This window comes from Polyodon spathula, chromosome 4 (assembly GCF_017654505.1).
Source record: "Polyodon spathula isolate WHYD16114869_AA chromosome 4, ASM1765450v1, whole genome shotgun sequence".
Lineage (NCBI taxonomy): Eukaryota > Metazoa > Chordata > Actinopteri > Acipenseriformes > Polyodontidae > Polyodon > Polyodon spathula.
In genome coordinates this window covers 53948746-54237103 of record NC_054537.1, presented here as the reverse complement: position 1 = coordinate 54237103, position 288358 = coordinate 53948746, and the positions used below count along the sequence as shown (strand labels likewise).

Here is a 288358-nt window from a genome sequence, read left to right as displayed (position 1 = left end):
TGAGGTGACCAGAACTGAACACAATATTCTAGATAAGGCCTTACTAATGCATTGTAAAGTTTTAAAGTTACTTGCCTTGATTTAAATTCAACACTTTTAATTATACAGTGCCTATAGTAAGTATCCCCCTCCCCGGACATTTTCACAGTTTGTTGTGTAACAACCAGAAATCTTGATGCATTTAAATGGGATTAATTATAAATAAATAACTAAATAAAAAACCTGAAATGTCATGGTTAGATAAGTATTCACCCCCCTGAGTTATTAGCTCGTAGAACCACTTTTGGCAGCAATTAGAGCTATGAGTCTTTTGGGGTAAGTCTCTACCAGGTATGCACATCTGGATCATGAAATATCCGCCCATTCTTTGCAAAATTGTTCAAGCTCTGTCAAGTTGGATGGGGATCAGTGGTGGACAGCAATCTTCAAGTCTTGCCACAGATTCTCAATTGGATTCAAGTCCGGGCCTTGACTGGGCCACTCTAGAACATTCACTTTCTTGTTTTTAAGCCACTCCAGTGTCGCTTTGGTTGTGTGCTTGGGGTCACTGTCCTGCTGAAAGGTGAATCTCCATCCCAGTGTTAGCTCTTTTGCAGACTGAAGCAGGTTTTCCTCAAGGATTTGCCTGTATTTAGCTCTGTCCATTTTGCCCTCTACCCTGAAAAGCTTCCCAGTCCCTGCCGATGAAAAGCATCCCCATAGCATGATGCTGCCTCCACCATGTTTCACAGTAGGGATGGTGCTACCTGGATGATGTGCTGTATTGGGTTTGCGCCAGATACAACGCTTTGCATTTAGGCCAAATAGTTCAATTTTTGTTTCATCGGACCACAGAATCATTTGCACATCTTTTCAGAGTCTCCCACATGCCTTTTTGCAAATTCCAAATGGGATTTTACATTGGCTTTTTTCAGAAATGGCTTCCTTCTTGTCACTGTTCCATACAGGCGAGATTCGTGGAGTACCTCAACTATTGTTGACACATGGACATCTCAGCCATGGAACACTGTAGTTCTTTCAGAGTTTTCATTGGCCCCTTGGTCGCTTCTCTGACCAATGCCCTTCTTACCCGACTGCTCACTTTGGGAGGATGGCCTGCTCTAATTAGATTCTGGGTGGTGCCTTATACCTTCCACTTCTTAATGATCGGCTTCACTGTGCTCCAAGGGATATTCAATGGCTTTGAAATCTTTTTATACCCCTCTCCTGATCTGTGCTTTTCCACAGATTTATCCCGGAGTTGTTTTGAAAGCTCTTTGGTTTTCATGGTAGTATCTTTACTTTGAATATACTACCCAACTGTGGGACCTTACAGAGACAAGTGGATTTAATCTGAAATCACGTGAACCACTTTTATTTCACACAGATGGAGCTTATTTAGTAGTGTCATCGCAAAGCTGTTGAATACTTATCTAATGAAGACTTCAGGTTTTTATTTTTAATTGATTTGTTTTCACCCCCTCGTTTTTTCACACACTAAAAGTGTTGAGTAGGTTGTGTAAATCACAGGAAATAAAATCCCATTTAAATGCATCAAAATTTTAGGTTGTAACACAACAAACTATAAAAATGGCCAAGGGGGGGTGAATACTTCCTATAGGCACTGTATATCCGAGCCTCTTTTTGGCCTTTTTTTATGCTTCCCCACATTGTCTAGATGAAGACAACATAGACACATAGACTTTCTGAGTCAACATAGACTCCTAGATCTTTTTCATAGATTCCTTTTTCAATATCAGTATCTCCCATATGGTATTTATAATACATATTTTTATTGCCTGCGTGGAGTACCTTACACTTTCCTCTATTACATGTCATTTGCCATGTGTCTGCCCAGTTCTGAATGCTGCCTATATCATTTTGAATGACATTTGCTGCTGCATCAGTGTTTGTCACTCCCTCTATTTTTGTGTCGTCTGTAAATTTAACAAGTTTGCTTACCATACCAGAATCTAAGTCATTAATGTAGATTAGGAATAGCAGAGGACCTAATACTGATCCCTGTGGTACACCACTGGTTACCACACTCCATTCTGAGGTTTCTCCTCTAATCAGTACTTTCTGTTTTCTACATGTTAACCACTCCCTAATCCATGTGCATGCATTTCCTTGAGTCCTTATTGCGTTCAGTTTGAAAATTAATCTTATGCAGGACTTTGTCAAAAGCTTTCTGGAAATCTAAATAAACCACTTTGCAATTGTTTTGCAATTATCCATTGTCAATGTTGCATCCTCAAAAAATCAAGCAGGTTAGTTAAACACAACCTCCCTTTCCTAAACCATGCTGACTGTCTCCCAGCATATTGTTAACATATAGGTAGTTTTCTATTTTGGATCTTATTATAGTTTCCGTAAGTTTACATATAATAGAAGTCAGGCTAACTGGTCTGTAGTTATCTAGTTCAGTTTTGTTTCCCTTTTTGTGGATCTGTATTATGTTTGCAAGTTTGTGAGAATGGTTTGCTTTGATGTGCAACTAAATCTGGCCAGAGGTGGCAGAGAAGATCTGCATGATTGTCCTGCTGCACTTCCTCAGACAATGACAAGGACAACAATTAATCAAACACCATGTTGCTCGAAATCGCTTGCTGCTGCAGAATGAGCACCTAAAAAAAAGGCCTGTAAATCTTCAAAGCTGCAATTTCAATGGCAGTGTTCAATTTAACATCTAGAAATAGTGCTTCTTGTTATTAATCAGTTCAATGTTTATTAAAAAAAAAAAAAAAAAAAAAAAAAAAAAAACTAACTTGACAGCTTCCAAGGCATTCTTGTTCCTGTCTGTGTTTCGTAGTAACCAAAACCCTACCTGCACTCTCTAAGCAGTTATCAGCCACTTTTGCATTTGACCTTAAGGAGAGGTCAAAGGTGACAGTCAAAGACATTTTTTGATGGAGCACGTATGGGTTCTTATATGTGTTCCACAATAACCATGTCCCTATCTGCCCTTTCTAAGGAGTTACAAGCTAGTTTAGCATTTGACCTTATGGAGAGGTCAAAGGTTATGGTTAAGTTAATTTATAAGTAGAGCATACATGGGTTCATTTGTGTACTCTATAGTAACTATGACACTGTCTAAACTCTCAAAGGAGTTCTAAACAAGTTTTGCATTTGAGCTTTAGCAAGGTAATATGTGCAAATGTGCGCAAATTGACCATAGCTGAAATTCGATTGGCTCAAGGCAGCCATTTTTTTTTTTTATGTAGCAAGTTGCTTTGCACAAACTTGATAGACAACCTTGCCAAGGCTATGTATGCAAAGTTTCGTCTGAATCGGCATAACCGTTTCAGAGAAGACATTTGAATATTTTTGACACCAGGCCATGTGACCAAATGACTTCTCTTGAACAACCGTAAATATAGACGATAAGGGTAGTCTACTGCACCAAGTTTCACCTCTCTGTAATAAGCGATTTTGGAGAAGATTTTTTTAAATTGTCCAAAATTCTCAAGAAATCCAATATGGCCGCAACACCATGTGACCTATGACCTTCATTTTCGCTCTGACACAACTTCCCTTAGGTACCTACCATCCTACCAAGTTTCATAAGTTTCCTTGTAACGGTGTTGATTTTAACAGAAACGGGGGACATTTTTAGGTCAGAGGCGGAAGGATATTTAAGAAAAAAAAACATGTTTTGCCATTTGTTTGTTTTTTTATTTGACCCATTTTATAAGCACAATAAGGCACTTCAGGGTGTGTGACATACTCTAATATCCACACGCCCCGGGTAGTTAAGTTAAAGCCACTCCGCTTCGCCTCGTGTTTGTAACGCACCTGGGGTGTGTGGATTTTAGAGTATATCCCATACCCTGTCATGCCTTATTGCTTACATATTCTGCCATTTTTCTATACCAATGTCCCAAGCAAGTTTAATAATTGAATATAAATATGTATATATGTAGAAATCAAAGTGTTAATCTGCATATGAGCAGACATACACCGCCACATAACCTGGGGATTTGATAAAATGTGTGATGAAGAATGTCCTTACCAAGTTTCATCACAAATCTCCATGTTAAAGGATGATGCCACCCCAACCCCCCACACTGGAACAAACAATACTCACTCTGTTTCTCACATTATTAGCAGTCTATGTCGGACCCTGTCCAACATCATAAAAAAGATGTAAAGCACAGGTCTCCAGTCGTTTTTTTTGTTTTTTTTCCAGAAAAAGGAAAGATAACCTTTCAATCACCAAGTGAGACTGATAGGAGCCGAAAAAAGGCGTATCTGAGCAATACAGATAGCCCCTGCACCACAGAGATAACACGGACACAAACAAGGGAGATATCTGCTTCCACATCCAGCACTCAGAGAATATCATGGACATTTGTAGAGCTTTTTGAGATGTTACAGTAATAAAATAATGACTTGGAGTTTGGTGATAAAACAAGTGATCAGGAGAGGATTTATCAGTATGCACATCTATAAAGAGGTCTGTGAAAAGTACAGCGAACAAGGGGTGGGGCTTGACTGGAGATGCAGTACTGATGTTTGACTGCCTTTTAAGACTGTTTTATTCTGAAAAAAATAAATAAATAAACAGCACGTGTGAAAATAAATTGGACCTGACATGCCTGACAAGCGCTGAATAAATTGACGGGTTAATCCCATCAGTAAAGCTTCTTTTTTTTTTTGTAAGGCAATTTTTGTTTCATTTTATTTTATTCTGCTGCAAAGGTGTAAATCACTTAAATAAACACCTTATCAAAAAATCAAGAATTTAAGACAAACAAACAAAAGAAATCTGTAAAAATGTCAGGCTGTTCCTAATTCTTATTCCAATAAATGTATACATTACCTGGCTTAATGATAGCATTGTCTGACACCTTAAAACATGTTATTTTCTGTTTTGTAGGCATTAGAAAACATCTCAATTGACTCTTCTGTCCTCTAGAGAATACAAATAATAATTAAAATTTAATTATGTCTTCAATAAAGGGAAATATCCTAACATTGCAATCTCAGATTTGCAAAATGTGCATATACTCAGTTGGTGGAAAATTTGTAATCTCTAACCTAATTTGAAAATCTCAATGGACTTGAGAACTAATAAATGAATAAGGTAGGATGATCAGGTAATTTAACAAGTGCTTGAGAGGCAGGGAGCTGAATAGTAAACAGGAGCCCTTCTTGTCACCTTCAAGTAGATTGAAAAATGAGCCAGCCGAGTGTGCTTTCTAAGAAGGGTTACGTTATGATGGCAGTCCCTCACAATTAAGATTGTTTAATTATACTTCCTGGTAGATTCTTTACTGTACCAGTAAACCCACTGGTTTGGAAAATAAAATTGTTTGGGTCTGATTGTGTATTTTTGTAAAGTTCAAATTGCACCTCTGAAATGGAACAGTTTTAATGATTTCATCCCAACTTCAAAAACTGCAGTGGATTTATTGAAATAGTAAAATGGTAAACAGTTTGCTCTTTGACTTCATGTGATGAGCAACATATCCAGCTGGGATGAATAGGTACAATATAACATTTATACTAGTTGTCCCAATTAGAGTATAACAGAATTATAATGTAATGGATGAGTCTTCTGTAGAGAAATTCATGCTGTAGTCCATGCTGTTGGAAATTGACATCAAGATATGTATTTACAGCTTTACACTCCCTTGGCTCATTCATTACAGGCATGTCTATAGTCTATAGAGCTGTTAAATTCCCTAAATAGTTTTCCAAGTTCAAATTTCATGCTCTGGTCTCATCCATCTTTGCATTTGTACACAACGACCTGCCTAACTTCATCCAGAATATTCTATGTTCTCGTTTTTCTCAACTCCTCACTTGCAATATAACCTACATTCAAAATTATATCAGTTAGCATTCTGCTATGAAGATGGCTCTACTGTGTGATAGCTGACCGCGACTGCAGTTATGTGTCCCGAGCTGAAGGCGAGGGCACGAACATGAAAGGTCAACTATCACATGGTAGAGCCATCACCAAGAGGGCACTATCGCTAGAAAATTATTTCTACTTTATATTTAGCTTTCTTAAAAAAAACACACACACCTTAAAACCTAGCTTTACCTTGAACTTGTATTGCCTTGTTGGTTACCTTTCTGCCGAATAAAGACGTTCTAATAAAATAGTCCCGAACATTTTTTTAAATAACAAAACAAGGATGACATACATATAAAGAGAAAAACAATTAGTTTTTATTTTGTATTACTTGCTACAGTTTTAAACCCCTATTTATAACCTGAACATTGCCTGACAAATGAATGCAGCAATTACTGAACAGTCGGTGTACAATAGTCTGAAAATGCTTGTTATTGGGCCGTCATTTGAGTTGACAGGGAGTAGATTGGCAGGTGCGGTATTGCAGGAACAGGATTCACTGCTTGATTGGTTGGTTTTGAGTCTTGTTTGGAGGATCCAGCAGAGGACAGTATTGTAGACCAACTGTGTTTTTACTGAACATTTGATGTCCAATAGCTGCAAATTGAACTGTTAAGTTAGACACGATTTCTCTCATCTCCAGACCAGCGTCAGTTTCAAATTCAGTATCAAAATACTTTTCAGCTTACGAATTCTTAAAAACAGATACTGAACATTTGGTTTGTGCCAAGTTCTTTGCAGTTTTAGGTTTAAGCTCATTCTCCAATATGTTTATATGCCTTGCTGTGTTATTACTTGAAGTACTAGGGTCTTGTAGCAGGTTTTTAACACTAGTAGCTGGACCGGTATTGTAGGCGAGGATGGCAAATGTACCCACTCCGGTACAGGTGCATGCCCAAATAAATCAAAATTTACATAAATAGACAGAGTTCAGGTAGTTTGTCATGTTGTCAGTTTAGCTGTAAGCAGGAATGCAATTTTAAAAAATCCAGTATACATGCAGACAGATTTTAAATTTGATTCACAGTTGCTGAGATGTTCCAACGGGCATCTACCGTCTAGTAGAGCCCACTAGAGCTGGAATCTGATTGGCTGACGGTACTGAATGGTTTTCTAATATACAATGGTTTGCAAAAGTATTCACCCCTGAAAAGTTTTCACATTTGTTGGCATCTGAGCGTACTCCACAACGCTTTCAAATAAGACTTTACATGTAGAATCCACACAAACTACTCCACATTGATAATGTAAAAAAATGCATATAGAATATAAATAAGTAAGATTTACAGAGAAGAAAAGATCTTAGTTGCATAAGTATTCAACCCTTTTGCTACTGCAGGCCTATATCAGCTCAGGGGCAAATTATTTGTTTGAAAGGTGAAATGGTTTCAGCCTGTGTGTACTCAAAGTGGTTTAACTTGTAGATAATTTCCCTCAGGTGTATAAAGACTTTCAAGCTACAACTCACATAGTGATCCAACAAAGCAACCATGAAGACCAAGGAGCTTTTGAAACAAGATGGATAAAGTGGTAGAGAGGCACAGAGCAGGAGAAGGGTACAAGAAAATTTCAAAGGTGCTGATTATCCATCTCACTGCAGTGAAGTCCACCATTAAGAAGTGGAAGATGCATCATACCACCGAGAAACTACTCAGATCAGGTCGCCCTCCCAAACTGAGCAGCCAGGAAAGCAGAAAACTGGTTCGGGATGTCACTCTGAAGCCAACAATGATCTTAAGAGATCTGCAAAGTTCTGTGTCTGAGATGGGAGTCGGTGTTCATACATCAACAATAAGCCGATCCCTACACAAAGCTGGCCTGTATAGACGGGTGGAAAGAAAGAAGCCATTACAAAAAGCCTCATCTGAATGCACATGTGGAGTTTGCAAAAAAGCATGTAGATGATACTGCAGACATGTGGAAAAAGGTTTTGTGGTCAGACGAGACAAAAATTGAACTTTTTGGTCTAAATTCCAAGTATTACGTCTGGTGCAAGCCCAACGCTGCACATCACCCAGTCAGCACCATCCCAACTATCAAGCATGGTGGCGGCAGCATCATGTTATGGGGATGCTTCTCTTCAGCAGGAACTGGCAAGCTTGTCAGGATAGAGGGGAGAATGGATGGAGCAGAGTACAGGCAAATCCTTGAGGAAAACCCATTTGAGTCAGATAAGACTCTGAAACTGGGGAGGAAATTCACATTTCAGCAGGACAATGACCCGAAGCACAAAGCCAAAGCCACACTGGAGTGGTTGAACAAGAAGAGATTAATGTTCTTCCGTGGCCCAGTCAAAGTCCTGACATGTCGAGACTTGAAGATTGCAGTCCATCGACGATCCCCAACAAACTTATCAGAACTGGAGCAATTTTCCCGTGAAGAATGGGCAAAAATGTCACCATCCTACTGTGCAAAGCTAGTAGAGACCTATCCAGAAAGACTCAAAGCAGTAACTGCTGCTACCAAGTACAGACTTTTTATTTAACCACTACAGCGTTGAATAAAATAAAGTTTGTTTGAAAAACTGTGCACGCATTATTTGTAATTCATAAAAATGTGACATTATTGTAGGGGGTGAATATTTCTGCAAACCACTGTATATGAAATGGAAAATTATGTAAACTACTTCAAATGGAAAAGAGTAATGTTGAAACGGAAAATCAATTTGATGTACAAATTACACATACAAATGGTTTATTAACATAGACTGTATACACTATTTAAAACGTTCAATGTCGTAGCTCAATTTTGCCAGAATGTGTCGCCACGAGAGGCAGATCGATGAGCCAAATATACAGCTGGTGAGTGCGTAGGAGTAAAAAGTTTCATAGTGAAAGCAAACGCAGAGTTAACCCATTTATTAATGCCTACATTGTTATGCTGTGCATTTGTTTGCACCATGCTTTTCAGCACCCTAAAGGCCTGGACACACCAGCGCTTCGCATCGCTTTTTATTTTAATTTTATTTTTTTGATGCACAGTAGACAGTTCCACACCATTATTACAGCAAGTATTATATTTACCGCAAAAATACCCTCCCTCCCACCACTGTTGCTCTTGCCTAATATACAAATAAAATATGGCTGTTTTAGGAAGAGGAGGAAGAGATTTGTACTGTACATATGTTTGAACATACATTTCCACTTGACTTGAACTTCTTAAAAAGGGAATTTAGACAGTCTTCTAAAAATAAGGAACTTAAATACTGTGCCTATTTAAACATAGATACAGTATGGGCTTGTACATATTTGTATGTGGGTGTTTGTGTGTGTTGTGCGTGTACTTTTTATCTGCATTTTGTTTGTAAACTATCAATAATATTTGTTGACCACAGTATTACGGCAACTGATTATGCAGAAAAAGATCTGACCAGTACATCTTGTTGCTTATATAGTGATATTTTTTGTTTAATAAAGACTGAATCAGCAAAACAAAGCACTTAAAAATAAAATCAGTCACATTCAGTCATTAATTGTGCAATGCGAATATTGTTTCCCTAATTAATTGTACATGGTAGGTTTCACATCGATCTTTTAAGTCAATGCATAAGACATTTAACAATGCTATAACATATACTGGCTATTTCATACAATTCGAGTAAAGAAGATGATCTTACATAGAAAATAGAATAATATATGTTATATATATATATATATATATATATATATATATAGACACACACACACACACACACACACACACAATGTCATAACTCTGCTCTACGGTTACTGATTCAGGTATATGATTGCACAGTTCGGCCTTTATTACCGCCTTTAAGATCGAAACTGATTGGTCCATTCACTGTGTCCATGGAAACATAAGGACAGAAACAAAATGCCCTCAGAGAAGGAATTTTTTACTTGACTTACATACGTAATGAATTGTGGAAATTGCCGCTATTTTACTGTAACAAAATAAACATTTTGAATACTATTCACTGAAGCACACTGTAAAAAAAGATTTTTTTTCTTTTCTTTTTGACGTAACTATTTTAGCCAGCTCATCTGGCAAAATAGACAGCAATTTAACCAGCCGGCTGGAAATGAGAAGGTTGAGCATGAATTTCTTCTTAAAGGGATAACCCACCGAATATCTCATAACTAGAGACCTGTGTTTTTCAAAAATATGAAATAAAATATAAAACAAACCATTATAAAGCAAACATTGAACGACATTTCTAAATTAGGAGGATTATACCAAAACTAATTTGAAATATACTTGAAATCGTAGTTGTCAATGCTCAGCCGTTAACATAGACACGGTCTGAAGGGAAACGCAAACTCTGAGACTAGCACTTGCGCAGATGTATAATTTGGAGCAAGTCATTTGGGAATTAAAATTGTTATAGGAGAAGAGGTTTGTTTCTAAAATGCCTAAACTGTGCATAACAATTAAACAACGCTGCAAAAATCTCTTGGCCAACTGTTTGATCGACTCGGGCATCAGCGGATAAAGATTGAAGGAATGTACAATAGAGTCAATTAACCAAACTAATTGGGACTGGGGGGTTGTATACGCCTCTCTCAGTGTGCTCTCAACAGCAGGAGAAAACCAAAAGTCGACCATCTTGGGGGAAGTGCGTTGGCTGCAAGAGCTCTGAGCATTTTAAAATAAATAGATTTCTATAAATAAACATAAAATGGAAGCAATTTCTGTTATAAAAAACAAAACAAACATAAAAAACATATTAACATCGCTCATCTCAGTCGCAGAACAGCAAGGAAAAAAAACAAATAAAAAAAAGATGAACACAGCCTTCTGTAATCTGGCTCAACAAAAGACATTAAAGTTGAATCCGGTATCCACCACAATTGAAATTGGTTGCGTGCCATTTGCGATCCTCTCAATAATCAACCGTGTTGTTTTCAGCACTAATTTTATCGCATTTCCCAGCATGTCTGGGCCCCACCTCCTCCATGCTAGATCAAGCTTCAATTGCAGAAGACTAGTCACATGACCTAAAGCATGCAAGACACTGGGAGGCAAATATCCAATGACAATCATGCCACGTGACAAAGGTAGGAAGTTAAAAAAACGAAAGAAAAAAAGGAATACCCGTTATTTGCAGTCAGCCGCTTCTTAATGTTTGACCTTCACATTTTTAACAAAGTTTAAACGATTAAGCAAAATTAAAAACTTTGGCACTTTACTAACGATTAAACTCTAAACGATTTACACCGCTGGTACTCAAGTACCGACTGATGGTGATACATAGTAGGGCTGTTAGTTACTCCTCCAAATAGCCAATCGATTAATTCGGCACACAAAATCGAATCAATGATTGTACCGGCCACATAAATTCTGAAACCCGGTTCTTACCTGATTCTAAAAATCTTCTCAAATGCACATCATTAGTTTTATCAGCTGTGGGCGGCACTGACTACTTATATTGAGTAGATGTTGCCATCAATCAGGAAACACGGAGCACGCAGCCCAGTTTAAAAAATACACAGTAAAAAAAAGAAAAAAAAAAAAACATTTACAAAACAAGCCTATCATCCTGCTCTGGATCCAAGGCGACGCGCTTTTTGTTCAAATCAAACACACAGAGGGGCGTACTTACAAAGCATTTTCAAAACTAATTCGCTGGTAGGATGGGACCAGCAAATCAGATGCTAGTTTACACGAGCAGGAAAAGAACAGCACACCCACTGCTTGTCTGGCAGAAGTTCAGTAAATAGCAAGGTGAGGCGTTCGGTGTGTTTTCGTTGATAAATTTAGTGTATGTCATATTCAGTAATATGGTGAGGCGTTCGGTTTTTTCATTAAATAATTAATATACTTACCGGTAAGTCTTAATATATCCATATATATATATATATATATATATATATATATATATATATATATATAATTATAGAATATTATATAGGTCCTACCGAATCCAGGATTCGGGTTCAGAATCCTAAATCCGCACATCCATTTTAATACATCCCTCTAATGTCTGCAGTTCTTCTTTAAATAAGACACAAATCCGGTATTGAACGTCTGTTGCACATGTATTTAATTATAAGAACACGTTTTATTAACTCAGCCGCAGCTCTCAACTCCCTAAATTACTGGTGGCGCACACACTAAACGCACACAGCTGCTGAATGCAAACATCCCCGTAAGCAACAACACATTCGCATCATTCTTCATGGAGTAAAGTTATGTAGTAAACCTGTTATATATAGTAACAGCAAACTGTCGTAGATTTTTGTGCTTTGTCTGTCAAACGTGTTCTAGAGATTATACTGAGATTTAAAAAAAAAAAAAAAAAAAAAAAAAAAAACGGTGTACAATAATATATTTTTTTTGTAACTTTACAACTGTCAAGTCGTGCAAGACGTTGTTGAACAACATATGCTTTAGTAAATTAAATTTTGTGTTATTGCAATGTGCCAATACACGTTGAACCATTTGGAAACATTTTTGTTTTATTAAAAATATTTTTAAAACTATTTCATAGCTTATTTAAATCAACGTGGGTTTTATTTCGCAGGGAGATCATTCCGGTCACTCATCACGGTATTTTTTTTAATCCTGTCTCTCAGTCTCAGATCAGATGACAAAGGTTGAAGCGTCATTAAAGTAAATAGTTGGTTATGGCCATTGGCGTAGTCCTAAATCTTAAAAGTACCAGAACTATTATTTGTATATTGAACTTGAAGAAACATTTGTTTTGATAGATAATGCGTGCGTCTCGCTTGCGACCTTGCGGCTACTCATCCAGTGCTGAGTGCCGTTATTCCACCCAAATTTGGCCTGTTTTGAAAGCATCTAGCGGATTAATGTTGTCTTTGGTGGTTTGGTTATTTTTTTTTCTATTTTTATCGTCGATGTTTTTATTTATTTATTTATTTTAATTGTGTCATCTACAGCGCACATCAATCACCACGCTGTAGTCGTAATATATCACGTCCGTCTCCCGTCCCAGTCTTTTTTTCTGGAGCTTTGCATCCAATACAATTACGTATTACACTAACGCTCAGTATTTTTACTCATCACCAATTTAACTGTATCAGTACATTTTAAAGACTACTTGCCAACACTTTTGAACAAATTAATTGTTCACTACATTCTGAATATTTGCTAAAATAAATAAGTAAATAAATAAACAGCGGTTCTGGTATTCCAAGTTGTGGGTAACATTACCTACCAGTGTTTTTTTTTTTTATTTTAAATAAATGTGTAGCACTTATTTATGGTTTTTGTGTAATATATATATATATATATATATATATATATATATATATATATATATATATATATATATATATATATATATAATATGGGGCAGTCGTTCAATCCAATTCCTGGGTCTCTGAATCGGACACTAATTTATGTGTTCCTAGGGCTTATACAATGGAAAAAACAAAAGAGATCGCTTCATTGAGGCCCAGCCACTGAAATTAGAGCCGTCGTTTCCTTATAAGCATTTTCAGAAATAATTTTTTTTTAAATGTTCTTAGTTAATTCTTACGACAAGTGTCTACCTATATAAAAAATAAAAAAAGTACCGGAACGTTTTTCTGCACCGTTCCGACGAGTACACCACTGGTTATGGCAACGATGGCGCTCTTTTCTTGTAAAGGTAGAGTAAACAGTGCTGTATTTTTACATGTCTATGTGAGGGGCTAGCGGTAAATTGTTTAAGTTTCAAACTGAAATGTTATTCACGGATATATTTCCATCCAGTAATAAATAAAAATACTATTAACTAAAAGGCTCAAAACTAGATTGTGGTAGGGTGGTCAAACAAATTTTAAATTTCAACAATAAAAAACAACTTTTGTAATTCGGTTTCTTCTAACTTAAACATATACGAAATAAAAACAAACCAAAAATATTTTTAAACATGTAAAAAGGCTTTTTTGCCTACAAAATTTAGTTTCTCTTTCTGACAGCAGCCATCTTTGATTTTTTTTTTTTTTTTTTTACAAGCCCAACCTACTTCAAGCTTTCTTTATTAAAATTCGTAATGCATTTGTACAGAAATAATAACATTTAAAATAAAACAAATATAATACTAGTTAAACAACTGCATTAAACTGTAGTGTTGATGTTTTAGAGGTTTAAACTGTCATCTTAAAAACAGCGCTTCCTAATATGGTCAGAGGGGCGGCACGGACGCAGCTGCGCTCAATGCAAGTCCAACCGACAAAAGTGTACTTTGGTCATTTTTAAAGTCATGTGATCTCTTAAACAAATACATCGAAACCAAACTATAAATGGCTTTTACAAAAGATAATATATTATATAAGTAGTAAAATAAATAAAAAAATACCGTGAGTATCATTTTTTAAAAATTCATTGTATGTATACATTGTGTGTGTGTGTGTGTGTGTGTGTGTATTATATATGTATATGTATATATATATATATATATATAATATATATATATTATCAAGCGGGGTGGCCCCACAATTTAATAATAATACAAATAATAACATAAACAAAGGGGCGGAACACTCCGCCACAGCTGCACAATAAGATAGACCTGATCTCCAGCCCTTACTTGACGATAAAAATCAAGAAAGCGGAGACTGTTTTAATTTGCTAAACTGCAACAATTTAAAGCCAAGCATGCTAACTTGCCTATGAAAAAATAAAATAAAAGTGTGACCCTGGTAAAACTTAGCATTTACAAAAATAGTGTTGTTTAAAACAGTTGCCTTATCTTATTAACACCTGAATTTAAGTATTTTTATTCTGTTCGTCACCATGACACAGCAACCAGATTGTTAAGTAGGCAGAGTAAAAACAGATAAACGTCGGTAGTTTTTTTTTGTTTTTTTTGTTTTTTTTTTCTATGACGTTTAAACAAGAATCAATTCAAATACAGGCAAGAACAAAAAACAACAACTGAAAATGATGCCTCCTTCTATGCAGTTTTCATAAAACAAATAACAAACACATTCCAGTTAATTGTAGAACTGAAGGTATATAATAAAAGTGTCCTCTAATATTTGTTACCTTTCAATTCGAATGACAACCATTACCAAAAGGGAAGAGCCTCTATGACCATCAATCACTGAGCATATATAAGAAAGGTGCCCTATCAGGGCCCTGCTGTGAGGGGGAAGTCCCTCCCACCTCCCGTTGAGGAGGGAAATATTCACAGTAGCACATCGCCATTTTCTCTCTCACTTCACTGAGACAGGTCAGATTGTGTTACTTTCTTGTACCGAAATTGGCTGGTTTGTTGGGTTTTACCCTCAAATTCATAAAATTCCATGGTAAAATCGCGCTTTCGAGTGTTACTAAGAGTGTTCTCGCCTAATTCTCACGTCAGTTTACTGACCAGAGCTGGTTTCGACCCCTCTTATGAGATTGGCGACTGCCATTACTCTTTTTTTCACTGCACAAGGCCTTGTATAGTTGATATTCCGTGTGAGGAGCAGTTGTGGTGGTGTAAGGAGACTCCTTGGGTTCGCGGTGTCGTCCTCTACGCCGACTTAATCGGTCACAGCGACCAAAAAAAAAAAGAAAACAGCTCTGGCCTAGCGCCCCTTGTTAAGCCTCAGACTTTCCTGGCGCAGCTGCGCTTGCCCTCGGGACCACGGCGACTGAATCAGCTGCATACCCCGGCATTGACCGCGGTATTTCCCGCCAACTGCGAGGTTGAGAAAAACAGTGCCTACCCGGACCCGATTGACTCGGCACACTGGCTTCCTGCCATTTACAGTGAATGGACCGATCGCGGGACAATCAGGTTGTGGGGTATTGGGAGCCATAAGTATCTTGAGCCGCGATTGGTTAGTTTTGCACACCAGTCAAATGACACGCGGAGAGGCGCGACTGAGACAAACAGGTCATGTGGCGAAGTTAGCTGGCTCGTCAATACGTCACAAAAGAGCCTTTCCTCCATCTCAGTCCACAGTGTTTCCAGGGGATCCCAACTGAACTCTTGAGCAATGCTTGTCTCACTGTCCAAACCAGGATTCGTCGTTGGCGACCAACTGTCCCTATTCAAGATGGGGTCGCCCTCGGCTAGCGGGCAAAGTATTCAAAGGTTGTTGGGGGCTGATGCCAAGCCACCTCGAAACCTTCCACTAGGGCGGCTGATAGTGTGCCCGCTCCAAGCCGGGGTTAATACCACAATTGCACGACCGGTAAACATCTTCGGCCTTGGCCACCTACAGCTCGGCACTGTCCCGACCGTGCCTACCATCGGCACCGGTGAACCTACAGCCCGGGAACAGGTCCACGTCGGCACCGACATTGGCTCTCGGCACTGACAGCGCTCTTTTCGGTAGGCAGGGCCGTAACTTGGAGAAGATGTCGTGACCGTGGCTGTGAGCGCTGTGCAGCCGTGGCTTTTGAGGCCGTGACTGTCGCGAAGACAAGCTGTGACTAAGCCGTGGTCACTTTACCCAGCCAATGTCGGAACCGTGACTTCGTGATGTCAGCCCGCGACTAACTGGAGCACGATGGTACCTCGGGCCGTGACAGGCGGACGCCTAGCAGTCCCGGCACTGACGCCAAGAAGGTGGTGCTGCTGGATGCCCCCATTAAACCGGGGCAGACTTTTGGAGCGACCAATGATGTGAGCCTTGAGAGGTCCCACAAAGCCACAGGAGGTATTGTATCCAAATTCTCGCGCCTTCCATATTCGAGCACGTAGGAATTTCGGCATCTTCTGGGCCGGGTCGTTACACTGGATCGGACGCTGATTGACTAGCACCAGGTGGCACGTGCCCTGACAGCAGGTCGCTTCGTCGTGCCGATGCCCAGCACGGAACCGTCTATTCAGCACCGGTCTGACGCCAGGGCCTAAGCGTCCCTAACGAGCCCCCAATAGGTCTACCTGTAATCGCTTAACCGTGACAAATGGTCTTCAAGCTGGGTCCTTCTTACCATGAGACCAACTCGGCAGACTCTTCTCGATGCCGATCCGACACCGAGCGTGGGTCTACAGCCCAGCAATGACCGTGCTATTATCGGCACCGAGTGTAGCAGCTTCACCTGCAAGCCATGTCGGTACAGTCGACTGGGTCCTCAGCTGGCTTCCACCAGTGTGACCAGTGCACGGCGAAGCTGCCCAGGCAGGACAAGCACCGGTCCTGCGCCAGATGCTCAGGGCCAGACCATTCCAGCTGCGGCCAAAGCACTGGCAGGTGAGCCAGACTGCTCTCCGTGTAGGAAGTTCTCGAGAAGAACTAAGCGCCGGAGAGCAGCCCTATCCCCAGCAGAGTCTCCCCGAGTCAAGGGAGAATGAGGTCAGTGGTCCAAGGCCCTCCGCAGAGGTCCTCTAGGACTTGCCCTGCTACAGTGACCAGATAACTCTCCCACACAACTGGGTCACCCTCCCCTTCCCCACTTCCGGTACAGAGGCGCAGACACCTCTCAGGGGAGGCGAGATGGTCACCGGCGAGGCGGTACCGCTCAAGGCGACGCTTACCAGGGGACAGGCAATCGCCGCACTGGCATCGCTCCCTTTCCCTAGGGGACAGGAGGTCACCACGCAGGCATCACTCCCCCATGCAGCCCCAGCCCCCACAGTCTCGTTCCCCACCCCCTCTGCCTAGACCCACTAGCCCAGGTGAGCTCTCCTTCACGACGTCAAGGTTGGACGTCTCAGACCTATCCACCTCCATCGGGCAGGCCACAGTGGGGAACACCTTGCCACATGTTTCACAGAGATAGGAGTTCCGGGTGCTAATGCAGCGTGCTGCTGCAGCCACAGGATCTCCCCTGGATCCAACACCTCCACAGAAAGGGAAGTGATCACTACAGATGCCTCCAGCCTGGGCTGGGGAGCGGTCTGGAACGGGAGAGGAATAAGAGGTCAGTGGAAGGGACATTGGCAGGAAGTGCACATAAATGCACAAGAGTTGCAAGCAGTGAGCCTGGCGTTATCCCATTTTCGCCAGCAATTAGCGCACAAACATGTGCTGGTCCGGACGGACAATACCACAGTGGTAGCCTACATAAACCACCAAGGCGGCGTGCGCTCGCCGGGCCTTCACCACATAGCGCACAGACTCCTGTCCTGGACGCACGGAAACTTGCTTCCATCAGGTCAGTTCATCTCCCCGATGTGGACAACAAGGCAGAAGACCTCCTGTCCAGAAGAGATCCAGACAGCTCGGAGTGGAGGCTGCATCCTCAAATGGTGAAACAGATTTGGGAGAGGTTTTGACCTGCATGAGTCGACCTCTTTTCCACAGCCTAGTCCACTCATTGACGCCTGTGGTTCTCCATGGAGAGAGACCGGGCCCCCTTGGAGTAAACATGCTAGCTCACCCCTGGCCACAGGAGCTATTGTATGCGTTTCCTCCGCTACCATGAGGCTGAGACGCCCCTAGTCTTCTCTCCTCTCCGACATGTCAGATCAGCTCCCGCTGCGCAAGGATCTCCTGAGCCAAACGGAGGGGCTATTATGGCACCTGAACCCAGCCCTGCTCCAACTCTGGGTCTTGCCGTTGAACGGAGCCGTCTATTCAGACAAGGTTTGCTAGATGCAGTAGTAGAAAGACTACAGTCTGCTAGAGCGCCGAGCACTAGAGCCCAGTACTCAGATAAATGGAAAGTTTTCCAAGACTGGTGCCTTGCTGAAGATTGAGATGTAGAATTGAATCTTGTGAACAAACTGCGTCCCTTTAGTCGCAGGTGAACTTCCATATGGACCGTCATTATAGTCACACGGTACTGAAAAATTGACTCTGTGTCCCCTGGGGCACATTTCCTGGCAGTGTAATTTTTTAAAGGGGCTCAGAGGCTTCGCCCTCCCGTGAAAAGTATAGTCCCAGGTGGGATCTAGAACTGGTACTGCGGGCCCTTATGGGTCCCCCATTTGAGCCCATGGCATCAGCAGAACTGTGCCCTGTTTCATTGAAGGTGGCGTTTTTAATAGCCATTATGTCTGCCAGACGAGTAAGTAAGCTCCACGCACTGTCAATCGATGACACATGTATGGCTTTCACTGAGAATGACTCGCAGGTAACATTAAGAACAAAGGTGGTATCCTCATTTCATATTAAACCAATCAGTGGTTTTGGAAACTTTCATACCTCCTCTGCATGAGTCAGAAGAGGACCGTAGACAACGCATGCTATGCCCAATTCGGGCTCTGCACTGTTATTTGGATAGGACGGCGTCCTGGAGACAGTCCAACCAGCTATTTCTGTGCTATGATTCCTGCTCTAGAGGTCAGGCCCTGTCGAAACAACATCTAGCGCACTGGGTGACAGATGCGATACGCTTGGCGTATGAACAGACAGACTCCCCGTTACCGAGGGACATTACGGCCCATTCTACCAGGGGCCAGGCAACTTTGTGGGCTTTCCTTCATGGCACCTCCTTGGATGAGTTATGTAATGCTGCTACATGGACAGGTAGTCAGATATTTTTGCGATTTTACCGCCTTGATGTTGCAAACCGAACGAGACCCTGTCTGGGCTCTAGAGTGTTGCATACAGCATGCCCTTAGGCATCATGTGGGTTCGGAGGCTATCGCCGGGGAATTGTACTATCGGTAATCTGGAGCCACGACAGCTTTGGTACAGCTTTCCCATTCAGTAATGGCTGACATTCGAATTGAAAGGGAACGTTAGGTTATTACCATAACCCTGGTTCTCTGAAAAGAGAATGACAACCATTACCCTTTGAGGTCGCGACCTCTGTTTTCGAAATAAAATGGCAATGTGCTACTGTGAGGACGTCCCTCTTCAACAGGAGGTAGGAGGGACTTCCCTCTCACAGCAGAGCCCTTATAGGGCAGCTTTTTATATATCTGCTCAATGATTGACGGTCAGAGAGGCTCTTCCCATTCGGTAATGGTTGTTATTTTCTTTTCAGGGAACTAGGGTTACGTTAATAACCTAATGTTCTCTCCCCTTCTTCTCCCGCCCCATAGGAACTAATACACACTACTGATTCGCTGGTACAGTACTCCTCTGACTGCCCAACTACCACCGAATAGTCTCTTGTTAATTGTCAGTAAATGTAAGATATTTGAGCCCCAAAAACACACAAGAGTATAGTGCTGCAGATCAGAGCGTCTCTCGGTGTCGCTTCTAAAATGCCTTAAATCATGTAATCAAATATTGCCTGCTGGAACGTTGAAGTGCTTAACTGAATTATATTTTTAAATCAATCCGCGCGACACCTTTTTTTCCCTTAACATTCTAATCAACAACTAATCTGATAACATAAAAACTACCTAAACATACTTTCTGACGCTGGTCTACAGACAAGGGAAATCATGTCTGTGACAAGACACCGTAATGAAGGCTCAATTCGCAGCTACTGGACAGCAAATCAACAGGGAAGACACGATTGATCCACAGTTCTGTCATCGGCTGGATCCAAACAACACCCTCCCTCAAAAACAGCCAGTCAAACTCTGAACCTTGTTTCAGTTCTTTTAGCATTAGCCAATCCAACAAGTTTCATGTCAGACTCAATACAACACGGACTATTCAACAATTGTACATGTCCAGATAAATCATAGTAAGAAAGAGTAAGATACCAATAATTAAATATGTTAGCAATAATAATAATAATAATAATATTAATAATAATAATAATAATAATAATAATATTTTCTCTGCGTGTATGTTTGTTCATTTTCTATTATAATTGTGTTAGGAACTGTTATCCTCAGCGGAATGTTAACTGGCAAAATATCAGAAGTTCAAGTTAAATAGCGGTTTTAAAGTTTTTTTGTTTTTTGTTTTTTTTTTTTGTTTTTTTTTAAACAAATAAATAAATAAATACACTGTTTTCTAATATCGATAGTGCTCTACCATCTGGTAGATGCCCTTGACTTTCGTTAGAGCCTTCGCCTTCGGCTCGGAACGCACAACTCCAGTCGCGGTCATCTATCACACGGTAGAGCGTGCATCGACGGGCGCTCACTTAAATATATGTGGGATTGATTTTATTCCTAATTCAAGGGTGGTAAAACACGAGTGACGTGTATCTGGATAATGGATATCCTAGTTTTTTTTTTAGTTTTTTTACATTCATACACCACTAGAATAATAATAATGAAAAAAAAACGGTAGCCATTTTCAAATTTAATTGCAAAGTAGTCCTTTGTATTTCTTTTTTTTTAATATTTGGAAGTGTTCTAATTTGAATGCAAGTCGTGCCTTTTTGTTTAACTATTATACACAGCAATGTTTTTATTCATTGGATCTTTTTTAAAACAATAATCGAATAAGAAATTAGGCTGCCGATTACACCACTAATCACTACCTTTAGTCATTTTGAATATTACACACAAGCTTTCAGACTCTTGACTGACCTCATCTCGACCCAGACATGTGTGTACTTGGAGAAAAAAAATTGTGGTTAAAGTTACCAATCTTTGGAATATGAAAACATCATAGCTATACTGCCTCACAGTTAATTCAATTGCTGTCAATCTATGAATTTCCTTATTCCCACCCTCTCAAGCCATTGATTTGTCAACACTGACTGAACCCACGCCAGGGATCTGTAACAAACAGTTAGTTAGAAAGCTGAGTAAATTTATCAAGTCTTCTGCTCTTTGTAACTGCAATGCTATAATAATGCAGGTGACTTTGAAACTGGATAAAGTAGGACAGTCAGACAAAAAACAAAAAAAACAGCTATGAAATTGCGCATTGTTGAACTTGCCGAAAAACATGGTAAATCGTAATGAAAACAGTACGTGACGAGACGAAGCAAAGGGCGGGGTGCGACTTTTACGCCAGAGCGACCTATAAAACACTTTTTACGATATATTTTCTTAATTGGTAACATGGAAGTAATGGTTTCTTAAAAGGAAAAAAATAGACTAGAATGGTGTTTACAAAGCAAATCAAGTAGTAAAATGCAAAGTTTAAAAATGTCTGGCAAGCATCATATCCCCCTAATTCCTGTGACTAGTGGTGATAAGTGTGTTCTGTGGTTGCTGATACAATACATTTTGCTGTGGAAGATACTGTTTTTGCATTAGCCTCCATGGTAGTTTTGACCGCCAGTATTGCGGTGTAGCCTGCTGAGGTCACGTGACTGCAAAGCCTCAATTGGGATGCAAGTGTCAATCTAGCATGGGTTCAGTAACTATGTACCAGTATTAGCAAAGTCTCCAATTTTTTGATCTATGGAGATACACTGACAAAACAAAACTGTCATTTTCTGATTTAATAATCACGTGCACAGGAATGTTGTCAAAGCGTGCAATAAACTATGAGAATGGATTTCATGAGAAGTGCATTTACATGACAGAAATTATGTTAGTTTTCGGGATACTTTTGGGATATCCTATTCCCAGTATTCCAGTATCTTTTCAGAAAACTGTTTACATGACTTTTGATATCAGAATTACTTTTCAGAAAACTATATATTCCAAAAAATATCAGAATTCTTATGGTCACATTTATCTTACTATTTTTCGCTAGAAAAAAAAAGTTTTTTCATTAATTCTTTAAAGGAATTTAGATATTGAATGTTTAACTGTTGCTGCTGTAAAAGGATATAACATTAAATTCAACATGTTTCACTATCAATGTTTCCGCTAGGAAAAACTGCTGCATGTCACAGTGACTGGTCACTAAATGTTTTACCAGTTGCAACTGAAAACATTGTCATTCGTGTGACAGCTGTCCATTCTTAAAGCAATACACATACATGTAGTTATGGAGAATAAATAAGCTTATGTGTAAAACTAAAAAAATAAAAAGCACATTATTTTCACTCAGCAACATTTTTTTAAGCAGAATGTGAAAGAATTGTTTACAACAATTTGTTTTCAAAAGTTGTCGAAATAGTTTATTATTTTTGAACATTCATATTTTTGCTTTATAATTTCAAATATTTCGCACCATAGTTCTTTGCACAGCTGAAAACTACAGGTATAATATCAGTGTGAATTAAAGCATTTTTACTGAAAAGATAGGAGAGTGTGCAAACTTACATAAGACCAGACTGACGTATCTAGACTAAAGAAAGCACGTAAAAAACTAATTGATATACAAAAATAACTGTCCTTTATGCCTTCATTTCAGCGAACACACGAGGCACAGACAATCAGAATCATGGATGTAAATGAAATAAACAAATTCTCCCCTCCAGAAAGAATGAAAGGGGGGATTGAATTAACCTATTGGTTACTTGCTTTGTTAACAAGAATGCACTGCCAAAGCACTGACTCATTTCATTGCATGTGCCTTTAACAGGCATAGTCTAGAGGCACACTCATTTGCTTTTGTTAGTGACAGTCAGTGTTTCCAGCTGCCCGTCGCAGACCTTTTCCTGCCAATCAAACCGATGGGCTGCTTCAGTCTGCCCATCAACTACCTCTTGAAGCAATCTGACGGGTATTTTACCAATTCTTACAATATCTTTTCTTATGTCTGTTTGCATCGCTGTATTTTAAAAATTGCCCTACAAATGTAAAATGCTCAAAGTTAACACAACAGACAGATTCTTAAACCTACTCTAAATATTGCTGACATGTTTTCTAAACAATGCAACAAAAACACACATCCAGCTTGGATTGAAACGTTTAAAAAAAGCTTAAATGATCAAAAAAACAAAAAAGTAAACTAATTTAGATGGCAAATGTTTCTCATCAATTGCAAATCTTCTGCAGCAAAATACTAGTCTACTATTATGCTAATTTTGATGCTAGAATTCTTTTTCAAGGGCTTTTCAACAACAAAAAAGTAATTGATGCAAGCTACTGACATTAGGGATCATGCAGTCCTCCTTGTTCCTCTTCAGCTGGCATGACCCTTTTGTCATTAACACATGGTTTATTCAAATCAGGGATATTTTTTCTCTCTCTCAACCTATCATCCTTAAGGACTTCTGCATGTATTAAAAGCAATATCATTAAAATCTCACACAACAATCAACACACCATCTGGTATGCAGTAACGTGTTCTGTATGGGCATTCTACACAAATGAGATTGAACTTTATTCATTTTATACATTGCAGCCTGTCTGAAGTTTGCCAAAGAGCACATAGATGATCCACAAGATAACATATTACTGCTTATTCGCATAGAAATGTAACTCAAATTGAATTAGTAACTGGGGTATTTCAGGAGTTAAATCGCTTTGGGCCACTTATTGCAAAGTTGATTCTCAGTTACCTTTTACAAATCTGTAAATCTCATAATCACTTACAAGCATACTGTAATCTAGAGGAAAGAATTAGAATTTAGAGTTACCAACAACGGATATGAATGAAAATTGGTAAGTAGATTATTAGTAATTATTAATACTGAGAGTTTGGAGTCCCCTACTTGGAAAGTGCCAGGCGACATGCATGCGTGTGTGTGCGTGTGTTTCTGGATGTAGTACTGTTTTTTTCTTTAATGTGTGTATATAGTTAATTTTGGTCTTTTTTTTTTTTTTTTTTTTTTTTTTTTTTTTTTGCTTTGTATTTCAACTTTGTATTTTGAGAAACAGTACGTTTGTACAGTTACAGTTTCTATTAGTAAATTGTTATGTTGGTTAATTCACTTAGCTTTAGCTGAAACATTTTGGGGAAATAGAAATGTACTGTAAAGTGTTGTGCGTGTAAGTTGTTGAAAGTAATAAATGCTTTGAACTTAATGTATAATGTTTTGAGCGTGAGAGTGTTTTTAACGTAGAAGTAGTGTTATGAACGTGAGCATTTTGAAAGTGGCGAGTAGAGTGTTTTAATTTAAATGTACTGTACGTTGAAAACATCCAAGAGAGTGATGTTTTGAGTGTACTACTACACCGTAACCTCCCAGACGAGCATTCAGAGCCATAGAAATCACTTTAATTCAGTGTTAACCCCACTGTAACTCATATGTAATTTTAAACAAGTGTTGAAAGATCTGACATTGAATCTGATATTAGCTAAAGTAACTCAATATTTTAGTGTAAAACTGACAAATATAATTAGAAAATAAAGATTGTGTACATTGTTAATACAAACTGAACCACATGTCATGGTCAACATTGTCTCAAGAAGTTGGCAGCACTCGGCAAATTACATTGTAGAATAAAATCTCTTGCCACCATGATTCGCAATTTTACTTACTCTTGTTTTTGATTTTTAGCGTATTTCATTTCAAATTAAAGAAATGTCACCCCAAAGGTGATTGGCTACTCTTGTAATTAAGCTGCGTGACAAAAAAATGACCAGCCCATACGTAGGTACTACTGTACAATGACAAGCCCCTACATAGAAAAAGTGTTTACCATTTACATTTATTTAGAACACATAGTTTTTGATGTATTCTGATTGGTCCAAATCAATATGTGCAGGTGCACTGATCCGGATGGCCATCCACACACGGCCATTCACAGGACACAATTAGCAATTGTTAGTGCTCTGATAAATGAATTTGTTTTAAGATACTCCTAAATTAACATGTCCACATTTGCAAACAATCAGTATGTTTCAGGTTTTTTTTTTCTTTTTCAACAGTATCTCATATTTGCTTGAAATGACGCCCAGTGTTGTGCCAAATAGTGTCTCCTAGCAGTATTTGGCACACTAGATGTCAAATAATGTCTCCAGAACAATTGTAATAATAATGTAACAATGTGTAATATAGTGTTTAACCATATTGATTTGATATTTGAATTGTTTCACACTCTTTGTTTTTGAAGATCAGAGAAGTGTACTGCTAATTAGCACATTTACTAAAGCAGTGGAGCAGAATACCATCTCCACTCACATTTTAATGTGTGAAACCATGCACTGAGGGTGCAAAAATAGTTCTCACTAACACTTTCTTTAGAATATTTATTTTTATTTAAAAATAAATTGTTTAATAGAGCTAAAGTTAAGATATATGAAGGTTGAGATTGTGATGGAAGTTTTATAATTTAAACTCCTGTAAGACAGAGACTCAGTAGAACAGACAAGGTTGAGTAAATAAGTTTAATAGTTTGCAAACCCAAGAACAATCTCAACACACGCAGGTGTTAGGAAACCGAGCAATGTTCTGAGCTACGCAGATCCAGTAAGCATAATATATACCTTGTAACCTACAGTTATTATGAGCCAATCACAGAAGCTTAACTCAATATTAGTGGATAGCAACAACTTGGAAGATTAAGATGAGACCAATCATAACAACTTATTTAAACTGCAAGCCCCCTAAAAAAAAAAAAAAAGTCAGTGACAAGAAATAGAACTTCCTCTTTCTAGCTAGTAGTCAGTACCTTTCCTTCCCTTATAAGGCCCACTTGTCCTTCAGCAAGAAAGAGGAAGTATGTTCACAAACAACTACTGATAATAACACATTATTATTATATTATACCTAAATCTTATCAACCTGAGCATGGAAACCCTAAACAGTCATAGTAGTAGCAACATTAAAGTGGCCTATCAAATTATACAATAACCACACATAATATAACTAATATCATAACTACTTATAATTAACTTATTATGGCTTTAGCGAGCATGTCTTGTTCCTCCTGGCACCATGACAGCCTCTGTCTTGTCATGTAGGCTTTCGTGCAGTTACTTTAAAGCATGACTGTATATGGACATTTCCGGTCTACCTTAGACTCTCTTCACTTAGCAATAAAAAGATGTTTGGTGAAGGCTAAAAGGGGAAGAGAAATGTCTTGACTATATTTCTCAATTCTTAAACTTATTACAAAATAAGCTTCAAACTTATTTTTACATTGGTATAATCCCTTTTTAAGTCACACATGCTAAACAAACACATGAACAAACAGCTCAGAGGTCAGTACAGAAATTGCATGAGATGTAATTTACCCACCACAAGATATGCAGCAACAGGTTCTTATACCAGAATTAAGGATGTACTCTACTTAAATATCAAACAGTTTGGCAGTCAAGATTCAAAGATGGCAGAAAGAATAAACTAGCATGCGGAAATGAATTTGCATGCGTGCTGACTGCAAATGAGACACACTTATTTTCTCAATCTTCTGTTTACCTGGTTGGTTATTTAGATTTTTGACATCTAGATAAACTTGATATATATACATATATATATATATATATATATAATATTATATATATTATATAATATATATATATAGCACGGAACGTTTCATAAGTCTGTGACAGACTGGGTTAAGAGACTATAATACTTATGTTTTTACCATGAACTTTAAAAGTAATGACAATTCTGTTAGATATTTTATTTTAAAACATTTAAACTCAAAATCAATTATTGTAAGGTGACGTTGGTTTTATGTTGGGAAATATTTTTAAGAAAAATAAAAAACTGAAATATCTTGCTTGCATAAGTATTCAACCCCCACACATTAATATTTGGTAGAGCCACCTTTCGATGCAATAACAGCTTTAAGTCTTTTGGGGTAAGTATGTACCAGCTTTGAACACAGTGTCGGGGTGATTTTGGCCCATTCTTCTTAGCAGATTTGCTCCAGGTTGTTCAGGTTGGTATGACGATGCGTGTGGACCGCAATTTTCAAATAGTGCCACAGATTCTCAGTGGGATTGAGATCAGGACTTTGACTGGGCCACTGTAGGACATTCACCTTTTTGTTCTGGAGCCACTCTAATGTTGCTTTGGCCTTCTGCTTGGGATCATTATCCTGTTGAAAGGTGAATTTCCTCCCAAGCTTCAGTTTTTTAGCGGACTGAAGCAGATTCTCTTGCAGTATTTTCCTGTATTTTCCTCCATCCATTCTTCCTTCAATTGTAACAAGATGCCCAGTCCTTGCTGATGAGAAGCATCCCTACAGCATGATGCTGCCACCATCATACTTCACTGTAGCGATGGTATGTGTTGAGGCTTGGGCAGTGTTAGGTTTGCGCCACACATAACACTTTGAGTTTTGGCCAAAAAGCTCTATCTTGGTCTCACCTGACCACAAAACCTTTTCCCACATCTCAGATGGATCACTCTCATGCTTTCTGGCAAACTCCAGACGTGCTTTCAGATGGTACTTTTTGAGTAATGGCTTCTTTCTTGCCACCCTCCCATACAGCCAGTGTTATGCAGAGCTCTTGATATGGTTGACTGGTGCAGCATTACTCCACTCCCAGCCACTGAACTCTGTAGCTCCTTCAAAGTGATTGTTGGCCTCTCTGTGGCTTCTCTCACAAGTCTCCTTGTTTGAGCATTGAGTTTTGAGGGATGGCCTTTTCTTGGCAGTGCCTGGCTGGCGTGATGCAGCTTCCACTTCCTGATTATTGATCCAACTGTGCTCACTGGGATATCCAAACACATGGATATTATTTTGTACCCTTTCCCTAATCTTTGCATTTGTATTACTTTATCTCTAACTTCTGTAGAATGCTCTTTGGTCTTCATTTTCCTTCAGATTCACAGCCTTACCAATGATCCTTCAACAGTGGGGTTTTTATCCAGAAAATGTGACAGCAACTTTAATGGTTCACCGGTGGAGGCCAATGGTAAGGTAATTGTGTCCTCGTTAGGGCAATTTCTTTCATCGGTGCAAACTGGGAGCTTCCACAGCACAGGGGTTGAATACTTATGCAAGCAAGATATTTCAGTTTTTTATTTTTCTTAAAAAATGTTCCCAACATAAAACCAATGTTACCTTATAATAATCGATTCTGAGTTTCAGTGCTTAAAAATAAAATATCAAACAGAATGAAATTTCAATGTACCATTTGTAATTCAGTAATATGAGAGAATTGGTCAGGGGTCTGAATACTTTTGCAAGGCACTATATAGTATAGTATTCTCCAATTTATTTGACAGATTTCAGTAACAGCAGAAAATCAGTAGCAGAATTCTAGACAGTAATTTCTTTCTTTCTACACACTCTGACTTGTCAATACATCTCCAACTCTAACAGCATTTTCCAAGTTGCAAATTTTTATAAGCTCTGACACTCGCTCCCTGCTGGCTCTGTTTCTCGTAGCACCTACTGCGGCTCCGCTCTCCATCCCCAGCAATGTAACTTGATCCTACAGCCATTCTTGGAATGGTAGTGGCACTGAATAGGCTCCAGCTGCATAATCCTCCGGCTCCTTTTTCACTCGCCGCTCTTCGTTCTATTTTCCACTTCTGAACACCAGTTTAACGTGGTGTGAAAACTGGACTCGGGGAAACTTGTATGCAGTTCTCGAATTTATTTGACAGCTTTCAGGAACATTTTTATAACCTCGGACACTTAAGGTGATACAGAGATATGGCAACAGACAATCGCAGCACAATGACATTTTACTTTTATACATTGTATATTTATATTGTCACTCAACATTCAGCGACCGTGCTCTGTTTTCACAGGTGCACCTCTTATTGTAAGGGTGATCGCCATAGCCCTGGTCACATTGGGTGTAAAACTTGTATCCACTGAAACGGATGGGGGAGCTCCTTTGCACAGTTCAGTGGCAAGCTGTTCACATAAATCGTGTGTTCAGTCCTGGATTTTGGATGCAAACTATTGCTGTAAAGATTCTGCAAGGTGCATGTCCAGCTCCTAGCTTGCAGAGCATTGTGTTGCAGGCAGCAATAACTGGCCAGGCTACCCCCATCATCGGGCTTTGGCTGAGGGCTGTTGTGCGCTGCTGGTAAGTATAACTCCGGGAAGCTGCGGGCTGCAAGGTCGAGTTGTACAGACCACAAATAAGGGGCAGTCAAGGGTCTCAATCCCTTGCCGGACACTGAACTGCCAACCCCCACCCCTGACACGGAGGTGCCATGACTCAGTTCGACAGCCCAGTGCTGTATCTGGTAATTGAAAGGTTGTAACAGCATGCAACCTGCCTCTCTGGTTACATACGTGTTCTTGCACAACAACCAGTGTAGTCAAGGTATGAGGCTTGTCAAACTATTTATTCTTTAGCCTTGAAATCACATGAGAGTCATAATAATTAAATCTCACTGTTGTTAATGATAATATGAATTTACATTCAAACATCTGTGGGAACATAAAATGATGCAATATGGAACAGACCTAAAAAAGTTTAGTCCCAGACAGTACGAAAGCATTTGCAAGTGCATAATATTACATACACTGGGGTTAATGGGTCAGTGGTTTTGTTAATTTACCAGAAAGTCCAGCAGCTATTATTAAAGCCCTCTAAAAATCACAGATTTCTTTTTTTTTTTTTTAATTCATGGCAGTGTCACAGGTAAAGTATCATTCTTCGCGGAATGTGCACTATTATATAATGAGGGTTCCGATGATGGTTGATGTTTTCTCCAGTTCTGGTGCCTGAATTGCGCTGATATCCACCTGGAGATTAGATCCATCATGGTTATTTGGTTAATCTGTTCTTCCTTCACCATGGGGTTTAATGCCTTTAGTTGTTGGCAGGTCGGGTTCAGTTTTTTGTTTTTGATTGTGAAAGGTGTTAACTTGAGAGATGGGGGAGGTTGTTTAGTCAGTTGGTGGAAGTCCCTGTTGATGTCGGGGTTTGAGGAATACTGTTGTAGTAGTCTTGTAGGCCTTTCAGTTGGGTGGCTTTCAGTCTTTCATCTCCTTCTCCTATTTAGATTGATGTCTCCTTCCATATCCTCTTCGGTAAAATCCACGTCATTAAACTTCTCTTCCCTGACTTTGAAACCTTCCTTGGTATTATTCTCTCTAACTTTGTGGTTCCTTTGGAGCTCTCAGGCTCTCTGTATTTTGAGTTTGAACTCCCTCTGCATCGGCTCCTTCTGGATGCATTGATACAGCGTTGTCCTTTTCAACGGAGTAGATGGTATTCCACATTTCCTCTTGATTTCTGTGTGGAGCTCTTAGATCTGGTGTCAAGTACATTTTTTGGGTGAGTTCTATCACTTGATCTCTTAGTGCACTTTGCTTCCATAGCCCGGCAGTGGTCAGGGCATTTTGAGTTTCCATGGGTAAGTGCATCAGGAAGATTGACTGGATAGTGGCCTGTGAGAGAAATACAATGATTCTTGGTTGTAAACCTCCCTCCCGACCTGTGAGGGTGCTAAGCAGCAAGAACAGAGTTCCCTGGATGGGCTGGCCTGACTGTTCTTTCCCAGGGTTCAAGGGAAGTAAGGTAAAAAGGGGGCGGGACTCTGTTGCATTAACGCATTGACCCAGAAGGGAAACGACATGGCAGCCGCAGATTGGAGAGGCGGTTGCACTCGTTTACCAAAGGGTCATGTGTGACGGCATAAAAGGGGACAGAAACACAATCTGTTCCTTTGCTTTGGTTTGTGTTTGAACCTAGGACTGTGAGAAACCCTGTGAAATAACAGTATCATGAGTGTTTTGTTTGTTTGTAATTTGTCTTATTTGTGAATTACTAGACGGCTAATATGTTTCTGGAGCTGTCACCATGGGTCAGCACAAAGTCGGAACAACACTTCACCACTGTCACAAAATAAACTTGATCACCCACCACGAGCACTACTGCACACTCCCAAGATTGGTTACTGTATATGTATTATTGTGGGACGGATATTATTGTTTATTATTTGGAATTGCAACCTGTGGTAGGCTGGCGAGTGGATAGAGGCCCAGAGACAGAAAAATAAAGGGTTCCAGGCGGGGCGATGCCTTCACTGGATTTAGAAAATTGAAAAACCACAACCAAAAAAACACCAACCTGCTTCCTCAGCTCCCGCCTCTTAATGGGAAGCAGAGGCCTCCTTTTATGTCAGGTGGCTGGGCACTGATTGATCGTTAATTAAGCTAATCAACTAATCAACCCCAGCCACCTGAACATAATAAACCCAGGCAGGTAGGGGAAAGTAACCCCATCCCTGTCAATTTAAAAAGGGCAGAGCTTTGCTCTGCCACACAAGCCCTTTGTTATTTACCCTGTGCAGTACACATTGTTGTGTATTGCCGGGGATTATTGTTTTTGTAACCAGACCTGGAAAACCCCCCAAAAATAAAAACCTTCCCAAACCAAGTCTGGATCACTCCTGCACCACTTTGTCACATTGCCTCATTCACTTCTGTCTTGGATCTGCCCCCTACATAAAAGATGTTCTGGATAACTTTGCAGTAGTCTTCTGGAGACTCATCTTTCTTCATGACTTGGCTCACCGTTGTTTGAGTCGCAAAGCGTGGGTCCTGATATTTTGCATATTTTTGTACCAGTTTTCCACACAATTGATCTGGATTGGTCTCATCTTCTGCAGGTAGGGCTGTCACCCATTGTTGTACTGTCAGAGTTTAAATAGATGAGGCTTGCCAGCTCTTTCAACTAGTGATGGTGTACTGGGCTGCTGAATCTTTAATGGTCTCTATATGTTGTGTGATGTTTGTCCCTGGATTGTTTGGCTTCAACTTGGCAAAGGAGTTTGATAAGTGGGCCAGATCCCTGTCTCACACCAGGCCCACTGTTGTTCTAGGTTAACATTAGGGCCTCTACTTGTCAAGTGGCTCTTACAGCCCTAGGTTCGGCCTGTAGTCTCTTTCGTGTGTCGTCATAATGGGAAAGCATTGGTTCTGCAGGATGCTGGTAAGCATGACTTTTTCTCCTTTCCATTCGGGGGCGCCTGCTTTGCTCAGTGTTGTAGACTTGTTTGGCTGGCGGATGATACTCCCAATATTTCATCTCCATGGGGCTTATTCTTCTTGTGCTTTCCTTGTGTCTGGGACCGGGCAGTTTATTTCATCCATGTGTTCACACAGCTCAGCCATGTCTTGACTCACTTGGTTTAGTGTTTGAGACCGGGCTGACACACGGTCTGCCTTTTCCACGTTATACTCCTCAGGTGTCTGGGGGTATCCGTGACTCGCCAAGCTCTGGTTTCATGTTTCGGCTCCCAACTTTCAGACAGAAGCTTCTCTTCAATCTTATGATCTAGTTGTTCCTTCTCAGACTGTAGCTTTTCAACAAAGCCTTTCTCTGAGCCTTTTCAACAGCATGTTGTTCTCCCTCTGTTTCCATAGCCTGTATCCTTCAAACCCGTCTTCCTTGTTTGTTCTCCAGGTCTTGGACTCTCGCCTTCAAATCATCGTTTTTGTCTTCCACTGTTCTTAATAGGGATTTTAGCCTTGACTTTTCACCTGTAGCTCTTTGCTGTCTTTCGATTTTTCATTCTAAGTCTTCAATCTCTATATTGGCTTGGTTTTCCCTGACTTTATGTTTCTTCGTCTGATGTTACATTTCTTAAGCATCCTGTTCCCTTTCTTCATCCAGCTGTTTTAATTCCTCAAACTCTCTTTCAAAACTTCAATCCTTTTCCTGCTGTTCTGTTTCTTGAGCGGCCAGTTTTGTTTGTTCATCCAGCTACCCCTAGTTTCTCGAATTGCGTTTGTGTTATTGCTACCTTCATTTGTAGAAGCATTCCCATTCCAGATGCTGATCTGCACTAGCTGATCTCTTATTTTACTGGTTTTAGCGAGTCTCAAAATGAGCTGTTGCTTTGACTTTCCAGTTTTCGGAAGACCGTACATTCTAGAAGTTCAATTTCAATTTTTGCTCTGTTTCGTCTTTTTGACGCGTCTGTGACGCATTGGACTAACAGGTCTGCCAGTCTCACCCTCTGGGAACTTTCACTAGTTGCAGCTTGAGTTGTTGAGCCTCCTGCCATGTTGATTTGTGATATTCGTAAATGCAACTTGTACAGACAATTTGGCAAGTGTGCAGAATTAAAGTTACTGTACTTAGCTGGAATGGAAAATGAACAAAATCAATAAGAGATAATGAAGGAGAACTTGTAAAATAGTTTTACCAATTGTAATATCAAAATATTAAAATGTTTCAATTTCTCAAAATACTAATATTAACAAAGTAATTGAATTACTTATTAAAGTTAATGTGTTATACTGATTAATTCCACTAAAAGAGAAATACCGTATAACAGGAAATTTTGGCAGCAAATTTATTTTGGCTTTATTGGCGGTTTTGATTTAATCGCCAATAATTCTTCCACCAATCAGAGTGTGGCATACAGTGAGTGATCCCGGCCACTGACAGACTGGTATGCAGCACATACCAGTTAAAGAAGCACTCAAGGGAAAGATTGTGTCAGATGTCAAAGTGAATATGAGAGTATGATAATGGGAGTGTGATGAAGCCAATTTGCTTGAAAAAATTTAAAGCAAACCAGACATTTACATCAATGGATTTAGAAAATCTGGAATTTATGATATAATCAGGAACTCAGAGGCAGTGTAAACTGCGTCTGCTGCTGTGGTACCTGTACAACTGTTCTGTTTTATGTTAAGCAATTGTGTTATTTATTTAATTTTTTTTACAAGGGGTTAATTAAATACTGTAATAATTTATTCCAGACTTGTTAGAAAGTCTGTAACAAAAGCAAATTTGCTTTGGATTGTTATTGTCGATTCGTTGTAGATACTACTAAGACACCCACTGTGCAGGTATTGCAGCGTCCCTAAACAATATGTTAAAATAAATTAACTCTGCACCATATAAAAATGTGTTGATTTTGCCAGTGCTTGGTAGTCTATTAACTAGTTTTAAATTTAAAGCATTTTTGTTTCGGCTTTATTGTTAATGTTTTCACACGTTGCAGTACTGTCCTACAATTACTACATAATATTGTGATCATTCCACTGTTATGTTAGTGAACCAGAGCTACGTTTTAAAACTGTTAGTGAACCAGAGCTACGTTTTAAAAATGATAGTTTGCGAATGCAACCCCGGTTCCCTGAAAGAGAAAATATCCATCAACGTATGTCGTCAGGCAGTAGGGATTGGCTGAGCTTTATAGCAAAGCTGCTGATAGGTCTCTGCGCGAGCTGCCGTGTAAGCCCGCCCCCCTGGGAGCTTACTATACGCAGCGCGCAGAGACTCTCTTCCTCTTTTGCTCTTCGGGCCGAGAAGGCTTCCAGAGCGACCGTGCGGGTTGATGGAATGAGTTCAGGGAACCGGGGTTGCATCCGCAACCTATCGTTCCCTTTCAATTCTAAAATAACCATCAACGTATGGGAACAGTGTACCCAAGCCGTAGAGAGGGAGGATTCTCGGCAGTAAGACAGACTTACGTCATAACACAATTGTGTAGGCAACACATCTAGGCATATGCGGAGCTGCGCCTCAGCGTCTATGCTCACAATGACACCTGTCCTAAGGTGAAATAGTAAACACCATACTGGCATCCTAAGGTGCCATAGAGTGTAGTACAGATGCTCCAAATAGTGGAGCAGAGGAATCCAGCACGTTCAAATGGTAAAACCTCATAAAAGTATGCGGTGTAGCCCAACTGGCTGCCGCGCAAATATCAGACACTGGCACCCCTCTAAAGAGGGCCCAGGACGTTGCCATACCCCTACAGAGTGGAATGCCCCTTGGAAACTGCCCTGGCGGTGGAAGGCCTGCAGACTCATAGGCTAATTTAATAGCATCCACTATCCAATGGGAAAGGCGTTGTTTAGACAACGGCTGACCCAAGCCGTCTTAGAACCAGTAGGCATATGAACTGTTGTTCTGTTTGCCTCGCGGCCCCTTTGTATGGTCAATATGAACACCTCAATGCCCGCACTACAGTAGTGCGCTGCGCACGCCCTACGCTATCGTGAAGGGCCTTCCAAGAAGATTGTTACATGAGCCCTGGCGCATACCATTATTGGTCACGAGCTTTTGTAGCTCCTGTAACTGAGTTCTGTGGGAAGAAAAATGTGCACGTCTGCGCAGGTGCAACATTCCGATTGTGTCACCATTCAATACTGACTGGTTCTTGTGAGATCCAGGTAAACAGTACTCTGACGCGCGAAACAGGCATTTATTGGTTGAAACCTTCTGTGTGAGTACTCTTCAAACGTTATGTTGCGTAACACCTCTCGACCTAGGGTCTCAAACACCAGTTTTAATGCTAAAAGAAGTGAGCCATTCTATAAAGTATGTGGTGTAGCCCAGCTGGCTGCCGCGCAAATGTCAGACACTGGTGCTGTGACCATGTTTGAGCTGAAATAGCACACGTTCCATAATGGAAATCTTCACTCAGCACTACGCTTTGCTCATAAGCTGGACCATTCGGTCGCAAACGTCACGTGCCAACCTAAGACTGGCATATTCCACGAACACGATTGACCCCTGAAAGCTGTGGCAACTGGTGACAGTCACGTTTTGTTTTTGCGCTGAAATTCTTCAATGTGTTCGGACATGTAAGGGGTCTAATACCAACCATGTCCTCCGAATGTCGTACTATGTGCGGAACCATCCTTGCATAGACGTGGTGACAGTGTCGAGGTATCTGCATTTTGGACCAGTAGGAGCTGCCAGCGTTTTGCCGAACGGGTTAACTAGGGAACCCTACGGTTCCGCCTACTGGGCGCATGGAGACCTTAGAACCGTCTCCTGCGAAACGAGTACAAGAAGGATGCACTGACAGTGCATGTAATTCGCTGACACGTTTAGCTGATACCACTGACAGCAGAAATGCAGTTTTAATAGACACAAGCCTCATATCCACAGTGTGGAGAGGCTCAAATGGTGCCTTGGTAAGGGCTTCTAGCACCACGTCAAGGCTCCATGACGGTAAACTGGTCATCCTCGGAGGTCGCAAACGTCTTGCCCCTTTGAGGAACTGCGATGCCAGAAAATGGCAACCTGGTGACAACCCGTCAATGCATACATGGCAAGCTGATATGGTGGCTAAATACACTTTAAGTGTAGAGGGAGATTTCCCTTCATCTAACAGTTTCTGTAGAAACTGTAATATCACTGCCATAGGACAAAATATTGGGTCATGACCCTCCACCAGACACCAATCTTGAAACAACTGCCACTTGTATGTGTACTGCAACCTGGTAGAGAGCGCTCTAGCACTCTGGATGGTCGAGATCACCGCTGACGAAAGCCCTAAGGCTGACAGGCGCTCCTGTTCAGGGGCCAAGCCCATAGCTGCATGAGCTTGGGGTTTGGGTGTCAAAGCCATCCTTCGGCCTGGGACAATAGGTCTGCTCGCAGGGGAAGCTCCCGCGGTTGACCCTGCAGTAACTGCACCACACTCGGGAACCATACTCTCCGAGGCCACCGAGGAGCGATCAGAATCACTGTCGCTTGCCCTACCCTGACCTTCTCTAAGAGGGCGGGGAGCATCGGAATCGGTGGAAACGCATATAGGACTGGCGGCCATTCGTGAGCCAGTGCGTCGACTCCTAGGGGGCTGTCGGGGTCCCTCACCGAGAACCATAGGGGGCAGTGCGTGGTCTCTCGCGAAGCGAAGAGATCCACTTGCGCTCTGCCGAACCATTCCCAGATGCGCTCTACCACCTGAGGGTGGAGATGCCATTCCCCTGCAAGAGGGCCTCCTCTGGATAGGAGGTCCACTGCGTAATTGACTCTGCCCGGTAGGTGAACCAGCGCGCAGAGAGGTCAAACGCGGCTGTGCCCATAGCAACAGCCGTGCTATCATCCGGTGAAGGCGGGGGGACCGTAGGCCGCCCTGGCAGTTGATATACGCCACAACCGTGGTGTTGTCCGACCGCACCAACACGTGCTTGTCTAGAAGCACTGGCAAGAAGTGCCGGAGGGCGAGGTCCACTGCTCTGAGTTCCAGAGCATTGATGTGGGCTGACCTCCAGGGTCCTGACCACACTCCGCGGGTCCCTGAGCCGTTCCAAACTGCTCCCCAACCTTGGTTGGAAGCGTCGGTTGTAACCACTTCCCTCCGGAAGATGGGACCCAGGCGAACGCCCTGGCGGATATTTGACGGAACCTTTCACTAGCGTAGTGCTTCCCAGCAGGTTCGGGATACCGTCAACCTGCGGTGTTTGTCTCTCCGCGGATGTAACACGAAGGCATTGAACCAGGCCTGTAGAGGTCTCTGGTGTAATAAGCCCAAGGGAAGGGCTTGTGAGGTAGCAGCCATCAGCCCCAGCATGCGTTGACACAGCTCCATGCTGATTATTTCTCTCAACCCGAACAGGGAGAGACACCGTTCCAGTGAGGCAACTCTTTGTGTCAACAAGGTCGCTTTCATGGACACTGAGTCCAGATGCAACCCTACGAATTCGGTCTGTGCCCTAGAAGGGGAGGGGCTGCTAGCCCGAGCACGTCTGGTGGAGGACCTCTGACCAGCCGTGATCTGGGAGGCCAGGCTCGTGGAGAGCTGCAGTCGCCCTGGCGGCATCGCAGTGGACGACGGCGGGGCTGAGACAGTGTGGGAAGATCCCAATGAAGGGGAGTGCCCACCCACTGACTTCTTGGCCCTTTGTCGAAGGGCACGTGTCTGAAAACCGGCACAAAGATGGCAGAAAGCCCTATCTGCCAGCGCAGATGCGGCGTGCTCCGGCCCGAGACATACCACACACTCCTCATGAGGGTCACTGGCAGGCAGCTTTGCCTGGCAGGACGTGCACTGGTGAAAGCCCGACATCTTGGGTGAACACGGCACCGTAAACATCGACCGAAACGCCAAGTGTCGAAAGTGGCGAGCGTATAGCATAGAAGCGCCATGCATAGAGGCGCCGAGAGTTGAGCACGTATCGTTGAAGCGCCGAGCGTCGAGCATGTGACGTCGAAGCGCCCAGCACGCAGCGTCGAGGCGCCGAGCGTCGAGCATGTGGCGTCGAAGCATGTAGCATCGAGGCGGCGAGCACCGAGCACGTGGCGTCGAAGCGCCGAGCGGGTAGCGTCGAACACCGAGTCCCAAGCGCGGATCGCTGCACCGAGCACCGAAGCGCTGACACCTCGCAGACTGAGTACCGAGCATCAAGACGCTAGCACAAGACGCCTAAGCGTCAGCTGACCTGCAGAACGGAGACGCTGGTGCTGGTACAGTGTCTTATTTGGTGTAATTCTTACCTTGGTGCTAAGGGAATTGTGCTTGGTGGTCGTCTTCTTTTGTTGGTCGTCTTTTTTATTATTCTGGAACGCTGCAGCAAGTGCTTGGTGTACTGTAGAAGGGACTGTAGGGCAAGCCGTACAGCTACCACGCGGTGGGGAAAACACAGCAGTGGAAGATTCTAGAGGGCTGCAAAGCAGACTCCACACACACACACGGTCTAGCCAGGCAAGACCGAGGCTGCAATATGCGTGTGGCAAAGCCAACGACGCGCGTCCTAAAATATATATATATATATCTGAAATAGAAATATATGGCCAAAACCAGCTTCTCAAGCCTAAGCTTTGTGAATCAGTACGAGCTCTAGTACCTACCGCTACCGATGCTGAAGACAAAAGAGGAAGAGAGTCTCTGCGTGCTGCGTATAGTAAGCTCCTAGGGGGGCGGGCTTACACGGCAGCTTGCGCAAAGGCCTATTGGCAGCTTTGCTATAAAGCTTAGCCAATCCCTACTGCCTGACGGCAATGTCCCATACGTTGATGGTTATTTTCTAATTGAAAGGGAACTTCACGTTATACGGTATTAAATAAAATGACCACAAGAACGTAATATTTGCTTATAAGTGTGAAAAGAAAGAAATTGAAAAATCTAACATTAAATAAAATTCTTAATTGTAATTTGATTATTGTCCACAACTTATTTCAGGAATTTGTGTTGCAGTTACCTAGTGGTACAGCTAGAGGGTTCACTTCAGCAGTGGTGGGTACTGCCTTGTGCAACACCCCTTACTTATGTCCCGCCCCCTGACTGTGTGTACTGTCTGATACTGTCATTCAAGAGTTCGCTAAGTCACGGCAAAAGACCATGCTATGCCTTGCACCATATATTAACAAGCACGTTGCTTTATTGTTCAACGAATTTCATATATTAACAAGCATGATGCTTTATCCAACTTTTATATATATAATATATATATATATATATATATATATATATATATATATACAGTGCCTTGCAAAAGTATTCAGACCCCTGACCAATTCTCTCATATTACTGAATTACAAATGGTACATTGAAATTTCGTTCTGTTTGATATTTTATTTTTAAACACTGAAACTCAGAATCAATTATAGTAAGGTGACATTGGTTTTATGTTGGGAAAATTTTTTAAGAAAAATAAAAAAACTGAAATATCTTGCTTGCATAAGTATTCAACCCCTGTGCTGTGGAAGCTCCCAGTTTGCACCGATGAAAGAAATTGCCCTAATGAGGACACAATTACCTTACCATTGGCCTCCACCTGTGAACCATTAAAGTTGCTGTCACATTTTCTGGATAAAAACCCCACTGTTGAAGGATCATTGGTAAGGCTGTGAATCTGAAGGAAAATGAAGACCAAAGAGCATTCTACAGACGTTAGAGACAAAGTAATACAAATGCATAGATTAGAGAAAGGGTACAAAATAACATCCAAGTGTTTGGATATCCCAGTGAGCACAGTTGGATCAATAATCAGGAAGTGGAAGCTGCATCACACCACCCAGGTACTGCCAAGAAAAGGCCGTCCCTCAAAACTCAGCGCTCAAACTTGTGAGAGAAGCCACAGAGAGGCCAACAATCACTTTGAAGGAGCTACAGAGTTCAGTGGCTGGGAGTGGAGTAATGGTGCCCCAGTCAACCATATCAACAGCTCTGCATAGCACTGGCCTGTATGGGAGGGTGGCAAGAAAGAAGCCGTTACTCAGAAAGTACCACTGGAATTTGCCAGAAAGCATGAGAGTGTCCCAGCTGCGATGTGGAAAAAGGTTTTGTGGTCAGATGAGACCAAGATAGAGCTTTTTGGCCAAAACTCAAATCGCTATGTGTGGCACAAACCTAACCCTGCCCATGCCTCAAGACACACCATCCCTACAGTGAAGTATGGTGGTGGCACCATCATGCTGTGGGGATGCTTCTCATCAGCAGGGACTGGGCATCTTGATCCAGGACAATGATCCCAAGCACAAGGCAATAGCAACAAAGTTGTGCTGTCAGTCAAAGCACACATTAGGTCAGTGTTGATTAAAAAACAGACTGTTCCATTTACGGGGGGGGGGGGGGGGGTTGCATTTCTTTCACAGTTGCTGTTTATAAAGATTATAACAAACAGTTTACTAACAAGGTATATAATCACAAATACTTATGAAAAATAAACACATAGGCCTGTCGGCCAACTTTAATTATTTGCGCGAACTCCTACATCACACCCCCATTTTCCATAATAGACTTGCTTGAAAAAAAAAAAAAAAAAACAGTGGAAATAAGCTAACTTTTCCACAGTTGTGTTAATAAGTATCTAATGTATGGTATATCAAATATGCCTTCAAAACACAAGTCGGGTTGTTCAAAGCTAAAAGAGCCAAATACAGCTAATGGTTTAAAAGTGGGCCGACAACAGCAGATGGAAGTATAGCGCGACAGCAGAACTGCCAACCTTCTCCTCACACCAAAAATAAACAACAGCTGACCCAGAGGAAAGACAGGAATCTGAGACATCGGATTTTGGAAATGTATAACAGCAAATACAAGTTACTGAATCATGTATTGCAAACCCGGTACCCAGTTAGACATTTTTATGTGATTTTTATGATCCAGCTACTTGGCCTGACTTTTGTACCAAAGAGCTAAGCGTTGAAATCATGAAACATAAACCTGTGCAGCTAAATAAACTGATGTTTAATTCTCCAAAAATCCCACATGATTTGTAATCATTTTTGGTACAAAACTTCAATTAGATTTGTTTTGTTTTTTTGTTTTTTTTGGTTGGGGTGGGGGGGGTCTACACTTTTGCACCAGGGCCCAGTGGATCCCGTACCGGCCCTGTGTGCGGGACCGCTCTAATGTTGGTGCCTAAGCACCGATGACACAATCTCTCTTCTGCGATGTCTCACAGCAATAATAAATGTTTGTATGATTTTTTCTTCATAATGTAAAATTATTGAAAGTCAGGAAATACACAGTACATAATGTTTATATGCCTCTTGAAAGGGGCAAGCTTGATACACGGTTCTGGGCACATGTGAGCCTCTGCAGGAGCAGCTCGGACGCTCCAGGGGAATCGCGCTGGCAGTCGTTTGCTTGAACAGGGGGCTTAGCCAGGGTTAGCTGACTGTGAATCCCTGATTGGCTGAGGGGCAGGCCCTGAGGACTGTCTAACCAAACAATAAGATTGTGCTACACAACCGATGTGATTGTGGTTCAATCTGGGAGAGAGAAACACACGACCGTCCTTACAAATCACAACAATTCCACTCAATGTTTTTATCCATTATGTACCCGTATAAAATTTTGAACAGCTCCTCAGAAGTAGTTCTCGTTGGGGCAGAGCGGAAAAATAAAAAGCCCTCTTTAATCTCACGTGAGCTGATGTATTAAACATAAACTGTTATTTGGCATTGGCGTTGTCAGTACTCCCGTCGATTTGCAGCGCAATAAAGGGGCATTGCCTCACTGCTTCAATAAGCTGCTAATCAATGTCTTCTGCCATATCAGCAATTATGTGACTAACTCTAATGTCCAATAGTGGAATGAGACCTAACTGATCAGCATCTTTGCTTCCACATACTATTGATGCCATTTCAATTGCTACTGGCTGCACAAGATCTTCTCCAATTGTATGAGGTTTTCCACTTCTTGCTATTTGGTGGGAGTGACAGCGTACGAAGCTTCAAGTGTTTTGGGAGGTGTAGAGCGCTACTTTTTTTGATTAACCTCCTCCGGCCTTTGAGTCGAAAGAGCTTTAGTTTGAAAAAATATCATGACTTTGAGGGCAGGGTGTTTGGTCTGCAGATGGCGTTTTAGTTTGTTTGGTTTCATGCTGTCATTGGCAAGAACATCCGTACAAACACATGGTGTTCACTGATGTTCGTCAGAACCAGTACATGTAAATCCCAAGTCCAAGTAAGAGGGTTGGTACAGTACCTCTCGAAAGTATTTACCCCCCTTAGACTTTTCCACATTTTATTGTGTTACAACGTGGAATCAAAATTTAATTAGGAGTTTTTGCCACTGATCAACACAAAAAAAGTCCATAATGTCAAAGTGAAAAATAAAATCTACAAATTGTTCTAAATTAATTAGAAATATAAAACAGAAAATAATTGACTGCATAAGTATTCACCCCCTTTGCTATGACACACCTAAATAAGCTCTGGCACAACCAATTGTCTTTAGAAGTCACATAATTAGTTGAATGAAGTCCACCTGTGTGCAATTAAGGTGTTTCACATGATTTCATGTTAAATACACCTGTCTCTGGGAGGTCTCACAGTTAGTTAGTACATTTCCTAACAAAAACTACATCATGAAGACGAAGGAACATTTAAAGCAAATCCGGAATAAGGTTCTTCAAAAGCACCAATCTCGGGTAGGATATAAGAACATTTCCAAGGCATTGAATATCCCCCGGAGCACAGTAAAGTCCATTATTAAGAAATAGATAGAATATGGCACAACTGTGAATTTGTCTAGAACAGGCCGTCCTCAAAGAGTATCCGGGCGGGAAGGGCACTAGTCAAGGAGGCCACCAAGAGGCCTATGGCAAGTCTAAAGGAATGACAGCCTTCCACGGCTGAGCTGGGAGACCTTGTGCATATGGCAACAATAGCCCGGGTGCTTCACAAAACTGGCCTTTATGGGAGAGGCAAAAAGAAAGCCATTGTTGAAAAAAACTCACATCAAATTTTGGCCAGAAGATATGTGGGAGACTCTGAGACCAAGTGGAAGACGATTCGATGGTCTGATGAGACCAAAATAGAACTTTTTGGCCTCTACGCTAAGCGCTATGTTTGGCGCAAGCCTAACACCGCACATCATCCTGAGAACACCATCCCTACCGTGAAGCATGGTGGTGGCAGCATCATGCTATGGGGATGCTTCTCTGCTTCAGGGCCTGGAAAGCTTGTGAATATATAGGGCAAAATGGATGCAGCAAAGTACAGAGAAATCCTGGAGGAAAACCTGCTGAAGTCTACAAGAGACCTGGGACTTGGGAGAAGATTTATCTTCCAGCAGGACAATGACCCCAAACATACAGCCAAAGCCACACTGGAGTGGCTTAAAAACAAAAAGGTCAATGTCCTGGAGTGGCCCAGTCAAAGCCCGGACCTCAATCCAATTGAGAATATGTGGAAAGAGTTGAAAATTGCTGTTCACCAAAGGTCCCCATCCAACTTGATGGAGCTTGAGCAATTTTCCAAAGAATAATGGGCAAAATTTGCATTGTTTAGATGTGCAAAGCTGTTAGAGACTTATCCAAATAGACTCATGGCTGTAATTGCTGCCAAAGGTGCCTCCCCCAAATATTGATTCAAGGGGGTGAATACTTATGCAATCAATTATTTTCTGTTTTGTATTTGTACATAATTTTGACAGCTCTACCAATGTTTTAAAAAACTTGTAGATTTTATTTTTCATTCCCTTCCAAACATTGGGACTGGACTCTTTTCAGATGAGTGACCTGTTTGTAGTATTAATTAATATTTACTATATGTAAATACCTTCAGAATTGTAATACATTTCATAATTTCATTATGATTGCTTCATTCAGATTATAGGTCAATTCAGATTACTGGGGTTCGGATTACATTAGATACACTGGAATCTAAACAACAAGGAGAGCACATTGTTTAGAATAACTCTGATACATCATATCCATGTCAAGATGCTCTTTAAGATGATGATCTGGTTTGATGAAATGTAATACTACATTTCAATGAACAGAAACTGTAGGATTTTAGACTGTTCAATGAACATCAAATAAATAACTTTCTAGTTTAGAAATGGCAATTAGACTTCCATGAAAATCTACACTGTTTTTGCTTGGTGATCTTCATTAGAATTGACTTCCTCTGAAAAATTCCTGTTTTTAATAATTTCCCAGCTCACTTAACACAACTTATAGCAGTACTAAGTAGACTCAACAATCACTTTTTTTTTCTCTAGATTGACTTTATTTTGTAACACCAAAAGTAGGTCACAATAGACATCAAAAAAATTACCCTCTGTTATTGTCTGGTGTAAAACCAATGATCTGATCTGGCCATCAGTTTGGATAAGCTCATAGTTAAGTAGTCTTGGTTCCTATTGGTTTTCAAGCAGAAGTAGGAAGTATGTCTGTCATCTTTCACAAGGCTCAGTGCAAATTTCATGATGAACACTGAATGGTAATGGTTATAGATGCTAGAGGGAATTTATTCTAGTTGTACATATTTTTTTGGAATTGATCCACGCCACATATAAATTACTTTTTATGCAAGTTGGAATCGCCAAAGATTTGAAATTACTTAACATCGGCAGTGTTTATATTTCACTTGGTTGTAAGTAGGAAAGGCAAGGCAAGTCTAGTCAGCGAAGGAGTTTGACAGACCAGCAAAGACCAACAACTAGATGGCCACGGTAAAGATACAAATTGAACAAATTAGATTACTCACCAAATGCATAATCCATAAAACATGTTCAGCAAAGATTTTGCAATAGTAAAATGCCAAGCTTGCTGTAATGGACTGTCACTTCTAAAGCGCAGGAAGCTTTCAGTCAATGAAACACCAAAGCCAAGTATCATGATACATGTACTACATTGCAACCTTTTAGGCAAATCAGTAGGTTTTGTTGGGCTTAGATCTATCAACATTTGTCATCCATAATTATTATGTTCATTTATTCCTTTTACAACACAGTCCAACTGGCATGCAGCAGCAATACAGATACACTAATGTTCTACATTCCGTATATCAGCAAGAATGTATTCAATGTTAGAAAATGGATTTATAAAAACCTGTTAAATGCCGCCCATTACAAAAGAGAATGTTGCTCTTGGAAGAGTTAAGGCTTCAAGCGTGCATCAATGGAAAAGTAATCTGCTGCTTTTAAGACAAATATAAATATGACTATTCTGTCTAATGCCTGCAACTGATAGTATACTCGCCTCCTCATTGATATTCTAGCTTTTGAAATTGTTCCTTTGGTGCCCCAGTGGGTCTGTCTCAGGGATGATGAGGGAAGAGGTATGCTGTTAATTATGCATGATATCAGGTTTAATTGAAGGCCTGCTGGTGTGGACTTCAAAGAGGTGCTACTTTAAAAATAAAGGTTCAGGTCTCTAGAAGGAAGTGACAGACTTTTTTGAGAAGTGACTTTGTAAATGTAACATTCAGGTTTTCAACTGTTTTAATGTTGCTCTTTCTGGACATGCTGTAATTAATATAAAGCAGGAGCCCAATATAAGCATATTGTCACATTTTTTATCAAAAAGGAAAGGTTTATAAAACAAATAATATAACTGATAATATTGTTTGGTTGAATTGTTCTCTAAAATGGTTTCTTTTTTTTGTCTTAGTACATTTTTGTTTTCTTCAGATTCTTATTTGATTTCAGACTGCTGAACTGAACTCCTTTTGGTATTGGCATTGATAATCTTTACCAACTAAACATAAGAAATTGGAACAACCAAATGCCCTGTTTTTTTTTTTATTTTTGTGTATGCACCTCCTGCAGTAGAGTGTCTTCAAAGACTGTTCTGAGGCATTGATTTAGCACTTGCTAAACAGGGTCCACCATCCCTTTTGAGCCTTCTTTTAGGTGGTATGACTTGGTAATGGATACCCAAAGTAATGAGTTAAAAGTCCAATTACAGTACTTACCTATGCAAATGTGCATTTTGTACAGTGGGTAAGAAAACTGCTTGGGGACACTGAAGAAGACTCCACCAGTTATACAGAAGGTCATTAAGGCAGCGGTGGACCATTATCCAGGAGCTTGATCTCAAAATAATGGTGTCCCTGGTGTTTTTTCTCCCTGCCTTATTCCCCAGTAACAGTTAGTCGAGACCCGCGCTGGAGTCCCTATTAACAACATGTGCTATAACAAATTCAGAGTATAATGGCGAAATCATTTCTGATGGCTCTGCTCCACATTGTTGCAAAACAGGGAGCGTTCTATTGTAATTATGTTACCTGGGGTTTTGTTAATCATTTTGTACTCTCTCATCTGATTGTTGTTTGTATAGATTTGTTTCATTTGAGTTTCAGCCCTTTATACTCAGACCTGTTCCACTGAGAATCATATTCTGTCTTTAGCTACCTTGTCCTTGCTGCAGATTGCCAGAGATTGCATTAATCGCTGTACAGTTGGGCAGACATTGGTACTTTCTGCTACTATTTTAGTATTAAATATTCTGGTTGCAATTGATTTTGATTAAACCTTACTTGAAAGTACTTTACTTTTTTTCTTGACTAATATTTATAACCTCCTCCTTTTATCCCAAGAATGTAGTGGGTTCAGTTTTACATTTATAGAAACACTTACCTCTAACAAATGGAGATGCTCCATCCAACCCATCAGTTTATACCCAAGGCTAATAAGAAATTTCACAAAGGAAATGCACTCAGGCTGCAGTGTTTTACTGTAAGATTCTCACCTCCACAACTTTGTGTGACAGTGTAAGAGCTGCTACGTAAATTACGTTGTAAATGCATGCAAAGGGAAATATACATATACCAGGTTAAGATCTGTGGCAATTCTGTTCCATTATAAGGCAGTCAATTAATCTACCAGTACTACCACTAGTTTAACTGATATGATTTAGAAATAATAATCAAAAATCATATATACTGGTCAGTCGTAAGTGAATAATATATTTTAATAAACGAAAATGAAAATGAAAATCAAGACTTCGAACATGTTTTTTGATATTTTGACCTCAGATGTATTTTCTTCTGTCACACTAAAGTTCAAAGATTCATCAATCTTGTTCAATTTGTAAAAGTCTGTGATAGACATTAGGCTTGACAGGAGAGGCGTGGTTAGAGGAGCGGCAAAGAGAAGCTAGGCACCAGAACAAAGGCAGATAAACCCATTACCTGAGGAAATAATGGATAATGACAAAGACTCATTTTGAGAGTAATAGAAAGTTTGGACTTGAAAGTGTCTTGCCTGATCCCACAGTGTGATTTAATATAGAACCTGTTGTGATCTAAAACCGCTTTTCTTTAACCATATTAGGAGACGTTCTTTAACTCAGAAAGTTTTGCGATGGCAGATATCATAATCTGTACTAGTTCTTCAAATATATTGGTACAGAAGTGGCAAGTTTGTTAAAATACAGTGACAGCTGTAGGCCATAAAAAAAGAAAGTAAGCTGTAAAATACAACAGCTGGCACACATGACACTTAAGGAGTCTGCAAAAAGTGACACATTCATCATTCCCTCTTAATTTCTACTGTAGCTGAACACAAAAAAAAAAAAAAGAAACATCCATGATATACATTACAATAAGTAAACATGCTGTCCCTCACATGAGAGATAAGTTTATGTTAATGCTATTCCTGAAATGTATTTTCCAATATATAAAAGCTGCATCTCCCAGAAGTTTCAGTCACAATGAAAACGACAGCAGATCAGACAGATCTTGACAGGGTTTATTGTAGAAGCTTGCTTAACAGATGCTTCAAGACTGCACAGAGTTGGAGCAGAAGTCATGAACTTTCATCATCTAAAGCAACTTAATATGTTAAGATTTAAAACAAAATTGCACTTGGAGGGGAAACAATGAAATAAAACAGTAGTATGACAGGGGTTCTCTTCACATGTTTAAAATGATATAGTTCTGTATCTCCAGTAAATCTTGAAGACAAAAACAAGGCATGCAAACCACAGAGTTAAATATATTATATGGAAAGTCCATTTTGTATTTATTTTTTAATCGTAGGTTACAGAATTCCCTGAGTTTAAAGTTATGTATCTTTGCTCCAACTGGTAGTGTGTGATGTCATATTCCCAAATGCAGTAACTTGCAGTATGATTCCCTGGGAGGAAAGCATGCATTTTGAATACTCAAGCCCAGCAAGACACCATTGCTTACAGAGAAAGAAAACAATAAATAAAATAAACAATGTGAATAACAATTTGAAACCAGGGATTTCCATCAGTTTTAGAGGCCAATCTAATGGAAGTGCTGTAAACACATGACAAGGGATAAGCGGAGCTCCCCTCAGGGAGGTGTCTACTACAAGAAAATAGGCTGTACCAAAGCAAACAAACAAAGGTCAGTGATTTTCAGTATTACAGAGGCACATATATATATATATATATATATATATATATATATATATATATATATATATATATATATATTAAATTTTAAACTTGATGACTAAATGTTACTTATTTGGATCTACATATTAAATAGCCAAACTTGTGCTTCATTTCCATCTTAAGGCCTATGAATAGAAAACATGGCAATACAACTCGAAGTCCTGGGTGAGATTGATTTATGGTTTCGTGTTTTCTATTTTGGACTCTAAAATTGAAATATACCATAGGGTTATCAAAAATATTTATGGTCTTGGCTACTTTCCAGAAGCAGAACAAACTTTTTGACTCGGCATGACCTGGGGCCCCCCAACTCAGTTCCCAAAACTGAGTCGTCTATCCTTGAGCTCCAAGGAGGGAGATATAGGTGTGCTGGGGGAACTCCATTTATCTGTGTGCTTGTGGGGACATAGGACCATGGATGTGTGATAAATGAGGATAAATGAGGTTTCATTGCACGTGACTAGAATGCATGAATACAATGCAGAAACTAGTAATGTAAACCAAATCAGCGTTTACTGGAGATGTATACAGTACAATATATTACAAAGACAGAAGAATGATCTAAAATGAGTTTACTTTAACAGTGTTAGCAAAATCTTTTCAAAATATGATACACCTCCAACCCTGTCCCCTTAGCTCTTTCTCTTACCAAAATGAAGAAGAAGAAGAAGAAGAAGAAGAAGAAGAAGAAGAAGAAGAAGAAGAAGACTACAAAGCTACAAGATCATAAGACATTTTATGATGGGAATAAGCTATTCAGTCCACCAGGGCTCACTATGTTCCTATAAACTAAGTCAGTGTCTAGCAGCTAGAAACATCACAAGGTATTCTCGCTAAATTATTTCATGCATTAAGTGTTGCTAGTTTGCTGGGATTTCAAACAAAAAATACAATTCTATTATTTATTTTACACTAAAAACTAAACTAAACAAGCCTGCTGTGTAATTTTAACTTTTCTTCTATTTCAACAAAATACATACCAACAGAAGTGGTTTTCTGTTTTTTTTTTTTTTTTTTTTTTTTGTAACAGCTTTTATACAATTCATTGATGCAAGTCGTTCTTTTGAACCGTGAGAAATATGTTTACTGGGATTCACTAAGTGGCTGCCTCAGAATAAATAATTTGACAGAATCTGCATCCTTCTGCTATTCATACCAAGAAATGAATCCTTCCATTTGTAGTGCTGTTGTGTTCGCGTCGACTCCGCAGGTTTAAGACTGACGCACGCGTATGGGTGTATGCACCGCGGGCGGTAAGTCTACATTGTCAATAATGTACTGTATTTCACAGAAAACTTGTCAGGGAGTCGCAGATGAATGGTGTGTGGATAAATGAGGTTGTACTGTATGCTGTAGGTCATAATGAATTTCCTTCTAGCGGCAGATTTGTTAATATGACCCATAGGTCAGGATTTTCAAAAAAACTGTTCTTGTATCAAACTCACGGTATAGCAATGACAGCTTTCGTAGCAAGTGATTTTCAAATAAATAAAACAAATAAACAACATTTTAAATAAATAAAATTAAACCTGTTAATGCTTTGAAATTTAGTTGATGAGGTCATTAATGAATGATTAGTTGTCGCAGGTCACGTACGTCTCCACGACTAGTAAGGGGTACTTGTGAATCAAAATGCATGATAGCGAGCACAAGAACAATGAATGGAAGCAGAATGTGCTGTTATGGGAACTATTAGACAGCTCTCCCACCTGCAATGGGAATAATGGGAATATCTATTTTGTGCATAATTTGTAAACTTCATTTAAAATGTTTTTTTTTTTTTTTTTTTTTTTTTTTCACCCAGAATGTACATTTATTTAGAACACTTCACATATAAAATGATTATCTGGTGTGCGGTATAAATCGAACGGAACAGATTTAAAAATAATAAATAAATAAATACCACTCTTAATTTACCCTCATTCGGGAGGATATTTTGCCACCGCTTATTATATAAAACTCTTTTTTGCAGTCTTTTTTTTTTTTTGGTTAAAAAGAAAAAAAAAACTTTCCCCCTTTTTTTTGGATGGGGCGGTGGGTGTGATACACTTGGTTGAAATTTACTTTTGTATGTGTTTTAGTATGTACAATTGTAGGCTATAAACAAATACGTTTGAAGTGCCATTGGTGTTCATAACTGTTAGTAATTATACATGTATACCATATGTGTGTGACAAAGTACCCGCCCCTGTGTGTATTTTCTGTATATGTTGCGTGTGGTTAAATGTTGGCGTATAGGCATTGGTATAGGGGATATAAACGGGTCTGTGTTTCACGTGTGTTTAAAAATGTATAATTGTATTTAGGCACGGGATTGTACATCACTTCATGTGCATTTAAAGTAGTCAATATGTGAGCACGAGGTTGCATATAATTAATTCACATGCTGGGATTTAGGTGAATAATTCACTGAATCCCAGCACAACAGTATATATAGATGCACGTTTTACTCACTCGGGGTTGTTGTGTGTTCGGTGAGTGGAGAATGGGATTTAAGACAGAGGTAATAATTGTGATAAGAATAATCGTATTTAAAATATCTGCTCACCGTGTTTTGTGTAGCGTTAGTCCGTTTTGTTTGTCTCTTTGTTTCGGCTGCCAGTGCCGTGTCCTGTTTTTGTCTTGTTTTATTTTGTAATAATAAACTGCGCAGCACCGCATTCATTTATCATTTCCTTTCTCAGTACCGTGTGTTTCTTCTAGTCTGACGTCCCCACTACAGCCATCTTTGTGACAGTGTAATACTTCATTATATATTTGTTAAGCTTTTAAATTTACGATAGAACTCCCTAACAAGGACACATTGCAAATCCACAATCACTTGTAAGGAAACTTTTTTGTAATACTATGCAGTTTTCTATAACAAGATTTCATTATTTATTCTTAGGTTTTTATTTGTATAATTCAGATGTCACATAATTTACATATCTAGAGTTCAGCCAGACTACAGTTGCATTGATCATTTCTTGTTAGTAACATGGGTAAAAATAAGGGTACATCATTTTAGCAATAGGGTTCTACTCTGCTCCACACTCTAAGCCGCAACAGTGTATGTGTAATTCATATTACATATTTACTATGCATTCCTCATTATCCAGCTGCTTATTGGAAGCATCTTCTACATCAACACAAAAAAAGACAATTAACTAAACTTTTTTTTTTTTCAATTTTATTTTAGACATGCAAAATACAGTCCATGCATCTGCTTTTTTTCTGAAAAAACAAAACAAACATTCATTTGGAGCAGATGGTACTAATACAGATAACTATCAACTTTCAATAATTCATCCAAAATGCTTTACAGTGTAAGAATATTAAGAAATTTAGCAAAATCTCAACAAACCTGTATAAAAACTGATACAGATAACTTGTATTTTAATTATTTTCAAGGCGTCATGCTCTTATGTAAGAAGTCATTTTTTTTCCCCCTGTAAAAATGTTTTCAACAATACAACTGCTTAACAGATGCAAGCCTAAAGGCTACACATGCAAAAAAATAATTAGTTAATTACCAAAACATGCTATTTTTATTCTCTGGGCTATGTAAAAGTGTGCTGAGGTGTTAGGGTGCGAGTGTCCTGGAAGACTCGAAATCAGACAAACATTTTGGTTTGATTCCCTTTCCATTGTAATAGTCCACCACTTGGTTTGGAACCTCTGCTAAAACACTTTTTGCCAGTGCAGCAGGAGATGCCTAAAAAGAAAAAAATGGATAAAATGAATGTGCTTTCTGCTGCCTTAAACTTATTTTATGACATGCTTATCTAAATCCTGTACATATTTCAGCACAATACACAAGAAGTACAATTATTTCTGACACAGGAAATCAAAACTCCAATGCAACATCTCCACATGTGTTAATTATTCCCTATTTTGGTTTCACTATTTGAAAATGCCTTCAAAAGTATCCTGTTTTTTTTGGGGGGGGGGGGAGGACGGGGGGCGGTTGTGATGTGGGTTCCATGGAGTGCTAAATTGACACCACAAAACTAGTTTCCCTTGTAAACCGTAATGAATTTGAAAAGATGAAAAGTCTAACGTACTGTTGACTCTGCAACCTAGTCCCTTTTAATTGCATCTTTAAAACATTGCAGTTGTGTGCTTTTAGAGAATCAAAACCAAGCAGAATGAGACAGCCAGGTAACAAGTCAGTAGGGGCCTAGGTTCACTTGTCACTTCAGTCACATATTGACTTCTTACAGAGATACAATTTAAATACACAGCTATGAGCCTATCCCAGCTACTATTAATTACATACTCTAGACATCTGGGCAAGCCACAGTGCAGACAAAAATGATCAAGGGAAAAAAGGCCCTGAGTCATGTTTCTAAGAGTTCTTGTAGATTACATCACTTCATAACTCTTACCAGTTGTGCACTTCTCAGTGTTCAGATTTGAAAGCAGCCCATCACAGCAAACTTGTATTTTCATTTAAGAAACGTGTTTAGTACTATCTTAGGTTAAAAGGCAGATGTTTGCAAGCCTTAGTTTCAAGTTGTCTTGTGCTTACTCGATCATAAAAAAATGCCTCCACCCCATGCAATGCAATGAGCTAAAACAGCACAGACTACCTGAGAGTAAGGCAAGCCAACTGAGGACTTTAACCTAGTAAATTATTGTTATAACCTGTACTTCTTTCAAAACTGCACACTGTTAGTTACAAAATGTATTACTGAGAACAACTCATGTAATGGCAGCTGCCTATAACTAAAAATGAAGTTAATTCAATCTGAAGCAACCTACCTGATAAAATTGATTTAAAGTAAAAAAAAAAAAATAATAATTAAAAAAAGAGAGAAATAAAAAAACAACTTAGTACTGGGAGCTGTAGTGTAGGTGTTTTGGTTTTGAAATTATGCAGCAAGACAGCCCAATATTTGAATGATGAATTCAAAATGTTGAATAGATCAAAATGTAGACAGCCTGTTGTTCCTTTTATTAAAAAAAAACAAAACAAAAAAAACACACTACTAGTCAGATATAAACACTCATGACACTTGGAATAGTAGCAGTCCTAAAATATCATTTTTGTATAATGACATCTGAAAGGACAGCTGCTGGTACCCCAACAGCCACTGCTTGCAAATTCGGTCTCCTAGTCAAACAGAATTTGTCAAATTAATGAGTTTGTGATTCATTAGAATGTCTCTTAGCGCTATATCCTTCCCCTTAAAGAAAAGTTTGAAAAATACCATTTGGGCATATTATTCATTTGGGCATATTACCTCTATCCCATCAGACCCTATTAGCAAACCCAAGATTTGTACCACGGTGTTGCAACAGATTAACATTCTGAGTGAAAATAGTGTTCTACACCCACGTACAGTAATCAAAGAGAGAAGATAGACGATGACAAGAGATAAGTCCAGTCCTTATGCAAGAACAGTGGGAGATTGTTAGACTTCTTTTTGAATAACCTAATGTTACTTTAGCTACCAAGGTACCTAACAATCAAGGTGTGTACTATTATTATTGTTATGGTATCATGCAAGATGAAGAAAAAGCAATCCAGAACAAAGGATTCATGCCAATAAGAACCACGACAGACTTTTTAGTATACCCACAAAATATAATATTTAGGTTGATCGATATGCCCTTCAAAGAAAATACTTAACATAAGAAAATAATTCCTTGTCTCCAGCTCTTTTCTGTAACATTGTACTGTACTTGAAACCTAGCTAGGCAACCTGGAATTAATGGGGAAAGCAGCTTAACTGAGCTGAGAAATTAAGATGTCCTCCTTGTGTACGGATACTGATGGCATTTCAAATTCCATATATTCATTTTTTTCAAGCCAGCTGTGGGCCAAAATAAACCTTATAGACACTCATCCTTTCAACAGCTCCTTCATTCGTATATAAAAAAAACACATGCTAAAACAGCATTACTATAGCATGACAACTTATTACTCCTGCACTGTCACTATATCCAAACAACCTTCAGAGAGAGACACATCACATTATTTCTTGCAGTGATTAGGTAATCAGATGACTGGGAAAGTACATTTATGCCAGTAGATTATACAGTAGTTCAAAAAAACACAAAAGTAAAATATATTTTTCACATTCAAGCAGCTGTGTGCCCTGTCGTAGGATTTTTTTTTTTCTTGGCAGTGCCAACCTCACAAGGTCATTATTGAATTTAAAGGACATATACACTGTAGCTTCAAACTGGGTTCTAAGTTCTTGCTCCAATATAGAAAGTAAATGATGTTGACTTTGCGTGCAGAATCCTTCAGTTGTTTAATAATTGCCTGTGTGCTTTCTATACTGAACCATTGAGCAGATGGAGTCAACAGACCTGAAATATCACAGGGCAATGATTTTTTGTTTTTCAACCAAGGTCTACAGAGAGTTGTTAACAAGGATTATTTGAGCAATCACATAATTAAATATTAGTGCTGCAGAACGACAAAAAATGTAAGCATCATAAAATGCATTAATAAAAAAGTTATGTATAATCTCAATAAGTCCAAAGCACCAGACTAGTGTTATTTCTCATGCTACCTTGTGTTTTTCATTACAGCAAAGACATGCAGTTATTAGTGTTGCACACATTTACGCACTGGATTATTAAGCACAGGAAAATGATCAGCTAGAGCTCTTATCATCATTTGAGTGTAAACTTGAAGATCGGTATGGTGACAATTAACAGGCTTCCGTCATAAAAGAAAAGTTGGAAAAATAAAACTGGGATACCGCAGAGGTTTGGATCCAGTGGAAAACTAGTACTAATATGGATGTTACCAAGGTATTGAAATATATTAATATTTTCCTAATGGCTCAATACATTGTAGCCACCCACAGCATGCTACCACTTACCCTCAGTGCAAAGCATTGTCATTAAAGATCATTTGATACTTTGTATTGTTCTCTTTACAGAACGAACCATACATTGTGGGATGAATTTGCAGGTTATTAAACATTAAGCTTGCTACCTTATGATATCAAATGATATAAATAAATTAAAAAAAAAAAAATTAAGTACATACATGCTTGAAGTTTCTAAATGGCACAAACTGCACAATGTCTCGTAGAACAGGCTCCCCCTTGGGAGACCTGAGAATGCCATCATCCCCGTCGAGCATCTGCATGTCGCTGAAGTCTGCGTTGCCGACCCCGACGATGATCACAGACATGGGGAGGTGAGAAGCGTGAACTATCGCTTCTCTGGTGTCAGCCATGTCGGTGATCACTCCGTCCGTCAGAATCAGCAGGATGAAGTATTGCTGATAAAGAAATACAAGCAAGAAAAAAAAAAGTATTGTCTTAGGGATATTACATTTGAGGCTTAATACACTATCGTTCTACATCAGAGTTCAGAGTTTGCATCTTGGTATATATTTTGTTTTGATGGTTCAGAACCCAGTCAATCCTTCCACATTGGAATCTCTTTTAATGAAACAGTGGAGGATCCTAACACAGTCAACCTAAAACTAGGTTTTTCTCAAACATCCTTTCATTGTATTTTTATTGCATGTGGTAATGTTAATATGTGGTAATAATAAAGAGCAGCTGTATTGTGTTGTAAGATGTTCTTTGAAAGGGATGTTTAATCAAGGTCCTGACTACTTTGTAGAAACAAAACATCCCATGGCACTTTTTTGAAGAATACACAAAATTCTCCATTGCTCTTATCACAGTTTACTCACATTTTAGCTTAGCATCTGTTTAATACATGATGATATAAATATGTTCTTAACAGCACATTAGTAGTGTAAAGCTTCATTTTAGTGTAAAAAGGTACCCTGTAACATTGTATTGCCATAAGAATAACTATGAATATAGTTAGATACATTTTTGAGTGTTTACAATGGATCCTTAAACTGAAGGGTTACCAAATTATTATTTTTTTTAAATAAAGTACTTACGGCTGAGGAATCCCTGAAAACAATGTGTTGGATCTCATTGGATCTGATCTGTTGAAATGTAGCTTTGAATACTGCCCTTACCATTGCTTCCTTGGTGTGCATCTCTTCTGACGCAGAACTGGCCACCTTTTGAATAATCGGGGCAATATTTGTTGGTCCATATAGTTGAATCTTTGGAAGGCAGTTTTGATAAGCTTCTACAACCCCTTGTATACCTTGAGGGAGAACAGATTGAAACATGGCTGTAAAAAGCAAGTGTTTCCAGGTCTAACCATGGTTTAAAACCTTTCCTTGAATTACTGTGCAATATGCTGATACACTGTAATAGAAGTATTATATTTTATTTTATTTTATTTTATTTTTTAGAACTATTGTTTTTTTCTTTGTTTTATTTGTGTGAGCAGCTAGAACTCAGCTTTGGTTTATAGTTAAAGTAACCCTGAAAGAGTGAATATTCAAATGGTACATGCTTGTTAATTTATAGAAAACATAGTCCAATGTAATTGCCAATTTAAAAATCTTTGTTGTAAAAAAAAAAAAGGTGGTGTTCTGTTTACACTGTTGCAGTGTTGTACAACTTTATTTTATTTCTTAGTTAGTGGACAGCATCTTAATTTGAGACAACAAAAATAAACCATCTGAACTTTCAATATTAAAACATGCTACTGAAAAAAAAAGATCAATCTGACCATACAGTTTTGTACATTTGGTTAGTAAAGATGTAACATGACAGGCAATTTGTTATCTTCTGTTTCTCAAATGCTTTTTATAAATTAATAAGGTTCCTGTAGTTTACAAAAAAATTGCATATACTTTAGTGAGCTAGTGTTTTTGTATTATACAATACTGTACTGTTTTTATTTAAGCATGCAGTAACACAATAAATAATAATATTGAATTGCTATTAAATTGTACATTGTAAATTTTACAGGGTAGGAGTGCCAGTGTGAAAAGGGCTTTAAATACTATGAAATAGCAGATGGGGTTTACAAAGTATTTTAGCACCGGACAAATAACCACCTCACACCTGCATAAAATTGCTCTTGAATACACCAAGTATAATATAAAGTATATGATTCCATCCAACTGACTATACCAAGTATGAATATTGATGTGCATTCAAAGCAACCCTGCATATTCATTTCTAAAGCAATTTTATCAAATAGAATTGTACAGTATTTGTTGCCATTAATCACTAATTGCATGAATTTAAACAACCAGTATCATAGTTTAAACTTCATAAAATATAAAAGATAATGTCTAGCATGCACTTACGCTAGGCAAAGTGACAGTTATTATTGCCAGGCTTCTGGTGAGGAAAAGCTGCCAAGATGACAACCAAACAGAGCGGTCTTGGTATTTCATTTACTGGTTACAATTATTGTTACAGTAGACAAATTTACAAAAATGTAAAAAATATGTTTTAATGGTGTCTAAATTCCAAAATTAAAACATGTCTAAAACTGATATAATCTTGAATTGGTCATTTTATTACAGGTGGAATGTCATCCATTTCCCAGTGTGGTATGCTTTTTAATCTTTCCTGGTTTCTTATTGCAGCTAAGACTACCCTGCACAGATGTGATCCTTATGTATCTCGTAATAGTCTCCCCGGGGCCTTTCATGCAGTAAGTAGTGTCAGCTCCATTCTGATTTTGAATTATCCTAAAGGATTTCCTTATTACTTTGACAACAATGTATGTGCTATCCAGTAGAGGGTATCTAATATAGTACCTCATTAGCATCACACAGTGGGGTTATTACAATCATTGGGGAGGGTTAACTTCCTTGATTGCTACCTAAATTGCGTAACTCTAATGTTAATCCTGTCATATGAGCCGTGATTCATAGATCAATGAAGAGGTCATCTAAACACTTTGTCATTATAAAATGTAGCAAAGTTAACCAATAATAATAGATTATTGCTTAACTACTGCATAAATCTCAAACTAATTTTAATGGGAAGCATTACACATGCTGATGCTGAATATACTCTTCAGTGTAAGAGCAACTGAATAGGGTCCCGTATTTGTAGCCAAAATCTTTTCCAGAGATTATTTTAAGGCATGGCCAATAAATGTAATATGATTCAAGCCAACAGAACAAAACTATCTTTATTCCCAGATCTTTTGTTAATGTCTCTGTGGCAGAGCAGAGCTCTGCCCTTTATAAATTGGCAGTTATGGGGTTAAATTCCCCTACCTGCCTGGGTTTATTGTGTTCAGGTGGCTGGGGTGTATTAGAGTAATTAACGATCAATCAGCAACTAGCAATCTGACATAAAATGAGGCCTCAGCTTCCCATAAGGGAGAGGAGGGAGCTGAGAAAGCAAGCTGGTGTTTGTGCTTGCTGTTTTTGGTTTTGTGGTTTTTTTTAATTTTCTCATCCAGTGAGGTATCGCCCAGCCTGGAAACCTTTATTTTTGTAAGTCTTGTTTTGTGTTTAAATCTCTTTGTTTTGGCCCTTGTGCCCTTTTATTTTGTGTTTATTTGTAATAAAAGTATTATTTTTTTGAACTGCAGTCTGTCTCTGGGCCTCGATCCACTCACTAGCTGGTCACATTTGGTGTCAGAGTGGGATATAGCGCCTCCAGGAGGCTCAGAGCAGTACTTGGAACAATTTTTTGCCTGCTGCTCCGCATCGCCTGGGGTTGCTGGTGTCTCCTTTTTGTCTCCTAGTGTTGCTGAGAGTCTGCTGCCGCCATCGCCTCCCGAGGGTCTGCTGCCGCCGTCCCTGCCTCCGCCACCAGAGGGAGACGGACTGCCGTCCCCGCCTCCGCCACCAGAGGGAGATGGGCTGCTGTCCCTGAAGGGTCCAGTGCCACTAAAGGGTCCGACGCCACCGGAGGGTCTGACACTGCTAGGGGGACCCACACTGTCCGAGGAGGCCACGCCCACACTGTCCAGGGGTGCTGCCTGCCTGCCAATGCTGCATCTGCTGGAGGGTCCAGGTCCCATGACAGCATTGCCATACTTCCTTGGAGATCCGGGGCCCCCTCAACCAAAGGCGGCTTGGGGGCTCCGACATCAACTCCGCCCACCACCGCCCATCGAAACAGCCCACCCAAGGGACATAATTGGTTAAATTCCCCTACCTGCCTGGGTTTATTGTGTTCAGGTGGCTGGGGTTGATTAGAGTAATTAACGATCAATCAGCACCCAGCCACCTGACATAAAAGGAGGCCTCAGCTTCCCATAAGGGAGAGGAGGGAGCTGAGGAAGCAAGCTGGTGTTTGTGCTTGCTGTTTTTGGTTTTGTGTGTTTTTTTTTTTTTTTTTTTTTTAATTCTCATCCAGTGAAGGCATCGCCCAGCCTGGAAACCTTTATTTTTGTAAGTCTTGTTTTGAGTCTTTCTATTTGTGTTTAAATCCCTTTGTTTTGGCCCTTGTGCCCTTTTATTTTGTTTTTATTTATAATAAAAGTATTATTTTTTTGAACTGCAGTCTGTCTCTGGGCCTCTATCCGCTCGCCAGCCGGTCACAGTCTCATATCCTTCAACAACAGATACTTATGATGCTGCTTGCGTTTCCTTCTTATTTCAATTAAAGATGTACAGCTCTTGCAAGTGGATTGAAAGGTGTGCTTGGTCAAGGAAGACTCTACCTAGTTTAACAGCCTGTCCAAAAGGAATAGCAACCCTCTTTATGGAAGATTGATTATATTTGTAGTGTAATTTAGATAGAGGGAATGGTCAATTTGCTTCCAGTGAAGAGTTGTAAATCTTTGTGTCATCTCTACAACAGCCTAAACAGACTTCTTTAAAGAATGCAAATTAAAAGAACAAGAACAACATATTTGGTTATAATGATGAATAAGCTGAAATATGGATTATTCAATCACAATTCTAAATGAATGTTAGAAATATCATATACCAGGGGGCTCCTGAGTGGCGCATCCAGTAAAAGCGCACTGAATGAGTGCAGGACGCGCCCTATAGCCTGGACGTCGCCGAATAGAGTATGTACAATATGTATAAAAAGGCTTGGAATAATGACTGGTTTAACTGCATCACATGAACATGATGGAAAAACAGTGTATACACACTGCTTTGTTTTTTAACAGCTTAGCTCAAGTAATCTCTAAAACGTCTATTATCTAAAACAAATGACTTTGAAAGTATATTTTACAATCCCATTAAAATGCAATTGCTTTATTGTGCTTTCCCTAGGTTACAGTGTATTGCTCCCAGGTGGTTTTGACTGTCACCATCCTGTCAGATTAGTTCAAGATTCACCAGCACTGACCTGGTCAAACTTAATATGCTTTGTGGTTTCATTTTTTGAAGCTTCATGTAGTATCAACCCCAATCTCTGCTTCAAAGGAGCTTTAATCGTGCAAACACTCACCCTAGTTCTCACCTTATAGGGAGAGAAATCCAAACTCCATGTCCTATAAAAATCTGTTTCCTTTGAGGTTTCCAATCTAAGTACAGTACTAACGTCATAATTTTCTGAGATGTGGTGAGTTTAGAGGCTGGATCACTGCATGTACCACTGGCTGTATACAGTGGGCTTATAACCTCTAATCCAGGTGAAGAAATGGCAAAATAATCGAGCTTGGATCTGTGTTCAAGTCTTACCTGCACACTCTGGGTTGTCTTCATTAAAATTTATTGCAAAATCATGGGAGACCTAGAGAAAAAATAAAACCCAGTTGCAATTTAAATGTGGTTATATCATAGTTACAGTTCTGTGAATGTTACAGATGTTCTATATGTAGAATGCAATTAAAGTTTAATCAGTGTTCTAGGGCATTAATATTTTATTATGTCGAATTAAGCCTAACTTTAAATTGCAGCATTACTTGATAGTAATTAATGTCTTTCACTATTTCCAAACAGTTCACCTAAAAGCGGCATCTGGTGTGGATTTTATAAATGATTGCTCTGTTTATTTAATGCTGTTTGTTCAGAGTACTCAATCATGATTTGGTAAATAAGGTGCATATTGCTAGGAAGCCTACCTGTGCTATTTATTCTAGGGATCCTGATCATTTCTGTCAGCTGCTTCTCCTCAAATCACCATGAATATTTACAGAGAAAATTACACTAACATATAGTAATATATAGGGCTAATGCTCCCAAAGCAGTGATACCAGTTGTGCTGTCTGCCAAAATGTTATTTTTATTTACCAAGCATGAATGTCTGCTGCAACAGAGGAAACAAAAATGAAAAAATGTCATCATAACCTTGGTTCCCTGAAATAGAAATGTTACCATTACCAAATGGGATATATCTCTTATAGCCCGAATTACCTGAGCACTTCTATCAAAGCTGCTCCTTTAAGAGCCCTGTATGCATCAGATGTCGTCTCCATTCTCCCAGGAGATAAATATGAGTGATGCATTAGGCTCAGCACCATAGTCTCTTCAGGCCTGCTGCGTTGGAGTGAATGCAGCGACCTTGAAGGGTAATGGTTACATTTCTATTTCAGGGAATGTCCCCTTTCAAGTACGAAATGTAACCATTTCCAAATGGCATAGAATAAACTTAACACCAGAAGTCCAGAGTTGTGTGGCTAACTACCCCAGGACTTAAAGTGGAACACAATAAAAAATTTGTTATAAAGCAGAAAGAGTAGCAGCCCTTAACACTGCTCCCAAAACCAGGGTTCTGTTGATCTACGACATTAGATAATAGCAAGCAGCAAAGCTGGCTTTAAGGACAGGAATTTCAGCTCTGCTAAATGAAAGGGCTTGAATGGCATTCTTATAAGTGTGTCCAGCACTATATTGAGCTGCCAGCGAGGGACAAGGTCTTTTCTAGGGGACCTTAACCTCCGAGTACCCTTCCCACCAAGAAGTGTGCTCCTGGGGAGACTGGATCAATTTTAATATGGCAAACCGAAATAGCTGCCAGGTTGACCTTAAGTGTGGCGGGAGATTCCCCTCATCAAATATATGGCATGGGGCAAGTCGTGTGGTCCAGTGCACGCTTAGCTGTACTGGGAGCGAGTAGACAGTGCCGTGGCATTCTGAAGGGTGACACTGACCCTGTCAGATAACCCAAGGTGACTCAAATGTCTCCACTCAGGGGCCAGACCCAGAGCAGTGGCAACAGTGGGAAAGCATAGAGCAAAGTCTTGGGCAATCTGTAGGCCAGCATGTCTATGCTGAGCGCGTGACCGTTCTCCATTACCTACTACCAGTGGGGACAATGGGTGGACTCTCGGGTCGCAAGAGATCTATCTCAGTGCACCCAAATTGCACTGAGAAGTTCACAACCTTTGGGTGAAGTGCCATACTGAACTGTGGGGGCTGCCTCGAGTGAAGGTCTGCTGCCCAGTTCCTCACCCCTGGCAAGTGAACTGCTCTTACTGAAGCAGGTGTTCGTGGGCCCATAGCAAAAGCTTCCGGGCAACATGACTGAGACCGAGAGTCTGGAGATTGATACCACTATAGTAATTGATATAAGCCACCACTGTGGTGTTGCCCACCGATCTCCCTGGCATATTGCTGCAGGGCCAGATTAACTGCCTACAGCTCCAAAGCATTTAGTCGAGACCCTCCCATGATGGTTTCCACACACCCTGCATCCCTTAGCCATTCCAGACAGCACCACAACCTGGATTGGAAGTGTTTGTGGTCACCACCTGTCTCCTTGTGACACTGCCCAGAACTGTGACCAAGAACAGAGCAGGTTGTTTTCACCACGAGAGAGCTTTCAACAGTGACAAGCACGCTGTGAGTAGTTGGTGCCGGTCCAAAACAGGGTGAAGGACCCTGTGGTTGAACCAGGCTTGGAGGGTACATGTGTAGGAGTCCTAAGGGGAGAACTTGAGATGCTCCTGCCATGAGGCACAGATGTCTCTGGAAGGCCAGTACCATCACCACTGCAGTGTACTGAAAAATCCCCAAGCAGACAGTTAGCCTCCGGATCCTGTCATCTGACAGAGTGGCAATCATGTTTATGGAATTCAGGCTTACACCTAAATAGACAAACCATTAGAGAGGGCATCAGCTGGCTTTTAGACTGGTTCATCGTGAAGCCTAGCCATTGGAGGTGGCTGGTGACCAGTCCCGTGTGCAACTCGGCACATATCAGCCAGTCATCCAGGTAATTGAGCACTCTGATGCCTTTGAGTCTCAGAGGAGCCAGTATAGCGTCCATGCACTTTTGAGAAAGTGTAACGAGCTAGTGAGAGGCCGAACGGCAGTACATGGAACGCATATGTGGTCCCTTGAATAAAGTATTTTCGGTGGCCACGATTTACAGGGATGTGAAAGTAGGCGTCATTGAGGCACACTGTAGTGAACCAGTTGCCTGATCTGACTGACTGCAATAGTTGTTTCATAGTCAGCATTTTGAACCTTCATACTCTCCAGTACAGGTTGAAATGTCTGAGGTCAAGGATTGGTCTGACACCACATCCCGTTTCAGCAGCAGGAACTACCTGGAGTAAAATCCTGCTCTTACATTAAAATTCTTCTCTTACATTAAGAGGGCAATAATCCAGGTGGGAACCCTATCAAATATCAAGCATTTGTGCTCATTTTGCTGGTTCATCACTTCAAAAAGATTTTCCATTTGTGCCGCAACCCGGTCAGTATTGGCAGAATGCCTGCTAAGCCGGCTTCTGTCCCTCTTTCTTGACAGAGGAGAGGGGTATCTCTCCGAGCCAGAGGACAAAGAGGAGGATTTAGGGGAGTTCCTACCCTAGAGGTCGCTTTCTAGCTTCCGATAAAACTCTGAGGACTCTGTTGACCGCAGTGCTTTGTCTGCATGAGCTTGGATCTGTGCTCCCTTCCCAGGCAGTGGATGTACCTGTCACTTATACTCCACCAGAATGTTTCTCTTGAAACCAGCACAAAGGTGAAACCCAGGCATGGTGCAAGGCTGAAAAAACAGTTCAGCTGTGTAATGTATGCGCACAAGAACAGACAGCAAGCTGACTGGGGCTGAAAACTTGTATAAACACAGTGCACCAAAATGGAGCACTGGTAACAGTCCTGGTGTTGAACTGGACTGAACTGGGTCACTGGTACTGATTCTGGTATCAACCAGATGACTGGTATGGCCTTGGTATCAATAAAGGTGACGGGTACCTACTTTGGTACCGATCAGGTCACTACTACCGACTGGTACTGTTTCTGGTACTGACCAGGTTACTGGTACAGGCTGTGGTACCGACTGGTACCTGTTCTGGTACTGACTTGGTCACTAGTACAGCTCAAGTACCGACTGGTACCAGCTCTGGTACCGAGCAGATCACTGGTACAGGCTCTGGTACTGACTGGTACCGGCAGAACAATTCACTGGTACCGGCTCTGTATCGGGACAAGTGGCGTGCAGGTGAAGACCTGAAAAGGTCACTGGCAAAATCAAGCATGCACTGTTAAACAGACAGGGGCTGCAGTAGCCTGCTAACTAGAATAAATCTAGTAGCCTTTGTTGTCAGTGAAGCAAAAAGCAGACACAGCAATGGCAAAGAGACACAATATTCTCCGGTCGAAAAGACTCCTGCCAATTCAACAGCACAGTCTCCGTAGCGCAAAAAGCTGGCTGGAAAAAAACAGACAGCTAGCGCAGTATACCGTCTGTGTACAGAGGTGGACCTAGTACAGGCAGACAGCCTACGCATGTGCTGGGTTTTTGAAAGAAAAACAGAAAATAAATAAAACTTGCTCAAAATTATATATAATATTTTATAAAATTTATATATATGAAAGGCGCTAGCAAAGAATTATATCGACCCACAAAGAACTGAGCAGCAAGGGAGAGAACATGAAAACTTAGCCACAAGGGACTGAATCCCGGGGAAGGGGCGGGGAGAGTCGCTGGCTTCATGCGTCTTCAAGGCCGCGGAGGGGACTTAATCAGAACCTAGGCTAAGAAAGAATTACACTTAAAATAAGAAAAATTATTTCAAATAGGAAATGAGAGAAAAAAAGTGAATATATCAACATATCTCCGTAATTCTGACTAAAAAGTCAGAGCTCACTGCTTTCTCAGGCAGGCTAAAAAATAAATTACGCTGAGCCTTATGTGTCACTCGTATTTACCTCCTGGAGGCAGAGACAACTCTGATAAAAGTGCTCTGGTAATTCAGGCTATGAGAAATATATCCTATTAGGTAATGGTTACATTTTGTACTTGAAAGGGAACAGAAACAAAGCAATATGCAAACAAAAATGTACAGCAAATAAAAAGACGCGGACAAAAAAAAACGTAGAAATATTTCACTGATGAAAATCTGAAAATGTTAGGACCTAGCGCCCACTACTGCTGTGTCCCATGTCATATATACAGTGCCTATAGGAAGCATTCACCCCGCCCCATGGACGTTTTCACAGTTTGTTGTGTTACAACCTGAAATCTTGATGCATTTAAATGTTTTTTTTTTTTTTCCCCCTTTGGTTTACAACTTATTGCCTTCAGAATTCACACAATAAGTTAAATGGCGTCCATCTGTGTGCAATAAAAGTAGTTCACATGATTTCAGATTAAATCCATCTGTCTCTGTAAGGTCCTACAGTTGGGTAGTGCATTCAAAGCAAAGATATTACCATGAAGACCAAGGGCCTTTCAAAACAACTCCAAGATAAAATTGTGGAAAGGCACAGATCAGAGGAGGGCTATAAAAAGATTTAAAATGCATTGAATATCTCTTGGAGCACAGTCAAGTCAATCAGTAAGAAGTGGATGCTATACTGCACCACCCAGAATCTGCTTAGAGCAGGCCGTCCTCCCAAACTGAGTAGCCGGGTAAGAAGGGCATTGGTCAGAGAAGCCACCAAGAGGCCAATGACAACTCTGAAAGAACTACATCGTTCCATAGCTGAGATGAGAGAAACTGTCCACATGTCAACAATAGGTGAGGTACTCCACAAATTTGGCCTGTATGGAAAAGTGGCAAGAAGGAAGCCATTTCTGAAAAAAGCCTATGTAAAATCCCACTTGGAATTTGCAAAAAGGCATGTGGGAGACTCTGAAAAGATGTGGCAAAAGATTCTGTGGTCCGATGAAGCAAAAGTTGAACTATTTGGCCTAAATGCAAAGCGTTATATCTGGCACAAACCCAACACAGCACATCAAACAGGTAACACTATCCCTACTGTGAAGCATGGTGGTGGCAGCATCATGCTATGAGGATGCTTTTCATTGGCAGGAAGCTTGCAGGGTATAGGGCAAAATGGATGGAGCTAAATACAAGCAAATTCTTGAAGAAAATCTGCTTTTGGCACAGCCAAAGTGACACTGGAATGGCTTAAAAACAAGAAAGTGAATGTCCTAGAGTGGCCCAGTCAAGGCCTGGACTTGAATCCGATTGAGAATCTGTGGCAAGACTTGAAGATTACTGTCCACCAACTATCTCCATCCAACTTGACAGAGCTTGAACAATTTTGCCAAGAAGAATGGGTGAATAGATTCACAATTGCTGCCAAAGGTGATTCTACCAAGTATTGACTCGGCGGAGTGAATACCTATCTTACCAAGACACTCTAGTTTTTTGAATTTTTCATTAACTGTTCTTTCACAATAAAATTTCTCTTGCCTCTTCAACCTGTTGAGTAGGTTGTGTAAATCAAAAGGAAATAAAAAAATCCCATTTAAATGCATCAAGATTTCAGGTTGTAATACATCAAACTGTGAAAACATCCGGGGGGTGTGTGTGTGTGTGTGAATTCTTACTATAGGCACTGTGTGTGTGTGTGTGTGTGTGTATGTGTGTGTGTGTGTGTGGGGGGGGGGGGGGTGAAAACCTACTCCTTGTTAATCCTGTTATAAACTCAGGTACTGTACATTCTGCAGCTGAGTAGTGTCCCAGAACAGGTGAATAAAAGATGATTCATTATGATATAACAGCCCCATTCTGTTCTGTGCAGGTGGAGAAAGAGTTGACGACCATAACAGAGGAGAGGAATGCTTTCATCCCCCAAACTATCCACATGTTTAATGTCTTACCTGCTAAATATCCCATTACATGTGTTCAGTATGCTTCTTCATTGTTGTTTCTGCTTGTTGGAACAGTTGTAAGCAGAAACAATAGAAAAGCATGCACACTTAATAGGACTTTGAAAAGAGTAATAATTTAAATACAAAAATACACATTATATAAGGCACCTATATCTATTTCATATAAAACATACTAAACATACTATACCATTAACGAAATGCTTCTTAAAAAGAATAAGGAAAATATTACCTTGAAATCAGGTGGTATTCTTCCTCCGAAACCAAAGGCAGGAAACATTTTGTCACTGGATTTAAAAGGAATTAATGAATATATTTAGAATTTGATATAGACAACTGTAAGCCTTGCATTTGTGAATAAAAAAAATCTGAAAAATAACTTTTAGATGATAGTAACAGATTTTAAATCTAAAGCTTTTTTTCCAAACACAAAATCAGCAGGTTTTTAAAAATATTTGTAGATGGGCAATATTTATCAACTGGCAACAGCTGTAATTCTGTAGGTGATTCTATACACCTTGGCTCATGACAAATAGACATGAAATATGGTATTTTGCAAATATAAATGCAGGATTGTGTAGGATAAGACTGTTCCTTATTTTCTTCTTGGGCTTCATTGATTTTGATAACATTTTCTGCCATTTTGCTGATCTTTGTCCTACAGATTTCAAAAGTGTTTGAACATTTTTTAACAAAGTTTGACCCGAAAAGGTAAATCAACATATAAAACTGGCAAAATGCTTATTAATAATTAATTACAACTCCCAAAAAACACTGACAATGATGCCTGAAACCCGATAGGCTGGAGAATAAAACAGGAGGACTTGACGTCAGGAAGGGGGACTGAATATTTTTCATTTTCAAAGAAAGAAACCACTTTTGAAAATGGGTCACAAAATTGGTCAAACATTGCAGTGTGATGTTTGTCTGCCATCTAATATATGAATAGTCAGAAGCCTTTTTATTTTTAGATCCAAAATACAATAAGTAATGAAAAGCAGTGTTTTGCCACTGAACTGTACAACGTGTCATGCATTTTTCCCTGGATATTAGTTTCAAATTTACTAACTAAGCCATGAGATACTGATCGATGGAAACTGGCTTCAGCTATTCTAAGCCAAAGTCAAGGTCACTTGAATAGATTTCTGTATAACAAATGGAAAATTAAGCCCAGGATGAAGCCAATAAACTGAAATCAGCAATACATATTGTTTTTTACGGCTGTGCAGCACACATTGTACTGCCACCTGGAAAGATTTTTACATTCTTATTATAGGGTTGTGATGATGTTTTTTCACAGTTGCTATCTGCTTACATTTCATTATGACAGTTTGATTTAGATTATGGGTGAACTCAGACTACCAGGGTTTACATTATTTAGAATTACTAACGATAGTACTTTTCAGATTTAAATTTATTTTCTCAACCGACACCCTAAAAGTGACATCTATTGTTTAGTGGACAGAAGCAACGATAAGAATCATTTCATAACCCTGATGAGGGCATTAAAGAGGTTTCTGAAAAATATAGTGTTACACGTCTCCACGTATTACTACAACTATTTAAACAGTGTACCTAGCATTTCTCTTTTCAATTGTTAACATCCTGATAACTTTCTACACTTATAACTTTAAAGTCTGTTTTACAGCTCTTTTCAAAATTTTGTTATTACTGTTAGGACTATGTCAAGCTGCCATGAACATTAAAAGGAGGGTGGATACTTTATCTAACACAATCCAAGAAGCCAATAGTTTTATTAAAGAAGCAAGTCCCAGTTGTAAAGTAGAATTGCAAAACTCATATTTAGTTGTATAGATTTCCTATCCTAATGGTAGTGTTTTCCTAATACTCTACAACCTACTAGGACATTTTTCAAGCAAAAACATACCAAAATGACCATGAAAATCAACAACAAGAAAATGCTACAAAAAAAAAAAAAAAATGTTACTGAAAGAAAAATGTCAGGGTTCTAGTGACATGGATTAACCACTATATCTACCCATGTAGGGCTATAGTGTCTCCAGAACCCTTTTGATGAGATGATATCATTCTGTACATCACAGGCAGAATTTAGCCAAATGTCATGGTGAGCATTGACTCAGTCAGGGTCATTTTTCAAAATAATAACCAAAAAATGAATTGTATTATTTATTTTAAGAAGCGGCTATGCTTTTGAAATTACCGGTTGGTGTCAGTTTCATTAGGCGGTGGCTAGAAGTTGAGCTTTGCTGGAGTTTGAAAAGTATATACACTTTATGATGGGTTTATTGCAGTATATACAGAGTCTGTATATAGTAGGATATAGCATGACTGGGTGTGACCAGGTGCACCAAACCTATTTTTTATAGTTTAGTTTTGAAGCCAGAAATATACAGTAAGTAAAATATGCTTTTGTTATATATGCATCCAGTTTGGGCTTTCAGATACACTGTATATTCTGACTGAGGCTGGAAGTAAGGTCCTTGAGTGTATGTTATTAGGCAAGAGTAGCAGAGCTAACAGGAGATTCACTGTATACCAAAGCTTTAGTCAGATACCTGATCTTCCTAAGAACTCCTATGTCAGTCAAGAGTGAGTGAGTGTTTTACTTTTACATATTGTAACAGTGGGGCAGTCGCAATGGACTACGGTATGGGCTGTGTTCTAAACCCACAAGATAGCCGGCCACTACAATATTATAAAGCTATAGAGAGAAGCAGTGACTGGTCTGTGTTTTGAATTCAAATTAGCTATGTTCTTAGACAGAAAAGCATCACTGTTATTCAATAAAGGATAAAACAACTGTTGTATCTAGTATGTTTGCAACTGAACCATTTAAAAGAATATTAAAAATAGAACATTTGAAGATTTAACTTTCAGGTTAAACTGGGGCCCAACAGCACACAGATCAGTCATACTGCAGCTACCCCTGATGCCAGAAGAGTCACCCTTATAAGATTTTACCTAGCAAAAACATAGCAAAGTGTAATGAAGCATAGTGAAGGCATGCTCAATTACAGACAAGCATGGTGAAGCCCTGAGAGGTAAGAACATGCACAGTACAACCATTGAAAAACTACACAATGTCTGCATATTTACTGTGGTAAACTGTGTGAAGCATTTTGTATTGATCTACTGTTTATGTTGTAATATACTCTGGTCAAACCCATCTTTGATTGTGTCAGCGGCTGGTGAATAAATCAATCTATAGTATATTGCTTAGGCTAATCTTAGCCAAAGTTAATATCCTCAAGTGACTGTTTCCTTGATTGGGGTAAACACATATTTACTACTCATTGGAAATCGAGAAGCATGTCATGAGTGGCCAGCGGTCGTCTTTGATATATCAGCTGGAACTAACACAAACAACCTATTACCAGAAGCAAAGCCCAGGGCTTCTCAAATCCACCAAACATGAAAAAAGAAAAGAGAAAAAGGAAAAATAAATACTATTCCACATTTAAAGTGGTAATTGTTAATAAAATAATTTTAAAAATGTGTTTTATTTTATTTACAAACAATTACAGGAGTTCTAACTGAGGTTTTAAATGATGTATTACAGTACCGCGTATTAGAACTAGCAATATTATCAATGGCCTCCTTCACCTGAAGATCTTTAGGTTATTTGTAATGGTAGATACAGATATTTTAAAAGATAATAGTATTGCTGAAGTGTTGCTTTGGCTTCCTAGTACCTGATAAAGTTAAAATTCACTCCATGTCTGTGGTCTAGCTGAAACCAGACCATGTGACCTAGAGCAAAGATTTTGCATTGTACAGCCTGAATAAACTTAAAACATTTTTTTTTTTAAATGAGCCAAAATTTATGTTAATAAATCTAATAAGAGGTAATGGAAAATACTGAAGGCATTGGTTAGCACAGCTTTAAAACTTCTTTAAAATGTACCTGTCGTAATCTTGGCAAATCTCCCCCACAGCAACCAATGCTTTTAAATACTCATTAGGCTGGTAGGGATGGATGTAATGTAACGAGCAGCTGTTGTGTGGATCTCCATTTGAAGCTGTAAAATCTATAGCTACCTAGAAAAACAAGCATTAATCACATTTGGTGTGCACCATCAATCTAATTCTATTTTGTGCATAATTTCGTTAGGGATAAAGACACATATATGACTGGTTTCACAGACCCAGATTAGCACTCACCTTGGTTTGCCTTACCTAAATTAACATTGAGTAGTCCAGGACTAGAACTAATCAGGGTCTTTGAAACCAGCCAATACTGCTTTACATAAAGATCAACTGAACAGTCACTAGAGCAGTGGTCCTCAAAGTAGTGCCCGCGACAGCTGTTCTTAAATTATGGGTCGTGAACACATTTCTGGCAGGCCGTAACATGGGAAAATAATAATAAAAAAAAAAGCTCTAAACACATTTTCTAATAAATGCGTCACAACAGTCTCTTGACAGTGCTGCTCGCTTATGCTGTGCTTGTACGTACTCGACATATGATTTTTTCCTGATGGTCCTCTGCGATTCGATCAACCAATTGAATATCTGCATTGTTTCTGCGGTAGCCCATTCATATGTTAGCTGGGTGTGACATAACCTGTGTGTTTCAGTTGCAGGTACTGACAGTAAGTTTATCCAATAGGAGAATCAAATATCTGCCAAGTTTGACGCAGCTGTCCAATCATAAGCAAGCAGAGGCCGTTCATGGTATTCTGCATAAACATTGAAGGGGAGTAAGTAGCCAATGGGAAAGTGAGACAGCTGTCCAATCATTCGTGAGCAGGGTCGGGGTGTTAATATGTCGGGTAAGCACTGAATTTTGCCAACTTAATTTAATTTTGTCTCTATATATTTTTTTAATTTCACCAGACAAGGGAAGCAACGTAGTAGATTTAGTTACAATTCCACTGTCTCTGATTAATTGTACTGGAGATGAGCGATCTTTAAAACAGGAGTAGTGTTGCCAAATTGAAACAAAGTGAGATGCTATCTATCCTCTTAGTTTATTCATGGTTATCTGTTTAAACATGCTATTTAAAAAAATTTATATTGCATATTTTATATAATTATTTAAAGAATAAGAGCAGCATGTACAATTACTGCCTGAGAGAGTCAGCCAAGAATAACTCCCACTAAAACTATCTATATACCACGGGAAGGCAGTGTTTAAGATAAGAACCTATAGTCAGCTTGCCTGCAAACAGCCAAGTAAGATTAATTTATGCCCATGCCCAAATTACTTTGAGGACCACTGCACTAGGGCAACTGCATCTGTTTCACTGCACTTTAATGTCTAATTTATGCCAGTTATAATTGTCTGAAAACAGCAATTATCTTTTTATAACCAATGCCACCTGATAATTAACTAAAAAAGAATTACTTTCTAATCTAGACTTAGTAGTACTGTTATCACTATTCAAATCCAGCGTAGTTCCATTTGCTGTATTAATGTATTCATTTGAATCATATTAAGTGAAAAGAGGAAATTGCAAGGGTATTAAAAGTAAATTATGTGCATTCAAATATAAGCTTGTGGACATCATGATATCTAGAGATCTTTTGGATTTTTTAAAAATAACCCTCAGATTCAGATCCAGCTAATGACCAAATGCGTTTATCTGCTTTGGTCATTGTTAAGATTTTAATAGCTTTAGCCCAAGTTAACTGTACATATTATTACTGCTTTTAAGTTATTTTAGCTAATTTTCATTCACAATTAATTGCAAAACTAGCACTTTCTTGATTGCAGATGAAAGCACATTTTATTACATAGTAACATTGTATTTGTTTTTAATTACCTTCAAAACAGTTTGCATTTATCCAACAGGATACCAAAACAATTTGTATGTTGCAATTTGTCAAACAATGGTGGCACACAGGAAAGGGTTAAAAAAAATGTTGTTTTTGAAATGCATGAAAATTCCACATTTATAAAGCACTTACAATCCTCAAGTCATCTCCAGTGGGTGATGCATTATTCAAAGTGGAACATGTCTCTTGCGTCCTCCTTTTCAAACTGCACTTAATGAATAGAGCGCTACAAATATGCACATATTTTATTAACTGTCACTGTTGTTTTTCCTGACAGTATCTAGGCAAAATGTTTGTAAACACATTGATTTCTGAGAATCTTTCTGCCACCTAGATTCCTTTAGAGCACTGTACATGGGTTAAAACCGAGGAAAGATTTACTTACTGTAAACTGGATCTGGCATCCACCCATAATGTAATCTAGGAATGAATGCATCTTGTGGATCTGCAAATAAAATATTCAACAAATCTGTTAATAGTAATGTCAATGCACCCCAAGGCAAATACATACTGTAAGATTTCAACAAACATATTGGGATGTTGGGAAGTAGGTGGTTATGCTGGATAGTCTCACATGGAGAGATTACAGGAGCATAGTTCATTGTAAACATATATACTGGTGCACCAGTAGTCTTCATTTTTCTGTCTACTGTTGGATTTGTTCCAAATAAAGGAGTGTTAACAAAGGCTTTAAAAGCATGTTTCATATCTCGTTAGCTTCACACAATATGCCAAAGCTGATCATGATATCAGTTAATGTAACACAAATGTATTTATTACTTATTTCATGACGTACGTGCAACAACATATGAAATGAACAGAATAAGTAAGAGAAAAGCAATAGACAAGCACATGTTAATAAGCTATAATAGTAAACTAACTAACTAATGAACAAAGCACCTCTACATTCCGTAAAAATGCAGCAGCGGCTCCGATGACAAGTCAGTTTTGAAAAGATTGACTAAACCATTTGAATTTGAGTATGATGATGATGAGTTATCAGGTTACAAAACAGTACTGTATCAGTTTTGAATGGCTGAGCAACAAATCACTATCGGTACAAAAAAAGTGTTCTTAAGTGAAGTTCCTGTTTTTAGGAGGAACATTTACAATGGGAAAAACTGTAAATGGCTAAGTGTTCTCTTAGGAGGTGTTCCTATATGCAGAGACTACTGTATACAAGTATTTATTATTTTACATCAGATAACAGTGTAAAATATTTCACCAGTTGGGAAAACAGGTCAATATTGCAGTCAGTTATGCTTTATATTGACCCCTGTGAATATATACACATTTAATATTTCTAATGGCTGTACCCTAAAACAGGGGGCCACTTTGTTTAAAGGCGCCCATGTTTGCTATGTACACTGATCCTGCAGTTATCAACCATCTGGCAAATAAAGTGAAAATATGTGACAAGAGTGAAAGGCTGGTGGAAGACTTGATGTAAGGCAAATTGACCAGTTTTCACAACTGAGAATAGCACTTTGCTCTCTGTGTGGCCTGCAGCACAAACTACACTGCTATCAGCCAATTACAGGTGTTGAGACAGGTTCACTGGATTCAATTACTGTCAGTAAAAAACAGACAGAAAACAGAGTGATTAAATTTAACCCAGACCTTTAAGTCCAGTCCCACAGGTTGAAGTGTCTATATTTATAAATTAGTGGATACATTTAAACATCCGGATGAACTTTTGTTATTACTAAAAATGCATTAAATATATATCTATAGTTTCAACATGGTACCAGATGCGGTGTGCCCCTTTAAATTTTAGCTGTGTTTTTATAAAAATAATGCTGTATAGTTTCAATCTTTTGACAATATACAGATACAAATGGCATTTATAAAGTGCCTTTAACCCTTTCATGTATGAAATATTGAAAATAGTTTGAAAAAAGTTTTGACACATAATAAATATATTTTCATTGAAAATGTTTCTGCTGTGTTATATGGGGAAAAATGAGGTCATCATGCATTTGCGTCTTTCATATATCCCCATTTAAGTACCAAAAGAGAAGTATAAAGTAATACATATAAAAGTAAGTGGTTCAGTGTTGGTATCGTATTCATTTCAAAAGATATGTTTGTCATCTGATGGACTGTCACTTTTTTATTTTCTTTCTGTTCTTTGAATAATTGTAAGGTAGTAGGGATGTGCAGAGGATCTGTACTCATTATCAGAGCTGTCTTACTTACAGACACTCAAAGCTGATTGGGCTAAATTTGAAAGTTCCACAGACAATGAATTTCAGCAACTTAAAGTAACAAGACTGCATTTTAAATGTTAATTGACAATTGTGGTTGTTTTTGTCATTGGCAATGCTAAAATAGTCAGACTGTGTACATTGTGATATAATGTTAGGACTGCAGGGAGTGCACAATGAAAAAGGTAATAGTGATCCTGAGCAGACGCAACAACAAAAAACACAGGACTCAGTACAACAAATCAGTGTTCATTCATTTCCTCCTGCTAAAGCCATCTGCTCATGCTCGTTCAGTATTACTTCTCTTGATTTTCAATAAATAATTACACCTCAGGTGGCAGCTGTTCCAGGCTCTTCAAGTATTACTTCCATCAAAGTAAACAGCACATCGCTGTAAATGTTTAATAAAAAAATCTGTCCATTCTGGTGGGCATTTTTCATTATATATTCAGTGCAACGAGTGTCAGCTTCAACCAATATGTGAAAAAAATTGTTTTTTATCAAATTTAATCCTCAAATCAGAGCCCATGTTTATAGTCAGTGATATAATACCTTTTCCTGTTAATAAAATGAGCGTGCAAATCCATTTGTATATATAATTAATAATTTATGAATAAATAATTCCTATTATACCATACTGATGTTATTAAATTACAACTTAATTACAGACTATTTGAATAATTACTGTAGTATCACCAAAAGTACTTTCTTCATACACTCAGTGCCTCTCTAGGAACACCTAGACAGGTAAGAGTGTGAAGTGGTGACCAATATGTGTTGGAAAACAATAAAACCTATAAATATAGGTCTCTCTCTCTCTCTCTCTCTCTCTCTCTCTCTCTCTCTCTCTCTCTCTCTCTCTCTCTATTGTAAAACGATCCTCGCACTCACGAAGTTCGTTGCCCCTTTTAAAGTAGACCCAGGACACAGAAACTGAATTGCTTTAGCGCTGACGCGCACTTTTAATAAACATAAAACCGAAATAAACACCTAACTCCGTTTTGGAGCTCTCACTATACACCAGCCGTTCCCTGACTCACACATAGGACGGCTAAGCCGTTTACCTGACAAACACCGAAACACAAACGGGCTTCTCTCAACACTCTCTTCAATACGACTGGACACTCTCTCTCTCTCCAAATACTCTCTCTAATTTATAATTACGATCAGGTGCCGAGGATAACTAAATCATTAAAATACAATTAAACCCCATACCCAAATGTGCATTCTCATATTTAGCAGGGAAGGATTTTAACCCCCTCCCTGGTATATATATATAAAAATCAAATTCAATTTTGAATCAATAAAAAAAAAATATCAAAGTGTGAAACCAATGTGGATGGGAATTAAGCTTTTTAAAAAAAAAAAAAAAAAACAAGTAAGAAAATCAAAGAATACAGCAGTGTACCAAACATTGAGACAAACCAAAGTGGACTGCATTGTACAGCAGAAACTTTAAAGTCACATGACCTCAATGTGGCAGATGTCAATATAATAGGTCAGAAGCATGGAGGGCTTATATATAAAACAACTCAAATGATTTCTGAGAAATGAGATATACGAGTTAAGTCTTTATTCCAGAAAAAAAAGGAGCATGGCCAAATATGTTAGCCAGCTTAGGTCATATGTAAAATTGAAGGACGTGTAGGATTTTGCTAGAGGATTTACCAGCTGAAATGTTTTTACAAGATATTAGCAATGGTGGGTGCAGTAGTTTCAGTGGCAGAATAAAAAAACAAACAAATTCTGTCATAGATATGCTTTAAAATTAGTTTAAGAATTCACTAAAAATGAGCAAAATACAATAAAAGAATAACACGCAGTTGAAGAAAGATTATCCAAAATGCTTGAGGGAATTGCTGCCTGTGTGTATTTCAAATTAATAAGATTACATTTTAAATATTACTATTAAATTAAAAGAGGATTACCTTGCACTGGTTTAGAATTACAATTCCTGAGTTTTTGTAATTCTTTTTCTTGACTTTGTATTTTTGATTTATACATTCCCACTGCACCTACAAAACAAACAAACAAACAAAAAAAACAGGGAAATTAAAAGATACATAAATATAGACACCTTTGGAGATTGAGTAAACATCATTCGGGGGGACAGGTTCAATTGCATGGGCAGGCTGGAAGGAGAAGGAATGCCACCCCACCCCTGGCTGTGTTTGGGGAATCTCAGGGGGTGAGGAGTTGTCAGTGTCACACTGTACGGGTAGGATGGTCTTCGTGGGTGGAGTCAGTATGTGTCTCAAACTGATAACACCTACAGGTATAGTATCAATAGTGGTTCAGAATTTGGAGGGGTTCTGTTTTTGGATTAAAAACTTCATGGTATATTTTTACTTCTAAAAAATATGGATTTAACTTTGCACATACAGACTGACAAAAGTAAAACAGGTCTCCACAAAAAAAAAGTTAAATAGCTGTACAACAGTAAATACTATATATTCCTCGTATGGTGTTCAAAATAATGCTAGTGACATACTGTAGTGCTGAGCTCTTGGACAGTTGGCCAATAAATTGACAAACATGTTGTTCAATTTAATCATCTCACAAACTCAAACTCTCCCTTTCTTTCTTTCTTTCTTTCTTTCTTTCTTTCTTTCTTTCTTTCTTTCTTTCATGAAATCAAAGCTTAAGATTACAGGTGTCAATTTACAAAATAAAGTATACATAATCTGATCTTAAAGTGAATATGTATAGCTGTGGAAGTTTAACAAAACAGAGTTTATCTTTATTTTGTTTAACATTCCTATTATTTTGAATAATTTCTTTAGGCTCTTATATGCAATTTAGCTTAAAGTATTTTAAGCATCTCTCCCCAGAAATTGTAAACACAATGGGCCTCATGCACTAAACAGCGGTAACGTGTTTTGCTCACAGAAAGGCCCTTACTGTGTGCTTTGTACACCTGCTGTATTCACTAACCAGTGGCAGGCAACCTATCACGTGGAAAAAGTACCGCGTTCGAGTCATGCAAATATAGTAAAACATGTTCATGTGTGGAAATGTATGCAAATCAGACAGTCTGGAATGTATGAAGATTAGGAGGCAGATGTATATGTATATGTGTATATGTGTATTTATATAGTCACCATGTACTTGTGATAAGCTAGTTAAGTTGGCTATGCTTAAAATAGCTTTAAAATACACAAAAGCAATTGTAAAGGTCCAAAGAATGAATGTACACAGAGTGAGAGTTGAGGTGCAGTCATAAATACAAGCAACCAAATGGCATCTAATGTTAAAAAAGCGACGTTTCGACAAACACCTTTTGAAATGTAAAAAGTGAAGTTTTAATTGACTGAGCGAGTACTTTGCTGACTTTTTATAAATATTACAAAATAAACGTGAGATCAAGTTGAACAAATAAATATGTATTTGATTTGCAGAGTTAAACATAAATGTTCCATTAACAATTACTTTCTCTGCTTTGACTGTCTCACGGGATTTGGGACCAGACCCCCCGCCCTCCTCCTACAGAGCGCACTTATTTTGTCCTTAATGTTTCATTGAAGTTAATGTTCTCTCTGATTCAGCACCAAGAAGCCTTTCAGAATTCCACACTACTTATTCTGCTAATACATTTAGCTTCTGGTCTGTAAACTTTAGATTCCTTACTCTGTCACAAGGAGGACAAACTCAGAACCGTGCTTAAATTTTCTTTTCAGCACCCTTTATATATATATATATATATATACATACACACACACACACACACACACACACACACACACACACACACACACACACACAGTACTGTGAAAAAGTATTTGTCCCCTGATTTTCTGCATTTTTGCATATTTTTGACAATGTTATTAGATCTTCAACCAAAATCTAATTAGATAAGAGTTCCTGAATGCACAAATAACACAACATTATGATACTTATTTCATTTTTTTATTCAAGAAAGTTATGCAACACCCAATGCCCCTGTGTGAAAAAGTAATTGCCACCTTAGACTCAATAACTGGTTACACCACCTTTAGCAGCAGTAACTGCAACCAAACACTTCCTGTAGTTATTGATCAGTCTCTCACAACGCCGTGGAGGAATTTTGGCCCATTCCTTCAAGCAGAATTGCTTCAATTCTGTGACATTTGTGGGTTTTCAAGCATAAACTGCTTGTTTCAGGTCCTGCCACAACATCTCAATGGGGTTTAGGTCTGGACTTTGACTAGGCCATTCCAAAACTTTAAAGTTCTTGTTCTTCAACCATTCTGATGTAGACTTGCTTGTGTGTTTCAGATCATTGTCTTACTTCATGACCCAGCTGCGCTTCACCTTCAGCTCATGGATGGATGGCCTGACATTCTCCTATAGAATTCTCTGATACAGTGCAGAATTCATGGTTCCTTCAATGAAGGCAAGTCATCCAGGTCCTGATGTAGCAAAGCATCACCAAATCATGACACTACCACCACCATGCTTGACTGTTGGTATGAGGTTTTTATAGTGGAATGCAGTGTTTGGTTTTCGCTAGACATAACGGGGCCCATGTTGGCAGACTCATCTGTCCATAGAAAATTGTTCCAGAATTCTTCAGGATCATCCAGGTGCTTTTTGGCAAACTTGAGATGAGCATTCATGTTCTTCTTAGTGAGCAGTGGTTTCCGTCTTGCTACTCTGCCATAAATCCCATTTTTGCCCGGTGTCTTTCTGATGGTGGAGTCATGAACACTGACCTTAGCCGAAGTGAGAGAGGCCTGTAGATCCCTGGATGTTTTTCTTGGGTTCTTGCTCTTGGAAAGATTTTGGCAGGATGGCCACTCCTGGGAACATTCACTACTGTCCCAAACTTTCTCCATTTGGACAATATGGCTCTGACTGTGGTTTGGTGTAGCCCCAGATCCTTAGAAATGGTTTTGTAACCCTTTCCAGACGAACAGGCATCAACAACTTTTTTTCCCTGGAGGTCTTCAGGAATTTCTTTTGATCGTGGCTTGATGTGCCTCTAGAACCTGTGTGCTGACAACTTCAATCTGATAGTAAGGGCTAAAGTTAGTCAGATTTATATTGGGCAGGGCTGGACCAAATCAGGCCTGATTATTAACCAAAGTATTCAAACAGCTGATCCTAATTATCCCTTTAATTGGGTTGAGTTAACTAGGGGGACAATAACTTTCACACCTGAAGATTGCATATTTAATTACCTTGCACACCAAAGAAATGTAAGAAGCACAAAAAGATCTGACCAAATTCAATGTGCAAAAATGCAGAAAATCAGACAGTGGCAAATACTTTTTCACAGCACTATGTGTATGTATGTGGGTATATATAGATAACCAAACATAACGGGGCCCATGTTGGCAGACTCATCTGTCCATAGAAAATTGTTCCAGAATTCTTCAGGATCATCCAGGTGCTTTTTGGCAAACTTGAGATGAGCATTCATATATATATATATATATATATATATATATATATATATATATATATATATATATATACACACACACACACATACACACACACACTATAATACAGTGTGTGGAAACCTCATGCATAATTCTGCGTGTTGAATTCTGCGCGTTGTGACAACTTGCAAATGAATCATAAAGAGCTTTATTTGCGCATATAATTAGCTTAGTGAATAGAGCAGTCACCCCTTCATTTTTGCAAGCAGTATGGGTTTCCCTTGCCAGTAGTATAATACAGTAGGGACAGTATTTCAGGTAACTTACCGCCGTTTAGTGCATGAGGCCCAATATCTCCATCAAACTTGCCTGTTCAATGTTTGGTACTCTGTCGTAATGTTTCACTGAAGAGGTTATTGACAGATGCCCATGTCTAACATAGCCACTATTTAAATACTAAATATGTATATGTGGCAGGGCAGAAGCTCTGCTGCTGTAAATAGTGTGTGTGTGTGGGAATGCAAGGTTGGCAGGGATTGGGTTAAATCTGTCCCTGCCACCAATTACAGATGTGGCCATTCCTCAATTAGGTCATTTATGTTAATTGGGGAGTAGTCACATGTATAAAGTCAAGGAGAAGGCCTTTGTTTGGTGTTTGAGTTGTTAAACTACGTATGCGCTGTGTAATTACTGTGCTGGTCAGGTCAGTGAAGTCGAATGCCCAGCCTGACAGCAGCGTTTTGAGTTCAGTAGCGTTTTGTATAAACCTTTTATTTTGGCCACCATGCCTGTTTGTTTGTTCCTGTGTTTTGTTTGTCTGTTATAAAATTGGTCTTTTAAATACTCTATCCTGATTGGTCAAAACAGGTCACATGGGGGTGTGACTATTACAGCATATGCCCATGGTTTGAAACTTTTTTCAAAAAAGGGGCTAATCACTTGTAGATATCCACACACCACTTTTTTTGAAAAAAAAAAAAAATTAAAAATTAAATTTGCTAAAGATGACTGGCGAGGTATATCAATTTTGATCTTTCGGGATGAGTCTGAATTAGACACCAACACTTATTAAAAATGTTGAAAAAAAAAGTAATAGTGCTAAGCATCAAACTTACTGAAGCACAGCTTCTGGACACAGTAAAAGAAAAAAGGCATCGGGTGTCCTTTTTAGCCACTGTCCGAGTATTTCAAAATACAAACAACATTTTTGTTACCACTGTGAAACAGCACAGATACCTCCTGTCACTGCTCTTATATCACAAAGGATGATTTAAAAACCAAAATAATAATAATAATAATAAAATAATAATAATAATAATAATAATAATAATAATAATAATAATAATAATCTTCCCCAACACTGCCACCTGACACTGCCACAGGTCTTGTGTGAGGTTTATTTTGATGTGCAACTAAATATGGCCAAACATGGCAAAGAAGGTCTGTGTGATTGTCCAGCTGGACTTCTTCAGATAACGACAACAATGAATCTAACACCATGTTACTCGAAATCGCTTGCTGCAGCTCCACCTACTGTTTAGAATGAACATCTAAGAAAAGGGCCTGTAAATCTTCAAAGGGGAAATTTCAATGGCAGTGTTCAATTTAACATCTATAAATAGTGGTTCTTGTTTTTAAATCAGCTCAATGTTTATAATATAATAATAATAATAATAAATAATAATAATAATAATAATACATTTTTAGTTGGTGCATTTTTGTTCTTTGTTTTTTCTAAGTTTTTAGGGACTGTTTTTTAGTTCAGAGGCAGAAGGATATTTAATGAAAATTACTTTTTTGTTAATTATAACATGTTTTTATGTATTTTTTTTAATTTGTTAAGATTTATTTAGTTGACTCATTTTAAGCGCAATAAGGCACTTCAGGGTGTCGTGCCTTATTGCTTACTTAAGTGTGCAGCTTTCCTGACTCCTTTCTGATGCTGCTGTGCCACTGGAGCTACTTGAATAAATTAGCAAATGTTTAGTGAATTGTCTGTGTAATACTATACTATGCTAGTATTACCTGCAAGATGCTGGCTCTGAACATGCAAATAACCTGGTTACCGGTATGTAAAATGTTCATAAACACAATTGTTCTATTTAATGAACTTTATATTTTATTAAATACTTTTTTAAATAATGAAATATACTAGTCTCTTTATGAGACAAGTTTTACTGTCTATGACACACTGAATTACGAAAGTAAGCCTGCTCGTCAGTCATTTCTGCTGTCGCTTTATGGTACATTCGTCCATATTTCAACCTTCCTTGATTTGATTTATTTAAAAAAAGCAGATCATATTTATTGTGCTGTTTGTCGTGACTGGTTCATAACCTGGTGTCCATGAATCGGTGGCCTGTGAGAAACACATCATAACCTCAGTGTCATTTCATTTGCAAAGTTAAAGATCTGACATATATGTACAGTACTGTACAAAAGTTTTAAGCAGGTGTAAAAAAATGCTGTAAAGTAAGAATGCTTTCAAAAATAGACATGTTAATAGATTATATTTATCAATTAACTAAATGCAAAGTGAGTGAACAGAAGAAAAATCTAAATCAAATCCATATTTGTGTGTGTGGCAGAGCAAAGCTCTGCCCTTTTAAATTGGCAGGGATGGGGTTAACTTCCCCTGCCTGCCTGGGTTTATTATGTTCAGGTGGCTGGGTTGATTAGTTGATTAGGTTAATTAACGATCAATCAGCGCCCAGCCACCTGATATAAAAGGAGGCCTCAGCTTCTCATTTGGGAGAAGGGAGCTGAGGAAGCAGGTTGGTGTTTTGTTGGTTGTGATTTTTCATTTTTCTAAAATCCAGTGAAGGCATTGCCCAGCCTGGAAAACTTTATTTTTGTGAGTTTTGTTTTTGCTTTATTTGTGTTTGAATATCTGTTATTTTGCCCTTGTGCACTTTATTTTTGTTTATTTATAATAAAATAGTTATTTTTTTGAACTGCAGTCTGTCTCTGGGCCTCTATCCACTCGCCAGCCTGCCACATTTGGTGTCAGAAGTGGGATAGCGCCACCTAGAGGCTCAGAGCAGTATTTATTTATTTATTTTTTTTTGAGAAAAAAAAAAATGGGAAAGAAGAGCAGACAGTGGAAAAGGCAGGACAAGCAGCAGCTGAAGAAATGTAAGCTGCTGCAGCCACTGCTGGAGGACCCGGCCAGCCTCTTCCCCTGGTGTTCCTGGTGTGGGAAGGAGGACCATCGTTGGCGGTCCTGCCCAGATGTGCCACCGGCAAACTGGTGTGGCCGGTGTGAGGAGGACGGCCACAACTGGGCAGGATGCCCCTACAACCAGGCCCAGGAAGAGGTGCCGTGTTCACCCCGGGCATCAGGGGCCACCCCACTAACTCCAGCACCACCACCTTCACCACCGTCCCAGGAGATCTGGGACTGGTTGATGCACCCTGAGGCAGACCTCGTCCACGATCTCCCCATAGTTATCAACACGCTGTGGCGTCGAGATGGGGAGAGGTGGGAACAGTGGGAGGAACAGCACCACCCGGCCTCCTTCCCAGAGGTTGCCCTCATGGTGGTTAATTACCTGGCGGTAGACATGGGAGATCCACCGGTCACTCCAATAAAGAGAGGTGAGCCGCCTTCCCGAGAGCCAGAGAGGGGTGAGGAGCTGCCGTCGTCCCCAGAGCCAGAGAGGGGTGAGGAGCTGCCGTCGCTCCCAGAGCCAGAGAGGGGTGAGGAGCTGCCGTCGTCCCCAGAGCCAGAGAGGGGTGAGGAGCTGCCGTCGTCCCCAGAGCCAGAGAGGGGTGAGGAGCTGCCGTCGTCCCCAGAGCCAGAGAGGGGTGAGGAGCCGCCGTCGCTCCCAGAGCCAGAGAGGGGTGAGGAGCTGCCGTTCCCCAGAGCCAGAGAGGGGTGAGGAGCTGCCGTCGCTCCCAGAGCCAGAGAGGGGTGAGGAGCTGCCGTCGCTCCCAGAGCCAGAGAGGGGTGAGGAGCTGCCGTCGCTCCCAGAGCCAGAGAGGGGTGAGGAGCTGCCGTCGCTCCCAGAGCCAGAGAGGGGTGAGGAGCTGCCGTCGTTCCCAGAGCCAGAGAGGGGTGAGGAGCTGCCGTCGCTCCCAGAGCCAGAGAGGGGTGAGGAGCTGCCGTCGCTCCCAGAGCCAGAGAGGGGTGAGGAGCTGCCGTCGCTCCCAGAGCCAGAGAGGGGTGAGGAGCTGCCGTCGCTCCCAGAGCCAGAGAGGGGTGAGGATCTGCCGTCGCTCCCAGAGCCAGAGAGGGGTGAGGAGCTGCTGTCGCTCCCAGAGCCAGAGAGGGAGGAGGATCTGCTGTCGCTCCCAGAGCCAGAGAGGGAGGAGGATCTGCTGTCGCTCCCAGAGAGAGAGAGGGAGGAGGATCTGCCGTCGCTCCCAGAGCCAGAGAGGGGTGAGGAGCCTCCGTCGCTCCCAGAGCCAGAGATCATCTGCTGTCGCTCCCAGAGCCAGAGAGGGAGGAGGATCTGCTGTCGCTCCCAGAGAGAGAGAGGGAGGAGGAGCTGCTGTCGCTCCCAGAGCCAGAGAGGGGGGAGGAGCTGCCGTCGCTCCCAGAGCCAGAGAGGGAGGAGGATCTGCTGTCGCTCCCAGAGAGAGAGAGGGAGGAGGATCTGCTGTCGCTCCCAGAGCCAGAGAGGGAGGAGGATCTGCTGTCGCTCCCAGAGCCAGAGAGGGAGGAGGATCTGCTGTCGCTCCCAGAGCCAGAGAGGGAGGAGGATCTGCTGTCGCTCCCAGAGCCAGAGAGGGAGGAGGATCTGCTGTCGCTCCCAGAGCCAGAGAGGGAGGAGGATCTGCTGTCGCTCCCAGAGCCAGAGAGGGAGGAGGATCTGCTGTCGCTCCCAGAGGCAGAGAGGGAGGAGGATCTGCTGTCGCTCCCAGAGCCAGAGAGGGAGGAGGAGGATCTGCCGTCGCTCCCAGAGCCAGAGAGGGGTGAGGAGCTGCCGTCACTCCCAGAGCCAGAGAGGGAGTGAGGAGCCGCCGTCGCTCCCAGAGCCAGAGAGGGGGGAGGATCCTCCGTCGCTCCCAGAGCCAGAGAGGGAGGAGGAGCCTCCGTCGCTCCGCCGCCGTCGTCCTCAGAGCCCGAGAGGGAGGAGCCGCCGCCGCCGCTCTCAGAGCCAGAGGGAGCCGGGCCGCCGCCGCCGCCTCCGCCACCAGAGGGAGCCGGGCCGCCGCCGCCGCCTCCGCCACCAGAGGGAGCCGGGCCGCCGCCGCCCCCGCCACCAGAGGGACCTCCGCCACCTCCGCCAGCAGAGGGAGCCGGGCCGCCTCCGCCTCCGCCACCAGAGGGAGCCGGGCCGCCTCCGCCACCAGAGGGAGCCGGGCCGCCGTCGCCGCCTCCGCCACCAGAGGGAGCCGGGCCGCCGTCGCCGCCGCCTCCGCCACCAGAGGGAGCCGGGCCGCCGTCGCCGCCTCCGCCACCAGAGGGAGCCGGGCCGCCGTCGCCGCCTCCGCCACCAGAGGGAGCCGGGCCGCCGTCGCCGCCTCCGCCACCAGAGGGAGCCGGGCCGCCGTCGCCGCCTCCGCCACCAGAGGGAGCCGGGCCGCCGTCGCCATGCTACCTTGGACATTCGGGGCCCCCTCAACCAAAGAAGGCTTGGGGGCTCCGACATCAACCCCGCCCACCACCACCCACCATAACAGCCCACCCAAGGGACATAATTGGACTCTTGGGGGGAGGAGGGTGGGGGGGGGGGGGGGGAGGGGGGAGTTGGCCGATTGCGGCCAGTGTACGTTGTACATGGGGGGAGGTGTGTGGCAGAGCAAAGCTCTGCCCTTTTAAATTGGCAGGGATGGGGTTAACTTCCCCTGCCTGCCTGGGTTTATTATGTTCAGGTGGCTGGGGTTGATTAGTTGATTAGGTTGATTAACGATCAATCAGCGCCCAGCCACCTGATATAAAAGGAGGCCTCTGCTTCTCATTTGGGGAGAAGGGAGCTGAGGAAGCAGGTTGGTGTTTGTTTTGTGGTTTTTTGAATTTTCTAAATCCAGTGAAGGCATTGCCCAGCCTGGAAACTTTATTTTTGTGAGTTTTGTTTTTGCTTTATTTGTGTTTGAGTATCTGTTATTTTGCCCTTGTGCACTTTTATTTTTGTTTATTTATAATAAAATAGTTATTTTTTTGAACTGCAGTCTGTCTCTGGGCCTCTATCCACTCGCCAGCCTGCCACAGTGTGACACAACCCTTTGCCTTCAAAACAGCATCAATTCTTCTAGGTACACTTGCACAAAGTCAGGGATTTTGTAGGCATATAGTCAGGTGTATGATTAAACAATTATACAAAACAGGTATAATGATCATCAATTCAATATGTAGGTTGAAACACAATCATTAACTGAAACAGAAACAGAAACAGCTGTGTAGGAGGAATAAAACTGGGTGAGGAACAGCCAAACTCAGCTAACAAGGTGAGGTTGCTGAAGACAGTTTACTGTCAAAAGTCATACACCATGGCAAGACTGAGCACAGCAACAAGACACAAGGTAGTTATACTGCATCAGCAAGGTCTCTCCCAGGCAGAAATTTCAAGGCAGACAGGGGTTTCCAGATGTGCTGTCCAAGCTCTTTTGAAGAAGCACAAAGAAACAGGCAACGTTGAGGACTGTAGACGCAGTGGTCGGCCAAGGAAACTTACTGCAGCAGATGAAAGACACATCATGCTTACTTCCCTTCGCAATTGGAAGATGTCCAGCAATGCAATCAGCTCAGAATTGGCAGAAAACAGTGGGACCCTGGTACACCCATCTACTGTCCGGAGAAGTCTGGTCAGAAGTGGCCTTCATGGAAGACTTGCGGCCAAAAAGCCATACCTCCGACGTGGAAACAAGGCCAAGCGACTCAACTATGCACGAAAACACAGGAACTGGGGTGCAGAAAAATGGCAGCAGGTGCTCTGGACAGAGAGTCAAAATTTGAAATATCTGGCTGTAGCAGAAGGCAGTTTGTTTGCCGAAGGGCTGGAGAGCGGTACACGAATGAGTGTCTGCAGGCAACAGTGAAGCATGGGGAAGATTCTTAATAAGGTGGAGGTATTAACTCAAGGGGGGTGGAGATTTATCCAATTATGATCTTTGTTTTGTATTTTAATATATCATATAAGAATTTTTTTCTCAATGAAAAAACTTTTTGTTTATCTTCGTTGTATTTGTATTTTTAAATATATCATTTTTTCTGATCAGGAACTTTTTTTTGCACAGCACACCCAAAGTGAAAAATCTAGGGGGTGGTAGATTTTCCGTTATGAGGCAGTGTACACATTATATATATATATATATATATATATATATATATATATATATATATAGTATGAAGCGAATGCTCGATTCATGCCTTAGCTTCTGGAAAAGTTCGGTGCCAAAGAGCTGCCCGATTGCAGCCTTGCTGAAGCACCCCCAGATCATCACCGATCCTCCACCACATTTCACTGTGGGTGCGAGACATTGTGGCTTGTAGGCCTCTCCAGGTCTCCATCTAACCATTAGACGACCAGGTGTTGGGCAAAGCTGAAAATTGGACTCATCTGGGGGTGCTTCAGCAAGGCTGGAGTCGGGCAGATTTGTCTTTGTGAAGGACGAATGAATCAAGCCAAGTACAAGGTTGTCCTGGAAGAAAACTTGCTTCCTTCTGCTCTGACAATGTTCCCCACTCTGAGGATTGGTTTTTCCAGCAGGACAATGCTCCATGCCACACAGCCAGGTCAATCAAGGTGTGGATGGAGGACCACCAGATCAAGACCCTGTCATGGCCAGCCCAATCTCCAGACCTGAACCCCATTGAAAACCTCTGGAATGTGATCAAGAGGAAGATGGATGGTCACAAGCCATCAAACAAAGTTGAGCTGCTTGAATTTTTGCGCCAGGAGTGGCATAAAGTCACCAAACATCAATGTGAAAGACTGGTGGAGAGCATGCCAAGACGCATGAAAGCTGTACTTGAAAATTAGGGTTATTCCACCAAATATTGATTTCTGAACTCTTCCTAAGTTAAAACATTAGTATTGTGTTGTTTAAAAATGAATATGAACTTATTTTCTTTGCATTATTCGAGGTCTGACAACACTGCATCTTTTTTGTTATTTTGACCAGTTGTCATTTTCTGCAAATAAATGCTCTAAATGTCAATATTTTTATTTGGAATTTGGGAGAAATGTAGTCAGTAGTTTATAGAATAAAACAAAAATGTTCATTTTACCCAAACACATACCTATAAATAGTAAAACCAGAGAAACTGATAATTTTGCAGTGGTCTCCTAATTTTTTCCAGAGCTGTATATAGACACATATACACACTCTAGAATTAGGTTCTGCACTTTCATATTTAAATTTCTAGCACCTTGTAGACAATACTATCATAGCACCAAAGAGTATGAATACTTTTGAATTAGCATTTTTAGAGTTTTCCAAAAAAATTATTGCTGAAATAAATTAGACATCTATTTCTTATAACTTTTTTCCTCATCTGTAAAGCAAAACCTTTGCTACAAAAACTTGCTACTTTTTCAATAATTATTTGTTTGCTAACATTTTAAAAAGTATACATTTCCCTAAAAAGTGTACATTTCCATTGGGGTATATATATATATATATATATATATATATATATATATATATATATATATATATATAGTGGCTTGCAAAAGTATTCAGACCCCTGACCAATTCTCTCATATTACTGAATTACAAATGGTACATTGAAATTTCGTTCTATTCGATATTTTATTTTTAAACACTTAAACTCAAAATCAATTATTGTAAGGTGACATTGGTTTTATGTTGGGAAATATTTTTAAGAAAAATAAAAAACTGAAATATCTTGCTTGCATAAGTATTCAAACGCCACACATTAATATTTGGTAGAGCCACCTTTCGCTGCAATAACAGCTTTAAGTCTTCTGGGGTAAGTATGTACCAGCTTTGCACAGTGTTGGAGTGATTTTGGCCCATTGTTCTTGGCAGATTTGCTCCAGGTTGTTCAGGTTGGTTGGACGAAGCTTGTGGACCGCAATTTTCAAATAGTGCCACAGATTCTCAATGGGATTGACATCAGACTTTGACTGGGCCACTGTAGGACATCCACCTTTTTGTTCTTGAGCCATTCCAATGTTGCTTTGGCCTTGTGCTTTGGATCATTGTCCTGCTGAAAGGTAAATTTCCTCCCAAGCTTCAGTTTTTTAGTGGACTGAAGTAGATTCTCTTGCAGTATTTTCCTGCATTTTGCTCCATCCATTCTTCCTTCAATTGTAACAAGATGCCCAGTCTCTGCTGATGAGAAGCATCCCCACAGCATGATGCTGCCACCACCATACTTCACTGTAGGAATGGTGTGTCTTGAGGCATGGGCAGGGTTAGGTTTGCACCACACATTGCACTTTCAGTTTTGGCCAAAAAGCTCTATCATGGTCTCATCTGACCACAAAATCTTTTCCCACATCGCAGCTGGGTCACTCTCATGCTTTCTGGCAAACTCCAGACGTGCTTTCAGATGGTACTTTTTGAGTAATGGCTTCTTTCTTGCCACCCTCCCATACAAGCCAGTGTTATGCAGAGCTCTTGATATGGTTGACTGGTGCACTATTACTCCACTCCCAGCCACTGAACTCTGTAGCTCCTTCAAAGTGATTGTTAGCCTCTCTGTGGCTTCTCTCACAAGTCTCCTTGTTTGAGCGCTGAGTTTTGAGGGATGGCCTTTTCATGGCAGTGCCTGGGTGGTGTGATGCAGCTACCACTTCCTGATTATTGGGATATCCAAACACCCATTCCCTAATCTATGCATTTTTATTACTTTATCTCTAACTTCTGAAGAATGCTCTTTGGTCTTCATTTTCCTTCAGATTCACAGCCTTACCAATGATCCTTCAACAGTGGGGTTTTTATCCAGAAAATGTGACAGCAACTTTAATGGTTCACCGGTGGAGGCCAATGGTAAGGTAATTGTGTCCTCATTAGGGCAATTTCTTTCATCGGTGCAAAATGGGAGCTTCCACAGCACAGGGGCTGAATACTTATGCAAGCAAGATATTTCAGTTTTTTTTATTTTTCTTTAAAATATTTCCCAACATAAAACCAATGTCACCTTACAATAATTGATTCTGAGTTTCAGAGTTTAAAAATAAAATATCAAACAGAACAAAATTTCAATGTACCATTTGTAATTCAGTAATATGAGAGAATTGGTCAGGGGTCTGAATACTTTTGCAAGCCACTGTGTATATATATATATATATACGTGTCTGTGTGTGTTTGACACACACACACACACAGGTACACTCCACTTATAATGGATCCTGCTAAAACAGAGTTGTCTTTTCCCTACACTGCTGCTCTGCTCCCTCCACTGGCTCCCTATCATTGCTCTTATCCAATTAAAAACTCTTGTACCTCGCCTATCGCTGTCTCAACCTTTTTGGTTCCTCCCATCTCATCTCTCCCTACACCTCCTCTAGCCCTCTCCACTCCTCCACCACCATACGACTCTTCCAGAGCCTGCTCCTTCTCCACCCTTGCCCTTCAGTGGTGGAACAATCTACCCATGGATAACAGGACAGCTCAGTCGCTGACAACCTTCCGGCATCTCCTCAAGACACATCTGTTCAGGCAGCATCTGTACTATACTTGACTATATGGCACCCAATTGATCCAGTACTTGCACTTAACTGCTACATACCATGCTGTATTCTACTACTGCTCTTAATTATAACTACACCCACCCCTCGATATATCGCCCCTTGTTATACTCCGGATTCGGATATATATAGCAGTCCAGGAGTAGGCTCCTCATCTTTACAGCCTAACTATGCATGCCTTAGCTACAATATACATAGGCAATTTCACTTAAAATTACTGTTTGTTTAATTTAACACTAGAACCGCAGTGATTCTAGTGTTAAATGGTGAAATACAAAGAAAAGGGTTTGCCTGAAAAAGGGTTGCTGTGTAAGTCCACTGTAATGTCATTTTAAATGTTCATAAAACACATATTAACCCTTCGAGTAGTGAGTTCTAAAATGCCCTGCCGGTCCTACGGGAGCGAGTTGTTCTTCTGCGTGTGCTTGATTATTACGAGTACAGCGTACAAACAAGCTGAAAGCTATATGTTTGTATGTATGTAATGAACACTGACAAAATACAGACAAGCAATTTTTACTGTAAATAAATAAAACAAACATAATATTTGCTTTTGTCATAGCAAAAGGTTTTGACTAAAAAATAACAGGTAGACAATTAAAAAAAAACGGGTTGGAACAACCACAGCAACACATTCTAACAAAAAAAGGGCTGAACTAGAGAGAGAGAGAGAGAGAGAGAGAGAGAGAGAGAGAGAGAGAGAGAGAGAGAGAGATGAATAAATCACATCCGGGTAATCAGGTTGTGGGGGCGGAGGGAGTGAGAGTGTCTAATGCTTCAGCGTATGATTCTCCTTGAAACATGGAGCAACTCACAGAGCTTGGCGTCGCCTCTTTGCCTGTCACTTGATGTTGATGGTAAATATTCTTCACTGACACACTTGCTGATATCCGATTCAGTGGAAGAATTGTATGTATTTTGAATTTAGATCAGAATATGAATTCAGTATTGTTTTTAATATTTCTTTTCTCACTGAGCAACTTTCGCCAGTTTATGACGTCGCAGACGTTTTTGTGATGGTTTATTGTATGTAATTCAGTCAATGTCTAGCAGAAGGCGCAAGAGACCAATCAAAGGTGTTACAGAAACCTAGTGTTTCTTGTCATCAGAAGTTATGTAGGCTCAGTAATTCAAGTTTAAAGTTGCAGAACGTACCGTATGTTTGTACTCCCTGGGGACCAGAGAGCCGTGAATATACCGGTATGTTTGTACTACTCAAAAGGGTTCATCTTTAAAGCTGAAGTCTATTGTAAAAAAAAAAAAATGGATTGTAGCTTAACAGGAAAACGTAAACAATTGGACTCGGAGGCTACGTACACACACGCTGCAGTTGTGCTCAACAACCGTATTTACAAACGGCACTTGCTGTGGTTGTTTGTTGTAGACACACACCTTTCATTACTGAAGTGAGTGCACTCCCTGTTTAAACAAACCACTGAACTCAGGCCATTATTACATTCTGATCGTGAGGTTTTGCGTGACAACATGGAGGCTGTGTTTTTGTTTATGCTTTTAGAAGTACTGTACGTAATTGATCAAGAGCTCGTCAAGCACAGCTATGCTATTTTCTGCAAAACCAGCTGGCATTTAGTGTTTCAACCAATTAGCACTAACAATGCTTGTTGCTGATAGGTTGAAACAGTAAGCACCTGCCCTCACATTGTTAGTGCTAATTGGTTGAAACACTAAATGCCAGTCCTCAGTCAGCTGATTCATGACGATATTATAGGCAGTGCAGATCAACCAATACACAGCAAATACATTAACAAGAGTGCAGGTGTGTTGGACCGCACCGACAGCACTCCCATGTCCCGCATCCATAGGCACCTAAATAAACAAATAAATGAATAAAAATTGATGCACACTGATGTGAGTATGTGAAATTTACCTGTCCCAGACCAATGGAGGCGATGATATACTGAAATCTAAGAGATTTCAGTATATCATGAGCTACGTTGTTAAATATTGAGTCGCCCTTATTATCAAATCAGCGTACTGTATATTTCTACATTTTTTAGTCATTTAGGGACATAACATACCTAAATGTTTATTTGTAAACAAATGTGAGTTTAAAATTAGTAAGTACACACGTTTCAATATGAAAGCTAAACATTAATATCAGCAAAGAACAACTAAGTTACATGTTTTTAATTAAAAAAATAAATAAATAAATGTAGCCAACGTTTTCACTAAAATAAAATCAGGATTGTGTGATTTTGAAGTGCCACATTTTGATATATTTACTACTGTTTAAAGTAAGTTAAAAATAAAAGATTTTGGTGGGACTTGAACTTGTTGCCGCAGGGCCATAAACATAACCCATTTCTTTTAATTCTAAAACCCAAAATGTCATTTTTAATAATGGTCTTATACTCTCTCTTCCTTCAGATATTTTTGCGAGTAATAAATAAAAAATAAAAAAAAACATGCCTATATTTAAGTATTAATATTTTGTGCAGTCGTCTCTCCTGACCACTTCCTGGTTCACATTCACTTAACGACGTTTTTTCTTACTGTTAGCGAATGTTAGCCACGGTGCAGACCTTGGGTCAAACCAATGTGTTTGTGCGTGCAGGAAGAATGTATTGTGATTGTTTATAAATGTGACCCATCCTCTGAATAATTTTCCTTTTTCATATTTTAAAGACTTTAAAACAAACCAAAACCAAACACAACAAGGTATAATGCATAAATAATTACCGAAAAAAGCGAAGAGGCAAAATATACAGTTTGACCCCGCCCCCATTTTCAAAGTGGGAGGGCATATGCCCCTTCTGTCCCATGGGTTAGGTGCCTATGCTGTTGTATATGTCAGGGTCATCATCTTTTTCATCATCCTTATGCAGGTAACTACCCTAGATGTGGCAGGACATGTATTTTACTGACATACTTATTATAAAAACACACAATTTCACGCATTTAGCAGTTAAAACCCCAAAATGCACACTAATACAACTATTACAGTTAATAAAGTTAATAAGGGGGTTAACAAATCACTTCTGGGATAAACACCAGCAGAATTAATATAGAATTAAAGAGTTCGTCTTGACTGATAAAATAGACCTCACTGCACTTAAAACTTGGGAATTCATACCTGTCTTCCTTCCATGGCCCCTCGCATTTCTTTGAATGTCGAATAGTATTCTCCAATGAAGTCATGTTTGCCATTGGAGTCCCAGTCCCAAACAATGCACTGTAAAATAAAATAATACAAGTTATTGGCTTGTGTACACAACGTTTCTTTTTCTGTATACATCAAAAGAATACTGTAGATACTGTATTCATTGACTTCCATAAGAGAATCCTAATGCAACTTTAATAGAGCTCAGAAACATTATTGTGGGAATTAAAATTATATGATATTTATGAAATATTAACATGAACCACCAATAATTATTCCTGGATACTGCTCTACAATCAAGATCAAAGGAATGTCAATTTTAGCAAGTGATTTAGTCTCTATCAGCAAGTTTCTTCCTTGGAGGCCTAAAAAATAGTTTAGACAATTTTAGACAACCTAGAAACTACTGTACTGTAAATGGCTTCTTTGAAAGACGTTTCAATCCAGTACTAAACCCATCCCACTAAAATGGAAAGAGATGTAATTCTCAGAAGTGTTGCATGTAGACTGTTATTTCCATTTCATGTTATTCTGTGAATGTATTATAATGTTTTTTATTCCTTCTGTTTCTGCGACCCATCACCTCTTCCATTATGAAAGTTAAAGCTCATACTATTTTTTCTTTGTTTGTTTGTTTATTTATTTATTTATTTATTTTATCTCAAATGGGTCATTCTACCATTAGAGTGCCTTTTCCTTCCCAAGGCCATATTTTGGATAAAACAACTGATTTTACTCAAACTAACTGATGCATTATAAAAGTATTACGTAATTCATATTCACATGCTTTGGAAAAAAGACACTATAATGAACTTAGTGAAAACCATGCTTATTTCTTAAACAACATGTCGCATTTAGCAATGTCCCTAGTCATCATTTTACTAAACCCCACTAAATCCTAATACATGTATAACATTTTACCAGTCTAACAGAAAACAACTCAGTACATTGTTTCTCAACTATACATTTACATAATCAATACATGTTTATTAACATAAATTAACATATTTTAATCTGTCCCTAAATCCACTGTCAACCCTATTATTGAGAAGGCCCTCTGAAAAATAAATGGCAATAGGGTGTTTAGTGTGGACAAGTAAAATAAAAAAATTTTGAATTGAACAGAAAACCCATACAGTACCATGTTTTATATATATATATATATATATATATATATATATATATATATATATATATATATATAGTTTTATAACCCACATGAAGCCCTTTACCAGAAGCACAATGTGTGCACCAATTCTGTTAAAAATGTACCAGATGTTGCTAATTGTTTTACTACATATACAATTGTTTACATTTTTTAATTGAATTTGAAAGTAGGTAACACCTCCAGAGCGCTCGGAGGTCCCTCAGCCAGGACCTTCAAGGTTAGACTCAGTGACGGCTCAGACCTTCCCTGATGAGGGGACTAAGAGGGGCAGACTTAAAAAAAATGATGGGAACAGCACCCCACTTTGTGAGGGCACGCGTAAAATACATTTGAATGACTTTCCGTGTCAGAAGTAGACCCGTGTGAACAGCAGGCATTTAACATGTGCTGAATGCATTTTACCCTCAAAAGGATAACAAGAAAATGAAATTGTCATGCTATATTATCTTAAAACCAGCACACACAGGAACATCTTGTATATAAACAGGGACTGGGATTGTTTAACATGGGAGTGCTATTTTTTGGAACATTGATAAACTTAAAATGAATGAAACACAAATAGAGATGCGAGAGTCTGTGTGATGTATTTGTGATGTATAATGGTAAAATGTTATAAATGTATTAGGATTTAATGGCATGCATTTATTTCATTTTAATATAGTTTATTTTACAAAGAGAGAAGAAGATTTTATGATCTTTTATTTACAATAAACTTAAACAATTTGTTTTCAATCTTCACCTATTAATGAATATAATTAAATAATATTATTCAGTTGACTTTACAGTACTGCTGTACACCATTATATATATATATATATATATATATATATATATATATATATATATATATATATATATATATGCACACACACACACACACACACACAATACAATACATATATATTATTTTAATAATACATGTTAACTTTAAAATGGGGTTCAGCGGAAGGAGCTGGAGCTGCTCTCCTCCTATTTTTCTCCTGTCTATCAAAGCTATCTCCCTATTTAACAATCACAATCCATGTTCCTTCTCTTCTTTTTGCTTTTTTGCATACATTGCAGGAAGCCTCCCTGCCGGATTCTCCTCAAAATCTCTTGTTCATTTCTCGGATGGACCATCTACTTCTAATGCAGACTTCTACCCAGCAGCCAGACCTGCTGCACCGGCACTATGGAGATCAAAACGCCCCCGCCAGCAAGCCCAGCCTCCGGAGCAGCTATTTTACTGGCCACTCGACAACAGTATCAACATCCCGGCTAGAACAGCGCATATGCCGTTGCTCAATAATAAATTGTACCTTTATATCTGCTACATCCACACTGCCTCCTTCTCATTAGTGCACTTCAGCAACCTCGCTCACACAGAGTTCCAGGATAGGCTGCAGCAGCCTCTCCTCTCAGCAGCACAGCAACCAGGACACGCACGCAAACTCATCCTACATCTTCCTAATCACATTTACGAGGACATAAACTCCCTCATTCACCCCATCGTGGTCTCAATTGCCTCAATTAATACATGGCTCAACAATATCAACAAAACGGGTTGCTCCTCCATTACTTCAACCCAGTATTCACCACTCCAATCAGGGCTGTCATCTCTTCGGGTGTAGCGCTCCCGGTCCCCACAGCTGACGTTCCCACGGACAACTGGGTGTCAGCCGCCCTCAATGGTAACCACAGCAAGTGCCTGTAGTCAGAAATCAAGTCCAGCCATCACATATGGTTTCTACTTTTGATATATGTGCAACATTGAGGGCAAGATTCTCAAAACAATTTTGGAGCTCATTTCATCTTATTTTCTGAAAAGGAACATTTTCCTCTTTCCAGGTTATGAACAGTTAAGAAAAAGAGAAAAAAAAGAAAAAATCTTCGTAATGCCATTACAAGACACTGGTTCGCAACTCACCTTTCTTCTTTTATCTCCAGAACAGGTCTGTCTTCACAGTTCTATACCCCGCACTCATTCAGGATTGGGGCAGCCTCATCAGCAGCAAAAGCTAATGTTTATCATCGCTGTATACAAACTATGGGTCATTGGTAACACTATGTAACACAATTTTTGTTCCTGGGTAGTAAGTGTTATTTCCTAATTGCTTATGCCTCAAAAGTATAGTAAATGGCTATTAAATACAGTATAATTGTAAATCTCGAAAAACTACTCACTTCTAAATCTTTTGCAGTCATCTTTGTATTACTTTAGTATAAAAACATGTTAATTTGGATTCATATGGTTTTTTCTGACTTTATGTGAATGAAAAGACACACATTTGCCCATTTTCCCATTGGAAGTAGTGATATTTTGAAATATCACTGTCCTGGTCACAAAAGCAAAGTTTGTGGGGAATAATAGCCATGTTCTATACTTTTAAGGCATAAGCAATTAGGAAATAACACTTACTACCCAGGAACAAAAAAAATTTGTTACGTAGTGTAATCAGCAGCAGTCCACTCCTACATGTCATCTCTTATAGACATCTCAGCAGCTCAATCAATCAATTGCTAGCATGCCTGGAGTGGGGGCACCCTTCCCACCAGAGGTTTCCTCCTAACAGAGAGTTTTTCCTCTCCACAGAGCAGAGGGTTGCACATAGCCCATCTTACTAACCATCTCTCACTTTGTCCTTGTTTGTCCTTCTTCCCTGTTTTTTGTTGCGCATTGGCACACAGTCTTTTGTTTGTCCTCACAGGTACGGTCCTTGCGGGGTGCCGGTGGTCCATCCTTTTGTAGGTTAGTGAGTCTCATTTCCCCAGCCTCGAGTCAGCAGCAGCTACTCATGCCTTTGTTAGGAGGGGGGTCCTCGTCGCAGTGAGTCAGAGGGGACTGGTCACTCTGTTCTTTCGCAGCTCATGCACTTTTTCTTGTCTCACCCAGAGACTCTATTGTTTCTCTCTCACTGTACCAGTAAGAACTGTAGTAATCTACACTTCTTAAATACTAAAAAACAACTACTAAAAAACTCAGTCTTTCAGATACCCCTGCAGGCACACTTCAGTGCCTGCCTTGGAGTACCTGTCTCACCTCTTTGAGGGCAGCTCCTGGAGACAGGGATTTTCTTTCCTTCCTTCTTTCCAGGTTATGAACCTTTCCATCCCCTGAGGGCATGGCCCGGTGCACAAGGCAGCACCTCCAAAGATTCTCCGCAGAGCCAGAGGATTTCTGTGTTTTCAGGGGGTCCCGGGGGCGAAGTCCAGATCCCGTCCTTTGCCCTGGCCGGCAGGCCACTAACAGTTTAAAACAAGCATCACCATTCCCTTGAGGGTAAGCCTCTAACCCATCTAACCCATCTTCTTTACGCAGCCCTAACTCCCACCTTTAAAATAAACATTTATATTGGAAGTTCACTCTTCTGAGCAAAAACTATTCAATCCAGACAGTAGAGGTACATTTATAGGTTTTCGATGGCATGACTGATATTTGTTGTTTAAATCAAAATCTAAGCTGTATTCTTAGTGATGTAATTCTGTTCTATAGGTTGCAACATCATGTATACTTGAATTTTTATAGTTATATTTATTATAATTAAATTTAACCTATAATAACTTACTATACTTTCATATGTTGCTGGCTCTGTGGATCTGCCTGGCCTCTTCAGTGCATCAGTATATACAGTTGTAGTCAAAGTTTAAATACCCCAGTGGAAATTTATAATTTCTCAAAATGTCTCAAACAAATAATTATAGGAAAAATCTTTTGTAGTAAAAGTTTTGCTTTTGTGGAGGAGGAAAAAAAGTTACAAGAAAAAGATGTCGACAATTATTTTTTTCAGATTTTTTTTTTTTTTTTTTTTTTGAAAAATTCCAGAAATGCTAATTCAAAAGTAATCATACCCTGTATAAGGAATTTTGTAATAGTTTTTGTGTTAGAATAATGCTAGTTGAGGCACCTTTAGCAATAATAACCTCTTTAAACAATTAGGATATTTGTCAATGAGCTTTTGGCATCCATTTTAACATGTATTGGAACTAAATTCGCTGTACCATTAGGGAAAAAAACAGCCCCTTAGAAGGATATTACCACCTCCATGCTTGACAGTATGTATGGTGTTCTTTTCTTTGTACGCCTCACCAGACTTTATCCAAACCTAATAACTATCAATGTGACCAAATAGCTCGATTTTTGTTTCATCACTCCACACAACCCATGACCAGAACTCATATCCATCATTCAAATGCCGTTTTGCAAACTAACCGATTGACCTTGTGACATTTTCCTAAGAGTGGCTTCTTCCTTGGCCTGTGACCATTGAAACCTTCACCATGCAATTCTCGACCTGTGGTTGAAATGGAAACCCCAGTCCCACTTGCAGCCAGTTCACTTTGAATATATTTGGCATTCAATCTCGGACTGTTATTAACCATGCTCACAATTCTTCTGCTTGTTCTTGTTTAAATAACTTACTTTCTTCCAGACCGAGGGGGTGTTGTGACAGTACCATGAGTCTTGTACTTCTTAATAATAGAAACAATAGTTGAAATTGGGATACTCAAAAGCTTGGAAAGCTTCTTGTATTCTTCTCCAGCTTTATGACAATAAATAATTTTCTGCCTAAGGTCTTCAGATAGCTCTTTACTTTTTCACATATTGATTTGTTGGTAATGACAGCAACCATTACCATCAGCAATCTATTGGGGTATGTAAACTTTTGACTACACCTGTATAATATAGGCTGGACTATTTTCTTATCTTAAATGTATCAATGTATTTGTACATATATCAAACTATTTACAATATATAGAGGATATTGAATGATCGTTCGTGGCTTTTATTTTTGAGGTAAATGTCAAATTAAGCTCTTCTACTTTGATAACTTTAAAATGTTCGCTTTTCTATTAAGGTGTGTTACAATGCTGTTATGTGCATTGTTAACACTGTAAAATTCTTGTTCTACATCAACACTGATAATAAGACATCAGATTAAAGTACAGCCCCTCCCAATTGTGATTTACATGTTAAATAATAATATCCTGTAAAAAGATTGCAATTTACTAATTAAAACACATACACTGTTAATTGTACTGAAGCATCTTTGTTGTATAGCAGTTGCAAAGTCAAATAACTCTTGGCTTAGTTTCGCGGATTTAACGTGCAACAATGTTAGGACTCATCTGAAGGCAAAAAATGTCTAATGATTGTATCACAATGACATTTGTGACTATGACACCTTTATATATGTGAACATGTGTTAAATGAACAAAATAACCATTGTGCTGATGTCAACTATGTTACTTGCAAATAAATTACTCCAGAATGTTATTTATGGCATGTTATTCACAGGTTTGCTGCTGTTTTTTGGTATGTTTTATTAACAAAAAGGAATATTTTGAGGAAATTATATTGAAATCTAACCCTTTTCATTACAAATAGAGCTTCAAACTGCAGTTTGTAGATTCTGCAATATTATTTAAACAAAAAAGGGACATGATAAATGTCTAAAATTTTGTTTGATTTCAAATTTAAACACTTTGAACACTTTGTCAAATTGTTACTTAATTCCATAACATAGTTGATGCAAAATATAGTTTAGACTGGGATTTATGGCTTGTTAGTCACAGGTTTGCTGCTGTTAAGCACAGCAAAATAGTTTTTTGGTATGTTATAACTGTTGTTTTATGAATAAAAAAAAAAGTTTATTGAAAACATCCAAGTTGCTTTTCAATGTTTTTACAAGGTGCAAAAGGAACTAATGGTAGAATGACCCAAATGCATGTTGTCTGAGAACTTAACATTTTAATTCTCAACAGTTTTACACATTCCACATACGCTTTGTTGATGTTTGTTTTATTATTGGAAAGCAGTGTTGCCAAGTCTCCACATTACACCCTCTTTGGGCTTTGTGAACAGGATAGCTCGTGGTGACGTCAGGCCAGGAAGTGGACAGACAACAGTGCTGGGGTATACAAGCACTGCTGCACGTTTTAATAATAAATAAAAAGTTCAAACAAAACAGAAACACTTATACAAAACAACAAAGGCATGGTGGCCAAAGCAAACAAACACATGCAAAAACAAATAACGTGCAGGTTTATAGCCAGCACGAGTAACAACTGTTTTTATTCTTACTTTCCTTCTCACGCCTCTCGTTCCGCCTCTGAACACACCACCATGTTCAGGCAAAGCTACAGGTTTTAATACTGCAGCAGAGGGATTAGCCCTTTGTCACCTAGTCAGAATTCACATGTTTGGACATTAACATGTTGTGGTTTATTGCTTGTTGTTTGGTAACCTTAAATCAGAATTTAAAACCCAATATATTGATAGAAAGGTCTGAAGTAGCTGTTTCTAATGACATAATTTGTTAACTAATGAACTATAAAAAAAAAAAAAATTTATTATATAGAGCCATGTGCCCCATAAAAAAACAAAAAAAAATTAATACTTTTTATATATAATATATATATATATCTATATATATATATATATATATATATATAATATCATAATGTATGATTAGTATTATTAGTATACTACTAATATCAACCGCTTTCCAAGTTAGATAGAAAAAAATTATCTGGTTATTACAGTTGCAAAATTTTATGAGGATTTCAAATAAAAACACAATTTTCACATACTTTTCTATAGTATTTATTAAACTGCACGAAAAGCACATTTTTTTTATTTTCAGCATACACTGTAAAATAAATTAGCGTGCAGCAAACACTAATCTTATTACTATATTATTATATGTAAACGTTATAGAAAAAAGTTCAATACAACTACAAATAGTAAAAACAAGTATGAAAACAAGCTATTTTATGTAAAGCAGAATAACGCAGCCTACATGTTGCGACCACGGCAAGTAAAAAATAAAGAAAAAGTATATATTCAGCAGAAGAAAACAAACACCGTCGATAGAAAAAGTATGATGATACAGCAATACATGTAATACAAAGTAAATACAAAGCAATTTTGCATGTAAAAAGCAAGTTATTGCAGTCAGTGCAAGCAAATAATGTACTGTCACAGTCAAACACAGGCAGCTCGTCCATTTTCAAGATTCTTTAAAAAATATATATTTATATAACACATAAAAAACCACATATTGAATCGAAACACATATTGAATTAGAGGTTCATTGGATAATTACCTTCAAAAACAGCTGTAGATGAGATGTCTAAGTTGTCTTCATGTTGTGTTTACATGGCATATCTCGAACTTCCTATGTAACTCGGTTTCAAAGTCAGTGCTGTCGATCGAATTCCCTGTACATGACTTTCTTGAAGTGTATCATTAAAAATACACGGAGGGATGTTTTTTTTTTCTTTCTAGGGCCTAGTTTATTCAATAACAAGCTTCAGAAAGACTGGTTTGATTACCACACGGCTTATTATTGCTGTGAGACATCACATAACGCAGGGTACGTCACCGGTCAAAAATGCATGAAATTATAATGGTCTGGTGGCAAAGGGTTAACTGGCTATCACTTACATCGCCTAGGTTCAGCATGGGGTTTATCATATTTGGTCAACAGCCGGCTTATCAGTTAGCACTCACAGTTGACCATGCATTCTCACGATTTTAACTGAATGGCAGGGGTGGAAAGTAACAAAGTAGAAATACTTTGTTACACTAAAGTATTTGCTTTCTGGATCTGCACTTAAGTACTTTATTTTTGGGATACTTGTACTTTTACTCAAGTACGTTTGTTTAGAAAATATTGTACTTTTATGCCACTACACTTCCCAGAAACATCTCGTTACTCGTTCTTTCAGTACACTGACTATTGCGCTGGCCAGGATTCTGATTGGGTAAAGCAGAGCCACATGCACAGTGTCTGTTTACTTTGATGATGACATAGGGCCTCATGCACTAAACAGCGGTAACCAGTTTACCACGCAGTAAGCCCGTTACTGTGTGCTTTGTATACCTGCTATATTCACTATCCAGCGGCAAATGACTTTGTACGCTAAATGAATCGTGTGGAAAAAGAAACCTCGGGAGAGTCATTTATATACAATTAATAATGGTAATCCATAGAAATGTATTCAAATTCTCTCACCTAATACCGCGAGGGAGCGACTTGATATAAAAACCATATTTACTTAAAGGTGCTAACTTTCCTAAGTGTCTCGTGAGTGTTAGTTTATCGCTTATTGAAACCCCAAGCGGTGTCTGTCGAAATCACAATATAAATAGAGCAGACCACAAGTAGTGCTGTGTGGGAAACATGATAAACGTGTGTATCGGCTTTCAGGTGCTGTATTTAATTTTTTTTGGTGCATGGTGTATAAATTGGTTATATAGCACAAGTGATTTAAAATGTATATTTGTATTTAGGCACAAGGATTGCACAATCACTTCACATGTACATAAAATGTGTATTAGTATGTGGGCACAGGGATTGCACAAATAAGTTCACATCCCAGGATTCAAGTGAATGATTAATTAGCAATTGAGTCCCGCCACAGCTGTGGCATGAATCACTCACTCTGGGTTGGTGTGTTCAGAGGCGGAACAAGAGTCGGGAGATAGAGTGAAATCGAAAAAAATAACAATTGCTACGTATGCTGTTCCTACCCTAGTACGATATTTCTTGTGTTTAGTGGCTGTTTGATATCTGTCTGTTTTGGCCACCGTGCCGTTTTATTTTGGAAAGTGTTTTGTCTGTTTAAATCTTTTATTTTAAAATAAATCTGTGCAGCAGCGCCTTCACTCACAAACTGTTGTCTGTCTACTTCCTGTCCTGTCACCGCAAGCCTGCCTCTTCACATACTAGTACAGTACTCTTTCAAATAAAATTTTAATTTTAAATGTGCAGTTGTCACCTCTTTCTGTAAATATTAAGCACTGGTTAACACCAAATTCGGTAAGACCACTTACAGAACAGTTGCCTTAAATTAAATAGACTACAATATCATACAAGACTACATTATCAGAAGTCTAGAATTCAGCTACCAATATTATTATTTTATTAATTTGTTTTTAGGCTCCAGCACCAAGCTGGTTTAGAACCCTGAAGTGCAAGATTACATTTTTCACAAGATGATGCCAAAACTACATTATATAAAAAATAACTACATTTTTTTTAATGATGCAGACCACCTTATGGGCAGTGCATACTGTAAATTGTACATTAATATCTCAGACATAAAAGTGCATTGTGACTTTAAAGATTAAGTCGGAATTTAAACCTTTAGCCAACTGTGTGTAAATTGCCCACAAAATACATTAAATTTGATTTTGGCAATTAGACTGTAAGGTGCCCACAGAGCAAAATACAGGCCTATTACTCCAGAATATACTGTATAACTATCCTCCAAACAAACTTTTACTTAAAAATGAAAGCACAGAAACGTTACTTGATGGTAACAGCAAAGTTCTGTATCACTTTAAGTTTTGTTCTTCAGTGATTTAAAAAAAAAAATAATAGGAAAATGTTAAGATTCTGTTCAATGTGATTAATGCTTTTTATGAAATAATTAGAAAGAGAAGCTGCTAAGATATGCGAAATTCCATTAACTGTGAAAGATAACAACTCTGCACTCCATGTGAGTCAATTAAAAGTTCCTAAATTTAGAGTACATAGAACCAAATGCCAGAACACAATTAGTAGCTTAAAGCTAGTTCATGATCCCAAATATTTTATTTTATATGTGATGGGATAATTACAGTGGCTTGCGAAAGTATTGACCGCCCTTGGTATTTTTCCTATTTTGTTGCCTTACAACCAGGAATTAAAATAGATTTTTTGGGGGTTTGTATCATTTGAGTTACACAACATGCCTACCACTTTGAAGATGCAAAATATTTTTTATTGTGAAACAAACAAGAAATAAGACAAAAAAACAGAAAACTTGAGCGTGCATAAGTATTCACCACCCCAAAGTCAATACTTTGTAGAGCCACCTTTTGCAGGAATTACATCTGCAAGTCTCTTGGGGTATGTATCTATAAGCTTGGCACATCTAGCCACTGGGATTTTTGCCCATTCTTCAAGGCAAAACTGCTCCAGCTCCTTCAAGTTGGATGGGTTCCACTGATGTACAGCAATCTTTAAGTCATAACACAGATTCTCAATTGGATTGAGGTCTGGGCTTTGACTAGGCCATTCCAAGACATTTAAATGTTTCCCCTTAAACCACTCGAGTGTCGCTTTAGCAGTATGCTTAGGGTCATTGTCCTGCTGGAAGGTAAACCTCCGTCCCGGTCTCAAATCTCTGGAAGGCTGAAACAGGTTTCCCTCAAGAATTTCCCTGTATTTAGCGCCATCCATCATTCCTTCAGTTCTGACCAGTTTCCCAGTCCCTGCCAATGAAAAACATCCCCACAGCATGATGCTGCCACCACCATGCTTCACTGTGGAGATGAGAGGTGTTGGGTTTGCGCCAGACATAACGTTTTCCTTGATGGCCAAAAAGCTCAATTTTAGTCTCATCTGACCAGAGTACCTTCTTCCATATGTTTGGGGAGTCTCCCACATGCCTTTTGGCAAACACCAAACGTGTTTGCTTATTTTTTTCTTTAAGCAATGGCTTTTTTCTGGCCACTCTTCCGTAAAGCCCAGCTCTGTGGAGTGTATGGCTTAAAGTGATCCTATGGACAGATACTCCAATCTCCGCTGTGGAGCTTTGCAGCTCCTTCAGCGTTATCTTTGGTCTCTTTGTTGCCTCTCTGATTAATGCCCTCCTTGCCTGGTCCGTGAGTTTTGGTGGGTGGCCCTCTCTTGCCAGGTTTGTTGTGGTGCCATATTCTTTCCATTTTTTAATAATGGCTTTAATGGTGCTCCGTGGGATGTTCAAAGTTTCGGATATTTTTTTTATAACCCAACCCTGATCTGTACTTCTCCACAACTTTGTCCCTGACCTGTTTGGAGAGCTCCTTGGTCTTCATGGTGCCGCTTGCTTAGTGGTGTTGCAGACTCTGGGTCCATTCATGACAGGTGTATATATACTGAGATCATGTGACACTTAGATTGCACACAGGTGGACTTTATTTAACTAATTATGTGACTTCTGAAGGTAATTGGTTGCACCAGATCTTATTTAGAGGCTTAATAGCAAAGGGGGTGAATATATATGCACGCACCACTTTTCCGTTATTTATTTTTTATAATTTTTTGAAACAAGTTATTTTTTTCATTTCACTTCACCAATTTGGACTATTGTGTGTATGTCCATTACATGAAATCCAAATAAAAATCCATTTTAATTCCAGGTTGTAAGGCAACAAAATAGGAAAAATGCCAAGGGGGGGTCAATACTTTCGCAAGCCACTGTAACTCAAGATAAAGTAAATGTGTTTATTCATCTTTCAGTCAATCTATATGGCAAGTCAAATTATCATTTACAGATATCTCAAATTGCTTTACAGATATATCTAAATATCTGAATAGATCTTAAAATATTTAAGATATCTCTAAATCATTTTAAGATATCTAAAATACATTTAGAGATATCTTAAAATTATTTTCAGATATCTTAACATCATTTTATCCTCAAAATGTTTTTTTAGATATCTCTAAATAACTTCCTGTTATTTAAAGATCTCTAAACCATTGCGATATCACTAAATAAGTTCCTGTTCATTTAGAGATATTTCTAAACCATGTTAAGATATCTTGAAATAACTTCTGGTTCATTTAGAGAGATCTCTAAATGGACAGGAAGTTATTTCAGGAAGTTATTTTGAGATATCTTCAAATGATTTAGAGATATCTTTAAATAATATGGAAACCACGTGGGTTTTGCTAGCATAGTGTGCCAACCTGCCATGTAGAGATCTTAAAATTAGAGTTTTAAAGATACAGTTGCCACTGCTTAGAACTGGCACATTTGTGTTAACGTGATTCACCTGTAGTAACCGATGGATGGTATAAACACCCACACAGTAAACGGATATTCAAAATGCCCCCCAATCACCAGTACAATAATTAAAACAAACAACCGTGTATGCAGTTAAAAATCTTTACTAACACACTAATAAAATGTATAAAAACCTGTGAATGTGTCCGACTGCGATGGTACCTGAGTAAGGGCAGATATGTAAAAGCCTGTTTTAAATGCCATTATACACAGCTGTAACAATTGCTGTACTATATTATTGTTTTGAAATTCAGCTTTTATTAGTGAGCTCCCCTAAATCCTTGCTTAGAAAGATACAGAGTATTAATGCTTCTGACAAAGTAACCGTGTGTCGCGTGGATGTGTGCATTCACTGCCGAGTGACAAGCAGGTGATCAAGACGGAGGTTGAAGTTGATACGCCTTGCAAGCAAACAGGATTTATTTACATATTGTTGCGCTGAGCTGCGGGGTTTCCAGGATATAATGAGACAGACAACAGTTGCAGTTCAAAGCAGTAGGAAACCTAGCATTTAGTGAACAATGGCTGTCGTTCCTCTCCTCCCACTCACAAACTCAACCTTTCTTAACCCTTTGCAGTCCTATGTCTCACCAGGTCCAGCATTACAATTTTCCCTTTACTGTCCAATGTAGGACCCTGTCTAAAATCATCAAAAAGACATAAAGCACACGTCTCAGGAAAAATCAGAGAAAACCTTTCAATGGCCGAGTCAGACCAATAGGAGCCGAATGAAACCAAAAAAAAAAGGGCAAAAAAAACAAACATATCTCATAGCCCCATCCATCATAGAGATAACACGGACATAACAAAAGAGGTAGCTGCTTCTGCATTCAGTGCTCAAAGAATATCACAGACATTTGCAGAGCTTTTTGAGATGTTATAGTAATAAAATAATGACTTGGATCGCATTATTGAGGAGTTTGGTGATAAAACAAGTGATCTGGAAAGGATTCATCAGTATCCATGTCTATAAAGAGGTATGTGAAAAATACAGCGAACAAAGTGGGGGGGGGGGGCTTGGCTGTAGATATACTGAGTGTCCTTTTGTGATTCAATGCCTTTTAAACCTATTTTACTCTGAAAAAAAATTTAAACAGCGCATGTTAAATAAACAGCACGTGTGAAAATAAATTGGACCTAATGCGCCTGACAAGCTCTGAATAAATAGACTGCAAAGGGTTAACTCTCTCTCAATTCTCCTGCCACCTGCTTCTCTCTTTCAGACCATCATCTTCACACTCACAACCAGGTTCCTCCCCCTACCTCACTCATTGGTCCAACACTTCCTATCTGACTGCTCGTGTCAGACATGCCCCCACCCCCATCAGTAACGCACTCACACACAAGCAGTCATTCAGCTCTAAGTCACACAAGCACCAAAACACACAGAGAATGCTACCAGATCTGAAGAAGAACAACACAGTTTACAAATAGACATTATTTGCAGAGTTCATAATCAGGTCCATTCCCACATTGTCCCCTGCTTTTTGAAGCAATGTTGCATTGTTTGCTGAGCAGAGCCCTTTGTATTGAAATCTATGTGAATGGCACATAACAAGATTGTGGCAAAGTGGTGTGCCATACGCAGGTGTAGAGGTGATGCGAGTATGAAACAAAAGACAGACAACAAAGTTCACGATCAAATGTCGTTTATTTTTATAATCTCGGTCTGGTCCAGAGTCCAGACTGAGTGCTATGTGCTAGCGGTCCAATGCAATTTATTCATGCACAGGATCATTGACGATATCTCGAAATAACTTACTGTTCATTTAGAGATCTCTAAATTATTTAAATATATCTCTAAATGAACAGGAAGTCATTTAGAGAGATCTTCAAATGATTTAGAGATACAGTATCCACCACTTGCACCGAGCGAAATCTCGAAGTGAACAGGAAGTGATTTCAAGATATCTCTAAATGGCTTCCTTTTAAAATGCTCTATGTAGAGATGGGCAAATCACTCCAAAAAAATGAGTTGATTCCAGAATTGATCTGGAATTGATCCTGATCTGAGAATTGATGGACCTGACTTGAAAATCGATTCTGAATCATACAATTTTTGTGCTGATTCTTTAAAAAAAATGTGTAAACTTTAAAAACAACATAATATATAAACGATAGTTAGAATGTCTTTGTTTTGTTGTTGTCCAAGAAACTGTACTACAGCAGCAGCTTAACTTTACAATAGGCTATTAAGTACTAAATTCTCGGTTTAAAATTCTGGTTTACGTGGTATGCTGTGATAGTGAATATTGTTATATTGTTGACATTTTTGGGAAATATGTGGACTTATTAAAATAATACCCTTTCCAAACCAAGCCACTTTAAATTGCATTGGATTAAAACATGCATTATGTGATGGGGATAACAGTAATTAACTAGAGAATCATTTATAATGCAAATAATTATCAAATAGTAATTCAAATATCTTACAATTTTATAGACCTTAGCAGGCTGTAGCTTATACACTTACAGCATAGTTTTTCTTGATTTAAAAAAGAAACTGTTATGAAGGATTCAAAGCAAAGTCATAGAGCCTACCTGGAGATTAAATTTTAAGCAGGGTGTTTTCTCTTCAGGGTGAAAAGTCGCCAGGTGTTTACATATGGGAGAAGTTGTCTAATTGTATGCAAGTATTTGTTTTACTGGGAGGACTGCCCCTATGGAAACCCTTTATATGAGGAGGTGTGGCACCAGGGTCTTTTTGGAGACACAGCAAAGTGGTTCTGGGCTGTAGATCAGACCCGGCCATCTACAGCACTGAAGAGGGGGGAATCAGTGTCCATCTCAAACTGGAGAAGCCCCGTTGTCTACATGACCAAAGGTGAGCTACACTAGTCCTCAGGGATAGGAGAATAGCTGCTGTTTCCGCCTCCGCTGCAAGCGGAGGAGCCCCTGCCGCCTTAGCAGCCAGAAGGGGAGGAGCCCCTGCCACCTTTGCAGCCAGAAGGGGAGGAGCCCCTGCCACCTTCGCAGCCAGAAGGGGAAGAGCCCCTGCCGCCTTCGCAGCCAGAAGGGAAGGAGCCCCTGCTGCCTTTGCTATCAAGAGGAAGGAGCAGGAGCTACCTCTGCCTCCACCACCACTATTGGGAGAATTGGAGCTCCTGCTGCTTCCTTCATGGCTCCACTCCAGCCATCGCCTCCTGAGGGTCCGCTGCCACCGTCGCCTCCCAAGGGTCCTCTTTCGCCGTCGCCTGGGGTCATCTGCTGCTCTGCATCGCCTGGAGTCACCTGCTGGCCGTCGCCTGGGCTCTGCTTCACCTGGGGTCGCTGCCGGCTCTTCATAGCAGCAGGGAATACTGTGGCCATAGCCCCACAAAGGGGAGCTGCCGGCCACAAAAGGGGGGGAGGTCAGGAGACCAGCTCCCCCCATAGAAGTTTTGCTGCAGGAGTGAGTGTGGCCAGTGCTCCAGAAAAGGGAGCTGCCGGCTAAGAAGAAGGTCAGGGAGGTGAGGAGACCACATTCACCACCCCTGTGCCACAGCCCGGTAACTGGAGCTTCGATCCCATGTCTGGACCTTTGGCTGCTGGGCCTGACTCCCAGGTCACGGCACCGCCAGGCACAGGAGGTCACCTGGTCTCCTGCTCCGCTCCCCCTGGTTGCTCAGACGTCACTGCTTGGTCGCCTGGGCTTGCACCTATGCCTGGGGCTGAAGCCGACAGCTCACCTGCCTGCTTTCCTGATGCCCCATCCACTATGCCTGGGTCCCGTCGCCAGGTCTCGGTCCCGCCAACTGGGCGCCAGACTATGGCCTAACCCTCCCTCAAGGATGTAGAAGGAGGACAATAGGGGTCATGAGGGAGAGTTTTAGAGGTCTTGAGGGGGGATATGTGGCAGGGTAAAACCCTGCCTGTAAATAATATTGGTTTGTGGTGGATGGCAGGGATGGGGTTAATTTCCTATCCCTGCCAATACATGTGAGAATGTGGCTGGAGCTAATTGATTAATTGATAATTAGGCTCCAGCCACATGGTATATAAAAAAGGGAGAACATCCTTTGTTTGGTGAAGGAGTTTTGGGTGAGTAAACCTGTGTAAATGCTGTGTCTGCATTTTGTATTCGGGGGCCCCTTATGCTGAAACATAATCCAGGCCCCTTATAGGCAAGCTGATTAGTGGGTTTCAATCTTTTACAGAAATGTTATTTCTCACCTTTTAGAAAGTCCTAAGGGAAGCTGCTAAACTTCTTAAAACCAATAAATGTAGCATCTGTCACAGTACATTTGCATGGTCATAAATTATTCTTTTAATTCCCCAGTTTACAATGGTTAAACAATTTTTCATACTGCTATATACCATACTCATAAGTGAAGTACCACGTTTACCTACCCTTTAACTTGATTTAAAAAAGCTTTACAACACTTAGCTCTTATACCACGATGCACCACACTACACGTTGCGTAAACTGGAGCAAACACACTGTTATTTTAAAGCAATGCCTTTCTAACACATTTAGGGGTAGATGCACTAAAGTGTTGCGACTGTCAAAATAATCGCAAAACAGTTGCAAACGAGTTGGAAGTCTATGATGAAATGTACTAAACATGTGCAATGCTGTTAGCGACTTTTTAGGGAATGCTTTGCGGCAGCAGTCTTTGCAGTTCAACTTTAGATGAATATGTAATTATGGGTGTTCCTGCATAAATTCACAAAAAGGGGGCAGAGAACCTGCAAATGAGGGTTCACAAATACTATAATGAGATGTATTAAAGCTGCAGGCAATTGCAACAATTTGTTCAGAACTTTTGAAAGCACGTTTTAAACAGTCGCAATTGTTGCTGGCATTTCCCAATCTGCTTTTTCTCGTGCATTGCCAGTTGTGCATTACCTCATTTTCATTAAAGTCAAGGTGTACTTACAAGCCTTAAAAACTAATTTCTATGACATTTCTGGTTTCCCCAGCATGTTGGGAGCAATAGAATGTGTAGCCTACCCAAAACACGTTAGTGTTATTTCAGCACAATAATTTATATTTAAAATACATCGAGAACTATAAAAATGTATGTGCGTGCGATTTTATTGTATTGTTTTTAAACCCGACACCCCCTTATGTCAGACAAACATGTCTGGTTTAGCGAGAGCCTAAGCATGTATAGAAGTTATCCTTTGGGCACCCTCTGCTGCAGCAAACCACAAATGAATTCTAGCTATTTATTTGAACGATGTCACATGACTCTTGCAATGTATGCTAGAGATCTAGCTAAGAAGATGCAACAAATATTTAAATTTCATTAACATATTTTACCTTGTGAACTGTTGCAATGAAAATGCACATTTCGGTATGTTTGCACTACGGCTGGCCCATCTTAATACATCTACCCACAGTTTTGGAACTAGGAGCATCATAAACTTTTAAGTACATAAGAACATAAGAAAGTTTACAAACGAGAGGAGGCCATTCGGCCCATCTTGCTCGTTTGGTTGTTAGTAGCTTATTGATCCCAAAATCTCATCAAGCAGCTTCTTGAAGGATCCCAGGGTGTCAGCTTCAACAACATTACTGGGGAGTTGATTCCAGACCCTCACAATTCTCTGTGTAAAAAAGTGTCTCCTATTTTCTGTTCTGAATGCCCCTTTTTCTAAACTCCATTTGTGACCCCTGGTCCTTGTTTCTTTTTTCAGGCTGAAAAAGTCCCTTGCGTCCACACTGTCAATACCTTTTAGAATTTTGAATGCTTGAATTAGGTCGCCACGTAGTCTTCTTTGTTCAAGACTGAACAGATTCAATTCTTTTAGCCTGTCTGCATATGACATGCCTTTTAAGCCCGGAATAATTCTGGTCGCTCTTCTTTGCACTCTTTCTAGAGCAGCAATATCTTTTTTATAGCGAGGTGACCAGAACTACACACAATATTCAAGATGAGGTCTTACAAGTGCATTGTACAGTTTTAACATTACTTCCCTTGATTTAAATTCAACACTTTTCACAATGTATCCGAGCATCTTGTTAGCCTTTTTTATAGCTTCCCCACATTGCCTAGATGAAGACATTTCTGAGTCAACAAAAACTCCTAGGTCTTTTTCATAGATTCCTTCTCCAATTTCAGTATCTCCCATATGATATTTATAATGTACATTTTTATTTCCTGCGTGCAGTACCTTACACTTTTCTCTATTAAATGTCATTTGCCATGTGTCTGCCCAGTTCTGAATCTTGTCTAGATCATTTTGAATGACCTTTGCTGCTGCAACAGTGTTTGCCACTCCTCCTACTTTTGTGTCGTCTGCAAATTTAACAAGTTTGCTTACTATACCAGAATCTAAATCATTAATGTAGATTAGGAATAGCAGAGGACCTAATACTGATCCCTGTGGTACACCGCTGGTTACCACACTCCATTCTGAGGTTTTTCCTCTAATCAGTACTTTCTGTTTTCTACATGTTAACCACTCCCTAATCCATGTACATGTGTTTCCTTGAATCCCAACTGCGTTCAGTTTGAGAATTAATCTTTTGTGCGGGACTTTGTCAAAAGCTTTCTGGAAATCTAAATAAACCATATCATATGCTTTGCAATTATCCATTATCGATGTTGCATCCTCAAAAAAATCAAGCAAGTTAGTTAGACACGATCTCCCTTTCCTAAAACCATGTTGACTGTCTCCCAGTACTCTGTTACCATATAGGTAATTTTCCATTTTGGCTCTTATTATAGTTTCCATAAGTTTGCATATAATAGAAGTCAGGCTTACTGGTCTGTAGTTACCTGGTTCAGTTTTGTTTCCCTTTTTGTGGATCGGTATTACGTTTGCAATTTTCCAGTCTGTCGGTACAACCCCTGTGTCAAGAGACTGCTGCATGATCTTGGTTAGCGGTTTGTAAATTACTTCTTTCATTTCTTTGAGTACTATTTGGGAGGATCTCATCCGGCCCAGGGGATTTGTTTATTTTAAGAGCTCCTAGTCCCTTTAATACTTCTGCCTCAGTTATGCTAAAGTTATTTAAAACTGGATAGGAACTGGATGACATGTGGGGCATGTTGTCAGTATCTTCCTTTGTAAAAACTTGTGAAAAGTAATCATTTAATATATTTGCTATTTTTTTTTCTTCCTCTACGATTTTGCCATTTGTATCTCTTAAACATTTAATCTCCTCTTTGAATGTTCTCTTGCTGTTGTAATATTGGAAAAACATTTTGGAATTGGTTTTAGCTCCCTTAGCAATGTTCATTTCTATTTCTCTCTTGGCCTTTCTAACTTCCTTTTTGACTTGTGTTTGCAGTTCTGTGTACTCTTTCTGTGTACTTTCTTTTTGGTCCTTTTTTAATGCTCTGTAAAGTGCCTTTTTTCGCTGAATATTTTTTTTAATTGATCTATTAAACCATTTTGGCAATTTAGTTTTACATTTAGATTTGTCTACTTTAGGGATATAATTGTTTTGCGCCTCTAGTACTACGTTTTTGAAGAACAATCATCCTTCTTCTGTGGGTGTTTTCTCTATTTTACTCCAATCTACTTCTGTTAGTCTCTGTTTCATACCTTCATAGTTTGCTTTTCTAAAATTGTAAACCTTAGCTTTACATTACTTTTGGGGTTTTAAAAAACACTTCAAATGAGACCATGTTGTGGTCTGAGTTTGCCAGTGGTTCTCTGACCTCTGTTTTAGTTATTCTATCTTCGTTATTTGAAAAGACTAAATCAAGGCATGCCTCCCCTCTAGTGGGTGCCTTCACAAATTGTGTTAGGAAGCAGTCATTTGTCATTTCCACCATTTCTATTTCATCCTTCGTGCTACCCACCGGGTTTTCCCATTTTATTTGGGGGAAGTTGAAATCCCCCATTAGTATGGCTTCTCCTTTGCTACACACATTTCTAATGTCATTGTATAACAGATTATTTTGCTACCGTCTGAATCTGGCGGTCTATAGCATGCTCCTATTATTATGCTTTTGAATGTTATTCTGACCCATATTGATTCGGTTTTATTTTCTTTGTCCAGGTTTAACACCTGGGCTTCAAGATGTTTCTTATGTATGCTACCCCTCCTCCTCGTCTGTCCTGCCTGTCTTTCCTATACAGTGTATACCCACAAATATTATATTCGGCCCATCACTCTCAGATAACCACGTTTCTGTAACACCTATCACATCATAGTTTGTTAGTGCAGTAGCTTCAAGTTCTAGAATTTTGTTTCTGATACTTCTAGCATTTAGATAAATACATTTAATGGTTGTCTTACCTAAACTTTTAAGTATAGTAATGCTGACATTTCTAAGCATCTTAGCCCCCACCTTTGGGGGCTTTTATACTCATAGACAGACACAAGGTCAATGGCATAGGTATTTTAATAAATGAAAGAGAGGAAAGGATATGCAAAACTGTTTCAGGACTGCAATTAATGAACCCCCCCCCCATCAGTTTAAGAACGTAGAAGGAAAGATGTTTTGATAAAAGTGTTTTTGTTATACTAACAACATTTTACAACAATCACAAATAGCACTGCACATTTCAAAACGTTTAAATATTTAACTATAAAATCAAGAATTAACTTGCACATTTTGAATTAACACAATTCTAAATCTAGCAAAACTACCACCATGTGGGATATTACCATGCATTCTTCAAAGGGTGTAGTAGTGTTTATTACTTATTGTGCATTACAGCTATGTGTTCAACTACACACAGAGTGGAGTAAATACAGTTTCAAGACTGGAGGAGAACATTTGAGACAGTCCCTTTAATTTTCTGTGGTTATATATATAGTATTTATATAAATCAGTAAAGCCTAGGCTCCATTAGAACAGGAAACAGGATTACTTATATCCCCACAAATTACATTTGTATTTCCTTTAATTGTGTTTAATTACACTAAAAATAATCGCACTGTATTATTTTTGACATTGTATACAGCAAGTGGTAAGACGAGAATGTACTCTGTTAGTGGTTTCAAGGATTGCAGATAGGCTTCCAGCACTGAGTAAATAAAACAAGTCACTTTGGAGAATTATTTTGAAAGACATTGACAGAAATGGGAAATTAGCTATTTGCTGCTTCCTGGGCCAAATATGTCCCTTACACTAATGCTGGGGGGTCAGGGATGGAAAGAGCTGCTCCCCGACTTCTTTTGGGCAGGGAGAGCACCGCTTCCATACTTCTTTTGAGCAAGGAGAGGACCGCTTCCATACTTCACAATAATAATAATAATAATAATACAGTTTTAATCATGTGTGTATTAGTGTATGGAATTGGTTGTGAAAATGTGTACAATATTTGTGTATTTATTTATCTTTAACATAAATAGCTGTAAGTCCAGTTGCTTTACAATAATACTCGATTGTCTGAATTTGTAATCAATTGGCACACTTGTTAGCCCTTTCAAATATCATAACTACTAGTGATAAACTGCAGTTCTGTTGGGTGTGTGGGGAAACGGAGACTGCAGGCAGTGTGGCAGGGTTGAGAGAGTGAGGGGGTTGGGGGTAGAAAATAACGGCCCCTCGCTTCCAAATATAGCACTACACCACTGCTAACAGCACTATTTGCTAAAGGACATGTTTCAAAAGTTATTACTTGTTTAAGTGTTGGTACATAAAGCTGAGATTTTAGGAGAGAAAAGTACAATAAATTGAATAATCAACTGTATCCCAGACTGTAACTGTAACCTGGGAATAGAAGTCCACTGTGTCCTGCATTGTTAATTTTTGTGTCATCAATAGTTGAAAAACTGGTTTGAGGCACAGCAGCTGTTCTCCAGGACTCCAAAAGTCCATAAGTAAGTCAGTTTATGGGGATGTTTATCACAAACAGTATAGAGAAGATTGGGTAGTGCAATAGGTTCCTGGAGCAGGACGTCTCTTTTAATGAGGCTAGTGATCGCCTTGTGTGGCAAATGTTTATTTTTAGCTTTGTTTTGTTCTGTTTTCTTTGTTAAATCTGACACTAGGGTTACCATTGCTGTATCCCAGTGGCAGCACCTGTGTTAATTAAATTTGCGTGCCTGTGCGGTGTGTCAACACCCAATGTTTTGCGTCTGCCTCAGTATTATTCAGTGACGGCCCATGTATGTAACGTTGCCCTGTTACAGTTACCAATTAACTGAGGAAACAAGGTGGGGACTATAGATTGGGAGTGTGAACAGACAGTTCATCCCCTATGAGTAGGACTGTGTGTGCTGTAGCAGTTTTTAAATAAGACTGTCTCAGTAATCATCAATCGGAAAAGATATACATAGATTTTTTTTCTGCTACATGTCTGTCCTAAAATATTTAAGTATGTTTGTGTGATTTTATGGTTAACAGAGCTCTAAAGTCACTAAAAACTGTAAAATATAATATCAATCTCACAAAATATCACACTTTTGATTGTACTGTTCACCTAAATTACATTTGGTACAAAAAAAATCAAATTTTTCTATGTGTTTTTTTATGATTTGTTTTTCAGACAAGCATCAGTCAATTTTGGTCTGTGGCATCGGCGTTTTAAGTTTTGGCCTCTCCGCATGGTCCACTTCATATTACACATACAAAATGCGTTTAAAATCAATGTAATACTCTAGGTTTGTATTTTGAAGCCATAACCACCTACCAATCAACAAAAAAGTACATTATTGGTTAGTGCTGTGTCGGGAAGACAGACCTCTTTGAATTATGTGCCTATCCCTTGAGGTTATAAGAGACATATGGGTTGGATTAAGTAACGCAGACTGGAGGATGATCGACATCATGTTCAGTCCAGTCTCTGCTCTGAGACAATGCTAGAGTGTGAGTACAATTGTTAGCTTTAAAAAGATGCCAAACAGTGGGGGAAGCAGCAATTTGCTGATGTAGAAAAAGTGCTACAATTTAACGCAAGATGTTTTTTAACAGTGTAAATAATTACAGTATTTTGCATGTTTCAAGTATCCTAAAACAGTAAAACATGTAGGGCCATATGTCTTCATATGTAAGGCCATAGGTCTTCCCAACCCCGAAGTGTTCTGCAGCTGGGGTGCCATTGATGGGCCTGAAACACTGTTGACAAATCTGAGACCACCACCTGCCACCACACTTCCCAATCTGCCGGCTCGCATCACCAGCGCTGTAGAACACTGCCCGGGACTGCCCTTGCTCCTTGTCCTCACTCTGCTCCGCCAAGAGCAGCTCCTGCTCCCGAACCTCCCGTCTGAAACAGTGGCTGAGGTACACCTCGGCGCAGGGTCAGTGGGACAGTCTGTCCGCATTGATATAATGCTCCCCAGCCCAGTTGGATCCGGTAGTCAAACGACTGTAGCCATTTGAGCATGCCACCTACCCCTCCAGCTCCCAGAAAGTTAACAGTCACTGCAGGGCAGCGTGGCAGTTTGGCATGCCTCAGTCAAATTGAACAGCTTCTCTTTCCTTAGCAGCCGGTGAAGGGGTGGTGGTGGTGAAGCAGGCAACAAAGCGGCAGTAGTAGGAGGCCAGTCCCAGCAACACCCGCAGCTAGCATAGGTCAGTAGGGACGGGCCAATCCCGGACAGCAATGATTTTCTTGGTCTGTATACCCTCCTCACCCACTCGGTGTTCCAGAAAGCTGACCTCCCATTGCATCAGCTGGCACTTGTCTAGGTGTAGCGTCAGGCCGGCTGTCTCCAGGCACTGTAGTACCTCATGCAGGGAGTGTGTAAAGGTCGGCACGTGTACTAGCAGATCATCTAAGTACACCAGGCAGCACTGTGGTGGGACCCCATTCAACGCCTTCAGCCACTCAAACGGCATTACCTTGAACTGCCATAGCCATCGACTGGTGGAGAAGGCAGTCTTAGACAGGACTGTAGGGGATAGTTCCACCTGACAGTACCCACTTTTGAGGTCCAGCGAGTTGAACCACAACAAGCCAGCCAAGGATGTGTCAATACTGGGCAAGGGGTAGGTCTTTGCAAATGACTTTGTTCACTTTCCACGATGTTTGCCATTTGCCCAAGGTCTTTTGAAGAAAACGACAATATTAGCAAATTATGACATAATGTAATTATTCTGAAAAATTTTCTGAGCACTGTCCCGTTCAGTGGCGCATGCGCAGAAACATCGCTCTAAAGAAGCGTAATCATTTAACAGTCTGGTAACACTGGTTACTTTAGAAATACATAACATTACAACATAAAATATTACCAAGACACAGCAATATAGTAAGGTAAACAAACTACCGGTAGCTACTTGGACAAAGTATGTAAAAAAACAAACAAAAAACAAAAAAAAACTAACTAATGCTCATCCGTATATTTGTTATAAAAGGATTTCACAAATAACTAACATACAAAAAACAGTAATAAAATGTTTCTGAAAGCTGTTAATAGATATTACCATTAATGACACGTGCGATCAGCAGTAACTATTTACTGCTCATGCGCCGCAGAACAGGACAGTGCTCAGAAAATAGCATTTTTCATAAAAATTACGTATTGTCATCATTTGCTAATGTTGCTGTTTTCTTCAAAAGGCCTCGGGCAAATGTGAAATCTACTTCAAACGTCTGATGCATTTTTTTATAAATGGAGAAAACCAACACAAACCAACAACATTTCTGAAGCCTCCACCGACGCTCCATGAATCATTTTTGCCAAACACCACAATGCTAATCAGCAGGGTCATATATCTTGTTAAATAGAATATCCTTTTAAACACCAGTCTAATAAACTGCCATATTATTGGCTGAAGCAGTTTTGAGTGAGGCTGGATTTTCAATAAAATATTAGTGTGTCCTCCCATTGGGTAGAGAGGTTGCAGTGTTTTCGGCACAGTGCAAGATTGACAGTAGGAAGTTCGTCTGGTTGATTGGAAATTTGCAGGTCAAGCGCCGAGCAAATGCTTCGAACTAAAGTCTGTACAGACTTTAGTATTAATGAATTGACTAATTAATTAATGAATTATTAGATGAATTAACAAATAAGTTTAGATGCTGTATTTTGAAAGGAATACTTTGACACATGCAAAATAGGACGTACTGGAATGTTTGGGAATTTTGACTTTTTAATTGTTTGTGAGGATAAGGATTTTATGGTGTTTGGAGATCAATAGTCCATTGAAAATAGACACTTTTTACTGACAGAAATGTTACTGAAGAGCAACAATTTTTATGTCTGTCTTAAATGGATTCCGTCAACGGTAGCTTAGTTCTTGTGAAAGGAATTTATCTATAACATTGCTTATTATGTTAATGGATGGTGAAATGTAATTCAGTTGGTTTGAACGACACAGGCAAAGATCTGTTAAATGTTAATTGTTACCTCTGATGGCAAGAGAAGGAATCTACCTCCCGACCAGGAAGAGCGCTAGCAGAGGTCGCATTAGCTTTTTTGTTCATACGTTCCTGAAAAGCACATGTCCAAAATTGTACGTCCCATCCATCAGAATTTGTGTTTTAATATTAATCAGTTACTTGTACAAATAAAGGCTAATAACTCTATATACATATTAGCAGATATGTTTATATTTCTAACCAGATAATTAATTTAAGAAGATTACAATACAAAACTGTAAAAAACACTCAACAAGCTCTCTTGAGGGTTTGATCGTGGAATGTTTGTCACTGCACCTGTATTTCTTAATTTAGAAACGTTCTCTTGAGTCAATGACGAAAATCCTATCTGATAGCTTTCACAAAATATCACAATTGTATTCTTAATGAGAAGTGTGTATAGAGCAGTATAGCTGCGCCGTTTTTCTTTCTTAGCAACAGTGCCGCATATAATAGGGGAAAAAACATGAAATGTGAGCAAAATCATTTAAAAACAAAGTAAAAAAAGTACACCAATGTACTATGAATGTTCATTGTTTTAGTATAATTAAAAAATAAAAAATGTTTCCTGTTATAAATCAAAATTTGCGCCTTTCTGCTGTACCAGTGAAGATTTCAGTTGCTCGTGTGAAGTTAAAATGTTCAATGTCAGGGCCCTCCAGCGGAAGAATCATCAAGTCTTCACTGTGTGCTTCAGTTAAACGGCTACTCTTTGAGTTGAGAATGCGATTCTGAGCACTGAAACCACGTTCACATTCCACTGTAGAGACGGGTATGACAAGGGCTATGTTTGAAAGTCTTGAAAACTGTGAGAAAATATCAGCATAGTCTGTTGCCAATGCCTGACAAGTATGTGTGAAGTTCAGTTCGCCGTGGTTCTTCATTGCGAGTTTAAAGGGCAGAAATTCATTTCTTATGTCGTCACCATCTGTAACCGCTGGTATGCCTTGGGACTCTGCAGAAAAAACACTAATCAGATGTTCCAAAGCTTCTTTTCCGTAGGTGCGTAGTTCCCCACCGTCAGTCGGAATTAACATTGGGTTAAAAACACTGATCGTGTCAGAAGGCTGAAACCTGTTCTCAACTTTTGATCTGAGTTCTTGAATAAATTCCAGTCTTGTGGCTTTGTAGTTGCTTACATTTGTCTGACCAGAGAACTTAAGTTTGTGTCCCTTGAAGTGCTGGTCTGTGATCTCTCGTTCAAAGTCTGCCTCTCTGTCACCGTAAGAGGTAAGTAAAATCGCCAAGCAAATCTAAAGCTGTCTTACTGATGGTTTGATCAGGCCAAGGTTTACATTCTCCAGTTGAAAGACTTTATTGAGTCTGTCCATGATGGCCATCACGTCAAGTAACATGCATGTGGTTGCTACAAAGCTGTACGTTGAGATTTGTTTATGCAAAGCCTCCGCTGTTGCATTGGTCTGTGCATCTTCACAGAACTGCAGTACAAGAGCAGGCCACTTTCTTTCTATTCCTTCCACTACTCTGCTAAGGACAGCCACCGCACGGAACATGGTGCTCTTAAACTCCTGAAGTCTCCTTCATCAAGAATTCGATTGAGTTCTTGGAGTCTTTCATAGCGGCAAGCAGAGTACTTGAAGTAGTTGCCTATACTGTTTAATTTTGTTTACTTTTGCAGCGGCCCCTGAAGAGGCAAGTGCTACACGATGTGCTGTACAATGCACAGATATCAGGTAAGTGTATTGGTTATAGTTTCAGCAGTACCATCAGGCTTGTCAAAATTATCAATCAGCCAAGAAGCAGCTTTGCATCTTTCATGTAGCGTATATAAAAAATTAATTTCTTCTTAATATTTATATTGATTGATTGTTTCGTCATCCAAAATTCCAACAAAAGGATTTGCTCTTAATTCCTGGAAAATTTCTTCCCTTACACACTTGGCCTAGGCATGCTGCATGTTTGTCACAAATGAGTGATGTCTATACAAGTCATCAAGTTTGAGATTTGTATTTAAGCTCTGAAGTCGCATTAGAGAACTTCTCATTTGCTATTTTTTCTTGCACCATCCAATGGACCGTCGGCATGGTAATCAGACGGGATTCTGAGCTCTGTTTTTTACCTTCTCTACAAGTGTTTTCATTTTTTTCTGCATTCCTATTACAGCAACAGCATCGCCATGTCTGTGCCTTTTAAGTAAAGAGTCTTGAAAATCTGCACATCCGTGTGTTATATGCATTTTTCTGCACAGAAGCTTTTTAACAAACGTGACAGTACATTTTGCAGTCTCGATAAACAAGCCAGGGGTATCTCTTCTCCCATTGAGTTATATGAACAGATTTTTCTCTTGTTGTTTTTCTGCATTATTGCCTGCTGCTTCGGTCACTGATGTACTCACACACTCTCCTGCAGAAGTAGAAGACTGCTGATCTTTTCATTAGATGCTGACTGCTTATAAAAGAATCTCCCGATCAACATCTGCTTTGCTATTTTGACACACTCACTAGTCTGACCGCCAAAAACGTCTGAAAAGCAATACAGTACTTGGGCATAATGCTGCCAACTTCAGGATTGGAGTGTACTTGGTAAATGCTGTTTTAATTCTTTTCCTTTAAAAAACTAAGTATTTTCATCTGCGTCTCGTGAAACATAAGATAAAATATTTCTTCTGTCCATTGGATTTAATTTACGTCTAGGACGCAACATTTTGCGTTAACATGACCTCTGTGCTAAGTAAGGTTGGTGGTACACCTTCACATCGATGGGCTGACTCAATGGTAGGACGGAACTGGAAGTCGACCGTCTTGGGGAAGGGGCGTAGCTGTATTGCTGCGGTGACTGAATAGAGCATGGCGCTGCATTGATCACAGTGAGGAGTCTGGCAGTACAAAGGGGACGGGGCTATGTGAGTATGGTGCCCTAACACTGTGTTTTTGTTTTGCTTGTGTTGTTGCAGATGAGTAACAACGAGTTGCAGCCACAGAGACTGCATACTAACCCGGAGCACCACTACCCCTGCACAGCACCGCACGACTACCCCTGCACAGCACTATCACCTGGCGCATCACTACCCCTGCACAGCAACACTGTCCCTGCACACCACAGCATCACTACTCCTGCACACCACAGCACCACTACCCCTACACAGCACTATCACCAAGAGCACCACTACCCCTACACAGTACTATCACCAAGAGCACCACTACCCTTGCACAGCACTATCACCTGGAGCACCCCTACCCCTGCACAGCCCAGCACTCTAATCCTGCACAGCAGCACTACCCCTGCACAACACTATCACCCGGAGCACTCCTGCCCCTGCACAGTACAGCACCACTACCCCTGCACAGCACTATCACGAGGAGCACCCCTGCCCCTGCACAGCACAGCACCCATAATCCTGCACAGCACAGCACCACTACCCCTGTACAGCACTATCACCTGGAGCACCCCTACCACTGCACAGCACAGCACTCATAATCCTGCACAGCACAGCACCACTACCCCTGCACAGCACTATCACCTGGAGCACCCCTACCCCTGCAGAGCACAGCACTCCTAATCCTGCACAGCACAGCACCACTACCCCTGCACAGCACTTTTCCATGCATGGCTGGATTGTTATTATTTTGGAACTCTTGTTTGGGACTGCAAACCGCTGTTTTAACCCCCTCCACCCCTACCATTGGAGGTATATGGGGGTGTTAAAATTAAATAAAAACGGACCTTTTTGTAAATATACCTTCTGATTGGACATTCATTCCTTTTATACACTACTCACTTCCTGACTACCAAAAAATGAGTTATGAATCTGTGATGTGTTAATAATTGTTTGCATATTTATTGAGCCTATTAGTTTCTAAATCTGATCTCTCTAGTGTTGCTGACATTCACCATTAGTAATAGAATGATTCCATGGGACCACCTGCTGTATTTTTGCCTGTGAATGACTTCCACCATGTGAAATAAAATAAATGTCACAAAGGCACAATTAAAAACTAATGATCTAGTAGTGTTTTATTTTTGCATTTATTAGTGATAACCGTTGTTACTGCATCATTGCCTGGGTTCAGATAAAACTGCAAATAACAGTAAATATGGTGCTCCATCAGTAAAAGGTATTAAGATGGATGTGCTGTATGTGAATTGATTCTGCAGTGTTTACTGTGAATGATCTTACTGCTGTCATTTTCTTCCTTGGTTTTCCTTTTATTCATTTTATTACTGCAGCAATAATATGTGTTATCTGAGTTTTATCTCCAAGGTAAATCTTTTAATAATTGTATTAGGAGGTATAGCAGCAACCAAGGTTTGATATCCCATTCCTACCCTAATAGCATTAAACCATTTCACTGCCCCCCGTATTACTGTAGTTTAATTCTGAAACACTTACGCAGTACAAAACCATAGCAAAGGTGAAGTACAGTCATCTTGTCCACATTATTAGAATGTCTTTTTAAAGCAGTGGTCGTCAAAGTCATGCCCATGGGCAAATTCCTGCCTGTGAAGCAAGGCCATCGTTTCAATGTGATCAACCAATTGAATAGCTGCATTGTCTGTGCAGTAGCACATGTTAGCTAGGTGGGACATAAACTGTGCCTGTTTCAAGTGCAGGTACTAACTGTAAGTTTAACCAATAGGAGGGTCAAATATCTGTCAAGTTTAACACAGCTGTCCAATCATAATCAAGCAGAGGCCGTTCATGGTATTTGCATGAAAATTGAAGGCGACTGAGTAGCCAAATGGAAAGTGAAAGATCTGACAGCTGTCCAATCATTCGTGAGCAGAGGCGGGGTGTTAATATGCTGGGTAAGCACTGAATTTTGCCGACTGTTATTGAGAAAAATAATACATTTCAGTATGTAGAATTTAATTTTCTATCTCTTTATATATATATATATATATATATATATATATATATATATATATATATATATATATATATTTTTTTATTTCACCAGACAATGGAAACACTATAGTCGATTTAGTTACGAATCCACTTTCTCTAAATAATTGTACTGGAGATGAGAGATCTTTAAAACAGTGTAGTGTTGACAAATTGTCAAATGGAAACAAAGCGAGACACTAATTACAGTTAGAGTAATTACACTTAGACTTATTAGAGTGCCTTCTCGCGATATGTACGTAAGCAATAAGGCACGACAGGGTGTGGGATATACTCTAATATCCACACACGTGTATATCCCACACCCTGTCGTGCCTTATTGCACTTATAAAATGGCTCAACCAACATTACAAAAAAACCCCAAAACATGTTTTAAAAACCCCAAAACATGTTTTATTTAACTAAAATGTCATTTTTATTAAATATCCTTCCACCTCTGCCTAACCTTAGAAAAAATAGTTCCTTAAAAAAATGCATTAATTAAAATAATTTCAGATGTTGAATTGAAAATTGCCATTGAAAGTGCAGTTCTGATTCGTTACACTTCTTGTAATTCTCGGTTTACTCATTACATTTTAAAGTAAAATGTTACTGCCCATTTTATTCTTGACACCGCACAAATGAGTCTGCCTTTAAATCACGCAGCACAATTAAGACTGCCTTTAAATCACGCAGACCCTTCCTCACAAGACCTGCAATAGCATCAGATGTGTTTTTTTTTCTTTTTTTATCATCCTTTGTTATCCGGGGTAGTAACAGGAGGTATCCATAACAGATTTTTTGCTACAGCTTCACAGTGGCGAGGAAGATTAATCTCATTAGATTAATTTTGTGTTAACTCAAAATTAAATTTTAGCGCTATTGGGTACATCAAAATAAATTATAAACTGCACTCCTGATTAGTCTCATCACAAGTGCATTGGAGATCATCAAAATGAAAAATAGGACACTCCCACACACTACTTTGCCAGATCTCACTTCTTTTTATTCTTTACAAGAAAATAGAAGCCAACATTACAAATGTTTTACAGGTGCTTTAAGGTCTAGAGCAGGGGTGCCCAACCTATGGTCCGCAAGCCTGATACGGCCCGCGACCTGCTTGCTGACACGTCATAATTTACAGCGATTCACAGGTTTTATATTATAATTTTCACGTTTCTATTACAGTTCTTGCACTGTTTTCAGTGTTCCATGCAAGCCACATAAACTGCTCAGTAATGAAAGCAGGCCAAGCTGTCACCACGAGTAGAAAAAAAATGAGGTAGGCGAACTATGGTAACCATGGTAATAACTCTCATTGGAATTGTCAAGGTGGAGTTTTTAAGTTTATTTTAGCCGTTGGTTTCAGCTCTACACAAAACTGTTACAGAATAAATACAAAAAATACAATGCCAACCTTTAAATTTCCTGTAATCAACTAGACAGCATTTCTTTTGACTTCTTGATATCTACATAGGCTCATGTAACTGCACTGTAATATCTGTGCTATGACTGCACAAGAAAGAAGATTTAAAATAAAAAAAATGAAAACTTGGGGTGAAGTTGAAAGAAATGCTGTCCAGTACCATGAAAAAAAAAAGTTGATTACAGGGAATAAAGATCAAAATAATAATTTAAAAAATGGTTGACATTGTACTTTTTTCTTCCGTCTGTTTTGTGTAAAATAAAACTGAAAAAAAAAAACATGACTAGCTAAATTAAACTTAAAAACCGAATCTTTACGCTTCTGCAGATTTTCCGACTTCAAGTCACATGCAAACGACATCTGTATGTTTGAAAAGCCCCTTTGTTGCCGAGGTGGATAATGTCCCTGCATCTCTTCAAATGAAATTTATTGACCTGCAGTGTAACTCAGGTTTTAAAAATATGTTTTACGAGAAGAAATTAGTCAAGTTTACTCCCTGCTTCCCAAACATCAATTCCAAAATCTGCGAAAAATCTGCTGAGGTCCCGTTTGACAGACGACCACCTGCACGATGTACTATGGATGACCGTTTTAGACAAAGTTTGAGAAACTGGAAGCTGAGAAACAACCTCAAAGTTCTCACTAAGTCAGTAAGTGTCTAATGTTTCTTTATTCATAATTAGAGAGTGAGTTCTGTGGTTTTCTTACATTTTTTTTGTTTTTTGTTTTTCTTCTGTCTTTGGCAATCTGATGTTTGTTTGGACAGGTACCGTGTGTTGTGTGACAGTTTAATTCTGGTTTATTTATTTTATTTTGAAAAATAGTCCTGTGCACAGAAACAAGCATTTGCAATCTAATAACAAGCTAAACGAAAATAAAAAAATACATTTATTGAAAACTGAAACCTCTATTTATGGTTCTTTTAAAATCTTATGAAAATATATTATTTGTTTGGCCCACATAAGTTTTGTGCCTTGCCTTGCAAAAGTATTCAGACCCCTGACCAATTCTCTCATATTACTGAATTACAAATGGTACATTGAAATTTCGTTCTGTTTGATATTTTATTTTAAAACACGTAAACTCAAAATCAATTATTGTAAGGTGACATTGATTTTATGTTGGGAAATATTTTTAAGAAAAATAAAAAACTGAAATATCTTGCTTGCATAAGTATTCAACCCCCTCACATTAATATTTGGTAGAGCCACCTTTCGCTGCAATAACAGCTTTAAATCTTTTGGCGTAAGTATGTACCAGCATTGCACACAGGTTGATTTGACGACGCTTGTGGACCGCATTTTTTAAATAGTGCCACAGATTCTCAATGGGATTGAGATCAGGACTTTGACTGGGCCACTGTAGGACATTCACCTTTTCGTTCTTGAGCCACTCCAATGTTGCTTTGGCCTTGTGCTTGGGATCATTGTCCTGCTGAAAGGTAAATTTCCTCCCAAGCTTCAGTTTTTTAGCGGACTGAAGTAGAGTCTCTTGCAGTATTTTCCTGTATTTTTCTCCATCCATTCTTCCTTCAATTGTAACAAGATGCCCAGTCTCTGCTGATGAGAAGGATCCCCACAGCATGATGCTGCCAGCACCATACTTCACTGTAGGGATGGTGTGTCTTGAGGCATGGGCAGTGTTAGATTTGCGCCACACATAGCGCTTTCAGTTTTGGCCAAAAAGCTCTATCTTGGTCTCATCTGACCACAAAACCTTTTCCCACATCGCAGCTGGGTCACTCTCATGCTTTCTGGTAAACTCCAGATGTGCTTTCAGATGGTACTTTTTGAGTAACGGCTTCTTTCTTGCCACCCTCCTATACAGGCCAGTGTTATGCAGAGCTCTTGATATGGTTGACTGGTGCACCATTACTCCACTCCCAGCCACTGAACTCTAGCTCCTTCAAAGTGATTGTTGGCCTCTCTGTTGCTTCTCTCACAAGTCTCCTTCTTGTTTGAGCGCTGAGTTTTGAGGGACGGCCTGGGTGGTGTGATGCAACTTCCACTTCCTGATTATTAATCCAACTGTGCTCACTGGGATATCCAAACACTTGGATATTATTTTGTACCCTTTCTCTAATCTATGCATTTGTATTACTTTATCTCTAACTTCTGTAGAATGCTCTTTGGCCTTCATTTTCCTTCAGATTCACAGCCTTACCAATGATCCTTCAACAGTGGGTTTTTTATCCAAAAAATGTGACAGCAACTTTAATGGTTCACAGGTGGAGGCCAACGGTGAGGTAATTGTGTCCTCGTTAGGGCAATTTCTTTCATCGGTGTAAACTGGGAGCTTCCACAGCACCGGGGTTGAATACTTATGCAAGCAAGATGTTTCAGTTTTTTATTTTTCTTAAAAACATTTCCCAACATAAAACCAATGTCACCTTACTATAATTGATTTTGAGTTTAAGTGTTTTCAAATAAAATATCGAACAGAACAAAATTTCAATGTACCATTGGAATTCAGTAATATGAGAGAATTGGTCAGGGGTCTGAATACATTTGCAAGGCACTGTATATATATATAATATGCATCAATTCGCTCAGTATGGAAATCTGCACTAGTTACATCATTACTGAAGGGTGGTGATAATCCCGATTTGAATGACTAGACCTATTTCCAATGAACACTAGTTAAAGTACACTAGTTAATGTACAGTTAAAGCACTGCTTGAATTCTAATAACATTCTTTGTGAAATGGCGTCTGGTTTTGGGTCTAATCATGGTACAGTGACAACAATCTTAAAAGTTATGGATGACATTACCTTGGCTCTGGATAAAATGAAGTATGTGCATCTGTGCTCATTGACCTTTTATAAGGCTTTTGACAAAGTGGATCATGAGCTTCTGACTGAGGAGGCAGATGGATTAATTTCTGGGAATTACTAAAAGGAGTTCTTCTGGGATCTATACTCAAACCAGCCTTGTTTACACTTTACATTAACAACCTGGGCATTAGTATTGAAAATTCTAAATGAAATTTGTAAGCAGATGATACTGTATTGTATTCTAATCTTTGCTTGACCAGGTTAATACAAAAACTTGCTGGAAATGTTTAATTCAGAAAAATTTGTTGGATTTGAAACTTCTCTTGAACCTTAAAAAGTAAAACCAATGGTTTTTACAAAAAAATAAATCTCTTCATATATCAAAGTTTTAATATTTTACAACACATTGATATGCTCTCCAAAAAACAAATTGAAATTTGATTATTTTTATTGACATAAATCCTGTTTGTCGGTACAAACTAGAAAACAGCTGATTTTTAGTACATTTTTGCCACTGATTGATTATAGTGACATTATTTATTTGCACTACAAACTAGATACTTTGTACCATTCTGAATCGAGATTTATAACAGCCTTGGGTTATTCGGTTCATTGTGATTTATATAGTTTGGCTAGTTTGACTTCTTTATCTTCTAGAAGACTGAAACACTATCACAGGTTGTCAGCTGGTGAAGTGAATGTTTAATTAGTGCATTTTTAAATGCTAAAAATAGCATTCTTTCAGAAATTGAGATTTTCATGGGGAATTGGATATTATTATTATTACATGGCACTGGTTCTAATTGATGGAAATCCTGCTCACCATGAAGAAATACAGCCTTACAGATACAACAGCACAAATAAGCGATGGCAGTAAAGGAAAGTTAAAGTAGATTTTCAGGCAAACTGGCTGAAGATTTAAGCTGGAGTGTAATAACGACAGTGGTCAAATGAGTCGTTCGGTCTGCACTGTGTCTGCGCAACTGTACTTTGCTAACCGCTGTAACCTATAGTATCTGTACAAACTACGCAGCTTTGAAAAGAAAGAAAAAAAACTTGAAATAGAAACTTCGTCAGGGAATGGAGAATGCTCTGCATCATAACGATGATGAACAGCTGGATGTACATAATGTTAGATGTTTATGTTTGAGAGGCTTTATATAGTTTCACAGTTCTTGAAATTAACAGTTGCACAGGATTTGCAGTTTTGTTATGGTGCATTGCTGGACACACGATTCAGGGGGAAAAAAAAGGTCTGCTGTTTTAAAGCATACACATTCTAACCCCTTTCATGAAAGCACACGTTTTACTAGTTAAAAAGCAGAACTACGTATGGTAGTGAAAAGGTGTTACACAAAAATAAATGAAAACAGAAATCAATCAACTTCTCTATTGTGTTTTGTTCAATATTATGTAATCTCTCCTATTGGTTTCATAATTAGGCAGCTGCTACTTGAACCACGTCATACATAGCTACTTATTGTTTTTGTGGGTTTTTTTTGGTGTAAGGATTTGAGTAAAACTTAGAATTATCTACCTATTTGTGTGTTCATTTTTAGCATTTGTTTTGTGGGGGTGAGAATAACACAGATTTACAAAACAGCAACGGTCATTGAAATGTCTATATAAAATTAACAATTTATATACACTGAAGACATGGAAGGACTCAGAATGTGTACTGCACCATGGTATTTTAAAGTATTGCAATTTTAAGCATAGAATCAGATCTCCTTATACCATTTACAGAATGATCATAGAACATGTGAGTATGTGTAATGTGGTATGCGTTATGTGTGGGTATTTTTTGTTTGTTTTTTTGTTTGTTTTTTTACTAAGCTGTAAATTAAAAAAAGGAAATTTAAATATATGTCTGCATTAAGGATATTCACGTGTATGTGAAATAGAAGACAGTGAAGCATGGAAAAGAAATTAAATTGCAGCTGCTAAAGAAATGACCTGGAAACCCTCTGCTGTTTTTTTGTGAAATGCCTAAATGATCCAAACACAGTGGGATGCAAATTGCACAAGTGGCTCTCAACATATGAAGGCACAACCAATTTCTGCAGTACTTGGTGTAAGTTCACATTAATATTATTACACTATTTAACACAATTTTTGTTCCTGGGTAGTAAGTGTTATTTCCTAATTGCTTATGCCTCAAAAGTATAGAAAATGGCTATTATTCCCCACAAACTTTGCTTTTGTGACCAGGACAGTGATATTTTGAAATTTACCTATTTCCAATGAGAAAACAGGAGAATTTGTGTCTTAACATGTATTTATACTAAAGTAATACAAAAATGACTACAAAAGATTTAGAAGTGAGTAGTTTTTCGAGATTTACAATTATACTGTAAATCACTTTCACGAATCGGCCCCCAAATGTAGTCTCCCATCATGTTCTCGTTATACTGTCCTTGGTAGCGACGTTCAAAGTCCAGTATATCCTGGTGGAAGCGCTCGCCTTGCTCCTCCGAGTACGCTCCCATGTTCTCCTTGAATTTATCAAGATGAGTATCAAGGATACAGCCCATTGTGCCGTAGTTCTTCACCAGAGTCTCAACCAGCTCCACATAGTTTTCGGCCTTGTGATTGCCCAGGAAGCCCCGAGCCACTGCAACAAAGCTGTTTCAAGCTGCTTTCTCCTTACTAGTGAACTTCTTGGGGAATTCATTGCACTCCAGGATCTTCTTTATCTGTGGTCCGACAAAGACACCGGCTTTGACCTTTGCCTCAGACAGCTTAGGGAAGAAGTCTTGAAGGTACTTGAAGGCTGCCGACTCCTTATCTAGAGCTCTGACAAATTGTTTCATAAGGCCCAATTTGATGTGCAGTGGTGGCATCAGCACCTTCCGGGGGTCCACCAGTGGCTCCCACTTGACGTTGTTCCTCCCCACAGAGAACTCGGTCTGCTGTGGCCAGTCCCTCCTGTGGTAGTGCACCTTGGTGTCCCTGCTGTCCCAAAGGCAAAGATAGCAGGGAAACTTGGTAAAACCGCCTTGGAGATCCATCAGGAATGCCACCATTTTGAAGTCTCCTATGACCTCCCAGCCGTACTCATCATACTTCAAGGCGTCCAGCAAGGTCTTGATGTCTTAATCCTCTTTGAGGTGCATCGAGTGAGCCAGGGGAAGAGACGGGTTACTCCAAGTTTATTCAGCACTGAATCTATCTGGAATGTTCTGGAAAATAGGTAAATTTCAAAATATCACTGTCCTGGTCACAAAAGCAAAGTTTGTGGGGAATAATAGCCATTTTCTATACTTTTGAGGCATAAGCAATTAGGAAATAACACTTACTACCCAGGAACCAAAAAAAAAAAAAAAAAAATTGTTATACGGTGTTATTGTTGGGGTGAATTGTTTTCCACCCATTTCTTACCTGAACATTAGGTAAATCCTAGAACACTTCGCTGCCGCTTTAAGCCCGAAACAAAGGTGCGGTGCGGCACCGCTGGGCATTTTCACGGTGCGATACTGCTAGTGGGCACCAGGACACACAGGAGAGGTATGCACTACGCGGTACAGTAGTTGTCAGGACCACACCATAGGCTGTGTACTCGAATATAAATGTACACATGAGGCCAAAAGTTTTGCATCACCTAGTAGAATGTTAGGACATATACAATAATAAAATTAAAATAAAAACTATATGAACATAATTTCGATGTTTTATTTAACATCATGCAAGCTAAGAACTACAAAATGGTATCTCAAAAGTCTACAATAGTAGTACAGTATTTCATGTTCGATTTCAAAATGTCACATTTTTCATTTTTTGGAAAAGTACAAAACAATACGCAATTTCAATATGTCAATGTAACATTATTAATTCTATAGGCTGTGATGCAAAACTTTTGTCCATAACTGTAATGCACCCCCCCCCCCCCCCCATATAATCTACTCAATAAAAACACTGGTTTGCTTTTCAAAGTTGTTTTTCTGTCACCTATATGCAGGTGTATAAAATGAACGATCAGCACAGCAAAGAAACATACAATACGTTGCTGACAGTATTCATCTTATACTAGTGTTAGAAAATATATCCTTTTACAGCCAGTTATTTAGTAAAAGTAGTTGTGAACTAAAGAAATAAAGGCAAAATGTGATAACAGTATCAAATTGGATACAGCAAGGATGCTTATCAGGGGTGATGTATAAAATACTGACTTGCCTGTCCTTGTATGACAAGGACAGACAAGTGTGTAAGGGTGCTTGGATACCACCATAGACAACAGTTTCATTCATGATTATTCCTGGCAAGCACGTGTTGTGAGGATGTGCTGTGATTGGTTAATTCACTGATGGTACCACGCCTGTGGAGCGGTACCACTCAGCAGCAACGTGGGACTAGTGGTATCGTCCTGCGCTGATCTGTCCAACACAATTTGAAAGCAATGCCAGCAGTATAGGGTCTAGGGTGAAATGTACTAAACATGCACTATGCTGTTAGCAACTTTTGTTGGGAATGCTTTGCACCAGCAGTTTTTCTTCGCGATTCAGCCTTAGATGAATGTGCAGTTATGAGCATTCTTGCATGAATTCGCAAAAGGGGGGCAAAAACAGGCAGCAATTGTTGCTGGCATTTACCAGTTCGCTTTTTCTCGTACGTTGCCCGTTGTGCTCAATGCATTTTTGAGGCAAACACTCAAATACCTATTTTTTTCTAAAAGCAGGGTGTACTTACAAGCCTTGAAAAAACATTTTTATGACATTCCTGGTTTCACCAACGTGCTGGGAGCAATTGACTTCACACATGTACAACTAACCCCTCCTGCTCATTCTAAATATCTGTATAGAAATAAGAAACACACCTTTTCTATTAATGTGCACGTGGTTTGTAATTCTGCACAGTTTAGCACTGCACCACTGACTAATTTCAATAAAAACTGATGTATACATTTGGCTTATAGGCTCCCTTGAAAAAGAGACTTTAATCTCAATCAGACTTTCCTGGTAAGATAATGGTTAAATAAAAAATAAAAATGATACATGTATGTATGTAGAAATGTATAATGTTTATTGTGCTTGCATGAAGGAATATGCCATTCCTGCAGAATTCACTGTTTACATGCAACTTTGGTAGTATACGAAGCACTTCTAATTAACATGGGTGGCAAGAAATCCTATGTAAACAAATGAAGTTACTTGCCCATGTCTATGATACTGTTCTTTGGGAAAATTACACCAATATATTAAATACTGCAAATGGGACGTTTTATATTCTGCAAACTGCTAGCATATATGTGGTATATTCAGTTTAAATATATGTTATATTTTACATTCTCAGTATTCAGCATTCTCAGTCTGCAAATTAGGAATCAGAAAATAAAGTGCATGTACACTTGCTGATTGGCCTGTCCCACAACTGTAGTCAAGCAGGATGGCACAGCATGTGTTCCAGCAAATGCATTGAAAATTGAGAAGGTAAATTGCACATAGATAAGGTACAGAAGCTATCTTTATAATTTAGTAAGTATTTCACTGTACCAAAAAAAGCAATGCAGTTTTCAAAGGTATAAGAAATAAATTGTGCTAAAAAGCTTTTAACATTGGGCCCCTGTTGGGATAATTTCCCTTTTGTCAGAAAGCTGATTAGTTGATTGATTATTGTTCTGTCATTTGTGTTTCTTCAGGATAAAATGCTGGTATTATAATGCTATCCAAATGGTACTTTTTGTAGCAAGATATAGCTATAAAAATTCCTACATGTAATCCTTAACCTAAAGCCTCCCCATTCTACAGTGGCTTGCATTTTACATTTTCCCATACAGATATAGGAACTACTTTTGTTTCTAACCGGCTGCATTACACACTGTTGCCTCTGGAGTGGCGATTAAAGGTAGATAATAAATAGGAATGTGAATGAGCTGTACGGAAACCACATAGAAACACTTTCAATGACAAATCTTTAGACTAGACTCTTTGGTAATCCCCAGTTATTACAATGTAAGTACATGCCCTGTTGTATAACCAGTCAACCCTGTTGACTCCCAATGCCAGGGTTAATATAAACCTCTTATTTAACCATTGTTTAAAAGCTAGTGTAACTATTTTAATTCACAGAGTTAAAGTTGTATGTTTATCTGTATGAATTCTGTCTAAACTCTGTTTAATAAAGTGTATGCAAATCATAAGTAATTTGAATCATGATTATACTTTATTACTAATTGTTATGTTTAGGAGTATACTTATTGCAGGGGTAAGAAGTAATTAATAAATAGTCAATTAATCCACATTCTTTACATGTATGTACACATTTTTGTGAATTTGCATAGCTTTAGAAAAATAAACTCCACTGTTTTACCTAGACATTCCTTGATTGTACCTCATCAAAAAACAGCATCTAAGAACCACATGACCATTGGTAAAGCTGGTCTAACATACAGAAATTGTGTAATTAAACTCCATATTTGTTAGACAGTTTTAAATAAAGCAAATAAATGAATAATGTAGTGAAGTTTACTTCTACTTGTAGAGAATAGTGGTAGTAGTAAACCAGTCAAATGAATCAAGACCTGGTATTACTGTCTACAGCACACAGCATTTTTTTATTTTTGTACACCAAGTACAAGGGGTTTTGAATACTATTGTACATGCCCTTCAAGATTCCCCCTTAACAGTCTATCGTGTAACTTTGTTACGGTGGGCTAGATTCACAATGTTTTTCTGAAAGGAAAAAATACTGAATTTAATTCAAAAACAAATAAACCATGTAACAATAGATAAAATCCCCTGAAGGATCATTTTAATGAGTGCATTTCTCCTTTTTGAAAAACGTGCTGGTGATGATTTGGAGTTTGTCGCTTTGAGACTTCAACCCAGTGTGTTTAATTATTATTATTTTTTAAATCCATTCACCATCATGTTGTTGCTAGCCTCAAAACAATGTCATGCATTACAGTTTTGATGTGTTTGTTTTATGTTATAAAAGAACAGCCTACTGTCATTATATTGGTCTTCAGATATGCCTTTCAAAGCTTGGCAGTGCCATCAATTTAGCACCAACAATTTAGCAGCAAATGCTGAATTGAATCTTCAGAATAATCTTCAGTGTCCACTAGATCAGAACCTAAGAGATGATCATAAAGCTTTCTTGTGGAATAACAGTGTTTAACAGCAGACAACCATCAACCTACATTGTCTCTCCAGGCTGCCTTGTTGGGCTGTCAACTTGTAGTTTCAAACTGATTTATAGATCAAGTTTAGCGAAGGAGAAAAGTGGAGAATTGATCCTCAAATATTGTTTGATTGTGATTTAATTTAAGGACAGTGGCCTTGACTGAGTAGTAGCAATTTTGAAAAAAGAAAATGGAAAATACAATACAAAGAGGCAGCTTAAGGCCTGAGGCAATCTGAGTTCCTTACCTTTAGTTTGCGGTCATGATCTCCACTACACAGAGAATTCAATGAGACTTTGAAGGTTTTCCATACTGGGTTTAGATTGTTCATGACAGTCTGGAAAATGCAAGAAAGGGGAGATGGTTACTTGGAGCTGTGTGTGAGGTTTAAATAACAGTGCATCAATAAAAGCCAAGCAACAGTAGGAAGATATAATGCATAATTAGTTCATTATTATCTTCATTATTACTATTATTTTGTTGTAATTTTTTTTTTGAACATTTGACAATCGTAATGCATATTGGTTAGTTCTCTTTAGTACCTATTAGCTTATTTATATTGGTTTAATTCGTTTATATGGATTACTAAATCGACCATAAATAATATCACTCTGTATTTTCCTTGGAAACTGCCCCCAGTTCTGTGTCCTCTGATTGCTTATATAATTCAAACCCATATGCAGCATTGAACTTTCAACAGTTTTTATTTAATTACAGTAGCTAGGTTGCTACATTTCTGAAAGGGCTCTGTTATGGACACATTACATATTGAATTTAGTTAGTTTCTGGAGCAGTTAGTAATGGTTCAACCTGCTTTAAAGGCATACCCTACTGCTGCACTGGGGGAGCCTGGTTATTTTAAAGCAGCAGTTCCACATTATGTGAAGTTCCGACAGCCAATGTTCACGCCCAATACGGCATGCGGAAATTCAGCACACAATGTATAACTGAAGCCACTGCATTGTTTGAGTTAGAAGCAAGAGATCACAAAACATGTTAGCTAGGAATAAATACTTAAAAGGGCACAGCAAGGAAGTATATCATTGACCTCATTAGCTGCTCAGTAAAACTGAAGCAGCAGAAATAGTTTGTTTTTCTAGGTGTTGTGATCCTAGTGTTTTAAGCTATCTGATTCAATTATTCACAGTGGCTCAGGTTTTTAAAAAGCAGTGCTGCAGCCAAATGGATAATAACAGGTATAACATGGGCCACTGAACCTGCCACTAGCTCGTCATGTGCCCTTAATAACCTTAAACAATCAAAACTGTCAACTTCTCTGAGTACTCAGCTGCTTATTCTTAAAGCACTTCACACCTACTTCAGTGCTGATTAATTTGCACTCTGGGGGCATAGATTCCTCAAGATTGTGGGTGTACTTCATTATTGTGTTGCAGATCAATATTGATTTGCTTAATTTAACATTGTTATAACTGCTTCACTGATTACAAAGCTAGTTTGTCTTAAAGTGGCCGAACTAAAATGCAGGCACTTTTAAATATTCATTACAAACAACTTAGTTAAAAAAGTAGCCATGGTTTAATCTTGAAGCCACAAAACGTAGGAAATTCCTTACAAAAAATGACAACTAAATTAACTTCACTGGTGCAACTGAAAGCCACAAAAAGTCTAACTCAGCTGCATTCAGTTTAGGCTTTTAAGCATAGATACTGAGATGCGATGGGCAGGGTAGCATTCAATGATTAGGGGAGCAATGAAAATGGCAGAGGTAAGATAATTCATTTTAAAACGTACGCAGCAACAGTTTCATTAAACCATGATAAGGGAAGCAGTGAAAACCAATTTTCAATGACGTTTTCAGTGCTCCCTTGATAATCTGCTGTTGATAATCTGCTGTTAATATGTTTCATTAAGGGTGGTCTTAATTTAATGTATTACCTCATTAGCTTTATTAACATTTACATTTTACTTCCCTTCCAGGTTCTTTTCATTAGCCAAAACAAAGGAACAGATTACGTCGCTTCATCCCCTACTTGCACCATCACTCATGACCCCTTGGTAAACGACTACAGCCACTCCTCAAATCCGCGGCGGCCACATCATTTCCGTTCCGGGTTGATGAGTTAATGTACCGAAGCTCCACCCCTTTTCTAAATGACTGACTTCCTTTTAACCCTAGGAACAAAGTGTCAGGCCAAGTAGTCCAGGGTACTCTGTTCCTGTTACTTAGCGCCCTCACAGGTCGGGAGGGAGATTTACCACCAAGAATCATTTTCTTTCTGTCACACAGTACCATGAAACTTGTACTTCTTGATATTAGAAACAATAGTTGAAATTGGGATACTCAAATGCTTGGACATCTTCTTGTATCCTTCTCTAGCTTTATAACAATAAATAATTATTCTCTGCCTAAGGTCTTTGATAGCTCTTTACTTTTTTCCATATTGACATTGATAATGACAGCAGTCATCTTATGCCTAAACATTTTACACTCTCTAAGAATGTTCACCTACAATCCAGCATTTTCTAGACTTTTCTAGAATTAAGTTCTACATTATCATATTACAATTTCTAATACACTGTAGACAATACTATCATAGCATCAAAGGGTATGAATACTTTTGAGTTAGCATTTTTTGAATTTTGCTAAATAATTGCTGAAATAAATAATTGTAGACATCTATTTCTTGTAACTTTTTTCCTTATCCACAAAAGCAACATTTTTGCTACAAAAGATTTTTCCTAAAATTCTTTGTTTTCAAGAAATATCTATAAATTACAGATTTCCATTGGGGTATGTAAACTTTTGACTACAACTGGACATACTATACATACTGACACAGTCAGCACGTGATATTAAACAGTTTGTCAAAAAACAAAAAATGAAATTTAATAAAGTCATCGGGATATATTGCTATATATATATATATATATATATATATATATATATATATATATATATATACACACACACACACACACACACACACACACACACACACACACACACACACACACTATGTCCTAAAACTACCACATATCTAAATATTTATTTTCAATTTGAGCACATCTGTCACTGAATAATACTGAGGCAGACACAGAGCATTGGGTGTTGACACGCCACACAGACATGCAGATTTAATGAACACCAGTTCTGACACTAGCGTACCAGCAATGGTAGTCCTAGTGTGAAATTTAACCCTTTGAGTAGTACAAAGGTACCGGTATGTCACTGAATTAATGGTCCCCAGGGAGTATGAACGTACTGGTACCTTCTGCACATTTTGAGCTTTCAACTTGAAATTTGAACTTAAATTACTGAGTCTACAAAACTGCTGACAATCTGATATAGCAACTCTAGGTGTCTGTAACACCTTGTAGTGGTCTCTTGTGCCATCTGCCAGATATTTATGGAATTACACACAACAAACCCAGTCACAAAAATGTCAACAATGTATGGAAACTGGCGAGAAATGCTCTGTGGGAAAGTACTAGAAATTATATTCAATTCCAATTCCGATTTAAATTCTTCTACTGAATCAGGTGTTAGTGAAAATATTTGGGACGTGTTGTTGATCCTGATCGTTGTTTATTGATTACCTGTCATTTTTGTCAAAACCTTTCGCTATGACAAAATAACAATTAATATATTAATATTTATTTGTTTTGTTTATTTACTGTAAGAAATAGTTGTTTATATATTTGTTGTGTAATAAATTGCTAATAGGCCTACTAAAAAATGTGTCGATGTGAGGAGTGTAAATATGAAAAAAAAAAAAAAACTCACTTCAGTGGCCCCATCAAAACATTCTAAAACTCACTACTCAAAGGGTTAATAAAGAAAAGAAAAGAAAACAAAGCTAAAAATAAAAAAGTTTGTCACACAAGGCGAGCCCTAGCTAAAAAAGACATTGTGCTGTAGGAACGTACTACACTATGAAAACCCTCTCTATGCACCGTTTCAGGTCAGCCTCCCCTAAACTAACCTACTTCTGGGCTCCTGGAGTCCCGGTGTCACAGGAAATAAGTTAGCAGTGAAATAAGTTAGCGTTTGCCTTTCTGAGCCTTTCTACGCATGCGCAAATCTTACAGCTTAAAGGCAAGGTTAAGCCGTCAACTTTCTGTCTGTGTACTTGTATTCAGAACAGACTGTTATTGCGATGTTTCCAATGTGTCTAGTAAATTGTTTTACTCAAATGTTGTCAGCGTCTATTAAAAGCTACAGTATATGTGGTAAACATCGGAAACACATTGTTGTAATATTAATAACGTTTTTCATATTATAATTTAATAGGTTAACTTTAGGCTACGTAGTTTACAAAGTTTACATTTAATCGCTGGCTACTTAATTATAATTATGTTATAGGTTTTATTCGTACATGCACTTGTAATATATTTGCAAGTATTAGCGAAAGAAAAATAAATACAATACATGTATTATTTTGTATATGGGTTATGACAAACATAAATAATTTATAATTTGTCGTGCGATTTATTTTTATGTGCAATTATATACTGCAGTCATATGACAGTGAAAGCAATCAGCCAGTTTTGAAATGCCGGTCAAGTATCAGACACTTACCTCGCAATGAAACACTTAATTTGTATAGATAGTTTCCCTATTTCAAGCAGTGAAATTCTTCACTCAGAGAGATTTAGAACTACACTAGAATAAAACGAGCGATGAAATACACTTTCATACATTTTCAAAAAGAATGAAAAAAGTAATATTTAATAAGTATGAAAGAAATCTCACTAATAGCTTATTGTAACACAGTCAAAGGACAATTCCATGTTGTTTAAATTATTGAGAACAGACATTGTTGCCGCTTACTATTAAAATGTGTTTCACCAAAAACGTACGTGTGTGTGTGTGTTTATATATATATATATATATATATATATATATATATATATATATATATATATATATATATATATATCACACATACATACACACACACACACACACACAGGAACTTCATGGAAATTACCAAAGAAAAAATCGCCTCGGGCTGGACCTGCAGCTGCCAAACTCCTGTGTGCTGGTTCAGACGGAGTGAGCTTAGTTGGCTTTATTTTTTTAGTTTTGTTTATGATTTTTTTTTTTTAATTGCCCTTCTTCCAAACCTGATATCCTGGTGATTCATGATGATTTAGGTAAACTGAAAAGTTAGAAAAATGAAAAAAGATTTAACAAAACTGCATGAGCTATTACAAATACAAAAATAATTCTCTTGTGCATCACCTAGCCACGTCTTTGGAAAGATATAAAGGCATCGCCAAAAAAAAAAAAAAAAAAACAAACAAAAACAAAAACACACGTAACTGGGTGAACAACGTGATTTTGGATTTTGTAAGAGGATGCAATTTGGCATCCTGAAATTAAATCAGGTTGGGCTTTTTAGGTGGGGTGCTGTCTTTATGAATGACACTGGTAATGACATATTCCAAAAAAAAAACGCAGCATATATATATACACACACAATACACACAATTTTAAATATACAACAATTATACAGCATATGTTACAAAAAGTATATATATATATATATATATATATATATATATATATATATATATATATATATATATATATATATATATTGTTTTGTGTTGTATATTTTAAATTGTGTACATGTACTGTGTGTATTGTTTTAATAGAAGTGCATTTTTTAAATATCTTTGTTATTGAGAAATGTATATAGACATAAGTATTACTGTATGGTATGCAACAAACGCTATATGATTTCTACATTACATTCATGATATCTTTATATTTGATTAGTGAGATCTGGTGTAAAACATAATAATTAAAACAAATCAGATAATGTTAAGAGCAAGCTCTCACATAGAGTTTCACATAATAATCTACAAGTAAAGTATAACCTGTGATATGACATTTTATCTTTCCTGAAATAAAACTGCTGATGAGTAGGGACTTTATTGTAGAAGTGAGCATCAGAGATTTGCACAGACTAACTTATTTCCCATGACACCGGCACCCTCACGGCCAATCCTGCCTCTGCTGGGCAATGCCTTTACGAGCACCGTCTTGCAGTTGAAGGGTTCTGTTGAAGTTGAGTTCATCCTGTGGAGAGGACACTCTCCTCCTCAATGCCAACAAGAGGAAGCTTTCGCTCAGCATCCGTCTGTGTAGCAATAGCCATGCAGCAGCCTCGAGCTGTGGCACAGGTGCTTTTTGAGCTTCTCGCATCCTCCCCATTCACCCCTCGCCCCCAGCCAATCTGGACCTCCCGATCAGCTCAGCGCCGTTCTGCGTCCCAGCTGCACACATTTGTGCAGGAACCAGTGAAAGGGCTCTTCCCTTACCATACCACATCAAATCAGTGAGTAAAAACTTCAAGTTAAAAAAGAACAACATTGTCTTTTATGTTAAATAAAACCCAGTCTGCACTTCCTGAAATTTTATAGTTAGTGAAAATAACTTATTTCCAAGTATTTTAAAGCTGTAAAAAAAACTGTAAACACTGCAATTAACAAAATGTAACACAAGCTGCTTAACACAAGTTACTGTGCTGTGGGTGCTTTGTTTTAAATCAATTTATCTTTGACTAAGCTTTTTTCTTCTCAGATTGAATGGCTTACTTACTATATGAGTTTATCGGGCGGGGGGGAGGTGGGGGAATTTACTTAAATGCGCTTTGACCGAGATATACTCACTGCACATAGAGGCCACAACTGACCACCAGACTTCTGTAGCCAGCCCTGTCTTGGGCCGACTCGATGATGGCTTGCAGGTCGCCCTTTCCGGTGACTTGCTATATGTACTTCAGAAAAAGGAGGCGTGGTTTACCCCTCTTTCGCTTGCAGTGTTGAGGACAGTATAGGGCATTGGAATTGTAATAAGCAAGTGAAGGTTGGAATTCTAATATAGAGCCGCGTAACTGAGGTGGAGCAGATTTGTGTAGAAAAACAAGCTGTTGATCGTGACTAAAAATCACCACATAAACAAGTGGTTTCGGAATTTTTACTGGCATCGGTGAAACATAGTCCCGTGTGAACTGTCCATTTCTTTTTATCCAGGATAATTATCTCAGAGGTCCTCAGATTATTTTACGGGACAGTGGTAACCAGAAATTTAAAAAAATGTAACTACAAGTGCACCATTCCTGCAATAAGCTTTCTATCACACGCATTAACTCCGGATAAAATATCCAGGACTGATGATATGTTTCTTAACTTTTTTGGTGGAAATTAAGTTTAATAGTCTGCTTCCTTATTTATCAGTGCAAGTGTTGGTGTTCTGAAAATCTGCGCCTCCCCCTCAAAATGGGCTTCCCGGTAGCACAGATTAGTAGACTAATCTGAAAAATAGCGCTTCCTCTCAAAATGGGCTACCCTGTGTTTTGACTGAAATACAGGTTTTAATCCATTCAATTCCATGTAGCTCATTTTGGAGAGGCAGAAATGACAGCTCAAAATGGACTAACCTGTAAATAAAATTAAGATTTTTTACAAAATGTATATAACAAAAAATAGCTAGCTATAACTTAGCAAGGCCACTCAAATTAACTTAATGTTATCTCTCAAAATCTCAAGTATGTATTCTAAACATCATTTGCATTCAATTGTCAGGTAGGTAAGACAAAACAAATCTAAATAACATATAATTAAGTTTTGGTCAATATATAATAAAATATAAGTTTATGAATTTATGCAAAATAATGCTTAGGCCAAAAATGGTTGCTAGAATCTTTGTAGGTCAGACCAGGAAGTAAGTACAGCACAACACAGCAGACTGGGGTTTAAACTGAGATGCTAAGGTGCTCAGCTTTTTATTAACAAAAACAAATAAAAGATTTAAACAAAACACATTGCAAAATAAAACAGCGCGGTGGCCAAAACAGACAGACAAACACAGGGGATGCCCACTAAACACACAACAAGGTGTTATTTTACTTTTTAAACTTATCCCTTTAATTCTCCTCTCTCTCTCTCGTTCCTTCTCCCTGAACACCCAACCTAGAGTGAATGCTTCGTGCCTCTATATATACAGCTGTGTCGAGATTCAATTACTAATTAATCATTCACTTGAATCTCGGCACATGAACTAATTTGTGCAATCCCTATGCTCACATACAATTACATATTTTATCTGCACGTGAAGTGATTGTGCAATTCCTGTGCCTAAATACAACTATATATTTTAAATCACTCATGCTATACAGACCCATTTGTATCCTGTGCACCAACACATATACACCAACATTAATATAGCACACGCAACATATAAAAATGAAATAGACACGGTGGGGGGCACACTGCCACAAGGTGTCACAAAAACAAACAAAAAAATTAATGACGCATGCATAGTTTGTGCAAGCAGCTCAGATTTCTAGGTAACACAGATTTTCACAACAGCAGTCAGATTATTAAATTATAATAATATCATAAAATGGTGTCTTTCCTTTATCCATCCTTTATTTTACAAAGCATTTCAAAACAATTATACCTCAAAAATAAGATTTACTATATTTTGTAAATATTTATTAAAATTAATTAAACCAAAAAAGCAATGCTTTTGTAAGACAGTTAAACCTTAGTCTTGCATTTTTTGAAAAACATTGGTCAAGCCTCACCTTGAGAACGACTGCTGCATTGATTGATAGGAGATTGTTTTTGTTAGTAAGTTTAATTTGTGCAACACTTTTACTGCAGTGAAAAGTTTGAAGTAAAGGTTTGAGTCGGCGATAGCAAAGAGAGTTTAAAATGGAAACATTTGTGACAAGAGTAAGTGGAAAGGGTATCGGAGAGTCACACACACCAGCTGCTTCAAAAGTGGTGAGGGCAGTGGAATAAATGAGAAAAATTAGCAAAAGACTGACTGATGGAAATCTCTCTGCTGAGCTACCCGGAAAGCTAGTAGAAACTATGATCTCCCAAAAGTCACATTAGCTGCACATTTATTACTTTCATTATATTTGTTATTCAACTGAAATGGTAATATTGCTCATATTTTATTCAGTGAATGTATATTTGATTATTTCTTTATCCATGCATTTTAATTGGCAGTTTCTGGAATTTGAATGGGTTGTTGGGTCTGGTGGCTGTTTAGGGCCACACATGTGGCCTTTTCATTCATTTCAGTTTCCTACTACTGGTATAGAGCAATGAATGCTGTCCTTGTCCATCCTGAGGACGTGGCTAAGCTGACTTAGCTATCTCATCTTCTTTGAGTTAGAACAGGTGGTTTCCCCACCATCTTGAGAACCACCTCGTTATGTATCCAGTCTGTCGTCTTGATCTATACACGTGGTTGCACATACATCGAGACGAGTGTACATCACTTTTGATAGAATCCAAGCCTAGCCGCCATAATGTAGGATTAAGAGGCAAGTGACCTGAAATATTTTCAGCTTTAGGTCCAGGTGTAGTTCTTCCACTCTCCAAAATGTTTTTGTACTCCAGAAAGTGTTGGTGAATGATAGGTTGCGAGCAACTTTATTATTCAACATTATTCAACATTATTCAACATTATTCTGGAACTCTTGGAGAACCGAGATATTAATGATAGAAGTTCAACACATTTTATTCAAATTCATTTTAATCAAGTCGGTGTTAAAATGTTGTACTTACATTTCAATAGAAAGAATCCCTGCACTCTGATTGCTGATCTAAAAGGATATAATCCCTAGAATATGCTCTTATATTGTTTGGAATCGCATCACAAAAATAAATCAAACGATCTCACTCTGCCAGTTTTAATTTTTAACAAAATGTCATTTAAAGTCAACCTTTTTTAATAACATGTTAATTGAGGAATAGGCAAGTCAAAACTTCCCAGAAAATAATATTACCACTTCGGAGATGTCTACCAACACTGTAAAGTAGTATAGAGAGGAGTACTGTCGGACAAACTGAAAAACCTACTGCGACTACTACTAAAAGGATGGTCAAATACATGGAAGTTTAAATATATCTGAAATAAAAACTTCAAAAAAAAGAAAAAAGCTTTTTAATGCGCAATAATCAGCTCATTATTTAACTTTAAGTCCATCTTGGATTTACAGTGCACATTGCTCTAACTGAGTTTCAGTAGTTAAAGACTATATTATGTAACCGGGCTGGCACTCATGGTCGTTCGTTGCCCCTTTAAAGTGACTCAGACACACAGTCTTAAAGTTTTAAAGCGCTGGAGCGCTATGTTTAACAAACAAACAAAAACAAAAATAAACACCTAGCTCTACTTGAGCAATAACTAAACACAGGAACCTAAACTATATTGCAGGACGGCTAAGCCATTTACCTGACAAATAAACAAACAAAAAATGTATGTTGCAAAAAGGAACGATATTTCAGAGTTGTGTAGAATATGTGCTATTAAAATTGAACATAGTCAAGTCAGGGATCTGAACACTTCTCGTGCATGGCTACCCCCTGTCTGCCAAGGGCTGAATTGCTCTCTGTGATCTTGTGATGACAGCCGTGTTCCTCCGAACAGTGAAACTGTTTGCAAAAAACATACATTCTGAGCAAAAATGACACTTTGGCCTTGAGTTAAGTTTAGTGGCCTTGGTGTCCTCTACAAATGTATTGAACTGAAGGCCATAATATATATATATATATATATATATATATATATATATAGAGAGAGAGAGAGAGAGAGAGAGAGAGGATGCGAGAGAGAGCGAGAGAGAGAGAGATACCATGTAGGATCGTTCAATATTCCTTATGCCACAAGTATATATATTTTTTAATAAATATAAAAAATGTGTCAATTATTTATATTAAATCAATTCAGGGATCATTTTACCTGTCGGATCTTTATTTTCATAAACAGACTATGGTTTGATGCAGATTAATTTTGAACAGGTCTGCTAAAAAATGAAATAATAATTTGTAGTGTACACAGGGGAAACTAAGGTTTTGAACCCCCCTTTATATTATAAAATATATAAAATACTATGGTTGAAAAACAGACATAGAAATAAAGTTGACAGTCTTGACAGTTGTTGCGATTTACCCTCAATGTTTCTGTCTCATGGCTTTTTGCAATGTTGCCAAACAATTTGGTGTCCATGAGCTTTGAAAAAATCTCTCATTTTTTATAAGAAAAGAAATGGACTAAAGTATGCTGTGTAAACTCCCCAAATGTTTTGAAAGCTGCTGTCATACCTCAGTTCTGTGCACAAGCTGCTGGGTGGCGTCATCGTTGATTCTGAATATTTCCAAGAAAGGATCAGACTTGCTGAAAAAGTCCTTTAGAATAAATAGAAATAGAGTGATTTTACAGAATACACAACACTAGAGGACAAGAACAGTGACAGTTATTAACAAAAACAACTTTCATTTCTGTATCACACCTGATGGAAGGGTGCATTCACCTGACGTGTCTCTGTGTATATGACTATCATTCTTTTTTATTACTGGTTTCTCAGATACTGATTTCTATATGCACTAATCCTTCTTCAGTTAATTTTTCTGTATCTGACCCAGTTCTTAGATAAGATTCATACTTATGTAAAAGAACATTCTACAAACAGTTTATATAAGCTTTTGAGAGTATGGTTAAAAACAACAACAACAACACATAGTGAAAAAGCTTGGTAGCACACATGTGCACACGTACAGACATGTAATTGCATTGTGATAATTGAGTAATTAGCACTGTCCCTGTTCTTACACATTAACTATCATCTAATTACAATTTGTTACTTGATGTAGTTACATGATCACACCATGGCCTGGGCCATTTCCATGCAATTGCATACGTATCCCACCCATAGTTACAATGTAAGAATAAGAAATGTACTACCAAAATGTATAAACACTGGCTCTTACTGAATATAATCATTGACTCTCCCCGTGCACACACATACACACATACACACACACACACACACACACACAACTACAGTGTAAATGAGATACCCTTTACAATAAAATAAAATGTTTAGATCTCAGTAGGTCTTCCTGATACAACCTATTTTGAAATGGCAGTTCCTGCATAAAGATATTTTAGTGCTTCTGCCAAGTTGAACTGTTTTTGTGTCTATTTATTAAGTTTATCATGTGTATCTATTTAATTAAGATATAGCAGCACACATGTATATCAATCCTTATAAATATATGATATAAACATGTTTAAAACATATTAAGCAAAACAACTGCTGTACATATTAACCAAGGTAAACTTTATTAAGGGAACTGTACATTTAAACATCATACATTTCTGATATGACAAACTCTCTAACTGGTTTAACCAGCTCCTGCATCACTTCTCTTAGCCGTCACACCTCTTGATTTGCTATTTAATGTCTGTCACAGTCCAGTGAACTTTCTTATTTTGCTATATGACAGGTCGATGTCACTTATGCTCCTCTGAATTATTCATTCCACTGCTTTGAAGGAAACATGAAGCTTGCTTTTGAATCAATGAAGCTAACAGTTAAATCATTTCAAATCAGGGACCCTGCCTTGACGATGTAACCTTTTTTTATACAAACTTATTTGAAAGCCAGATTCAGGTTTTAAGTGATTCCAATGTAAGCCATACAGTATCTTTTTTAGGAAACATCAGAGCAATTGTAAGCAGGACATCATGTTCAGGTTCTGCCCCTAGAGTGGACATGTCACATGGATAACTAGCCTTGCTAAGCCATGTTTAGAGGTTCAGTCAAACAAATCATTATTTCTTAATAGAAGTCAAACCTAATGTATTATACACATTATAAGAAATAAATGCATACTGCAGGATAGTTAACAGAATTTCAATTTTGTGTTTATTATTTTTCTGTAAATTTGTTCCCAGTTTTTTGTACATGGTCAAAAACAGGGCTTTTATTTGTCATACTTTTCAACAGTTGAAATGACTTCTGGTATTACCCAAAACCACTCTTCAGGAATATTGATGTATTAAGGCATTCTAAGAATTGTTTACGTCAACATTCTATACAGCGTGCATGGTATCTTTGCTTCCATATTCTACACACTGTCTGGTAGCAATTACAAGCTGGCCCCTGTGGACAAACAATACAGCCTGCAGTTTATGGGACAATATCCACATTGAATTAACAGGGTTTAGCATCCACAAGCGCAAATTGTCTACTTGCTCCTACTTAAAGTTTAAAAAACTAAGAAAGTACAACCTCTTCTGCACTCAAAACTGAATATTGAGCATGCATAAATGCATAAAGAAGATGCACAGCCATTGCAGGAATTTCACAATTTCAGTGTGGAAGGACTTATTCATTTTTTGTAGCTTGACCGATAATAACAAACCCACTAATTGAGGAGCTGAATCATCGCAGGTAAACAGAATACTTCCCTTAGCCAATGACGTCGGGAGAGAACTTACTGGCAATAATTAGGAGCAGGTGTTGATTTTTTTAAATGTATTTATTAATTTCTTTTTTATTTTAGTGTGCCCAATTATTATTTTACCCCACACTTTCTCTGCAATGTTTTGCCAGTTCTGTTGTCAAATTTTTTGGGACTCCAGCCAGGGCTGCAGTGACTCAAAGTGAATCTGCAAGGTGTTTAAGTTGTTTTACAAGTTGGTAACAAAAGGGATAAAAAAAAATTTCCCCACATAAAGCACCCATTAAGGATTTAGTAAAACCAAATCAATTTGTACTGGATAAAATTCCACATCAAGTAGTCATTTTGTCTCCTTTAAGCGGCTTTATTTCACTTATATATTCAATTCAGAATTTCTTCCTGCGTTATTGAGCTACCGTTTTCTAATTAATCCTAGGCTGGAAGGAACTGAAGTGCCCATATGCCTTTAGGTCTTAAAATGTCTTTGTAATAATTATCAACAAGGGAACTTTTTGATTAAATCCTGCATAATGGGTTTGAATAAGGTGATTAGGACGTAGTGTAATCTCTTACCTTGTCATCCAATTTCCTTGCACTAAATGAAAGCTCGACATAGTCATCGTCCCCCGATAGCTCTTCTGCAATCACCTAAATGAGAATGTTTACAGTTTTACAGTGCAAGACCAATATTCTCATGCTGTCATCGTGCTTTTTAATGACTGGCAATAGAGCTTGACTTGATGTTTTGACTATGCATTCTTTATTTTTGCTCAGTCTCACTTTCCTTCATTAAAGTCTAATGGCCTAGCCATATGCTGCCAAAGCACCAATAGCATTCTCATATTAAAATCAGAGTGACAAGATTAGCGTGATATCTCAATCCTTCAAGACACAAAATCTACATAGCTCCCATTGCCTCATTTGCATAACATCAGGAGAAACATTATGGAGACATTTTCATGCCAAAATGTAAGCCACATGTTTACTAGATTTACCATGCTTATCAGAACGATAATCCACAAACTCACACTCTATTTACCTTTGTTTCAACAGGCAGACATTTACTTAACATATTTAATAATAATTGGTTGACCTTTGTTTTCTTTGGTGTGAATTAACTCATATCATTTGATTAACAAGTTAATAAATACAAATGCTACAAAATACAAATTAATAAATGCACCCCAGCTTCAGAATTACATCTTATTTATAGTGCTTTGTACAATTTTCAGATTGTTCACAGAGTAACGCAGTTTGTAATTAAATTGGAATTTAGTGTTTTGTTCAGATTAAGTTTAGGCTAATCCTTCAAATGTCGCATTTAAAAAGAAATCTTTCTTGTTTTATTTGCCTACTTTTAAATGCCTATAAAATTACATGCAAGAGAACAGGTAGGTTAATAAGACTGCTAGGAATCTCATTGTACTCTACTACAGGCTGTTGTAAATCCTGTTTCCTTTGTTTAGTACGTTACGTGGTTTTCATGTAGCTTCTAAGACAAGTTCCTTTTTAGGGAACTGAGCTATGTACAGCAGATAAGTTACGTTTTTCAGGATGGGTTGAGATGTTATCATGCTGTAACAATGCATATCATTTTAACAAGAAAACCATGGCTTCTTTAGTTAGCAGGATAAGACCACTGGCCAGCCTTGCAGGGACCATAGAGCTCTGTCTGATGAGCTCCAGATTAAGAGCAGAGTATGTTTTAGAGAGCCCACACAGCAATAGGTACAGGACTCCTGCAAGCTAAGGATCCATTTAGGGATCCTTCATCTGCCTGCCAAACTAGCAATATTTATTTCAGTAGACCCAAGATACAACATCAATATCTTACTGCTAAAGTCATGAAAGTGTGATAACGTAGGCAATACAAAGTTCAGGGTTAGAATAAGGGTTACATGTATTATGAATTGGTAACATTTGTATTATTATTTGTATTTATTATGAATTGGTAATATATTTGCTATTTAAGAATTTTTATCACTTGTAAAGTATTATAGGAAAAGAAAGAAGAAATTCACTCACTTTGTCACTGACTCAAATAAATTGCTCATATGAGGAATGTGTATACCAGTGGTAATGCTTTAATAACTAATAATTCCCTGTCCATAGGTGGAAAGCATTCATTTTCTTCTTTCTGACAAACCCCTATATTGTCAAGAAAATGTACAAAGTATTCAATTGTAATTTAAAGAAGACTATGGTCTAGTCTTCAAAACCTGAATAATAACCAATATACAACAAGTCTTTGATTATTCTCATTATACTGTTAAGCCTTTTTCACACTGGCATGTTCTACCTGGTTCGAACCCTACCCGGGCCGCAGCCCAGTGTCATGCGAGTCGACTTTGCGATTTCACACTGCTTTTTGAAAAAGCAGACTCGACCTGCGTAACTGAAGCACAATATGCGTACACAATGCCCTGGAAGCAGCTTGTTACGGGCACTTCCATCCAGTCTTCTCTGGGTTGAATAGTCGACTCAAATGTTGATAAGAGCAAGTATTTCTTCATCCTTGCTGTAATCTGGCTCATGGGCTGTCTCAATCAACAGAAATACATCTAAACAGGTGTGGCTGTTTGTTACGTTGTCCGTTTACGAATGCACATCATGCATTTTGTCTCAACTGATCCTGAGGTTGGTCACTGCCAACCCAGGTCAACCCCGGTCTGACACGGGCACGTGGTTTCACACTACGCAGGATTGTGACCCGGGTCGGGACACGGGTAGAAGCATCAGTGTGAAAGCAGCTTTAGACAGATTTAAGTAGTGATATTCTTGTTTTACATTATTTCTACTGAAAACAGAGCATATATTTACACATAAATGGGTGTTATGTTGAGGAATTATATGTTTATATGTAATGCTTAACTGAAAATCTCAGCTCAAAGCATACAGAACATGCTTAGAATTGTTGTTGAAAACAAAATAAATGTATAAATCTTGTCATGTCATGAACCTAAATTCATCATATAGATATAAAATGTGCATTTTTTTAAAGAACCACAAGTCTTGCTTTCAGGTATTCTTGCACTTCCAGTAATTTAAATTAAATTCTTCTATTCCTCCCCCCCTCCCGAATTTGCTTTAACCTAAGTTCAAATCCCATTAATATCAAGCAAACTTTAGGCACTTCCAATACCAAACTCATAAATCATAAATTGAATAACTGGTTCCTTATTCATCCCTCAATAAACAACATATCCAATCATTGGCAAGGAAAGGATTTATATTTTGCCTCAATCCACTATGACCCTGTTGCGTGCCAGCACTCACCCCCTCCACCCCCCAGCCTCCACCTGCTTTTTTGGCTTTGTGTAATGGGAGAGGGCAGCTATCCTGCCCCCATGACCATGGCTCCCTACGGCCAGGCTCTCCACTTATCTGCAAGCTAATTCATGGGCAGGGGACTTTGAAAGGTGAGGCCAAAGGCCAAAGAATGTTACTGAATGTTAGTCTGTTTTAATAAATAATTAATAGTCTATCGCATTTGTTTTCTGACCCAATGTAGTTCCATATATTGAATTAAGGTTTATGAAATCATTTTGTTAGCTACAACTATTGTAAAATGCTTGTTCTGTCTTACATTTGTCAAATTTGAACCAAAAAACCCCTGAAAAGAGGTACTTAGATTCTTAGGAAGTTTTTTTTTTATTTTGTAATATTCATTTGAGAAGCCCTTTGAGAAAATATTCTTACGGTTATTGAGGATTTCCCTGCTGTGTTCCCATGTTTCAGTAATGACTTGGAGAGTTTTCTCTGGGATATAATCTGTACAGAAAAACAAGACAAAAAGAGGTTAGAAGCTATCAGAATTAAACCCTGGCTTAATTCTCAAACATCTGGCTTAGGAAACACACAAAGGTAAGAAACAGTAAGAAGTTGTATTTAATTTGTCCATACTGGGAATGCTTTTCATCTCAGCTGTAATAATGTCTGCACACATATATGTACTGACGTATATTCCTACCCAAACAACTTGCCTTAAAAATGGCATTTGTGCCGACTTAAAAAAAAATGATTAACAGCCAGATTGACTTAATGAGTCTTTTATTTTACTCCAGCGAATGATGTTTTGCACACTTAAAATATGTGAACTCAAAGTTTTTGTTGAAAGAGTCATATTTCTAACACTAAAACAGTAAGGAGAAACACACACAAGTAAATATTGCACTCTTGTTACTGTGTCTTCCAATGAATACTACAATGTGCACGTGTATTTTACGCTTTTTCAAGTAATACAATCCAATCTGGCCACATCCAGCTAAGATGCTGTTGTGTTCACTTCTGTTTTCCTTTCCCATAACTATAGAAAATGAGTTTTAATTTAAATGAACCACCGTTTAAGAAAAAAACACGTTAATACACAACAGCGCCACGTCGCTACACTGAGGACATAAAAAAAAAATTGTCAGCTTTATTTTTTCAGAGTAAAAGTAAGGGGGCCAAAATATATACTCACCCCCCCCCCATCAGAAAAGTGTAGGGGCCATGGCCCCTATGGCCCCCCTAGTGGCGGCGCCCCTGATAGATTATATATCCAGTGCCTTGCAAAAGTATTCAGACCCCTGACCAATTCTCTCATATTACTGAATTACAAATGGTACTTTGAAATTTCATTCTGTTTGATATTTTATTTTTAAACACTGAAACTCAGAATCAGTTATTGTAAGGTGACATTGGTTTTATGTTGGGAAATATTTTTAAGAAAAATAAAAAACTGAAATATCTTGCTTGCATAAGTATTCAACCCCTGTGCTGTGGAAGCTCCCAGTTTGCACCGATGAAAGAAATTGCCCAAACGAGGACAAAATTACCTTACCAATGGCCTCCACCTGTGAACCATTAAAGTTGCTGTCACATTTTCTGGATAAAAACCCCACTGTTGAAGGATCATTGGTAAGGCTGTGAATCTGAAGGAAAATGAAGACCAAAGAGCATTCTACAGAAGTTAGAGATAAAATTATACAAATGCATAGATTAGGGAAAGGGTACAAAATAATATCCAAGTGTTTGGATATCCCAGTGAGCACAGTTGGATCAATAATCAGGAAGTGGAAGCTGCATCACACCACCCAGGCACTGCCAAGAAAAGGCCGTCCCTCAATACTCAGCGCTCAAACAAGAAGGAGACTTGTGAGAGAAGCCACAGAGAGGCTAACAATCACTTTGAAGGAGCTACAGAGTTCAGTGGCTGGGAGTGGAGTAATGGTGCACCAGTCAACCATATCAAGAGCTCCGCATAATACTGGCCTTTATGGGAGGGTGGCAAGAAAGAAGCCGTTACTCAAAAAGTACCATCTGAAAGCGTGTCTGGAGTTTGCCAGAAAGCATGAGAGTGACCCAGCCGCGATGTGGGAAAAGGTTTTGCGGTCAGATGAGACCAAGATAGAGCTTTTTGGCCAAAACTCAAAGCGCTATGTGTGGCGCAAACCTAACACTGCCCATGCCTCAAGACAAACCATCCCTACAGTGAAGTATGGTGGTGGCAGCATCATGCTGTGGGGATGCTTCTCATCAGCAGGGACTGGGCATCTTGTTACAATTGAAGGAAGAATGGATGGAGAAAAATACAGGAAAATACTGCAAGAGAATCTACTTCAGTCTGTTAAAAAACTGAAGCTTGGGAGGAAATTCACCTTTCAGCAGGACAATGTTCCCAAGCACAAGGCCAAAGCAACACTGGAGTGGCTCAAGAACGAAAAGGTGAATGTCCTACAGTGGCTCAGTCAATGTCCTGATCTCAATCCCATTGAGAATCTGTGGCACTATTTGAAAATTGCGGTTCACAAGCATCGTCCAACCAACCTGAACAACCTGGAGCAAATCTGCCAAGAACAATGGGCCAAAATCACTCCGACACTGTGTGCAAAGCTGGTACATACTTATGCCAAAAGACTTAAAGCTGTTATTGCAGCAAAAGGTGGCTCTACCAAATATTCATGTGTGGGGGTTGAATACCTATGCAATCAAGATATTTCAGTTTTTATTTTTCGTGAAAATATTTCCTAACATAAAACCAATGTCACCTTACAATAATTGATTTTGATTTTAAGTGTTTTAAAATAAAATATCGAACAGATCGAAATTTCAATGTACCATTTGTAATTCAGTAATATGAGAGAATTGGTCAGGGGTCTGAATACTTTTGCAAGGCACTGTATATATATATATATATATATATATATAAATCCAATATCCACTCGCCCCAGATATGGACATGGTCTGCAACAGGGCGAGCAGCCCTGTACAGTATTTATTTTTAGACCGGGTTTTCCCCCTCCGCCCCTGTGCAGTTTATTTTGTGTTTGTTTATTATGTTTTATTTATTGTACTGGATTTGTTTAAATGACAGTGAAAGCCATGTATATTTATTTATTTATTCATGGTATTTATGATGGTGTAGCCGCATTGTTTTATTATTGTTTTGTTTGGGTGTGTTCTGGCACAGGCAAGGTCGGCAACTCATCCTCTGCCAGGAATGATAAAATACCTCGTGCAGAAGGTGGCCATCTCCCGAATTAATTAAGTGATTACTTTGTTGCTAAATCAGGAGATGGTCACCTGTATAAAAACCCTGCAGCTCTCTGAACTCTGATGGGTGTTCAGAGGAGGAAAGAGCGTGAGTGAGGATCGAGATAGAAATCTGAAATACCAACCAAGATCAGTGAAAGCGATCTGCCCAGCCTGACTTGTGTTTGTGATTTGTTTTTGTTTACCTGTTATTTTTGTGCTCTGTGAGCAAGTCTTTTTTTAAAACCTTTTATTTATTTTTGTTATTTGAAAATAAAATGGCGCAACCGCCATTGCACCGTACCTGCAGTGCCTGTTATTCTTCTTGCATCTGTCCTGACGTCACCACATGCCGTCCTATCACATGATCTTGTAGTTTATGACGTCACATAAACCCAAGACGGAATTATTTTCCTGTAACTCACTGAAACCCATATATAGAATATATATAGACTAATAGAGGGGCTTCAGCGAGTTACAGGAAAATAATTTCATCCAAGGTTTCTTTGACGTCATAAATTACGAGTCCGAAGGTAATAGAAACCCGAGATGGAATTGCTTTCCTGTAACTCACTGAAGAGGCCCATCTATTATTTTTTTATAATACATGGATACCCTTGTGATGCTAATATTAAAGACGACGAGGTTCAGTATTACAGTTCGTTTTTTTTAAACGTAGTGTTTCAGTGCTGTACGTTATCCATTTCTTCAGTTTCTCTGAGATATGAATGTACCTTCTTTACATCTTTTGCTTTTTTATGTATTCTCATTTTGTTGATCATTAATAAACATTTATGTACGGTGGGTGTTGTCGAGTGATTGAAAATAAGGCATTTTGTGTTTGAACTGAAAGTGATGGTCTCGAAGAGTCGAATGGGTCAAAGTTCAAGTATATTTTCCTCTAGAGGTATTATGCTTTTTTTTTTTTTTTTTTTTAAGAAAAGCTCAGGATGAAAATATAGCCTTCTTCCATATATATGAACGTTGAACTTTTTCACATTTTGTTTTGTCAGTGCCTCAGAGTTTCATGCATTTAAATGAGGATTTTTATTCCATTCCACTTATCTACACACCATACTCCACACCGTTAAGGGGAAAAAAGTTTTTATTTAGTTAGTACCACTGAGTTAATACTTGGTGAAAGCACCTTTGTCAGCAATTACAGCTGTGAGTCTATTGGGATAGGTCTCTACCAACTTTGCACACCTAGATTTGGCAATATTTGACAATTCTTCTTTAAAATCTGTCAAGTTCCTTGGGGAGCGTTGATGGACAACAATCTTCAAATCATGCTACAAATTTTCGATTGGATTTAGATTGGGGCCCTGACTGGGACACAAGGACATTTACTTTTTTGTTCCTTAGCCACTTCAATGTTGCTTTGGCTGTGTGCTTTGGGATGTTGTCATGCTGAAAGGTGAACTTCCGTCCCATTTCAGCTTTCTTGCAGAGAGCAGCAGGTTTTCCTCAAGGACTTCTCTGTACTTTGCTCCATTCATTTTCCCTTCTATCCTGACAAGTGCCCCAGTCCCTTCCGGTGAAAAACATCCCCATAACATGATGCTGCCACCACCATGCTTCACAGTAGGGATAGTGTGCTTTGGGTGATGCGCTCTGTTGGGTTTGGGCCAAACATAACGCTTAGAATTTAGGCAAAATAGTTCCATTTTAGTTTCGGACGACCACAAAACTGTTTGCCACATAGCTACACAATCTCCTGAGTGTTTTTTTGTATACTTCAAATGGGATTCAAGGTGGGTTTTCTTGAGTAATGGCTTCCTTCTTGCCACCCTACCATGCAGGCCAGTTTTGTGGAGTGCTTGGGATATTGTTGTCGCATGCACACTTTGACCAGTCTTGTCCATAAAAACCTGTAGCTCTTGCAAAGTTGCCACTGGCCTCTTGGTAGCCTCTCTGATCAGTCTCCTTCTTGCTCGGTCATCCAGTTTCGGCCTGATCTAGGCAGGGTCTTGCTGGTGTCATACACCTTCCACTTCTTAATAATCATCTTGACCATGCTCCAAGAGATATTCAAGGCCTTTGTTATTTTTTTTTTTAAACCCATCCCCTGATCTGTGCCTTTCAAAAACTTTGTTCTGGAGTTCTTTTAAAAGCGCCTTGGTCCTCATGGTTGAGTCTTTGCTTTGAAATGCACTACCCAGCAGAGAGAACCTACAGGAACTGCTGAATTTATCCTGAAATCATGAATCACTACAATTTAAGACAGATGGAGGCCACTTAATTTGTGTGATTTTGAAGACAATTAGTTACACCTGAGCTAATTTAGGATTGCTATTACAAGGGGGTGGACACATCCAACCAAGTTATTTCAGTTTTTATTTTTAATTAATGTTCTACAAATTTCTAGAATATTTTTTTCACTTGGAAGTTGTGGGGTAGGATGTGTAAATAAATGAAAAAAGAAAAACAAAAAAACTATTTTAATGCATTTTAATTCCAGGCTATAATTTTGAAAGGGGCTGTAGACCTTCTATAGGCACTGTGTGTGTGTGTGTGTGTGTGTGTGTGTGTGTGTGTGTGTGTGTGTGTGTATATTATGTGTATAATATAATATTATATATATATATATATATATATATATATATACATGCGATGTACTATGCTCATGCTAAGTTTCTATTGCTCAATGTTTCATGCACTTAACATATTATTTTTCAGTAGAGTTATTGAAATGCACAGCTGTGGCTCTCAGGAAGAAATTTGCACACCAAGAGTGATGTCCTTGTAAAACAAAACAGAGCAATTCTTAATAGACAACTCAAATAAGTATACTACCAATGAAAATGTAACTAAAATCTTTCCCAGCATGCCCTCATCCCAGCCTAAACTACTAATTGTTTTAGTTAGTAAACTGTGAATAAAAACAGTGCAAAACATTGATTTAGTTCCCTATAAGAAAAGTGTACTGAACACCATTTGGGATATCTATATAATAATGCCTGTGTATTATCGTAAGGAAACTATAGCAGAGCCATTAGTAGACCAGAGATAATCAACTGTAGCACAATGAATTTGAAACTTCCATACAGTAGAGTGGTCCTTTGGAACTAATATTGCACTGTAGCAGACAAGGGGTTCTGTATTGACAATGTATTGCTGGAGCTGGAGAAATGCTATCACTATTACGCAGTTATGTCTCAGACAGGGACAGTGGCAATTCACACTGATCACCTCCCTTAAGTAAACCAAGTTCTAGAGGTCAAAGAGGTATTGCATATTTTTAAGACTTCCTTCTGAAATGCTAACTAATTTAAGCTGTGAGAGTGATGTGAGAACTCAATATTTATTTGACACAGTGCCTCAGTGAGACTGAAATTCACTTTGTATGTCCCCGTGCTGGAACTAAACCATCAACTGAAAGGTGAAATATTAGCATATTATAATCAAGAAGCTTTCTAAAGTAAAAAATGTATCCTGAAATTGACTTACACTTTACCATTTACGGGTTTGCTCAATAATTAGTTCACATATCACAGTATAATTGGATATGTAGAATAGCAATTTAGAGGCTGTTATTGTCATACAATTCCAGTTCCTTAAAGCTAAAGGGTCTAAATGAAACTTCACAATACCTACTTGGCCAAGTGTGCATTCCATTCCACCAAGGAAGTCTGCATCTTTCAGTCCATTGTGGCTGCTGCTGATGTCATAAACCTCATACCGTAGCCGTTGAACTTCTTCAAAGTAAAAGTCTACGGTGAACACTTTGGAGAAGACTGGGTTTATACTGCTTCGGATAATCTCTGTTCTGTCAACCTGTTCAAGAGAGAAAACATATAAACGTCACACTGGGTTCTGGTGTGCAGGTGAATAATGTTACCTTTAATCTGTGTTCACTTATTCCTCAGGATTGGAAAACTACATAAGTAATATTATAGCAAGGTATAACATAACTTCTTAGAAAACAACCTTAAAAATATCCATTTGGGCATCAACTCAAAAGAAAAACAAATACTACTTTCCTGGATGGTTTGATTTTTGTTTTTTTGTTCACAAAACTGAACCCTAACTAACAGATTGGAACAGCTAAGCTGTTTGTCCAACAACAGAACAAAAACACAATATAAATATGGTGGCGTTACACACAGTAAACTACTAAACCACACAAGTTCTGAATATTTTGCACACGCACACCAGAGGTGAAAGTAAGCTAGTATTGTGTACCGGTAAAACATTTGCTGCCGTTACAAATCAACTTTTTTTTTTTTTTTTTTTAAAGTACAAAAACTGCATCGGTGTGCTCGGCAAGATAATACTAGCAGAATAGACCGATGTATTGGGCTGTGTTAGCACCATTCAAAAATAAAATAAACAATCATGAATTTTAATTTTTCCGATTTATATGTTTATTACGTTTAAATGGTAATATTAATAGCTGATCTCTTTTAAAATCTGGCTTTTTGCACATTTAACATTTTCTGAGGTGGCAATATAAAGCAAATAATGAGTTATCATCTGCAATAAAGACACTCAATTGTTTAATTTTTAAACTGCTGTGTTATTATATACTAAAATTAAAAATCTGAGACATCAAAATTCCATCTCAACTAGAAAACTCAAATGAATGCCTACAGTAGAACTGTGCAGTATTGCGTAACTGAATACTGCACTATTCTCCTACTGCAAGTCATTCAACATGTATTAATTAAATTAGCAAAGTGTGCCCCCAGTCTCATCCCGTCCCTTTCCCATGCTTTCTTCCAAAGCAATATGTAAGAATCTAAAACATGCTGTTAAAAACCGGAGCAATACTTTAATGAGGTGGGGGGTGGAACGATGACTCAACAATAATACAGTAGAGGTAAGAAATTAAAGATATTTTCACCTCTGATGCACACACATCTGCTTCCTGGACTCCTACATGCCTTCCTAGAGGCAAAGGCACCCTCTTTTATATGGGAGGGTGTGATGAAGTGCCTGCCCCTGTGTGTATTTTCTGTTATATGTTGCGCGTGGTGTGTTAAATGTTGGTGTATAATCATTGGTATATGGGATATAAACGGGTCTGTGTAACACGAGTGTTTAAAATGTATATTTGTATTTAGGCACGAGGATTGCACAGCACTTCACATGCAAGTAAAATGTAATATGTGAGCAGGGGGAATTGCACTTTATTAATTCACGTGCAGTTGTACCGCGACTCCAATTGAATGATTGATTAGCAGTCGAGTCTCGGTACAGCTGCATAAAAGCAGCATGTTTTCACTCACTCAGGGTTGTGTGTTCGGTGAGTGCAGAACGGGATTGGGACGGAGGTAATAATAATAATAATAATAATAATAATAATAATAATAATAATAATAATAATAATCTTTAAACAGAAGCTCACCGTGTTTTGTCTGTATAGTCCGTTTTGTTTGTCTTTTTGTTTTGGCGAATGTGCCGTGTCCAGTGTCTTGTTTGTCTTTGCAACCTTTTATTTTTTGCTTGTATAAATTATTAAATGCTGAGCGAGACCATTCGCTCAGCTCCACCAAACTCCACCTCTCTCTTTGTTTATTTCCTGGCTCTGGTCTGACGCCACCCACTCCGGCAGTCTTTGTGACACGTGGTGTCAGAAACGGGACAACATCGCTTCCAAGCGTCAGATCAGAGCAGGGTTACAAAAAAAAAAAAAAATATGAATAAATAAAATGGGATGGAAGGAGGATAAAGAGGTGAAGGACAGGGAGGAGGAGTGCTGCCTAAGGGCCAGACATCCACGGCGATTTAAAAAGCCATCGCCGGGTTGTCTCCTCTGCGACAGGACCATCTGTTCGCCAACTGTCTCTTCCGCTGCCCCTACCAAGAGGGAGAGGAGGAAGTGGCCCAGGAGAGGAAGGGGAGAAGGAAGGCAAAGCGTCCACCACCCAAGACTCCATCAGCAGAGGAAGAATGCCTGCTGGTTTTGCCTCCAGAGACAGAGGGCGAGGAGCTGTCTCCAGCGTCAGAGGGAGATGAGCCGTGGCTGCCGTCTCCAGTGCCACAGGGAGAGGCCCCACCGCTATCATCCCCTGCAAGTGAGGGAGAGCCACACCAGTTCCCTGCAAGTAAGCGAGAGCCGCACCAGTCCCCTGAAAGTGAGAGTAGACTACACTCCGCTCCCACCTCCGCCGCCAGGAGACTACACGCCGCTCCCATCTCCGCCGTCCAGGAGACTACACCCCGCTGCCACCTTCAGCAGCAGGAGACTACACGCCTCCGCCACCTCCATCGGCAGGAGCAGAGCAGCAAGAGCTACCTCTGCCTCCTCTACCAGCAGAGGATGAATTCCTGCTGGGTCCCTGTCCACCAGCAGAGGGTGGATGCCTGCTGGGTCCCTGTCCACCAGCAGAGGGTGGATGCCTGCTGGGTCCCTGTCCACCAGCAGAGGGTGAATACCTGCGCAGAGGATGAATGCCTGCTGGTATCACTTCCCCCACCATCATGAGGAGAGGAGCTGGAGCTGCCTCTGCCTCCATCATCATCAGGGGGAGAGGAGCAGGAGCTGCCTCTCACTTCACCAGAAGGACCAGGACTGGATGCTGGTGGTCCTCAGCAGCCCTTGCATAGGCTGCTAAGGGAAGCACGGGGAAGAACCGCCCAGCCGCAGTGGCCGAGAAGAGGGCCAACACCCGCACCCCAGCTTGTCCTGACTCCCTGCCTCACTTCGCCCAAGGATGCCTGCCTCACTTCGTCCAAGGATGCCTGCCTGGTATCGCCGCATCGCCTGGGGCTGCCTGTCGCACCGCATCACCTGGGGTCGCTGGAACTGCTTCGCCAGGGGTTGCAGTCAGCTCTGCTTGGCCGCAGGGGTCAGTGTGTCTGGATCCCCACCAGAGGGAGCTGCCTGCTATGAAAAGGGGGTAGAGGTCAGGAGACCATCTTCCCCCACAGCAGTTTCGCTGCCGGAGATCTTGGGGGAGGTCTGGAGACCACCAACCCCAGCAGCTTTTCTGCTGCTGGACTTGCCCCGGCTGAAGGAGTGTCTGAGAGCATTTCCGCTACCAGTGGTACAGAGGGAGGAGAGATTCGCCCCACTGTCAGCACATCTGCTGACAGCATGGCCAGTAGCAGCATGGCTACTGGAAACATTGCTACCCATCTACCCCTTAAAGTCCCTGTTCTTGGCCCAGGACTATGAGAGAGACTTTTGGGATTTTAAGCGGGGAGGTGGCCATTGAGGCCATATGTGCTTTGCCTGGGGGGGGGGGGGGGGTATATGTGACGAAGTGCCCGCCCCTGTGTGTATTTTCTGTTTATATGTTGCGTCTGGTGTGTTAAATGTTGGTGTATAGTCATTGGTACACTGGATATAAACGGGTCTGTGTAACACGAGTGTTTAAAATGTATATTTGTATTTAGGCATGAGGATTGCACAGCACTTCACGTACAAGTAAAATGTAATATGTGAGCATGGGGAATTGCACTTTATTAATTCACGTGCAGTTGTACCAAAAAGACAAATCTGCCCGATTTCAGCCTTGCTGAAGCACCCCCAGATGAGTCCAATTTTCAGCTTTGCCCAACACCTGTCGTCTAATGGTTAGACGGAGACCTGGAGAGGCCTTCCACATGTACAAGCCTAGTGTTCTTTTCAGGTACATGTTAAAGTGGAACTGTCACAGAGACGGCCGAAGTGGGCGGTGTCAGAACCAGGAAAATAAATGAAATACACAAAACACAGGACGGATGAAATGAAATGATGATGGCGCTGGCTGGCGCCGGTTTATTGTAAAATAAAAGAGTTTAACAAACAAAAGACAGGACACGGCACTTCGCGCCAAAATAAACAGACAAACAAAACGAATAGACACGGACAAAACACAGAGTGGACGAACGCTACACAAACAATTGAAATCTATATTTACACTTCTCTATCTCTATCTCCCGTTCTCCACTCCCGAACACCCAACCGCGAGTATGTGACAACGTGCATCTATATATACTGTTGTGCTAGGATTCAATTACCAATTAATTATTCACTTGAATCCCAGCACGTGAATTAATAAAGTGCAATTCCCCGTGCTCACATATTACTACATTTTACTTGCACGTGAAGTGCTGTGCAATCCTCGTGCCTAAATACACATATACATTTTTAAACACTCGTGTTACACAGACCCGTTTATATCCCGTGTACCCAACCAACATTTAAACACACCACACGCAACACATAACAGATAATATACACAGGGGCGGGCACTTTGTCTCAGGAACTCAGTGCACTGCACTCATTGGCTCATACCTAAACAACTTCTGCTTAGACAGCAGGGAAGCGACCATTCACATCTGGTACGTTTCATGTTTCAAATCTTTTTTAACTGAATGTATCACATTTTCCTGTCTTTTATGTCGTTTTTAAATGTCATTTAACATATTTTTCCACCATTATGAAAATACTGTAGTATGTGAATATTTATCATAAGTAATACATTGGGTCTTGTACATTTTTTTTTACTTATGCAACTTTGTGGTGGACTAATCGTGAATTGTTTTTTCTTTCCAGTTTAAGTTTGCAAAAAAAAAAAAAAAAAAGTATAATGAATGGTAAATGTAGCTCTTTTTGACAATAGGAAAATACCCATCAGATAGCAATTGATTGCACATGTACCAAAATCTGACATTTTACTACTTGCAATCTGACAGCATACCACTTTCTGGCATTGCAAATTTTGGTACGTGTACTACATTCTGACGATGTACCACTTTCTAACACTACACTGCCTCTATAGTCCAGATCACGGCATCTATCAAAGTGAAAAACAACATCCACAAACTTGAACTTGAAGCTTATCTATAAAACGTCAGGTACATTCAAACAATATTCCAAAAAAGCATGTAAATAGAATAATCTAGCTAGAAAAAAAATTAAATCATATATATATATATATATATATATATATATATATATATATATATATATATATATATATATATATATATATATATATATATATATTATTTGTGCATGTTTCCTGAGGGATATCAGACAATGTTCATTAGGTAAACTGTTCCCCCATTACTACCACTAGTTTAATGAAAATTAGTTTCAAGGACTCGGACTCGTGACTCGGACTCGGACTCTGTTCGTGTTGACTCAAAACTTTATTTAGGCACTCTACATCTACGACTGGTGAAAAATAATATTGGTTTATTGGAGTGCACAAATAGGACTTTTTTTTGGCTTGATATGGTAACCTTTTCCCTCCCCATTTTGTTTAAATATCAAGCTTTTTGCTGCACTTACAACACTTCATTAAAATGATTTTCACAACATTTTGTTAATATCGCAACTGTTCATTTTAAGCTACATTTCTACACAGCAATACTACTCACACAAATTTGGTCACCATCGCAACTTGTAAGAAACTCTATACATAAACTCTTAAAATGACGAGCACCTATGGGTACATATTTTACGATATGATAAAAGGAATATGCTTATTTTGTTGCATCTGTATAGCTATTATGAACTATGTATAGCTTGTATGTATTATATCTTACAGCGTGATAATAAGACAAGAAATAATACCCCAAAATAGTAACCGGCTTATTATGAATATCCTGTTACAGTGCTTATACTTAGAACACGGTTTAAATTAGTAAAGAGAAAGGCCTGTTAAATAATTACGTACTTGTTTACCATACTGCCATTATTTATTCCGTATAAAACTTAATGCAAAAGAGAAAAAAAAAAAAAAAAAAAACTTGGTCTGGGTTGGATTTGTGTGGGGGGTGTTTATGCTACAACCTAACTTGCTTCCAATTTCTTATTCTTACTATCACCTCGTTTCCATAGTCAAACCAACTCGAGTGCACTCAAGAGCCCCCGGTTAGCCTGAATTTTCCAATACTCGAGTTGAGGCGCAACGCGAGCTGGCTAAAAAAAAAAAAATGTTTTCCAGGGTTTCCTGAGTTTCTTGAGTTATTACATGAGCTGGACAAGGCCAGACAGTAACCAGATTACTGTATCATTGTTATTGACATTGTAACATTGTTATCACTAAACAAGGCAATGGATACTTTTCCAGAAGATTCACTGCCGACTGTCTTGTGATATTGGACGGTGTCCTAAAATTGCATCTAATCTGTCATTATAGCAGAACGTTTTGAGATTGTTTCCGCTTTTGTTATTGTGGTCTTTGATTTTTCTGTATTCCTATTAAAAAATTTTAATGGTTTTCCCTACATTGGAGCTCATTCCTACTCTCACCCACAGAAAGCAGAACTTGACTTATATTTTGAAACACTTTAAGAATTCGAAAATATCCTTGATGCTGACTTTGAATGACCCGATCTCTACAAACAGTAATCAGTGATAACGTTTCATCCTGATTCCACATTGCATAATGCTTTCATAGAGACTGTTGCTAAGACATGGGGTTCCATGATTAGTGACGTATTATCAAAAACATTTCCATGTTTTTGTAAAACTCGAGTTTGCCCGTACCCGAGTTCTTTGTATCACTTCACTATGCAGGCTGGCCCAAATTAATTCGGGGGGGGGGGGGGGGGGGGGGGGGGGCGGGGTGGTGCACGGTTAATCCCGCACATGGCTCAACCGTACTGATACCTATTGAAACACAAGGGCCATAATCTGCAAGACAACGTTTCTGTTGTCCCGATTGGTCACTAACTTATTACAAAAATTCACCCAACCGAGACCTGAGAGCCCATCCTGTAGATATATATATATATATATATATATATATATATATATATATATATATATATATATATATATATATATATATATATATATAATTTACACACACACATACTGCCTTGCAAAAGTATTCAGACCCTTCCTATGGTGTCCCATTTTGTGAAATTACAAAGTGATTATACACCCTCTGCTGGTGGGGGAAGTGATACCAGCAGGCATTCACCCTCTGCTGGTGGACAGGGACCCAGCAGGCATTCACCCTTTTTTTAAACTTAATATTTTATTCAAAACTTGAATGCTCAAACTGAAGACTTCTAAGGGTAAGATAAGTTACAGTAAATGCCAGAAAAAACTAAAGAGAAAAAACTGAAATATGTTGATTGCATAAGTATTCAGACCTGGGTAAGTCTCTACCAACTTTGCACACCAGCTTGGTGCAATTTGTGTCCATTCTTCTTTGCAGATTTGCTCACGCTCTCTCAAGTTGCTTGGGGATCACTTCTGGACAGCAGTTTTCAAGTCTTTCCACATATTCTCAATAGGATTCAAGTCAGGACTTTGACTGGGCCACTCAAGGACATTCACTTTCTTATTCTTAAGCCACTCCAGTGAAGCTTTGGCCTTGTGCTTTGGATCATTATCCAACTGAAAGATGAATTTTCGCTCCAGTTTTAAGTCTTTAGAAAACTGAAACTGGTTTTCCTCTAGTATTTGCCTGTATTTTGCTCGATTAATTTTTACTTCAATTCTAAAAAGCTTTCCAGTCCCTGATGAGGAGAAGCACCCCCATTGCATGATGCTGCCACCACCATGCTTGACTGTAGAAATGGTGTTGACTGGGAGGTGTGCTTTGTTGGGTCTGCGCCAAACGTAACACTTGGCATTTAGACCAAAAAGTTCCAATTTGGTCTCGTCCGACCACAACACCTTTTGCCACATATTTGCAGGATCACTAGGGTGCTTTCTTGCAATCTCCACGCGGGCTTTGAGATGGCTTATTTTTAGTAATGGCTTCCTTCTTTCCACCCTGCCATGCAGGTTACTTTTGTGAAGTGTTCTGGATATTGTTGAATGATGCACATTTTCTCCCATTTCAGCCATTGAACTCTGTAGCTCTTTTAAAGTTATCCCTCACCAGTTTCCTCCTTGCCCGGCTGCTCAGTTTGGAGTGACGGCTTGATCTAGGCAGTGTCTGGGTGGTACAATGCACCTTTCATTTCTTGATGATTGAGTAGACTGTGCTCACAGGGATATTCAGAGACTTCCATAATTATTTGTACACTTCTCCTGATCTGTGCTTTTCAATGACTTTATCCCTGACTTGCTTTGAAAACTACTTGGTCTTCATGGTTGAGTCTTTGCTTGAAATTCACTACCTGACCAAGGAACCTCACAGAGACTTTCTTTTTGTTTTTGCTTTAAATGTGTGGAGTAGGTTGTGTATATAACAGATTAATTCCTACTTCAAAGTGTCATGACTGCAAGCTTTAAAACAACAACAATTTTGGTGTTGATCATTGAAGTTTTTGCCACTGATCGACACAAAAAAAGTCCATAATGTCAACGTGAAAAATAAAATCTACAAATTGTTCTAAATTAATTACAAATATAAAACAGAAAATAATTGATTGCATAAGTATTCACCCCCTTGAGTCAATATTTATTAGAGTCACCTTTAGCAGCAATTACAATCTATTTGGATAAATCTCTACCAGCTTTGCACATCCAGACACTACAATTTTTACCCATTCTTCTTTGCAAAATTACTCAAGCTCCGTCAAGTTGGATGGGGTCCTTTGGTGAACAGCAATTTTCAACTCTTTCCACATATTCTTAATTGGATTGAGGTCCGGGCTTTGACTGAGCCACTCCAGGACACTGACCTTTTTGTTTTTAAGCCACTCCAGTGTGGCTTTGGCTGTATGTTTGGGGTCATTGTCCTGCTGGAAGATGAATCTTCTCCCAAGTCCCAGGTCTCTTGTAGACTTCGGCAAGTCTTCTTCCAGGATTTCTCTGTACTTTGCTGCATCCATTTTGCCCTCTATCTTCACGAGCTTTCCAGGCCCTGACGGACAGAATCATCTCCATAGCATGATGCTGCCACCACCATAGTTCGTGGTAGGGATGGTGTTCTCACGATGATGTGTGGTGTTAGGCTTGCGCCAAACATATCGCTTAGCGTAGCAGCCAAAAAGCATAGAATCTTCTTCCCCTTGGTCTCAGAGTCTCCCACATGCCTTCTGGCCCATAAAGGCCAGTTTTGTGAAGCACCCGTGGAAGACTGTAACTCCTTTAGAGTTGCCGTAGGCCTCTTGGTGGCCTCCCTGAATAGTGCCCTTCTCACCCAGATATTCAGTTTTTGAGGACGGCTTGTTCTAGACAGATTCACAGTTGTGCTATATCCCCTCCATTTCTTAACAATGGACTTTACTGTGCTATGGGGGATATTCAATGCCTTGGAAATGTTCTTATATCCTACCCCTGATTGGTGCTTTTGAAGAACCTTATTCTGGATTTGCTTTGAATGTTCCTTCACCTTCATGATGTAGTTTTTGTTAGAAATGTACTAATCAACTGTGGGATGTCCCAGAGACAGGTCATTTTAACCTGAAATCATGTGAAACACCTTAATTGCACACAGGTGGACTCCATTTAACTAATTATGTGACTTCTAAAGACAATTGGTTGCACCAGAGCTTATTTAGGTGTGTTATAGCAAAGGGGATATATACTTAAGATTCAATTCTTTTCTGTTTTATATTTGTAATTAATTTAGAACAATTTGTAGATTTTATTTTTCACTTTGACATTATGGACTTTTTTTTGTGTTGATCAGTGGCAAAAACTCCTAATTAAATCCATTTTGATTCCATGTTGTAACACAATAAAATGTGGAAAAGTCCAAGGGGGGGGGGGGGGGGGGGGGGGGGGTGAATACTTTTGGCTCGGTCACATACAGAGTCCAGTCTTAAGTGGTATTCACAATCACATTGAATGCTAGACAAAATTGTACATACTAGTTGTGTCATAGCCTTATGTTTTCACTGGACCAAGACAATAAGCTCAGAAGGGGCATAACAGATTAAAAAGAATTAGCATGATATGAATTTTCACATTTTTTTTATAAATTGAAATCCTCCTGGACTTAGACAAATCTGCCTGGATGAGGCACTAACAAAAAACTAATCTAATGATCATTATTTTTAATATATGTACAGACTAGAGTAATCACGTGGTATAGTTTCAAAGATGTTTCGCGTTGTCTTAGCAGTTTTGTCTTGATCTGGCTTTCAAGCAGCCCCATTAAAACATACATGCTGCTAGAGCTTAATTGCAGCAGACAGTCACTATCAGTATGTACCATAGATGCAGACTTGAGGGGGCTCAGGGGCTTGAGCCCCCCCCAGAAAATAAACACCATCAAAATCCCCCCCAAAATTAACCAAAATATTAGGCAATTGTGTTTAAAATAAAATAAAAACATATTGCATTTAAAAATTGCTGTGGGTCTATGACATCCTCAAGAAAAGAAAAAAGGTACGGCGAATATCATCTGCTGATACAGGAGCTCCGATTTGATGAAAGCAGATTTCAGACCTACTTAATGTTGTTGTGAGGCGAGAGTGTATTAAATGGAATGTCCAGACAGTAATTTATGTGTACAGAAATGAAATAATTAATTTTTTTATTATCTATACACAACAAAATAATTAAATAACAAAAGAAAACAAAATGGTTTGAGGGAAGGAGTGCAGGGATGAAATCCAAAACAAACCGTGATGACTCGTCTTTAATCGTCTTCGTGGCGAACCATACATAAACAAAAAAAAGACAAAAGAAATGTTAGTGTTTTTTGTTTTAAAAATCCCGCTGCACTAAACCAGTCTCTCCCCCCACCCGTTACTCCTCCTATTTTACTTTCGGACCAACCCCGAACACAGTAGTACGTTCCCTTTAGTATGTAATGTCCCGCCTCTGTAGTCAGTGGAACACCAATCCCCAACTGACAAGTGTCCTTATCCTTCACTTGACTCCAGTGGCTGGAATTTACATACTCGTACTTCCACCTCTCACGAAGGTGCCACCCCGCAAAAAGATGACTTTTGCCATGGTCACGAGATCATGGTAAGGGAAGTCCCGAGTTGGTTTGATGCCATCTACTGTCGGGAGGCTGAATCACAGACCAAAATCCCTTTGACTCATCACAGTTGTATTATACAACTCTGGATAATCTGAAATCAGAACCACAAGCTTTTCCTCCATTTTATTTTTATTTCATCCTCGCAAAGGAGACAGCTACTTTCCCCTGATTGCCTAATGGTAGTTAACGTCACATCACAATGTGGCGAGGCGAAAGTTGAAGCGAAACCAATGACAATACACCAACATTAACACAAAATACACATGGGGTGGGCACTGTGCCACAGTGCTTTCTAAAATATAAGGACTGTGTGTTTCGTTAGGTTTTGTATACCAAACGGGAAAAAAAAATCTGCAGTGGAATACCTAATCTGTCTTGCAGGTTTACTTTCTAGGAAACTAACTTACTAACAGTGATATTTCTAACTGGCGGGGAGTTTGTTGTTACACACATGTAAAAACAAACTACAGGCTCCGGCTGTCAAGTTAAGTTTGTTCAGCGCAAAGTGGCATACTGACGTAGCTGCTTCCCCTTTGTAGCCATGACCTCCTCCCTGCAATCAACTCGTCGCCATGGTTTCTCCAATAGAGGGCCGACCCGCAGCTGATCGCAATGGAGTTGTTGTGGGTAGTTGCATGTACCCGGTCCCCCTAATATAGTCACCTTCCGGTTTCCACTTACCATCAAGGCTGTCCATCTAGGAGGCAGCGTACCACCGTCTCTACACAATGCCCTTTCTGATCGGGAGGGAGATTTACAGCATCGATCCTTTCTCTCTTTATCACAGAGATGTGTAAGTAACGGGGACAAACTTGGGCATCCTGACAGTATAGTGAGGGAATAGCAAAGCTTAGGCTGAAGACCTGAGCAGTACTGGTAGAGGTGGTTGTGGGACGCTGCATAGAGCAGCTCTTTTTGTTTGTAGTTTTATTACTGTTTTATTTCCCCTTTCTTTTGCCTTCTGTTTGATTATTTCAGCACCTGCGCATGCATCACAGTGAGACTTACCCGAGGAACCTTACCATCGGTGGCCTTATTCCTCCACTGCGTAACACTGCCTGCTTATGTGTGCAAGGAAAAATATAGAGTTGTATTGGGAAGAGTAGTGTTGCTCATCGCTGCTTGTATGCAGACAGTTTAATAAAACAATCCACCTATACTTTCATTTGGGTCAAGCTGAACCGACTAAGAACTGGACATGGCCGTTTCCGGGCCACCCTACACAAGCGGGGTCTCACTGATGACCCAATTTGCGAATGCGGCGACGGCAAGGAGCAGACGGCCGACCATATTCTATACTCCTGCCCTCGCTTCAGGTGCCCAGGCAACTTCACCGATTTGGATGATGCCAGCCGCGACTGGCTGAGGCACCTGACTGTGACAATATAACTATGTAACTTCTGCATGTTAAGCTCATACGAATATATATATATATATAGTATACCTTTTATATCACGGTCTGGTCTCACTAGTAATGCCTTATAAAAGTGACTTTATTCAGGTGCGTCATTTGGGGGGTGCACTACCCCTGCCAAACTCGCCAGGAGGCCCCCAAAATGGCAGTTTCTCTGAGAAGTTAAAAGGGTTAAAAGGAAAGTGTTCATGCTTCAGGACATCGAAATTGCAGGGACTAGTTTGACAATGTAATGTTGCTGAATGAAACTTTTTTCTTGCCAAAAGCTGCAGTACTATTATGTTTTAAAATTGTTCTGCCTAAAAAAAAACATCATAGCAACAGCCTCTCCCAAGTTAGTGATAATTTGCATTTATTAAAATTCAAAATTACAGATAGCAGCTGTTGTGTTACTAAAAGCAATGAGAAAGGTATGTTTTACTAATAATTATGTTCAAGTGTTTATGATGTGTTTTGGGAACTGTTTTGGAAAATAAAATTGGAATTATGAGTAAACAAACTAGTTCTGTGAGGGCTTTCCTACTCAAGCAGCCTTTCGGACTAGTTTTCACTCAACTAAACTAAACTATATGTGTGCAGTGCAACTTTTCAGATCTCCCCCTTTTTTTTTCCCGTTTCCTGCTTGCCTCATGTTCCCTTAGTCCCGCCTCTTCTCATTCCCTATTGGCTTCTGTCCTCCCCAGAGCTTTGTAAAGCCAAATGCTATTGGCTGATCTCGACATACATGGCAAATTTACTTTCCAACAATCAAGACTGACAAACAGCCTAAACAGCCCAGAGGACCACCAGACCGAACAACACATTCAAATGCCAGAAACTGCCAATTAAAATTTCCATTAGTTTTGCAAATTTTTCGCTATTTATTCCGCTGCCCTCACCACTTTCCCCAAGCAGCTGGTGTGTTTGAATCTGACACCCTTTCCACTTACTCTTGTCACAGATGTATCCATTGTAAACTCTCTTTCCTATCTCTAACTCAAACCTTCTCTTCCTATTTTCACTGCAGTAAAAGTCTTACACAAATTAAACTTACTAACAACCATCCTCTCCTAGCAACGCAGCAGTCGTTCTCATGGTGAGTCTTGACTATTAAAAATAACCAGTGTTTTTCAAAATATACAATATCTTCAAGGTTTAACCTTCTTACTGCATAAATTCTCCTGGGACAAGGGCAGAAACACATGCATGGAAGAATGTTCTTGTGTGCGTGTGTGTATGCACAGTTGCGAGTTTTGGTTGATAGGGAAAGAGTTATCTTGCTTTAACCTCAACTCCAGATGCAAAAAAGAATGTGCACTCCAGGTACCAGATTTTTTAATTATTGTAGTTGGTATTTCTACCCCTGAAATTAGTATAAAATAATAACATTTTGAAAAAAGTCAATACATTTATAACACTAATTAACCCTTTAGGCTCCTGTGTACTAGATAATCATAAAAAAAAACATATATATGCAAAATGTATATACATAATAGAAATATTCAAGTTTTTCTTTTTATGTAATGTACAAAATTACATACACAATATATAAAAAACACCGGAGTTATATTGTGAAATGTTGTTCCATGTTTTCCATCTTCCATTGCTAAATGATAACTTGGCATCACTGTCGCTGTTTTCACAACCCTTCGAACACGACTCAAACTCCTCATTGCTCCCGTTCTCACAATCTTTGTACACTGCCATATTTTTTTGCAATCAAATAACAATATAAAACAAAAGGTAAACAAGCAAAACTGTAAAATAATAAAATGAAATACTACGTATATACTTTAGATAGTTGATTGTTTGCAGTGGTATCTCTTGCCAGTGTCTTCACAGATAGATCACATTACAAACACTACTTTAGGGCATGTATACAATCATGTAGATGACAAAAAGAAATCTCTTAGAGCATACTAAAGTATGGAAGAACTAAATCAACAGCAAGTGATTACACCCAATATCTCTATATGATGCAATGCCTTCTAACGTTTAGTATATTTTATTAGATTACTGTGCATTTCATTGTAATCCCATATCCTTAAATATATCTAGCCTTGACCTTGTTTATAGTAGCAGTACATCAGTTTTTGATCAAAAGGAACCATAGCAACAAAATATGTTATCCACAAAGCTTTATTTCTTATGATTAATCAATATCGTGTTTTGAACTTGCACGGAAAAAAAAATTATAAACCATTAGATAAAAAAAATCTTTGTCATGTCTGTAGATTATCAGAAACTGTATTTTAAAACCCCTGCCTGTGCACATTTATCATGCTCTTTAGATTCACATACATGCCAACAGTTCCTATATGGTCAGGACAGTCCCGATTTCCTAGCAAATGTACCGCATCCCGATGCATAGGAAGAAAATCCCGATATTTAGACATAGAAGAAAAAAAATCCTTTATTCTTCACAGTAGTGTAAGTGAATACCACACGCTGTGCTCTTCATGCGACTGACACATCTACTGATCACTAACTTATACAAAAGGTAAGAACGCTTCATTATGTCTATTTTTACATATAGACTATATACTTGCGTTTTCTTGTCCTTGTTTTGGACTACTGTCTGATCGCGGCTGTGTTTATTTTGACTTTCTTTGCTCTGTGATTGCTGTGGTCTTTCTAATGTTTTTTATGCTGATAAAGAACTGTAGCACTAGTTTTAAATAGTTTTTTTAAATAGTTTGGCAACCAAAAATCAGACAGATTCCCGGTTAGGACTCTATTCCAAAAATCTTCTCAAAATGCACATCATTAGTTTTATCAGCTGTGGGCAGGACAACCTTGTACTTGGCTTGATTCATGCCAAAGCTGTCCAATTCCATCCTTGCTGAAGCACCCCCAGATCATTACCGATCCTCCACCACATTTCACAGTGGGTGCGAGACACTGTGGCTTGTAGGCCTCTCCAGGTCTCCGTCTAACCGTTAGACAACCAGATGTTGGGCAAAGCTGAAAATTCTACTCATCTGGGGGTGCTTCAGCAAGGCTGGAATCGGGCAGATTTGTCTTTGTGAAGGACGCATGAATCAAGCCAAGTACAAGGTTGTCCTGGAAGAAAACTTGCTTCCTTCTGCTCTGACAATGTTCCCCATCTCTGAGGATTGGTTTTTCCAGCAGGACAATGCTCCATGCCACACAGCCAGGTCAATCAAGGTGTGGATGGAGGACCACCAGATCAAGACCCTGTCATGGCCAGCCCAATCTCCAGACCTGAACCCCATAGAAAACCTCTGGAATGTGATCAAGAGGAAGATGGATGGTCACTAGCCATCAAACACAGCCAAGCTGCTTCAATTTTTGCGCCAGGAGTGGCATAAAGTCACCCAACATCAGTGTGAAAGACTGGTGGAGAGCATGCCAAGTCGCATGAAAGCTGTGCTTGAAAATCAGGGTTATTCCACCAAATATTGATTTCTGAACTCTTCCTAAGTTAAAACATTAGTATTGTGTTGTTTAAAAATGAATATGAACCTATTTTCTTTGCATTATTCGAGGTCTGACAACACTGCATCTTTTTTGTTATTTTGACCAGTTGTCATTTTCTGCAAATAAATGCTCTAAAAGACAATATTTTTATTTGGTATTTGGGAGAAATGTTGTCAGTAGTTTACAGAATAAAACAAAAATGTTCATTTTACCCAAACACATACCTATAAATAGAAAAACCAGAGAAACTGATAATTTTGCAGTGGTCTCTTAATTTTTTCCAGAGCTGTTTGTGTGTGTGTGTGTGTGTGTGTGTGTGTGTGTGTGTGTGTGTATATATATATATATATATATATATATAATATATATATATATATATATATATATATATAGTAAAGTGTGGGGAAAGGTTGTAGAAGGACAAACCATAGGACCAAGGAAAACACGTATTTTGTATCACCTATTGGTTTTGTGAAAGTGAAATGTAGTACCAAAGTTAAATGGCCCGGTCAGGACCACATTTCCCAAGTTGCATTTAGATGATTGTATATTAAGACACTAAGGAGCAGCACCTAAATACAATTAAGCAGAAGTATTTAAGATGTGCAATAGTTTATTCAGGTAGTCAGTGTGAAGGCTTAGACCTGAGGATAGACCCGGCCACAGTTTGGTGTTTAAAAGAAACACAGTTTTGCTACTGGTAAGGTACATGTTTGTTTAAATCAATACACAGCTTACCCTTTCCATTTAAGAGTCAGGATTAAAATAAAAGCAGTTAGTGTTCTTTTATCATAGCTAGGTTTTATTTTGTTTACTGTTTTACTTTGTGGTAAGAAAAATAAACATCCAGGTATCACCGTATATTCTGTGTGGAATATTTCTTACACTAGAAGATCCTGAACGTGGCAAAGCAACACCCGCGTTGCCACAAATATATTATGACAAATGCTCCCCAAAGACAGTCCATAAGAACAGAACCTTGTGGGTCTGTCAAAATGGGGGGAAGGGGGGGGGGGGGGGGTTCCCATCTTCATGCTACTACTCAGTGAAGAAATATAACCACAAAATCCAATGTACAGACATTTCATCTGTATTTTGTCTCCCATAAGGAACAGAAGGTACAATATATAAATCACTTTATATGACCTATCATTGTATTTATCATTTTTTATTTACAAATTTTACATTAACATGTCTTTTATATAATCTTATTTCTTTGTTTCTCAGATTGCAGTCTAAGTTTGTATGGCTAAAGAATATAATTTACTGTGTACGTATATCTTCATATAAGAAAAGCAGTCTGTTTTTATTTAATTTAAATATTATTTATAATCTGTTTAAGACTATTTTATAAATCTCTGCTAATCTTTAAAAATAAGTATGTTTATGTCATAATTCCCATATATATGTTTATGTTATAATATGTTTTATGTCATAATTCCCATATACTAGGACGTTGTTTCTTTTATTTCCGAAAGTTATTGGTGGAACAGTTGAAATGACAAGAGATTTGGTATGCTAATTACATAAATACATTTCTTGAGCTCATACCACTTGCTGTTTTGTTTATGGATTTAATAACTTTGTAATGCCCATTTTAAAATCACATTTCACCGTTGATACTTATTTTTCTCTTTCACCTGTCATCCATAATAATTTGATACTTGACTAGTCTGTTATAACTCCATGGACACTGGTGATCTTAATCACTATTACTGATGTGGAAGGACAGTTTTCTTCGTCTGTATTACACTGATCAACTAGCAGATGCTTTGGGGCCAAGTTATGGTGAACGATTTCTCAGTGTTATATTCCTATGGCCAGACTTCGGGGAGCATTTGTCATTTCCTCACTTTTGAGGGTTTTGCTTGAATAACCTTAACGTTACTTTAACATAGTTTTTGCAATGAATTCTTAGGGGTTTTGAAAAAAAAATATAATAAATTGATTAATTTAAAAAAAAGTTAAGGTCTCAGTTGCTGTTCCTTATTTAAACGATAGGTCAGGATGAAGCAGTCCTGCTGTGGAATAGATTTGAACAGGCAAGGTTACAACTTTTATAAATAACACAGAGACATATACAATTCATAATCAATATATTTATAGCACAAACAATATTTAAAAAAGCAACTCACTGCTTGTTTAAACTCTGTTCATAGCACACAGAACACATCTTATTAGAAATATATTTTAAAACGCAGATCACACATATATTATATTTATTACAACACAGATTTATTTATGTATTTATTAGTTTTTATATAGCGCTTTTATCTAAGTGCTTTGCAATCCATACAACACAAATCCTACTATGTTTACATTACTGTATCATTAGGCCTGCAGGCTACATTTAGGGTTACCAGATTTCCAGATTGAAAAACTGGGATTGTTTTTGTTCAATTCCCTACTGCGTTTTCTAAACAGCTGAAAGCACAAAGAAGTATGATACTGTAATATTATTTTCATGGTACATACACAGTAGGCCTATTTCATTACGTGTTTATAACTGTGCCTTTAAATGTATAGACATCATATCGTTCAGAGATTGTCTGTAGTAGGTGTGTCATGGTATTACATTGACGGTATAATGTCATTTTTTAAATACTTTATTTTTTAAATGGCTATTTAAAGAAACACAGTGGTCAACTAATATTTTTATTAATTAAAGAATAAGTTGTGTTACTTTTAACATTTAAGCTTTCTGTTTTAAAACAGCTATAGTGCATTTATCGAGTGAGTTTATAAGTTACTCTGTAAAATTGCTACAAATTAGTAACATCACAAGGGCAAAAAATTGTTTTCTGCAAAATTCTAGTGAGTCAAAGGGAATTCCCTGTGACGTTTCATGATGTCATAGCCTAATTTGCATGTATCGCTACTTTTTCAGGTTATTTGCAAGAAATAAAATCATCTACCGAGTATTGCATACATATTTTTTTTTTACTCGCTAGTCTAGTGAGTTTACATTCTACCGAGTTAAGCTCTTAAAAAAATAAATAAATAAATCAATGAACCTTGGTCCTGTTCTACGTATGCAGTTCACAGACACCAAAACACAGCCCCAAGCTGCTCGCAGGCAGCTCCTAAATAGAGATCCCCCTCCGAGCCCTATTGGCTCACACACACAAAGCTACATTTACATACACACTGACCAATCACTCAGACACTGTCCCGTGCAAGTACCTGACAAAAATTTAACTTCTTGGCCTACATTCCAAGCGTTACATCTGGCACAAGCCCAGCACTGCACATCACCCAGTCAACATCACCCAACTGTTATCATGGTGGTGGCAGTATCATGTTATGGGGATGCTTCTCTTCAGCAGGGACTGGGAAGCTTGTCAGGGTAGTGTGGAGAATGGATGGTGCAAAGTACAGGGGAATCCTTGAGGAAAACTTGTTTGAGTCAGCCAAGACTCAAACTGGGGAGTAAATTCACATTTCAGCAGGACAATGACCCGAAGCACTAAGCCAAAGCCACACTGGAGTGGTTGAACAAGAAGAGAATTAATGTTCTTGAGTGGCCCAGTCAAAGTCCTGACTTGAATCCAATTGAAAATTTATGGCAAGACTTGACGATTGCAGTCCATCGACAATCCCCAACAAACTTATCAGAACTGGAACAATTTTCCCATGAAGAATGGGCAAAAAAGTCACCATTCTACTGTGCAAAGCTAGTAGAAACCTATCCAGAAAAGATCATTGCAGTAATTGCTGCAAAAGGTGCTTCCACCAAGTACCGACTTAAGGGGCTGAATATTTATTCAACCAGTAACTTTCATTTTGTACATTTTCTTTGCAAGTTTTACTGACATTTAACATCATATAACAGTGTTCAGTTTAACCACTACAGCTTTGAATAAAAAAGTAACTTAGCTTTTAATTTTTATTTTAAATGATGATTAGGAATCAAACATTTTGTAGCATTATAATAATAATAATAATAATAATAATAATAATAATAATAATAATAATAATAAAACAACAATAACATTTGCAGTGCACCTCAGATCAGTGGTAAAAAAAAGGCTTGAATGGTGTGCTGTGTGAAGTGCCTGAAATGGAAAAGTCAAACAGTGTATAGGACACTCAAGTGCATTATCAGTAGGGGATTATTCTGCTTTAGTAGGCCTACAAGTTCATAACACACTTGCCAAACGTGTTGTTTAGGATATGTCTGTCAAACATTTTCTAAAACTCACAAGTTTAGAATGTTTGTTTAGGCCTAGTTTTTAGGCCTACATTAATTGCTGTTAATTTGTTGTACTTGCTTTGTAAATATATTTCCATCTAGGTCTACATTTAGCTTTAAGAAGCACAGTTAATTCGATTAACTTGAAGTGCATTATCAATGATGAAGTATTTAGCATTAATACACATTCATAACAATTGCCAAACCAAAATTACGTAGGCTATGGGCCTGATCTTCGAAAGGTTTGCGCCCCGCGCAGAGGGGTATGCGCATCGCAAATGGCCGTTGTGTCGAAATTGTGCCAAGTTGCCATATTCGAAACGTCCTTTTACGCGTCACAATCCATTCTGACTGTGCAGAAATAAAATGTATGCATAGAGCAATATAGGGGGAGTGGCCGACAATATGCGTGATCCTGGTATATTCGAAGGTATGTGCCAAGCACAAAACCAGGATTGTAAAAGGACTGCGTTAACTACGCGCACACTACCACTCCAGCACTGACTACAAACAGGCAATAATGGGAAACGTGTGTAGCATGCAGCGTGTCCGTCGATGTGTGGATGTGAATGATACAAGGCACACCCAACAACAGCAGCCCCAACATAGGTGAAGATATGCTGAAAGGGTGCACCAGCCTCAGCACATATGAGGAGCTCAGCAATGAGCAAGTCATGTCCAGGTATCGTCTCAACCGAGACATGCTGACTCATCTATGTCACATGCTGCATGATGACCTGGCCAGAACAAACTTTCACAGTCATGCCTTGTCTGAGCAATTGGTAGTGTCTGTCTGTATGTGTATCCTGGCTACCGGGACCAGAAGGTAGCAGGTGATACAGTCCCGCTACCTCGACAGGTTCATAACCGCGTTACTGCAACATGCTGAGGAACATATTGAATTCCCCAGCACCAGAGCAAATAGGGAGGAGATAATGCAGGGTTTTTATGAGGTTGTGCACATGCCGTGCGTGGTAAGGGCAATTGATTGCACCCATATTGCTATCCGGGCACCTTTTCTAGTTGTCCTGTTCTACTGTTCTATCAGGATTCCAGTTGTATTCGGAATAGTGGGAAATTTGAATAGCTATTCCATGTCATGTAAACATGGTATTCCGAATGAATCCGTCCGTATTCTGGATACCAGTATTCCGAATACACACTTAGTATTAGGATACTATCTGAATACTAGTCCTTCTAAAAACCAATTTTTTTCTAGACACTCAAGTCATCGTTTTATAATCTATAATATATAAGATGACTGCTTGTGTGCCCAACAAAGCCTTTGCCAAAACTGTGAACAAATATATTACCAGGCTACTTGTATGACTCCAAACTGTTTGCCGGCTATGCAATATCTTCCTTTTTTTTTTTTTAGTAGATCAACAGTCAATACCAGGATATATATAGATATAATGTAAATATATAAAATGTATTATCCTTTCTTTAACTAGGTAGTTACATTGAGATTAAAACCTCAATGAGACCTAGCCAAGCAGGTAGCAGCAAGTTAATTGGACAATAAGAACAAATACACAATAAAATACAATTAAGACACAGGCAAATCGCATTTAAAACAATAATCAAAATACACAAAATAGTCAACTATTTAAAATCCATAATAACATACATAACATGTTCATATCATAGTGACATTTATATCGTATTCCTATGCCCAACAGACGAGTGTGGAAACCTCTGTCCAGCACACTGCCTTCCTTCTGTTCCTTTAATACGGTCCTATTAGCATATGGTAGTGCAAGTAAGTAGAAACATGTGATGCAAATGTATTCTAGGTGGACATTCAATATGCACATAGTGCAATCAAATTTGAATTGGGGGTAAGCCCTAATTCGTCTGAATATACCAATATCTGTGCGATAATTGCGATGCGCTAGTTCCAATAACAGCGCATCGCTGGCTCAAATAGTGTCGGAGTAACAGTCTACTTCGCGTCACATAGAGACTTTGGTACCATGTGCAGTACAATTGCTTAGTGTTTAGGGTTTTCTGATCAACTGCTTGTCCGTGTTATGTTACAATAATGATGATATTCGCATCAACTGCGATGCAATGTTGAACGTATAATAGTACAGAATCGCAACCACTCCACCCCCCATCCTCACATACTGGATTGGCGGATCAGTTATGTGTTTTATCACTGAGTATTGTTTTGATATGATGGACAGCGGTAGTGTGTTTATATATACAGTTATATGTGTTCTTCACTGCTCCACAGGCATATCGGCATCCAACGTGTGCCAAAGTAGAGAAATGAAGATTGAGGGAAGGATGAAGAGGAGAGGGGGGTCCTGTCTGTTATCTTTGCTGTGTGTTGTCATATATCTGTAAATTAATTGTATAAATACGTCATACAACCATCTTGTGGGATAATGAAAAAAATCTATTCCGGCAACACTCAAAACCTTACAAACTGGGCTTAATTATGATGTTGAAATGGAAGAGTAGAATGAATAACATAAAGCATTTATGTGTATTGTGTATATAAAAAAAGATTGATTGATGTTTACTTTGCAGGTAAATGAACTCGTTACATTTACAAATCAGAGAGTGCGCTACCACAGTAGACGTTGTCACGGCAAAAAAAAAAATAGAAAAAAAAAGACAGTATCTAAAGTCTTCTTTTTTATTTTACTTCAAAAACATACAGCTATATTGGATCAGCTGGCCTTTAAAGAAACCTATATAGTATTTCCTCATGATACAATACTGTCCGTATTCAGTAAAACAGTGGCGTTATCAGTACATTAATTTGAAAAATTGGTGTCTTTCTATGGAGCCAATTGTGTATTTGAATGGTCCATATGTATGTGTGCACGATATATTGTGTGGTCTCGTCTGCTGTCATATCGGTACGTACTGTGGCAACACCAATGATAGCAGCTTGTCGCATTACTAATTGTGACTGTCCATTCTGCATTCTCGCTTGGCTGTTGTGTGCAGTTGCTATATTGGTAGTGAATACGCAGAAGGTTTTGCGAGACACAAACAAGATTTGCAAATTGCTCAAAAAAACTTCTATATTCCAATTTCTCACAACTGCTTTGTGCCATTTTGGAATATCACTGATTTTGTGCTAAAGCACTATTTTTTTGCGAGGCACAAATTTAGCGAGGAGATTGCGCGAAGATTGAAGATCGGGCCATATGTCTGTTAAACATTTTTTTTTTTTAAATGTCATATTTGTTTAGTTTGAGTTAAGAATGTATTTGTTTAAAATTTGCCATATTTACTAGGTAAAGATAGTTCCATCCCATAATTAGTTTTAAGAAGCATATTGTTGTATAGTTAATTTTCATTCATATATAAAATGTACTGTTTTACTTTTAGTCATTTACTGGAACCACCTACATTAAGTGTTTCAGCTGACATTTTTTTAAAAATATGCTGCTGGCAAACCTTATGGAAAAAACATGTATTTTTAATATATGGTAGAATAATATTATCCTTATATTTTTCATATATAGAAATTGGCCCCTTTTACATATATTTAAAATATATGGGATATATTTAAAATATATTTTAGTCTGTAATCCAATATATTTATTTTATATGTTGAAAATATAGGGTGCACCATGTATTTTCATTAGTCTGTAATCCCAGTAAAATAAATATATGAATTACAGACTAAAATATATTTTAAATATATCCCATATAGTTTAAATATATAAAAAGGGGCCAATTTCTATATATGAAAAGTATAAGGCTCATACTTGTCTGTCATATAAAATATATATGTTTAATATATTTGCCTGAAAGAACAATTGGTCATTCACTGGTACATTGGCATATCTCAAGGGCTGACTGTCATAGAAATGTCTGTATTAAAGCCTCAGTATTTCAAAGCTAAATATAAACAAACCAGCTGCAATTTCTAAAGCTCCGCTGATTTGCCTTTGTACTGTTATCAAATCTTAATTTTTTTAAATACACACAATAAGTGCAGTGATTTTCAGAAGTGATTACGGGGAATTCCATCATAACACATTTGAGGCCTACTGATGCAGTCTAATTTTTAGTTTTTACCTTATTTATCCAGCTCTTGTTTGTCAGTTTCTTAGAGGCACAGTGAAGCAACGGCTGTTAATTTGAATTGTAATGTAAACTGTTTAGAATGTTGGTTGTGATGTTTTGACATTCTGAGCTAACTTTGTCCTGTGTGTTGCAGGATTTGTCAGTGTACACTAATGACTTCCAGTGGACCCAATCCACTCTGGAGTCTCGCAGCATTGAACCTGCTTTTCCAGAAATCTTTCAGGTAGGTAGAAACTCATTTCAACTGCCTTTTTCAAGCATCTGTACAACTACTGATAGAAAAGAGACCTGATGCGTGAAGTCTTTCTCGCCTTATTTACCAGACCTTCACTTGGGGTGGAAAATATGATATCTGACTTTTTTTCTAACATGTAGACACCCATGTATTTTGGAGGTGATAGCTACATTGAATTAAGTATTGCAAAATACAGCAGGATATGTTGTACTGTAGCAAACTGTTACCCGGTGCTCTTCACTCACACCATGAAGAACTTTGGCCGTTTCCACTGCCAAGGATATCTGTGTTTGATTTTATATATACACGGAAATCTAACAAGCAATATCAAATGAATTGTTTCAAAATAAATTAATCTGCAAGTCAGTCTATTACCCCTTGTCAAGTTATTGTTTAGATTTTAATATAAATATTTTTACAAAAAGTTTTTTGTTTGCATCTAGACCGTCGGGGGCTACAGTGTTTATACAGTATGTGTACTGTGGTAAAGTGGGGTTGCTTTGCCCCTTTCGTGAGCTCTCATACTGTCTTCTCGTGAAAGGAACAGTAGTCTAAGCCAGTGCGCAAAGTGTGGAGAGTTAGTAAGGTGGCAAATGTGACTAAAGAGGCAGTTCTGTAATTTTTTTTATTTTTTTTTAAAGATAGAAATTTTTAAATAAATAAATGACAGCTAATTAGTCCAAATTATTACCTTTCAAAATGAGCTATTAACGATCATTCTAGGACTTGTAGAACCAGAGAAATGACGTTTGAAGTGTTGAGTGTGTCGGTGAAGCTGCAGTGAACAGAGCCGAAATGGCAGCTTCCATTTATGGGGTGACAAGTATAAAAATAAAGCACTCATGTTTTAAGTGTTTTTCCCAGGTTTAATGTAAATTGTGTGTTTTTTTCCTAGATCTAACCAAATCTGACTTAGCGTAATACATAAAAGTTAACAAACACATTCTTAAAAGTTTTGAAATGTGTACATTTTTTGGCATTGTATAGGGGAGGCGGAGACATTGGCTCTTGAAGTGAAAGGGCAGCTCTGCAGCACACAATGCCAAATCAAACACTTCAACGGGTTCATTTACTTCAGATTTAGACGGCAAAATATATATATTTTTTTGTGAAAACCCAGATTTATTTTTTCAGATTTAATTGCTGAATAATAGTGTTTTTCAGATTTATCTGTTCAGTAAATGTTGAATAGCCAAGTTTAAAAAAAGAAACCCAGATTTTCCATGTCAGCTAAATGTTGACTCTCCAAGTTTTAAATGTTGAATGTACAATACACCTTTTCAACATTCACAAATTATATCTGAAAGAAATATTTTGAAAACTTGTAAAAATGTATTTGTTAACATTTATGAATTTAGCTAAATCTGGTCTTTTTGTGGTTAAATCTGGGAACAAAAAATACCCAATTTACATTAAATCCAGAAAACAAACACCTGTTAAAATATAAAGTGCCAGCAGAGGGGGCACACGGGTGCAACAAAATATATGCTAAGTAATGGGGGCGGCATATAAGAAGTTTGAGCACTACTACTCTAAACCACAGCTATGCTTTAATAGGGTGTTGCCTGTATTTGTATTTATTTTCACAACATTTTTACAAGTTCTAACTAATATAACTGGATGGCTAAGCCATTTACCGATTCACCCAAAAACACTTGTCCACTAAAACAAGCTATACACATACACAACTCACAGTACCTTTCTTTTGTGGTGGCTGGTAACAGGACAAGACAGTTCAAGACACAGGTCTATCTCTTCTATCCTGCCATATGCTGCCCTGCTTATATACACCTGCTAAATTACAGACAGTTGTCCCTCATTATTGGCCTTTCCTCCCCCTACTCTGCTACAGCAATATTTCACATAAATTGTATATGGGATGCATTACTGTAGCACATAGCACAGTGTGCGGGCAATGGAGAATTATAATGCAAATGTGAAATTTAAATTTGCTAATACAATTAAAAATATCTGTATTGGACTGATTAAAGCACCAGACTACGTCACATCACTTCATATGTTAAGTAGGAGTAGAGAACCGTAATTAAATGCACTTCAAGGCATTTCAAAAGGTTCCTATCTAGTCAATAGCAGTTCAAATGGAGAATGGGAATTCACTTCATTAATTAACAATTAGCAAAAATGCTGAATAGACCACCTGCTATGTAAATTGTTACCTTATAAACTCTGTTGGTGTTTCTGTATAGCATAATCAGGATACTGATTTTAGAGGAGAAAAAAGCCCCTTTTTATAGTTTTCTTCTTTAATATTTATAACCTTATGCTAGTACTATTTTAAATGAGAATACCATTGGGGAAAGTATAAGAAGTCTACTGTAAAGTTTATAGAAGGCTAATTGAGAAATTACAAAACAGACAATTGGTGACAGATTCTCAAAGCTGTTTAATTAAAATCAAAACCAGATATAAACAACCATTTAGTTGCTTTGTAGTTTAAAGATATTTCTTATTTGTCTTGATCATTTTTTTTTCAGTTGTTGTATATCAGTACTGTATTTTAATCATTAGTAAGATAGTTGGTGTCTTTTACCACAGTAAATCTGCATGGTAATTTAGCAGTTTTACAGCATATTTCCCATGGTTATACCACAGAATTTGCCATGATTTTTAATGTTTTACCATGCTTACTGTACCTATTCTTTACCATGTTTTCACTGTGCTTTATTACACTTTGCTTCTATTGTGGTCAACTTTTAAAAGGAGTGCTGCAATCACTAACAAATATCTTGTCATTGACATTTTTGTCAATAAAATGCCAGAATCCAATTCCAGTCTCACTAATCTACAGTTTTGCACATTTCATTCTTAATAAAATATCGACAAGGATCCACTGGCAGCATCCTAAATCCAGTCTGCTGAGAAACTGTTTGGATCCAAGACTTATCCAAAGAAATTGCCATAGATGTCTGATACAACCACAAAGCTTAGTAAGTGACACTCATAACTGTACACATTACCGGTATAAAAGATGGCATGTAAAGGTGAGCAAAATAAAACATGTTTTCCACATTTACTTACAGCTTTAAAAGAAATGGGGCTGGCTCTATCTGATCTAAAACGTCATTAGCATGGCTTTGGATTGGAATTTCTTAACATGGGCAACAATTGCATTTCTTTTTTTAAATTTCAATCCCAATATGTTTAATTGGCAAGTACAACGCACTTCATAATACTATTTAAATTTAAATTGAAAAAGTTTGCAACATTACAGGGATGCATCGAATCCAAGTTTTTGAGATTCGGCCAAATACCGAATCCATCTCAATACCGAACCAAATACTGAATCTACAAAACTGTCAAGAAAAACTGAAGGAAATTGTTGAATGAAAAACAGACTGGAAGCGACTAACAAGGGACACACACAATCTATTGCTTTGAGCTTTTTAGTTCATAGTATTTTTTATTACTGAATGGAATTATATCCCTGAATAAGATTTCAGTTTGAAACACACAATTTACCGCTAGCCCACTCACCCCACAATAGAAATGCTAAAATACAGAACTGTTTACTTTACCTTTACATGAAAGGAGAGCTGCATCTTTGCCGTAACCCACTATTTTCTTTAATGACGTTTCAACCTGTGTCGTCTGATCTGAGAGTAGGGTTGCCAACAGGCACCAGAATCTTGGGACACTTTGAGGAAAGTCAGAATTTGTAACTCACCTCTCTAAACTGCAATGTATTCAGTAAAGTGAGTGTGAATTGTGCGAACTGCCGCTAAATTAATTGAATTGTTTTATGTAGTACTCTGCCTTGCAATGCACACACCACACTGCTTGTTAATACTTTATTTGATAGTTTAATGCAATATAATAATTAGTCATGCAATTGTGTAGCCACCGATTACAGTACTTTCAGGTATAGCTTTTATTTCACGGGGCGTGAGCTGGGGGGTAGGGATAGGGCAGAAGAAGCAGAAGGGAGCAGACCTAGAATAGAAGAGCAGGCGAGGCCCACTCTAGCAAACCAGCGAAGCTGAACATGGAAGCTAGGATAGAAGGTGGTCACTGACTGAGGGCGGCGATGCCGACACAACCCAGGGGCGAAGGATCCAGCAACCGAAGACAGGATGCAGAAAGTGGTCACTGACTGAGGGCGGCGATGCCGACACGACCCAGAGGCGAAGGATCCAGCAACCGAAAACATATACGACGGTTATGACTCGGGGAGCCGCCCTTCAGAGGAAGACGGTCCCGGAAGACCAGGACACGAAAGGAGATAGAGACGGAGAGGTACCCAGCATCTGAGACTTCTGTAAAGGGGTGCTCATTAGACACCCAGTTGGCCGAGACTTCACACTGCCTGGGACCTGAGATAAGAACAAGGCACAGAGATTAGTATGGAACTCGAGCACGAGTAGCCATGTCCCAAACTGAGAGAGAGTATAGAACAGAGCATTGAGTGAGGCAAGATAAGCGCAGGAGCTGCGAAAGAACACAGTGTGGCCGGGAGTCCGGTTTGACTCATATGGTGAGAACCCCCCTGAAGGTCAAGGGAGGCTGAAGCCTGCCCTGAGGTCGGGGAAGTGAGATCACTTGCCCCCCCCAGAGACAACCGATGCGAAAGCATTTATGAGAAGGTGGAGGAGGGGAGGAGGAAAGCGAAACGCTAGACAGCAAAGATGCAAGTGATCAGGGCTTAAATAGAAAATAGGTACTAATTGACAGGAAATTGGAAGCCCCCTGCTGCACACCCCCTGAACTATGCCAGCTAACATTTAAAAAAAAAAAAACTAAAAGAAACGAATATCAGGGTTTTGCAGGGGTCTAAAACTGCATATGCTGGGCCTAAACATGTGCCTTAATAGGGACCTAAAAAATAAGTGTATAACTATATTCTTATATGATTTTAGAACCACAAACTTGTCTTAGCATACAGTACATATCAACACAAGTCCACATATTTAAGCAAACTCCATTTGGTTTTGCAATAATTACACACAGAAAAAAGTGATGAAAGAAAGACAGAACCTGACACCAGTGAAACGGAGAAATTATATTTCAGGTACAAAAACAAACAATGTCACATTATATAGATACCATAATACCAAGTGAGACAGAAGAGAAAAATGTGAAGCAATTGCTAAATTAAAGACATAAGAAGCAGTATTAATTGGTAGTAAATTTGAATACTGCAAAGGTAAGCCATAAGCTGTGCTTTTGTTTGTTGAATTTTTCTTTTGGATGATGTGTGCATGTTTGTGTGTGTGTGTGTGTGTGTGTGTGTGTGTGTGTGTGTGTGTGTATATATATATATATATATATATATATATATATATAAAATTTTGTCCTGTAAATATCAATTGAAGGGAAATTTGAACCGGTACCTTCTATTTGAACGCTTTCACAATACGCTAGCCGTTCACACAAAGCACAGTAGTGTCTGCAGCATTAGTAAAAAATTAAATAGAGTAGGTGTTCAACCATCTTATATCTCACATTCTTTTCAGATTTTTTTTAACCCTAATGAATGAATCTTTTTCATTAAGTCGAGAGCTGCATGTATTAATTAATTAATTAATTAATTGTCGTTAATATAACCATGTAATTAATGATTTTGTTAAAGCAAGAACACAACAATCTGACAAGGAAAGTTGTCAATATAAAAAAAAAAAAATCTGTATTTGAAAATAAACAAACAATGTAATGCAACGACAGCAATAATAATAAATACAGAGAGTTTATCACTGAAGTTATTAGCAGTAGCACATGGAAATTAAAAGTTAGTTTATTTTCATAGCATACAATGTATTATGACTCAACAAAATACTACTTTTATTATCTCAAATGTTTTAATAACCAATTTAAAACTTCAGTTGAAATTAATCTTATCCTATGCAGGCCACCTAAGCACTATAACAGCATCCTGTGCAGGCCAGTACGGTGGCCCTGAAGTGCAAAACACAACAACAAACTGGAAAACAAAATAGCAAATGAGAAAACACAACGACAAATTAGAAAACAAATTAACAAATGAGAAAACAAAACGACATTAACTCTAAACCGGAAAGGGAGGGGAGATAGGCAAAAGTGTACCACGTCACTGATTGGAGGAACAACATGTCAATCACCGCTGAGTAGCTGGCAATTTAGCCGGCCGGCGGCCGGAAATGAGAAGACTGATGACAGTTGAGTAACTTTTTTGTTTTTATTTAATTAATGTAATTTCATATAAAGCACATTTGTAGTCTTGTTTCCCACTGCTATATTGACTGCATGGTAAGGCTTCTGATTACAGAATTACCTCCTGGTTTTTTAGTAGTCTTTTCATGTTTTCATGTTCATATGAAAGATTGACATATAGTTCTCGTCAAAACGTTTGAACCAGTATAAATTAAGAATAGTTATTCCACACAGAACAAAGTCATTCCACAAACTAATTTAACAGTTATCCATGTTTAAACAATGACCCATAACCATGGCAAGAACTGTACTGTACAGAGTGAAAATTTCTCAGAACTGAAATTGCTTCACAAACACCTCACATGTGGCAATGATGTGCCCACCAACTCAATATGAAAAAAAAAACAATACTGTATACTATTTTTTCTACTCAAAAGTAGCCTGCATCTTAAATTTGAGTAGTGATGCGTGTATTAAAATCAACACCAAACAACATGACTGTGAGTACACAAACAGCAACGTGACTGACTGCCGAAGATAGAAAAAAAAAAAAACGTTACTGCCCGATCTCGAATCATCCATGACATACAGGCAGCCATTTTCAAAGAAGCGGCATTAGCTTCTTGAGGAATTCAAAGGAAACATTTTACAATTTCAGCATTATATTATTTGGCTCACTTCTAACAAACAGTACCATCTAATCGGAAATGCTGATCAGACCTATTTTTTGACATGCCAAGTAATGCCACAGTTCACAAAAAGGGAAAAAAAAATGCAAATAACCACAACTGGAAAGGAGAAGCAGCGCATAACTAATTCTCTGTGTGACAGGAGATGGCTGCAATCTGCCTCCATACGTCGGTTTCTTATATGTGTAAATTAGGTTTTATCTTTGTAAATGCGTCTTATTTGATGTTTAATTATTTCATATAAATGAGATTAGGAAATTTGAGCTGCATCAAAAATTCCTTTAGCATGGGAACTAAATCAGTAACAGGGCTAGCTCCATCACTTAAGCTTTAAATGGGGATATCTGTATAGCTGATCCCTGGTCCTGGGAACCCCCTGGGTCTGCTGGTTTTCATTCCAACTGAGCTCTCAATTACTTAACTAGACTCACTCACTCTTAATTGAACTGATAATTTGCATAATTAGACCTTTTTAATTGTTTTCAGCTGTTAAAAAGTTACATCTTTGTATATAGCTTTTATAATTGCATTGAATTTCTACAGCAAAAAACAGGATTGAGAAAAACCTGTTCACCGTTCTGTAAATAAACAACAAATCACTAAATAAAAGTTCACTGCCATCTTAACACCGTGCCTTGTTGTCATGTTACATATCACAACAATATTCCTATTCCAAAAACACCTCTGTATGCCTTTGCTATATGTTAAACTATATCCTTACTTGCAAATAAAACACATCAAGAGGGAAGCTTACAGCTTTATTTCATAAAGACAGCACAGAACAGGAATAAACAGCGTGGAGCTTTTGGTTTTACATTCTCATAGCTGAGACCTAGCGCCCTTCAGCGAACCACAGGGCGGTAATGAAAACCTGACCTGGAATTTAGAACGATAGGCTGGTAAATATTAATATAGCATTACCCTACACTACCTGAGCCTAATGTCCTGTACTATTTTCTTACTGATTAATATTCTAATTTGAGCTTAAAACACCTTTGTCACACTTATGCCAATCCTAAAGTGTGTGTCTTTAAAAATAAACAAGACATGTAAATATAAGTATTGAAACAGTAGATCCAAAACACATTTTTATTTTATTTTATTTTTAATTCTCCAAAGTTCTGGTTTTATCTCAATAAAGTCATTTTTACCTTTAACCTGTAAAATTAGATATGCTAATTCAATCGGGAGAATCTATTGTCAAATGTTTTGATACCGATATTTCATGTTGTGTGCTGTTTTCTGTTTATGTATATTCATGTCCTGTACATCGCTCTGAAACCACTTGTGGTCTGTTGTGCTCTATAAAAAATGTAAATAAATTAAATAAATAAATAAAAACAACACAGACAAGTTTCTAAAGACTATACTGATTATATCTCTGTTCATGAGCTGAAACAACTCCCCATATAAAAGTGAACTATGCTTACAGGCAAATTAGATACCTAGTATAGAAGTCTTACACATGTAATTACATGGTTCATGCTAGTGAGAAGTGATAATTATATTTCTGCCATCTTCAGCCTCAGGGATGTTGTAACAGTCAATACCTGACCAAATACAAGTGTACTTTTGTCTTTGTGTAAATTACTTTACAAGACTGTTGAAGCAAAATGCTGAAAATAATACAATGCACAGTGTGTGAAAAATACATCCAGTGACAGTTCTATTATTTCTAAAGACTAGAGTTGAAGGCTGAAGTCATGGTAATTTCTAATACTCTACATTTAATACATTTATGCAGTTTCCACTATCCATGCATAATGTACTAAAATGCTTTTACAGCATAATATATATATATATATATATATATATATATATATATATATATAAATTTCAAAGATTTTACTGAGTTACAGTTCATATAAGGAAATCAGTCAATTGAAATAAGTTCATTAGGCCCTAGTCTATGGATTTCACATGACTGGGAATACAGATATGCATCTGTTGGTCACAGATACCTTAAAAAAAAAAAGGTTGGGGCGTGGATCAGAAAACCAGTCAGTATCTGGTGTGATGACCATATGCCTCATACAGCGTGACACATCTCCTTCGCATAGAGTTGATCAGGCTGTTGATTGTGGCCTGTGGAATGTTGTCCCACTCCTCTTCAGTGGCTGTGCGAAGTTGCTGGATATTGGCGGGAACTGGAACACGCTGTCGTACACGTCAATCCAGAGCATCCCAAACATGCTCAATGGGGAACATGTCTGGTGAACATGAAGGCCATGGAAGAACTAGGACATTTTCAGCTTCCAGGAATTGTGTACAGATCCTTGCGACATGGGGCCGTGCATTATCATGCTGAAACATGAGGTGATGGCGGCGGATGAATGGCACGACAATGGGCCTCAGGATCTCGTCACGTTATCTCTGTGCATTCAAATTGCCATCGATAAAATGCAATTGTGTTTGTTGTCCGTAGCTTATGCCTGCCTATACCATAACCCCACCGCCACCATGGGACACTCTGTTCAGAACATTGACATCAGCAAACCGCTCGCCCACACGACACCATACACGCTGTCTGCCATCTGTCTGGTGAGCTTTCCTGAGAAGGTTTCTGACAGTTTCTGCAGAAATTCTTTGGTTGTGCAAACCCACAGTTTCATCAGCTGTCCGAGTGGTTGGTTTCAGACGATCCCGCAGGTGAAGAAGCCAGATGAGGAGGTCATGGGCTGGCGTGGTTACACATGGTCTGTGGTTGTGAGGCCGGTTGGACGTACTGCCAAATTTTCTAAAACGACGTTGGAGGCGGGTTATGGTAGAGAAATGAACTTTGAGAGAAATGAACTCAATTCTCTGGCAACAGCTCTGGTGGACATTCCTGCAACCAGCATGCCAGTTGTATGTTCCCTCAAAACTTGAGACTTCTGTGGCATTGTGTTGTGTGACAAAACTGCACATTTTAGAGTGGCCTTTTATTGTTCCCAGCACAAGGTGCATCTGTGTAATGGTTATACTGTTTAATCAGCTTCTTGATTTACCATTTTCTTGGCAAAGGAGAAATGCTCACTAACAGGGATGTAAACAAATTTGTGCACAAAATTTGATAGAAATAAGCTTTTTGTGCGTGTAGAAAATTTCTGGGATCTTATTTCAGCTCATGAAACATTGGACCAACACTTTACATGTTGCGTTTATATTTTTGTTCAGTGTGTGTGTGTGTGTGTGTGTGTGTGTATATATATATATATATATATATATATATATATATATATATATATATATATATATATATATATACACATGCATATATAATATTCAAGGTTTCCAACAAAACGGTACCTTCAGGAATTATGATCCTTATGGTAGTCCACAAATAGAGCTAAAATGAGGCACTTAATGATATATAAAAAAATCCAGTCATAATGTTTCATACAGTACATTGTGTTACTAAATCCCACGTTTCCCACTGCATAATATTAATACCTGACTCCAAACTGGATGACCGAGCAAGAAGAAGTCTGATTAGAGAGGCAAAAAGTTTTGTGGTCTGACGAATCTAAAATAGAACTTTTTGGCCTAAATGCAAAGCATTATGTTTGACGCAAACACAACACAGCGCATCACCCCAAGAATACCATCCCTACTGTGAAGCATGCTGTTGGCAGCATCATGTTATGGGGATATTTCTCATCGGCAGGGAATGGGGCACTTGTCAGGGTAGAAGGGAAAATGAATGGAGCAAAATACAGAGAAGTCCTTGGGGAAAGCCTTCTGCCTTCTGCAAGAAAGCTGAAACTGGGACAGAAGTTCACCTTTCAGCATGACAACGACCCAAAGCAAATAGTCAAAGCTACACTGGAGTGGCTAAGGAACAAAAATATAAATGTCCTTGAGTGGCCCAGTCAGAGCCCCGACCTAAATCCAATCAAAAATGTGTGGCATGACTTGAAGATTGCTGTCCATCTACTCTCCCCAAGGAACTTGACAGAGCTTGAACAGTTTTGTAAAGAAGAATGGTCAAATATTGCCAAATCTAGGTGTGCAAAGTTGGTAGAGACCTATCCCAACACTCACAACTGTAATTGCTGCCAAAGGTGCTTCCACCAAGTATTAACTCAGAGGGGCAGAGACTTATCCAATTATGATTTTTCAGTTTTGTATTTTTAATATATAATATCATTTAAATGCATGAAAATCTGAGGCACTGACACAACAAAATGTGAAAAAAGTTCAAGAGGGAGTAGACTTTCTATAGGCACTGTAAATAAGATTTACAGAGAAAAACAGATTAATCTCATTTGCATAAGTATTCAACCCCTTTGCTGCTGCATCCCTAAATCAGGTCTGGTGCAAATGATATGTTTGAAAGGTCACAAAATTAGTGAAATGGTTTCAGCCTGTGTGTACTCAAAGTGGTTTAACTTGTAGATAATTTCCCTCAGGTATATAAAGACTTTCAAGCTGCAACTCACAAAATGATCCAACAAAGAAATCATGAAGACCGAGGAGCTTTCAAAACAAGTCAGGGATAAAGTGGTAGAGAGGCACAGAGAAAGGTACAAGAAAATTTCAAAGGCGCTAATTATCCCTCTCAGCACAGTGAAGTCCATCATTAAGAAGTGGAAGATGCATCATACCACCCAGACACTACCCAGATCAGGTCGCCCTCCCAAACTGAGCAGTCGAGCAAACAGGAAACTGGTTCAGGATGTCACTCTGAAGCCAATAATGACCTTGAGAGATCTGCAAAGTTCTGTGTCTGAGATGGGAGTCAGTGTTCACACATCAACAATAAGCCAGTCCCTACACAAAGCTGGCCTGTATGAATGGGTGGCAAGAAAGAAGCCGTTACTCAAAAATCCTCATCTTAAAGCACGTAGGAAGTTTGCGAAAAAGCATGTAGATGATACTGCAGACATGTGGAAAAAGGTGTTGTCGTAAGACAAAAATTGAACATTTTGGTCTAAATTCCAAGTGTTACGTCTGGCGGAAGCCCAACACTGCACATCACCCAGTCAACACCATCCGAACTGTCAAGCATAGTGGTGGCACGATGCTTCTCTTCAGCAGGGACTGGGAAGCTTGTCAGAATAGAAAGGAGAATGAATGGTGCAAAGTACAGGAGAATCCTTGTGGACACATTTCAGCAGGACAATGACCCAAAGTACACAGCCAAAGCCACACTGGAGTGGTGGAACAAGAAGAGAAGTAATGTTCTTGAGTGGCCCAGTCAAAGTCCTGACTTGAATCCAATCAAAATTTATGGCTAGACTTGAAGATTACAGACCATCGACAATCCCCAACAAACTTATCAGAACTGGAGCAATTTTTCCGTGAAGAATAGGCAAAAATGTCACTATCCTACTGTGCAAAGCTAGTAGAGACCTATCCAAAAAGACTCATAGCAGTAATTGCTGCAAAAGGTGCTTCTACCAAGTACTGACTTAAAGGGCTGAATACTTATGCAACCAGTAAATTTAATTTTGTACATTTTCTTTGCAAGTTTCTGGCATTTAACCTCCTCCTCATATAACAGTGTTCAGTTTAACCACTACAGCTTTGAATAAAAAAAGTCTGTATGAAAAAACTGTGCACACATTATTTGTAATTCAACAAAATGCGACATTATTGGTAGGGGGTGAATATTGTACATTGTTGTTGCTATAGTTATTGGGGATCTTGTATACCGGTAGTTCATACAAGTTCAACACATTCCTCAGTAAATGCTAATCCACCCAAGAATTTTTGTAACTTTGTGGAACTTCGTTAAGTAAGTCTTGCAGCAAGATGTCAATCTAGTATTTGCTTTTTTGAAAAAAAAAAAAAAGTGGAACCAACAGTTTTTTTCTTCATGTTTTCTTTCTTCTACAACAAGTCTTTCTCAATAAATTAGGTTTAAGAGATTTTACTTCAACTGTACAGCTGGTCGCTCAAGCCTGGTGCTGTCAATAGCCCACAGCAAGGAGACCACTAGTGCAAATTCCCTGCTATGGTAATGTAATACATTTTGGGGTACTTTTTTGTCCCTATTTTTTATAATGTTTCATTTTATTTTTCACAGATTTCGTTTTATTACAAATACACACTAATAGAACAACTCAAATAGATGTATCTCAATAATAGTATACATCACGTTTTAACTACGTTCATATTTTTTATTGAACATTATGCCTTTTTTTTTACATTTTGACATATACAGATCTCACACAGAAAAATAATTTAGTTTCCATAATTTCTCATTAGCGTTAGTAACGGTAAAGTACAGTCCCCCACTCTTTTTAATTACTGTAAATACTGCCATGCTAATTATAAAAATACAATAAGAAAAAAAAAATAGATAGTTACACTGCTCTACTACTGTGGGGCTGTCACAGTAATTGCTCATACAGCAATCCACCCTTAAAAAAATAGTAATAATAAAAAAATAAAAATAAAAAAAACATATGAATTGTATTTCAAGCTTGAGGAGGTCTACAAGTATATGACAGTATACAGCAAACTTGTGGTTTCACAGTATTTAAAACACCAAGCAAAGCAGATTCATTCATTCAAAAGCAAAACCGCATTTACTCCAGTGTAAAGTTTGCACCACTTGAAGTAAAACAAAGAATTATCATACTAATACAAAATATAAGCAAACAAGCCATATTTTCCCAAAAGGAATTAACAGTTCATGCTTAACGACAGTATCTTTCGACCTCATTCCAGCCAGACAGTTGCAAAATCTGCACATCATTATTTTGTCACCATTGTTATGTGAGGATTAGGCATTTCTCTCCAATCACAATTTTAATTCCCAATTTCCAGATTATACATCTGCGCAAGTGCTAGTGCAAGACCGTGTCTCGTAACGGCTGAGCCTTGATAACAAGTATTTCATTAAAGTATTTTTTTGGATAAGCCTCCCAATTTAAACTTGTCATTCTGTCTTTGCTTTATAATGATTTTTCATTTTGTTTAATTTTATATTTGCATTCCATTTTATATGTTGTATTTCGTTTTATTTCCTGCTATTTCATATTTGTGAAAAACACAGGCTCTAAATATAAGCAAAGAGAAGATATAATACAAAATAAATTATGTCCTTTGTTGCTTGTAGTAGCCGGTGACCTTGGGCATGGCGCCGAAAACTGTTACAATTACAAGCAATAAAAAAGGGGACTGTTTAACTATGCTAGAAATATGGTACCCGGATATTTATTGTTGGCAGTGCCTTTGTATACAAAAGGCACTGTGCAAAAAAAAAAAAAATTTTATTCAAATGGCAGGAGATCTCACAACTAAAATACCTGGATAAACAGTGGAAGCCCACATGTATGTAAACAGGACACAGTAATTGTAACAAAACAATCACATGACAAGCATCCACTGAAGTATGGGATTTAATTCCACTGCGACCGAACGACAGTAAAGTTACAAAGAGAGGATGCCTTGGTGGTCAAGCCTTTATGACCAAATAGGGAGTTTAGAGTGCTTAAGGGTAAACCAGAAACCCCAGGGCACTGAAGGTGTACCATTATCCATCAAAGGACAGTATCAATGGGATAAATTAATAATGGATTTTATGGGTCTCCTTTCTGCAACATATAGCATCGGTAACAGATACATTTTTGTAGTAGCATATGCTTTTACAGGTTACAGCCTGGTTTTTGCTTCCAAAGATTGCAAAGAAACTACTAATGAAACAGGTGTTCCCCACCTGGGGGCTTCCCAGGACCAGATACTCTGACCAAGCTACTAGTGTTACCGGAGACGTTTGTGAGAAAATTAAGATAATCCTGGGAGTGGATAAAAGACAATGTTAAGATAGTGTTAAATAGAAACACTTCTGCTATAAAACATAGAGGTGCCTATAAAATAATTTTCTGCTTCACAGCTAAAGAAAGAATGCAAGAGGCTAATTGTTAACTTAAGTGTGGTGGTTGTCAGTTTAACTGCATGAAGGTACTTTGGAGTGCTTAATTTGCACCACATTAAGTTTAGTTTCTGCAATCATTTGCATACAGAAAACAATAGGTGAAGTACAAAAAGCACATAATACACAGTCTCTAAGAGAGACTCTGATAGAGTAAAGGCACCCTCAGCAGAACTAATACCCAGGGACCAGAATTTAGTAGAAACTAATGGCTATGCTAAATGACTATTTAGATGAGATTTAACTGTAAGTCAGTTTGTAATTCTACAGCACATCAACACCTGAACCAACTTACTGAACCAGCAGTACCTCAGACAAAGACATACTTGAATAAAACCCCATAAATTTGACCAAAAAATGTTGCATAGATTTAACCTGTGGAATCCTGGCAGAAATATTGAACCAATGTCAAAGAGATACTAAAAGTAGTATTAAAAGCACCTGTGGCAAAGTGCCCCACCCCTGGGCTATTTATTTTTGTTGTGTGTTACGTGCAGTGTGTTAATTTTGGTGTCTAGTCATTGGTACACGGGATATAAATGGGTCTGTGTAACACAAGTGTTTAAAATGTATATGTATATTTAGGCACAAGGATTGCCCAGCACTTCACGTGCAGGTAAAATGTAATAATATGTGAGCACGGGGAATTGCACTTTTATTAATTCACGTGCAGTTGTATCGAGACTCCAATTGAATGATTGATTAGCAGTCGAGTCTCAGTACAGCTGCATAAAAGCAGCATGTTTTCACTCACTCGGGGTTGTGTGTTCGGTGAGTGGAGAACGGGATTGGAGACAGAGGTAATAACAATCAAAGTAAATAATAGCAGCTCACCGTGTTTGTCTGTTCGTCTCTGTTAGTGTCTGTTTCGTGTAGTGTTAATCCGTTTTGTTTGTCTGTTTATTTTGGCCTCAAGTGCCGTGTGTTGTTTTTTGTTTAACCTTTTATTTTCTGCTCTGTTTAATTATTAAATGTTGAGCAAAAACAATCACTCAGCTTCACCAAACTCCACCTCTCTGTTTATTCTGTGTTGGTTCCTGGTTCTGGTGTTGGTTCCTGGTTCTGGTCTGACATCACCCACTAAGCCGTCTTTGTGACAGCACCTCTAGGGAAGCACTTGACAGAGCCTTGCCCAAAATTACTCCAACATAACTAGTATAAGCAAGACAAACAGAAAGGAAAGCTCTAGTACCACACTAAAAGTAAAACAGGAACCTGAAATTACTAAAACAAATACTACAGACACAAAATCTCATTACAGAGCCTTCAGTACTGCAAAAACAGCTAGAATCAACCAAACTTTGACCTCTCCCCGCACAAATATAATAACTACAGAAAGGAAAGAGCTAAATCATTTCACTAAAATCAGTGAACTAGTTACCTTTCGACATGAGGAATGATTGATCGCATCAGTGAAGGAAGATAAGATGTCTGCCCCAATCCCACCTGAAAAACTGACATGGGTTAGTTAGGGGATATATAGGATGTAGAATGTTAAATCTGCGACTAGGGGAGGCCTCTTCCTCCTCTATAACTAAGTTACATAATTTCACACTATCTGCTCAAATAAATATAAGTTAAATACCCTGGACTGACACTTGGAACATAAGTAATTTAAAATCTCAGTATTATAACAGGATTAAATGAAAGAATGAGTGGGTTAGGGTTAGACAGGAAATACAAGGTGGCTTTGAGGCAGAGGAAGTGAAAGAGAGACCAAGCTGTTCATAAAACTGGCTATACTAATGGAAAACTTTTACTGAGAGAAAATGTTTCCTGCAGATCTATACAGAAATCTTCAATAAACTAAGAGTGTTACCTCCTGCCCATCCATCTCGCTCAGCTTATCCTGGGCAGGTCGCTGTGCGAGTCTCACAGATCGTTGGAGACCAACGGATTGCTTTATCGGCGGCGGAAAATAAGGCACTGACTCTGCACTGACAGTTTAAATGAAACAAATAGTACAGTTTAATAAAACAGCACATAGGTTAGTCAGCACTGCAGGGCCTGTCCCTGTGATTAGGGTCCTCTGTATAGTACACTCTAATGGTAGCACAGTCCAGCAGTACCTCTCCCTAACGCAGCTGGGGAATCAGTGTGCGAATACTCAGAGTATATGTAGCAGGGCTCCTTCCTGCCACACAAATGTAATAATATTTTCATGAATGAATTAAATGTTTGTTTGTGTGTGAGTGTTATGCTCTCAAGACACGGGTAAATTTAAAAGTCACCTATAAATCTGGGGAATATATATATTTTGCTTCAGAAACCAAACAAACTTTTTGCTTCCCCCCCCCCAAGTTAAGTATTTTTTATTATGTATTCTGTTTAGAGATACATGTATAAAAACGAGTTATTCTATGACCTGAGGGACATTATAATTTTTTTGTTGAAAAAATATTGATGTTGGGCAAATTACAAGACATTTTTTCACCTGAGTAATTGCAATGACATAATACACGTTTATTCTCAGGGTCTTTATAAGCAGTAATGGACAATACTCTCGATTTATTTTCTCAAAATAAATATTTGTAAATAAAATAATAGTTATTCATTCCATTATTATCAGTAATGAGGGAAAAAATATATACCTGTGGCAGGCAATGGTGTTGCAGTGACATCAGACCAGAAGGCGGAAGAATAACAAACAGCAGGTACTACAGTTCAAAAAGACGCGGCGTGCGACGTTTTATTTAAATACAACAAAAATAAAATATTTAAAGGAACAAAAAGACACTGCTCACAGAGCAAAATAAAAGATGTAAACAAAATCTAACACAAAAACACAGGTCAGGCTGGGCAATTGCCTTCACTGATCCTATACTTTTTAAATATTCTCTCTCTCTCTCTCTCTCTCTCTCTCTCTCTCTCTCTCTCTCTCTCTCTCTCTCTCTCTCTCCACCCACCACGAGTGGAGAGAGCTGCAAGTTTATATATCGTGGCCGAGGGGTTTAACTAGCTAGTAATCATTCTATTACCCCTAGGCTACAATCTGCACAGGTTTCTTAATTTGTAACTGGCAGAGGACGGGCTGCCACCTCGCCTCTGCCAGAACACATTTAAACAAAACAAAACGTGCGCTTCGCCGTCATATATAAATACAATAAGTACAAAAACAATAACCACTGCTTTCACCGTCATAAATAAATAACAAATACAAAAAATACACCATAATGCATAAATACAAAATAACATGTTATATTATATGTATAAATGTTGTCTGGGCCATGCTTGGTCTAGGGCGTCGACGCCGAGTGGACCACCGCAGCAGTCGAGGGAGTACCATAGGGGGCAGTGTGTCGTCTGATCGAGAGGAGGTCCGCTGCCTGATTCTCCACGCCTGGGCCCAAATCAGCAGCCTGAAGGCTAGGCGGTGCAACCCCGGGGACCGAAGGCCTCCCTGGTTGTTGACATTGCCACCACTGATGTACTGTCTGTGCGGATCAGCACATGACTATTCCGCATCACAGGCAAGAAGTAATGGAGGGCAAGGAACTCCTCTTGCAGCTCCAACATGTTGATAAGCAGGGATGTCCAGCAACCCGCCCAGGGTCTTCTAACTCCTCTGCCTTCGCAGACCACTCCCCAACCCGAGTTAGAGGCGTCCGTCGTCACTACCCTGCGGGTGTGAACCGCCCCCATTCGGACTCCTTGGCGGAGGTGAGAGGGAATCCTCCACCAGCGCAGAGCAACCGTACACGCGAGACACACTGTCAGCCGACGGTGCCTGTCGCATTTGGGATGCAACGTGAACGTATTGAGGCATGCCTGCAGCGGGCGCATGCATAATAAACTCAGCTCGATGGCTGATACTGCTGCTGCCATCATACCCAGAAATTGTTGGCACAAAACAAGGGACACCTTCGATCCCTGCCGAAACAGGGAGAGATGGTGTTGTAAAGCTGCTACCCTGTCGTCCGACAGGTATGCGTGCATCGTGGTGGAGTCCAGCCAGAGCCCCACATACATAATGCACTGCGCTGGCGTCAGCCGACTCTTGGCATCCGTCACTAGCGTTGTGTGGGCCACCGCTCCCTCCTGCGACTGGGAACAGATCAACCAGTCATCGAGGTAATTCATCACTCTGACTCCTTGCAGCCGCAAGGGGGCAAGGATACGTCTACGCACTTTGAAAACGTACGGGGAGCTAGGGAGAGGCCGAACGGCAGCACAGAAAACTCGTACGCGTTGCCCTGAAAGGCAAAGTGGAGGTATTTCCTGTGCTGTGGACGAATGGGAATGTGACTGGACAAACTGGAGTATGTGACGATGAGTCAGCATGTGGAACACCTTCTGTTTTAGAAACCGGTTTAGAAACCACAAGTCCAGGATGGGGCAAAAGCCACCATCCCACTTTGGTACCAGAAAGTATCTCGAGTAGAAACCCTCTCCAAGAGTGGTAGGACCTACGAGACGAATGGCGTGCTTGTCCAGCAAGGCTTCCACTGAGGCCTGAAGCAAGTCCATCACGAATGTAGTCGTGACGCCGCAAAAAGAAGGGGGTCCCAAACGAAACTGAAGTGCGTAACCGTATTGTACGGTTGCAAGCACCCACACGTCGAAGGTGCAAGTGCGCCAGTAGTGCAGCTGTTGTGCCGTGAATTGTGTCTGAGGCCGCCAGCCTTCAGGGGCCCTGTTGGGGTGGCTGAGGCTGGGGCGGGGCTAGCGTGGGCGGGTATCTAGGGCTGAAACCCTGGAACCACCGTCGCGGTTGTTGCTGCGTGGGCTGGCTATAGCCATGTCCGCCATGCTGAGGGAGGGTCCTGCCTCTCACTTGAGATGAGGCCTGTAGGCGGTGCCTAAGGTCACCTGGCAGGGCTGTGGGAACTAGCACAGTCCGGGTGACCGTATGCGACTGTGCCAAGTGTCGGTGGCTCGGCCTGATCCGTGCTGGAGCTGGGGGAGAGAGCAACGCGGCTACTTGCTTCGACGTGTCACGTTCCAGAAGGCTCTGTTGGAGGACGTCCTCCACTGCTGGGCCGAAAGTGTGGCCTGGAGATATGGGCGTGTCCAAAAGCGCCTGCGACAGCCACATCTGTCTGCACGCAACCACTAGGCCCGCCAGGATCTGAAGCAATGTGTGCAACAGAAGTCACAATTCCATGGCCACTGGCTCTGGTAGCGGGGCATCAGGCAAAACTTCGTCCAGGTATGCAATGAGCATGCTGAAAGTGTTCGCTAGGTGGGTACTCTGGGCTCCCACCACATAGGCTCTACGGGCGTGTGTCTCCATTATCCTGCACTGCATGTTCGGGCACACGGGGTCCTTGGGCATACCTCCCACCGGTGGAGCCTTAACCAAGGCCGCAATGGTGGAGTCCACAGGGGGAAACCCAGCCAGGCCCAGCTTCTCCGCCCCTTCCAGCGAGGCCAGAGGAGAACTATGTCTCAATTGTGCCGGTGCTGTAGCAGAGTGGTTCCAAGAGGAACGCACCTCCTCCATAAAATCGGGGAACACTGGGACGGGTTGAGATCGGGGAGTCACATCATGTGGTCAAAAGATGGAACAGCGTGGCTCTGTTTGTGCTGTCCAGGGGACCTGCAGGAACACTGTCACGCGCCCCATAAGCGCGGACACAGGATCTGCGAGTGGAGGCGTGCTAGTAACCGAGGCAGCCTCGGAAATAGGGGCCATATCTGCCTGGAATTCAGGCTCCGCCTCGACCTCCATATCCGGAAGGAAAGCGGACTCTACCACGAGGATGGTAAGTGGTAATGTCTTTTTCTGAGCAGAGAGCCCTGTCGATCCGCTCTCCCTGTACTCCCCCGGAGGGGTCAGGGAGCGGCACAGACATTGTGACAGGCTTAGAGGGTAGGGGGGACGCCACACAGGGGCCCATGGCTGAAGCTGGTGGGGCCTGCCTCTCTAAAAGCTCCATGATGCGACCGATCTGAGCTTTCATGTCCATAATATCCTGTGCCTTCCAAGACTTTTTCACCCGTCTAACTGGAAGCGACGGGGAGCGGCTGCAGGTTGAAACGAATGCCTGAGCACAGTATCTCCCCGGAGGGGCTCTGTGACAGTGTCAGGAGGCGTGAGTGAGAGGGGCCCACTGCGGGGGACAAACAACGCCCTCGCGCAACTCTTTCCAGGCAGCACCACGCACACATGCTGTGCCTGTCCTCCTGTGGGATATTGGTCCCACAGGCCGCGCAGGCATGGAAGCCAGCCCTACTAGTCATAGCGCCGGGTTAGAAACCACTGCGCAGTAAACACTGTGTGCACTGCGTGCACCGAGCACCGTGGGCACCGGGAGTAGTGTGGCACCGGGTTAAGAGCACCGAGTACTACATGAACCGCGTGCACTGAGTACTGTGCAATAACAACACCGCGTGCACCGAGCACCATGTGCGCCGTTTGCACCAAGCACTGTGTGTACCATACAGCACTGGTATAATATGCACCGCGTGCACCGAGCACCACTTGTACCGAGCACCGCATGCACCGAGCACCGGGTACTGCATGCACAGATACACCAAGTACCGTGCAGCGCCAGGCACCACACGCACCACGTGCACCGAGTACTGTGTCACACTGGCGTGCTAGCCTATATCGGTACAGCAACAATGGGCACCATGCGCAACGTGGTACCGAAGTAGCATAGGCAGAGTCTTACGCACCACGGTATTAAAAAACACTGGGGCAGCTGTGCACGGTGCCTACCTGACTGCATGGTCACATGCCTGAGCAGCGCGTAGCATACAACAGGGGGGCTGGGCCGAAGCCAGGGCGAGCAATTACACACACAGTAATAAAAACAGTTTTTAAAATACAAAAAAATATTACAGGACAGATGGGGAGAGCACTCTGTCTATTGATTGAGCGACCTACACCAAAAGGCCCACGCAGCCCGTTTACGTCTCAACCCAACAACGAGGGAAGCCTTGATGAGGAGTATATTGCCTGCCCGGCGAAAGCAGCCGTGGAGTGGCTAGCGCTCTACGCAATTATGGGGACGTGTAGATACAATCAAAACAAGGCCCAACCGCGGCCCGCAGGCGGCTGGTGGGCGAACTTGACATCGGGAACAAGGCAAGCCCTGTCCCGTGGAGTAATAGTGCTCTCCGAAGTAAGAAGGGGTGAAAACACACACAATTCTTAACAATAATACTTACTGTGCTAAGACAGACAGACAGAAAGAAGCAGCCTTTTACAAAGAGCGCACAGGTGCTGATAGTCAAAAATAGAATAAAAAGGCTAAGAATTTTTTAAACTACTGATTCCGGGAAAGCGGCGATGCCAGCTTTCAGCACAAAGTGCAGGGGAACTAGCAGTAGCTTACGCAGCACTTTTTAGAAGAAAAGAGGGCTCAATGCAACACAGAGGTCTTACCTTACCAATGTGAGAAGTGAAAGAGAATGTTCCTCCCCTTGCGTGACGGTTAAGTACCCTCGGGAGGCGGGACCCAGGAGGTCACTGGGGGGAGGGGGCCTATCGGCAGCTTTTATATAGGAGCTCAGTGACATCTACCAATAGGCAAGAGTGTATCCCATAATGATGTTTGGTGGCCATCTTCAAATTGAAAGGGAACAGTGAACCAACACAGAAACAAGTAACGTGCTGGTTTAAAGGCAGCTTGAGTAGCAATTGTTATTATTTGTTACATTCACACAGGCCTAATAGTTCAGTAAAGAAACATTACATTTTACATGGTATCATGTTCGGATAAAGTTTGACAGGCATCCACAAATGCTAAACCTCAGTAAGCATCAAGTCACACTAAACATGTTTCTTGAAATGGAGTCTGTTGGACTGTAATAACATCATTACTGAAAATCATTACTGTACAGCTCCAAATCTTCAGGACCACTGAATCTTATCAATTTATCAGAGCACGGCATTTATCATGGTGACAGGATAGATACCCCATCTATAAGAGAAAGCGCCAGTGAAAATGATGCATATCCACCATGCAAATAAATGCTGACCATTAGCCAATGCATGGTAATCGGTTAACCATTTTATTATTATTATTATTATTATTATTATTATTATTATTATTATTATTATTATTATTACTACAAACAACTACATTGCTGAGTTGTAAGGTTCTAGTTTTTCAAAATGAACAAGAATTTTTTTCTTTGCACATGGGAAAACAGTAGTTACACTCAGTGGCGTAGCTAGGATTTTGTTTGGGGGATAAATTAAGATATTTTAGATGATGGTTAATATCACTGACATAGCAAGGGGTGCTGATGGTGAATGGATTACGTTTTGGGGTGGAGGGGGTTGAGATTTTCCCACATTAATATTATTTTTTATTGTCCCACGCAGTTGAATAATTCATTTTGGAGGGTTACACCAGTTACATTGCATCTCAATACCTTAAAGCTAATCTTGCCATTATAAGGACTACAATATTGAAACTGTCCACAATTGCCTTCTTGTGAAATTAAGGTTTACCTTGTATGTGTGATCTGGTTGATTTTGTATCTCAACTCCCACCACAGCTCTCCTCCCTGTTTTTATGATTTGTCACAGTACCTCCTCTCCCTCTGCCAATAGAAAATGCTATCCCAGGAAAGTACGTATTCTAAACCATGCAGGCTAATATCATCATCTACTGTATATCACGCCACATCCAAACAAAACCCCTTTTGTGACAATTTAATATTCTTTCTTATCAGAAGATCTCAATGGCTGTACGAAGAAGTAGCTGAAAGGAAACTCCATTGATCCACAGATAGAATGGTAACATGTACGTGAGTGCCCAGACGGGGGGACCGTGTGCGTCCAGCGCCAAGACGGGGGGACCGCGGAAAACCAAAACCTGAGGGGCTGTTGTTACCACCTCCACCAGCAGAGGAAGAATGCCTGCTGTCCCCATCTCCAAAAGCAGAGGGTCAGTGCCTGCTGGTATCACTTCCCCTACCGTCACCACCTTGAGGAGAGGAGCAGGTGCTTCCTCTGCCTCCATCACCTTTCCCTGTAAGTAAGGAAGAGCCGCACCAGTCCCGTGCAAGTGAGGGAGAGCCACACCAGTCCCCTGTAATAAGGGTAGACTACATGCCACTCCCACCTCCGCTGCCAGGAGACTACACGCCGCTCCCACCGCCGCCACTTCCACTGCCAGCTGCCTATGGGTCCCACCACTGTCTCCAGAGGAGGAGGGACAGCCACATCAGTCCCCTGCAAGTGAGGGAGAGCCGCACCAGTCCCCTGCAAATGAGGGAGAGCCGGACCAGTCCCTTGTAAAAAGGGTAGACTACACTCTGCTCCCACCTCCATCGCCAGGAGACTACACGCTGCTCCAAACTCCGTCACCAGGAGGCTACACGCTACTCCTGCCTCCACCACTTCCACTGCCAGCTGCCTCTGCCTCTGCCATCTCCACCGTCAGGAGCAGAGCAACAGGAGCTGCTTCTGCTACCTCCACCACCAGGAGCAGAGCAGCAAAAGCTGCCTCTGCCTCCTCCACCACCAGGAACACAGCAGCAGGAGCTGTCTCTGCCTCCGCCACCTCCACCGCCAGGGAGCAGAGCAGCAGGAGCTGCCTCTCTCTCCGACCACCTTCACCGCCAGGAGCTTCCTCCGTGACCTCCACCACCAGGAGCAGAGCAGCAAGAGCTGCCTCTGCCTTCTCCACCGCCAGGAGCAGAGCAGCAGGAGCTGTCTCTACCTCCGCCATCTCCACCGGCAGGAGCAGAGCAGCAGGAAATGCTTCCGCCTCCGCCACCTCCACCAGTAGAGGATGAATGTCTGCTGGGTCCCCGTCCACCAGCAGAGAGTGAATGCCGGCTGTGTCCCCATCCACCAGCAGAGCAGGAGCTGCCTCTGCCTCTGCCACCTCCACCGCTAGGAGCAGAGCAGCAGGAGGTGTCTCTGCCTCCACAACCTCAACCAGCAGAGGGTGAATGCCTGCTGAGTCCCCGTCCACCAGCAGAGGGTGAATACCTGCTGGTATCACTTCGCCCACCAGCAGAGGATGAATACCAGCTGGTATCACTTCCTCCAACATCACGAGGAGAGGAGCTGGAACTGCCTCTGCCTCCATCACTGTCAGGGGGAGAGGAGAAGGAGCTGTCTCTCCCTTCACCAGAAGGACCAGGAGTAGATGCTGGCGGTTCTCAGCAGCCCCTGCATGGGCTGCTGAGGTAAGCACGGGGAAGAACCACCCGGCCGTAGTGGCCGAGAAGAGAGCCAACACCTGCACCCCAGCTTATCCTGTCTCGCTTCGCCCAGGGAGCCAACACCTGCACCCCAGCTTGTCCTGTCTCGCTTCGCCAAGGGATGCCTGTCTCGTTTCGCCCAAGGATGCCTGCCTCGCTTCGCCCAAGGATGCCTGCCTCGCTTCATCCAAGGATGCCTGCCTTGCTTCGCCCAAGGTTGTCTGTCTCACTTCATCGAAGGATGCCTGTCTCGATTCGCCCAAGGATGCCTGCCTCGCTTCGCCCAAGGATGCCTGCTCGCTTCCCCCAAGGATGTCTGTCTCGCCCTGCCCAAGGATGCCTGTCTCGCTTCGCCCAAGGATGCCTGCCTCGCTTCGCCCAAGGATGCCAGCCTTGCTTTGCCCAAGGATGCCTGTCTCGCTTCGTCCAAGGATGCCTGCCTCGCTTCAACAAGGATGCCTGCCTCACTTCACCCAAGGATGCCTACCTGGCATCGCCTGGGGTTGCCTGTTGCTTCGCATCGCTTGGGGTTGCCAGCCGCTCCACATCACCTGGGGTTGCCAGCCACTCCGCATTGCCTGGGATTGCAAGCTGCTCTGCATCTCCTGGGGTTGCCAGCCGTTCCGCATCACCTGGGGTCGCTGGAACTGCTTCACCAGGGGTCGCAGTCAGCTCTGCCTGGCCGTAGGGGTCATTGTGGCCGGAGCCCCACCAGAGGGAGCTGCCTGCTATGAAAAAGGGGGGAGAGACCAGGAGACCACCTTTCCCCGCAGCAATTTCTCTGCAGGAGTTCTGGGTGCCGGATTCCCCACCAGAGGGAGCTGCCGACTGTAAAGGGGAAAGAGGTCAGGAGACCACCTTCCCCCACAGCAGTTTCACTGCCGGAGATCTTAGGGGAGGTCTGGAGACCACCAACCCCAGCAGCTTTTCCGCTGCTGGACTTGCCCCGGCTGAAGGAGTCAGTCTGGGAGCTGTCAGCACGTCTGCTGACAGCCGCACCATTGGCGGCATTTCTGCTGCCAGTGGTACAGCAGGAGGACAGATTCACCCCACTGTCAGCAAGTCTGCTATTTTGTGTTGTATATTGTGTTAATGTTGGTGTATAGTCGTTCGTACACAGGATATAAATGGGTCTGTGTAACACGAGTGTTTAAAATGTATATTTTTATTTAGGCACGAGGATTGCACAGCACTTCACGTGCAGGTAAAATGTAATAATATGTGAGCACGGGGAATTGCACTTTATTAATTCACGTGCAGTTGTACCACAACTCCAATTGAATGATTGATTAGCAATCGAGTCTCAGTACACCTGCATAAATGCAGGATGTTTTCACTCACTCGAGATTGTGTGTTCGGTGAGTGGAGAATGGGATTGGAGATGGAGGTAATAATAATTAGAATAGTAACAATAGTTCAAATATCAGCTCACCGTGTTTGTCTGTGTAGTCCATTTTGTTTGTCTCTTTAATTTGGTGAATGTGCCATGTCCTGTGTTTTTGTTTGTTACAACCTTTTTATTTACTGTTCTGTTCATTCATTAAATGCTGAGCGCAAGCAAGCGCTCAGCTTCCCCAAAAATCCACCTCTCTGTTGTTTATTTCCTGGGTCCTGGTTTCTGGTCTGACATCACCCACTACCACCGTCTTTGTGACAGTCTTAAAAAATGTTATCAGTATAACAAAAACATAATTTGGATTTTAGTTCTGCTTATAGAGCTGAAACATTATTTATAAGTTGGACTGTCAATAAGGTCTGCTTGATTAGTTGCAATGTGATGCAAAAAGTCAATTTGGCCTTGTTTGAAAGTGCAGTAAAAATGAAAATGCAGTGCGCTAGGCTTTAGAATTTTCTCCCTAAGTGTACTAAAACAAGATGACATCTTTTCTTCTCACCAACCCAGTGATTGTGACCTTTGCATCAAGCACTTTAATGAAGAAAAGATTTTTCTTGTTTTCTTGTAACAACAAAAACAATCAGATTATAACTCTTGGTAGCTCAAATGTATATCTTTGGCTGGGAAACATTGTAATCTATCATTCTGTTAAGAAAATACTGCTGCACTGTTAAGAGCATTCTTATTCAGGAACATTTTAAAACAAATATTAGCATCAATTCAAGATTAGCATATTTCAAAATTAATATAATAGTAAACCATACACTTATTTATATGTAATTACAATTGGATTACAGACGCTTATTATAAAGAGCTGCCAATATGTGTTTATCATATCCCTTTCAAAAATACTTTATTGTACATATTTGTATAAATAACAGAACAAGGACCCTAGGTGTTTTGCATAAGTAAAGTGTTGTGTGTGAGTCAGTGACATGCCCTGGGAATAGAGAGAGTGCTGCAGGTGTGTAGGAGAGAAGGAGGAAGAATGCAGGGTGTCTTTAATGCCTTGTGATCGGTGCTGTTGCAACACTTACATATTATGCTGTTTGAGAGGTCTGTCAAAGACAATACTTATGACTGGACGAAAGCTCCAGGTATTTCAAATTTCAATATATCTGTAGCCCAGATATCTTGGCCAGGTAATTTGAAATTAAAAAGGAAATGGAGGACATGTAAATCTAAATGTTTCACTAAACTTGGCTATGACAAGACACTGACAATCACAATGTTATTCCAATTCCAACATTTTCTGTCTGTTCTTATTTGTTTCCATTGCTGTGTATGTAAACTAAGCCAAAGGCTTCAGTTGAATCAGCCCTATTGTCAGCACCAATTTGTTCACTGAAAGCAGCCCCTGTGTAAACCTGTGAATTCTGAAGGAAGAGACATAAGAGGAACTGATATTCTTGGGGCTAATTGAATGCCACTCACTTTGCCAGACCACCCCCCCAGACTGAACCCCCTGTGGAGGTATAGTGATCATAGAACGCAGGAGTCCAAGACAACTGAGACGAATTAAAAAATAATTGGAAAAGTATTAGAGGCAATGCCGAAGTAAACAAAATACAATTAAGTACACAAACTGTAATGTAGAATACTACCAAAAAAAAAGTGTGCTCCTCCAATGTCTTCTCAACATGACCCTCTTACTAAACTTAAAGCACCTAGAGGCTAATATGGGTTCTATTAGCCCATTCCTAATATGTGATTGGCCAATCACATTCTCTAGAATTAAAATATAAAGCACAAATAAACATTGCATTCAATATAGTATGTTACGGTCTTCCAGTAACATTAATGTATTTTCCTTTACATATTATATTGTGACAGAGACTTGATTCTTGGTGATAAATCTCCCTCCCAACCTGTGAGGGTGCTGTGTAAAGGGAACAGAGTGCCCTGGACTGGATGGCCAGACAATTCATTCCCAGGGTTAGGCAGAAGTCAGCCATCAGAAAGGGTGCGGAGCTAAGGTACACTAAATCATCAACCTGGAAGGGAAACGATGTGGAAGCCCTGGATTGGAGGAGCGGTTGCAATCGTTAACCAAGGGGTTGTGATTGGCAGTATATATGGGGACGTAGCAAGGTGATCTGTTCCTTTGCTATGGTTAATGCTGAACCGGAAGGAGAACCCATATTGTCTATTGTGAGTGTTTTGTTTGTTTTGCATGTCTAATTTATACGTGTTTATTGTCATTTAGATGGCTAACACGATCCGGAGCTGTCGCTACAGGCCAGCACAAAACCCAGACAACACTGCACTTATTTCACAAGAAATTGTATTCGTACCATGAGCACTACAGCACTCACTTTGGACTGGTGACCGTGTTTATATCTTTTGTGTGTATTAAATACGGTGTTTATTGTTTTGGAACTGAACCCCAGGGTTAAACTGTGTAGTACACAGCCTTGTGTACTACCATTCATTATTATTTACAGTTGTCAAGCAACTTTTTGGATAATAAATAAAACACCACTGCACCTGGATTATCATTGTCTGTCTGTTATTGATCACCGCATCGCTCCTGCAACTGCTCACTGCAAACCACTTTGCCACATCTATCCATTAATATTAAACATACTAACTAATTATGAAATTGTTGAGAATAAAAGGACATGGGCATATGAATTACATATTCCGATTCCTGTTTTCCCTAAAAGAATACATTTTCTGTGCTTCTGACGGTGTTTAAAATTCTCAATAAACTCCTACTAAGCATGCTGCCGTATACAATGTCACCTTATAATGTGCAGCCATATGGCAGCCTCCAGCAATCGGCCATTGGTACCTCTGAATGACAGGCAGGATTCCATTGTTCTGCATTTAACATTTATACAGAATTAATGTTTTAGCCAATATCACACTTCACCAGAACACAGTTTAAAATTCACCCCAGTGAAGCTTGCACTCTTAACTTGGAACTCTGTACTCTGCAAAACTGCAACCAAACAGACAGAAGACACTATTTTGTTTGTAATACAGACCGTCTTTGACCATGGAAAAACAAGAGGATCGGAAAACATAGTAAGTATTTTCATACTTTTTTTTGACTGTGAATTTCCTGCAGCAGCTCACATTAACTCTTACTCAAACTATTGCCATTAATATTTATCGTTCATTAACACAGTGCATAGTATACAATACTGAATATAGCTCGCTATACTGCACATTCTCTTGTTTATAGCTCTCTGTACAACCTCTTGTTTCATTATGTCATGAAGTCGTCAGCATCTCTTCCATTTTTGTTGATCACATGTTTGTGGCTATGTATTAGGTGAGAAATCCTCTACATAATTCCGCAATTGGGGTGTTGTATGTTGATGGAAACTACCTAACTGTATGGTCCCTAACTAGTTTGAGCTTTAAGGAGCAGAAACGTTTTATATTGCTGGATGGCTGTGTATGGATAAATAAAAAGATGGATATCAATTGAAGTTAACCCTATCTCTTCATACTTTATATGTCAGCACAGAGATTACTGCAGTAAGTGGCCCAGGATCTTGTCTTTCTACCAGAACAATATCAAAATAAATTAAACATCTGCACTCCTGATTAATCTTATCACAGGTGCGTAGGAGACCGCATGTCAGAATGAAAAATAGATCACTGAAATAGTAGAGGTGTGCCGAAGATTGTATTTTCCGAGTAATTACCTTTAAGAAATTTGAAGTTGTTCGGTATTAATTAAATGGAATAAAATGTGTTAATTGCTCAAGAGTTACTGACAGTGTTATTTAATATAGAATCTGTCATGATCAAACTAACTAAAACTAATTTGTATTTTATTAGTGATTATTTGTCTTACCTTTCTTTTATCCTATGAAATCTTTTTTCCACTTTCCTTAGTTCCCATGGAAATACATCACCTCAGCAGGGAATTGTGGGACTGTAGTCCTGGGTAAGGTATTATCTCTAGTTAATCTCAACAAAGAAATACACCCACCCCCCCCCCCCCCACCCCACCCCCCCCTTGGCATTTTTCCTATTTTGTTGCCTTACAACCTGGAATTAAAATGGATTTTTTGGGGGTTTGTATCATTTGATTTACACAACATGCCTACCACTTTGAAGATGCAAAATATTTTTAAAAAATACAAAAAAACAGAATACTTGAGCGTGCATAAGTATTCACCCTCCCAAAGTCAATACTTTTTAGAGCCACCTTTTGCAGCAATTACAGCTGCAAGTCTCTTGGGGTATGTATCTATAAGCTTGGCACATCTAGCCACTGGGATTTTTGCCCATTCTTCAAGGCAAAACTGCTCCAGCTCCTTCAAGTTGGATGGGTTCCGCTGGTGTACATCAATCTTTAAGTCATACCACAGATTCTCAATTGGATTGAGGTCTGGGCTTTGACTAGGCCATTCCAAGACATTTAAACGTTTCCCCTTAAACCACTTGAGTGTTGCTTTAGCAGTATGCTTAGGGTCATTGTCCTGCTGGAAGGTGAACCTCTGTCCCAGTCTCAAATCTCTGGAAGACTGAAACAGGTTTCCCTCAAGAATTTCCCTGTATTTAGCGCCATCCATCATTCCTTCAATTCTGACCAGTTTCCCAGTCCCTGCCGATGAAACATGCCCCTGCCAGATGCTTCACTGTGGGGATGGTGTTCTCAGGGTGATGACAGGTGTTGGGTTTGCGCCAGACATAGCGTTTTCTTTTGTGGCCAAAAAGCTCAATTTTAGTCTCATCTGACCAGAGTATGTTTGGGGAGTCTCCCACATGCCTTTTGGTAAACACCAAACGTATTTGCTTATTTTTTTCTTTAAGCAATGGCTTTCTTTTGGCCACTCTTCCGTAAAGCCCAGCTCTGTGGAGTGTATGGCTTAAAGTGGTTATGGACAGATATTCCAATCTCCGCTGTGGAGCTTTGCAGCTCCTTCAGGGTTATCTTTGGTCTCTTGATTTCCTCTTTGATTAATGCCCTCCTTGCCTGGTCCGTGAGTTTTGGTGGGCAGCCCTCTCTTGCCAGGTTTGTTGTGGTGGCATATTCTTTCCATTTTTTAATAATGGCTTTAATGGTGCTCCGTGGGATGTTCAAAGTTTCGGATATTTTTTTATAACCCAACCCTGATCTGTACTTCTCCACAACTTTGTCCCTGACCTGTTTGGAGAGCTCCTTGGTCTTCATGGTGCCGCTTGCTTGGTGGTGCCCCTTGCTTAGTGGTGTTGCAGACTTTCAGAACAGGTGTATAAATACTGAGATCATGTGACACTTAGATTGCACACAGGTGGACTTTATTTAACTAATTATGTGACTTCTGAAGGTAATTGATTGCACCAGATCTTATTTAGAGGCTTAATAGCAAAGGGAATACATAGGCATGCACCATTTTTCCGTTATTTATTTTTCAGAATTTTTTTAAACAAATTATTTTTTTCATTTCACTTCACCAATTTGGGCTATTTTGTGTATGTCCATTACATGAAATCCAAATAAAAATCCATTTTAATTCCAGGTTGTAAGGCAACAAAATAGGAAAAATGCCAAGGGGTGTCAATACTTTCGCAAGCCACTGTACATATCCCAGTTTCCACAGTGATACCTCGAGTTAGGGTTAACAAAAGGTCACATTTACATGTTGAATCAGTTGCATTTGCTAGTTTCATATTTTCATTGTCAATTTACAGCCTCGGGATGGCAGTAAAAATGTCAGCATCCCGGATGAGAGGAAAATTTGCTTCTAGTCAGCTTTTAAAACACTCAGGCCCAGATGTATAATAGGATTGTGCATGTTTTATGACCGTAAAACGGGCGCTGAGGGTTCTGAATTCTTGGATGGGATTTATAAAAACACACAATGGCATAAACGCGCAATTAAGACGTGATTTGTGGGGGAAATGTCACTGTGTGCTTTAGCCCTTGATGCATATGTAATTCTGTATATGCATATGTAATTCCGGGGCGTTTCTGAACAAAACCGCTAAAATTGGGAGAGGATTTTGCAAATGAGGTCTATTAAATATTCTGTCTAATTTTTTTAAGTTGCTGGTAATTGCGGGCCTCGTATTTGCGTAATTATTTTCGAATTCTGAAAAGCAGGTATTAATTTGCGGCAGTCACACAGTAGGCTATATAAAAGGCAAGGTGATGTGGGATACTTGTCTGCAACAAGAAGGAGTCATCGTTTTCAAGGACAAAGAAACATTTAATAGTATTTTGCAAATAGCTAATTTTTTTAACCCTTCTGATCAAGTCAGTTTGTAAATTACGGTTTATAATACCAGTATCGTATTGTTTTGCAAACAACAATTTTCAACACGTTTCATAGCTTACATGACAAAATAGAAAGTCTGCAAATAGAAAATACACAATCCATGTGAAAAAGGTTCTTAGAAGCACCTAAAAAGGTCTCCCCACAGTGGCAAAGCAAGATTCTAACGAAAGCCTTTACTTTTAGAATGTAGGCATTATTAAAAACAGTGGAGGAGATTATGAAAATATGGAACGATAGTCTGAAGCACACGAAAGAAAAAGTTTCATATACAATGAGGGCTCATCTTCCACCGTTATTTTAGTAATGCCTACACAATATATTTTTTTGTAATATGGCATTCTGGTGTTTAACAATACTGGTTCAGGCAGTATTGTTAAATTTGAGTTGGAAAGAAAACAGTAAAAAAAAAGACAGTGACAGATGAAGTACTTAGTTTGTAGCTAGAACAAGTATAGTTTTGTGCACCATAAATACCATACAGATATGTTTTAAAATCATACATAGAGTCAGAAATACAGACATACATAAGAAATAGGAGAGTTGTAAATGCATAAGACTTTAACAAGATATGTTGTAGTTAAACTGAAGACTGTTCGTATGAAGCTGTATGGAGTTATTGTTGCTGATTATCTTGCTGTACAACAATGGAAGGATGATCCACCTGTTTGACTGCCATGGATGTAAGTAAATAAAACTTTTTCTTTCTGAAGTTTGAAAAGTCTACACGTCTGGAAATATTCTATACAAAATAAGCTGAAATAATATGTGAAGCACAGTAACTGGATGATGTGTCATAATGTATAAGCAATCTACTACAAACTCTGAAGTGGTACATTTGTTTATTAAGAAGCCACCGCACATTCCATATTTTATTCTTTTGTCCTGGTGATGTATTTTGAGTTTGTAACACATCTTCATGTTTTGCAAGTACTGCTTGTACCAAAATCTCCAATTCCATATTGGTAAATTTCAGTTTTCACTTCTGAGCATCCTCATCACCATGGCTAGTATTTTCTTTTGGAATGTGTAGCCTACACACGCAGGGTTGACCAAAAACCAGCTATTTATTGTGAGAGGTGTGTAATTCTCCACCGCTAATTGCGGTGAAGGGTATTTAAATTGGTTCATTGCGGAATTGCCTGCTTTACCCAATTAGTCTTATAAAACAGGTCGTTATTTTGACGACTGCGGCCGTACTGAACACATACATTACATGGCTTTTTGCTGTTGGTTTTTCTGGTTAAATTTGGGCCTTAATGCAGAAGTTAGTTGCCATTGGTTAGTACTCAATTGTAAAGGTGAGGGGAGGTAAGTTTTTCTTGTTATGAAATCATACATTATTAAATTTGTTTTGAGTTGTTTAATACCTGCCGACAAATACTTTGGAAATACAAGTATTAGCACACTCCTAGTGTGCACTGGTAAAAAGTTATTATAGGAGTAAACTAACAGAATTAAAAAATAAATATATTTCAAGATGCTTTATAAAAATGAACAACATCTAAATTAACGTATGTTTTTTTTTTTTTCCCCCATGGATTTGAGCCATCGTAGACAGCATTAAGGTTTGAGTCCCTCCAACTCATGATGCAAAGTTACTTACAGTGGTTCTCAAAAGTATTCAGTCCCCTTGGACTTTTCCATATTTTATTGTGTTACAACATGGAATCAAAATGAATTTAATTAGGAGTTTTTGCCACTGATCAATACAAAAAAGTCCATAATGTCAAAGTGAAAAATAAAATCTACAAATTGTTCTAAATTAATCACAAATACAAAACAGAAAATAATTGATTGCATAAGTATTCACCCCCTTGAGTCAATATTTGGTAGAGGCACCTTTGGCAGTAATTACAGCCATGAGTCTATTTGGATAAGTCTCTACCAGATTTGTACATCTTTCCCATTCTTCTTTGCAAACTGTCAAGTTGGATGGGGACCTTTGGTGAAGAGCAATTTTCAACTCTTTCCACATATTCTCAATTGAATTGAGGTCCGGGCTTTGACTGGGCCACTCCAGGACATTGAACTTTTTGTTTTTAAGCCACTCCAGTGTGGCTTTGGCTGTATGTTTGGGGTCATTGTCCTGCTGGAAGATTAATCTTCTCCCAAGTCCCAGGTCTCTTGCAGACTTCAGCAGGTTTTCCTCCGGGATTTCTCTGTACTATGCTGCATCCATTTTGCCCTCTATCTTCACAAGCTTTCCAGGCACTGATGCAGAGAAGCATCCCCATAGCATGCTTCACGGTAGGGATGGTGTTCTCAGGACGATGTGCGGTCTTAGGTTTGCGCCAAACATAGCGTTTAGCGTTGAGGACAAAAAGCTCTATTTTGGTCTCATCAAACCGTAGAATCTTCTTCCACTTGGTCTCAGAGTCTCCCATATGCCTTCTGGCCAATATTTGATGTGAGTTTTTTTTTAAACTTTCTTTTTGTCTCTCCCATAAAGGCCAGTTTTGTGAAGCACCCGGGCTATTGTTGCCATATGCACAGGGTCTCCCAGCTCAGCCGTGGAAGACTGTAACTCCTTTAGAGTTGCCATAGGCCTCTTGGTGGCCTCCATGACTAGTGCCCTTCTTGCCCGTATACTCCGCTTTTGAGGACGGCCTGTTCTAGACAGATTCACAGTTGTGCCATATTCTCTCCATTTCTTAATAATGGACTTTAGTGTGCTCCGGGGGATATTCAATGCCTTGGAAATGTTCTTATATCCTACCCGAGATTGGTGCTTTTGAAGAACTTTATTCCGGATTTGCTTTAAATGTTCCTTCGTCTTCATGATGTAGTTTTTGTTAGGAAATGTACTAACCAACTGTGAGACCTCCCAGAGACAGGTGTATTTAACCTGAAATCATGTGAAACACCTTAATTGCACACAGGTGGACTTCATTCAACTAATTATGTGACTTCTAAAGACAATTGGTTGTGCCAGAGCTTATTTAGGTGTGTCATAGCAAAGGGGGTGAATACTTATGCAGTCAATTATTTTCTGTTTTATATTTCTAATTAATTTAGAACAATTTGTAGATTTTATTTTTCACTTTGACATTATGGACTTTTTTGTGTTGATCAGTGGCAAAAACTCCTAATTAAATCCATTTTGATTCCATGTTGTAACACAATAAAATGTGGAAAAGTCCAAGGGGGGGTGAATCCTTTTGAGAGCCACTGTATAAGACTGGCTTATGAATCAATACAATCTCACCATTGCTCTTCTGACACTGGCATAATACAAGGCTTGACAAAATGACAGCTCATTTGGCACATTGTGTGAAGCCTGTCTTCTCGTACTGAAATCTGCCTTTGAGTCATTGTAGCATCAGGAAACAAAGGCTCCCCTGAATCCTGAATTGATTAACCTTTTCCAAGAATAGGTAAATGTGCTAACAAGTTACCTCTCACTGACATTCTTCAAAACAGATTAAGCAGCAGCTTAAAGGACAATATTTCTAATAACCGTGCATGAACACATCCACTACTTACATTCCTGTATGTGATGAGTGTAATTTTCTAAGGTACAGTGTAGCCATAACCGATACTATCACAGTGTGATAATGTAAAAATGTTTTTTCTGACTACCATTTATCAGCTGCACTTCAGTATTTCTGACAAAAGAGAGCAGAAAATACATTCAACAAAACAACAGGGAGTGCTGTGGACACACTATCAGGTTGATTTTTAACTGGGTGAAATTTAGCCTTTCTTACACTCAAATGCTGCATCCACTCTAAGCTTGCCTTGTGTGCACCTATTTGGCATTTATTTTTAATGATCGCATTCCTCCAGTCCTGGTAGCACAAGACAGCACACCTGTAACCTACGCCAGGTGTAACCCACATATGCATGCATCAATTAAGCTATTTAAATAAGGTTTGTGCTCAGGTGCTTAGTATGTGTTTTTTTTTTTTTTAGTTTTTTGCAATGGATGAACAAATGACAAAGGAACTGGAAAATAAAACAAAAGAATAAAGGATGCGGATTGAAAAATGTACAAACCAACAAATTTATATTTTGATTGATGGACTCATACTACACAAAGAACTGTTTGGAGAAGCTTGAGTCTTGAAGCAACAGCAAGAGACAGAATATGTAACAAAATGAGAGATACTATCAGTGCAGTGTTATCTGTGAAAAGAAACGCAAAGCAAATAAAAAAGTGCAGAACTAAGAAGAACAAAGGAAAAACGAGCACAGATTTGAGCACACAAGGCTGGAACAGGTGGAGGACCAGCGCATGAAGAAAAATTAACAGAGACAGCTAAACGTGCTCCACCTTATAGTCAAATGTGCATTGGATGGCGTGGGTGTAAAGGACTCTCTTTCTGTTCAGGCTGATCTTACAAAACGTAAGTAATTTATTAATATTAAAATCTCAATGACCCTCAAATGTAACCATTCAACCTGTTTGTAATACGTTTGTGATAGTTGCTGATATGTATATAATCTGAAATGTTGATTGATATTTTCAATAATGTTTGATATGTAACGCAGGCTAATAAGGAGCTCAATTGCCCAATACTGTACAATTTACTGACATGTTTGTTAGGTTCTACATATTGCCTTTTAGGAGTGCTGCATCCTACAATTAAGTATCGTATTGAGACTGTATTATTTTGAAGCAGTGAATACATACATACACAATAAGAAGCCATCGACCATTGCATTGTAATTTATAAACGTTGTCTTTTCAGATGCATCTTTTGATCTGACAGGTGAATGCTGACCAGCAGATGCAGACGTAATTCATGAAATTCAGTAGGAAACTGAACCTGTGGATGTAACGTTTGAGATCATAAATATAGTAAAACATTGCATGCAACAGACTGAAACAGTATCAAGGAATTCAAATGTCTTGACATGTGATGAACAAGACCAGGGCAAATCTAACATGGAGGGGGAAACATGGTTAAAGAAATGATGAAAAAGAGCCTACTCCATGGATCTGTGTGCGAGCAGAGAAATCCTCACAATAATAAATACACTGTCAGTGACTCTGAAAATGAGATGTTGCTACAAAGATAGAATAACCAGTTATTAAAGTGTTGCATTGACAAAGCTGTTACAGTAATGAATATCATTGCTACTGACAGTGTATTTATTGTAATTTAATGAGTGGTATTGTTTGCGATTTCTAAATGCAGCCTGATTGGTGGTTTTATTGGAACAGGAGTACAGTCAATAGATCATATGACTTTTGAAAATCCAAATGTTTGTAAAACTCAAGCTGAGTCTTTACTTGCTCTCTCTCTGTAATAGGAAAGTTTGGTTAATAAAGTATCAGTTACTTCCGCAATACACTTTGATTTTAAGAACTGTGAAACACCTTGACGGTCACTGTTGTCTGTGGTCACCTTACTCAACACAGGAACTACGTGATTCCTTCTCGTGGGTGAGTGCTTCTAGATCATTGCGTAACAAATCACAAATATACAAAATGGTCTGCTTGTTGAATCTATACTTTCTTATTATTTATTCCTCCGTAGCATCCATAAAGTTTTCATGGAATCTGTAAATTCTATTTTCGGGGTATGGCTTATGCAGTCTTTGCTTTTGTAAACACTACCAAAGCAATTGGAAAGCCATTTTGCAAAGAATCGCTGTACGCAAACAGGTGAACATAAGCTACACCTTTGCTATTTCCTTTCCGTAAAATTGATACTACAAAGTAAGAATACCTGTGCTTCTCATTTACATATTCTATTCTACAGGGTGCGCTAGCAGGGCCGGATTTACCTTTTGTGGGCGTGACGCCAAACAGATTTGTGGGGCCCCATTTGTGGAACCATTGTAAAAGACAGAAGATCGACACAGAAGTTATCTTTGACACAGCTGCACAGGTTTACAATGTTTACAAGTTTGAGTTGCAGATGCAGGTGGCTGCCACTAGGGTTCCAGCAATGGGAGTCCTATGGCAGAAGGACATACACACAAGTTTACATAAAATAAATTATAAATACAAAAATACAAAATAAAACATGGTATGTAAAAACATCTAACAAAAGCCAAAGCTGGGCAAAACAGCAGCCATGTGCTGCTCCCACTAAAAGGGAAGCTTCACACAGTTCACATCTCTCATCCCTTCACATTTCCCATATGAACTGTGGGGGTATTTCCACCATATACTCCAGCAATTGGGGCAGATTTAAAAATGTTTAAAAAATTAAAAAAATAAAAATACATTTATTTACAGCATCATTACTCATACTGGTCTTGCTTCAAATAAGTAATTTGTATATTACATAGCAAGTACTAATGTGAATAACTTACTCATCAAAACCACTGCATGTAGCGATTGTTCTATTTACAGAGATGAACAATGTCCTCAATTAAACTGGAGAAGTCGACAGAGTTTACCATCTCAGACTCAATGCATAACAGAATAAGACTGTTAAGTCTTTCTTGAACCATTGTAGCACGTAAAGCACTTTTTTTACCCTTTTGAAATGTGTAAAAGACCTTTCACCACTGCAGTTTGAGACTGGTAGTGTTAGGTAAATGCAAAGTGCAATAAAGACATTTGGAAATGCTGTTTGCAAATAATGCGTGTTCATTATGGTCAGCATTTGCAGTGGTGTAGGCAGAGCTTGTGATGATGGCTCGGAGGCAAGCTGCTTTACAAGTCAGCGCCACTGTATCCATTCTTCAAAACCTCTTCACTGAGGTCATCTCAATAGAATTCAATTACATTTCTGTAACTTTAACAGCAGTAGTGTCATGGGAACCTGTTAAACAGAAACAGTTGTTAATTTCTGAGTATGCATGAATTCTTCTGCTGAAATGGCTGATGAGTGAGTCAACTATGACGTAGAACGATTCAACTTTGAACTTCTTTTCACCAGTACAACAGCAGGATCTTCACTGTCATCAGCCATACGCTTTGGATAATGCTGCTGCTTTCACTGAAAGTTAGCTGTAGAACTTAAAGACATTGCAGATTCACAATATTCCTCAAAATTGCTGTGCTGCTGCAAACTCGGATAGTGACTTCAGAAGTCTACTTGTTTTGTTTATTCTTGTAAGGATACTCCAAAATGTTGTCATAAACACAGTCTCCAACTGATCCATGGTTTCAACTAATGAGTTTGCCTCTGCTTGTGTGTCGCTCTTCTGCAGAGTGTCTGCAGCAAGAGCCTGAAGCACAGATTTGTAGCTTTTGTAGTTGCACGATAAACTGTGAAGCGCATCCGTTCGAGCTGACCACCTTGTGTCATTGAGGTGCTACAGGAAAGGTTTTCTCTTTCTGACCTCAAATATCTTCTTGTTCAGAGAATCTCACAAGAGGCCCCAGTGATTCTGAGACTAACACATACAGTTTTCGGACAAATCTAAAAAATGTAATTTGCATCAGTGCATGACTCTGCAGCGGTAACACCACATAAGTTATGTTCATGCATGCTGCTTTCTCGTTGACTGCAATCACCCGAGCTTGCACACCAGAATAAGTGCCAGGCACGTTACTGGCTTTGCCATATGTTTGACCTCCTCTGCAGTCCTTTAGACTGATATTGTAGTGATCTCAGTTAATACAGGCAGGCACATCAAAGGGCGAGACAATCCACACACAGGGACCCGGGACCTCTCGCACTAAAGCATAGTGCCGATAATGCGCACTAATCCCTCTGAGTGCTAGACCTTGTGTAGTCAGAAATTTTATTGCTGATACAACACGCTTCAACACTTCTGCCCAGTAATTTTGTTCTTTGATATCTGATGAAATCGAAATGCACCTGAGAGGTAAGTGAAGAGGGTATTTATAGAGCTAACAATCTTAATTAGCTAATGTGTAAATTGAATTATTCAATTTGGTGACGCGGAGATTGGTGTCTGACCCTCCTCCCAAACTTTAATTATAAATTTAAATTTCAGTAGTTCGGGACAAACACCAATCACAAAATGTTTTAGTACAAATATTTATTGAGGAGAATGTGGAGTATGCGATTTTACAGAAAAGTATGTTGTATATACACATTCATTTGGCATCAAACCTAACTTGGTTTGAGGGCTCGCTGGCTGGCCGACTGAACAAGGCGGAGACCCCCAAAAAGAACAAGCCGGTCTAAATGCCACAATTAGTATTGAATATAGCCCACTTGAGAAGGTTTAGCCAACCTTTAACAAATGATCATCAGCATGCAGAAAAGGAAACAAAACCCATTTTTTGGGAAATAAACCTCTGGGAATCCATGGCTAATGCTTAGGAGCACTGTAACAGGGAGAGATCTGTGCTGACTCTGCTGGCGTGTTCACGGGCTGCAGGAAGAGGGCGGCAGTCGCCCAACAGCCGCCTGTGAGTCATGGCAATGACACGGGGAGGTGGGAAAGGGTGTGTGTGGACTTTTCCCCTCTCTGAATGGCTGGGAGGCGGGTCTTGGGTGATTGTTGGTCCTATAAAATAACGCTCTGTTGTTTCTTCAGGTCTGCCCACTTAGACACACCAAGAGTGCGGAAGCTTTCATTCAGGACCGGGAATCAGCCGGGAGAGAAATTCACAGCGAGAAAGAGAGAGAGCGGGGAACCCTTGGGCAGACCCCGGCGTATTGTAAAAGAGCAGGCTAGATAGCCGACAGAGTAGGACGGTGATCCGGGTCGTGCGGGTAGCGGCGACCGGGATAACGCTGCCGAGTGCAGCACCTTTTGTTTGTAGTTTTATTACTGTTTTGTTTTCCCTTGTTCTTTTCGCCTTCTGTTTTCATTATTATTTCTTTGAGCACCTGCGAGTGCATTTGCTGTTCGTGTACCAGCTGTGGCATTTCCGTGGTGCTGTCTATCATCGTTGATAGGCAGCCCACGGTCAACAGTGCCCTCTGCCGGAGAGAAATAAGAACCGGTCTAAAATAAAACTGGGCACCTGTGTGGTGTTTCCAAATACACCTGTCTGTCTCCTGGTCAGTGAATTACCCACACCCCTTCCACAAGCATATATTGTTAAAAGCATTTTTAGGAACTGTAATATTTGTTCTAATGTAAACTTGGTAAGCACTGTAGGACCAACAACCTAACCGTTTGATGAAGGAGTCTGAAACTCTGTGGCGAGAAGCTGCTACGATTCGGAAGGAATGTCCGGAGAATTGAATTTGAGTGCGATGTAGACTTTAAGCACCTAAGGAGCCCAAAAAGGCTAAGAGAAAAGGGCTTTAAGGTTGTATCTAAAAACTTGGAGAAGTGGCTGGAGCGGATGAATGAGAGGCACTGAGAGAGTACGTTGATGGTGATAGGTAGGCAAGCAGGGGAGAAGGAGATTCTGATTGTTGAAGCCCTTTCAGGATTAGTGAAATTTGTGAGTTGCTGAGTGTAGAGCTGGGACGCCAAAAATGAGTTTGTGGAAAAACTGGATGTTGGAAATTATAACTATTCTGAAGAGTCATAATATAGGATAACCAGGTAATATTTCTGCATATTCTCATTATATGGTGGGAGGATGAACAAACTTTGTTAATGATTTGGACTGTAGCTGAATTATCTGAGTGGAGAAGAATGGATTTTTGGGTCCAGGAAGACCCCCAAAAGGAATGTGGCTACAGCAACTGGATACATTTCGTACAATGACGAGGCGCGATCGGGTATAGGAATTGTGCTGAATTCTTCGCATCATGGAGCAGCCATTTTCCCTTGTAGTATCCTCCAAAGCCAAGAAAGGGAGCTGCATCTGTGAACAGTTGAATGTCTTCGTGAAGCAGGAGACAGTCGACATGAAAAGAAAGTAATGCCATTCCAGTCTTTTAGTAGGAGCTCCCACAGGCATAGTTCCTTGCGGCAAAAAGAATCCATGAGTATGACATCACTGAAGGAATCAACAGAAGATAGGACATAAAAGGTGGAACAGTATACTGAGCATGCTAGAAGCCAAAGACCTGTGAAAAAATGGGAGAATAATTTGGTCCAGTGCACCCCAGAAGATCCTCTGGTTCCATTGTTGGATATGGGCAGCAACTTTGGCAGAGAAGGCTTTGTGGTATTCAAAGAAATAGGAACCTCTGAATCTAACTGAAGTCTAAAATGATACAATTATCCAACTTGCGCTGGAGGTCAGGAAATTATTTTTTTTTTTTAGGGAAAAACCAGACATTGGAGGGAGAAAGTAAAGGGTGGTTATTGAAAAACTGAGCACTGGGGGGAATTGAGGGGTGCCTGCAAAAAAGGCAAGGTAGGAGGAGGGACCAACTATGGAGGCTTGCTGGATGCCCATAGCCGTGGGGAGAGAAAAGAAAAAGAGAGCTGGGCCCGGCTGAGGTGGGAACACAACCTCCTAATGTGGCTTGCTGGGAACCCAACAGTGAAGTAAGGAATGTAGGTGTTTGCTGGGTACTGCTGGGAAGGAAAGAAGAGTGGACAGAAGAGCGGGGCCCTACTGGGCAGCTATTTGATGTAAGGAATAGAACGGAGCTGTGTTCCCCTGTTAAACTTGTAGCTGAAAAGGTAGAAGGAATATTAGACAGAGAGGGAACCACTATGGGGGCCTGCTGGATGTCCATAGAGGCCACTGCATGGCCCTGCTGGGTAACTGTTTGAGGTAAGGAATAGAAGGGGGTGCAGGGCCCTGTTTAAGCCTGCAGCTGGAAGATGGAAGAAACCCATTTGACAGAGAAGGAACCATTATGGGGGCCATTGGACGCCCATAGTGGCCAGGGAGATCACTGCAGGGGCCTGCTGGACACCTGCAGTGAGGAGGGGGTGTAACCAGAAAGGTTACAGTTGCTTGTTAGACAACAGTGGCAGCTGTCGAAACCCCAGGAAGGATTGCGGGAGCAGCCGCTCCTAACTATAAAAAGAGTCTCTGGATACAAATGCTCAAAACAGCTGATGAGTCAAAAGAAAAGCATTTCACGGAAAAAGGACCACACATAGAGGCCAGGGTTGTCACTACAGGAGCCTGCTGGATGCCTGCAGTGAGGGGAGGTAACCTGAAAAGGTTATACTTGGAGCCAGAATGCTCAGTAAATGCAGAATGAGCTTTTGATTGATAGGCGCTGTACTGCCACCTTTGGAGTTTCCCGGATGTAGACACACCTCGTGGTGATGCAGTGGGTGCGGGGCGAGGTGTTTCAAGTCCGCTTATAAAAAGTAGACTTGGGCTTGGGAATCACAGGTTGGAATTTGTAGAAACACACATATTGACATCGGTTGGGCTTGTTTTGTCATGAGACTTGGCAACACTGGATTCGAGCTGTAAAGCAATGATCTGTGCTGATGTCACAGCGCCTGCGATGAGAAGGATGCTGCAGAGTGGAAAGAAATAAAGTAAACAAAATTATACTTACGTGCTGTAGATTTGAATGGGATGTTGTTGCTACGAATATAATCCAGTCTCTGATATCAGGAGTTGCGGAGGAACGAGTGGCCAACAGAAACAGACATCTAGGCAGAGAAGTTCGGAGTGGTAAATACCGCCAACCGAAGCTGTCGTGGAGTTGTCCCGGGAAAGGCTGGTTGAACTGGTTGAGTGGATCTTGGCTCCGGGGAAACGGCAAATAGATAATCATCCGACGAAATGGAATAATCCAGAATATTGACCATGATCTGTGCATTTACGAGAAAATTGAAATGCAACCGGAGAGGTAAGTGAAGAGGATATTTATAGTGACTAACAATCTTAATTAGCGAATGTGTAAATTGAATGATTCAATTTGGTGACGCAAGATTGGTGTCTGACCCTCCTCCTGAACTTTAATTATGAACTTCATTTAATGTCAACCCCTGTTGGAAAAACCTGATCTCATAAAACTAACTGAATGTATAAAATAAAATGCATAAAAGTTATAATCACCTTGTTCTGACCTTACAGTGTCTTGATGACATTGCGCATTTCCCATCATAATTTTGGCAGAAATTGGGGCCCACGTCTATGCAGTATTGTTGGGTGTAGGTATCAACAGTCCACAGGGCAGCATTGGAGGGAGGTACTGGTATGTTTCGCAGAAGGTTATCATTATGTTCTGCTGTGTTCAGTAAAAAGATTTAATCAGAAACAGCATGTTCGTCAGAGCCGCCAATGTAAGCTGGACCTGCTGGAGTATCAAATTACACACTGGTTACTATTAGTATCACTGGGAGTCTCAATCAAAGCCCTGTTAATGAGATAACTGTTTATACGAAGCAGTTGTGCATTATTTTTACCAACTTCAGCTTTACGCTTGCATTTCTGAGCGTCGCTTAAATGTTTCTTCATCATTTTCACTTGTTCTTCCTCTATGCCTAGTCTCCCGCTCTGCCTCACACCCACGTCTGCAACTGTACATGCACAGGAGCATATGCCAGCGCTGCTGACAGGCACTAATGCACTGACGCCACGTACCTGTAAATGACTACAATACGAAAATATCGTAAACTACAACAACATGGCACCATGATTATGTGGCACTTAAAAGAACACCTTTCAAATAGTTTGTTTTAAGAAATGTAGCATCTTATTCTTAATATAAACACACATTCTCTATTAAAATGTATTGCGATGTGTACACTTAAAACATACCATACATTTTGGCTGGTATTAAATTTGACGAATTTGCTATCTTGGTAGAGTTTTACTGTTTTTGAATTGATGTTTTTTCACTTAGCACCTTCACAAAGAAAGTTTTGCATTTCTACTTTTAATTTCAAAAACATTCAAATACATGTTTACTTAATGAAATCTGTCTTCTAAAACAGTATCTCATTTACAATAACTCGTTATAGCATCTACAATGTCACTGCAGCAACTTGGATAAGAATAAAGAAAAAATGAGTAAAAGCATTGTCGCTTTATAGTCCTTAATTTTAAGATACCAGGATTAATAGTTGCAGTACACTTTAATGATAGGCATTTGCTAACTTAGTTTTAAAACGTAGCTCTGGTTCACTAACATAACACAGTGGAATGATCACAGTATCATGTAGTAATTGTAGGACAGTATTGCCTGTGTGAAAACTTTAACAATAAAGCCAAAACAAAAATGCTTTAAATTTAAAACTAGTTAATAGACTAGCAAGCACTGGCAAAATCAACTAATTTGTATACGGGGCAGAACTAATTAATTTTAACATATTGTTTAGGGACTTTGCAATACCTGCACGGTGGATGTCTTAGTAGTATCTACAACGAATCGACAATAACAATCCAAAGCAAATTTGCTTTCTAAGTCTGGAATAAACTATTTTGGCTGTTCCATGAAGATAAAAACATTTAAACAAGAGAAATTAATTCACGTGTGGTTGTGCATATTCTGAATTACACCAGGCATTAGCTACTGGTTTGTCTGGTTATCTTTCCAATACACACACACCCAAAATTATATAAAATATAATTTCTACTAAGTAAAAGTTTTTTTACTTAGAATTTATCTTTCTGTGTGTGCGTGTTTGTGAAACATCTGAAAGTTAAATTTCATTAATACTAGAACCGCCTTTTACAATACATGTTTTTATTTTGAATATAACCTACAATATTCAATTTCTATATATACAGTGGTAAAGTGGGAAGTATTCACCCCTACCAATAATGTCACAGTTTGTTGAATTACAAATAATGTGTGCACAGTTTTTTCAAACAAACTGGTTTTAAAGCTGTAATGATTAAACTGAACACTGTTATATGAGGAGGAGGTTAAATGTCAGCAAAACTTGCAAAGAAAATGTACAAAATGAAATTTATTGGTTGCATAAGAATTCAGCTCCTTAAGTCAGTACTTGGTAGAAGCACCTTCTGCAGCAATTATTGCTATGGGTCTTTTTAGATAGGTCTCTACTAGCTTTGCACAGTAGGATGGTGACATTTTGCCCATTCTTCACGGGAAAATTGCTCCAGTTCTGAAGGGGATCGTCGATGGACTGCAGTCTTCAAGTCTCGCCATACATTTTCGATTGGATTCAAGTGAGGACTTTGACTGGGCCACGCAAGAACATTAATTATCTTGTTCAATAATTCCAGTGTGGCTTTGAACTTCGGGTCACTGTCCTGCTGAAATGTAAATTTCCATCCCAGTTTCAGAGTCTTGGCTGACTGAAATAGGTTTTCCTCAAGGATTCGCCTGTAGTTTGCACCATCCATTCTCCCCTCTATTGTGACAAGCTTCCCAGTCCCTGCTGAAGAGAAGTATCCCCATAACATGGTGCTGCCACCACCATGATTGACAGTTGGGATGTTGTTGACTGGGTGATGCGCATTGTTGGGCTTGCACCAGACTTAACGCTCGGAATTTAGACTGAAAAGTACAATTTCTGTCTCGTCTCCAGTATCATCTACATGTTTTGTCACAAACTCCATACATACTTCTAGATGAGGCTTTTTAGAGTAATGGCTTCTTTCTTGCCAGCTGTCCATACAGGCCAGCTTTGTGTAGGGACCGGCTTATTGTTGATGTGTGAACACTGACTCCCATCTCAGACACAGAACTTTGCAGATCTCTCAAGGTCATTATTGGCTTCAGAGTGACATCCCGAACCAGTTTCCTGCTTGTCTGACTGCTCAGTTTGGGAGGGCAACCTGATCTGGGTAGTATCTGGGTGGTAATGATGCACCTTGCACTTCTTAATGATGGACTTCACTGTGCTGAGAGGGATAAACATCACCCTTGAAATATTCTTGTACCCTTCTCCTGCTCTGTGCCTCTCTACCACTTTATCCCTGACTTGTTTCGAAAGCCCCTTGGTCTTCATGGTTGCTTTGTTTGATCACTATGTGAGTTTCAGCTTGAAAGTCTTTATACACCTGAGGGAAATTATCTACAAGTTAAACCACTTTGAGTACACATAGGCTGAAACCATTTCACAAATTTTGTGGCCTTTCAAACAAATCATTTGCACCAGACCTGATTTAGGGCTGCAGTAGCAAAGGGGTTGAATACTTATGCAACTGAGATTAATCTGTTTTCCTTACTTATTTATATTCTATATGCATTTAACTATCATTATGGAGTAGTTTGTGTATATTCTACATGTAAAGTCTAATTTGAAAGTGTCATGGAGTACATTCAGGTGCCAACAAAATGTGAAAACTTTATAGACTTCTGCAAACCACTGTATATAAAAGCCTGTTATCTCTACTGGACCTAGCACCCATCAATTCCTTTGTTTTATACAACAATTGCACCGGCGAAAATATCAGTAGGAGAGATTTCATCTTGAAACTAGCCACTGCGCTTCAGCAGAAACATTTTGATCAGAAAACTGCAATGCAGCAGCTCAACCTGGATTCTGTGCTGCAAGTGACACACGCAAGAGAAATCATGTTACTTTCATTTTAGATTAAAAACTACTTTTACAGTTACTGTTTTTACAGTTTTGTTTGTACATAAACCTATTTACACCAGTTTCTTTTGAAATGTTTATTTTATGATAGTTTTTCATTACCACTTATATGTGGTAAGTTAGAAAATAAACCCTTTTATGTTTAATTGCTCATTTAAATATGGCGTTTTGGCTGTGCAGATGTTTGATATGATGTGCTTGAATAAAACTTTTACGTTGTAAAAATGTACCGTGATAATGATTGTGTCAGCGGTTGTAGGTATGAGTATAACCGCAGCAGTTATAGTGTTAAAGCAGTCCATAAATGTACATTGTGTGTGTGTGTGTGTATGTAGGTTTTGTACACCTTTCTGCTGGAGATTACATGAGATTAAGTCAGAAGAACTGGATCTTGACTGCTGAAATCTTATGAGCCACAAGCACGATTCCTACTCCAGTACATGAGTTTTTACAGCTATTTTTATCGTGAGAAAGAGATTGATCCTCCCCTTAAAGTCTCACTGCCAAAAGAACAACCTTTTGCTGTTTCACGATGTATTCGCATGACAATGTCACACAGTTGTGTCAATTTTCACGTGCATGTAAACCCAGCCAATGTTGAGAAAGCTAACAAGTAACAAGTTATAACCATTTATTAGAATAAAATATTTCAGTTTGTCATTGTTATTATTATTATTAAGGCCCAGTGACTGCACAGTGATATCTGGCCCACCAGGGGGAGCTGATCAGGAGACCAGGCGACAGACTGTGCCTGGTAGTGCAGCAACCTGGGTCAGCCCTAGCCACATTCCCCACATGGATTCTGGCAGAGCCAGAATTAACACTATATCTTCCAAACTTAAATTCAAAATAATACATCTTTATTTGTACAAACCATGAACTATTTACACGCAGGGCTTCTGGCCTGCCACAGGTGTGTTTATCATTTCAGATTAACCTAAAAATGTGTTGAAGATGAAGTTATACATTGTCAAGTATAATGCCTTCACTGACAAGGATCAGTGATGTACTTGTTTCATCAATTGTTAACTGATCTAGGCATGGAAATACCTACTTTATTTTTGGGAACTAACTTCTTTAAAAAAAAAAAAAAAAAAAAAACAACAATCTTTAATTGTGCCTTTTTCATTCTCCCACTATTATGAATCCTGTTACAGGGATCAGGGATGGTTGTGGTGACGTCAGGCCAAAAGCAGAAACAAAAAACAAATGCAGTACTGCAGGGCAAAAGACACTGCGGCACCTTTTATTTAAACAACAAAGAAAATAAATATTCACAGAGCAAAAACAAATGTTTTAACAAAAACAAAAGTCATGAACACTATACTACTGTGATCAGGCTGGGTGTATTTATTATTCTTACACGCCCCTCTCGCTCGCTCTTCCAAACACCCACCCCGAGCAGGGAGAACTGCAGGCTTATATATAGTGGCCGAGGGGTTTAACTAGCTAGTAATTATTTTATTAGCCCTCGGCCACAATCTGCATGAGTTTATTAATGTAATTGGGGCTTCCCATCTACGCTGCAACACAATACAAAATCACACGGCTACACCCTCACAAATACAATAAATAAATCATAACACAAGGTAAATACAAAATATGCACAGGGGCGGGGAGTACCCCGTTCTTAAATAAATACAAAATCAAAACAAAACAATGTGGCGGACGGCACCTCGCTCGTTCTCCACATACAAAAACAAACACATTTTATAGCAGGGCTTTGCCCTGCCCCCTTTTCAAGTACAGGGCTCTTGGCCCTGTTAGAAAGTCATATTCATTTTTTGTGGTGCTTCAAACCAAGCGTTTGCAAGTAAAAACTTCACAAGCTCTAACTAAAACAAATAAAACACCCACACAATAAAACATATGCAATTATTTGTATGTGTGCTACACTACAACTAGCAGCACATAATTCAAGACTGAAATATGAATTATTGTATCATATTGTACTATTGAAACATTTGTGTTGCTAGGATTTGAATGTCATTTATTAGCATCTGATGTATAGTATAGGATCAAAGCCTTATTATGTACTCTTCTATACTGATAACCCCACCTGGGGGATGTTGGCCAAATAATTACATTATTTGAGAATTCTATTTATTAAAACAACTGAGGTTTCTCAGAAATGGTGCAGGGCTGTAATATTACAAAGTATTACAAATGAAAAATTTTCCATTTAGGGACAATAGTAGTTCAAAGTATAACAGTAAGAAGCTGATGGAGTTTTTCTGCTAAAATAATAATAATCTGGGAAAAAATATTAAAAATTAATGGAACAGCAGGCAAGTCATCTGTATTTTCAGTAAACCTTGGAAATGTTCAGGCCATAGACTAGCAAATGAGATGTCACAACTTTTACCCAAGATATTTAAATCTCAAAGACAGGAATTTAGACTTATACTTTACTGTTTTTATTAGATGCAATATGTGTTGATTTTCTCTGGTTGGTAACAAAAAAAAAAAAAAAAAAAAAACCCTACATGGTTAAAAAAATATCTTTGAACCTACTTGCCTTTCTCTTTCACTGATGCTATGAACACCCATATATTAACAAGCTGCAGAACAATGACGGACATCTGTTTGCATTATAATATCCCAGCATATTAATATCTATCTACACTTTAAAACACAATGAAACCTCGCTCATTACAAAGTCAGCCTTTGTAATGGCCACCTCGTTACAAAGTCCACACAGTTATATTTTTACAGTTCCAATTTGCTTCCACTGACTTCAATGTAAATAGACCTTCAATATTAATGCCCTGTTTCTATTATGGATTACAGCCACTATTTTCAGTCCCAAACTTATTAACCCTATGTTACTATACCTCACCAATTGAACTTATATACTTTTCAAACACTGAAACACTCCATTCCAGTATAATGTACCGGGAGTACATTCAATAAAGAGTGTGTCACAACCAGCTCACTCAATTCCTATAGGACTTCAAAAACAAACAAAACATGATAACAGTATTGACGACTGGCCTTAACAGTAGGTAAATTAGTCATGCAAGGAAGTAAATGGAACATTTTCTTACAGCAAGAAATTAGTAAATGGCCTATTTCCTGGAATACTCTACTAATCCAGCAGCAATATATCCTGAATGTGTCAAAATATGCTGGTCTCTTTCATAAAATCAGCATCTGAAGAATGGTCGCATTTATACGTATACCTAGAGCAACCATGAGCGCTCAATTTGAACTACATAAATATTATAATGAAAAGGACAAACAATAAGTCGTAGTTTTATTGAGGAACGTCATATAAAGCATCTACACAACCGAAACACTATAAATAAACAGACATTTGAAATGTGTTTATATGCAGACATACAAAGAGCAATCTCAAAAAACTGTAAAAAATTAAACAAATATTTGAAAATAAATGTGTATATACAGGTATATCATGTACATACAAAACTGTACAACTGAAGCGATTTAATTAAGTATAATTTTTTTTCTACAGTATTATTTATATTGCCTACATAACAAAGTGCATATACGCAACCAAAGCTATGCATTAATACACAGACATAATCGAAATGACATGAATAAATAAATATTTGAACAAAATGGGCTTCATTTACAATCGTTTACAAAGTCTAAGTGCTGCACAAACCACACAGATCCTGCGCTTTTCAAAATATGCAGTGCACTTACCGCAGATTTTCACATTTGCATATTTGGCACAGCTATCAACAGTAACCCAGGCTTATAGCACCACATGCTCCATGGGTATATACTAGTGCAATGAAAGCTTATAATTCCTCCAAGGGCATTGACCAGGGATCATCTTGTAGTTGTCAGTGGGCTTCTGCTTCAGTGCAATGTTGTATGTGGTGAAGCGTATGCTTATCAATCAATCAATAGGTAAAAAACACTCAATGTGCTCTCATCAATGTTGTGTTTTGCATATGCCGTGGGCCCTGAAACATTCCTCAAAATGTTATGTTCACCCCTTCACCCTTCTAGGATTTATAGTGTTCCAAACAGTGCCATCATTACCAGCCTCTTGAGTGCCAGGTGGTGCTGGAGCTACCGCTGGAGAAGCAGCTGCCTCGGGTGAAGTAGCAGCTGGATCAGGTGCAGGGGCTGATGCAGGTGAAGTGGCTGGCATCCTTGCAGAGGCTGCCACAGGATTGCTTTTTCTACCATGGGATCTCCTGCATTCTTTTCACGAACTCGGTTCTGGCACTTCGCTGGCATCCTCCTCACTGTCACTGCTGCTGGAAGATTCATCTTTGCAAACCCACTCTGCTTCAGAGCTATATTCATCATTGTCCATCTCACTGCATCAGAATCAGTGTTTGGTAAACTTTGTAGTAATTCCAAACACTGCTTTGCTGTCCTGCATCTTCTGCAAACCATTTTCAATGTGTACTGGGTTAACAATGAATTTCTTAGAAAAACAAGTGACTTGTATTGTAACCAGAGTGAGCTCCGTGAGCTGTCAAGGATGATTGATGCGCTATCAGGAGGCTCATTGCAACAAGGCACTTTGCACTGTGCATGGGGGCAAGATGCACTTGCGTCCTCTCCCAGGCAGATTTACCACTGTTCCACTGGTTTTGAACTTCTTAATTATTACCCTAATAGTGGTAAGTGGTATATTTAGGTTTTTAGCTATTTTTTGTACCCATTGCCTGATTTTTGAAGGTCAACAACCATTTGTCTCTTTTCATTTGTGGGTTCTTTGCCTTTTGGTGATGGATGACAAGTGGATTTTACATGTGTGTTACCTCATTTTTATACCCTAGTGAAACAGGAAGCCATGGAAGGCCACAATACAGTTCCTTAAAGGGGAACCCAAACATCTCTACCTAACTTTGCCAAATTATTCTTTTATACATCTAAAAACAGAACTGATAAGAAGTTTTCAAATTTAGGATTAAGAAATGGTTCATTTTGAGGTTAAAAGTAAATTCTTAATACTGGGGTATATCCGTTACCAATCGGTTCGATGACATCATATTTTCGTATTACTGACTGTTACCATTGGTTTTGCAGTGTAGAGCTTGTAAGAGTCAGCTAATTAAATTGATCATTATACCCTGCCAATGTGTTGCAGGTGGTTGTAGCAACACAAACGAAGGTAGATTTATACTGCACAAGTGGCCAAAGGTTGCCAGGGTTTGGACAGCATTTGTCCAAAAAAACGAGAGCCTTCTGGAGGAAACCGACAAAATGGTCGCACTTGTGTTCGACCCATTTTGAGTAGGAGTGCTATGAAACAAAAACGATTGCTTGGTCATGTGGTATCCAGCCTCGACTGAAGGTTGATGCGTATCCCACAATTAGACCAACGAAGGAATCAATGGTAGCAAAATCAATACAATCTCATCATAAATGCGCAAGCCTCTCGACAAAACATGGCGGGCTGAGCAGGTCTGATTTCAACACTTCATCTGCTTATGTGTCACCGTTAGATTTACTGGTGTCAGCTGCAGTTTCTTTGATCACTAAGAGGAAGACAGTATGAATCTGGACCACAGTTTTTCCACAGTATTCACTTCGACCCCCAAATTAAAGAAACTGTTACCAGATGGAAAATTAGCATTTTGAAAGAGAATAAAAAAGGGTGAGTAAACGTGTCATATTGCCCCTTGCTTTTTGTATGTTTATGTAATCCGCACTTTAAATGTTATATATTAAATTTTTTATGATTTTTTTTTAATATGTGTTTATTTACAATATGTCAGCAGACCCAGCGCGTATATTATATTAATATTATTAGGTAAGGATATGGTATGCAATGCACAATGTTAGAAAATAAACAAGCAGAAGTACAGCACACTGTATCACCTGATCACCTTATGCATACTTTTATTCAAAATAACAAACAAAACAAAACCCTAGCTCTCATTGAGCACTCACTACACATATGCAGGTTCCCTGTCTTATATGCCTGTCTAACAAGCTAAGCTGTTTACCTGACTTATAACACCAAAACAAAACTAATTGAATTTTTGTTTTTTTTGTTTTTTTCTTTAAAACCAAATATAGGTTTTAAACTGACCTTTACAACTTCCAGTCAGGCTCTTCACTCAACATCAGCAGCCCAGCGTAGACTGGCTGTTTCCCTTTTATATCCTGCACCTGGCTCTAATTTTTAATAATTGCCAGGTGCAGGTGATATATATATATATATATATATATATATATATATATATATATATATATATATATATATAGTTGTAGTCAAAAGTTTACATACCCCAAGGAAATTTATAATTTCTAAAAATTTCTTGGAAAACAAACAATTCTAGGAAAAAAATTTTGAAGCAAAATTTTTGCTTTTGTGGATGAGGAAAAAAAAGTTACAAGAAATAGATGATAAGGAAAAATATATTAATAGCTAGTTGAGGCACCTTTAGCCAAAATAACCTCTTTTAAATGATTAGGATATTTGTCAATGAGCTTTTGGTATGATTATTTTGTGATTTTTGACCATTCGAATTATGGTTGAAATGGAAACCGCAGTCCCACGTGCAGCCAATTCACTTTGAATATCTTTGGCCGTCAATCTCAGACTGTTGTTAACCTTCCTCACAATTCTACTTTTTATTGGTGAAATGCTCATTTTCTTTCTTTAAAGTTTTCTTAACTTTAACACTGGAACCGCCATGCGGGCAATTGTGACCCATTTTGCACTTAAAATATTAATTACTCTTCTGTTTAAGTCGTATGTGTGTCCGTTTTTGACTTTTCCTAAATATATGAATTAACTATCCTGACGCCGTTTGATAACCAGAATCACAAAAATGATAAAGTTATAAACAGTTCTACCTAGAACCGCCATGTGGATGAATGTGACCCATGCATTACTATACATGTCTTTTTTTTTAATATAACATAAGGTATTCCATTATTCAGAAGGAAATATTTTATATTGAAAGTAGTTATTTTGATTGGAATACGGCAAGCTGCACTAAGATGCATACAGAAAACTGAAATGGCAGGTAGGATAACAACTTATGTGCCTAATATGAAACGTTGTATATATATATATATATATATATATATATATTTTTTTTTTTTTTAGAAAAAAAAACATTTCAGTTTTACAGGTTTGTAGGTACCAGTTTACGTGTTCAATGGAACTGCGTCTGTATTTACAGCACAGCCCCTCAGGCACAGTCAGCTGGCAGACGCGTACACTCCTCCATAGAGTACAGTGCAGCCCTCATACCTGAAGTAGTGTTATATTTTATTTTTATGTGGTATTAGAAACAGTGATTTCAGTTTTGTGTGTACATACACCCATTTACACCTGTACACAGGTATATGTACATACCCGTTTCTTTTGAAATGTGTATTTTATTAGATTTTTTCACTGTTTGTAGTCTTGCTGTATATGCGCTCATTTTAAAAATAAAGCATTTTAAGTCTAATTTTCCATTTAAATAAGGTGCTTCTGCGATGCAAGTGTTAGATATGATGTTCATGAATACAACTTTTCAGTTGTACCTGATAGTATGTCTTTCATTTTCATAACAAAGCAGTTTAAAAACATATGGGTCAAAGTGATCTGTGTGGTGGTTCTAAAAAAAAAAAATCTGGCAGTTTTAGAATTAAGATAATTGACCCTTGTCTTAAAATAAGTAACTCTTGGCAGGTATTTAGAAGAATATACAGTGGCTTGCGAAAGTATTGACCCCCCTTGGTATTTTTCCTATTTTGTTGCCTTACAACCAGGAATTAAAATAGATTTTTTAGGGGTTTGTATCATTTGATTTACACAACATGCCTACCAATTTGAAGATGCAAAATATTTTTTTCTTGTGAAACAAACAAGAAATAAGACAAAAAAACAGAAAACTTGAGCGTGCATAAGTATTCACCCCCCCAAAGTCAATAATTTGCAGAGCCACCTTTTGCAGCAATTACAGCTGCAAGTCTCTTGGGGTATGTATCTAGAAGCTTGGCACATCTAGCCACTGGGATTTTTGCCCATTCTTCAAGGCAAAACTGCTCCAGCTCCTTCAAGTTGGATGGGTTCCGCTGATGTACAGCAATCTTTAAGTCATAACACAGATTCTCAATTGGTTTGAGGTCTGGGCTTTGACTAGGCCATTCCAAGACATTTAAATGTTTCCCCTTAAACCACTCGAGTGTTGCTTTAGCAGTATGCTTAGGGTCATTGTCCTGCTGGAAGGTGAACCTCCGTCCCAGTCTCAAATCTCTGGAAGGCTGAAACAGGTTTCCCTCAAGAATTTCCCTGTATTTAGCGCCATCCATCATTTCTTCAATTCTGACCAGTTTCCCAGTCCCTGCCGATGAAAAACATCCCCACAGCATGATGCTGGCACCACCATGCTTCACTGTGGGGATGGTGTTCTTGGGGTGATGAGAGGTGTTGGGTTTGCGCCAGACATAGCGTTTTCCTTGATGGCCAAAAAGCTCAATTTTAGTCTCATCTGACCAGAGTACCTTCTTCCATATGTTTGGGGAGTCTCCCACATGCCTTTTGGCGAACACCAAATGTGTTTGCTTATTTTTTTCTTTAAGCAATGGCTTTTTTCTGGCCACTCTTCCGTAAAGCCCAGCTCTGTGGAGTGTATGGCTTAAAGTGATCCTATGGACAGATACTCCAATCTCCGCTGTGGAGCTTTGCAGCTCCTTCAGGGTTATCTTTGGTCTCTTTGTTGCCTCTCTGATTAATGCCCTCCTTGCCTGGTCCGTGAGTTTTGGTGGGCGGCCCTCTCTTGCCAGGTTTGTTGTGGTGCCATATTCTTTCCATTTTTTAATAATGGCTTTAATGATGCTCCGTGGGATGTTCAAAGTTTCGGATATTTTTTTATAACTCAACCCTGATCTGTACTTCTCCACAACTTTGTCCCTGACCTGTTTGGAGAGCTCCTTGGTCTTCAAGGTGCCGCTTGCTTAGTGGTGTTGCAGACTCTGGGTCCATTCATGACAGGTGTATATATACTGAGATCATGTGACACTTAGATTGCACACAGGTGGACTTTATTTAACTAATTATGTGACTTCTGAAGGTAATTGGTTGCACCAGATCTTATTTAGAGGCTTAATAGGGGTGAATATATATGCACGCACCACTTTTCCGTTATTTATTTTTTATAATCTTTTGAAACAAGTTATTTTTTTCATTTCACTTCACCAATTTGGACTATTGTGTGTATGTCCATTACATGAAATCCAAATAAAAATCAATTTTAATTCCAGGTTGTAAGGCAACAAAATAGGAAAAATGCCAAGGGGGGTCAATACTTTCGCAAGCCACTGTACCTGCCAAGGTTTTAACATTTTAATATAAATAAATGTAAATATATATTTTAATATTTTAAGTATTTTTACATATATATTTTTTATATTATTGTGAATCTTATGAATTCCCAAATACAGTTGTTTTTCATTATGAGCATGTTGGTATTTTAAGATTTTGTAACCAGTTAATATAGACCTAAGTCATGCTATAACTAACAATTTAATTGTTTTAAGGATTACACTATGTAACACAATTTTTGTTCCTGGGTAGTAAGTGTTATTTCCTAATTGCTTATGCCTCAAAAGTATTAAAATTGGCTAGTATTCCCCCACAAACTTTGCTTTTGTAAATACAGTATAATTGTAAATCTCGAAAAACTACTCAGTTCTAATTCAGTTGTAGTCATCTTTGTATTACTTTAGTATAAATACATGTTAATTTGGATTCATATGTTGTTTTTTTCTGACTTTATGTGAACGAAAAGACACACATTTGCCATTTTCCCATTGGAAATAGTGATATTTTGAAATATCACTGTCCTAGTCACAAAAGCAAAGTTTGTGGGGAATAATAGCCATTCTCTATACTTTTGAGGCATAAGCAATTAGGAAATAACACTTACTACCCAGGAACAAAACATTCTTTTTTTTTTTTTTGTTACACAGTGTTATTTATGATATCCTTAATATCAATTAATGAAAATATGTATGCAATGTATATTACATTTTGATGAGATGTGTATGAATGTTTTATTTAAAATATTGCAACTTTTTGTAGAATGGAGACCCTTTGGTTGATCTTACAAGAGGCAGAGAAGGCAAACGTGAGAATGAGAGTCAGCATCACTTCAGGGATTTAAAAATGATGTGAAATTACCTCACCTTTTAGTCAGTATTTGACAGGTCACTCCAGTGAGCTAATCACAACCTACGTATTACGTTTGTTTTGTTTTTACAGGAAGACACAAAAAAAACATATATATCACTGTTATCTATTTTTGTAGGGTAAGCACTGCATGTTACTGATAAACACCCACGGCAGCCGATGGCCGCTGCAAGAGGAGGGATGAACTTATTAAACTCTTTGCTTAACTACAGCCAAACAGCAATTATCATTATACATATTAGTTTTCAGTCTTTAGGGACTGTTTTTACCCTTAAGACAACCAGAATCTATTTGCTGCGCTACAATCCAGTCACTGAGGCTATCTCCGTTTTCGGAAGCCATAGTCCGAAGGACAGTTTAGCAAGCAGATTCCCCAGGTAGAAGCACGATTTTCAGTCAGTTAAAAAATAGAGCTCCGTGCTGCTGATGGGAGTTTTTTTTACAGCTGAATTTCTATGAAGTTGAGTAACAAGAACACAAATCACAGCATCCCTATTTAGTTAAAAAGCCTATCTCTGACAATGTAGTCAAGGATATAGTCATTTTACTGTTGTGTTATTTCTGTTTAGATTGGCCCGAATGTATAAGAAGATCAAAATAAATTGCTCAGGGCTCCCGAGTGGAGCATCCGGTAAAGGCACTCCACATGGACGTCGCCGGTTCGAGTCCAGGTATTCGTGGACAGGAGTTCCCAGTGGGCGCTTTCTTAAGAAGTTCTTAAGAAATTTAGGAAGATCGTTTGAAAAATTGAAGAATTGAATTTAAGAACAATCTTAGGAAGATCTTAACTATTTTCTTGCACATTTTTCTTAAGATGACTTTCAAGAATATGGCCCCAGGTCTTTTTCAAGTATCTGGTAAAATTCTCTTTTTTCTCCCATTGAACGCAAATACGACTTTGTGAGGTTTGTTTTTCTTCTTGTATTTTCAGTTTCTTGCTCTTATAAAAATGTTTGTTTAAATTCTTCTGTTATTGGTGTGAACCTGCTTTTTTTTCTAATTGTGCATATCTGTGTTTTAAATGTAACCTGTTATTGTCCGCTTTACAGTGCTTGTTGTAATTATTGATAAATATGGTGGCTGTTGACATTAAGTGGCACAGGCACTGCACACTGAAGGTGATGACATAGCAGTAGTCTAATATGAAAGCAATATTAGTTGAACGTAACTAATATTAATAAATGTTTTTTCCAGTTGCCATGGTAATTATTATTATTATTATTATTATTATTATTATTATTATTATTATTATTATTATTATTTATTTCTTAGCAGACTCCCTTATTCAGGATGACTCACAACGGTTACAAAATATCACAGTACAAGGTGTTACATTACAGAATATCACAAAATGCCGAATATATATACAGCCAGCATTAATAAGCGGCTGTTCCAATTAAAGGAGAAGCATTTGAGATGACCTTAGTCATACATATTCATAATGTACAATATGCACAAGAGAGGTGAAGTATTTTGTTACAGTTTTTTTTTTTTTCTAAATGTAAAGAAAAATAATAAAGTACACACGTTTTTAATTGTTATTATGAAAAGCAGAAATATATTATTTCAAAAGAACTTCAATAACAAAATAACAACCATGTGTTTATAATTGTAGCATTATAGTGTAGATCACAACATAACACCATTTTCTTTTCCATATATATATATATAGATATATATATATATATATATATATAGATATATATAATATATAATATAATAGATATTATAATATATATATATTATATAATTATTGTTGCTATCTTCCAGTTCATTTAATTGTTCTTCATCCAAATCAGCATGTCTACTTGCTGCTTTGGGATTTTTTGCAGGTAATTGGTCACTCAGTTTCATAGTTACAGGTGTACATCTATAAGTGAGTGTAAGCAAGATGGGTACCGATACTTAGTTTAAATTGTGTGAGGCAGCGCAGTGATTTAGAATATGTGACAAGGCTCGAACTGTCCATATATATCAAATATACGGACAGCTGGAACCTTGCTCAACTAATCATATAGCTTGTTTCACATTCCATTATGAGCCCTGGATTATACACACACACACACATACACACACACACACAGTGGCTCTCAAAAGTATTCACCCACCTTGGACTTTTCCACATTTTATTGTGTTACAACATGGAATCAAAATGGATTTAATTAGGAGTTTTTACCACTGATCAACACAAAAAAAGTCCATAACGTCAAAGTGAAAAATAAAATTTACAAATTGTTCTAAATTAATTACAAATATAAAACAGAAAATAATTGATTGCATAAGTATTCACCCCCTTGAGTCAATATTTTGTAGAGGCACCTTTGGCAGCAATTACAGCCATGAGTCTATTTGGATAAGTCTCTACCAGCTTTGCACATCTGGACACTGCAATTTTTGTCCATTCTTCTTTGCAAAATTGCTCAAGCTCCATCAAGTTGGATGGGGACCTTTGGTGAACAGCAATTTTCAACTCTTTCCACATATTCTCAATTGGATTGAGGTCCGGGAGGATCAACAGGGCTCTCTGCTCAGACGAGGACGTGCTTTCCATCGCCACCTCGTGGGGTGAGTCCGCGTTCCCTCTGGATATGGAGGTCGAGGCGGAGCCTGAATTCCAGGCTAATATGGCCCCTAGTTCTGAGGCTGCCTCGGTTACTAGCGCGCCGTCACTGGCAGGGTGCATGTCCGTGCTTATGGGGCACGCGACGGCATACCTGCAGGTCCCCTGGACAGCACAAACAGAGCCACGCTGTTCCGTCTTTCGACCACATAACGTGGCTCCCCAAGCTCAACCTTTCCCAGTGTTCCCTGATTTTATGGAGGAGGTGCATTCTTCTTGGAACCACCCTGCTACAGCGCCGGCGCAGTTGAGACATGGTTCTCCTCTGGTCTCGGTGGAAGGGGCAGAGCCTGGCCGGGTTTCCCCCTGTGGAGTCCACCATTGCGGCCTTGGTTAAGGCTCCACTGGTGGGAGGTATGCCCAAGGACCACGTGTGCCCTAACCTGCAGTGCAGGATAACGGAGACACACGCCCGTAGAGTCTATGTGGCAAGAGCCCAAAGTACTGCTTAGCGAACACGTCCAAAATACACACTGCATACCTGGACGGAGTTTTGCGTGATGCCCCGTTACCAGAGCCAGTGGCCATAGAATTGTCGACTTCTGTCGCACACGTTGCTCCAGATCTCCGGCCTGCAGGGTCAGACTCTGTGCCAGAGCTTGTTGGGCCTAGTGGTCGCACACAGACAGCTGTGGCTCTCGCAGGCACGGGTGCCTGATGCTGATAAGGCCGCGCTTTTGGACGCGCCCATATCTCTAGGCCACACCTTCGGTTCAGCAGTGGAGGAGATTGTTCAGCAAAGCCTTCAGGAACGTGAGGTGTCGAGGCAGGTAGCTGCGTTACTCCCTCCCCTGCTCTGGCGTGGGTCAGGTCGAGCCACCGGCAAACGGCGCAGCTGCCCACAGCCCCGCCAGGTGACCTTAGGCACTGCCTACAGGCCTCATCTCAGACAAGAGGCAGGACCATCCCTCAGCGTGGTGGACGTGGACGTAGCCAGCCCATGGAACAACAACCGCAATGGTGGTTCCAGGGTTTCCACCCTAGACACCCGTTTACGCTAGCCTAACCCCAGCCTCAGCCATCCAACATGTCCCCTGAAAGCTGGAGACCTCAGACCCGATTCATGGTACAACAGCTGCACTACTGGCGCACTTGCACCTCCGACATGTGGGTGCTCACAACCATACAATACGGTTACGTGCTTCAGTTTCGTTTGGGAATCCCTCCTTCTCGTGGCGTCACGACTACGTTCGTAACAGACCCGCTTCAGGCCTCGGTGCTCCAGACCGAAGTGGCAGCCTTGTTGGACAAGCTCGCCATTTGTCTCATAGATCCTACCTCTCTCGGAGAGGGTTTCTATTCGAGATACTTCAAAGTGCGTAGACGCAATCCTCGCCCCCTTGCATCTGCAAGGAGTCCAAGTGATGAATTACCTCGATGACTGGTTAATCTGTTTCCAGTCGTGGGAGAGAGCGGTGGCCCACACGGCGCTAGTGACGGAGCATCTAGTGAGGCTGGGACTCACCATCAACAATGCCATGAGTCGGCTGACGCCAGCGCAGTGCTTTATGTATGTGGGGCTCCAGCTGGACTCCACCACGATGCGCTCATACTTGTCGGACGACAGGGTAGCAGCTATACAACACCACCTCTCCCTGTTTCAGCATGGATCAAAGGAGTCCCTTGTTTTGTGCCAAAAACTTCTGGGTCTTCTGGGCAGCAGTATCAGCCATTGAGCTGGGTTTATTACGCATGCTGTATCACCTTTACTAGCATTTAGATGAGGAGGTAACTTAAGGGAGAGGTGATTTACCTCCAGCTCCTATTCCAGCTCAATCTCTTTTAGCTCCCATACGTGATGTCATACATATGTTAATTAACTTGTTATTTCTCTTTTCTATTGCAGGTTATATTGAGTCCAGTGTTTATACATTTTTGTAGATTTTCTAGTGTGGAATTATATTCTGAGGACATTGTAGCAAACTGTCGATTTATTGTCACATGATTGTACTTTATTAACGTGAAAAGGATAACGCAACCGTGCATACAGCATTACTGTTGGAAGCCAAACCTCATGATCCGGCTCCAGTGAAAACAAACTCCATTCCTTTTTTTTTTTTTAAATCATGTTGCATTGGTGCTACTTATCTCATGAGGTACGACATAGGCCCGGTTTTTGGGATGGAACCGCATAACAGTTTCGTGTTTTGACTGGTCCTTGTCTATCACAGGACTTGGTCGTCACACAAGTGGGAAAGCTTGCAGACATATTTTACATTGCAACCAGAGAAAGAGAGCAAAAGATCTGCTTTCCACAAACTTTCAATTAAAATATAATGTGGTATTTTGCTGTACTAGCATAACAAACTATGAGTTATTACTTTATATGAATTATCATGTTATGCACAGATGTAAGAATTGCCTTTCCGTGGTGGTGTACTTTTTCTTTCAAATAGCATATATCTATAATTGTGCGATATATTTTAATAGCATTGTGGAACGGCTGTGGGTAACTCACTGACCAGGAGACAGACAGGTGTAATTGACACCACACAGGTGCCCAGTTTTATTTCAGGGGCGCGTTGGGTTTCTGTAGCCTGCAGAGGGCGCTGTTGGTCCGTGGTCTGCTTACCAACTATGGTAAACAGAACCACGGGAATACCAAGCAAGGGTAAACAGTTCAGGCGCACTCGCAGGAGCTTCAAAACAATACTACAAAAATCGAAGGCACAAAGAAACAGGAAAAATAAAACAGTAACAAAACTACAAAGAAAAGGTGCTGCACTCTGCAGCAATATCCCAGTCGCCGCTGCCCGTGCGACCCGGATCACCGTCCTACGCTGCCGGCTACCTAGCCTGCTCAGCTATCCTTATTCAGGGATCTGCCCAAGGGTTCCCCTCCCTCACTGTCTTGCTCTGAACCTCCGTTCTGTTCCGTTCTGCGCACTCTATGCGTTTAAAAGGGCAGATCTGAGGAAACAACAGAGCGTTAATTTATAGGGCTAACAATCTCCCAAGACGTGCCTCTCAGCCATTCAGAGAGGGGGAAAGTCCAAACACCCACTTTCCCACCTCCCCGTGTCACTGCCATGACTCACAGGTGGTTGTTGGATGACTGCTGCCCTCTTCCTGCAGCCCGTGAACATGCCAGCAGAGTCAGCACAGAACTCTCCCTGTTACAAGCATATATATATATAGACTACACTGCACTGAAATAGATACATAAAATTAATTAAAGCAGTCGTTTTCCTTTATTAAAGGCTAATATATAACACATTTTTGAGACGGAACATGGTATTCCAAAAAAAGGACATCTACAAACTTGAGTAGATGAAGGCTGTTTAATTTTACAATAATGAAATAATCACAAAATAAAATCATGAAGTGAGAAAAGGGGACTGGGAGTCGAAAGTGAAAATAAATGATTGTAGTAGTTTTTCTTTTACCCTACCCTTCCCAGTCTTTTTCCTGCAACCCCTTATATGCCCTAGCTCCCCCCCCCTTTTCCATCAAACCTGTACTCCAATTCCCCTCCACACACATCCACATGCAACCCCTGCACGCACACACCATGTTGCAACCCCTGCATGCATACAACCACCATGCAACCCCTGCACGCACACACCACCATGCAACCCCTGCACGCATATACCTTCATGCAACCCCTGCACGGACACACCACCACGCAAGCACTGCACACACAAACCACCACGCAACCACTGCATGCACACGAAGGAACATGGTATTCCAAAAAAGGACATCTCATTTCCTTATGTAATGTCCACCAATATATAGTCATGCGTAGGGGTTTATCAGACCTTCTGGGTTTAAGAGACTAGTGCCTTTCGACAACTTCAAATAAATCGTACTGTATTGTATTAGTCAACATTTTCCTTATCTATTCCTGATAGTTTATACTGTAGGCCAGGGGTTTATTTAATAAATGCATTTTTGTCACAACAGTTCAGGTGACAAACTGCTGGTTTAGGACAGAATAACAAACAGTAGGCTTAATTCTTAGAAGTTTTAATTACAAGTATTTGGATGCACAGAATTAAAAAGACAAGTATTTGGTAATCTCTCTGGAAACAGTCATATTCGCTTTCTGTTCCTCAAAGTTAGTATAAACAATACAAAATAGTGTGCACTGTAATTTTTTTTTTAAATTTAACATTTAATTTCCATCTCTGCATAACTGTGTGCCATTTCAAATGTTTACCTCAAGATAAAACTGTAACTACTAACGATAAACATTTTATTAAAGCCAACATAAAAAAAATATCCAAATGGATTCAGTATAACTTTCATGCGCTTTGCACTCTGTAGACTCTGTGTTTTCTTCCTTTGTTTTGCAAGTACATAATGTTTCCATTTCATCAAACACCGAAAACAAATTCAACCCACCGCTATTGCTGTTACTAAAATGCAGCTGCGCCTAATAAATAAAACAAAAACCAAAGTATAAGTATTATGATTCCTAATTATATTTACTGTTGTTTATACTGTACTTCTAAAGAATGCAGAAAGATTGTACTTCCAGATTAGGAGGCTTGGTGGTCCAGTGGTTAGGGTTAGGAGCACACCTATTTTTTTGTAACTTTGACGGCTTTCTGTAGAAGTGACAGCCTTTTGATGGCCTTTTTGTGAAAGTGACAGCCTTTTCATACCCATCATACACTGTAATACCCAGCAGAGTTATACACCGATATTCTGATAGAACAGGAATTTAAATGAAGTTTGTACGTAGTTGTGTTCCTCAAATAAACAATAAAAAGTGATATTTATAGGTTATACAGTTATACAGCGATACAGTGGTTTCGGCCATCTAAGGACAGGTGCTGCATGGGAACCAAATAAGCTAGACACTGGAGCTTCTGGATTCATTATCTGCATGTCCCACAGGTAATCCTAGCACTTTCACAGCCTGCTTGAGAGGCTGGCACAGATGGTTGATTGTGCACAGTACACTTAAAGCCGTGTTAGTTTCTTTTTTGGTCTTTGCAGGAATCATTCCAGAAACACTGGGATCAATTACAGACTGCCAGTCTTATACCAGATCATTTTTAATGGATTTCATAGGTGGTTCTGTTGCTGAAAAACACTTAAAAGACTTATTTTTGAAATTGCAGGTGATATGGTGGTTTAAATCATCTAAGGGCAGGTACAGCATCGGAACTTAACGACCCAGGAACTTGTGCTTCTGGATTCATTATCTGCATGTCCTGCAGGTACTCTGTAGCATTTCAGCCTCCTAGCACATTCACTGCTTGTTTGACACCTTGTTGTACATGCTTGTTTGTGCATATAATGCAAAATGCTGTTTACAATTTTTGTATTTTTTATTTTTATAAATCAGTCTTTACAGGAATCATTCCAAAAGCACCGAGACCAGTTAGAGACTACCTGTATGATACCATATCAACTTAAATAGAGTTCTTAATTTCTGTTGCTAAAAAACATTTAAAAGTATATCACAAGAGTGCATTTCCGTTCGTCTAAGACAAGCTGCTCCTTGCGAACCAAAAGAACCAGACACGTGTGCTTCTGGATTCACTATATGCATGTACTATTGGTGCTCTGTAGCAACTTTCAGCCTCCTAGCCCACGCGTTTTTTACTTAAGTAATTTAGGGTACAGTTGGAAAAAAAAACAGGGGGGACACTGGCCCTCCATGACCATGATTGGAGACCACTGCTAGCAGTTTCATTTCTCCATATCACCAGATTTATATTGTGCTCTTTTTAATTCAAACACTTAATGAATCTCCCTATTGTTTCTTGCTAATTCTGCATTTGTTACGTGCTTCTCCAGGCAGAATATATGTATTTCATGAAACAAGCAGTGTGTAGTGTAGTGATTACCTCTTCCTTACAGTGAGTGAGGATCAGTTTTGTTCAAGGAATGTATAGCTACAAACATGTTTCAGCTTGTTTCATCAGTCAGATATCTGTGATGTAAATAAGAAATTGAGTTGGTTTACAATGTTAATTACAGCTTTAAAGGCAGGTAGAGAGTAGCAAGCCCAATTATAAACAACCTGCCTTGCATTTTGTGTTTACCTACAGCTGAGTTTGAGATAAGAACGTTGTAAATAAAAATAAAATAAATACAAAATCAACAAGAAACTTGCTGTGCCCTCTACCAGCATCCCAAAGTGGGATACGTAATGGAATATCCATTTTTTCACACAAACAGAAGGTTCTGAAACTCCAGGAGCAAAACAGAGAGCTGATTATGCTGCCAGCACACCACACTATAAGACCCTCGGTGGTTTAGAACCCCCTTACCACCCTTTTGAGGGTGATTGACCTACGGTCTTCAAACACTTTTAACTTCCAAAATCACCGTAACCCTAGTTTTAAAAAGCTCTTTATTTAAATGAAAGATAATACTTTGGCTTTTTAAAGCACCTTTCATCCCATAGGATACCAAAGCTCTTTACACGCAGCAGTTAATTACTTTGCCAGCACACTGACACAACAGTTAAAGTGGGAGAAGTGAGGAATTGCTTAAACTACATGAGGAAATTTAGGCAGGCTAGATTGCAAGTGCCTGAGTTGGAATGTAGCAATTATATTTGCATAGTCTTAAACATTATCTATAGCATACATAGCATTTTTTTTTTTTTTGCAAGTGATAGGTGAATAAAATATATTGAACTGCACCATTCTATTCATTTTGAGGTCTGATAAACCTCTAGGCGTGATTATATTGTAGTGATCCTGGGGCGAGGTGAAAGAATCAGGATAGTGTAGAGGGCATGTGTGTGTGCAGGGGTTGTATGGTGTTGTGTGCGTGCAAGGGTTGCATCGTGGTGTGCTTGCAGGAGTTGTATGGTGGTGGTGTGTGTGCAAGGGCTGCATGGTGGTGGTGTGTGTGCAAGGGTTGCATGGTGGTAGTGTACATGTGCAGGGGTTGCATGGTGGTAGTGTACATGTGCAGGGGTTGCATGGTGGTAGTGTACATGTGCAGGGGTTGCATGGTGGTGGTGTGTGTGCAGGGGTTGTATGGTGGTAGTGTACATGTGCAGGGGTTGCATGGTGGTGTATGTGTAATAAATATAGCGTTGATTACATGGTGCTTCATGCATGGTTCAAGGAAAGTTTTTGCTTCACTATATATGCATTATAGAGAGGGAATTATTTTGTATTTTAGTCAGGTGTGTGTTGTTATGTGTCCTGCGGCACCCTCCACCTCCTCCCCCCGTTTATAATGCTCTTCAGTTATAACACTCATATTGTGTGTCCCCTGAGACCCGTGTTATAACGAGGGAGCACTGTACTACTTACAGGGGCTACTTCTAGTGGGACACCCTCATAGCCGTCGTAACTAGCTGGACACAGAGGTCCTGTCCTCTTATTTTTTTACTTCAGAAATAATGAAGTTCATCTTAAAAATTCCTGGAAAGTACACTGATAAAAACCCTTCATTTCCTCTGCCGGTTTGCCGTATAACACACATTTTAGGTTGAATAGTAAATATTAAGACGTCATAACTGCGTCACAAAAAATCTATGATTTCATTAGGTGATTGGATCAGCTGAGCACGGCAGCATCCAATGAGAACGTACACGTTCAACATTCAAATTAAGAAATCGTCCGAAAAAGCTGTTCAGATCTGACTGTAAATACAGTATTCTCAGCAAGAATGACCTGCTTTTTCTTAATACAGTTGAGGACCGGTTCTTCGTGAAAAGTAGGTATTTGAATAAGGGCTATGTTTCATAGTAATGGCTTTAGGTAACTGTATTTTTTCAGATGCCTGTTGTGCCATGCCACCGAGGCTACATTGATTTCAATGTTGCTGATTTTGACCTTGGTAGAATTTAAACTGTTTACGGCCCTGGGCACCCTGTATAAACAAAGTGGACAGCTACCGACCTTTTAATTTTATTTCAATTACCAAATTTATTTTACAAGACATTGTTTACAGTTAAAGAACATAACTGTTACTCAGTGAATGCTTTGTTTTATTTAGATATTTTCAAATTATAAAAAGGAAACTGATAAGAAAATAGAGTTTCATTCGAAATGTAGTAATAAACTGACTCAGTTGTGATTGAGCAGTTGTTTCAAACAATTTAACAGCAAAAGCTGGAGTTTTTCTGTGTAAATAAATATAAAACCATAAAGAGGAGCCAACAAAATCAATCCTGAAATAAGAAAACAGGGTTTTTGTGATGCACTGTTTTTTGAATGATGTGAATAATAACATTAATGACAATAGCAATATCAGTAATAAAATTAATTTCAAGGAGATGGGTGCAGTAATTATATCAATTAAATATGTGATTGAAACCAAGATTAACTGAGATTAAACATTTTAATCACAAAATTAATCTTGACACTTTTTTAAAAATCGCTTGACAGCTCTTAATAATAATGATAATAATAACAACAAGAAATACCTGAATCAGAATCCTGCAGTGACAGTGCAAGGCTCTCGCCAGTAAAAAGTGGTTATAATACATATAGTTTTTCATGTTGCTATTGATGAACCAGTATATCGGTAGTTCATATGAGTTCAACAAATTGCTCAGTGCTGTCCATTGGGACTTCATTATGTAGCAAGCTGATGTTAAGACCTGTATTTATCTTTTTGAACAAATTCGTAGAAGTTTTTTTTTTTCCTCTTTCATGTTTTCGTACTTTTACAAAAACATTTTCATCAACATTTACTTTTGCTCAATGAATTTGCCCAAGCCTAGCAATAATACAGCAAAGCTAATTTAATACATATTTTGGTCCAAACATGACACTTTGTTTTTACCCATGTGTAACAGGGCTCTTACTACCCATGATGCAAAGAGTACTTGCAAATGAATGACTGAGTGAACTCTCTGGATGACATGCATGTGTGTTCACAGCTGGATTGACATGAGATGGAGACAGAAGGTTGAGATTGACATGCCGCGCAGGCGCACAGGTTTGTTTACAGACACAAAGAAACTACCAGCAATGGTAGGTCATGTGGGACATATGGTCCAGTGTACAAAAATCAAAACAAACATTGTATAAAAACTATCAAAATAAGATTGCCATGAAAAACGGCGCTCGCTACTCCGCTAACAAAATGGAGGTCCTGATTCCGCACCTGTCTGCTATACTTGGTGGGATCTACTATCCCGAAACTAACTCCTTGTTGCTCTGGTAGTTCACCCAACTCCAACCTTGGATATATGCTTGTGACAGGGTATCTGTCACGTGCGTGGGTATACCTATGAGTGAGTGGAGAGACACGCAGGATTGATGCTTGTTGATGGCGCAGGATTTATTAAGAACACAAGAAAGTTCACAAACGAGAGGAGGCCATTCGGCCCATCTTGCTTGTTTGGTTGTTAGTAGCTTATTGATCCCAGAATCTTATCAAGCAGCTTCTTGAAGGATCCCAGGGTGTCAGCTTCAACAACATTACTGGGGAGTTGATTCCAGACCCTCACGATTCTCTGTGTAAAAAAGTGCCTCCTATTTTCTGTTCTGAATGCCCCTTTGTCTAATCTCCATTTGTGACCTCTGGTCCTTGTTTCTTTTTTCAGGTCGAAAAAGTCCCTTGGGCCGACATTGTTAATACCTTTTAGAATTCTGAATGCTTGAATTAGGTCGCCGCGTAGTCTTCTTTGTTCAAGACTGAACAGATTCAATTCTTTTAGCCTGTCTGCATATGACATGCCTTTTAAACCCAGAATAATTCTGGTCACTCTTCTTTGCACTCTTTCTAGAGCAGAAATATCTTTTTTATAGCGAGGTGACCAGAACTGAACACAATATTCAAGATGAGGTCTTACTAATGCATTGTACAGTTTTAACATTACTTCCCTTGATTTAAATTCAACACTTTTCACAATGTAGCCGAGCATCTTGTTGGCCTTTTTTATAGCTTCCCCACATTGTCTAGATGAAGACATTTCTGAGTCAACAAAAGCTCCTAGGTCTTTTTCATAAATACCTTCTCCTATTTCAGTATCTCCCATATGATATTTATAATGCACATTTTTATTTCCTGTGTGCAGTACCTTACACTTTTCTCTATTAAATGTCATTTGCCATGTGTCTGCCCAGTTCTGAATCTTGTCTAGATCATTTTGAATGACCTTTGCTGCTGCAACAATGTTTCCCACTACTACTATTTTTGTGTCGTCTGCAAATTTAACAAGTTTGCTTACTATACCAGAATCTAAATCATTAATGTAGATTAGGAATAGCAGAGGACCTAATACTGATCCCTGTGGTACTCCACTGGTTACCACACTCCATTCTGAGGTTTCTCCTCTAATCAGTACTTTCTGTTTTCTACATGTTAACCACTCCCTAATCCATGTACATGTGTTTGCTTGAATCCCTACTGCATTCAGTTTGAGAATTAATCTTTTGTGCGGGACTTTGTCAAAAGCTTTCTGGAAATCTAAATAAACCATGTCATATGCTTTGCAATTATCCATTACTGAAGTTGCATCCTCAAAAAAATCAAGCAAGTTAGTTAGACACGATCTTCCTTTCCTAAAACCATGTTGACTGTCTCCCAGCACCCTGTTACCATATAGGTACTTTTCCATTTTGGATCTTATTATAGTTTCCATAAGTTTACATATAATAGAAGTCAGGCTTACTGGTCTGTAGTTACCTGGTTCACTTTTGTTTCCCTTTTTGTGGATCGGTATTACATTTGCATTTTTCCAGTCTGTCGGTACCACCCCTGTGTCAAGAGACTGCTGCATGATCTTGGTTAGCGGTTTGTAAATAACTTCTTTCATTTCTTTGAGTACTATTGGGAGGATCTCATCCGGCCCAGGGGATCTGTTTATTTTAAGAGCTCCTAGTCCATTTAACACTTCTGCCTCGGTTATGCTAAAGTTATTTAAAACTGGATAGGAACTGGATGACATGTGGGGCATGTTGTCCGTATCCTCCTTTGTAAAAACTTGTGAAAAGTAATCATTTAATATATTTGCTATTTTATTTTCTTCATCTACGATTTTGCCATTTGTATCTCTTAGACATTTAACCTCCTCTTTGAATGTTCTCTTGCTGTTGTAATATTGGAAAAATATTTTGGAATTGGTTTTAGCCCCTTTAGCAATGTTCATTTCTATTTCTCTCTTGACCTTTCTAACTTCCTTTTTGACTTGCGTTTGCAGTTCCATGTACTCTTTCTGTGTACTTTCTTTTTGGTCCCTTTTTAACGCTCTGTAAAGTGCCTTTTTTCGCTGAATATTTTTTTTTTAATTGATCTATTAAACTATTTTGGCAATTTAGTTTTACATTTAGATTTGTCTACTTTAGGGATGTAATTGTTTTGCGCCTCTAGTACTACATTTTTGAAGAACAGCCATCCTTTTTCTGTGGATGTTTTCTCTATTTAACTCCAATCTACTTCTGTTAGTCTCTGTTTCATACCTTCATAGTTTGCTTTTCTAAAATTGTAAACCTTAGCTTTAGTATAACAGAACGAAACAAACAAACCGGTCATGTGATGGTAACGTACAGAGGACACATACAGCAAGCTGTACAAAGGAAAAATAAAACAAATAAAAACGACAAATAAAAGGTGCCGTAAAAACGGCTAGCGCTACTCTCCTAAACAGGAGGTCCCGCTGGAATACTCTTCTCTCGATACTATAGGTTTTTGTTGCCTGAAACTACGCTCCATTCCTACCCCGCCCTGGTATACCCACGACCGACGGCAGTTGTAGTTTCTTCTTGCGTGAATGCTGGAACCCTGACCCTGGTTAAACCGTGCAGTAGTCAACAGTCTCCAGTTCTCTCCAGCGGGATTCCAGACCTCCATAGCGCCGAGTCTCATGGCCTTGCAGCAGCCTCGACCAATCTCGGCCGGATGTTTTTAAGGAAGCGGACACTCAGTTGGGACATGCCCACCTACTGGTCAGGGATGAGCAGAACTTAATGCCTTTCCCTTCAACCAAACACAGCAGGCAGCAAGTCCCAACTGAGCGCCCGCTAGCAAGCAATTACTTAAATAATTAAACAATTACAAAAACACACAAACAAACACATATTCACGGCAGGGGTCCCCTGCCCTGCTACAATGCTCAATCTCCGTTAGAACAGGTCACTTCGTTTCCTGAACCCAGTTGTTTCAGCAGCACAGGCGGGCCGATGTTTCAGCAGGAGCAGCACTTTGTATAATCAGGTAGTGGTGGGAGTCAAGGCAGGCCCAGGAGTGCCATGTTTTGCAAAGAGCCGACCTGCATTCACAAACAATATTACTAAAATGTGCTTACTGTCATCATTAATACATGTCTAAAACAATGTAATGTATGTTTTAAAGTTAACATTTCCTTATATAGAATGAAAATTGTATTCTAGACACAACTATTTTAGCCATAGTTTTGCTCAGGTATTTTTTCTACTCTTTGGCTCATCACGTTTTTTTTTTTTTTTTTTTTTCTATTTAAAAATGGCAGAAAGGAAAAAGTTGAAATGCCAAATGTGCAAGAAAATTCTTGTAAATAATCAAACAATGTTTTTGATGGTGAAACTATGGTGAAAATTTACCACAAGGAAAACATGTGACAGGATCAACAGGTGAAGGTATGTTTAATTTTGTTTACAATTGCTTCCCTTATTACCGCTATTACGTAGTATTAATAATGATACCTTTATTATTATTATTATTATTATTATTATTATTATTATTATTATTATTATTATTATTATATGCAGTACCAGTGTCCTGACCTAACATACTATTTGGGTATGAAATGTCTGCCTTTAAATCAAAATCAAACGTCATCTCTAAATCTCAATCAAATTTCGTTAAGAGCATTTTTCTGCATTTATTACGACATAATGATTTCATTCACGGTCAGAAATATATATATTTCATGTGCACATGGAAGAATCTGAAATCGCATCAGTTACTCAAGGAGCCGCTAATTCTTTTCTTCTGTGTCATACATGTGTAGGGAGTTAATAATTGACTATAGTAACGCTTCAGTCTGGGAGCAAAGCAAGTGAAAATGGCGATGTTCCCTCACTATAACCTGCCATAAGGCTACTTTTGTTTTGTTTTGTTTTATTTATTTATTTTTCAATTATGTTTTTACACCACAGAGGTGACAAAGTGACAGCTTTTTTGGTTGTTTGGTTTTATTTATGTTGTTTTTTTTTTCTTTATTTAGTCTAATTTTGTTTTATTTTTACTTTAAATTAAAAAGCAGACCAAATTGTAAACAGTTTTGTAATGCAATAAATATGCTTGTTTACACAGCAGCATGTGTGAATTTCTTTATCTTTTATTGTATTCCAATCTGAATCAACAGGAATGGCTTTGGGAATCGATTCTTGGAATCTATCCCATCGATTCTCAAATTAAGAACCAATTCTGGAATCGACTCCAAAAGCTTTGGACTCAAACACCCTTATAATCAGGACTCTTTTATTCCTGGTGCTCTGCTGCACCACGCCCACCTGCTAATTATTAGCTTGCAGCTGGTAAAAACATGGATGCTGCTCATTCCAGCAACTAAACACAGCATGCAGGCTGCTACACACACACCGTCAGGTTCTCCATTAAAACCAATCCTCTTCATATTTCTACAATCAGTACACTTATTTACAATAAACAATCACAGAAGCCCTCTCCTTATGTGCACGGCCCCAGCCCTGCTACACCATGATACTTAAGGCTAGTGTACAATGATTTGCATCTTATTGCTAAGGGACAGAAAAGTCTAGGCTAAAGCAATCAGCTATCCAATGACCAATCATGAAGATAACAACAGTAAGTGTAAAGAAGGGTTTTGTTATGTATGTGTTTATTGCAAAGGGTATTTTTTTTTATTTGTAGTAGCTTTAGTATTTTTTAAAACCTTGCTTATAAAACAACTCAACAATAAAGAACTTTTTATGACTGAAAAGGCAATAAAAACACTGAATAAATGGTGTCATGTAAAAAAAAAAAAAAAATACAACAAATAAAAACACTGAACAAAGAGGTCTCTAAACCCCTCATACTGTATGTTTATTTTTTTCCTACTTGGTCAAAGAAGCTTGCCAACAAAGGATTGCTTGGTACGGTTATAGTAGAAGGTTACACGAGGTTACTTCACAAATGTGCTTTTCACTGCTGAAGTCTCGTAAGCATAATGTATGACTTCCAGAGAAGTTTTTGGTTAATTGTATGCCTTTTTAGCGTGAGTAAGGTGATTTACCGAGCCTTTAAAGTCACACACATACTACAGATGTGGAATATGCGTGGTATGTGAGTGGTATGTGCGTGGAATGTGCATGGTATCTGTGTCTATGTCACATAGATAATGACTGTGGAGACAGAGTATCGACTTCCTAAGGTGTATGGAAACCCTGGCCATTGTTTGGAAAAGTGTGTTGCCTCTCATTTGCTCCTTCTCCTTCACCACTTACTGTTCCCCTTTCATATTGGCAATGGCTGAGCCTGTGTTTCAAATAAACCGGCCTAGATACAGTCACCTTCGTCTGCGCCGTCATCAATATTGCCCAATGCTAACATCCAAATGAAGACTCCCCTGAAATTATGCAGACCACTGGCACGAACGTGGATGGAAAAGGACAGGGCAAAGCACAGCACCAAAATCGCATTACAGGACAAATGCTCCCGTTTGCAACAAGTTTCTTCATCAAAACTCGGGGGCAAACACGTTTTGCCCTAGCGTTAGAGATTTGCCCCATCAGGATGTAGTTTAATTCACTGTTTTACAAAAAAATAATTTTAAGCTACTTGTGGTTTCTCAGTTCCCCATCAGGACAAAACTTAAGAACTCAATAGAATTTAAAACTACTGATTATACAATTAGAGCATCAAGTTGATTTTTTTTAAGAATGGCACAAAATACACATACAAATAGATAAGTCATTAGCAGCCAAGTGTTTTTTTTTTTTTTTTTTTTTTTTCAAGCACGTACACTTACCTCTAGCCATTGGCCATGAGACTGCATTTGAAGGATCACACAGGGGTCTGGTTTGGAAAGGGCATCCCGGTCTGATATCCCTTTGCATGCCACTCGCAGTTCAACTTTGGTCAGGCAAGGGCTGTTAAAAATTCCAAGCGTGTTCGCTGCTGACTCGTATATGTTGCTCATTTTCTTCAATTAATGTGTGCTATAGCCCATAAAAAAAACAAAAACAAAAAAAACAATAAAATGGGAATTAGGAGAAAGCAAAAGTATTATGGCAAAGCAATGCAACAGTTATTGTAATATGAGATATATTGTTTCTGGGTTCAGCTAAATGAGGATTTCACTCAAAGGACTGAGAAGCTATTGCTAAAACACATTCCGAGGGTTTATGATTTCAGTAGAAGCTGTTGTCAAGGAATGTATTTGAGATATTTATTATTGTTGTTGTTTCATTACACTACTGGGTGTAAGGACAACCTGCTGTGGAAAGAGAAACCCAGCTACCATTGAGCTGTTTTGACTGGCCTAATAGGAGGTGACATTTACTGGAAAGGTCAAGTGGAACCCTGAGGCCTATGTGAGTGCCTCTTACCTAACCACAGTGATGGTACACCCTCTGAGATCCATTTTAATGCATCCCTCCGATGTGTGCATTTCTTATTTAAATAAAAGACACAAATCTGGTATTGAACCTAACTGTTGTATTTAATAACAAGAATACGTTTGAACTCCTGTAGCAGCTCTCAACTTCCTATTACTGGTGGCACACACACTAAACACGTCATACAGCCGCTGAATGCAAACATACCCCCGTATGCAACAGCACAGTATAGAGTGAAGTTATGCAGTAAACCTGTAATACATAGTAACGGCAAACTGTTGTAGAATTTTGTACTTTCTTGCTTTGTCTGACAGACAGTGTTCTAGAGATTATACTGAGATAAATAAAGAAATAAACTCTATAAATATTAATAATCACGTCCACTGAATATATATATATATATATATATATATATATATATATATATATATATATATATATATATATATATATATATTTTTTAAACTTTACATCTGTCAGTTAGTAAATTAAATTACATTATTGTAATGTGCCAATACAAGTTGATTTATTTGGGAACTGCTGTGTTTCATTAAAATATTTCGTAGTTTATTTGATATGTGTTTCACACACAGTCCATAAATCAACGTGTTTTTTCCTCATAGCTCTCAGATAGGGTTGCCAACAGGCTCCAGAACCTCGGGACACTAAGGCAGATCAGGTTTTTTAATTCACCTCTCTAAACTGCAATGTATTCAACATTAAAGTCAGTGTGAATTGCTTGAGCAGTTTAATTAATGTATTTAATTGTTTAATTGTGGTGGATTCTATCCGGAGAGCCTCCAACAACGATTAATCATATTGCTTGATTTATTTATTACTTTTTTTTATACAGTAAACAATAACTACCAAAATAGTGCAACATCATCATTATAGATAACTTTGCACTCAACTGCTCTCTTTCATTTAGCCTTGTGACAGCAGGTAAAGTTTCTATTTGTTTAATATTTCTTTGTTCACACAGTCCTGCCCAGTCAGAGACTCGGAAAGCTAATCAGCTGCTGTACAGGTCTGATTGATGGAAACGGTCCTCGCAGGCATGTGTGTGCTTTTGGTAACAAGTAAAACAGTTCAATTAATTTAGCGACAGTTCGCACAATTCACACTCACTTTACTGAATACATTGCAGTTTAGAGAGGTGAGTTACAAAACATTAGTTTACCTACCGTAAACCTGGTTCCCTGAAAGAGAAACCAAAACATCATTATGGGATACACTCCTGCCTATTGGTAGGTGTCGCTGAGCTCTTTCTATCAAAGCTGCCGATAGGCCCTTTCCCCTCGGTGACCCGCTCGGTCCCGCATACCGAGGGTACTTAACCGTACGCAGGGGAAACTCGCTCTCTTTTCGCGACAAAACCGTGATGTCGACCGATGCGACCTCGCAGTTGGTGGCCATCTTCTTTTTCAGGGAACCAGGTTTACGGTAGGTAAACTAACGTTCCCTTTCAATTTGAAGATGGCCACCAAAACATCGTTATGGGAAACGTGTACCAGAGCCGTTGCGAGGGAGAAAAGAACGGCAGCATATGATGGACCCTTAGTCCTGCCTGACCAAGGTCAGCGGCGTGAGCGTGCAACCTCGAGGACCCTAGTGCCCACAGAGGGCAATGAGGGATCTATCACATTCAGGTGATAGAACCTGTAAAAAGTATGCGGGGTAGCCCAGCTAGCTGCATCACAAATCTCAGCCATAGAGGCACCTCGAAAGAGGGCCCATGACGTAGCCACACCTCTCATGGAATGTGCGGCTACCCGCCCAGGCGGGGGTAAGCCAGCACCATGATACGCAGTCGAGACTGTGTCCGCAAACCAATGCGACAGATGCTGCTTCGAAAGGGGCTGTCCCAGGGTTTGTGTTCCATGGCAGACGAACTGCTGGTCAGACTGATGCATAAAGGAGCACTTTGGGCCATACATGGGCTAGGGCGACGATGCCGAGTGGACCGCCACAGCGGTGGAAGGGGTACCATAGGGGGCAGTGTGTCATCTCTACCGAGGCGAAGAGACCGACCTGCGTCTTCCCCAACTGTTCCCAAATGCGCTCCACCAACTGATACGTGAAGCCAACACAACCAAGCACGCCAAGAAGCCTAAAATAAGCTTGCTGATTCAACTCAACAGCGGGACCCTGCAGAGCTGGGTCCTAGTAGAGGAATCACACTACTACTACTTTTCTTTTCAAACTGCAAGGCAGTAAAAATAAAACACATATACACAACAACAATTGTGAGTGTAAAATAACAGTCACCACGGCAGCGCGTGCGACTGTTTTGTTTGTAAACAGCACACCAAGTAAGCGGGCTGAAACAAGCTGATGGATTCAATTCAACAGTGGGACACAGCAAAGCTGGGTTCCCGTGGAGGAATCACACTTATTATTTACCTATTTCTAACTGCATGGCAGTAAAGAAACAAATACACATATCTACATGTGGGTTGAACAAGAAAACACAAAACAGCTATCGCTGTAAGGTTTAAGCAGACTGCAATCGCAAAGCAATGCAGGCTGTTAAAGAGAAAAAGAGTAAACACTGCATAGTGGCTGGACAGAGGTGTCTAGCCTGGACTACAAGCAGTCACACGACCAGGGCAGCGCGTAGCCTACAGCGGAGTGGAGCACCGTCTACAGTCAGAGGCAACGAGGCACTGTTGCACTAGGTCTGAGCAGTGGCCAAGTACTGTGTGCACTGAGTGCACCGTGCGACCTAACACCGTGCACAGAGTACCATAAACTATGTGCAAAGTCTACTGTGCAGCATTGCATTCCCATACTAGCGTGTACACCGAGCACCATGTGCACCGGGTGCCATGCAGCACCGGGTCTAATGCACACCGGGTACCGCGTGCACTGAGTCTCGTGCGCACCATGTACCAAGCACCATATACACCATTTGCACCATGTGCCATGCAGCACTGCGTATAATGTGCACCACTTGCACCGAGCACCTCGTGCACCGGGCAACGTGTGCACCGAGCACCGGGCTACCACTTGCATCAAGTACTGCGTGCACACCTGCACGGAGTAACGTTCAGCGTCAGGCACCACGTGCACCGTGTGCACCGAGTCCCATGCAGCACAGGCACACTAGCCTGTATCGGTACAGCGAGTCAGTAAGCATAGTGTGCACCGTGGTACCGAAGTAGCATGGGTTGAGTCTTACGCACCGCAGTATTAAAAAACACAGGCAGCTAAATGTTACAGTACAGATGGGGAAGAGCACACTGTCTGTTTGATTATAAGACCTACACACATTTTGAAGGCCAATGCAGCCCACGTACGTCTCAACTCAACAACGAGAGAGCCTCGGTGAGGAGTATATGGCTAGTTCGGTTGTAAGCAGCCGCCGCAGCAGCTAATCCTCCGTGCAAGCACTGGAACTCGCAACTACAATCAAAACAAGGCCCAACCGGCAGCCTGGAGGCGACTGGAGGGTTAATCTGACAGCGGGGACAAGGGAAGCCCAGCCCCGTGGAGTAATAGCGCTCTCCCATGTAAGAAAGGGTGAAACACACATAATCCTTAACAATAATACTTACCGTACTAAGACGTACAGACAGAGAGAAGCAGCCTGACACACGGAGCGAGCAGGTCTGACAGTTAGAAACAGAATTTAAAAACTACTGATTCCGGGAAAAGTGTCGAAGGCTGGATTTCAGCTTATGCAGCACTTTGTATAAGATCAAGGACTCAATGCAACACAGACAGGTCTTATCGTACCAATCTTGAGAAGCGAAAAGAGAGCGAGTCTCCCCTGCGTGACAGTTAAGTATCGTCGGTATGCGGGACCGAGGGGGTCACCAAGGGAAGAGGGCCTATCGGCAGCTTTGATAGAAAGAGCTCAGTGACACCTACCAATAGGCAGGCGTGTATCCCATAACGATCTTTTGGTGACCATCTTCTAATTGAAAGGGAACCTAACTTTCCTTAAAGTGTTCCAAGATTCTGGAGCATGTTGGCATCCCTACTCTCAGATCAGGTGACACAGATTGAAACATCATTAAAGAAAATAGTGGGTTACAGCAAAGATGCAGCTCTCCTTTCTTGTAAAGGTAAAGTAAACGGTTCTGTATTTTGACAATCATGTGTGGGGGGAGAGGACTAGCGGTAAAATGTATATGTTTCAAACTGAAATCTTATTCTGGCATATATTTCCATTCGGTAATAAAAATAACTAAAAGGCTCAAAACTATAGATTGTGCGCGTCCCTTGTTATTAGCGAGCTGCCAGTTTGTTTTTCATTCAGCAGTGTACTTCAGTTTTCTAGACAGTTTTTGTAGATTTGTTATTCCGTTCGGTATTCGGCTGAATCAAAAAAACTTTGATTCAGTGCATCCCTAAAATATAATATATATATATATATATATATATATATATATATATATATATATATATATATATATATATATGGCAAAAACTCCTAATTAAATCCATTTTGATTCCATGTTGTAACACAATAAAATGTGGAAAAGTCCAAGGGGGGGGTGAATACTTTTGAGAGCCACTGCATATACAGTGCCTATAGAAAGTCTACACCCCCTTGAGCTTTTTTCACATTTTGTTGTGTCAGTGCCTCTGAGTTTCATGCATTTAAATGAGGATTTTTTCCACTTATCTACACACCATGCTCAACACTGTTAACAGGAAAAAAGTTTTTATTGAGAAATAAATTATATATTAAAAATACAAAACTGAAAGCTCATAATTCGATAAGTTTCCACCCCCCCTGAGTTAATACTTGGTGGAAGCACCTTTGGCAGCAATTACAGCAGTCAGTCTGTTGGGATAGGTCTCTATCAACTTTGCACACCTAGATTTGACAATATTTGACCATTCTTCTTTACAAAGCTGTTCAAGCTCTGTCAAGTTCCTTGGGGAGCGTTGATGGACAGCAATCTTCAAGTCATGCCACAAATTTTTGATAGGTCGGGGCTCTGACTGGGCCACTCAAGGACATTTACCTTTATGTTCCTTAGCCACTCCAGTGTAGCTTTGGCTGTGTGCTTTGGGTTGTTGTCATGCTGAAAGTCTCAGTTTCAGCTTTCTTACAGAGGGCAGCAGGTTTTCCTTAAGGACTTCTCTGTACTTAGCTCCATGCCGATGAGAAACATCCCCACAACCTGATGCTGCCACAACCATGCTTCACAGTAGGGATGGTGTTCTTTGGGTGGTATGCTGTGTTGGGTTTGCGCCAAACATAACACTTTACATTTAGGCCAAAAAGTTCCATTTTAGTTTCATCAGACCACAAAACTTTTTGCCACATGGCTACAGAATCCCCTGAGTGTTTTTTTGCATACTTCAAATGGGAATCAAGGTGGGCTTTCTTGAGTAATGGCTTCCTTCTTGCCACCCTACCATACAGGCCAGATTTGTGGAGTGCTTGGGATATTGTTGTCACATGCACACTTTGACCAGTCTTGGCCATAAAAGCCTGTAGCTCTTGCAAAGTTGCCATTGCCATTGCCTTTGATTTTTTTTTATGCCCATGCCCTGATCTGTGCCTTTCAACAACTTTTTCCCAGAGATCTTTGTAAAACATAAATCATTGAATTAGGTTCAACCAGCAGGTTTAGATGAGAACAGGTCAAAAACTGATCACCAGGGTTCAAGCTTTCAAAAGATGTACAGTGCCATGAAAAAGTATTTGCCCCATGTCTGATTTTCTACACTTTTTGCACATTTTTCACATTGAATTTATATAGTAGTAGTATATAGAGGGAGTCTGAGAGAAAAAAATGACACCAAAGTTTGGTGCTTCTTTCATTTGTTTGGTGTGCCAGGTAATCAAACATGCAATTTTCAGGTGTGAAAAAAGTTATTTAGTTAGCTCAACCCAGTTAAAGGTGTTTGAATACTTTGGTTAAAAAGAAGGCCTGATTTGGGCCAGCCCTGCCAAATGTAAATCTGATTAATTTTGGCCCTTACCATCAGAGTGAAGATGTCAGCACACAGGTTCTAGAGGCACATCATGCCACAATCAAAAGAAATTCCTGAAGGCCTCCGGAAAAACAAGTTGTTGATGCCTACCAGTCAGGAAAGGGTTATAAAGCCATTTCTAAGTCTCTGGAGCTTCACCAAACCACAGTCAGAGCCATATTGTCCAAATGGAGAAAGAAACTGAAGCGCAGTTGGGTCATGCAGCAAGACAATGATCCGAAAGCAAGCAAGTCTACATCAGAATGGTTGAAGAACAAGAAATTTAAAGTTTTGGAATGGCTTAGTCAAAGTCCAGACCTAAACCCCACTGAGATGTTGTGGCAGGACCTGAAACAAGCAGTTTATGCTCGAAAACCCACAAATGTCACTGAGTTGAAGCAGTTCTGCATGAAGGAGTGGGCCAAAATTCCTCCACGGCGCTGTGAGAGACTGATCAATAACTACAGGAAGCGTTTGGTTGCAGTTATTGCTGCTAAAGGTGGCATAACCAGTTATTGACTCTAAGGGTAACACGGGGGCATTGGGTGTTGCATAACTTTTTTCAATAAATACAGTGGCTCTCAAAAGTATTTGCCCCCTTTGGACTATTACACATTTTATTGTGTTATAACATGGAATCAAAATGGATTTAATTAGGAGTTTTTGCCACTGATCAGCACAAAAAAGTCCACAATGTCAAAGTAAAAAATAAAATCTACAAATTGTTTTAAATTAATTACAAATATAAAACACAAAATTATTGATTGCATAAGTATTCACCCCCTTTGCTATGACACACCTAAATAAGCTTTGGTGCAACCAATTGTCTTTAGAAGTCACATAATTAGCTGAATGGAGTCCACCTGTGTGCAATTAAGGTGTTTCACATGATTTCAGGTTAAATACACCTGTCTGGGAGGTCCCACAGTTGGTTAGTACATTTCCTAACAAAAACTACATCATGATGACGAAGGAACATTCAAAGCAAATCCAGAATAAGGTTCTTCAAAAGCACCAATCAGGGGTAGGATATAAGAACATTTCCAAGGCATTGAATATCCCCCGGAGCACAGTAAAGTTCATTATTAAGAAATGAAGAGAATATGGCACAACTGTGAATCTTTGTAGAACAGGCCATCCTCAAAAACTGAGTATACGGGCAAGAAGGGCACTAGTCAGGGAGGCCACCAAGAGGCCTATGGCAACTCTAAAGGAGTTACAGTCTTCCACGGCTGAGCTCAGAGACACTGCATATGGCACCAATAGCCCGGGTGCTTCACAAAACTGGCCTTTATGGGAGAGTAGCAAAAAGAAAGCCATTGTTGAAAAAAAAACTCACATCAAATCTCGGCTAGAGTTTGCCAGAAGGCATGTGGGAGACATTGAGCCCGAGTGGAAGAAGATTCTATGGGCTGGTGAGACCAAAATACAGCTTTTTGGCCCCAACGCTAAGCGCATCATCCTGAGAACAACATCCCTACCGTGAAGCATGGTGGTGGCAGCATCATGCTATGGGGATGCTTCTCTGCATCAGGGCCTGGAAAGCTTGTGAAGATAGAGGGCAAAATGGATGCAGCAAAGTACAGAGAAATCCTGGAGGAAAACCTGCTGAATTCTGCAAGAGACCTGGGACTTGGGAGAAGATTCATTTTCCAGCAGGACAATGACCCCAAACATACAGCCAAAGCCACAATGGAGTGGTTTAAAAACAAAAAGGTCAAAAATGTCCTGGAGTGGCCCAGTCAAAGCTCGGATCTCAATCCAATTTAGAATATGTGGAAAGATTTGAAAATTGCTGTTCACTAAAGGTCCCCATCCAACTTGACAGAGGGTAAGCAATTTTGCAAAGAATAATGGGCAAAAATTGCAGTGTCCAGATGTGCAAAGCTAGTAGAGACTTATCCAAATAGACTCATGGCTGTAATTGCTGCCAGAGGTGCCTCTACCAAATATTGACTCAAGGAGGTGAATACTTACACAATCAATTATTTTCTGTTTTGTATTTGTAATTAATTTAGACCAATTTGTAGATTTTATTTTTCACTTTGACATTGTGGACTTTTTTGTGTTGATCAGTGGCAAAAACTTCTAATTAAATCCATTTTGATTCCATGTTGTAACACAAAAATGTGGAAAAGTCGAGGGGGGTGAATACTTGAGAGCCACTGTAAATGAAATAAGTATCAAAATTTTGTGTTATTTGTTCACTCAGGGTCCCTTTTATCTAATATTCAATTCTGGTTGAAGATCTGATAACATTCAATGTGAAAAATATGCAAACATGCAGAAAATCAAACAGGGGGCAAATACTTTTTCACGATACTGTATCTTGTCCCCTTTTTTAATAATGAAGGATTTAGCTTAATTTTGGTTTACATTGTATTACTTTTAACCACAAGGTCAAATGAGCATATCCAAAATGTCATAAGACCAAGGGTCCACTGATAGTTATAGTGAACTGCTCTAGAGGCAGAACTATTTTTATCTGCTGAAATGCCACAAATGCGTCAGGGTTTGAAAGAGATTTGATTGAAAGCGCTCTAGTTTCTTTATTAATTTATACAGCATGTCTTTAAAGAGGTCCACTGAGATGTATTATCAAATTCACATGGATGCTTTAACCAGCAGCATGGAATAATATAATAAAGCCAATATAATTTAAATAGACTTTAATTAAACTGATGTCCAAATAATTTGACCTCTGGCCTAATATAATTATGGTACACGTGTCAATGAATTATGTAAGATGTGTGTGTTGGAATAAATTATTGAATAAGTGTTAAATGTCAAAATATTTCTGAATTGTATGACTATAATGTTTTATCAAACAAGAATTTAGATATTGTATTTTAGATATTCTATGCTCATTCTTCTCTACATATTTTTAGGAAAACTGTCACGATAAGTAAATGTGTTGTGAGTGTTTACATTCATTTTTCATTCTTTTAGAGATATCATCTCATGTAGTTTGGACTGTGAAGCTGAAAATGACATCTGCACAAAAGAAAATATGTACTGAAATTTGACAAATCCTTACCAATGATTGGTTGATTTATTGTATGTGATTTGTAATATTTAAAAGTAGACTATGAGAAAGAAATATACAGCAGATAGTGTCCTGAAAATGTTCACTACATTTTACCATTTCTATTTTAGATTAAAATGTTGCAATAGTCTTAAAGATAAAAAGTACTTCTGTTTTACTGTTCACAATAGTGTACATAACATTCAAGAGTGCATAAAAGACAAAACCATAGTATAGCTTATCAGAGATGAAGACTGGCGGCCACAGCTTGTTTGTTTGCAGCAGAGGTGTCAATACTCCCTGTAGGGCAGTGTGTGTGTGTGTGTGTGTGTGTGTGTGTGTGTGTGTGTGTGTGTGTGTGTGTGTGTGTGTGTGTGTGTGTGTGTGTGTGTGTGTGTGTGTGTGTGTGTGTGTGTGTGTGTGTGTGTGTGTGTATCTCAGTCCTGGGGCAAAGAAGTACAACAGGGTATGAAAACAGCTATACTTGTTGAGGCTGTCTTCCAGTTAAAGGGAAAAGAAAAGGTACTGAATCGTGAATAATAACTGATGCCACCGCTACCACAAACACACACACACACACACACGCACACACGCACACACGCACACACACACACACACACTATAACAATGAGAACAGCAATTCTAAACTTGTATTTCTTTAAGCTGTAATATGTGTTCACCATATTAGCAATGACTTATTCATTTGAAGCACTGTCCAGGTAAGCAAGCAACACCTTTTAAATGTATGCAAGTCAAAAATAAAGCAGACAGAATACAGGAGGAAGCTGTGCCTCTAGTTTTAACTATTTTGAACATCTAATATACTGAACAGAACAGTTCAGTTAAGTGTGAATGTGTTAAAGACTGGATCTCACTGCTCCATCATTACTTTTAATTCCTCATATAAAAACAATGGGAATTGATTGTTTTTTTTCATTACTTTCAATCCATCAAATATATAGAGCCGGATTAACCTTTTGTGAGCATGGCTCCAAACAAATTTGTGGGCTCCCATTTGTGGAACTGTTGTAAAAGACAAGAGATCGACACAGAAATTGTCTTTGACACATCACGTTTTTGAGCGCCGCTTAAATGTTTTTTTTTCATAATTTTTTTAGTCACTAATCACCGGTGTAGGCTCAAAACACTCACGCAAAAAAAAAAAAAACACTCTCAGGTGTACTTTTAGTGTACATTGAAAACACTCTACTAGTCACTTTCAAAACACTGAAGTCACGTTCAGAACAATCCACTTCGACGTTCAAAAAAACACAATAAGTACTTTCAAAACACTCTACAGTACATTAAGTTCCAAATGTATACGTTACTTTTTAAGGTTATGATATTACATTTGCATTTTCCCCAAAACATTTTTCAGCTAAAGAGAACTGAATTAACCAACATAACAATTTACTAATAGAAACTTTAACCATTTAGTACATCAAAATACGGAGTTGAAATACAAAGCAAACAAAAAATAAAATACCAAAATGAACTATATACATATTATAATTAAACAGTATTATATCCAGAAACACACACACACATAAATACAGTAAATTGTAATCTATGGATAAAGGATGACCTTTCAAGCATACTGGTTTGAGTTCTTTTGCTCCAAAAACAGCAATCATTCTCAAGGGATTACAAATGTTTTCGCTATACAACATGTTACCTTGTTTAATACAACTTTTTAAATGAACAAAAAAATATATTTAATTAATATTATAACAAATAGTAACATACTGATGTACATTCTGATAGAATGTGTCTCTTTTGTGGCTCCCCTTTGTGGGTTTTTTTTTGCGTACCTTGTGTTTGTACATTAGGTGGCCATCTGTAATGAAAAAACACTGGCACTGTCTCTGAAAATTAGCCTTTCTTCCACTGTTTCCTTTAAGTGCATCTGGGTATTTTCCATTTGATGAATAACTGATGTAAGATAGCAGGGAAGGGGTTAAAATTCCTCCCTGCTAAAACCATGTGAAATGCACTGTGGGTGAATTGGGCTAAGGGTTTTAATTGTGTTAATTATTTTTATTGTTTAGTTAATCCCCTGCACCTGGTGCTAATTGTAAATTGAAGCCAGGTGCAGGGTATTTAAGAGAGGCAGCCAGTTTGCTTAAAGGTGCTGAGTGAAGAGCCTGACTGCGTGTGTGTCCAGTCGCATTGAAGAGCGTGAGAGAAGCCCGTTTGTGTTTTGGTGTTTGTCAGCTAAACGGCTTAGCCGTCCCGAGTATTAGTTAGGTTCCCGGTGATGTTTAGTTAGAGCTCCAAAAGACAGCTAGGTGTTTTGTTTCCGGTTTTGTTTGGTGTTTACTAAAAAGTGCGCGTCAGCGCCAGAGAACTCCATTTTCAGTGTCTTGGGTCTGCTTTTAAAGGGGCAATGAACTCTGAAAGTGGCGCAATCTTTTACGCTGAATATATCTTGAAAGTTGGGCTCTCTTTTTCTAACAGGTCTACCCACTGTGTTGAAACTCTCTGCACGTGGCTGGATTGTGATGTTGCACATGATATTAACAATAACACCGAGGCAGAATTGCATTCTGTTTAGTTAGCTAAATAGTAAATTCATACTTAGTTTTGTTTAGACAAATTTAGATTAGCAGTATTATACTCACATTTTACGCATGTTTAGAAGAATATATAGACTGCTAACAAAATATATTGATGAAATAAAACTAATATGCTAAATGTATTAAATACATTATTTAAGTAGTTATTAAATACATTATTCAAGCTGTTATTTAAGCAGTTATTAAATATGGTATTATGTACATATTTGTATTAAACTATTTATTTGATTGTGTTACAGCGGAGTGTTTTTAGCAAACTTAGCTATAGTGTTTTGTTCTTGAAAGGGTGTGTTTTGAATGTGAATTTTTGTTTTTTGTTTATTTAGCAGACCCCTTTATCCAAGGAGACTTACAGAAATTAGGGTGTGTGAAGTAGGAATCCGCTGCAGAGTCACTTACAACAATGTTTCATTTGAAAGACACAGCACAAGGAGGTTAAGTGACTTCCTCAAGGTCACACAGTGAGTCAGTGAGTGACCTATGATTTGAAAAGGGGACCTCCTGGTTACAAGCCCTTTTATTTAACCATTGGACCACACAGTGGCCGGTTCATGACAGGTTCTTGTTTATGTTGGGGATCTGAGGAACAATTTACTTTAAGAATTATCAACTGTACATTACAGTGTGTGGAGAAGTAAGCCAGACAAGAATGTGACTGACCTTTACTGGGATTTTACTGGTACTCCCGAGTTAACCCCACGATTTTTAATCAAAAAAGCATCACAGGACAGTCTTTGACAATTAGTATGATGGTCTTTTTTCATTTAGAGCTTGTGAATTTAGTGCTCATGAAAAGTTTGAGTCACTGGTTATAGTCAGAAATCATGTCAGCAGGAGAAATAACAGCTTCTCCTCTTAGATCTGTGAGCATACCCTAACCTTAACCCTAAATCTAACCCTTAACCCAAATGCTAACCCCTAACCTTAATCATAACCTGAACACCCTGACCATGCAGTCCTGATTCAGCCTGCTCTCTCAAGTAGATGAAGCTCATCAAAGTTTCATGCAAAGTTTCAGCTCAATCAGTCCAGTGGTTCGGGAGGATCCAAAATGGTGGCTACTCGTCAAGTGCGGTCACCCTTAAAAAGTGTGTAATTGCATACCATCATCAACATATATGTGAAGTTTAAGGGCAGTAGCTGCAATGGCTTCAAAATGAGACTTGATTTTGGTTCATTTCTGTTGCAGAAAATAATAATAATAATAATAGGCTTGGAAGCCTAATTATATCTGTTAATTTTTTAACATCTATAATTATAAAACAGTTTAAATATAGGCTCTATGTCTTGTTCTAGTAGTTTACAATAGCTTACCTACACTATTATTATCGGTATACTATTGGTATCGGCCGATATGGGAAAATGATCATCGGCTACCGGTATCGGCCAAGAAAATCTGAATCGTTGAACTCCTACTTATTTTGTTTGTAGCCCAAGTCAGATATGAACCAGCACCTCAAAAAAGAGAAAAGCTTACTGCTCCACCTAGCCTCCAATAGAAACTTAATATGAAATGTACAAGTATCCCTGAATGGACACCCAAAACTTACATTGAGATTGATAGGTAGGACTTTTTTCTGAACAAAAGGTCTGTATCATAATTGGATTTAGATAGATGCTTACCTTGCTATAGGTTAATAGCAAGTGACAGGGGTGACAAAGAATTGAGAGCTAATTTAAAAGTAATTACACCTGCTTTAAAATAAAATGGACTGCTCTGGTGCTACAAACCCTATCTTGATATATAACTTTGTCTTTTATTAGCTTCAGTTAATCTTGCACTAAAACTTGTATTGGAAGTGCACCCTTGTTATATCGCCCCTCACTATACTGCGGATTCGGATATATCGCGGTCCTGGAGTTGGCTCCCAATTTTTATTGTCTAACTGCATATGCCTTAGCTACAATATACATAGGCACTTAGAATTACTGTTCATTTTATTTCGTTCTGCACATTACAAACAACAATATACAAAACAATTAAAAACAAAGCATTAATATCGTACTGTTCTCATATACACACCTATTGAACAATAACACAAAGCAAATTCAATATCTACTTGCTGAAGCAGGTTTTATTTTAGCCAATGAGATGTTCACATGTGGCAGCAATGCACTAGCAAAAGCCACGAGGCAGTGACATCAGCTCCCTAGCAACAAGCCTCCTATGTTGGGAATTGATTCTTTCAATGCAGCGGGTTTGTGCATTTGAGAAAGGAGAGGAAGACTTATGAAATTAATTGGAGAGAGAAGTTGATGAGAAGCAGTTAGCCTCTGCTGTACGAATTAAAATAGTGTGCTGCTTTTTATACAAAAAATGATAAAAAGCAGGTTGCTTAGAGGATTTATACTGGACCCTGATGCCCCCAATAAAACGAGGGAGTGGTTGTACAGTATTTATAAGCCTATTTGTTTTTCTACGGGCCTCTCGCTATATTGCGGCCCTCAGTATAATGTTTATATTGGACCCCGACACCCGCGATATACAGTATATCGATTGGGTGTTGTAAGTGTAACTTTCAAGTGCATTTCAAATCAGTACTGCAATAAATTATTCATTTACTTCATTCATATCATATTAATTCACTTAAGAACATAAGAACATAAGAAAGTTTACAAACGAGAGGAGGCCATTCAGCCCATCTTGCTCGTTTGGTTGTTAGTAGCTTATTGATCCCAGAGTCTCATCAAGCAGCTTCTTGAAGGATCCCAGGGTGTCAGCTTCAACAACATTACTGGGGAGTTGATTCCAGACCCTCACAATTCTCTGTGTAAAAAAGTGCCTCCTATTTTCTGTTCTGAATGCCCCTTTGTCTAATCTCCATTTGTGACCCCTGGTCCTTGTTTCTTTTTTCAGGCTGAAAAAGTCCCTTGGGTTGACACTGTCAATATCTTTTAGAATTTTGAATGCTTGAATTAGGTCGTCACGTTTTCACGGAGTCTTCTTCTACTTGACATCCCTTTGTGTATAGAAATCGACCTTTTATATATTCTAGCTACCACTGCACAGGTGCATTAATAGAATTGGTGTGGTAGGTGAGTTAGTAACCCCCCCATACTGTGGACTGGCCTGTGTAAACTTAACACCCACCAGAAAAACAGATATTCTACTGAGAAGTAGCATGCAGAACAGAAACAACAACAGTTCTTCAATAATCTGGAGAGCATTCTGACAATCAAATAAAAGCTGAAGTTTGAAAATTATTATTATTATTATTATTATTATTATTATTATTATTATTATTATTATTATTAATTACTTTTTTAAATTGCAGACTGTGGCCATTAGGGGTCAGTGTGGCATTGTGAGGCGAACAAGCTATAGTCCCTCAGTTTTAATTAAAAAAGCAAGAATCCAGGAGTTTATATTCTGGTGTGGGTCATTTTGCTTCGTCAATATCACTTAAAAATGTGCCAAATGGACATAATACTTACTAGGGGTGTGCCGATTAACGCCAACAAACAGAATATCGGTAAGTATGGCAATTATTTAGAGTATGAGTAACACACAAGTAATTCTGCTGTTCCCTTTCAATTCGAAGTCAACCACCAATGACATTATGTATGGGATATGCCTGCCCATTGGGCAGGTATCGCTGGGCTCTCTATAACAGAGTGGCCGATAGGCCCCTTCCTGGGATGATGCACTCTGTCCCGCCCACCGAGGGAATAGAACTGTCATCCTAAGGAAGTCATTTCTCTTTTTCCTTCTCGAGACGGTATTGTAAGACCTCTGTGTTCTCCTCGAGTCGAATCGGATCGATTGTATTTTCCTTGCATTCATTCTGAAAGCTGTCTCATTGCCTTCACAGAATCAACGACTTTGAAAAGACTGTGCCTTTTGCCTTTCTGTCTTTCAGTGGCCTCCTCGATTTGCATGGTAGGCCGCTTTTTGTTATCTGTCTGTCGTGTGTGAGCAACTGCCTGTGCAGTCACCCGCGGGTGGTTGTCTATTTCTTTCTGAGAGTACACAGTTCCTCCACGGGGCTAGGCCTTGCCTTATCCCTACTGTTGAGTGACTCTTCCAGCCATGCTCTCCTCCATGGGGCTAGGCCTTTGTGCATCCCCGCTGTCAAGCAGACCTTGTCAGCTGCTTAGGCCTGCCCACCTAGGTGAGTAGGGCCTTGTAAACAAACAGTGTGGTCTCCCCTACACTATCTATTCTACCTTGGTTTTGCAGTCTTCTTCAACTTGACCACCCTTGTGACCCCCTGGTGCATGCTATGTACTGACAAGGTGTGTGTGACCGCGCGGTTACCCCGGTGCTTCGATACCGTGGCACATGTATAGCCCTTGGTACTTTGGTATCTCAGTGCACAAAGTGTTCATTGCATACGGAACATGGTGCCCAGGGCTACAGCGTCAGTGCATGGCACTCGGTGCAAATAGTACTACGGTATTCGGTGTGCATGGTGCTCAGTATGCACAGTGCACACGGTGTTCTGTACCCTCCTCTATAGTGCTAGTGGGTGAGTGCATGGTGTTGTACTATTAATCAGTGCTTGAGTGCAGTGCAAGAGGTGTTCAGTGCTCAACCCATGCAGAACACTAGACTCATTGCAAGGCCTGCAATGCAAATATCCCGCAGGAGGATAAAAATACCCTCTGTGCACTGTGCTTGGGTGTCCAACATGCAACTTTGGCCCTCGAGAGGGACATGGTCTAGAGCATCTGTGTGGCTTTTCAGCCACGGGTGAAGGAAGCTAGGTTGGACAGGGCCAAGAAGTTCCGCATCTTCAGTGGCCGGACCATCAGCGGCTCTTGGAGCTCCACAGCCCATCCTCCATGACCTGTCCCAGGACTCTCTAGTCACTCAGCCTCCCGTAGTCACTCTCCATCTCCGCAAGCAAGAAGGGTGAAGCGTTCCAGGCAGGCGAGGGACATTATGGACCTTAAAGCCTAGATGGCCCAGGTCCTGGAGCTCTTGACCAAACAGGCACCTGCGGCCCCGGCCATAGTCCCACCTCCGTTGCAGCCCCAATTGCCATACACCCCCTCGCCCAGGAGAGATGAGAGTGGATGGGAAGAGGTGTCCCAGCAGGTGCAAGCGGACACACTTTCTATAGCGGCCTCTGGGGAGGGGAGCCTCCTTCTCCTCTGACATGCAGGTAGGCAAACCTCCTGCTGAAGAAGAGCCTGGCTTTGAGGTCGCCTCGGAAGCCAGTGCTCCTCCGTTATGTAGCTCTGTTTTGGCACTTAAGGGACACGCTGCAGCCTTCCTGCAGACCCCTGGATGCCTCCTTGACCCGGTGGCCACGGAGATACGTCTCCTCTCCAGCACGCTGCTGCAGATCTCCGGTCTCCAAGGGTAAGCTCTTGGCCGGAGCCTGGCTCGCTTGATGGTGGCTCGTAGACAGCTGTGACTCTCAGAAGCCAGAATTCCTGATGCGGATAAGGCCACACTGCTAGACATGCCTATATCCCCAGGACATACCTTTGCGCCAGCCGTGGAGGGGATCTTACAGAGATCCCACCCGGAATGTGAGGCATCCTGGCAGGTGGCCTTGGTGCTCCCTCCCCATGCTTCCACGTGAGGCAGGTCGAACCGCTGGCGAGCTCCTCAGACATAGACACAACTGTCCACCAGGACAGTTCCAGTCCCCACAGCTCCACTAAGGCATCACCTACAGGGCACTCCAGCAGCAAAGAACTGGCCCACCTGGCAGGCAGAGGGAACACAGGACATAGCCAGCCCACACACCCACTCCCAGGAGGCGTTTCCAGGGCCAGCGCCCTAAACAAACTGCCCCGCCGCAGCCTCAGCAGCCCAAGCAGAGCCCCTGAAGACAGGAGGCCTCCGACCCCCTTTTCGGCACAACAGCTGCAGTACTGGAGCGCTTGAACCTCGGACTCCAGGGTGCTCGCCACCATGCAAAACGGTTACGCACTTCAGTTCCACTTGTGACCTCGTCCTTTTCGATGTGTCACAAATACTTTCCTGACCGACCCTCTCCAGGCCTCGGTACTTCAGAAGGAAGTGGCCGCCTTGCTGTGCAAGCAAGCCACTCATCTCGAAGACCCCACCTCCCAGGAGAGGGGTACTAGTCAAGGTATTTTCTGGTACCCAAAAAAGATGCTGGCTTTCGCCCCATCCTAGACCTGAGGCTGTTATTTTGTTAATTTGGTTTTGTTTTATAAATAATAAAGATTGCACACCTGTGCATTAAAAGATAACATTGTGCTGTGTTGAGGAAATGGAAATGGGGCTGGTGAGAATGGTAAGAACGGACACCAGCAACACTACACACAAAGGGTCAAGTATTAAAATATGGTATCAGAGGTGGGGTGTTGCAGAAGAGAAACCCTTAAAATGGAGGAACTTATCAAAACAATCCTACAAGCCAATCCCACAGCAGCGCTACAAGAAAACCCCTGTCGAGGTAGGGGACAAAGGTACGATAGCTCTATTAGACTCGGGCTGTGGCAAGAAATGCGGATAATATGTATTCATGGGGATAGTAAGACCTCTACAGCCACTATGGATAGGCTCTCAAGAGTTAAAGTTAAAAATGAATGTGTTGCCCAGACTGCCGTATCCAGTAATTGTGGGACAGGATTGTAACGTCTAATACAACTGAGGGAAGTTTTGGTTACTGATGAGAAGCCAGGACCCTCTAGTGGCTGTGGCCCAGAATTTCGAATGTATTTCCTCTTGATGATGAGGTGGTGAGGGAACCTGGTAAAACGAGAAAGACCCGAAGCCAAAAATATAGATGCCAAGCTAAGCCCCAACGGATTCCAGGGGGCACGTACACAGGGAAAAGTAGGGATCCCCAACAGGAGCGGGATGCCTGAGCCAATGGGTAGGTCGGAAGGCGCTCCCTCTGATATGTGGGATGAACTTACAGTATCACCCCATGACTTTAAAATAGGATAATAATTTACAATATGCCTTTAACCAAGCTGTTGTAGCAGACAAAAACTATTGGGAAAATAGAGATAATGTTACAGTACCGCATTTCATTGTTAAGAATGACCTCCTTTATTGGGTTACTGGAACTGAAGGTTAAGACTAGAATATATTTTTTGTTGAGTACGCCACAAACATCTAAACAACCGATATCTTCCATGCATAAAACGTGTATTGGTTTGTTAATTGTGTTGTTAATTGTCACCTGCACCTGGTTACCATTGAAAATTAGAGCCAGATGCACCGTATAAAAAGAAAGGAAGCAGTCTTTTCAGGGCTGCTGTGTGTGAAGAAGCCAGCTTGGTAGTGTGTTCAAGCTTCTAGAAAGAAAAGGTGCTGTGTAAAGCATTTTTATGTGTTTTGGTTTTGTTTGAATTTGTGTAACAGGTAAACAGCTTAGCTGTCCTGTTTTATAGTTTAGGTTCCTGTTTTGTGTGTTAGTCAGTGCTCAGAAAAGAGCTAGGTGTTTGTTTTGTTTATTTCGTTTTGTTTGTTTCTTAAAAATAACGCGTCATTGCTTGAAATTCCCATTTATGTGTCCTGGGTCCTGCTTTTAAAGTGGCAACGAATCGCCGAGAGTTGCAAGCTTGGTTACAATATATATATATATATATGTATATTACACAGGGAACTGGAACACGCTGTCCTACAGTTCGATCCAGAGCATCTCAAATATGCTCAATGGGGGACATGTCTGGTGAGTATGCAGGCCATGGAAGAACTGGGACATTTTCAGCTTCCAGGAATTATGTACAGATCCTTGCGACATGGGGCCGTGCATTATCATGATAAAACATTAGGTGATGGCGGCGGATGAATGGCACGACAATGGGCCTCAGGATCTCGTCACAGTATCTCTGTGCGTTCGAATTTCCATCGATAAAATGCAATTGTGTTCGTTGTCCGTAGCTTATGCCTGCCCATACCATAATCCCACCGCCACCATGGGACACTCTGTTCAGAACATTGACATCAGCAAACCACTTGCCCACACGACGCCATGCACACTGTCTACCATCTGTCTGGTGAGCTTTCCTGAGACGGTTTCTGACTGTGCAGAAATTCTTTGGTTGTGCAAACCCACAGTTTCATCAGCTGTCCGAGTGGCTGGTTTCAGACGATCCTGCAGGTGAAGAAGCCGGATGTGGAGGTCCTGGGCTGGCATGGTTACACGTGGTCTGCGGTTGTGAGGCTGGTTGGACGTATTGCCGGACGTAAGGCGGTTTATGATAGAGAAATAAACATTCAATTCTCTGGCAACAGCTCTGGTGGACATTCCTGCAGTCAGCATGCCAATTGCACGCTCCCTCAAAACTTGAGACATCTGTGGCATTGTGTTGTGTGACAAAACTGCACATTTTAGAGTGGCCTTTTATTGTCCCCAGCACAAGGTGCACCTTTGAGAGAAATAAGCTTTCTGTACATATGGAAAATTTCTTGGATCTTATTTTAGCTCATGAAACATGGGACCATCACTTTACATGTTGCATTTATATTTTTGTTCAGTGCATATATATATATATATATATATATTACAAATCTAAACAAGAAAATGCAAATAAATAAATAAACCTCTGAACAGACAGCAGTTTACAACATACGGTACATATTTATAAAACTGAAACGATAGCAATACATTTTTTACTTTTCAACAGCAATCGGTTTATTATCAGATGAGCAAAAGCAAGTGAACAACGTAGATAAATAAACTTAGAAAAAAATTTTTTTATAGAAGTGCACAGCACAAGAAGTTATAAAAAAAAAGTTTAATTTATTTTTCTAATAAAATAGATTAAAATTTTTGACAAAATAGTATTCCTTTACCTGGAGCATAAGGCTGTTCACAATCAGCACAGATAATGTGCTTCTCCACACTGTCTTTCTGCACAGGGCACAGTTGTCCGAAGTTTTATTTTTATTGCACTTGCCAACCTGGCATTGGCGTCTCTTGTAGCTCTCAATGGGGTTGCCAGCTTCAGCTGTGGGTACACCCTTGGCAGTCTCCCTCTGTTCCAAATGCTTCTTGCAAAGCTCCTGTGCTAACTGTAAAATATATTTTCTCCTTGGTAAATTCTTCTCCGTGCAATATTTGTAAAGTAACCAGGAGCTGCTAGGTGCAATACATTGTAAAACACCTGAACAGACCACCGTCAGGAGCCAGCTTTCACAGAATACTTTCGTGCCATCTGATCCAAAACATCAACTTTATATTTTGTTGCGTAGTAAAACTCCATGGTCTATGGTATTTATTTTCACTAGTCCCGATGCTAATTGACTGACCACAGCAGTGCAGCTGGCAAGCAGGCACCAGTCTTCAAAAGGCTGATTGAAAACAATAGACTGTCAGTCATTCACACAGGCAGAGAGTAGAGACTAATCTGATTACAGCTAAACACATTGCAGACTGGCAAATAAAAAATAATAAAGTAGAATACTGTTCTGTACAACCAAAATACAATTGTTTTCTGTGTGGCCATCAATGTGACTGCTCCTGAGGCTTTTAGGTACAATGTAATATATCTCCTTTATTTCTGCACTTCTATGTTTCATTCTTTGTGAGAATACTTAATACATACGGACAGAAAGGTACATGAATGCGCAGCCCCATATGTGTTACACAACTGGAGAAAATTACATTTTAAAACCAAAAACCGCCAAAATGACCACCATGGGGCTTCTAGTGTTAATCAAGCCACAGCTAAATAAAACAGAGGCTATTTTGTCTTGTGCCTGTCCATTGACCAAGAAAGGTCAGAGCTTTTCTGGGATTAATTGTTTATTATCGCAGGCTCATTGAGAACTTTTTGAGAAGAGCTGTTCCTTTGACGGAATTCACTACAGCTTCCGCATCTAATATGGTGATGTGGTCAACAGAGACTGAGGAAGCCTTTCTAGATTAAAAATCTGCACTGTGCTCTGAACCTGTTCTAATATGCCCTGACTTTAACAAACCATTTATATACAAACAGATGCTTTGGAAGTAGGTCTGGGGGCAGTATTATCATAGTCCTGGGATGGCGAGGAACATCCAGCTTTGTAGAAGCGCCTGCCTAGGGAAAAAGAACTATGCAAATAGAAAAGGAATGTTTAGCTGTCAAGTGGGCGGTAGATGCTTTAAGATATTACCTTTGGGGAAGGAAGTTTACACTTTTTACAGACCATGCCCCACTAAAGTGAATGTATCGTCAAAAAGAAGAATGCGAGAATCACTAGGTGATTTTTGACGTTACAGACCTACTGTTCTGAGTTAGAACATAGAAAGGGTAAAGAGCACATCAATGCTGATTTTCTTTTTAGGTTTCCACAGCCAGCAGAAATGTTGTATGCCTGACCCCACAGGATTGTGCACAGGGGGAGAGTATGTGATGGAGTGTATGTTCCGGACACTAATAGAAGGCTTTAGGGCCATGGTGTTATGGATATACACCCCATCTTATTAACGCTGTCTGTATTAACTGTTACAGCATTGTAAAAGTAATTTTATTATTGTATTTTGAATAAGTGTAAATGCAATCAGCTGTGACTGATCGGGTGAGGAAATAAAAACATTATGGTTAGTTTGTTCCAGGGACGGTTCTACCATAAGGCTTGGGGGGAGGGGGGGGCTGCTTCACTTTGGGAGAATGTAGTTCAAAACATGGGTAGTTGCAGCAAAGCAATCTACTGCACACCAGCAGCTGGTAGAAAATAGGAGGCGCCTTGCTAAAATTTTGGATGCTGTAATATATTTGTCCGGCCAGGGTTTAACACTGAGAGGGCATGAAGAGGTGCACGATTCTTCAAATAAAGGTAATTTTTTTAGAACTGATTGAACTTTTAGATAAGTATGATTCTTGTTTAGCTTCAAACGTAGCAAGTCAAAATGCAAAATATACCAGCAAAGAAATACAGAACGATCTTATTAAAGTTATAGCATCTGTACTGATTGAAGAAATTGCTGACAGTGTCAGGAAAGTTTTTTGCCGTTACAGCTGATGAGACTAGAGCCTGTGGTAAAAAATAACAGTTTTCTATATGTGTACGCTTTACAGATAAACAACTAAATGTCAAAAAAAAATCTCAAAGATCTCACTGCAGACTGTCTGTGTTAGCTTATTACCAATAGGCATCAAAGCCTTGGTATAGACTGTAGTAGCACAGTGCTATGATGGGGCTTCTGTCATGACAGGCAAGTGTAATGGAGTACAGGCCAGGCTGCCCGGGTTCATCCTCATGCATTTTACATTCATTGCCAGGCACATAGACTTAACCTTGCTCTAGCTGATGTCAGAGTGGCAAGAGATTTTTAAAATTTGTGTAAGGGCTTGTATGTGTTTATCAGCCAGCCTTCAGTACATCAAACATTTGTGACATTGCAACAGACGCAACATTTAAAAGACAGAGAACTTCTACGCATTTCAGAACCAAAATGGGCTTGTCAGTGGAGAGCGGTTTCAGCAGTTAAGGGAAGGTTTCAATGTATAATAGAGTGTTTGGAGAAAATTGAAGAAGGGGACAGCAACAACTCCACAGAAGCGGTGATCTATTGCAGAATCCTGCACTGGATCTTGCCAATGCCATACAGCTAGTAAATGATGTCAAGCAAGCATTTAGTCACAAAAGATTAGAAATGTCATGAGATGAACTTTGGTCACGAATAGAAGATTTGTGCAATGACTGTAGTATTTCTTTGAAACTTCCTCCTAACAAAATAAAATCTATCAGGGTTTCTTTACAGAGACACCACAGGGCAACACCATGAACCAAGCAGAGACCCAAAAAGCCATTTAATGATTGAGATGTATTTCACTGTAATCGATTGTTTCAACTAGTGACTTATTACAAGGTATGCAAGCATTAAACTCTACTTCTAGTAATTTCAGTTGTTGTTGAAAAATGTGGTGATGCCCTTTGTATAGATAAGAGCCTTCTAAAGCAGAGGTAACAGTTGCTCAAGCAGCCATTGTTAGGCATGCAGGCAGTGCCCTCTCATTTACAAATATTGGGAGTTTCCTGAGTGCAGTCAGCTTTCCAAATCTCTGGACATTACTTTATGGAGAGTTACGGAGAAAAGAGAAGTGAACAAAGAAGGTGCTATGAAAAGAAGGAATACTGTTTTGGTCAGGTAAAAAGCTTAGCTTGTCCCTGTTTAAGTAGGGACGTTCCCTTTCAATTCGAAGATGACCACCAACGAATACTTTTGGGATATGCCTGCCACGGGTCAGGTATTTACCGAGCATTTTATATCAGAGCTGCCGATAGGCTCTTCCAGGTAGTGACGTCCTCAGTCCCGCCTCCCGAAGGAACAACACTCACTCCATGGAGCTCTCTTCCTCTTTTGCTTCTGACATCAGGTAGGTAAGTATACTAACCTCTCCAGTTGCTGTGAGTGAGTCTGTGTGAAAGAGCTCTCACCCGAGTTTTTCTGGAGTTCCCCATAAATACTTATATTGCTGGAAGTCAGCTTGTCACTAACCCGGAATCAGAAACTCGGCATCTGTATATATATATATATATATGGTACCAGTCAAAAGTTGTATAAACTTTTATATAAACTTGTCTATAAACACTTATATTTCATTATAAGATATTATAAGCTGACAATCATAAGTGAATTGCATTCAAAAATTTCATTTTTAAATGAAAATGTAAATATTGTCAATTTCAATGAAATGGTCACCCAAAGCAAGGGGATTTCAGTCTGAAGCCCAAGTCAGTTAAAAGTCTGAAATGTGTATAACACGGTGTTAGAACACTGGCCTAAGTATAAAAGTGTCTTTGTTAGATGTTCTCTGAGTTAACTAGCATGTTACCTAATTAACTTTTTGTTACCAATTTTTGTTAACAGATGAGGGTCCATGATTACTATAAATATAGGTAGCATTGGCACAAGTTTGTCAAGCATGGAGGAGGCAGTGTCATGGTCTGGGGTTGCTTTACTGGTGACAGAGTTGGTCACTTCTTTAACAAGTCTATGGCAAGCTCAACCGGCATGGCTATCTTAACATACTTCAGAGGCATGCTATTCCATCAGGATTACAGCTAGTTGGGCAGTCCTTCATTCTTCAGCAAGATAATGACCCGAAACACACCTCAAAGTCGTGCAAGAACTATCTGGCGAAGAAGGAACGTGAAGGACAACTCAATCTAATGACCTGGCCTGCCCAGTCTCCAGACCTCAATCCCATATAACTTGTATGGGACGAACTGGACAGAAGAGTCAAAGCAAAGCTACCCACAAGTGCCCTACATCTCTGGGAATTGCTGCAGAAGAGCTGGGAAGACATGTCAGGTGATTTCCTGCTGAAACTTGTTAACCGAATGCCTCATGTTTGTGAGGCTGCTATTAAGGCAAAGGGTGGCTATTTTGAGGAATCCAAGATTTAGAGACAATTTTCAATATATATATATATATATATATATATATATATATATATATATATATATATATATATATATATATATAGTAGTTGGACATTCTGGCCTGTGATTGGTTAAAACCTCATCATAGAAGCAAAAATAAATTGAACTATTGCACCAACATCCTTATATCTTTACAAAACCAGTCAATAGTCTCTTTCTGTCATGTGATTGGTTCATGTCACTGTCAGTTCCTCCGCTTTTCAAAAATTTCTCTTGTTATGAGGAGTGCAGGGGATATGTGAAAAAATTGCTGAATAGTGATTCTGTGACTTAACAGAAAATTAATTATAAAATATACTACAAAAGAAAGATAATAATATCTTTATTTTTATATATCACCTTTCATAGTGGACCACCATCACAAAGCACTTTACAGAGGTAGGCTGTGAACTGTGCATTATATGCAGAGTCACTTACAATAGGACATTACAAGATGATACAAACAATAAAATGGTGATCACGTCACTGTCACTGTTTTCTGACTTTCGGAAATTCAAACAAATTCAACTCAACAAATAGGACAGCCAGGATATAAACTGGATTATGCAGCAGCCAGCAAGTGACACAGGGAGCTTGATAACTATGCAATATGAACTTCCAAAACATTTTATGTTCCCTTTACACAGCACCCTCACAGGTTGGGAGGAAGATTTATAATCTGAGATTATAAATCTCAGATTTATAATATTTATAATATTTATGGTCTGACAATTCATTCCAGGGAAAGGTGGAAGTCAGCCATCTAGAAAGGGAGCGGAGCTACAGAACACCAAGTCATTGCCCCAGAAGGGAACGATGTGGCAACCTTGGATTGGAGGAGAAACAGTAGCATTCGCTATCCAAGGGGGCATGAATGACGGCACAAAAGGGGATGTAGCTCGGCGATCTGTTCCTTTGTTATGGTTAAAAGCGAACTGCTAAAGGAGAACTATAAATGTACCATGAGTGTTTTGTTTGTTTGGCGTGTCTAATTATACTTGTTTCTTCTTGTTAGGCAGCTAACATGATCTGGAGCTGTCGCTTAAGGCCTGCAACAAACCCAGACAACACTTCTTCACTGCTCATCAATGAACTGTATTTCACTACTTGCATGTTAGCACTCGCTGTGGATTTGTGATCGTGTGTGTGTGTTTGCATAACACTGTGTTTGTTATTTTAGGACTGTAACCCGTGTTCGCACACGTTCACGTGTGAAACGACACATAACGGACTCTGCTGTGTATTGCTATGAGATATAATATTTGCCATCATAAATGATCCTAAATTGTAACAAACCTTTTAATATAATATATATATATATATATATATATATATATATATATATATATATATATATATATATATATATATATATATATATATATATATCGTAAAACTTTAAATAAACGCCCCAGCGTTTATTTACAATATTTGCCTGGAGACCGGCGACTATTCGAGACTGCGTTTATTATCTAAGATTATTAACATCTGCAAATACTTCAGATGCAATCATGAAAAATCTGCCTGCACACAACCTTATAGAAATGACATAAGTAAATTAAAACATTCCAGTAACATCATTAATGGTTGTGTCAGTGGGTAATAACAGTTTATATTGTAATAATAATAATAAAAACAGTAAAATCCACTAAAGACAGCCCTGTAAATATCGGAACACAAGCGTGTATTAAGGTATACCTTATTATATTTTTTATAGGCTTGCAGCACAATAAAAAAAAACAAACATGCTTGTAAAATTAATAATAGCAATAAGTATCATCTTTATTAACACATATTATATTTATTGTTCGCCCTCAAAACATGTACATTGGTAAGCATGGACAAGCAAAACAACCGCATGAAATACCGTGTTAATACGAAAAATAACTTCCTTACTGTTGGCCCACAACACACTCAAAAATGCTTGAAATCGTTTAAAGATTAACAATAAAATCAACACAAGTACCAATTTGATCACAAAATCAAAGCAAAGGTGACTCATTTGTTTTTATAACGTATACATTGATAAAAAAAGAACGCTGGAAAAGGAGCAAAATACGAATATTCATTGCAAGACTCAAATGCACGAAATACTGTTAATACAAAACAACAACAACAACAAAACACATACAAATACACTAAAAGGTAACCCTGTTAATATCAGCAAACAAGTTTATATTTTTTCTCTGTCACATGATGGACTGGATGGTCTGACAATTCTGTTCAAAAACAAATAGGCAAGCTCGCTGTACAGCCGTGTGTGTGTGTATTGGCTGGAACATTCAATATGATGCACATTATATTATTATTCATAAACCGGAGTTTAAAAGAGACCAGGCGTCTATTGATCATATTTCCTAACAGCACCGGCGCTTATTAGAGACCCGGTGGGTATTGGAGACCGGCGATTATTTTGAAGTTTTATATATATATATATATATATATATATATATATATATATATATATATATATATATATGTGTGTGTGTGTGGCTCCTCAATGCTGAGGTGGGAAAGGATATCAGTATTGCACAGGTACCGGTGCACAATGCAGCGCCAATATGCTTCCCTTGACTCTTAAGAAAGACTCATTTGAATGCTGTTTGGTGAGACTAAACAAATCTGTTCGTTTTAACATATTTGATATGAATAGCAGTAAGTTTTTCAAGGTAATGCAAGGCATTTTGTGGAGCATATTGTCCTTAATACACATACAGGCAGAATAAAATAATAGAAATACTACATCACTGTCAATTGGGTGTGCGTCCACCATGGCATGCACTAATTCATTGTGACAAGTCCACAAGGTGCTCAAATGTTTCTGGAAGGACACGTGACCATTCATTAGTGATTATCACATACAGTGACATAATGAAACACTGAGTCATCACTCAGGAAACAGTACTGTAATTGGTGCTATGAAAGGGACACACAGTCTATTACGTGTGTACAAACCACGTGCTACATATTATAGATGTTTCCTTATTTTTTGTCCAGAATTTTGATACATAATTCATATACTTAGGAAATAACAATTAAATTAATTGTGATTAATTATGGCTTATTGTTTTTATAACAAATAACTTAATTGGGATCAATTATGGCTTATTGTTTTTATAACAAATTACTTAATGGGAACAGCTATTCTTAT

The 288358-nt window shown here is 39.4% G+C and overlaps 1 protein-coding gene across 1 annotated transcript; it reads right to left on the bottom strand.

The window, feature by feature from the left end:
- Nucleotides 1–51770: 51770 nt before the first annotated feature.
- Nucleotides 51771–259963, bottom strand: LOC121314638 (copine-4). Its single transcript, XM_041248089.1, has 15 exons — nucleotides 259790–259963; nucleotides 160038–160217; nucleotides 153627–153698; nucleotides 150501–150575; nucleotides 147783–147866; nucleotides 136933–137022; nucleotides 94335–94433; nucleotides 77199–77285; nucleotides 73449–73508; nucleotides 71190–71323; nucleotides 67536–67590; nucleotides 60970–61021; nucleotides 56473–56606; nucleotides 55513–55749; nucleotides 51771–52215 (listed from the first exon to the last, which is right to left on the bottom strand). The coding sequence occupies exons 1-15, from the start codon at nucleotides 259958–259960 to the stop codon at nucleotides 52084–52086; spliced, it is 1662 nt and encodes a 553-aa protein (XP_041104023.1). The 5' UTR covers nucleotides 259961–259963; the 3' UTR covers nucleotides 51771–52083.
- Between the last annotated feature and the right edge of the window lie 28395 nt (nucleotides 259964–288358).

Excerpts from the sequence above, each read along its gene's own strand:
- LOC121314638 (XM_041248089.1), bottom strand. The coding sequence starts at position 259,960 with ATGAGCAACATATACGAGTCAGCAGCGAACACGCTTGGAATTTTTAAC. Across the intron at positions 77,286-94,334 it reads GGGCCATGGAAGGAAGACAG|GTGCAGTGGGAATGTATAAA; the intron begins GTATGAATTCCC and ends TTTGTTTTGTAG. Across the intron at positions 67,591-71,189 it reads ATTTGCCAAGATTACGACAG|TGACAAAATGTTTCCTGCCT; the intron begins GTACATTTTAAA and ends TTTTAAATCCAG.